Source organism: Orcinus orca, chromosome 16 (genome assembly GCF_937001465.1).
Source record: "Orcinus orca chromosome 16, mOrcOrc1.1, whole genome shotgun sequence".
NCBI lineage: Eukaryota > Metazoa > Chordata > Mammalia > Artiodactyla > Delphinidae > Orcinus > Orcinus orca.
Window position 1 is genome coordinate 34611714 of NC_064574.1, and position 288358 is coordinate 34900071.

A 288358-nucleotide genomic window follows, 5' to 3' on the forward strand; every position below is an offset into this window, starting at 1 on the left:
TAATATGTTTTCTTTGTATTTGATTTTTGACAGTTTGATTAATATGTGTCTTGGTGTGTTTCTCCTTGGATTTATCCTGTATGGGACTCTCTGTGCTTCCTGGACTTGATTAACTATTTCCTTTCCCATATTAGGGAAGTTTTCAACTATAATCTCTTCAAATATTTTCTCAGTTCCTTTCTTTTTCTCTTCTTTTTCTGGAAACCCTATAATTCGAATGTTGGTGTGCTTAATGTTGTCCCAGAGGTCTCTGAGACTGTTCTCAGTTCTTTTCATTCTCTTTTTCTTTATTCTGCTCTGCAGTAGTTATTTCCACTATTTTATCTTCCAGGTCACTTATCTGTTCTGCCTCAGTTATTCTGCTATTGATCCCTTCTACAGTATTTTTAATTTCATTTATTGTGTTTTTCATCATTGTTTGTTTCATCTTTAGTTCTTCTAGGTCCTTGTTAAATGTTTCTTGCATTTTCTGTATTCTATTTCTATGATTTTCGATCATCTTTACTCTCATTATTCTGAATTCTTTTTCAGGTAGACTGCCTATTTCGTCTTCATTTGTTAGGTCTGGTGGGTTATTATCTTGCTCCTTCATCTGCTTTGTGTTTTTCTGTCTTCTCATTTTGCTTATCTTACTGTGTTTGGGGTCTCCTTTTTGCAGGCTGCAGGTTCATAGTTCCCGTTGCTTTTGGTGTCTTTCCCCAGTGGCTAAAGCTGGTTCAGTGGGTTGTGTAGGCTTCCTGGTGGAGGGGACTAGTGCCTGTGTTCTGGTGGATGAGGCTGGATCTTGTCTTTCTGGTGGGCAGGTCCACGTTTGGTGGTGTGTTTTGGGGTATCTGTGGACTTATTATGATTTTAGGCAGCCTCTCTGCTAACGGGTGGGGTTGTGTTCCTGTCTTGCTAGTTGTTTGGCATAGGGTGTCCAGCACTGTAGCTTGCTGGTTGTTGAGTGAAGCTGTGTGTTGGTGTTGAGATGGAGATCTGTGGGAGATTTTCGCCATTTGATATTACATGGAGCTGGGAGGTCTCTTGTGAACGAGTGTCCTGAAGTTGGCTCTCCCACCTCACAGGCACAGCACTGACTGCTGGTTGCAGCACCAAGAGCCTTTCATCTGCGCAACTGAGAATAAAAGGGAAAAAAAAAAAAGTAGAAAGAAAGGAAGAAAGAGGATAAAAGAAAAGAAAAGAAAGTTTTTAAAATAAAAAAAATTATTAAGAAAATTTTTTTTTTTTTTTTTTTTTTTTTTTTTGCGGTATGTGGGCCTTTCACTGTTGTGGCCTCTCCCATTGCGGAGCAACAGGCTCCGGACGCGCAGGCTCAGTGGCCATGGCTCATCGGCACAGCCGTTCCACGGCATGTGGGATCTTCCCGGACCGGGGCACGAACCCGTGTCCCCTGCATCGGCAGGCGGACTCTCAACCACTGTGCCACCAGGGAAGCCCGAAAAAAAAATTTTTTAAAGTAAAAAAAAAAAAAAAGGACGGATAGAACCCTAGGACAAATGGTGAAAGCAAAACTATACAGACAAAATCTCACACAGAAGCATACGCATACACATTCTCAAAAAGAGGAAAAGGGAGAAAAAATAATAAATCTTGCTCTCAAAGTCCACCTCCTCAATTTGGAATGATTCGTTGTTTATTCAGGTATTCCATAGCTGCAGGGTACGTCAAGTTGATTGTGGAGATTTAATCTTTTGCTCCTGAGGCTGCTGTGAGAAATTTCCCTCTGTTCTTTGTTCGCACAGTTCCCGGTTTTCACCTTTGGATTGTGCCCCGCCTCTGCGTGTAGGTCGCCTGAGGGCGTCTGTTTTTACGCTCAGACAGGATGGGGTTAAAGGAGCCGCTGATTCGGGGGCTCCGGCTCACTCAGGCCGCGTGGAGGGAGGGGTACAGAGTGTGGGGCAAGCCTGCAGCAGTAGAGGCCAGCATGACGTTGCACCAGCCTGAGCTGTGACGTGCATTCTCCTGGGGAAGTTGTCCCTGGATCCCGGGACCCTGGCAGTGGTGGGCTGCACAGCCTCCCTGAAAGGGAGGTGTGGAGAATGACCTGTGCTCGCACACAGCCTTCTTGGTTGCGGCAGCAGCAGCCTTAGCGTTTCATGCCCGTCTCTGGGGTCCGAGCTGTTAGCCGCGGCTCGTGCACGTGTCTGGAGCTCCTTTAAGCAGTGCTCTTAAACCCCTCTCCTCACGCACCAGGAAACAAAGAGTGAAGAAAAAGTCTCTTGCCTCTTCGGCAGGTCCAGACATTTTCCCGGACTCCCTCCCAGCTAGCCGTGGTGCACTAACCCCTTCAGGCTGTATGCACACCGCCAGTCCTCTCCCTGTGCTCCAACTGAAGCCTCCACTCTTTTTTTAGATTCTTTTCCCATATAGGCCATTACAGAGTGCTGAGTAGAGTTCCCTGTGCTATACAGTAGGTCCTTATTAATTATCTATTTTATGTATAGTAGTATGTATGTGTCAATCCCAATCTTCCAATTTATCCCTCTCCCCCTACCCCCCAGTAACCATATATTTATTTTCTACATCTGCAACTCTATTTCCGTTTTGTAGATAAGTTCACTTGTAGCCTTTTTTTAGATTCAACATATAAGCAATATCATATGATATTTGTCGTCTCTGTCTGACTTACTTCACTCAGTATGACAATCTCTGTGTGCATACATGTTGCTGCAAATGGCATTATTTCATCCTTTTCTATGGCTGAGTAATATTCCATTGTATATATGTACCACATCTTCTTTATCCATTCCTATGTTGATGGACATTTAGGTTGCTTCCATGACTTGACTATTGGAAATAGTGCTGCAATGAACATTGGAGTGCATATATCTTTTAGAGTTATGGTTTTCTCCAGATATATGCCCAGGAGTGCGATTGCTGGATCATATGGTAGCTCTATTTTTAGTTTTTGAAGGAATCTCTGTATTGTTCTCCATAGTGGCTGTACCAGTTTACATTCCCACCACAGTGTAGGAAGGTTCCCTTTCCTCTACACCCTTTCCTCTATATCCTTTCCAGCATTTATTGTTTGTATTTTTAATCATGGCCATTCTGACTTGTGTGAGGTGATACCTCATTGTAGTTTTGATCTGCATTTCTTGGATACTTGCTTTTGAAGACCACATAAGAGCCCTGACTACCTCAAGACTGCCATGCTGGAGAGGCCACAGGTAGGAGGCACTCTGGTTAACAGCCCCAGCTGGATCTCAGACAACAGTTATAACCAACTGCAAGCCAAGAAAGACAGCCTTCTTGAATAGCTCACCCCGTTGGGCCTGCAGATAACTGCAGCCCCAGGTGACATCTACTACACTCTATATGAGCCCCTAAGCTAGAACTGCCTAGTAGACCCCTTCCCAAATACCTGACCACAAAATCTCGTGTGTGTTTTAAGTTGGAATTGTTTTGGAGTAGTTTGTTATTCAGCAATGGTAGCTGGAACAGTTCTCAACATTTCAAGGGACGATTTCTAATTAAAGCTTGCTGGAATGAAGCACACACAACTTGAGGAAGAAGATTGTACAGAGAAAGTTAAGTGTAATTGTATTTTATAGGAGAAAAATTTGGGGTCTTGTATACTTTTCTCCATGCATCTTCTTCATCAAAGATACATAGGCATGCCAGCTATATTTCCTGTGTTCAGTTCATCTCCCCTGTTCTGTCTGATCTTCTTATGAAATATTGAGTTTCCTAACCTACAGTACTCCTTATCCATTTTGATTAGTATATACTGACCTCCATTCAAAGCACCCTTCCTTCTATCTGAACTGGCATCATTGGTCTCCAGAAAACAAAAATAAGGGAAGGAAGAAGGTGAAAGTCCTAGAAAGGTAGTTGAAGGATTTGGATGATACTCAAGAATGTCTCAGTTTTCATTTTAAGGAACTATCAAAAAACCCTGTTGTTAGCCATTTCATATTATCTAGCACATTTTTATAACAAATATCTACATATAAATATTACTGTGGGTTTCCTAAATGTATAATTTATTTTTCTGTATGTATCATCTTTTTTTCTTTTGTAAATTACTTCATAGTTAATTTACAATGTTGTGTTAGTTTCAGGTTTACAGTAAAATGTTTCAGTTATACATATATATATATATATATTCTTTTTCAGATTCTTTCCCATTATAGGTTATTACAAGATACTGAATCTAATCCCCTGTGCTATATAGTAGGTCTTTGCTGTTTATCTATTTTATATATAGTAGTGTGTATATGTTAATCCCAAACTCCTAATTTATCTCCCCCCACACAATTAACTTTTTAAAATGTTTTATTTAGAATATTATTCATACATTAACCTAATCCCTATTTTCTTAGCAATAACTTTGAGTACCTTTACACAATTATTGAATGTGTAAGAATTTCTTTCTACAATTTTTTTTTAAGTTTTTAACTAATTGTCTTGGTATATGGTCTTGAGCTCAGGAAAATAATCGCATTAACCTTTGAGTCTCTTATTTTACTAGCTATAAGCTGTGAAGTAATCTGTGATTCAGCTTGCTTATACTGTTCTGCCCTTGTAGGGGGATGATCTAGCTGATGACAATCTGGCTGAGTTAGTCCCACCCTGTGTGGGTGTTAGCTTGAATGGCTCTCGTCCCCATGGGGCAAAGAGTTCCTGTCACCTCAGCAAGCAAGGAGGGCAAGTCAGAGCCAGCTAACATCTGTCAGGAACTCCACAGCCAAAGACATGATCTGGAGGGAATAAGAGTTCACTGTCAACTACACTAAACTAAAGGGGAAAAATAATGTAACTTAGGTCACCAACTTGGTCCCAATCATAAGGAGAAAACTGCTATCTGTAAAATAGCACTAGTGATTTATCTTTTAATTGTGAAGCCAATTTAACATATGTATGCTAACGTTAATTACTCTAGAAAGAGTGGTATGCATGTTGTTGTGATTTGGAACAATAGTGAAGTAAGATTTGCATTTATCTGTTGAATGCTTTAATGGAGTCTTCTAGGGGAAATAACTAGAGCCAGAGGTTCCAAATCTAACTCAGTCCCTCAATGATCTTTTACTCTCAATTTTTTTTAACTGTAAAATGAAGAACCTTTAAGGACATTTCTAGGTATAAGATTCTGAGTCCTGAAAATCATCTTCATTTATTTAGAATATTTTTTTTTTTTTTTTTTTTTTTTTTGCGGTACGCGGGCCTCTCACTGTTGTGGCCTCTCCCGTTGCAGAGCACAGGCTCTGGACGCACAGGCTCAGCGGCCATGGCTCATGGGCCCAGCCACTCTGCGGCATGTGGGATCTTCCCGGACCGGGGCACGAACCTGTGTCCCCTTGCATCGACAGGCGGACTCTCAACCACTGCGCCACCGGGGAAGCCCTAGAATATTTTTGAATTTATAAGGTATTAACTTTTAATTTAAATGGCTGCTTTTTAGATTGGAGTCTTAATTACCCTTAATGTAACAGATTTGTGGGAAGAAGGAAAATACTCTCTTATACAGCAAACATCTTTTGCAAAACAATGCTTCCATGAGTTCAGTGTAAGTGATTTGAAAGCATAAAGATTTAATTTCATGTAGGGGGCGGGGTCAATGTACAATTAAGCTTTTATCAAAACCCTTGAAATTGAAACAACAAAGTGGGTATATTTGAGAAGAGCAAAATTAATGTTGGAGTCCCCTGTTTTTAGGCAAATGTCCTTGTGATGCATGGTGTGAACACTGCAAAATGCTTGGTGTTTATTTTTATAGTTGGATTTGCCTTGCAATCAGAGTGGGTAACACTGTTTGATAAGGTATGGCTTAGAGCATAATAATGCTTAGGCTTAAGGCATCTTATAGACATTCTATAATGCTGCACTTTTAAATTTGGAAGAGTTAAAAGCAATTTATTTTAATAGTATCAACAACAGTGGATAGATAGATAGATACACAGATCTGTTTGAAGGACAAGAGGTCCTCAGTGTTAGCAAAGACCCAGTGAATGAGGTAAGGTTAGGAGGCCCTGCCCTGCAGGCGGGAGTATATTCACAAAGACTGGTCAGGTCTGAGTCACCATTTTTGGGTTGCTGGCAAGCAGATGAAGTCTGCCGAACTTTGTGTTCTCCTGACTAGAGCAGGATCTAGGTCAAATCCAGGCTCTGCCCACGTGGAGAGGAAAACAGGCATGGGCAGGCCAAGTAGTGAGCAGAGGTCTAATGTGAGCTCAAGTCCATGACTCTCCAGAAAAGAGTAAGGGCAATCTAGCTTAGAGTTGGAATGAAGAAAAGAAGCAATCAATTTCCTTGCCAGACTGTAAGCAAATCATTCCTGAAGCTTCCAGGAACTTGGGGACACATTTTGATTTGTGCAGCAACCTCTGGATTTGCTGGTTTGGGCTGAGGTAGTTGGAAGATTCTTGGAAACTTTGTGGTAGGATCATCTAGGCCAGTGCTTTTCAAATATCAATGTGCACATGAATACTCGAGGATTTTGTTAAAATAAAGTTTTTGATTCAGTAGATGTGGGGTGGGTCTCAAGTGTTTGCATTTCTAACAAACTCCTAGGTTGAAGCTGATGCTACATTTCTGGAGACCCCACTATGAGTAGCAAGGGGACCAGCAGTTCTGGCTGCGTATTGTAGTGTTACCATGTGTAGGACTATCAGATTTGGCATATACAAATATAGGATACCCAGTGAAATGTGAATTTCAGGTGAAAAACAAATAACTTTTTAGTATAATTATATTCCGTGAAATATTTAAAACATATTTATTATAAAAACATATTCCTTGTTTATCTGAAATTCACAATTACCTGAGCACACTCCACTTTATCTGACAATCCAACATGAAGAAAATTCTAAATGTCTATGCCAGAGTTCCTGCCCCAGCTATTCTGGTTGAATTGGTCCAGGGTGCAGCCTGGGCAAGTGGATGTCACAAAACAACTTATGTGATTTTAACACGCAGCCCCGGTAGAGAGTTACTTATAAAAAGTCACCCCCTTATTAATCAGGTGAGGACACTGAAACCTAGGGGATTGTATAATATGGCCAGTGGTAGAATGGGGATGACAATTTAAGTTTTAAGTACTCTTTGCCCTATATTCTCTCCATCTTGAGTTGAAAGCATGTTTCCTTCCTTGGGAGCTTAAATGGCACCCTCCATTGTGAACTTTATTGGTTCCTAGATCCCTGAGGTTGGGGGTCATCTCTCCTCATCTAAGTCACTCCTCTTGACCCCACAGACCTCATCCTAGTGAAGTATTCAGAGTGCATTTAGATATCTGCCTATTATGAATCTTAATTCATGGATGCTTTAAAATTCATTTATTCTCACCCTTAACCTCACATCTGGTTGCTTTAAAAAACAATGTGTCTGGGTGTCTGGGTGTCACCCCCAGAGGTTCTGATTTAATTGGTCTGGGGTGCAGCCAAGGCACTAGGAGTTTTGGAAAGCTCCCTGAGGATTCTAGTGTGCAGACGGAGATGAACAGGACTGGTCTATCAGACCCTTCAAATGCAGTGGACCAGGGGCCTGTGCTCTAAACTTGTCTGTAAATGGTGGGTCCAGCTGAGCCCATCACAGATGTGTATAAATCAGCAACTTCAAAGGCTGGAAACACTGAGCTTGACTGCAGGGTAAACCTGGAATGCCTCATATGTTATTATTTCAAGACTTGTCAAGGGCTTCCCTGGTGGCACAGTGGTTAAGAATCCGCCTGCCAATTCAGGGAACATGGGTTTGAGCCCTGGTCCGGGAAGATCCCACATGCCACGGAGCAACTAAGCCCATGAGCCACAACTACTGAGCCTGTGCTCTAGAGCCCATGAGCCACAACTACTGAGCCCGTGGGCCACAACTACTGATACTGAAGCCCGTGTGCCTAGAGTCCATGCTCCGCAACAAGAGAAGCCACTGCAATGAAAAGCCTGTGCACTGCAAAGAATAGTAGCCCCCACTCGCCGCAACTAGAGAAAAGCCTGCACGCAGAATGAAGACCGAACGCAGCCATAAATAAATTAATTAATTAAAAAAAAAAAGATTGCCAGTTTAAAGAAAAAAAAAAAGGCTTGTCAAAGCATCTGAATCTGTTCTAATTAAGAAACACATAGTTTCCTTAGATTCCATCCTCTTAAAATACATATATGAGCCTTGTATGTATTTCCACTAGTCCTAGAATATCACGTTTCTGAGATGACATGCAGAGTAGACAGTTATTTAAAATAATAATAAAGAAAGAGGTAGGAGGTGAGGAGTGGGAGAGAAAACCAGCATTTGGTTAATGTGAACTTTCTAACTAGCAGTTTCAAGGTGCTAGAAATACTTTCCTAGCCCCAGTCCTTCCCTGTGATCTTATACTTTTTCCACGCATCAGAAGAAAGTGGACCAGGTTCCTGCTTTAGAAACAGCTGCATATCAGGCCCTTTGTGAGGAAGGAAGAGTTCTTAAGCAAAGTATGTTGGCAGGAACTAGGACAATAAAGAGTAAGACTTTGTACTTTCTTCCCGCTTTCTTCTTCAAGAATTGAAATGCACTCAGAGCAAGCCAGGGATGGATTGCTACTATTCAAGACAGACAGATGAGGGTCCTCAGAAGTCTCAAAATTGCAGAGTATTATTTTCCACACTTGTGAAGGTTATTCATGGTTTTTCTACAGGGAAACCCAGTCTTTCCACCTGTCAAGGAGTGCTGAGTAATTAGAATAATAATTAGGCTTATTAATTAGCCTGATCCCATTGTATTAAACCCGATTACATCTCTAGAAGATTGACAAATTAGATTTAGATGACTAGATCATATGATTGGATGTTCACCAACTTATCCAAGCCAGACTTCCCAACTTCCATTTCAAAGGTTCTTCACAACTAAGAGCACCACCCATGATTTTGTTGTATGGTTCTTGTTTTATTCTTTAAATCAGATAGACTTTGATTCAACTCCTTCTAGGTTAATGGAGAGAAAACTAGGCTACACAGATGGAGAGATTTATTGACTCAGTACAAGGCAAGGCTAATCCCCCCATCAGTTTCAATGCACCTGAAAATCCTTAGAACTGTCCTGTAAAGCTGGGAAGTATCTGTAGTAGTGTATTCAAGACTGTTATAATTTTCACCAAATTATGATATGTGCTTTGTAAATCTAGCAAAAAAAGCAAAAAGGAAAGATGTATTAGGTGGGCCATCTCTTTTTAAATGACTACTTGTCAGAAATATCTTTATAGAGATATTAATTTGTATTATGATCCCTTTTATTTTTCCTTTCCTCTCTTCCAATTCTTAAACCTCCTTTGTCTCACAGGAAGTTTATATCAGATGGTTAGAAACAGAAGTTATCTTTAGACTACCTGGGTTCTAAGCTCACGTTTTACACAGACTTGAAGCCTCCCAGACAAGTGTCATGGATATGAGGTGACCAGTAAAGAAGCTAAAACCAAAGAATATTTTGCCCCGCGTTGTACCCAAGAGACTAGAACCCTAGCGTGGGCTGTGTCTCTCAGAATTTGCAAAACCTGAGTTTGGGCAAAACAACTTTCAGAGTTTGGAGTCAATGGTTATCAAAGGATTTGCAGGCTTGGACAAGAAGTAGGGTTGTAAGATTTAGCAAATAAAGATATAGGACATTCAATTAAATTTGCATTTCTGGTAAATGTTGAATTGCTTTTTAGTATAAGTATGGCCATGCAATATTTGTGACACATTTATGCTAAAAGTTATTCATTGTTTATCTGAAATTCAAAATTAGTTGGATGCCCTGCATTTTATCTGGCAAATCTAGCAAGGTGGATTTCATTATTGATTATGATGGATTGACAGATCCTGGCTTCCATTTTCCAGAGAGCAAGCAAGCCTCCTTGATTCTTGGGTGTTACTAGGTCAGAGGAAGGGCTCCCCTTTAATGGCTGAGATATATTTTCCATGAGTTGGACAAGATGAAATCTCAGAATAAGATGTAATTATTTTAAAAGGTATTTCTTGCACATCAAAGTCTTTGATTGCATATGCATACTCATTATAACCATAATCCCTGTCTATCACAGACATGTTTCCTAGGAGATCTGGACATTTGGTCACTTTCTTGTAGGAAGATGTAGAGGTGGAGGGAGAGAATCTTGAGGGTTTGTTCTTATTTTTTCTGAATGTGACAAGGGGTCATTTTTCATGCTCTAAAAAGAGATTAGAACACTTCTGGTGCCATGTTTCTAAAATAGAAAATATCTGATATCACCAGAATGTCATTGGTGTCAATGGAAAGTGGACTTTATAATACTTCTCTTCAAAGAAATAAACGTTGGGTTTTGTCCAGCAAAGTGTATCATGTCATGTAAGTATACCACAAATACATTAAAATCAGGAAGACCAGCTTTTCATGAAAAACCAAACACTATAAAGATTCTCAGGGAAATGGCTTACCCATTTGTCTACCCATATAGGGAAATGTCTACCCATATAGGGAAAAGAACTGTCTACCCATGTCTACCCACAAATGTCTACCCACAAATGTCTACCCATATAGGGAAAAGAACTGGACACAAGAGGTTCGTGAATATGGCCCACTAAACCAACCATGGCTCACATTGCCATTTGCAAGGCAGTGAGGGACCAATAATGGGTGAGTCTTTCATTTGTTTCTTGGATGGAGCATGGCTGCTGACTAATAGGTCGAGGATGAACCACAGCCTGGGACAGGAAGTGAAGAGGGATCCCTGTTCAGCTCAATCTAAAGGTGAAATCGAGGCAGGCAGATTATAAGGTTCCAAGAATCAGTTCAGGCCGGAAAAGAGGATTAACATCCCATCTCTCAATGACACTATGACAAAGTCTTTCTTGTTTAATTTTATTATTTTTTTAAAAATGAGCAACAGTCTTAAGATCCTGAGTTTAAAAGCCTGATCCTGGCCTGAGTCACTGACACCACTCCCTAACTGCTCTCCTCTGCAGGTGTGCTGTGGGGCTGCTTCCACTCACACCCAACCCTATCCCCTCCCCACACCCCCCAACTCCCTGGAACAATTGTAAAATTGAAGGAGATCTTCTCAGGGTGGTATAGCTTCAGGCATATGAATTCCTTCCAGGGCTCTCTGAGCTTGGAAGCAGTTTAAAGGTAAAAAGTTTGAAGAGTGAATGAGTTCCCAAGAATAAACAAGTTTCAAAGGAATCTGAATGAGGGATTTTGTTTTTGTGGGATATTTTTTTAAATGACATTTGCTTACTTAATGTAATAACTCCTTGAATATATTGCCTTGAATGATATAATTTATTTACATAATTCTGGATTGAAAAACCATGAGCAAATTCAAAGAAAACTTCTGGAAAGAAGAAAACTTGTTTTTGTGAGGATTTTAGAATGAAATATATGAGATATGTATATATGTATATACACTGATGGCAGTGTGTAAGGCCATATTTCTAGCATCCGACAGTATTTACAAACAAGTGATTGTTGAACTGGGAAGGGATGGCCTCCCTCCAGAGTGTTACTTTGGGTTCTTGAAATCTTACTTGAAGTGACCCTTAGGAGTGGAGTCTACTTATTATTTGAAAGAAAGCATGCTTCATTCCAAAGTGTTAATGTCGAACGTACTAATTTTAAGTAATTGATGGATGACCTTTCTTTAATAAATAAATTCCATTTTTCCAAAAAAAAAAACAACCCAAAATACATACACACACATATATTTCTTTCTAAAATCCTCACAAAAACAAGTTTTGTTTTTGTGTATGTTTATATTATATATATGCAAATACATACATATCTGTATATTATTCAGAAGTAGATATAGATTACATACATATATAGGTATAGAGAGATATAGATATATAGATATTTGGAAAAGAGGACAAAAATTAATTTAGATCATAAGCCAATTTCTAGCCTGTTTTAATTTATGCCAAATTATTTCTATGGGATTCAAAAGAAGATGGTGTTTTATAGTTATTCCAATCCAAGTTTCTGCTTTTTAAAGCATTTGCTACATTGACTGTTACAAAAGGAGGGAAGTCCTTTAAGTACTGAACATTCTAAACCTGAGTTAAGCTACACCTAGATTCCAGGATAACTGTTCAATCATTTGAGGGATTTGTCTATTTATTGGACATAGAAAAGAAGATTTGATGAGAAAACTAGAAATTATCTGCTCCAGATTGATGTCAGACAAGAATCATATAGTGATTTTGTTTTCTGTATGATTTTGAGGAGACAACATTAACAAACCACTCTAGAAGACTCCAGAGTCACTAAGGTTTATCTACTGGGAGTATCTGTCTAAGTGTAGATTCCATTGGTAGCCTCCTGCTTCAATAATTTCTTCCAAAGTTTCATTTCCCATGTCAGAATTCTTACCTGGCTTCTGTCTACAATAAAATATTAATAGTCGGTAACATTTCTGGTTCTGACACTGAAATAAGAATGGCAGAATAAAGTAATGAAAGCAGATTAATAACTGAAGCAGTTTTTAAAAGTATCCTTTCTTATGTGAACCCAACCTGCCTAGAAATTCAATAAGATGAGAGTTTTATTCATGAAAAATTATCTACTGGATGTCGTTTTGGGATTGGGAGAGTCAGAGAGAGTATAGAACTAGACTTTTCAAAAGACATCATAGATTTTCTTCTAAAGGCATCAAATAATAGATTCACATTACTGCTAAACGTCTGGCTTTCCTAGACTCATGTCCCAGCATGCGTAGCACACATGTCCCTGCTTAGCAAGAGCATCAAGGGGGAAATTCAAAGATAGAGTTGAGAAATGTGGAGGAAATGAAGCACTAGATTTCCTGAGAGATACATGAATTATAGAAAAAGATGAACTGGATTATTTTCAGGAGTGCTCTTATAGGTGGTAAACTGCAAATCTTTTGATAATTTTATTGGGAACAAGCACTTTGAAGTCACATTTGACTAGTATCTTGTGTTTTTACAAATGAGACCCTAAGGTGAGGCTGAGCCATTTGGCATACTCTGATTATTTTGGTCACATAGACATATTTTATAAGTCCACATGGAATATGAGTTTTGTAAAAATAAGAGTTATAAATTTCCTCTCTGATTCTTCATGTCTTGTTGGTTCATGCCCAATAAGTGAAGCTGGAATGATTTCTAAACTTGTTCAGATACAGGTCTACTACATAAATCCCTCAAAATATTAATAATAGTAACTTACATTGTGGAGTATTTTACAGCTTATAAAATGCTTTCTCAAATTATCATCTTTATAACACATCACTTTATTTCTGCCCTGCAATATCTGGAAGGCTGTGCAAATATCATCTTTAACCAGAAAGCATACAGTCTATTTGGTTAACATACACTCACACTAACTTTAAGTTGCTTTTGAGTCCAAATAGAACCATCCTTGAATGGGTAGTGGTCTTCCTTTCTCTTGCTTTTACAGCCATCTCTTCAATCTCTGGCTCCACCTGGTGGAATATTGTGAGGTCATAACTATGGGCATCATTGTTCCTGAATCTACCTTATGGGGCCAGTATTGTGATTTATGATCCTCCAAGGAAATAAAAGTATGTCTTTCAGAATCTGTAGATTGGATTACCTATTGTCCCCTCAAATTTTCTCTCGCTAATGTGACTGCCTCTTGGAGTGGAATATCTATTTTGCAAAAATACCCCTTTCCAGTAGGACTAAAAAAGAAATGACACACAAGTTAAAAGAGAACCCTATCCTGCCAACAATAGCTTACACTGTTCTTCTGTAATTCTCACTTCACTGAAACACATAAGAACATCTCCCATGAAGCAGGGTGGGCTAAGGGTGCTATCAAAGGAAAAACTGAGATTTATAGTATGAAAAACTGAAACTTCTGCTAACTGCATTTCCCCAAAACAAAACAAAAAAATTATGGAGGCAGAGACAATATCAAAAGGCAAGTGTTTTGATCCTCCGTGTAATGTTTATAACTTGTACATGACATTGCTTAAAATAAACAAGTTAGATCCTTCTTTTATTATGTTCCATAATATACATTTTACATATTTTTGAATATCTTAAATATTATGCAACAAAAAATGAAATGAAGAAAATCTCCTTCTCCAAAAAGATTAAAAAAGCAAAATCAAATGAAAGAATGGTATTAAAGTGAGTGTCACTTTATCCCTCCACAGCCACATCTTCTCTTCATGGTTGGAGGAGAAGCTTGTCTTGTTCTGTTTCTTAACCACTGTGGATCTTCCCACACTTAGGTTATGGGAAAGAGTTTCCCTCATGAGGGAGCAGTGAGAAAATCTGGGAGGTGGAGAGACAGTGGTGAGAAGATAACGTGACCCAGACTTCCCCATCTTTTAGACCCCCAGTAGGCTGCCTCCTCTAGGACTAGGAGTATTAATTACCATATATTTTTAATAGACTATTTTAGAGCAGTTTTTGTTTCACAGAAATATTGAGTGGAAGGTTCAGAGATCTCCCGTGGCACCCCCGGCTGCATATACCCACAGCTTCCCTCACTATCAGCATCCCCCAGCACAGTGGCACATTTGCTACAATGGATGAATCTACACTGACACATCATTATCACCCAAAGTTTAGAGTTTACCTTATGTTTTCTCTTGGTGTTGCACCTTCTTTTTGTTCTGACAAATGTATAGTAACATGTATCTACTATTATTGTATTATACAGAGTAGTTTCACTCCCCTAAAAATCCTCTGTGCTCTACCTATCCATCCCTCTCTACCCCCCAACCCCTGAAAACCATTAATATTTTTACTGTCTCCACAGCTTTGCCTTTTCCAGAATATCATATAGTTGGACTTGTACAGTATGTAGGCTTTTCAGATTGGCTTTTTTCACATAGTAATATACATTTTAAGTTTCCTCCATGTCTTTTTATGGCTTAATAATTCACTTCTTTTTAGTGCTAGATAATATTCCATGGTCTGTATGTACCCAAGTTTCTTTATACATTAAACTACTGAAGGACATCCTGGTTGCTTCCAAGTTTTGATAAATTATGAATAAAGCTGCTAAAAACATATGTGTGCAGATTTTTGTGTGAATATAAGTGTTCAACTAATTTGGGTATATACCAAGGGGCACAATTGCTAGATCTTATGTAAAAATGTGTTTAATTTTGTAAGAAACTACTAAACTTTTTTGCGAAGTGGCTGTACCATTTTACATTCTCACCAGCAGTGAATGGGAGTTCCTGTTTCTCTACATCCTTGCCAGCATTTGGCAGTGTTAGTGTTTTGAATGTTGGCCATTCTAATAGGTGTATAGTGGTAGCTCATGGTTGTTTTACCAAGTGATTTTAAAAACAAACCTGCAAGGTGGATGGCAGTCACATTTCAGGAGATACATGGCTTGTGTTGTGTTCTTTCCAAGTCTCCATGCTAAGTAGAGGGCTTTCCTTTCTCCCTTGCTACTAACTATAGCTTAAGGGCCAAATCACTGATATCTTTGGGTTTATCTTTTCTTTCCCAGATTAAGAAGGAATCGGGATAGCTTTCCAACCCTGACTGTGGAATAGAATCACCTGGGAAGCTTTTAAAAAGTGTTGTTCCCCAGGTACCACAACAGATTACTTAAATCAAAATCTCTGGGGGTGAGGCTTTGGCATGGTATTTTTTGTCTAAAAGCTTCCCATGAGATTCTAATATGCAGCTTTGATTGAGTCTTACTGGCTTGAGGACCTGTAAGATCTCTTTTCATCCTTAACCTCTGCACCATCCATTCCGCATTTAACAGTCTCCTCCACACTCCCCTTTCGTACATTATATAACAACCACTTGCTAACTGGATCTTCATTCTCAGATACCATAGTACAAGTATTCCAATTTCAATTTTTTATTTCTTTATGTGGCATCATGTTCTCTCCTGCCTTACAACTGAGGGAGTGGAGAGGAGATCTATAGATCCCTTAAGATCACCTAAATATACTATTTATATCAAGAGATAAACCGTCATTTACTTAGAAGAGTTGTAATTCTGTTTGATTAAAAAAAAGTCAGTGATATTAGTATTCCCTTACTTCTTATACAAACAAAATAGTGTTGGACCAGGGCAAATTAATTACCATAGCAAAAGTTACCTTGTTACCCTTTAATGCAGCTCTTTGGTACTGTTACAAATGTGTATGTGTCTGGCCAAGTTGAGTCCTCCACATTGCATGCCAATAATTTGTTTCTCCATGGACAACTTCCTTTCCCATGCCTTTGGAAATTATTTCAAAAAATTTACTTTTCTTCTCTTGACCCCTAAACATACCTTATACTGCATTCTAGGCACATAACCTTGAAGCTTTTTTTTTTTTAATAAGAAACTTGATTAAGTCTACCGTTAACTTCTGACCTTACTACCCACTCACTTATCTGTTTCTGCATGCGTTTGCTCTTTTTTGCTGTATCTGTGGAAGAAAAGTTACTTTCTGCTCTGCATTGCTTATTATTCCTGCTATTGTCTCAATCATATGCCCTCTTACCTTTTCAGAGCCTTTGATTTCTTTTACTCATTTGTATCCAAATGTGGCTCAGAATAAATCTATGTCTTGATCTCTTATTAACTACTTCCACTTGGTTGTTCCACTGGCACTTCAAAAAAGAGTGCAAAAATGCCACCCCATTTTGCTTCGATTGTGATCTCAACAGGAGTAGTCATAAGAAATAAAGGTTCTTCATCAAGCAATACTTCTTGGTCATTAACTACATAAACTGTATATGTAAAGATGCATATGGTACAGTGCTTACCCCCGGAGCAGCTCACAAAACTCTTTGTTAATTGGGCAAATATGATATACGATATATAGTTATCCTACATGCACCCCAGTACACAGTCATCAAAAGAGTAAACAAGCAATGCAGTGTAAAGCACCTAGCACATGGAAGTCATTCCATCCTGCTGCTTATGGAAGAACTGGACTTTGGGCTAAGCCTTAAATCGTTAAACAAATTCCAGGTACTTGTAGGGGTTGGCATTCCCAATAAGCAAACAGCAGTGAGTGAATATGGAACAGAGTTGTAGAAAGAAGTGTTTGAGGATAATGAGCAGGTGTCTATGTTGGTGGGGAGTTCTTCCAGGTCTTAAGAAAGACTCACTCATTTAATTTCCTATAAATTAATTTTCAATGAGGTGTCAATGGCTCAATGATACATGGCCTAGGACATGAAAGGATTTTTCTAGATTAATGCTTCCATTCAAAGGGCTACATCTCTAAAAGTAGTGTTTTCAAATCAGATGGTAGGATGATTTGGGAGTCGGAGAAACTTTTAGCATCATCACTCAAACCATACCACAAAAGATAATTTGGTCAAGTCCCACTGAAAGATGAGCTGATAAAATGTTGGTTTTGAAATTGCTTTTTTATTATTGTTATTATTATTTTTAGCTGTTTGGAAATTCTCTTCCTTCTATGGGGAGGTGAATGAATTTTAAAGTAATATGGTAATTGTATGTGAGTTTGTGTGCTTGTGTTTATGCCCTGGGGCGTCCTAGGTGAAGGGCTCCCTTGAAAAATTCGAAACAAATAAATGAAATGAGAGCTGACCTAAATTTTTGCCTCAAACTGGAACAGAGTTCAAACTTTTGAGGAGGATCAAAAGCTTGATTAACAGTTGTTTATTTGTTTTCAGAGGCTTTGCTTCCCTCCAACTCAAAAAAGTAAAAGTGATCAAACACTACACTCTGAGAGAGACTCTTGTCTCAATATTTCCAACCGGGTTGAAACCAGAAAGTACTTGTGAGGCAATTGGGAAACCCAAGTGACTTGCAGCCTAAGGTCCAAGATTCAAGGGGTTAGGAGGAGTTCAGCTGTGTTTCATGTTGGCATCCAAGGAAAACATAGCAGTAATGTTGTGTTCAGTGGAACTGAGATCCTACAAGGGGAGAAAACATCATTATGTCAAAGAGAAAAAGTACATGGCATTAGTGTTTCCCACCAATGTCTAGGGGAAAATACATTTATTGATTGGTTGAAAAGCAAAAAAAGACCCCTGGGATGTGTTGAGACCTGTGGGTTAACTTGAGGCAGCTGGCCTAAGGCATGAGCCATGAAGGAGAAGTCAGGGGACTTGGAAATGAGGCCCTCGTCTCACAGCTGTGTGACCTTGGGCATGCTGTGTAGCTCCTACAGAATTCGGTGTCTGAATCTGTAAAGTATTCACTTGTTCAGAAATACCAATGGCTTGTCCTTGTCTTGCAGGACACACTGAAATAGTACTTTCAATTTTTCTGAATTGGGTAAGAACCAATCATACCCTTGAGAACAGTAAAATTCAGGAGTGGGTCTTAAGACATACCAAAATCATTTTTAAAAAGAGATTAAGGGCTGTGAGAGTTTGGGGAAAGGAGGGGGTCATTTGGCTTAACTTCCATGCTTTGGAAGGCTTTATAAAAATAGAATTGAAAGTGGGTAGAGTTTTGGCATAGAGAAATTCATTGGGTGAAAGAAAGGCATTCCAAGCAGAGGTAACAACCATTAAAAAAAAAGTTACCATGACAAGAAAAAGTAAGACTTGACATGGCAAATAACAAGTAGGCAAAAATGGGTGCATAAACTGGAGAAGCGTTAGCAGATAACTTTGGAAACATCATTGAAGCCAAAGGATAGCTGCCAGTTTAGATTTTATTTTATATGGAACAGAAGGTGAGCCCATTCCATTAATTTAGGTGAGCAGTGGTACGGCCTCACCAGCACAATGGTTGTGCTTATATAGAAAGGAGATTGTGAGTCTCAGGGTTACGATGGAAGTAGGATCAAGAAGATCTGGCAACTGAATGTGGCCAACAGGTGGGCCAGAGGAGTCAGAGAGCTAAGTCTTCATACTTGAATGACTTGGGAGATGGTGCAGTTAACTTGCGGAAATTGGGATAGTAGCAGGCTTGAGAGAGAAAATGGTGAGTCTGATTAAGTTTGAGGTTAGAAAGACGTCTGGGTGAAGACGGGATTATGAAACATAAGATCAAGAGCTAATGATGGCTTGAGACAACGATGGAGTCATTTGCATTGACATCATTGAAATCATGAAATTACTGGATATTGATGGCCATTATTAAATATATTATCCTGAGTCTGATACCAGCTGTACAGATATTTTCCCTGGGCTTTGTTGATAAGTTTCCAGTGGAAGTGTGGCTCTTGACAACTGGACTTTGTCCCTGGAACTTAGACCTTTCTCTACTGAGCTGAATTTCAACACATACATGAGTTCTTCAAGTCTAATCCAGCTTTTGCCTTTCACTGCCTGTTTTGATCTCCCTGGTTTTCATCATGACTCCAATTCATTAAATCCTTGACCTATAGCTCCCATGTTGATAAGAGTTAGAAATGCCTATCAAAATATTTTCAAAAGAAATATCAAAAGAAAAATGGATGTGTCAGGCTTTTGTCTGCATCTTTAGATTTCTGATTTTAACTCTTCAAATAAAACCTGTGTCTTCAGGATCTGGATGTATCATTTTAATACTTTCCATAAACAATATGCATTTTAATAATGTTGCATTTCCAAAGGACATTCCAGGAAAATTTCAGTGCCAAGAAAACATAAGAAATCCCTTCCCTGTACATATCATATTTTTCCTTTTACATTCTTCTAGAAGGGCTCATATAGATCATATAGATATTTAATAGTCAGAGACATATAAAGAGATAAGATGATACAATTATATGAGGTAGATGACCTGCCTTGAGGCCAGGCTTTAAAACTTTGTAGTTCTGTGACTTTTGATAAATCATGTCAGATTTCAGAGTTGCACCTCAGTAGTGTGAGAATACAATGAGGTATAGCACCATTCTCTGAAAGCTATAAATAACTAAGAAACATAAAATATTGTAACATTTGATAAGGGCAGAATAAAGATAAATTATTCACCATAATCCAGAATATTAGAAGTAGCACTTACATAGTAATTTTACATTTATTTGTATTATTATCATTATTTGATTAATGCTTATAATCAGTATCAGATTTCTAGCTACATGATGAAGAGTCTAAGCCATCTTTTGCTCATCATCATAACCCCAATAGTTTGTATTGCAAGTGCCATATAGATAGATGTTAAGTAAAAACTTTTGAATGAATAATTGAATACGTTGTAACTTAAATTTAGTCATTTTAGTGTAATAAAATAAACAATTTAAATTATGAAAACCATTTCCCTTCTAAAATTCAATATAGAGGATTGTACAAATTGTTACAAGAGGAATTTGGATAAAATGTATGGATGAAAAATCTATGGCAGCAAAATGAAGAAGTTTTGAAATGAGAGATGACTGAAAAAACTTTGAGGCCTTAGCCCTGTTTTCCTCTGATTCTGTAGCTAGAATAAACCACCACTGAATTGATCTCTTACTAAATAGTCTTTCTTGTGTTATAATGTTATGTTCCCTTTGCTTTGTTTTTTGTGTGCTACTATGTAAAACATATGTTCTTCGAAGAGCAAATAACACTCACATTTCATCCTCTTTTCTGTTACTCCTTGAAGTTTTATCTTCATCTACATAATTTTATTGAATTTGCTCTCAAAGAGTTCCCTGACAGCTTTATAGAACATTTCCCTTGCCTGTGCTGATAACCTCTCCTTTCTTGAATCTCACTTCCTTTGGCTTCTACAATAAATATATTTTTAAAATTTTCCTCCCTTTTTAAACTTTCTTTGTCACCATGTTTTTTTTTGTTTGTTTCTTTTTTTGCAGTACGCAGGCCTCTCACTGTTGTGGCCTTTCCTGTTGTGGAGCACAGGCTCCGGACGTGCAGGCTCAGGCTGCCATGGCTCACGGGCCTATCTGCTCCACAGCATGTGAGATCTTCCCAGACCGGGGCACGAACCCGTGTCTCCTGCATCGGCAGGTGGACTCTCAACCACTGCGCCACCAGGGAAGCCCATCACCATGTTTTTTGACCTTATCCCCAACAACCTCAAATAGAGGGACTCCAAGAATGTCTTCAATCTCTTCTAGTTTTTCTACACAGTCTTCCTTCACCTGCATAGAGCAAGTTTCAGTAGCCACTTGGACATCTTGACATGGGTATATTCATAATATCCCAACTACCTTGGAATATTAATCACCATTCAGCACTCAAACGTGACTCTTTCTCTTCCCCTCTTTTTCCTTCTTCACCCCATATTCAATAAGAGTCCTGCAAGTCTTACTTCTCAGTACCCATTATGTGACTACCATTACTCTGCCCCAACTATCACAGCCCTTGTTCCATTGGGCTTTATTATAATAATAGTGTCTTATTACCTTACCTCTGTTTCATGAGATATACTTCTGCCAAAATGATCAATCTAATATTTAGATCTGCATATGCCTCTCCTCTCCCTACTAAGTCTCTAAAGTGAAAAGTTCTACCATATATGATTTTTAAAAATAAGCCTCCAAACTGTTTTTCAAATCTCCTTTATTTTTACTTTGTAAATTATATAATATGTAATTATTATTATAGCACATATACCATGCACTTCACCCATTCAGAGTGTACTATTCAATGTTTTTTAGTATGTTCACAGCATTGTAACATACACCACAATCAATTTTAGAACATGTTCATCACTTTCAAAAAGAAATGCCATATCCTTTAGCAGTCACCCTATCAATGTCCCCTATCCACCCCCAATCCATAGGGGGCCTATGTAACTATCTACTTCCTGTCTCCATAGATTTTCCTATTATGGAAAATATTTTCCTATTTCATAAAGATAAAATCATTTGTATGTGGTCTTCTTTCACTTAGCATGTTTTTAAGGTTCATCCATATTGTAGCATGTATAAGTATTTCATTCCTTTCTATTGTAAAACAATATTCCATTGTATGGATAGACCATTTTTATTTATCATCGGTTGCTAGCCTCCTTTTGCATTATTTTTTCTTCTTGTTATATACTGTACTCTTATCCTTACAATCTTAAATTCCCTTTTCTCAGATTCTTAGACTTGCATGTACCTGCTTCGTTTTAGAGTTAATTGTTTACATTTCTTTTTTTTTTTTTTTTTTTTTTTTGCGGTACGCAGGGCTCTCACTGTTGTGGTCTCTCCCGTTGCGGAGCACAGGCTCCAGATGCACAGGCTCAGCGGTCATGGCTCACGGGCCCAGCCACTCTGTGGCATGTGGGATCTTCCCAGACTGGGGCACAAACCCGTGTCCCCTGCATCGTCAGAGAGACTCCCAACCACTGCACCACCAGGGAAGCCCAAGAGCTAATTGTTTACATTTCTTAATTTCCAGTAGATTTTAAGACAATTCTTTACTCTTCCTTAGTTGTTATATTCCTAGAATTTTTTTTTTTTTCCCATGGATGCTCAATTCCATCCAATGGAACTGTATTAGGTCTACTGTTTTCAGTATTTTGAAACTTAGGAATGTTATAAATATAGTAAGTATATTATTATGTGTGTGTGTGGGGGATAGTAAGTATATTACTGTGTGTGTGTATAAAATATAACTGTAAACTATACTACATTGTATATATATTATACGATAGGTTAACTATATTGTATGGTAACTACATACTATAATATAGTGCAGTTTATGCAAAAATAAACACAATCTCTCTCTCTCTATATATATATATAATATACATATATTATATATGTGTGTGTGTGTGTGTGTGTGTATATATATATATATATATATATATATATATAGTATCCATGATGTCCAGATGTTTAAGACTACGATCAGGTACCATATGGTCATTATGCTTATATAATTGATTTGATGCCCTTTATATATGGAATCATATTATTCCTGGCATAAATAAATCCTTGATGATAGATTATCTGTATCAGTTATTTGGAATTCCTTTGCACAAAGGTTTGTCTGTTCTATTTATTTACTTAGATCAGTGTGCATGCATGGATACTCATATTTTGGATTATCACTCAATACTTTATTTATTTATTTATTTATTTAGCTCAAATTTTTCCAGTGTTGGCTGTCGAGGATTCTTTCAGAAATGCCTGTGCCCTTTTGGCATTTCCCATCTTTGTTTTTTGTTGTTTGATTGTTTGTTTTAGCACTTCCTTATTTTCTGGCACCACAAGATACTCCAGGCTCATTTTGTATATTCCTTGCCTATGTCATACAATCAGCCATTTCTCCAAGGAGACCTCGGTTCCTCTTGTTGGAGAACAGCATTGAAAACTAACATCTGGGTGCTAGATGTGCTTGTTGCTTCCGAGGTGTGACTGTTTCTAGGTTCTCTCAGTTGACAGTGCAAGAAAATATATGTTTATATATGAACCCATGTATATACACACACACACACATATATATATAAACATTTATATGCATAACCATTTGTATCTATATTAAGCTAAACATGAGTTCATACATGTCAAAAGAAATCAGCAGTGATAGATGAAGGGTTTGTACCAGGATCCTAGAATTTTCTAGAAATGAGCAGGTTACAAGTACTGCTCTAAATGTTAACACCTGTTGCATTTATATTATTTCCCTTTGCTATCATGTCAGTGAAACTTCAGAAGTACATTCTTTGCAACTTGTATAACATTTTCCATTTTTCAGGTTTTACTTATCAGGCTTGTGAGCCAATTCAAACAATGTTTGTCACCCCTATTACCATTTATTTTGCTTTTGGAGCAAACTGAATAAAACAACAAAATGAAAACTGACAGAAAAGAAGAAAAAAAAAGACAAAGATGTCTCCAACTTGAATTCAGTACCACATGGCTCATTCTACGCTCCCTTTTGCCTTGTATGTGTGTAACCTCCCACCGCAATGGTGACAAACCTGGTTCCCACCCACCATCTTCCATGAATTTACTAAATTGTTTGATTCCTGTATACCCATATAGGGGTTTCAAAAATTTTAACCCATACCCTCATGAGAAACAACTTTAGCAACTAGTGTTTGATATTCTCATATATCTCTGTTCCACTGATTGAGTTGGAACAGCAACCCAAAATAAAAGCTAGTCTTAGGCATTTTATAATCTAGAACAGCAGTCCCCAATCTTTTTGGCACCAGGGACCAGTTTTGTGGAAGACGATTTTTCCACAGACTGGCCCGGGTCGGGGATGGTTTCAGGATGATTCAAGCACATTACATTTATTGTGCACTTTATCTCTATTATTATTACATTGTAATATATAATGAAATAATTATACAACTCATCATAATGCAGAATCAGTGGGAGCCCTGAGCTTGTTTTCACCACCACTCACTGATAGGGTTTGGATATGAGCCTGCAAGCAATTGATTTATTATGGTCTCTGTGCAGTCAAACCTCTCTGCTTATGATAATCTGTATTTGCAACCACTCCCCAGTGCTAGCATCACTGCCTCAGTTCCACCTCAGATCATCAGGCATTAGATTCTCATAAGGAGCATGCAACATAGATTCCTCACATGCAGAGTTCACAGTAGGGTTCACGCTCCTATGAGAATCTAATGCCACCACTGATCTTACAGGAGGTGGAGCTCAGGTGGTAATGTGAGTGATGGGGAGCAGCTGCAAATACAGATGAAGCTTCGCTCACTTGCCTGCCACTCACCTCCTGCTTTGCAGCCTGGTTCTTAACAGGCCACGGACAAGTACCAGTCCGTGGCCCAGGGGTTGGGGACCCCTGATCTAGCAGAACAAGTCCTCCAAGAAAGTCTAAGCTGTAACATACACTGGCCTAGTTTTTTAAATGGGAAAAAATAAGATGCAATTCACCAAAGTATAAAGGATATAAAAAGCATCACAGGTAGGCAAGACCCTGGAAACAATGGAACATTTTCTAACTTAGAGCAGTGCCAGCAACTGACAGTAGATGTGCAAGACCCATTTTGTTAAGTCACTCATGGATTTAGAGTGTTCTCTCACTTTAAACTGAAGTTAATTAATTAGTGCTTCCTCCTAATCTGACAGAGGACCATGAAGTAGAATTCCAGGTCTTTACAAAACCAGAAGTGTTCAACAAGCTCAGGGGGTCCAAGCTTAGGTTCACTTCTTCTTTAAGAAAGTTTTACAGGTGTGACATTAGGTTAGGGGCTGGAGGGCCAGAGAGAATGAGGAAACTAGCCACAGCACTGAGAGGGGCTTACCTAAAATTCCTACAGTCCAGGAGTTATTTTTGATGGATCTTCCCAGGAAAGGAACCTGTTCAAAATAACTGGCTATTTTTTTTTTTTTTAGCAAATAGCATCCCATTCATAATTTCTTTTAAAAGTATATCACTTCTGCTAAGGAGGAAACGGAAACTGCCCATTTCAGGATACAACATTATTTTTCATTTCTCACAGTCCCCTTATTGTGTTTCTTCTTCATGTTCAAATACATCTGGCCTATAGCACAGTTTCTTGTTTATACTGTTGTTCACCTTTCTTTGCACAATTCATGCTAGGTCTCATTAGTAGGATGTTAATCATATAATAGGTGATCTACTAATATCCACTAATATTGAGTGGGAAGCACAATAATTTCATAAGAAAGAGTAATTCAACTTTATAGTTTTTACTCACAGATTTCTCTCATAAAAGGGAAAAATTTCCTTGAGTTTATTTAGATAAGTAGCTTTCTGTCATGAACATTCATAATCCTAAAAGCGAGTTTTTAAGAGTTAGTCCAAAGAATGATATTGTCCTTTGAGTCTCTGAAAGCTGAGTTTACTCATGTTTCCTGCAAGATTTTTTTTTTAATATCATAGGATTTTTCATCATATTTTGGAACTGGTTATATTGTTTAGAAGTCCTCATTGTAAAATAATGGCCCAGCTGCATCAGAATTTACTTGAGGAGATTAAAAAAAAAAAAAGAGGTTCCAGAGTCATACCTCCAGGGTTTTGGATGCAGCAGGTTTGAGGTAAGCCTTGGAAATCTGTCACTTTAAAAGAGTCTCCCAAGTGTTTCTGATGGGAAGTTGGATCACATCCTGCCTCTTATTCTGCAATAGGTGGTTAGAAACTCTCAAGGCTCTATCCTTCCATTAGCAAGAGGTGTTAGTCCTGAATCAAGTCGTTCTCCACATGTGAGTTACACCAGGAGACTGTTCATCTCAGACCTCCTCCAGAGATTGTGTTTGGTTTGCCTTTCTCACTGGTAGTAGCACCAGGCTGTAGGGATGAACTGGATGGCTAAAATGCAAAATTTATATTTGGAAACCATACAAGAGAAAGCCAGTTTCAACACAGATGAGTGATAAGCTTTCCATAGCATAGATTTATCAGGACTTCTCCATCCGTTAACAAAACTGCCTGGTAAATTCTTAATGGCAAATAACTCTAGGTTTTCCAGCATTTGGGGAAGGTGGTTTATAGCCTTTTACATTCTACCTGTGTGCCTTGTGAAGTACAATCCAGTGTTTACCACACACCTTGCTCTGACAAGCTCTGAGCCCCAGGGAACAGCGCCATCTGCTGATAACCTGGGACATAGCTTACATGAAAACAGGGTGAGTTGAGTATTTGGAAAAGAGGTACATGTTAATTATTTATTTCCTGGCTTTCTTACCACTGCTGCTATAACACCCTACTGCCAAGCGCCAGGCGCTCTTAAGGGTGAACACTTCTCTTTGAGTGCCTTGGCTTTCGCTAAGGTGTATTTTCACATATTTTTAAGCCTTAGACAGACAACTCTGCCTATAGGTGCTCATTCATGACCCAGGGAAGCTTAGCACTTGGAGTACCAAGAACCAGAGCCAATACAGAACCAAGGACAAGGCGTGGCCCTTTGGCCCATGGCGGCTTTGATGGTTTATGGAGAATGTCCTGGGAGTCTGACTACAAGAGGCTATGGGGAATTTCATTTCCTGAACAGTTTTTCTTTAGGGCCCAACAACAGCAATCCACAGTTTGAAGTTACCATATTTGCCATTTCCTGTCTGACAGGACAAAGTAGATCCCAGGGAAGCCCAATTTTGGTTAGGTTAAGTCCTTTAAGAAATGAGGTGCTACTTTGCCCCTTGGTAGTTTATTTATGTGTTTGTTTTAATGTTAGAGCCCATCCTTTATAATATCTTCCCCAGGACGAGGAAAGGGAAATGTTGAAAAGAAAAACTGTGCGTGTGTGTGTGTCTGTGTGTGTGTGTGTGTGTGTGTGTGTTCTAACAAGGCCTTTGAAAGATAAACATTTGATGTAGGGAGATGTTGAAAGTAAGAAAGTCATAAGCAGGTTTCATTCAATTTTTCTAAAAATATTTGGCTTTCAAAATTAAACCCACTTAAAGTTTTCCTCCTTGTATTTTCTTAGTCATTTTGACATATTGTAGGGGGTTTCACTGTGTGATAATAATGTTATTTTTATGTAGGTTTTAATAGTGAAAATGAAATCAGTAGACCTCACTGCCCTCCACACAGCTGAAAGTGCTTTTCTCTGCCCAATTCTTCCCACACTCATGAAAAAATACCAAATTTAAAAGTAAAGTTCAGCACTTAAGCTCTTGTGAGGTCCTGTAATATTTGATCACCATGAAAAAAATCTATAGCATATATTACAAATAAGAGTGGGAATAAGTGCAGATGGAACTAATTAGAGTTTTCCAGTTTGATTTCACCATTTGCAAAATAAAACTTTATTTTTGAACTGTGTTTATTTTTTCTGTATTCAAAAAGTATATAATCCAATTTTCACTGCGGCAAGGACAGAAGTGGCATAAACACACTCACATGAAAACTCTTTTTCTAAATTAGCACAATATGGGGCTACTTAATTCCAGGTGCTTTAACTTAAAACTTTGCTAGTTTAAGTAAATCAAATTCGATATTATTATAATAATGATTATTAATAATAGTGAAATGTATTGAGAATACTGTTAGGCTATGTTTCTGGGACTTTTTGTGCAATAATTCATTTAATCCTTACAACAACATTGTGAGTTAGATTCTATTACTCTTTCAATGAGGACATCGAGAGGTTAAGTACCTGGCCGAGGGGTGCATATGTCTAGTAAATGGTGGAGCTGATAGAGATAGAGATACAGATACAGGTATATAGAGTCAGGGCTGGGACTAGAGCCATATGTCCTGAGTATGCTTCCTTAAATTTTTTGCTCTGAGGTGCCTCACCCATATCATCCTAGTCCTGGTCTTGCGATATCTATCAATTTCTCTATCTATCGTCTATCTATAGATCCATACTGACAGGTATAGATAGATACATATATACGTGTGTGTGTTTAGAGATAGAGAAAATGAATGAATAGATATGGAGAGGGAGAATAAGGTGAAAAAATATTAATTTGCTGTTTTCTTTTGGCTTTCTGTATGTGACTTTCTCCTTGACCAGCCTTCCTGATTACTCAATTCCTGGGGGCTGGTGATCAGATCTGCCTTGCTCTCCAAGAACTTTTAGTTTCATAAGCTAAGTCATACACATGCGTGCACACATATACCAATGGTTTTAAAGTGCTCAGTGATAGAAAACGTTCCCTTTAGTAGTTGAGAATTGGAGCAAGTTCTTCCACACGAGGGTGTGGAAGAAAGAGGAAAGGCTCTGGTAGAAGAGATAGCATTGTGGACACTCAGGCAGATGGAAATGGGAGGAGAGCATTTCACCAAGGTGAGCTGTCAGTGTGGGGAGCAGGGGAGGGGCGTGTGAAATACTGGAACTCTTTTCAATGTTTTCTCCCTCTTCTCAGTTTTACCTACCTGTCTTTATGCAGTTGAGATAACTTACCTGTCATGGTTTCCTTGGACTGTTTCTCCCCTTTCCTTTGTTAATTTCATGTTAATTTCAGCATGCAGTAATAGAGCACAACACTGAAGTGTTTCAGCTCTGGAGAGACTGCTTCTTGCTGGAGGATTCGGACAGCCACTTTCCAGCTGCATTAATTCAAAAGAAGATGAGAAGGTGAGAAATGAGGCAGGAGCAGGTTTTTGCAGCAAACAAGAAAACAGGGAGAGAATTTCAAGAAAGAGATAGCAGGGAGGTGGAGGGCCACTGACAGACTCAAAGGCTACAGTGAGGACAAAATAGAAAACAGCTGAGAGAAGACCTTTTCCAATATGTGGGCCCCATGTGTGATTTTAAATTTCCCAGGAACCACATCAAACAAGAAGCAGGTAAATTTAAGCTTAAAAATGGGTTTTAATTAACCTAGTTATCATTTAACATATAATCAAGATAAAAATTTAAGTTTTATATTCTCGATTTTGTACTGTCTTTGAAATCTAGCACATATTCTACACCAACAGCACATCTCAGTTCAAAAGAACCACATGTCAAGTGCTCAGTTTCTCCCTTTGGTTCTCAGCAGCTGTATTGGATGACCCTGATTTAGACAACAGTGAGAAAGCATAGATGGAGAAGTGAGACTGGAGGTCAAATTCTGAAGACTTAGGAGAGACTGGATGGTAAGGATGTAGGAGCAGAGAATGTGAGCTTCTCTTTTCAGACACTTAAAGGGCAAAGAATTGAGACTACTTTTTATTTTTTTGTTTCTATTTTATTTTTTAATTGAAGTATAGTTAATTTAGTTTCAGTTGTACAGCAAAGTGATTCGTTATACATACACATATATATGTATTCTTTTTCAGATTATTTTCCATTATAGGCTATTAAAACATATTGAGTATAGTTCCCTGTGCTATATACTAGGTCCTTGTTGTTTATCTATTTTATATTTAATACTGGGTATACGTTAATCCCAAACTCCTAATTTATCTCCTCCACCCATTCTCTGTTTTTGGTAACCATAAGTTTGTTTCCTATGTCTGTGAGTCTATTTCTTTTTCTTTTTTTTTTAACGTCTTTATTGGAGTATAATTGCTTTACCATGGTGTGTTAGTTTCTGCTTTATAACAAAGTGAATCAGCTATACATATACATATATCCCTATATGTCCTCCTTCTTGCATCTCCCTCCCACCCTCCCTATCACACCCCTCTAGGTGGTCACAAAGCACCGAGCTGATCTCCCTGTGCTATGTGGCTGCTTCCCACTAGCTATCTATTTTACATTTCGTACTGTATATATATCCATGCCACTCTCTCACTTCGTCCCAGCTTACCCTTCCCCCCACTATGTCCTCAAGTCGATTCTCTACATCTGCGTCTTTACTCCTGTCCTGCCCCTAGGTTCTTCAGAACCATTTTGTTTAGATCCCATATATATGTGTTAGCATAAGGTACTTGTTTTTCTCTTTCTGACTTACTTCACTCTGTATGACAGTCTCTAGGTCCATCCATCTCAGTACAAATAACTCAATTTCGTTTCTTTTTATGGCTGAGTAATATTCCATTGTATATATGTGCCACATATTCTTTATCCATTCATCTGTCAATGGACACTTAGGTTGCTTCCATGTCCTGGCTATTGTCAATAGAGCTTCAATGAACATTGTGGTATATGACTCTTTGGAATTATGGTTTTCTCAGGGTATATGCCCAGTAGTGGGATTACTGGGTCATATGGTAGTTCTATTTTTAGTTTTTTAAGGAACCTCCATACTATTTTCCATAGTGGTTGTACCAATTTACATTCCCACCAACAGTGCAAGAGGGTTCCCTTTTCTCCACAACCTCTCCAGCATTTATTGTTTATGGATTTTTTGAGTATGGCCATTCTGACTGATGTGAGGTGATACCTCATTGTAGTTTTGATTTTACATTTCTTTAATGATTAGAGATGTTGAGCATCCTTTCATGTGTTTGTTGGCAATCTGTATATCGTCTTTGGAGAAATGTCTATTTAGGTCTTCTGCCCATTTTTGGATTGGGTTGTTTGTTTTTTTGATATTGAGCTGCATGAGCTGCTTGTAAATCTTGGAGATTAATCCTTTGTCAGTTGGTTCATTTGCAAATATTTTCTCCCATTCTGAGGGTTGTCTTTTCATCTTGTTTATGGTTTCCTTTGCTGTGCAGAAGCTTTTAAGATTCATTAGGTCCCATTTGTTTATTTTTGTTTTTATTTCCATTTCTTTAGGAGGTTGGTCGAAAGGATCTTGCTGTGATTTATGTCATAGAGTGTTCTGCCTATGTTTTCCTCTAAGAGTTTGATAGTTTCTGGCCTTACATTTAGGTCTTTAATCCATTTTGAGTTTATTTTTGTGTATGGTGTTAGGGAGTCTATTTCTGTTTTGTAAATAAGTTCATTTGTATCACTTTTTTAGATTCCACAAACAAGTGATATCATATGATATATCATAAACTAGTTTTTAAATACTTCTCTTAAGATAACCGAGGTGAGGTTCATGGAAAGGGTCAACACATGAAGAATGAAAACCTAAAGACATGAGGGAGAAGTTGTGAGGCAAGCATTCTCCACTGAGGGTGAGACCTAGAGTGTCCGGGACCACCAGCATGAGTGTTTTGGTTCTGCATTTTGCTCTTGTCTTCAACAGGCCTGCTTCCCTCACAAGTTAACTAAATGCCTTCCTGGAGGCATTAGGGTTTGCCCCTCTTAAGGGCCCAGGTGGCAAGTTTAACTTGACAATGAGAGATTCTTTTTTGTGAGAAGAGAAGATGATTTGTTGTGAGTATGTCGGTTTTATTCTGAAAACCCAGAGTTTGAGTAGGTTATCTCCTGTTTCCATTGTCTTAGATTCACCCATCATCCATTCATCTACTCATGCTTGAACAATATAAAATATTTTTTGAATTCTTACTAATTTTTTCCTCAAAAACTTCTAGTAAATGCAGTAATTCTTTCCTTCTTTCATTCATAACCTTAAATGAGCCCCCTCACTCACTTTCTTTTGTCTCTTTTTCCATCCATAGGACCAACTTAAGGCAAATTTTAAAAATGATGAATTTGATTTTTGGCATCTTTCCATCTTGTTTTATGCACCCTCTGTTTTCTAGTGTGAACTTATCCTTTTTGACCTTGCCCCAAGATCCATGTCATCTGAACACAGTGGTTCACCACCACTGTCAACACTGCCACCATCTTTCGTACCAACACCACCATCAACAACAACAATTAAACTTTTCTGGTTCTACTGGAAACTCCACTACTTATTAGGAGAAAAAACAGAGGAAGTAAATGTAAATCAATGATTTTGATGCCTTTAACTTTTCCAGAAGCACTGGTATTCTAAAAAGAGAATGGTCATTAACACACATGGATCTCTGTTTGTTGAACAACAAAGTGAATGACAATATCTTCTTCTCCAGCATTTATATATTTTCAGGTATGTACCAAGTTGAATGAATCTTAGAGTAAACACCTGTATACCTACCACCTAGATACTACCGGTATCATTTTGTTATATTGCTTTCTCGCATATCTGTGCATTTGTCTCTCTATTCTTCAATTAATCCATATTATTTGCCTGTGCATTTCAAAGTAAATTGCTTTATGCAGACATCAAGATACATTCCCCTAAACACTTTAGCAAGCATATCATTAACTAGATTTCAACATTTGTTTTGAGATAAAATTTACATGCAATGCAATGCAATGGAATCATAAATGTATTTTGTTACTTAACTTTGATAAATTCAAACAACCGTGTAGCTCAAGTCTCTGTCCAGATTGAGAACATTACCACCATCCTGGAAAGTTCTCTAAGAGCAGTAATTCTCCTGATTTTTTTTCCACCATAGATTTATTCTAGACTTTCATATAAATGAGGCTTCTTTCATTCAACATGTGATTTTTGAGATTCAGACAATATCATGTATTTTATTTTATTTATTTATTTATTTATTTATTTAACATCTTTGTTGGGGTACAATTGCTTTACAATGGTGTGTTAGTTTCTGCTTTATAACAAAGTGAATCAGTTATACATATACATATGTTCCCATATCTCTTCCCTCTTGCATCTCCCTCCCTTCCACCCTCCCTATCCCACCCCTCCAGGCAGTCACAAAGCACCGAGCCAATATCCCTGTGCCATGCGGCTGCTTCCCACTAGCTATCTACCTTACGTTTGTTAGTGTATATATGTCCATGCCTCTCTCTCGCCCTGTCACAGCTCACCCTTCCCCCTCCCCATATCCTCAAGTCCGTTCTCCAGTAGGTCTGTGTCTTTATTCCTGTCTTACCCCTAGGTTCTTCATGACATTTTTTTCCTTAAATTCCATATATATATATATCATGTATTTTAGACAGAGCGCTCCCATCCCTGCCCCTGCTCCTGCCCTCCTGGAGGAGCTCACACCTCCTCCTCTCACCTCTTCTTGCTCCTTACCCCACCTCCTGCTCAGTATCTGCTTTGGTTTTTACTAATAAATCAAGTTTGTTGTAAAGTTCTAACTGTTGCTGTTGCTCTTATTTTGAATTCCTACAGGACTTGCTTAACATCAGAATGCTTACATATCAGAACAATTTTTCATATTATATCATTTAAGTAGTATTATTAATTTTCTTTTTTGGATATCTCCATTTAGCATATATAAAGAAGACATGGAAAATGACTGGGAGAGAAAGGATCCATGTTATATACTGTGACCTGATGATGTGATCTCATTGAGGCTGGGAGCATTAGGGGTCTGATGATGGTCTGGTTTCCTCATGAGCAGAGCTGCAGCATGCACCCTGCCCCAAACTAGATAAGCTATCACTTGTCTCTGGCCAGAATTGGCCAAGATCTTGAGGAAGGTGACGGATGCTGCCAAGCTCCTATGCAGAGATATGAACTATGGCTAGGAACGACTCCTTCCTTGCTAAGAGATGGCATGTGTTAGGGATGGGCCAGGAGAGTGGATGACTGTCAACCCATAATTGTATAATTCAAGGGCTGCCCTCAACAGCAAGTGATTACTTCTGACATCATAGACCAACCAATGTCTTCGTGATGCTCTAACCCCCAATGCCTCCTGTTACATTGAGTCAGTCAAGAAGAGCAAGTCTCTCCAGATTGAACAGGGGAAATTTGGGATAAGCACCTACTGAGAAACTTAAGCTTTGATCTCAAGAAATGAAAATAAAAAGGATCAGCAAGAATATTTCAGGAGCCTTAAACATGATCTTTTCTTAAGCATCTTGCTTCCCATTTAATTTAATTATCATAGCTCCAAGATTATGTTTTGCAAAAGGATTTAGAGACATATTTTAAATGTTATATATATGTCTGTATATTTTCATTTTCTTCTTCTTGTAATTTGTTGGCATGAAATCAAAGATTATTATAAGAATGTCTTTCATTTAGGGTGAGAGCAGTTATCTTTGTTTCCTTTCTTGATCTCATCAGATCAGAGTGGGTTTTACTAGAGTGAAATCATAGCTTTATTAGTCATATCCTAATGCTAGGAATGACCATGCCCTTGTGAGTGACTACAATGAATGGAGATTAGGCTTAAAACGTAAATCTCAGACTTGTGGGTATTTTCTTCTCCATTTTTTTTTTTTTTTAATATATCAGAAAGGAAAGATTTAACTCACTGGAGTTATTTTAAGAAAATCAATTTCCATAAAAATTGCTCACTCATAAATTTATACTTCTCTTCCCCTCACTGCATAATTGGTTTCCAATGTTCAGCTTAGCTCTCTGCTCCATGGTTTCATAAAAGTTTTATTCCTGGTATTTTTCTGGTCAAGCCATTCTTCTGCTAAAAGACCTGGCAGCTCTTCATTGCCTGAAGGATAAATTCCAAAATTCTTAGTGTGGCATTCAAGGCTTTTCAGAAGCTGGCCCCAAACTATTTTTCTAACTTTACTTCTCCCTGGGCATTCTTGCCCAGTTTCCTCCCATTTCCTTCCCAGTTCCTATAATTCTTGCATTCTTTTGTCGCTTCCCTATGTGCAAAGGATTTTTTTGTGTGTGTGCAGTTTTCTACCACCACAGTTAGATGAGTATGTGTCTGTCCGCTTATGTTACTGGTGCCTCCTATGTCAGAAGATAATCTACAATCTACTCACTGTTTTATAGGATTTTTTAAAATTGTAATAAAATAAACATAACATAAAATTTACCATCTTAACCATTTTTAAGTGTACAGTTCAGTGCATTAAATGCATCCACATTGCATTAAATACATCCACATTGTTGCACAATCGTCATCACCATGCATCTCAAGAATTTTGCATCATCCTAAACTGGAACTCTGTACCCATTAAACAATAACTCTCCATTCCCCCCTCCCTCCAGCCCCTGGTAACTTCTATTGCACCTCCTGTCTCTATGAATTTGAATGCTTTATATACCTCATATAAAGGCAATCATACAATATTTTTGCCATTTGTGTCTGGCTTATTTCTCTTAGTATAATGCCTTCAAGGTTCATCCATACTGTATCAGAATTTCCTTCCCTTTTAAGGTTCAGTAATATTCCATTGTATGTACATTATAGCACATTTTGTCTATCCATTCATTCACTGATGGACATTAGGGTAGTTTCCACTTCGGGACTATAATGAATAATGCAGTGAATATTGGTGTACTGTTTGAGTCCCTGCTATCAATTCTTTTGTGTATATGTCCAGAAGTGGAATTGTGGATCAAAAGTGGATCAAATGGTAGTTTTATGTTTAATTTGTTGAAGAACTGCCATACTGTTTCTACAGTGGCTCTACGATTTTACATTCTCATCAACAGTGTACAAAGGTTCCAATATTTCCACATCCATGGCAAGCCTTGTTTTCTGGTTTTGTTTTTTACAATAGCCATCCTAATGGATATGAAATAGTATCTCATTATGGTTTTGACGTGCATTTCCCTAATAATTAGTGATGTTGAGCATCTTTTCATGTGCTTATTGGTCTTCTTTGGAGAAATGTCTATTCAAGTCCTCTGACCATTTTTTCAGTTGGATTGTTTGCTTTTTCGTTGTTGAGTTTTAAGAGTTTTCTATACCTTCTGGATATTAATCCCTCATGAGATATGTGATTTGCAAATATTTTCTCCCATTCTATGAGTTGCCTTTTTAATCTGTTGATAGTGTCCTTCAATGCAAAAAAGTTTTTAATTTTGACAAAGTCCTATCTATTTTTCTGTTGTTTTTGCCTGTGTTTTGGTGTCATATTCAAGAAATCATTGCCACATCCTTTGTCATGAAGATTTTCCTCTATGTTTTCTTCTAAAAGTTTTACAGTTTTAGACCTTACTTTTAGGTCTTTGATCCATTTCAAGTTAGTTTTTGTATATGGTATAAGGTAAGGGTCCCACTTCATTCTTTTGCATGTGGACATCCAGTTTTCCCAGCATCATTTGTTGAAAAGATGGTCCTTTCCCAATCAAATGGTCTGGGAACCCTTGTTGAAAATTATTTGATCATATATACAAGGGTTTATTTCTGTACTCTCAGTTCTATTCCATTGGTCTACATGTTTACCTTTACACAAGCATCATTGTTTTGATTACTGTAACTTTATAGCAAATTTCAAAATCAAGAAGTGTGAATCCTCCAACTTTGTTCTTTTATAAGATTGTTTTGGCTTTTGGGGGATCCTTTGAGATTCCATATGAATTTTAAGATGAATTTTTCTATTTTTGCAAAAAAACTGTTGGGCTTTTGATAGGGATTGGATTGAATCTGCAGATTGCTTTGTGTAGTATGACATCCTAATAATATTAATCTTCCAATCCATGAACAGCATGTCTTTCCATTTATTTATGTCTTTTTTAACTTTTCAGCAATGTTTTGTATTTTTTGTCTTTCACTTCCTTGGTAAAAAATTCCCAAGTATTTTATTCCTTTTGATACTACTGTAAATTAATTGTTTTATTAATTTCCTTTTCAGGTAGCTCATTATTAGTGTATAAAAATGCAATTGATTTTGTTTGCTGGTTTTGTATCCTGCTACCTTGTTTAATTTGCATATTAATTCTAATTTTTTTGGTGGAACCTTTAAGGTTTTCCACATATAAGATCATGTCATCTGAGAACATAAATAATTTTCCTTCTTCTTTTCCAATTTGGATGGCTTTTATTTCTTTTTCTTGTCTAAATTTTCTGGCTGGCACTTCTAGTACAGTGTTAAGTAGAAGTGGTAAAAGTGGGTTTTTTCTTTATGTTAGAGGAAAATCTTTCAGTCCTTCAACATCAAGTGTGATTTAGCTGTGAGTTTGCATATATGACCTTTATTATGTTGAGTTAGTTTCTATTTCTGGTTTGTTGATTTTTTTTTTTTTAACATGAAAGGGTATTGAATTTTGTCAATTGCTTTTTCTGTATATATTGAGATTATCTTATGGCTTTTTCCTTCATTCTATTAATGTGGTGCATTCCACTGATTTATTTGTATTTTGAATTACCTTACATTCTAGGAATAAATTCCACATGGTCATGGTGTATAATCATTTCTATATGCTGATGAATTCAGTGTTCTGGTATTTTGTTGAAGGTTTTTGCATCATTGTTTATAACATATTGTGTTTCTCTTCTTGTAATGTCTTTGTGTGGCTTTGGTATCAGGGTAATGCTGGCCTCATAGAATGAGTTAGGAAGTGTTCCCTCCTGTTAGACTTTTTAGAAGAGTTTAAGGAGGATTAGTGTTTGTCTTTACATAAATGTTTGGTAGCATTCACCAGTGAAGCAATCAGTTCCAGGGCTTTTCTTTGTTGAGAGGTTATTGATTACTGATTCAATTTCCTTACTAGTTATGGCTCTATTCAGATTTTCTATTTCTTTGTGATTCAGTCTTGGTATGTTTCTAGGACTTTGTGCATTTCATCTAGGTTACCCAAGTCATTGGCGTACAATTTTTCACAGTACTCTTTTATACTCCTTTTCATTTCTGTAGATTTGGTAGTACTCTACCACTTTCATTTCTGATTTTAGTAGTTTGAGAGAGAACATTATACTTTCTAAAAATATTTGGCAACATAGGATATTGAAAAGGATAAGAAAAAAAAAAAGGAGAATAAAAAACATTTGGCCCTGGGCTTTCCTGGTGGTGCAGTGGTTAAGAGTCCGCCTGCCGATGCAGGGGACGCGGGTTCATGCCCCAGTCCAGGAAGATCCCACATGCTGCAGAGCATCTGGGCCCGTGAGCCATGGCCACTGAGCCTGAGCATCCAGAGCCTGTACTCCACAACGGGAGAGGCCACAACAGTGAGAGGCCCGTGTACTGCAAAAACAAACAAACAAACAAACAAACAAAAACATTTGGCCCTGCAGGTTTGTCTGAGCTCAGACAAAAACTATCATGGGCATCCCAAAGTCTATATACAGGTACATGTAACCAAACAGGTACCTTTGAACCCAAAAAAGATGGATCAAAGGCCAGTGTTGTTCATGATCAGTGTGTCACTGTGGTCAGCTTTTGTCACTGAAATACTGTGACCTGAATTGATGACTTTTTCCATCTAGTACTATTTTCTTTAAGTATTTTGGAGCCAAAGAAAATGACTGAGACAATCCATGTGGAGCCCTGGCTAGCTTACTGGTTATTCCCAAAAGAGGGAAAAATGAAGGGGGCTTGAGGTTTTTTTCTTTTTTTAAAATTGTTCTTTCTCCATAAGATTCCCATTTCTGTCTCCTATTTGTACTTCACAGAGTACTTAGAAGGGACTGGTGAAACTCCCAATAAATAGCCAGTATTTTTCAAAATCAAAAGTTTTCACAACTCAACACTCCAGGAAGTCTGATTTTATTACTTGTTTATACTTTTTCCTCTTTGCCTGAAACAAGGCTGTCTTTTGCCAAATTTAAATGAAATTTGCCCCACATAGAATTTCAGTTTGATACTGAATTCAGAAGCCAGAAAGGATTGGAAGCATGCATTTTAAGTGCTACAGAATGTATCTATTTTTTTTAAATGTATGTTTCGTAGTATTCAAAGCCATGTATATAAAACAAATTGCAACACCTTTCCTCAAGTGACCACTTAGAAATCATACTAAGTGAACTTAATAATTATGTTTTACATTTTTTTTTCTTTTTTTTTTTTTTTTTTGTGGTATGTAGGCCTCTCACTGTTGTGGCCTCTCCCATTGCAGAGCACAGGCTCCGGATGCGCAGGCTCAGCGGCCATGGCTCACGGGCCCAGCTGTTCCGCAGCATGTGGGATCTTCCTGGACCAGGGCATGAACCCGCGTCCCCTGCATCAGCAGGCGGACTCTCAACCACTGTGCCACCAGGGAAGCCCTACATTTTTTTTTTAATGAGCAGTGAGAAATGTGCCTGAATAGTCCAATTTATTGGAAAGTTTTCCAAAAAAATTTCCTACCAGCTTCTCCCAACAGAGAACACTTTTTTTAAAAAAAAGCATCTAAGTTACTCCTTTCCATCTCTCTCTCTCTCTCTCTCTCTCTCTCTCTCTCTGTGTGTGTGTGTGTGTGTGTGTGTGTGTGTGTCTAGCTCTAGTGGTACACTGTCTGAGGAATCATTTGCACTAATTATTTTTAGTTCCTCTTCACATAACACCTGAAGAGGACATTCTATTTATGGGAACCAAATTACTTGGAAATATTTCCAAGCTCCTTAGCAGAGGTCAGTACACACATTAGCTGGGGGCAAAAAGAATATTCCAGCCCAGGCAACCTTTTGAATTCACAGCTGGGATTTATGCAACTATATGCTGTTGGTCTGGTCCCCTTAGTTACCCTTCACCTTGCTCATAATATCCAGACAGCATGTCAGGTCCCATCTCATCTCCACGTGTCAATAAATGTTTATGGAGGATCAGCTGTTCCCATGGTACCTGGGCTTGGGGATTTGTGTTGGAATGCATGGTGTTTCCCAGACCCTGGGTTCCCAGCAACTGCTCATATACAATCTTGATTCTCTGCACCTACTGAGTCTTTCTAGGATTTCATGGTGCTGCTCTGACATTTTCACGCTCTGGGTCCTAACTCCCTATTACAAGCTGCAGGGATTAAGGAATTCCTCCTCTGAGACCTGACTGCACTCTCCTTAATAGGCCATTTGTTCTCTACTCTTTCCTCTCTTTAGGGCAATTTTCAAAGAAGCACTAGTTATCACTTTTCCTCATTCTAAATCCTTGTGATAAAACTCTCAGAATTGGGGTACTGCCATTGGAGAAAAGGCAGAACTTTATCTTGGTGGAAAAGACACCCTTGCATGTTTTTCATTCTATTTCTTAGCTATGTGTTTAATATTAGGTAAAAAAACCCAAACTGGATGGTCATGGCTCTCATTTAACAGTAAACATAGTGTGGAAATTAAAAAAAAAAAAAAAAGATGGATACAACCTATGTAAGTTAATTGACACCTAAATAATAAGATATTTGAAACAGATATTTTATTAAAAACTGTAAAATGCCTTTCTTGAATCATGAATAAATAAGATAGTGTTACTCAAATAAGAAATAGTCAACTCCTCAACTTTGAAACATATGTACCTTATGTGATAGCTCTCTGGTTTAAATCTGAAATGGGGGTTTGAAAAAGAAGAATAAACAAAGGAGAAAACTTGGGGAAAATGTAAAGCCCAGTTTTAACAGAATTAGCTTGGAAACTACTAATAATGTATAATAGATTCTTTGTTGCTACTCTTGGTAGGATCCCCAGATTTACTTAAAATGAAAAAAGACAAAAAACAAAAACAAACAAAAAATCAGAGCTGAGATGCCAGTTAAATATGAATTTCAGATAAACAAATATTAATTTTTTTAGGGTAAGTATGTCCCAAATATGACATGGGGCATACTTGGACTACAAAGGTACTCACTGTTTATCTGAAATGCAAATTTAACTGGATGTCTTGTATATTATCCATCAGGCTAAACCATTAGAGCTTCCAAATCAGTCATGTGTGGATGGAGACCCAAGTGACTATAATTTTCATATTCTAATCTCTGCATGGAATTCTGATAAGTCAGGTTTAGAAACCACTGGATTATAATTTCAAAACAGAACCCACACAAACACACACACATACACATACACAGCTGTAACAGAGACATATTGGTGGTTCCTAATTCTGTGTTTCTAATAGATTTATATAACAAACGGAGAAAAAAAATACTATCTGAAGTAAACAAAGAAGTCAAAGGACACATAACCTTGCCATTGGGGATCCTGGCGCAGGTGAGAAAACACTCCAGCATTTTTCAAGTTACACTCTGAGCAATAATCGGATAGAATTATAATAATAATCATGATAATTATTGTTTTGACTGGCTGGATAGCTTGAATTTCTGTTATCAAATATAATTGGTTGTTACTGGATGTTACCTTTTACAGTTGATGGTGAAGTCCACGTTATATGTAAAACCCCAAATATATGTGATCTACTAGCTTTTAAGAAGAGAATTCAATAAAATACAGAAGAATAAATCTGAACTGAGTATAAATTAATTCATTCACTATACATATGTTAAGTGCCTGGTATGTGGCCTTGCTGATGGAAAAATGATAAAGAAGAAAGAGCCCCAGATCTCCAGGTCCTTAAATTAATGGTGGAGAATTCCAACAGTTTCCAGCAGGCCTTTCAGTTTATGATAAGCTGATTAATATAGAGCTTTATATACAAAATGCCAGAGTAATGGAATACCTTGTTTCAGAGTTTATGATATTAAAAAAAAACCCCTGCATTTTAAAATGTAGCAGCCTCAATATAAAGCTTCGTAGAGGAGAATTCCCTTTTATGCACTGTTGAGGCTTCATGGTTGTTGAGAAGATGCCATTAGAGCTTTTTGTACTCATTTGGGTTTATTTAATTAAGAACTGGTTATGGCATTTAGCACTACATGATACATTTCTATTGGTCATTGTCACACAAAATCTTTTCTGGATTCTTTTTTTTTTTTTTTCCTGTTAGATTGTCCATTGTAAACATCCTGGACATGAGAGGACTGTTATATTATGTGAAATTATGCCTATCATCTAGGGGAACCTCAGGCTCCTTGGTATAGAAAATCCAACTCAGTTCCCAACTATTTCATGAAATCTATTCTGACAACAGCCACCCACTTTGAGCTCTCCATTTCTGAATGACCATAGACCTCCCCACTGGACTATCTACTTTATTATTCCAAAAATCTCTTCATTATGTGTAAGTCTGGTAGTCCAGTAATATTTGGGGGAAGGGCATAGTCCAAGCACTATGTCATGGACTCATTTAGAATTTCCTTCAGTGCCTCCAGAAGTACCCCTAAGTATTCTATCACCTGGTTGTTTGACCTGGCAGTCACTTTGAAGTAAAACCTCAGTATGCCAAGATGAATGAGGATTTAGTGGTAATTATCCTTTCTGGTTGACTGGAAAATGTCTTTCTGAAAATTAAATCTATTACAATATGAAAGTTGTTGTACTTAGTATTCTGGTTTGTACGAAGAGGACTAACGCAGAGCACCTGCTCTCAAGGATCAGCAAATCCAGGTGGGGAGTTAAGGCAAATGTATTTAAAAATTTAATTAACAGTAGAGTTAGTTAGGCAGCAGGGGAAGGTTATTTCTTGTCCCCAAAGGAGATCTTTTAGAGGTTAACTCCTCATTTTCTAGACCAGCTTATTTTCCTGCCTTAGTAAATACAAGATGGTGCTTGGAATTGGGTCATTCTTTTGATATAGTTTTTTTTTGGTGGTGTATTAGGTAAATCATAGTAATAATAAGAATATGGTAGCAGCCACTTATGAAGTGCTTAATACTTTCCAGATCACTCTTATAAGGGCTTTTTGTAATTTAACAACTTAATCCTTCCAACAACCCTATGAGCTAAGAGCTATGACTCCCATCTTACACAAAAAGAGAGGTTAAGTAACTTGCCCAAGCTACACAGCCATTAGGTAACTGAGTCAGGCTGGCTCCAAAGCCCATGTGAACAATGATTCTATTCTGCCTTCTTTGCTCTTATTGTGCCTTCTAAAAACTTACATTCCAGAAAATGTTTCCTCTTCTTTATGTTACAGAACTGAAAGGAAAAACATCTGGTTAGTGGATGGTTTTTACAAGAGACACTGTGTTTACAGATAACTGAATTTTACATGGGTGAGGCGAGAGAGTACCTCGTCAAGGTCAGTTTGTAAGAGGTGGAAGTGAAAACAAAACATACATTAAGTTCCCCTGATAGTCCATGTTCAACAGAAGAGGTGGTCTGGACACCAGAACAAAGTTTAGTTCCGTGGAGAAATACTCTGTCTTACTAGGTAGGAAAGAGCTGTTTCTTTGTGAGAAATTGAGGTGATTTCTGTGGAGGAATTACTCAATTAACAACAAACAGAGGAAGCAGTGAGCTGTCTCAGGCTTGGTAATGTCTGTTATAACTGCACCTGCCTCAAAGATTTCCTGGTTCCTATTCCCCAGAGAAAGTCGGTCAGCAGGAAATGAGGCAAGTGTGTAATGACTTTATGGAAAAAGATGGTTTTTAACTTCTATTTGGTCTTAATGCCTGACAATATTACATATTCCCCTGTTGTTCATCATACATTACAAGGTAGAAGTTTGTGAAGTGGAAGACGGGAGAGAAGAAAGGATCCTGTGCTTAGAAAGTGTTTCTAGGCAACACGGGAATGCCTTAGGGCCACTGGTCAATTGGGTGACACCAGTGCATCTTGGCCAGTTAGTCCTCGCTCTGACTCAATGGGCCACATGTGGACACAAAGCTTATACCTACCCTCCAGAACAATACAAAGACTCACCACCTTGTGTCTCCTTTCTTTCCCTAATTCAGTGGTTCTCAAACTTAAGAGTGAATCAGGATCACCTGGAAGGCTTGTTAAAACACAGATTTCTGGACCTCATGCCCAGAGTTTCTGACTCAGTGTGTCTGGCATGGTGCTTGGGAATTTGCATTCCTGCAAGTTACCAGGTGATGGTGACGCTGCTGGTCTGGGACTGCATTTGAGAATAACTGCTCTAATTGATTTAAACTGACATCCTCCAGGCTTATGATTCTATTCTAGGGCCTCTCCCCGCTCAGGATCATCCAATGCCCATAGATTTTCATCTTTTCTTCCTATCAGTACCAGTGATCAGAACCTGCCTCTCACTTTCTTCTCCATCCTAGACCCACCCCAGACCCGGCCCTAGCTCCAGCCTCGGCCCTAGCATTCCTCTCCAACTTTAAAGAAAATTGATTGTTACAATCAAGTGGTCCCAGAAAGAAGTTGAGAGCCTGGAGCCTTCTCAAGCTAGAATGGAGTGGGCAATTCCTTAAATGTCTCACTGCACCGGAGATGATACTTTAAATCTCTTTTTCTGGAGCTAGAGTGCTTCAGATGAAATGCAAATAGCTTTGTCAGTTATTATTTATGAGACTTTGGGCAAGTACTTAACCTTTCTGTGTTTCCTGTGAGGAGTAATAGAACAGTGCTGGCTCATAGAAAGACACTGAATAAAAGCAGTTACTGCCCTCAGAAAGTTTCTGGGAGATAATATATGTAGCATCATTTAAAGAATTAAGAAAGAGTATAATCTGTCTATATAAAGTATTTTATTACTATATTATGATTACAGAGTTTGCTATGTTAATTGCTTTTATATTGATATCTACATTGTTTTTAAAAGTAAAAAGTAAAATAGTTAAAAGTAAAAAGGCAGATACAATATTTTAATTATTTAAATATTTTAAAAGGAATATGTTATATGTATTCTAATAATTAATAAAATAGGTATTGTACTAATATAATACATATATTACACACATAATATATTTACATATTATATCAATTCTCAGTTAATCATATTTGTTATAATATTATGTATATTATATAATACATAATTAAACATATAGAATAATATGTTAATTGTATTCATGTTGATTTATGCAAAGTCATTTCAAAAATACATATCTATGTGCAAGGTATACATAAAATATATTAAAATATTACATATACAATTATTATTCATATAGAAAAAATGTTGGAAAGGTAAAATATATGGAGTATATAATATGTAATATATATCATTAATATTGTTTATTATATGTAATATTATGTTATTTACTATTTTTAAACAGTCACTTGGTTCGTTATTCACATCTCAGTCTCTTCTGCCACGTTAGTATTAATAAAGTTGTCATCACCAATCTTATTGGAAAGACAGCCCAAATAAACAAATGTCATTGGATAATGGAAAGTTTCCTTCATTTCCTCAGTATGTTAAAAATGAAAAGTATAGTCTAGTCTTGGAGGTCTTGAGTACATATTCAGTGCTTTTCCTTAATGCATGTTTTAAACAAGGAGCAATAATTAACAATTCCTTTCACCTCTAAGGCAGTATATTAACAACAAAGGCCTTAAAAATTTGATAATATTTTCAAGGTTCTTGTTAAAGAAAACAGTGTCAACCTCATAGGTGTCATTCACAGGCTTCTAGAATGTCTGGTTGTTCTAACTATCTCCCTTATCTTCCCACCATGGTGCCTGGAATTCCACTATTCCAGCATTACTAATTTAATAAATTGTGATTATTCTCCTCCTAAGAAGAGTTATTTTCTGATGGCATGTGACGACTTTGGGCTATTTTGAGTTTAAAGGCACCAAAAATATAAGAATAAAAGACAGGGAAAAATTCTTCCTGCTTCAGGCTTCTACATGGCTCCCACAAAAAGAAAAAATCAACATTGAGGTCTTTATTGTCTGTCTTATTCTTCAATATTTTGTCAAACTAAAGGCTGATATTATCCTCAGTTATATGGCCCTAGTAAGACATGTGACTGACAGAAGTTAATCTAGAGGTATGTGCTAATGAATATTGAACCAAAGGTTAATGAACAAGCCCCATGGAAAAAGCAGTACACACAGAGAATTTAGTCCATTATGAATGGTGACTGGTTTAAAGTTGACTCTACTTAAATCTCTAAGTGTTTTAAGTGAGCAATCACTTAAAATCAAATATACCAATGATTATAATAATCCCTTCCATTTGTTCAAAGGATGACAGTATACAAAGGCTTTCCAGGGCATTTTCAGATCTTATCAAGGATGGTCTCTCATTTAAGACTTAGCCTAGACCAACCCTGTTTTGCAGCAGGTAATGAATAGCCTTATTTTCCCCAGGGAGAAGCCAAGGCTCAGCCTGAGAAGTTAATATAAGGTCACACAGGTAATAGTGGATCCAAGACCCCTTTGCAGCCCGTGCACTCTCCACCCCATTGTGCTCTTTTTGAAGATACTTAGGGGTGTGGGATAAATAATATGTGTTTCCTCAGAACTGCAGGGTCACCCTCTGAGTTCTAGTTGGGAGAAAACTAGGAACTGAGCAAGTGTAGCCAGATGTTCTTGCTACATAATTTTGATCCCCACTCTGCCTCTGTTAATGGGCTGAATTGTGTGCTCCCTATACTCATATGTTACAAACCCCATCCTCACCACCTCAGAATGTAACAGTATTTGGAGATAAGCTCTTTAAAGAGGTGATTAATTTAAAATGAGGCCTTTAGGGTGGGCCCTAATCCAATATGACTGGTGTTTTTATAAGAAGAAAAAGAAGCACCAGGGGTGGGCATGCACAGAGGGACAACCATGGTGAAGAGGCAGCAAGGGGGTGGCCATCTGCAAGCCAGGAGAGAAGCTTGGAACAAACCCTTCCCTTATGGCCCTCAGAGGCACCCAAATCTGCTGGCACCTTGATCTTGGAATTCTAGCCTATAGAACTGTGAGAAAATAAATTTCTGTTGTTTCAGCTACCCATTCTGTGGTACTTGTTTATAGCAGCCCTAGCAAACTAATACTAACACCAACACTATCTGTTTGAAGCCCCCAGGTGGAAAAAGTAATGAAGAGGAAGCTTTGGGAAACATCAATGCAGCAAAGCTATACATTAACATTTTAACTCCTAGAGAGCAGACATTCCAGCCCCCATGAATATATCTTACTGGTTATTTACAACAGGGATGGTTGTGGCAGCCTATTATGCCCAAGCTAAACCTTCTATTTAACCATTTGTGAGTGGCTTGTATGGAGCATTTTTATTCTTTATTATGTCCCAGCCACCTTCCTCTTCCCCTCCATCAGTCTTTCCTTTCTCCTCACTCTTTCTCTCTTCTTTTCTGGCTTCTCTCGTCTCCCTTCACTCCCTTCTACCCCATCCCCTCTCTCCTCTTTCTCTTGTCTCCCTTCTCTTTGATCTTTCCCATTCTCTCTCCCTTTTCCTGTGTTTTCTCCTCTCTCCCTCCCCTCACTCATATTTTCCCCTCTTCTGTCTCCCCTACTTATCCTCTTTCCTCTCAAAACAATTTCTTTAAAAAGGACAGATTTTCAATCGTCTTTACCATAGTGCAAGCATTCTTCAATATGAAATATGCTATAGGGTGTTTTCTCTGAATTCAACAGGCACTTTATTGACATAAATGGCTTGTACAACCCCTCCTGGAATGGCAGGCATCAGAGAAGAGATGCAGAGGAAATTCTGGGTGGGCACACAGCTTTCCGTGGTACCCAAAGTTATACTACCAGGCAGACATCAACACTAACTCTTCAAAAGTTCTCCTGCAGCCACTTTTGAGCTAAAATATCCTTGAGATTCCTAAACTCTTTCAGATATATTTAAAGTAGTCTGAGTCAGTGGGTGTGGGAAGGAGAAGGCTGCAAGCGCTGGCTGGCAGGAATGACTGAAATGAATAGCGATTCTTGAACTTATTGGTATAAGATCAAGTTGGGATTTGAAGGTTAGAGGACAGATTTTCAGCATCCATCATGTGTTAGGTATATGTTTGTCTTCTCCAAGACATTTCTTGCCATATTCACGTAAGCATTACAAAATGGAAATCTCTCAACATTGGAGATTTCCCCATTCTGTTTGACTCCTTCTTTGTAGGAAACAAATGGTGAAGAACTTCTCAGCTTGTCACAAAAGAGCATTCTCAACTCTCCACTGCAGCTTATTGGATTTCATCTTATATATAGTATAACATACTTATAACCCATAAAAAGAATTCTTAAATTACAGGAGAAATATGGCTTAACACTTCTCCTCTGGCCCAAAGAAAATAATGGTATCCCAATAAAGTCATTATTAAAAGTAATGGATGGGCAAAGCCTGGAAAAATCATTTTTGAAAATTTCCAAGCAGGACGAAACAGGAAAATGTCTGGGTTTCACAGTGTTATTTAACAAACACACACTGTCTGCTCAGGGGACCTGCATCTCCTCAGTCATGAATTAAACATCGTCTTGTGGTGCCCCTTCTTGTAATGATGGCAAAATCCGTGATTTCCAGGTGTGGTTTCAGGACAGAAATAAAAAAAGAAAACCAGTGAAAGTTTCTAGTTTTAGATGCTAGAAGTATTAATTACCAAGGTTTATCTGGAGTGACAAATGAATAAGACAAGACTAAATGAGATTTTCAAACCATTAGAAGGTACCATTGCTGAAAGGCAAACAATCAGAATACTGCTCTTTTGATGGATGTAGGCACTCTTTTTCGTATAAACTGTATAAAGCATCACGGCAGACCTAGGGTAAATTTTAAAGTCATGGATATGGACCACCATTTATTCTCTAGCTCGTCCTCTCTGTATAGTTTCTGCATATGTTTCCCCTTTAGAATTTCTTAATCCTTTTTTCTTCTTTCTTACCCTACTCTTCTTATGTAAATTTGTTCTCATGAGTATTAGCATCTCCCATCTAAAGAAGGAATTTCAGTTATCAGTCCCAGGCAGGATACATTTGATATCTTCACTGTCTAGCAAGTATGGAGGTTCTGTTTGTCAACCATCCCTGAAAAGAGATTCCATATAACTATCTATATCACTGCAATGCCTATACCTCCACTAGGATGTTTATGTGCACAGCTATTGCCATAGGTCTAGAGAAATTACTTCTTCCTGTAAAGGACCTGGAAGAAGTTTCATTATTTTTAGCTACAGCCAAAGTCCAACTGCTTGTTGATTAAAATAAGAAAGAGAAGAGGGAATGTACAAAACATAACTGTCTTTCCAGAGTGAATGAACAATCTCTTACACAGTAATTTAAAAGTTCAGGGGGCACCTTCAAGGTGGCGGAGGAGTAAGACGTGGAGATCACCTTTCTCCCCATAAATACATCAAAACTATATCTACATGTGGAACAACTGCTACAGAACACCTACTGAACGCTGGCAGAAGACCTCAGACTTCCCAAAAGGCATGAAACTCCCCACATACCTGGGTAGGCAAAAGAAAAAAGGAAAAACAGAGTCAAAAGAATAGGGATGGGACCTGCACCTCTGGGAGGGAGCTGTGAAGGAGGAAAGGTTTCCACACACTAGGAAGCCCCTTCACTGGTGGAGACAGGGAGTGGGCGGCAGGGGAACTTTTGGAGCCATGGAGGAGAGTGCAGAAACAGGGGTGCAGAGGGCAAAGCAAAGAGATTCCCGCACAGAGGATTGGTGCTGACCAGCACTCACCATCCCGAGAGGCTTGTCTGCTCACCCACAAGGGTGGGTGGGGGCTGGGAGCTGAGGCTCAGGCTTTGGAGTTCAGATCCCAGGGAGAGGACTGGGGTTGGCTGCGTGAACACACCCTGAAGGGGGATAGTGCACCACAGCTAGCTGGGAGGGAGGCTGGGAAAATGTCTGGAACTGCCTAAGAGACAAGAGACCATTGTTTTGGGGTGCGTGAGGAAAGGGGATCCAGAGCACCACTTAAACGAGCTCCAGAGATGGGCTCGAGCCATGGCTATCAGCGCAGACACCAGAGACAGGCATGACATGCTAAGGCTGCTGCTACAGCCATCAAGAAACCTGTGTGCAAGCACAGGTCACTATCCACACCTCCCCTCATGGGAGCCTGTGCAGCTGCCACTGTGATCCAGGAACAACTTCCCCAGGAGAAAACATGGCATGCCTCAGGCTGTTGTAACGTCACACTGGACTCTGCTGCTGCAGGCTGGCCCTGCATTCCGTAGCCCTCCCTTCCCCTGGCCTGAGTGAGCCAGAGCCCCCTAATCAGCTGCTCCCTTAATTCTGTCCTGTCTGGGTGGGGAACAAATGCCCTAAGGTGACCTACACACAGAGGTGGGGCCAAATCCAAAGCTGAACCCCAGGAGCTGTGCGAACAAAGAAGAGAAAGGGAAATCTCTCCCAGCAGCCTCAGGAGCAGTAGATTAAATCTCCTCAATCAACTTGATGTACCTGCATCTGTGGAATACCTGAATAGACAATGAATCAGCCCAAAATTGAGGTGGAGGACTTTGGGAGCAACTGTAGACCTGGGGTTTGCTTTCTGCATCTAATTTGTTCTGGTTTTATGTTTATCTTAGTTTAGTATTTAGAGCTTATTATAATTGGTAGATATGTTTACTGATTTTGTTGCTCTCTTCCTTTTTAAAATTTTTTATATATATGTATTTTCCTTTTTCTCTTTTTGTGAGTGTGTATGTGTATGCTTCTTTGTGTGATTTTTATCTGTATAGCTTTGCTTTTGCCATTTGGCATAGGGTTCTGACCTTTTTTTTATTATTATTATAGTTTCTAGTGCTTGCTATCATTGGTGGATTTGTTTTTTGCTTTGGTTGCTCTCTTCTTTCTCTCTCTCTTTTTTTATTTTTATATTTTTAATATAATTTTTCTATTTTAATTATTTTATTTTATTCTTTCTTTCTTTCTTTCTTTCTTTCTTTCTTTCTTCCTTCCTTCCTTCCTTCTTTCCTTCCTTCCTAACTTCCTTCCTTCCTTCCTTCCTTCCTTTCTTTCTTTCTTTTTCTTTCTTTCTTTCTTTCTTTCTTTCTTTCTTTCTTTCTTTCTTTCTTTCTTTCTTTCTTTCTTTCTTCCTTTCTTTCTTTCTCTCTCTCTCTCTTTTCTTCTGAGCTGTGTGGCTGACAGGATCTTGGAGCTCTGGCTGGGTGTTAGGCCTGAGTCTCTAAGGTGGGAGAGCTGAGTTCAGGACATTGGTCCACCAGAGACTTCCCAGCCCCACGTAATATCAAACAGCAAAAGCTCTCTCAGGGATCTCCATCTCAATGCTAAGACCCAGCTCCACTCAACGACCAGCAGCTAGAGTGCTGGACACCCTATGCCAAACAACTAGCAAGAAAAGAACACAACCCCACCCATTAGCAGAGAGGCTGCCTAAAATCATAATAAGTTCACAGACATCCCAAAATAAACCACCAGACATGGTACTGCCCACCAGAAAGAAAAGATCCAGCCTCATCCACCAGAATACAGGCACCAGTCCCTGTGTTCTGTGCCCCCTAGAAAACTACTAAAGCTAATCAATGAATTTGGTAAAATAGCAGGATACAAAATTAATGCACAGAAATCTCTGGCATTCCTATAGATTAATGATGAAAAATCTAAAAGAGAAATTAAGGAAACACTCCCATTTACCATTGCAACAAAAAGAATAAAATACCTAGGAATAAACTTACCTAAGGAGACAAAATACCTATATGTAGAAAACTATGAGACACTGATGAAAGAAATTAAAGATGATACCAACAGATGGAGAGATATACCATGTTCTTGGATTGGAAGAATCAATATTGTGAAAATGACTATACTACCCAAAGCAATCTACAGATTCAATGCAATCTCTATCAAGCTACCACTGGCATTTTTCACAGAACTAGAACAAAAATTTTTCACAATTTGTATGGAAACACAAAAGACCCTGAATAGCTGAAGCAATCTTGAGAATGAAAAATGGAGCTGGAGGAAACAGACTCTGTGACTTCAGACTATACTACAAAGTTACAGTAATCAAGACAGTATGGTACTGGCACAAAAACAGAAATATGGATCAATGGAACAGGATAGAAAGCCAGAGATAAACCTATGCAAATATGGTCACCTTATGTTTGATAAAGGAGGCAAGAATATATAATGGAGAAAAGACAGACTCTTCAATAAGTGGTGCTGGGAAAACTGGACAGCTACATGTAAAATAATGAAATTAGAACACTCCCTAACACCATACATAAAAATAAACTCAAATGGATTAAAGACCTAAATGTAAGGCCAGACACTATAAAACTCTTAGAGGAAATTATAGGCAAAACATTCTATGACATACATCACAGCAAGATCCTTTTTGACCCACCTCCTAGAGGAAATAAAAACAAAAATAAACAAATGGGAGATAATGAAACTTAAAAAGCTTTTGCACAGCAAAGGAAACAATAAACAAGACAAAAAGACAACACTCAGAATGGGAGAAAATATTTGCAAGTGAAGCAACTGACAAAGGATTAATCTCCAAAATTTACAAGCAGTACATGCAGCTCAATATCAAAAAAACAAACAACCCAATCCAAAACTGGGCAGAAAACCTAAATAGACATTTCTCCAAAGAAGACATACAGATTGCCAACAAACGCATGAAAGTATGCTCAGCATCACTAATCATTAGAGAAATGCACATCAAAACTACAATAAGGTATCACCTCATACCAGTCAGAATGGCCATCATCAAAAAATCCATAAACAATAAATGCTGGAGAGGTTGTGGAGAAAAGGGAACACTTTTGCTCTGTTGGTGGGAATGTAAATTGGTACAGCCACTATGGAGAACAGTATGGAGGTTCCTCAAAAAACTAAAAATAGAACTACCATATGACCCAGCAATCCCACTACTGGGTATATACCCTGAGAAAACCATAATTCCAAAAGAGTCATGTACCACAATGTACATTGCAGCTCTATTTACAATAGCCAGGACATGGAAGTAACCTAAGTTCCATTGGCAGATGAATGGATAAAGAAGATGTGGCACATATATACAATGGAATATTACTCAGCCATAAAAAGAAACAAAACTTAGTTATTTGTAATGAGGTAGATGGATGTAGAGACTGTCATACAGAGTGAAGTGAGTCAGGAAGAGAAAAACAAACACCCTTTGTTAACACATATATATGGAATCTAAAAAACAAAAAGGTTCTGAAGAACCTAGGGTCAGGACAGGAATAAAGATGGAGACATAGATAATGGACTTGAGGATATGGGGAGGGGGAAGTGTAAGCTGTGATGAAGTGAGAGAGTGGCATGTACATATGTACACTACCAAGTGTAAGATAGATAGCTAGTGGGATGCAGACACAGAGCACAGGGAGATCAGCTTGGTGCTTTGTGTCCACCTAGAGGGGTCGGATAGGGAGGGTGGGAAGGAGATGCAAGAGGGTGGAGATATGGGGATGTAAGTATATATATAGCTGATTCACTTTGTTGTAAAGCAGTAACTAACACACCATTGTAAAGCAATTGTACTCCAATAAAGATGTTAAAAAAAAGTTCAAATTTATATCTACCTCTTTATCTATATATCTGTGTTGAAGTGTATAAAATAGAAATTTCAGAAATGCGTGATTTGGAAATATAAATAAAGGACGTTTCGTGAGAGCTGTAAATACAGCAAAAATATGCACTGGATTTTCTTTCTTTTTTTTTAAAGGATAGTCATTGCAGTATTGTTTTTATTTATTTATTTATTTATTTATTTATGGCTGTATTGTGTCTTTGTTGCTGTGCGCGGGCTTTCTCTAGTTGCGGTGAGCAGGGGCTACTCTTTGTTGCGATGCGTGTGCTTCTATTGTCATGGCTTCTCTTGTTGCAGAGCATGTGCTCTAGGTGCGCAGGCTTCAGTAGTTGTGACACATGGGCTCAGTAGCTGTGGCTTGTGGGCTCTAGAGCTCAGGCTCAGTAATTGTGGTGCATGGGGTTAGTTGCTCCGCAGCATGTGGGATCTTCCTGGGCCAGGGCATAACCCATGTCCCTTGCATTGGCAGGCAGATTCTTAAACATTGTGCCACCAGGGAAGCCCTGCACTGGATTTTCTTGAGACTGCCTGATTCACACATCTCTCCATTACTGCTGTAAGGACACTTGCTATTTATCTTGCTTCAATTCTAAAGGTTGTGATGGAAAAGGATCATTGACTAATCTGGAGGGATGCAACTCTTGCAACTATTTTAGCCACACACATGTTTCTTTACTCACAATGTCATTGGACTTTCATTCTATAGTATCTATAGCACCAAATCACTTGGGGAAGATTGAATGGAAAATTCCTCTGTTTCAAAGATTTGCTTTCAATCCTGACTCCTTTAAAATGATCTAAACCTTCGTGTCTCAGTTTACTTTTCTGTCCAATGGTCGTATTAGGGTATGTGATATTTAACTTTCCTGATAATCATCTTGTGGAAGTGATCTGGATCAAACTTACTCTGCATTAGTCCTAGCATTAGGAAAAAAATCCACACAATATAGCAAAGAGAACAGAAACTTTACTGTATTTCCTTTCCTTGTTGCTCTGTCATAAGGATCTGAGTTTGCCTCTTCAGCACAAGTGACACAAGATAACAGGCAGAAATAAGTATGAGGCCATTTGGAGTTTACAAACCAGCAAGATACTTTTAACTTTTTCCAAGTGTTCACAAGGCTAATATAAGTAGAAGCTTTTGATGACAGTTGCACAGGAATCCATTTTCAGATTTTGTGTCTTCCAGGTAAACCCTGGCTAGGCCTTTGTTTATCAACCTTCTCCATCAATTTATGATTATTTAATCACTTGAAATAACATGATTCCTAATCCCCAGAGGCATAAAAGAGATGTGATAAGTACACTATATACATTATATCTATATCCTTATCTATTCTCTCTCTGTATAAATATGTTAGATAGATAAATGTAGACTGTATACACATGTTGGCAACTGTAACTCATGGATAGCAGCCCCTAAAACTATCAAAATAAAATGTTGAAGTATATTTTCACACAGATGGAGCTTTGAGGCTTATCTGATGATTTTCTGCCTCTATGTCTTCATTTCCCAACTTTCTTCTCACTCACTGTCTTTGGGCAGTTGTGGAGTCTGTGGAATGTCTGTTTTTGTCTGTGTGTAAGGTAAAGAGATTGTTTTCTTGGGAATAGCATAGGCTGGTTTTAAAATTATAGGCAACTTTTTTCACTTCATAGGAAATTTGTTTCATTAGGATTTTATATGGATTTTCTGAAACTACTTGCCTCCTCCGGCAGAATTTTTGTCATTATGAACACAGAAGATTCCTCCTGGATGGTCAATAAATAGGTGATCTTCTAAAACAAAGAATGCTAGAAAGTCCAGATTCAGGTTGTGGATTTGGCAACCAGAATAAGGTAAGCCAGGAGACAGGTTTAGTCTTGATACAGTAGAAATTAAACGAGGAGTTAAATAAGGTTTTAAAGAAGTGGAATAAGGGAAATCATGATCAGGGAACCCATGTTCCCTGGAGTAAGGAGATACTTACACCTGGTATTATAATATCCAGAAAGCTAGCATGGTAATACAAATAATTATTTGTGATTATTCACAATGTTGAAGAAAAATAGATCTGTAGTAGATTATTGATGAAATGTACAACAGAAATCAGCTGGCCCAGTGGTTTCCACAATCATCGGGACAGCTTTATTCATATGATGCACATCTGTGCCTTTCACTGAAAATTCTTGATCTAGGTCAATTGTTCATTTTATAGATAAAGAGACAGTGACTCAGAAAGGTTAAGTGACTGTGCAAATCAAAGTTATTGTTTATGAACATGTTGGGAGCAGCATAAATACTCGGTCACATCAGGATGCCTTTCTTTGTGATGAAGGAGGTGTTGTTTTACTTTTACAGTTATAGAATTGGGGAGCCATTTGATTCCTCTTGTATTATTCTTAAATCTCAGGAGTTCAGCACTACCATCTTCTTCCCTTTCAAAAGGTACCCACGTCCCACCCACATTTGCAGCTCCACATTACTCAAAAGCTAAAGGTTTTGAATTCTACTTAGTGAAACACAGTTCTTTCCAATAGCATCTTTTTAGCCATTGGAAAAGCTGATCATCTTTTTTTACAGAGCTGAATTGGTTGTTTTCTTCCCTCTAGCTCTGTGAAAGATGCATATTTGTTTTCATGTTTTCTGTTTTGGTCTTTTTACATTTTCATGAAAAATCCAGTTGATAATCCCTTATTACCTATATTTAGCAAACCTCAAAAGCTTCCTCCAAATACAGCCTGGTGGAGCTTTGGCCTCAGGCAAACTTCAGGTAGCTGTGGCCAAAACAGTAACTCTCATCTGAGTGAGTTACAAACTAAACAGGAGGTATTTGGAATCTTAAAACCGATATTAGAATATTGTCTGGGAATCCACCTTTGTTCTACTGAGCCTACAAAAGGCCTCACTTACTATTCCTCACGCATCCATCAAAATGAATTGTTATTCAGTGAGCAGAAGTGCAGGTGTTACATTGAGGAGTTGTACAGGGAGCCATTTTGCACTAACAATAGAGGTTTATTACACATACTTGTACTTTATAGTTCAAAACACAGAATTTGAGTTTCTAAACTCCTCCACTGTTTGGCTTCCTTTTTTATTTCTCATACACCCATGAAAACACCCTGCAACCAAGACAGTGGACTTACTCATCAACCCTGAAAATTTTCTCATGCCTCTTTGTAATTCCTCCCTTCTAGCTCTTCTCCCAAACCCCTTGCAAAACAATCACTGATCTGTTTTGTGTCTCTGAGCATTAGTTGGCATTTCCTAGAGTTTTATATAAATGGAATCACATGGTATGCATTCTTTTTTTTCAGTCTCCTTTGTTGCCTTTAACTCTTTGTTTTTATTTTATTTTAGTGATTAACTTTTTGTTTTTACTCTATTTTAGTGGTTGCTTTAGAGTTTATAGTAATACATATTTACCTTTAAATAATTTTATACTACTTTAGATATAGTATATGAATCTTATAATAGTTTATTTCTATTTCTCACCTCCCATGCTTTATGCTATTATCACATTATACCTATACATATGTTATAAACCTCACAATACATATTATTTTTGTTTAAACAGTCAATTTTTAAAACAGATTTCAATAATAATAAAATACATGTTTTCCTATGTAGTAACTATTTGTAGTGCTCTTCATTCCCTTGGGTAGATCCATCTTTCCATCTGGTCATCTTTTCTTTCTGCCTGAAGGACTTCCTTTAACATTTATTATAGTGCAGATCTGCTTTTAATTAATTGGTATTACTATCCCCCCCTTTCACCTTTTTTCTTTCTTTTTTTTTTTTTAGTTGCAATCCCCATTTGAACCCTCCTCTGGTGTACATTCCAGATCAATTGAGCTGGTCTTAGGTATTTAGTTTCCTATTTATATGTTAGCCTCTCTATTTCATCATCTTTTAGAGAATTCATTCTCAAAATTTCCTTTGAATTTTCCTATGAATTTTAAAGTCAGCTTATTGATATTTACAAATATATTTACTGGAATTTTGATTGGGATTGTACTGAATCTACAGATTAAACAGGGGTGAAACAACTCGATAATATTGAGCCTTCCAATCCATGACTGCTTATATAACTCTTCATTTATTTAGATTTTCTTTGATTTCTTTCATCAGTAGTTTTTGTATTTAGATCTTTACCTATTTAGATTTATACCTAAGTATTTCAGTTTTGGGTGCTATTGCAAATGGTATTGTTGTTATTGTTATTACTATGATTACATTTCAGGTTTCAATTTCTCATGTGATATATAGTAATGCAATTGACTTTTGCAAGTCAAATATGTATTCTGAGACTATGCAAAACTCATTTATTAGTTCAAGGAATATTTTGTGGATTTTTTGGAATTTTCTACATAGAAAATCATATTACCGCTAAGTAAAAATAGACATTTCTCCCTTTCCAATGTATGCTTTTTATTTCTTTTCTTGCCTTACTGCACCAACTAGAACTTCAATAACTAGAACTTACAGTATGATGTTGAATAGGAATAGCAAGAGAACATTCTTGCCTTGTTGTAGCGCTTAGGAGAAAAGCATTTCATTTTCACTAGTAAGTATCAAGGTAGCTGTTGGTTTTCGGTAAAGCCTTTATTAGGTTAAAGGAGTTTGCTTGCAAAGAGTTGTTATTGTTAATATATGAGAATGTATCATGAATGAATATATATTGCTTTTTGTTGAAAGCTTTATCTGCAAGTATTAATATGATCATGTTTTTGTTGTTGTTTAGTCAGTATGGTGAATTGCAATAATTGAATTTTGAATGTTGAAGCAGTCTTATATTCCTGGGATAAACTCCACTTGATTGTGACATATTGTGTTTTCTATAAATTGCTGGATTTGATTTGTTAATATTTGTTATAACTTTTTGTGTTTGTGTTCATAGGAGATGATGGTCTGTAGTGTTCTTTCCTTGTAATGCTCTGTCTGCTTTTGCTATTAGCCTAATGCTGACCTCATAGGATGATTTCAAAGTAGTCCCTCTTCTTCCATCTTCTGGAAATGAATATGTAGGTTGGTATTATTTCTTTCTAAAATGCTTGGTAGAATTCAGTAGTGAAACTATCTGTGTCTAGAGGGGTTTTTTTTAGTTTTGTCTTGGCAGATTTAAAACTATAAATTTAATCCATTTAATACATATATAGGGCTATTCAGTTATTTACTTCTTCAGTGGATTTTGGTGGTATGTATCTTTCAAGGAACTGGCCCAGTCCATCTAAGATTTTAAATTTATGGGCATAGAGTTGATCAAAATAATATTTTATTATCTTTTAATGTCTGTGGGATCAATAGTTATGTCTATTTTTTTTCTTGAATGATGTGGGTAATTTGTGACATTTCCTTTTTTTTCTTGATTAGCCTGACTAGAGATTTATCAATTTTATTGATCTCTTCAAATAATAGGCTTTTGGTTTCATTGGTTTTCTCTAATGATTTTCTGTTTTTCAATTTAATCATGCTATAATTTTTATTATTTATGTTGGAAATGTTTCTTCAGGTTTAATTTGTTCTTTCTTTAGTTTCTTGGGTAGAAATGTAGATTATTAATTTTAGAGATTTCTTCATTTCTAATATGTGCATTCAGTGATTCAAATTTCATTTTCTGCACTACTTTAGCTGCATCCCAAAAATTTTGATATGTTTCATTTTCAATTTTATTTAGTTCAAAATATTGTTTATTTTCCTTAAAATGTTCTCTTTGATCCATGCATTTTTTAGAAGTGTACTTTTTAACTTTCAAATATTTGGAATTTTATCAGATATCTTTCTGTTATTGAATTCTACTGTAATTCAGTTATGGTCCAAGAATGCACATTGTGTGCTTTATATTCTTTTAAATTTGTTAGATTTGTTTTATGGCCCAAAATATGGTTATCTTGGTGAATATTCCATGTACTTAAAATATGTGTATTCTGCTGTGTTGGATTAAATATTTCATGAATATCAAATAGCTTAAGTTATGAGATAATATTCAGATTGTTTATATGCTTGCTGACTTTTTCCCTAGTTGTTTAATCTACTGTTGTGAAAAGGTGTTGAAGTCTTCAACTATCATGGTAGATTTGTCTGTTTATTCTTTCAGATCCCTTAATTTTTGCCTCAAACTCTGTTGCTAGGTGTATGCATGTATAATATTTTTTACATATTCTTGGAGAATTGACCCCTCTATTATTATGTAATATCTCTCCTTATCCTTCATAATCCTCCTTGTTTTGAAGTCTGCCTTGTCTGGAATTAATATAGTGACTCCAACCTTCTGGTTAGTGTTTGCATGGTATATTTTCTCCACTCCTTAATTTTTAACACAGCTACATATAGATTAAAAAAAAAAAGGTGTGTTTTGATAGATAGCATATAGTTGAGGCTTGTTGGCTGCTCTTGTTTATTTTGTTTTCCTTTTAACCAATATCCCTGTTATTTAGCAGGGGTGTTTAAAACACATGTCTTTAAAATAATTATTAATATATTTGCATTTAAAATATATCATATTGCTACCTGTTATCTATTATTGTATTTATTATTTGTTTTTTGTTTTCTCTTATCCTTTCTGGTTTTAAAGTTCTTCCTTCAATTGTATCTGTTTTTATTCACTTATTCATATTAAAAAAAAATTTTAGTGGTGGTGCTAGAGTTTGAAATATGCTTTTAGAAATTACTTGTCTATTTGCAAATAGTATTATACAACTTTATATGTAGTAAAACTACCTTATTACAGTATATGCCCATCTCCCTCCCACCTCTATGTCAGTGTTGTCATATATTTCACTTTCAGATACACTATATATATAAACACCCAAACCATTTTTACAGTTACTGATTAAATAAATAACTATCTTTAAGGTGATTGAAAATAATAGAAACAAAGTTAGATTTTACCCTTATTTATTCTATTTCCAACACTCATTTATTTATGCAGATCTAAGTTTCTGACCTTAATAGTATTCCTTCTGCCTAAAGAGCTTCCTTTAAGTTCTTTTGTCATAGGGAACATCTACTAACAATTAATTCTCTCACTTTTTGTTTGCTTCTGAGAAACTCTTCATGGGTCACTTTTAAAGAATAGAAAATTCTGGGTTGAGAGGGCTCCTTTCTTCTCTTTCAACACTTTAAAGCCCTCTATTATTTTCTTTTTGCATAGTTCCTAATGAGAAATCTGCTTTAATTCTTATCCTTGTGCCTCTGTAGGTAAAGTTTTTTGTTTTTTTGTTCTTCTAACTGCCCTCAAGAATTTCTCTTTTTATTTGGTTTTCTGAAGTTTGAATATGATATCCCCATATTTGGTGTTTGGGGTATTTATTTTATTTGGATTTCTGGTTTGGTGTTTCAGAAATTTTGAACATTATTTCTTCAGGAATTTCATCTGTACTTCTAGCATTCCAATTATCCTTATGTTACACCATTTGATATTATTCCACAGGTCTTGGATGCTCTGTCTTTTTTTCCCTCCACATTTTACATTTTTGTGCTTCAGCTCATGTGGTTTTTGTTGCCTTTCCTTCAAATTAACTGATTCTTTCCTCAGCTCTGTAAAATATAGTAATGGATCCATTGAAAATCTTTTCTGTTACAACATCTTGTATTTCTAATATTTTCATTTGATTGTTTCTTATAGATCCCATATCTCTGCAGAAATTACCTATCTAATTTTGCATGTTTACTATCTTTTTATTTAGCTTTTAATATTTCTGAATCTGGTTCTGATGATGGCTTTGTTTCTTCAGCATACATTTATTGCATTGTGGCATATTTTATATATATGTATTTTTTATTGGAAGCTGGCTATATTGTATCGTGTTTGATATTCCTGACACAGACATCTTTGCCATAGACATCTTTTCCACAATTACTTTTGCCACAAACATCTTCATCATATAACTAGTTGTCTGTAAGGTGATTTTGCTCTAAAAGATAAAATAACAAAAAATAGAAGAGGGACATTAAAAGGACATGAGAAACATGAGAAATGAATAACAAAATTAAGAGGACTTTTTTGTGAAATACAAGATGAATACATTTAAAATGTGTGTAGATTCATGGCAATACTTTGCAAATATTTGATTTTATATTGTGGGTTGTGCCTAAGTATTTGTCTTCCAAGTTTTTTTCTTTATAGTATATTATACTTTGTGGTTGTTGTTGCTGATGGTTTATCTCCTCATTTAGCTTTGCACATTTTCTGTTTTGCTAATATTTCTTCCTTCATTAAGAGAGACATCAATTTCCAAACACTAGGATGCATATTTGTAACTGAGCTTTGCATTGTGTTGTGAAACCCTCTACAGTGTTTTTGTTCTTGGCATACTGTCACATGTTTGTTGATAGATATTCCAAAGTTCTTTGGGAAATGTGAGTTTAACGCTGCATCTTCAAAGTCCTCAGCCTCTTTCTCCTCCAAGGTAGTGTGTTTCAAAATAAGAAGTCAAGTCTTGAGGCAAATCATTGTCATCTGTCAGCTCAATAAAGCCATCAATAATGTTGCTAACTGGAAGAAATGCTAATGCATTTCAACCAGATGAAGTCAAATTATCAAACCAAAAGCTGGTTTGATACAACTAGTTATTTTATCTTTCGTGGAAGGCAAAATTGCCTTATGGCCAATTAGTTATACAGGGAAAATGTTTGCAGCAAAGATGTCTGTGGTAAAGATACTTACAGCAGAAGTACCTAGAACCATATTGTATAGAACCATATTTACCAAGATACTGAGATAAATCTATTTATGGTAACCTATCCAGTGCTGGGCAGTATGTGAGGTTTGCTATTCCTGTGGTTACCAGCGTTGAGAGCTGTTGTTTCTATGTATACCTGAGACTTCAAGTTCCTCTAGTTAACTTTTTTGTTTTCTATCTTGGAACTTTACTTTGGGTTCTTACTCTGAGAGTGTCTGACTTGTGCATCCCTCTGAGCTGAAATACATTGTTACTATTATCGCAGGTTTGTTAATCTGGGATGCAGTGAAGGAGACCAGTCTTAATGTCTGATTTAAATATCAATGTTTGTTGTCCACAGTGGGCCTGTTTCTAAGGGCTGGGGCCCGTTTCTAAGGAGTGTGACCCTTATAATTAATTCTGACCCTTATCCAGGGATGGAACTTTTTCTCCCTCCCCTATTTTCTTCTCTGGCTGAAATCGGTATCATCCTCCAATGTTCTCAGTCTACACACCAGATGCCCTCCACCCCTTTAGATAAAGTTTCGTGTTTTGTTTATTTTTTCTCTTTTGTTTTTTAGCTGAGAGGGGACAGTTTGTCAAGAAATAGTTTCCTTCTCTCAGTTGCAATGGTACAATCTGGAAATATGTACCTCCGAATATTAAATCTTTTGTTCCACAAGGGTTGTGGGTCTTCAGCAGTGGCTGCTGTTCCCTCCTCCAGAAAGCACCATGAGGAGAACTTTCTCCATATTTTCCCCTTTCTTTCCTGTGATTTCCTGGTGGGGTTCATTGAGGAAAAGCTTGCAATATTATGAAACCCTTCTATGAATTTGATTGCCTAGGGGCTCCACATTTTCACGCTAGAACACTCTTAGCCTCCAAAAATGTATTCATCAAAACCTCTAGTATAATGTTTTTAACAGCTTACCAATGGCTTCTACTCCAGGCAAGCAAATGTTTGGATACTGTGTCTCATGCAGGTGTTTGTTTCTCTCGGTCTCAGGATTGCTATCTATGACCTTGATTTCTGATGGATTCATGAAAAGTTATTGATCAGATATCTGTTCAGCTTTTCTTTCTTAAGGGTGGGAGGCTTTTTTCTTCACTCTTATCTAGGCTAAAACCAGATGTCCATCCACTTACATAATAACTGAGGTTTTAAAATATTCTCCATCTCCTAGTTATACAACTGTCCATTGGTTTTGTTTGTTCTCTTTGTTGTTCCGTATAATTTTTCAGGGCAAGGTATGTGGAGATATTCAAATTAAGAAGTCATCATCAACTCATGGACCAGTTGCCTTTATCCAGTCCTGGAACATCATTTCTCATTGATAGCATGCTTCTCTGTAGGCTTTGATTTACCAGAATTAAAATGATTATCTCTGGAATAGTAACTTTGATGATACAGTTTTTCTGTCTCATCTAGACTCATTCTAGTCTGACTTAAAGAGAGCTAGCTTTAATTGCATGGAATATTCTGAATAAGATCTAACTAAAGCAGAACCCTGTAAGACTGGCCCATCTTGGGGCACAAGCACCAAATTTCTGTGGTTAAAATTTAATTTAAGTTGGCATTAATAATTGTATTACTTCTGCCTTTTATAAGGCTTAGAGGTTACTAAAATTTCTAGATGATTGGCTCATAAACTAATGACATAGTAAAAATTCCATTATTTTTCATTTTCACAAATGACTTTTCCAACTAAATTTGCTATTTTGTACTTAATGTTCTTAAACATCTTATTGTTTTGGGTATTGCATTCCTGATTATCAAGATTACTTTAAATATATAATTTTAATTATACAAGGTATTAATTATCTTTTACAAATTTGCTAAATATTCTGTCATTTATCACAATGTTGAGAAAATTGTGTAGAGTGGGATCAAGACAGAACTAGAGAAATTTCCATCTAGGTTGGTACAGAGCTATTAATCAAGGTTCTGTGCATTAGTTATTAATCTGTCAATGGATCTATATAATTTATTTATTAATGAGCTGAATTTCAGCCTTATATCTACAATGTCTCAAGAAGGCTGCTGGATGCTTATTTGATATAATGAAAAAAAAATATCTTTATGCTTTCTTAACCCTACAATTTGTTCTTAACGAATTTATGATATTTTTAACAGATTATAGTACTCCTTTGAAATTTCTTATATTATATTTTCAATAAATATGGGAATTGAGCCAAATAGAATTTACTGGTCTCTAGAATCCACTGTTCCTTCCCTTTCTTTCTTCTTTCCTTCCTCTTTCTTTTAATTAAATATTTATCACACTCAGATCTATTTACAACTTTGCCATTACCCACTATTTCTGAGAAACTAGCAAGAAATAGTGAGATAACATGTTCAAAACCTGCTAGGATTCCAAGTAAAATTTACCTCTGCTTCTACAGCACTTAGATGAGTTATTGGTAATTAGAAATTTATTAGTATTTTTAACCTACCTTGAGTTATAGTTTTCTCTTCACATTATTTATTACATCATTTTAACTTGAAAATAAATTTATTTAATGAAGTTAAATTAAGTAAAGTTAAAGTAAGATTCTCTTATTTTCTCAGGATATTTTATGTTTTAAATAATGTACTCAGGATGTTTTAACTTCTGTTAAAAACAATAATTATTTTGAGAGGATTTATTTAAATTTCTAAGTATTCTTTATATTTGCAAATGCAATAAATGAAAGTTTCCCATTCCTCTAGCTTGGGATTTTTCTTTGTGTTAAAGGGTTACCATGATTAAGTGTATAAATGAAATATTATAGGGGATTTATCGCTGGTTGTACAAAATGAGTAATAACCAAAATTAATAGTCATTACATATATTCTCACAGCTCTGCTACTAAACTTAGTTGGTATAGTCCAATGACAGATTCACCCATGTCTTCTGTCCAAAACATAATTAAAAATTAAAATTATCATGTTTAAAATATCATCCTTAGTAGAAGATATCTAACCATAAACCAACAAAATGTGATTACGGCTCATACCTCCAGTTTGCTAATGGAAGTAGAAGTAATGTGATAATAAGTCCATGAGGGCTTCCCTGGTGGCGCAGTGGTTGAGAGTCCGCCTGCCTATGCAGGGGACACGGGTTCGTGCCCTGGTCTGGGAAGATCCCACATGCCGTGGAGCAGCTGGGCCCATGAGCCATGGCCACTGAGCCTGCGCGTCTGGAGCCTGTGCTCTGCAACAGGAGAGGCCACAACAGTGAGAGGCCCGCGTACTGCAAAAAAAAAAAAAAAGTCCATGAATATACAGCATATAGGAGATAGGACTATGTGATAAGTATACTCTTTCATTTACAAACGAACTTAAGCCTATAGATGGATAGATAGATAGATAGATAAAATGTCTAATGCAGTGTAACAAGTTCAATACACATTTATGACTGTTTAGAAATTTTAATTTTATGTTTTGATTATATCCATTTAAATTTTGAACTTGAAACATCATTGTAGTATAGATTTGTTCACTGAAATTATTAACATATGCTTAACTTTATGTATATATATATGCATATCTATATGCATATATATTCTTATGAATGTATTATTTGAAGAAAGGGAACAAAGCAAAGACTCTTTTTTAAAAAAGGATTTAATACGAACTCACTTAAGATGCCAAATTTAGACTCTATGTTTTCTTTCTTTATGTTCTTTCTTTTCCTTCCTTCTTTCCTTCCTTCCTTTTTCTTCCTTTCCTTCCTTCCTTTGTTTCCAAGTGATCATGTGTAAAAAATTCTGGCATTAAGCTCTAGCAGCCTGAATGTCTATGCCTGTATTAAGTGGAAGGTTTGCTCTGAGACCCACATCTCCAAGGTAACAGAAGTGCTCACTTTGATACATGTGAGACAGCTGAAATTCTTAGTTTCATATCTACCATACCATGTATCTCTCACTATTCCTTAGGCCCCTCTGTCTCATTTTTATTTCCATGCCTGATTCCTTTTCCTTTGTACAGTCTCAAATGTTGTGAATTTCAAAATTCTCTTCCTGGCCTACATCTTCGTTTCAATCTCCATTTCCCACTGGTGACCATCCATTCTCCTTGTCCCGGGATGATAGATGGATTCCTAAGTACAGATGGATTCCTAGTTTAGATCAGTATTCTGGTTCCAGACTCATATTTTCAAATGCCTTCTGAAAGTCCCAGCTATGTGCCTCCAACTCATACATTCCCTTATTCATTAATTTATAAAAGAGTTACTGAGTTGTACTCTGCTGGAATTAAGTGCTTGAGATCCTTCAGTTAACAAACAGACAATGATCTTTACCTTTGTGAAAGTTACATCATCATGAGTGTGTGTGTGTGTGTGTGTGTGTGTGTGTGTGTGTGTGAGAGAGAGAGAGAGAGAGAGAGAGAGAGAGAGGTAGATAATAAGTAATTCACAAACATTGTGTTATTTTATTTATTTATATTTGTAAATAAATTTATATTTATAAATAAATAAAATGTATATAATTTGTGCTATTTTATATATGAACAAGGTGGTAAGTGTTATGAAAAAAGTGTTCACCTTAGGGTAAGGTAACCAGGAGTGCCTGGGAATTGTGGTCCTTACAACTTTAAATAGAATTTTTAATGTAGGCTTTGTTTTGTAGGTTTATTTAAGCAAAGAGTTGAAGGAGATGTAGGAATAAGGCCTTGCATCTCTAAGGTGGAGCAATGAAGGCAGAGGGAATGCAATGCAAAGGTTGTACTGCAGGGATGAGCCTGGGTCTTCTGGGGCAGTCAGGAGACTGGTGTTTATCAGAGTGCAAACTAGGAGGTGAGCAGGAGAAGACATCAGGGAGGCAATGCAGACCAAGCCTGCAAGTCCACATGAGCTGCTATAGACTCATTTTTACTCAGAATCAGAGGGGAAATCACTGCAAGGTCCTAAGCAAAGGAATGACCACTCTGCCTGCTGGATCACTTTATCATCCAACTGTTCAAAACTCATACGAGTCGTTCCACTTACTTAATCCCCCAACCCAGCCCTCCTGCCCTACCTTAATTTCTTATGAAATTCACCCTGTCCCCCAAGCCAGAAATGAAATAGAAATTTATTTCTTGCTCATATAATAGTCCAATGCAGGTGTTTCTCATCAGCAGGTGACTCTCTCCCACTCAACAATTCAAAGACCAAGGTTTTTGCATCTTATGGTTCTTCTGTCCCTTAGGACCTCATTAGCAGACAGCCAGCAAAAGGAGAAAGAAGACCTGGAGGAGAATCCTCTCCTCCAGAGGTAGCTCACACCCCTTCCTCCCTGTTCTATTAATGAGAACTCAAATATATGGCTCGCTTCAGTGAGACAGAGGCTGGGAAACATAGTCTAGCTGGGTACCCAGAGATAAAAGACTTGGATAAACAGTTAAACATTCTTTTACTCATCAAATAATAGTTGAATTAATTGATTTGACAAACTAAAAACTTTTGTCAAAACTCTTCTGCTTCATTTGGGTCGTATCCTTGCTACCTGAATTTATGGAAAAATCTAACTCTTCTCTAAGATTTCAGTCTTTTCTATAAATGTCCTGTTTCTGACATGAAAATGTGGTCATTTTCACACATTTCCAGGAGCTCCGCACAACTTCTTACACTGATACTCGAGACCTTGCCTGATCAGATATAAAGAGTTGTCTGACCTCAGATTCCACTGACCCCTTTGAGACTGTTTCCATGGTGCCATGTTATCTGCTGTCCCAAAATCATCTGTGTCATGTCACAGGATCCAGGTGTCATATACACATGGTAAATGCCAGCTCTTCAAGCAGTAGATTTGTCTCCTGTAAGACCACCTCAAACCTCACCAGAAAATTCCAAGAAACGAATGCTTGGTGGGCTTGATGTCCCACACCTACTTAGTTGTGACCCGGGACACAGTGGCTCTGGACATGATAGGAAACAGATGCATTTTGTTTACTACAAAATTGATTCAACATGACAATGTCTCATTCTCTTTCTCTCTCTCTCTCTCCTTCCCCCCCTCACTTTTCACTTTTACTCTCTTTTCCTTTCCTTTCTTTCTCTTTTCTTTGTTTCTTTTCTCTTCCATCCTTTTTCTCTCTCCCTCTCTCTCCCACTCTTTCTCTTTCTTTCTTCTTCTCATTTTTCACCTAGGTAGGCTTTAGAGTGTTTGAGCTGGAGTACCTCATATTTTCAAAGTATGGGTTGAATAAAATAACACTGAAGATTTCATCTAGCACCAGAAATGATGGATTCTAAAGGTCATGAACATGAGGCCTCATCTTTTATAGCACCTGCATTGTGATGCCTGGATTGAGTTTGTGAGGCCAGTGTTTCCTACAGACCCCAGAATACTCTCCAGAAACCACTATCTACATACATCACATTTGTTGGACACAAACCATCTGATCAATATTAGATTTCTGTGGGGTAAAGAATTCAGATGCTATTTAATAGTAAGACCTTTCAAGGTCAAAGAAAGATGTCCATTCCTATCTCCTTCTCCAATCCATCTGAAAAATATTTGGAAATTAAGCAGGTGTGTAACATGTGAGTTTTCTTTAAGGTGGAATTGCCTACTCCTTTTGGTTCTGACAGCCAACGGCATTTTTACAATTAATTTAACATTAGATAGACATGAAGAAACATATTTCTCATCTTGGCAGGAGGCCGTACAAGGTAATTGGGGACAGATTACTCTTTTATTTCAAGTTAGTATTATTTTTCATGTCTTGCATCAATATTTTTCTTATACTGAAGGAAGGGCAGAACTGTGTGCACCTGCACCTTTGTTATCTACTATTAATGCTTCTCCACAAGTGGTTCAAAGTGTATTTATCAGTGTCTTGAACTTATTCATTCTTCATTGAAGTTACAGTTATTAAATTATCCTTAAAAAATCAATTGTCAAAAAAACCCCTCATTTTAGAAAGATTTGTGTGTGTGTTTGAGAGTAGAGAATTTTAACTATATAAAAATTACAATGACTAGCACATATTAGCCACCCAATAAGTATTTGTTAACTATGTTCTTCCCTTTTATTTTTTTATGTTGGATAAGATAAGGTAAAACCCACTAAAATAAGAACAAAACCAATAAAATAAGTGTTTACTAAAAACTCTCCAGAAAAAAAATTTGAACAATTTTTTTTTCATATTAGCTGTAATGAGAATTTTTGGAATTTTAATTCATATTTTCTCCTCCACCAAAGGGAGTCTCAAGAAAAAAAAAAAAAGCTTCATTATAAAATGACACCTGACATACAACGAATCAATTGACTTCACAAGCCCCGGGTAAACTTCCACAAATTCACAGTTTAGTTTCATTATGTTGATGCCATACAAACATACATTTATAAGACACATTATTTATACTCTTTCTACATTAATTCCTTCAAATTTACTTCTGGAAAAAAATTGTTTTTCTTCTTCATAAAGTTCTTTTGAAGTGATATGTATCATCAATATATTCATGGATCCATACTCATGTATCAAACTGTGTATTTATCATCTCTGCTTGAATGCTTTGCAGGTATATTAAAGATAAAGTTAGAATTTCATTTCTTAGGTTGTTTGCATATCTTGGCTTACGTGAATAATGCAAAGATAAACATGGGTGTACAAATATATCTTTGAGACCTTGATTTAAATTTTTTTGTTAAATACCCTGAAGTGGGATAGCTGGATATGATGACCCTATTTTTAATTTTTTTGAGAGATCTTAATTCTGTTTTCCATAGTGGCTGCACGATGATTTTACATTCTCATCAACAGTGTACAAGGGTTCCATTTTCTTCACATTCTCAGCCACACTTCTTCTTTTTACCCTGATAATTACCACCCAAATGGGTGTGAGGTGATATCTCCTTGTGGCTTTGATTTGCATCTCCCTGATGAATAGTGATGTTGAGCATGTTTCATGTACCTGTTGGTCATTTGTTTGTCTTCTTTGGAGAAATGTCTATTCAAAATGTGGTATATACGTACAATGAACATACAATGAATTCAGCCTTAAAGAAGAAGGAAATCCTGCCACATGCAACAACATATATGAACCTTGAGGACATTATGTTAAATGAAATAAAACAGTCACAGAGGATAATTACTGCATGATTCCACTTATATTAGATCTCTAAAAGAGTCAAACTCATAGAAGCAGAGAGTAAAATTATGATTGTCAGGGCAAAGGGGAGGGTGGGATGGGGAGTTGTTCAACAGGTATAAAGTTTAAGTTATGCAAGATGAATAAATTCTAGACATCTGTTGTACAACATTGTGCCCATAGTTAATAACACTCTATTGTACACTTACAAATTTGGCAAGTGGGTAGATCACTGTTAAGTGTTCTTAACACAGTAAAAAACTCGCTAAATGTCTTAGTTCTTTCTCTAGTCACTCGCCCCTGAGGAAATGGCTTTATCAGTTTAAGAGTTGCTAAAACAAAACAAAACAAAACAAAAGGAAGGAAAAACCAACACCGATTTTCAATTTCTTTGATCACCCTCTCTCACTCTCACATTCAGTCCATGTCCTATTCATTTCATCTCTAGATTTATCTTGGATGTGTCCACTGTTTTACATCACCACCTTTATGATCCAGGACCAAGCCACCATTTTCAATTTTGTAGATGCTGTGGAATCCTCTAACAAAATTTTCACTTCACTGCTGTCTTCTCCTATATATTCTTTAGAGAATACCCAAAGTGATCTTTTTAAAACTTGAAAATAGCATGCACTGTCCCATTGCTTGAAAGTCTACAATGGCCTCTAATTGCACTTAGAGTAAAAGCCAAATTCCCCACCACAGCAACTCCCTCCCTGCTCTGGCCTTTGCTTACTTCTCTCTAAAGTTAACTTGATCTAGTTTCCTGTCCTCAAAAAGGTGAATTCATTCCACTTAGTTGAGGCTGTTCTGTGTATCTGGGTCACCCTTCTACTGACGTTTGACAATGCTCTACCTTCCCAAATTCCAGTTCTCTGGTTTAATGCTATCTCTTTAGAAAGAGCATTTGTGATTAACCCAACAGTATTAAAGTTCATAACCCACTAGTCTTTTCCCCACCATTCTGCGTTTTATTTTAATACTACAGACTATTTTCCACATATTGTAACTTCAGTAGAAGCTTTATCATTTTGTATGATTGGAACCAGTAGTTGGTTGGATAACTGCAATCACAACAAAAAGACAGATAAAGACTAAAATTATTTATTTTAACTGTGTGTTAACATAGATATGTGCTTTCCTTTACTGATCTTTAAGTATGTTGTTGAATGACTGGAGGTTTTTCTAGATCTTTCTTTTAATAGCATAACCCATACTACTTTGATTATGATTTCTAGTTTCAATTGCTTAATTTAAATCAAATGAGAAACTAAAGACACCTGTGAAACAATCAGAATGTCAATCCTTCTAGATTTTGATACATTTTAAAAATTGTTTGTAGATGTATCTCTTGCTCTTAATTTGGCAGAGTTTCCTGTTGTTTATTTGTTTTTCTCGATTGTTTTGTTTTGTTCTTATTGCATTTCTCCAAAAATTGTGCTTATATTTTTTTCTCATAGTAATCACACAGAGACTAAAACTTTTTACATCCTGTCCTTGTGCTCCTCAAATGACATATCTGTATTGCCCAGACCTGGAAATGGCATACATATTACATTTACTCACATTCTATTGGCTAGTCCTCAGTCACATGATCACAGTTAACTGCTAAAGAGGCAGGGAGTGTAGTGTAAATGAGTGCTCAGGAAGAAGAGGAAATGGGCTTGGTTAGCACATAGCCAGACTTGGTAAAACTCTTTCTTAAGTCCACTTTAATATTGTGATACAAATTGGGCCCTATTTAATATGGTAAGTTCAAAAAAGAAGATGAACTAAGTTTTGTAAGTGTTGTTTGTTCTGGAATGTTCCATGTAACAGTCTGTTTATCTTTCTTATTCAAATCTCCGGGCAGGTATTGCCTCAAAAGACAAGTTAGTAGGAAGTATTTTATCCTATTAATGATATCCTCCTTTAGAAATTACTCAGCATATATACAGACAGGATCAGAAAGAGACCTCTTAAAAAAGAAATATATATATATATATATATATATATATATATATATATATATATATATATATAATCATGAAGATCATAATATAAGTTGGCATTATACATAGGATAATGTTATAGACATCTAACTATTAAAATAGTCTCTATTATTTCCTGGCCTACCAGTCAGTTCTGTTGGCTCTCACTTACCTACTAGGTATCAGTTAAACATTCTTGAGATTGAATAAAAAATTGACATTGGTGGCTGCATCAGGATTGTTTTGTTGGCCAGCAATAGCTTCCATACAGGTGGATTAATCCTGGGTAGAATTCCTTAGAAGTATTGAAAATACCACCTCACCAAATATATCCCATTATTCAGGAATAAACTGTGATTTATAAAATCCACTTTTAAAGAGACTTGGCTGAGTTAATTTTCACAGAAATCCCAACAAAATATTAATATCTTAACTGGAGAGAGTAATAAACTAACCTCATATTGCATTATTGTCTCATCATGAATTAATGTATTAAATTACCTAACTCTATGCAAATGGCTGAAGGTATGCAATGGAGGATAGGTGAAATTGTAATGGCAAAGTTTGGGGAGAATAGAAAACTGGATATAGATACTGAATTAAACACTTCTGGAAGGTAGGGGACATTAGGGGAGTAGAAAAGTAGCACTAACTTTAAAAATTTGTTTGTTCTGGACATGGACATGTACTTCTTGCTCAGGGGCTGCTTGTTGCAAGTGTTTACTATTTCTGCTCTAAAGAGCAGTTATAAAAGCCCTTATATTATGCAATAGCCACTTCCATACAATATAAAATGACATCATCTCCTGGTTGGAAAGCAACATCAAACATCAGAGCAATCATATGTCAGTGGGAACTCAAGATAGATTTTTTAGCAGCTTTATTGAGGTATGACTAATATTAAACTGCACATATTTAGCATATACAATTTCATGAGTTTGGACATATGCTTATGCTTGTGAAACCATCACCATAATCAAGGTAGTAGACACATACATCATCTTGAAAAGTTTCCTTGTGTCTCTTTGTTGTTGCTGTTGTTATTGTTTTTTTTGTTTGTTTGTTTGTTTTTGTTTTTTTCTGGATTTCATAAGAACCATTAATATGAGATCTACCTTCTTAACAAATTTTAAGTGCACAATACAGTATGGGTGCTATGCTATACAGCAGATCTGTAGAAATCATTAATCTCGCATAACTGAAGCTATATACCAATTAAACAACTCCTTGCTTCCCTCTCCTCTTGGCCCCTAAATCACCATTCTATTCTCTACTTCTATAAGTACCTCATGTAAGTGGAATCATGCAGTATTTGCCCTTCTGTGCTTGGCTTATTTCATATAGCATAATTGCTGTACAACAATAAAAGCAATTAACTCTATGTATACACAAACATGGCTAAACCTCAAAAAATTTTGTTGAGGAAAATAAGCCATACACAAAGGACTACATACTGTATGATCCATTTATACAAAATCCAAGAAAAAATTACCCTATGGTAATAGAAATCAGCATAGTGGTTTTCTTGGGTTTAGATGAATATTAATTACTAGAAAAGTGAACAAGAGAATGTTCTGGAGCAGTAATAATATTCTATATCTTTATCTGGAAGATGGTTACATGCTTGTGTGCATTTGTCAAAGATCATAGAACAGTGCACTTAAGATTTGAGCATTTTCATATACTTAAATCGTACTGAATACTGGTAGGCTAAAAAACTGTATTAACTTTGCACAAAGAGTGAAGATGCAAAAAAAAAGATCATTCAATGAGAAATATTGAATCTCAAATTTTATCTGAGTCACTCTCTATGTGGTACCTGTTTCTAATAGATCCTTGCAGCACAGAGAATGAAAGAAAACAGAGAGAGAGAATATTTTCATTTCCATTTTTTTAACACCTTTATTGGCGTAAAATTGCTTTAAAATGGTGTGTTAGTTTCTGCTTTATAACAAAGTGAATCAGTTATACATATACATATATCCCCATATCTCTTCCTCTGTGAATCTCCCTCCCTCTCACCCTCCCTATTCCACCCCTCTAGGTGGTCACAAAGCCCAGAGCTGATCTCCCTGTGCTACGCGGCTGCTTCCCACTAGCTATCTGTTTTACGTTTGGTAGTGTATATATGTCCATGCCACTCTCTCACTTTGTCCCAGCTTACCCTTCCCCCTCCCTATATACTCAAGTCCATTCTCTAGTAGGTCTATGTCTTTATTCCCTTCTTGCCCCTAGGTTCTCCATGACAATTTTTTTTTTTACATTCCATATATGTGTGTTAGCATATGGTATTTGTTTTTCTCTTTCTGACTTATTTTACTCTGTATGAGAGACTCTAGGTCCAAACACTTCACTACAAATGTCTCAATTTCTTTTCTTTTTATGACTAAGTAATATTCCATTGTATATATGTGCCACATCCACATGTTCTTTATCCATTCACCGGTTGATGGACACTTAGGTGGCTTCCATGTCCTGGCTATTGTAAATAGACATGCAATGAACATTGTAGTACATGACTCTTTTTGCATTCTGGTTTTCTCAGGGTATATGCCTAGTAGTGGGATTGCTGGGTTGTATGGTAGTTCTACTTTTAGTTTTTTAAGGAACCTTCATACTGTTCTCCATAGTGGCTGTATCAATTTACATTCCCACCAACAGTGCAAGAGGGTTCCCTTTTCTCCACACCCTCTCCAGCATTTATTGTTTGTAGATTTTTTGATGATGGCCATTCTGACCAGTGTGAGATGATATCTCATTGTAGTTTTGATTTGCATTTCTCTAATGATTAATGATGTTGAGCATTCTTTCATGTGTTTGTTGGCAAACTGTATATCTTCTTTGGAGAAATGTCTATTTAGGTCTTCTGCCCATTTTTGGATTGGGTTTTCTGTTTTGTTGACATGGAGCTGCCTGAGGTGCATGTAAATTTTGGAGATTAATCCTTTGTCAGTTGCTTCATTTGCAAATGTATTTTCCCATTCTGAGGGTTGTCTTTTTGTCTTGTTTATGGTTTCCTTTGCTGTGCAAAAGCGTTTAAGATTCATTAGGTCCCATTTGTTTACTTCTGCTTTTATTTCCATTTCTCTAGGAAGTAGGCCAAAAAGGATCTTGCTGTGTTTTGTGTCATAGAGTGTTTTGCCTATGTTTTCCTCTAAGAGTTTGATACTGTCTGGCATTACATTTAGGTCTTTAATCCATTTTGAGTTTATTTTTGTGTATGGTGTTAGGGAGTGTACTAATTTCATAATTCTATATGTACCTGTCCAGTTTTTCCAGCACCACTTCTTGAAGAGGCTGTCTTTTCTCCACTGTATACTCTTGCCTCCTTTATCAAAGATAAATTGACCATATGTGCGTGGATTTATCTCTGGGCTTTCTATCCTGTCCCATTGATCTATATTTCTGTTTTTGTGCCAGTACCACATTATCTTGATTACTGTAACTTTGTAGTATAGTCTGAAGTCAGGGAGTCTGATTCTTCCAGCTCCATTTTTCTTTCTCAAGATTGCTTTGGCTATTCGGGGTCTTTTGTGTTTCCATTCAGATTGTGAAATTTTTTGCTCTAGTTCTGTGAAAAATGACAGGGTTAGTTTGATAGGGATTGCATTGAATCTGTGATTGCTTTGGGTAGTATAGTCATTTTCACAGTATTGATTCTTCCAATCCAAGAACATGGTATATCTCTCCATCTATTTGTATCATCTTTAATTTCTTTCATCACTGTCTTATAATTTTCTGAATACAGGTCTTTTGTCTCCTTAGGTAGGTTTATTCCTAGATATTTTATTATTTTTGTTGCATTGGTAAATGGGAGTGTTTTCTTAATTTAACTTTCAGATTTTTCATCATTAGTGTATAGCGATGCAAGAGATTTCTGTGCATTGATTTTGTATCCTGATACTTTACCAATTTCATTGATTAGCTCTAGAAGATTTCTGGTAGCATCTTTAGGGTTCTCTGTGTATAGTATCATGTCATCTGCAAAGAGTGACAGCTTTACTTCTTTTCCCATTTGGATTCCTTTTATTTATTCTTCTTCTCTGATTGCTGTGGCTAAAACTTCCAAAACTATGCTGAATAATAGTGGTGAGAGTGGGAAACCTTGTCTTCTTCCTGATCTTAGTGAAAATGCTTTCAGTTTTTCATCATTGAGAAAGATGTTTGCTGTAGGTTTGTCATATATGGCCTTTATTATGTTGAGGAAAGTTCCCTCTATGCCAACTTTCTGGAGGGTTTTTATCATAAATTGGTGTTGAATTTTGTCAAAAGCTTTCTCTGCATCTGTTGAGATGATCATATGGTTTTCCGCCTTCAATTTGTTAATATGGTGTATCACATTGATTGATTTGCGTATACTGAAGAATCCTTGTGTTCCTGGGATAAACCCCACTTAAGCATGGTGTATGATCCTTTTAATGTGCTGTTGGATTCTGTTTGTTAGTATTTTGTTGAGGATTTTTGCATCTATGTTCATCAGTGATATTGGCCTTTGGTTTTCTTTCTTTGTGATATCTTTGTCTGGTTTTGGTATCAGGGTGATGGTGGCCTCGTAGAATGCGTTTGGGAGTGTTCCTCCCTCTGCTATATTTTGGAAGAGTTTGAGAAGGATAGGTGTTAGCTCTTCCCTAAATGTTGGATAGAATTCGCCTGTGAAGCTATCTGGTCCTGGGCTTTTGTTTGTTGGAAGATTTTAAATCACAGTTTTGATTTCAGTGCTTGTGACTGGTCTGTTCATGTTTTCTATTTCTTCCTGGTTCAGTCTCGGAAGGTTGTGCCTTTCTAAGAACTTGTCCATTTCTTCCAGGTTGCCCATTTTATTGGCATATAGTTGGTTGTAGTAATCTCTCCTGATCCTTGGTATTTTTGTATTGTCAGTTGTTACTTCTCCTTCTTCATTTCTAATTCTATTGATTTGAGTCTTCTCCCTTTTTTTCTTGATCAGTCTGGCTAATGGTTTATCAATTTTGTTTATCTTCTCAAAGAACCAGCTTTTAGTTTTATTGATCTTTGCTATCCTTTCCTTCATTTCTTTTACATTTATTTCAGATCTGGTTTTTATGATTTCTTTCGTTCTGCTAACTTTGGAGTTTTTTTGTTCTTCTTTCTGTAATTGCTTTAGGTGTAATGTTGGGTTGTTTATTTGAGATGTTTCTTGTTTCTTAAGGTAGGATTGTATTGCTATAAATTTCCCTCTTAGAACTGCTTTTGCTGCATCCCATAATTTTTTGGTTGTCGTGTTTTCATTGTCATTTGTTTCTAGGTGTTTTTTTGATTTCTTCTTTGATTTCTTCAGTGATCACTTCGTTATTAAGTAGTGTTTTGTTTAGCCTCCATGTGTCTGTATTTTTTACAGATCTTTTCCTGTAATTGATATCTTGTCTCATAGCATTGTGGTCGGAGGAGACAGCTGATATAATTTCAATTTTCTTTAATTTATCAAGGCTTGATTTGTGACCCAAGATATGATTTATCCTGGCACATGTTACATGAGCACTTGAGAAGAAAGTGTATTGTGTTGGTTTTGGATGGAATGTCCTATAAATATCAATGAAGTCCATCTTGTTTAATGTATCATTTAAAGCTTGTGTTCCCTTATTTATTTTCATTTTGGGTGATCTCTCCATTGGTGAAAGTGGAGTGTTAATGTCCCATGCTATGATTGTGTTACTGTCAATTTCCCCTTTTATGGCTGTTATTATTTGCCTTATGTATTGAGGTGCTCCTATGTTGGATACATAAATATTTACAATTGTTATATCTTCTTCTTGGATCAATCCTTTGATCATTATATAGTGTCCTTCTTTATCTCTTGTAATAGTCTTTATTTTAAAGTCTATTTTGTCTGATATGAGAACTGCTACTCCAGCTTTCTTTCGATTTCCATTTGCATGGAATATCTTTTTCCATCCCCTCACTTTCAGTCTGTATGCGCCCCTAGGTCTGAAGTGGGTCTCTTGTAGACAGCATATATATAGGTTTTGTTTTTGTATCCATTCAGCCAGTCTCTGTCTTTGGGTTGGAGCATTTAATCCATTCATGTTTAAGGTGATTATCAATATGTATTTTCCTATTCCAATTTTCTTAATTGTTTTGGGTTTGTTATTGTAGGTCTTTTCCTTCTCTTGTGTTACCTGCCTAGAGAAGTTCCTTTTTCAGTTTTTGTAAAGGTGGTTTGGTGGTGCTGAACTCTCTCAGCTTTTGCTTGTCTGTAAAGGTTTTAATTTCTCCGTCAAATCTGAATGAGATGTTTGCTGGGTAGAGTAATCTTGGTTGTAGGTTTTTCCCCTTCATCACTTTAAATATGTCCTGCCACTCCCTTCTGGCTTGCAGAGTTTCCTCTGAAAGATCAGCTGTTAACCTTATGGGGATTCTCTTGTATGTTATTTGTTGTTTTTCCCTTGCTGCTTTTAATATGCTTTCTTTGTATTTAATTTTTGATTTTTATTAATATGTGTCTTGGTGTCTTTCTCCTTGGATTTATCTTGTATGGGACTCTCTGTGCTTCCTGGAATTGACTAACTATTTCCTTTCCCATGTTAGGGAAGTTTTCAACTATAATCTCTTCAAATATTTTCTCAGTCCCTTTCTTGTTCTCTTCTTCTTCTGGTACTCCTACAATTCAATGTTGGTGCATTTAATGTTTTCTTAGAGGTGTCTGAGACTGTCTTCAATTCTTTCCCTTCTTTTTTCTTTATTCTGCTCTGCAGTAGTCATTTCCACTATTTTTTCTTCCAGGTCACTTATCCATTCTTCTGCCTCAGTTATTCTGCTCTTGATCCCTTCTAGAGAAATTTTTATTTCATTTATTGTGTTGTTCATCACTGTTTGTTTGCTCTTTAGTTCTTCTAGGTCCTTGTTAAATGCTTGTTGTATTTTCTCCATTCTATTTCCAAGATTTTGGATCATCTTTACTATCATTATTCTGAATTCTTTTTCAGGTAGACTGCCTATTTCCTCATTTGTTAGGAGTGGTGGGTTTTTGCCTTACTCCTTCGTCTGCTGTGTGTTTCTTTGTCTTCTCATTTTGCTCTACATACTGTGCTTGAGATCTCCTTTTTTCGGGTTGCAGGTTTGTAGTTCCCGTTGTTTTTGTTGTCTGTCCTCAGTGGCTCAGGTTGGTTCAGTGGGTTGTGTAGGCTTCCTGGTGGAGGGGACTAGTGCCTGTGTTCTGGTGGATGAGGCTGAATCTTGTCTTTCTGGTGGGCAGGTCCACGTCTGGTGGTGTGTTTTGGGGTGTCTGTGGCCTTATTATGATTTTAGGCAGCCTCTCTTCTAATGGGTGGGGTTGTGTCCCTGTCTTGCTAGTTGTTTGTCATAGGGTATCCAGCACGGTAGCTTGCTGGTCATTGAGTGGAGGTGGGTCTTGGCGTTGATATGGAGATCTCTGGGAGATTTCCACCATTTCTTATTACGTGGTGCTGGGAGGTCTCTTGTACCAGTTTCCTGAACTTGGCTCTCCTACCTCAGAGGCATGGCCCTGATGCCTGGCTGGAGCACCAAGAGCCTATCATCTGCACAGCTCAGAATAAAAGGGAGAAAATAAAGAAAAGAAAGAAAGAAAGAAAGAGAAAGAAAGAAAGAAAGAAAGAAAGAAAGAAAGAAAAAGAAAAAGAAAGGAGAAGATAAAATAAAATAAAATAAAATAAAGTTATTAAAATAAAAAATTATTGAAAAAAATTTAGAAAAAGTAATAAAAAAAGAAAGAAAGAAAGAAAGAAGAGCACAACCAAACCAAAAAAGAAATCCATCCATGATAACATGTGCTAAAAACTATACGAAAGAAAAGAAAAAGAAAACGGACAGACAGTACCCTAGGATAAATGGTAAAAGCAAAGCCATATAGACAAAATCACACACAGAAGCATACACATACCCACTCACAAAAAGAGAAGAAGGGAAAATATATATATATATATATATATATATATATATATATATATATATATATCGTCGCTCCCAAAATTCCCCTCCTCAATTTGGGACAATTCGTTGTCTATTCAGGTATTCCACAGATGCAGGGTACATCAAGTTGATTGTGGAGATTTAATCTGCTGCTCCTGAGGCTGCTGGGAGAGGTTTTTCCTTTCTCTTCTTTTTTCGTACACCTCCTTGTGTTCAGCTTTGTATATTAAGCTGCCTCTGCATGTAGGTCACCTGAGGGCGTCTGTTCTTTGTTCAGACAGGACAGAGTTAAAGGAGCAGCTCCTTCAGGGGCTCTGGCTCACTCAGGACGGGGGGAGGGAGGGGTACGGAATGCAGGGCGAGCCTGCGGCAGCAGAGACTGGCATTATGCTGCAGCAGCGTGAGGCACGCCATGTGTTCTCCCAGGGAAGTTGTCCCTGGATAATGTGACCCTGCTAGTGGTGGGCTGCACAGCCTCCCTGGACGGGAGGTGTGGATAGTGACCTGTGCTTGCACATAGGCTTGTTGGTGGCTGCAGCAGCAGCCCTAGCATCTCATGCCCATCTCTGGGGTCCATGCTGAAGCAGCGCTCACGCCTGTCTCTGGAGATCCTTTAAGCGGCGTTCTTAATCCCCTCTCCTTGCGCACCAGGAAACAAAGAGGCAAGAAAAAGTCTCTTGCCTCTTCGGCAGCTCCAGACCTTTTTCTGGACTCCCTCCCGGCTAGCTGTGGCACACTAGACCCCTTCGGGCTGTATTCACGCAGACAACCCCAGTCCTCTCCCTGGGATCTGACCTCCGAAGCCCGAGCCTCAGCTCCCAGCCCCCACTCGCCCCGGCGGGTGAGCAGACAAGCCTCTCGGGCTGGTGAGTGCTGGTCAGCAGTGATCCTCTGTGCAGGAATCTCTCCACTTTGCCCTCTGTACCCCTGTTGCTGTGCTCTCCCCCATGGTTCCGAAGCTTCCCCCCTCCGCCACCTGCAGTCTCTGCCCATAAAGGGGCTTCCTAGTGTGTAGAAACCTTTCCTCCTTCATAGCTCCCTCCCACTGGTGCAGGTCCTGTCCCTATTCTTTTGTCTCTGTTGTTTCTCTTTTTTTGCCCTACCCAGGTATGTGGGGAGTTTCTTGCCTTTTGGGAAGTCTGAGGTCTTCTGCCAGCATTCAGTAGGTATTCTGTAGGAGTTGTCCCATATGTAGATGTATTTCTGATGTACTTGTGGAGAGGAAGGTGATCTCCATGCCTTACTCTTCTGCCATCTTGAAGCTCCTCCCATTTCCTTTTAAGTCTATGGGGGCAATCGAAATCTAAATTGAAACATCAAAGGTATGAAAATAAAATTAATAACAGTAATGAATTCAGAAACACTGGTGAATTGAAAATAGGTGAGTCCATAAATAAACACCCATGGTAAATGTAAATTTAACACCCTGTATGTGATTCTGGAAAACATGTACACACCTGGCTTCGTGCTATTGGGCATGAGCTTAAAAAAATTTGGCCCAGATATATAAATCAATGTACTTAAACCCAAACAATTAATAGTAAAAACTCAGAGTTCACATTGGACCTTTGGCTCTCTCTTCAGATGAACTAAAGAGGAAGGTTTGACTTAGCTTTCACAGAACTTTAAAAGTCTTAGATGTAATGGACTTAAGTCTCTTAACATTACTTTGTCAAGTTGAGGAAAGTTGGCCAAGTTAAGCTCTGAGGTACGTCTGGGACTGATGTAGTTTTCCCTGAGATATTTGTAGGGGTTGTACATATAAATTAATGAATTAATCATGACAATGTTATAGCACAGAGTTCTAATAGCTCTCCAGTTGCATAGTTCCAAAGTTATTCATTTAAAGTTTTCAGAAACAAAAAGTGTGGCAAAACAAACTGTAAAAGCTTAATAAAATCCTGTTACATAGTCCTATTGAATAGTACTGACTAAATTTTAAAAAAAAAGAAAGAAAGAAAATAAACCAATATAAATACTCTAAATTAACAGTTACAGGAAAATATGTACCAAGGTGTAGACTACTTGATGGGTTAGAGAGAGATGAATGATCATATTTAAAATTTGCCTATTAATGAACAGATGTCAATCTGGAAAGAATTTCTCAAGATGATCTACAAGGATTAGACCTTGATCCTCTTCTATTGAACTATTAATACAATTTGGGCAGATGTTCTAGATATCAATATCTTCAAATGTGTGACTCAAGGCTGGGATTTAAATCACTTTCTGTCACAACAGGGCTACACAACAAACCACCCCTTTATTAGATATCTATTGATGCATAACAAATTATTTAAAATGTTGGTAGCTGAAAACCACAATAATTTTATTCACTTATGATACTCTTGGTCAGCAATTTGAGCTGGGCTCAGCTGGGTGATTTTCCTTCTGCCCCCTCCTAAAATCTTTCGTACAGCTCTGGTCAGCTTGAGGGTTGGCTGGAGGCTAGCTGGGATAAGGGGCCTCAGCATATCCTTGATCTGCATGGCCTTACCCTCCAGTTGGTTAGCCTAGGCTTGCTCACATGGCAACAGCATGACCAAAGAGGACAGAGGGATGTGGCAAGGCCTTTGGGGCCCATATTCAGAGTCACACAAAAGAAAGGTCTTCCACCTTATTTTGTTGCTCAAAAAAGTCAATAGGCCAGCCCAGATTCAAAGAGTAAGGAAATAGATTCTACCTTTCAAAGACAGGAACTACAAATAACGTGTGGCCATTTAAAATGTAGCACAGGGGCTTCCCTGGGGGCGCAGTGGTTGAGAGTCTGCCTGCCGATGCAGGGGACATGGGTTCGTGCTCTGGTCCGGGAGGATCCCACATGCCGTGAAGCAGCTAGGCCCATGAGCCATGGCCGCTGAGCCTGCACGTCCAGAGCCTGTGCTCCACAACGGGAGAGGTCACAACAGTGAGAGGCCCGTGTACCGCAATAAAATAAATAAATAAATAAATAAATAAATAAATAAATAAAATGTAGCACAGTCCTCTCCTTGGCACAATTATTTAGATTGCTTTTTATGAAAAATACACTTATCACCATGTAAGACCACCAAATGTTGTGATGTATGACAACCAACTCTCTAGGGGGAAAAGAGCCCTGATTTGTAGCATTTGCCCATTTCTGTGGTATGAATACTACCAGGATGCATAATTTCAAGCTACTGATAGGACGTCACGGATTGTAAGTTGGGAAAATATGCACACAATTGGCTTTCAAAAGCTCAGATGAGCTGGCCCCAGCACACCACTGCCTGAAATTCTCATCCAATTACACCATCAGATCTATGTTCGTTATATCAAAATATGCATCTAATCCAGATGTAGATGGGGCTTCTTTAGTGTGGCTTCTCTTGATATATAGGTCTATAAAATGATGCATTATCTGCTTTCCATACTCCCAATGCACAATTTTGAAACGGTGACGTGATAACTAGAGTAGTCAGTGTCATTCAAAAAGGAGAGGATAAAACATCACATAGCAGTTACTGGTGCACAGCAATTTATATATTATAGCAAAGAGTATAAGGTTTCCCTACCCCAGGAGATGGAAATAGTTCTTGATTAGGATCCTGATCTGCTCTGTGAAATTAACTCTCTAGTCTATTGCTGTCCTTAGGTCTTGACAGTACTCTTTGGGTATTTGGCCCTGCCCTTTAGGACTTTTGCTTTGCTTCTGAGATGTCTCTTTTCCATAACAAATACTGCATATTTCCAGCTGAGTAGCTTTCTCATCCTTTTTCTTTTTTTTTTTTTTTAGCGGTACGCGGGCCTCTCACTGTTGTGGTCTCTCCTGATGTGGAGCGCAGGCTCCGGACACGCAGGTTCAGTGGCCATGGCTCGCCGGCCCAGCCGCTCCGCGGCATGTGGGATCTTCCCAGACCGGGGCACGAACCCGTGTCCCCTGCATCGGCAGGCGGACTCTCAACCACTGCACCACCAGGGAAGCCCTCATCCTATTTCTTACTTAGGGGAAATTGAGGGTCCAGAGGTACGTTTTCATTTTGCACTGTCTATGCCACTTATAGATCATGGTGCTGTAAATTCCTAAAAATTATTTTGGTTTTCCTATGTATCAGATTACAGTCTACTTCATTCAACAAAAAAAACATACCCACAGGGCTTTCCTGATGGTGCAGTGGTTGAGAATCCACCTGCAAATGCAGGGGACATGGGTTCGAGCCCTGGTCTGGGAAGATCCCACATGCCATTGAGCAACTGGGCCCGTGAGCCACAACTACTGAGCCTGTGCGTCTGGAGCCTGTGCTCCGCAACAAGAGAGGCCACAGTAGTGAGAGGCCCGCGCACCGCTATGAAAAGTGGCCCCCACTCACCGCAACTAGAGAAAGCCCTCGCACAGAAACGAAGACCCAACACAGCCAAAAATAAATAAATAAATAAATAAAATTAAAACAAAAAACATACCCACAATTCTTTGTGACCTCTTTCTTAGACTTTTGCAGAGCCATTTTAGATTTAGGCTTCTTTGTGATCTTACTCTTAAATTCCTTAAAAGCCTTTTTGTCTAAATGAGAGGGTTTACTAGAAATCAACTTAAATTTTTCAGAGATCTTAACAAAGTGTATTACAGCTACACTATTGGTTTGATATTTGCTATAAGGTGTTTCTTAATTTGAGATTTTTTTTCTGCTGGAGAGACTAGAGATGAGATAGTTCTATTTTCCAACCTACCAAGTCCTGTATTTTCTCTAAATTCTGCTGGCAAATTGAATATCTCCTTCTTTAGTTCATTTCTCTCTTCTCATACATCATTAAATGTAATTTTAAAAGAAGTGTTTCTTAGCCATATCCACAAGTTCATTAGTATAGTGTGATAAGGACCAGATAGGAATAAGAGGATAGGTAGTAAAATTGGCTGTTATGGTAGCTGGTCAGGGCAGAAGAGACATCTACACTGTCTCTTAAAGGCCATTATGGTAGCTGGTCAGGGCAGAAGAGACATCTACACTGGCTCTTGAAGAAGGAGGCCATTATGGTAGCTGGTCAGAGCAGGAGACATCTACACTGGCTCTTAAAGGAGGCTCTTGTGCTCAAGATGAGCACAAAGAACACATGTTAATATCTTCATGTAGTTCAAAATAATTTCAGTATGGATTGCTAAAAGATACAGTCTAGTTGGGACTCCATCATTTTAGAATTTGTACTACATCCTGAAGGCCGAAGGGATGGAAAGGTTTTAGCAGGGGAAAGACATAATCAGACTCATAATTAGAAAGTTCACTGAGGCATCAGTGTGGAGAGTGAAACATTAAAGGAGGAGAGCCCAGTCAGGAGTCTATGCCAGCCACTCAGGCATGAAGGTATAGGGTAGCCTCAATGGGGGCAATGGCACTGGCACCACACCAGGACTGCAGAGTGCACGAGTGCCAAGATTTAGTGTTGACATGGAGGGCTTGAGGAAAATAGTGTTCAAGACTCTTAGGTTTCTGGCTTGGGCAACTGACAAGGAGGTGATGCATTTACCAAGAAGGGGCATCCGAGCAGTTTAGATGTGAAACAAAGGAACTTATAACACATCCAACTGGAAATGCCTGATAACAAGAAAATTATGATCTTTCTACTAAAGAATACCTTGAAATCTGAATATACTGAATATCCACAGAGCTGGTCTGGGCACAGTTCTGCCATCAGCCTTATTTGAGAGTCTGTAATATATTAGAGTCCCACAATATGACTATGGGATTGGGACTTCATAGCTCATAACAAAGCATATGTTATACATATAGTTAGCAACTGAAAACACACACACATACACTCACACATACATTCAAATGCCCTCTGTCCAGGTATTAAAAGGTACTAATTTAAAATGAAGACCAGGCACTTCAGTCAGATCACCTGGATTCTAATTTAATTTGGCACTTCCCACTAGTGATTTGGGGTTCCTTGTAATGATTCCCTTTTCTTTCTCAGTTTACAATTTAAATCCTTGGTTTTACAAATAGAGTACTGATATACATCCCACAGCTTGGATAGAAGCTGGCATCTGAAGTACACACATTTAAAGAATATATTTACTCCAAGCCACTAAAACTGTATTTGAAGAGAATATTTAGGGATTAGATGACTCATTAATCCTTGTTTAGATATAAGAAACAAGAAGGAGACCAGGAGATGGATAAACACACATTTTACACACAAACATACTCACATACTCCCCCGAGTGAGGAAAACAGAGACAAGCTCATAGTAAACCCATATGCACAACAAAGGGAAAGAAATGCCTTCCAAACCCAGCAAATGTTTTGCCAGTCTTCAGAAAGGCTAGTCTACCAAGGCCCTTGAGGATGAAAATGAGTGCTTCCCAGGCTCACTTTAGTGGATCAAGCAGTTGGCTGCTGAATTGAAAAAGGGAGGCAGGCAGCCATTGTCAAGGAGGGGAGAGTAAGTCTTTTTTTTCCATTGTCAACCCAGATGGACTCCCTTCCCCAGTCCTTTCTCCATTTGGTATCTTGGGTCACCAGCAATGGATTTAAGATTTCTACTCAAACTTGCTACTTGTATACAAACTCCTCTAGGTGCAGAAGTTCAAATTCAAAGGTCATTTCATCTGACCAAAGAATAACTAACTTCACTGGAAAAGTAAAAACTGGCAGCAGAGGCATGGAACCTCTGTCCTGCATCATAATCCACAGTATATTCAGGCTGCCTGTCCAAGTGTGCCTCCTATGAAGGGGTTCGACAGTGAGTTTGGTGATGTCCTACTGACTCTTGGCCTACACACTTTCCCCAGTAGATTTCTATAGGTGCCTCTAGTGTGTGACACTGGTGGTTTCTGTCCCTAATCCCCCCTCAGGCTTAACAGTCAGGGTCACATATCTCAAATTAACTTATGTAGTTTCCTCCCTGCTTCAAATACTCTTGCAGTTATGGTTCCTCCTATTTATTGCAAAGCATAAGAAACCCAGATAAACATTTGGGAGTACCAGTGATGAGCAGAAGCCAAGTAAATTTCTATTCACCTTCCATAAATATGTATATTTAGAATATTTTAAGTGTTAAGCTTTATACTGTGCACTCAGCCGTGGTTTTGAAATGGGGGTGATTTTGCCACCTGGGACATTTTGACAAGGACTTGAAGAATTTTTGGTCATCACAAAGGGTGAAGGAGGTGGGTACTATTAACATCCAGTGGCTAGAGGTCAAGGATGTTTGCTAAATATCCACAAAGTTCAGGCAGCCTCCTACAACAAATAATTATCCAGCCTAAAAGGTCAATAGCACTGAGGTTATGAAACCCTGCACTAGAGATAAAATGGTGATCCAACAGTGATGTCATCAATTTGTAAGCATGACAAATGCTCTTCAAATGCCTCAGCATACGTAAATTTGCACATCTGCAAAAGTCAGAAATCAGTGTTAAATTGAGATGATGAGTTTCTAATAGAGAAAAGTGACATGAGTCAGAGGATCATCTAGGAAGACGTGTCTGAGGAAGTCTTACTTGAAATGAAACCTGAAAGGTGAGTAGAAACCACCTATGTGCAAGAAGGAAGGAATAACATTCCACAGGAAAGGAAGATTGGGTGGGACGGCCCTGTGGCAGGAATAAAACAGACAGAATCTGAAGGACAGTGTTGATGGAGTGCAAAAGTGGGGGAGGAGCTTGGCATGAATCGAGTCTGGGAAGGGGAGGCAGCTAGAGCCTGTGGGGCCTCAGAGGTGATGTTAGGGACCTTTAACTCTATCCTAACAGCAATTGGAAATAATGACACTTTGAACTAAAGGGAGGCCGTAGTTATAGTGGATGATCATTCTATATCTACATAATAAGGGTTAAAATGGTCGATTTTATGTTCTGTATATTTTACCATAATAAGAAAAAAAGGTAGCAGTATGTCATTTACTATATGGTATGTAAATGTAAGAACTTAAATGGGTGATCAAATTCAGAAGTTCAAAATAGCCATAAATGTGGGTTTTGAGATAGTGCTGGACTGTAACTTGGTGTCAACAAAATCACTGCTTTGTGTGTGACCAGTTTCACTTCATTCTCAGTCAAGTGCTTCCTGATCCAATTTAGAGCCATGAAAACTTTTCCTTCTGAATGTCAAAGCAAGGGTTCACTTGAACCTTGTTAGAATTTCCAACTGACGGATTTCCTTTCCCAGATGGAAATTCTTCTAGCTCAAGTAATCTTTCAAGGAGAAAAATGTCTACTATGAAATTTCTTAGGGTTGGGTCCTTTTTTTCAGTATAAAAATATTTGTGTCTGAATCGAGGAGGCTGAACAGTGAACAGAGATAAGACTGCCACCACTTGGGTGTTAGTGACCTTGACAGTCTCATCTGGGGCCTGTTACTATATATTATGGTTGTTTTGCGTGATCGTTTGCATTCACTGGTGCTCAGCATTCCTGGACATCTGGCTTGTTCAAATGAAATACTAGAAGAAATATACATCTTTAATAAAAATCAATAATAGCATTGTTTTTCTTTCTTTTTTTAGCATAACAAACCTTGAAGTAGTTAATCAAAGAAAGAAACCTGAGGTTTCTTTATTCATGAATACATTTTCCGAATAGATATATTTTTAAAATATTTTAAATCTGTTTGATGCTGTTGTTTCCTTTTTTTGAAATAAAATATTTTCTTATTTGTAAGGAGAGTTGTGATGGGATTATAAAATTGATATATATATATATATTTTTTTTTTTTAGCTAATATAAGCCGAAACTTTGTAACAAACAGTAAGGGGTGTAAACGGAACCTGATCTTTGGAGGATAATTCTGTACTTTATAGCTTGGAAAGAGAAGAAAATGAGTACTGGTACTTTGCTCTATGTCTTACAGAAATGCTATCCAAGAAAACTTTCTATAATCATAGAAATACTATAAAATATCCTATAATATGTGCTGCCCAATATGGCAGCCAATAACCCCAATGTGGCTGCTGAGCCCTTGAAATGTGACTACTGTGACAAATTAATTGTAAAATTTTATTTCACTTTAATAAATATAAATAACTACATGTGGCTAAGAGCTACTGTATTGGACATTGCAGCTTAGAGTTTTAAAATGTAATTGGAGGGAGGCGGAGGGGAAGATGGCAGAAGAGTAAGACGCGGAGATCACCTTCCTCCCCACAGATACACCAAAAGTACATCTACACGTGGAGCAACTCCTACAGAACACCTACTGAAGGCTGGCAGAAGACCTCAGACCTCCCAAAAGGCAAGAAACTCCCCACGTACCTGGGTAGGGCAAAAGAAAAAAAGAAAAAACAGAGACAAAAAATAGGGACGGCACCTGCACCAGTGAGAGGGAGCTGTGAAGGACAAAGGGTTTCCACACACTAGGAAGCCCCTTCGCGGGCCGAGACTGCGGGAGGCGGAGCAGGGGAGCTTCGGAGCCGCGGAGGAGAGCACAGCAACAGGGGTGCGGAGGGCAAAGCGGGGAAATTCCCGCACAGAGGATTGGTGACGACTGGCACTCACCAGCCCGAGAGGCTTGTCTGCTCACCCGCCGGGGAGGGCGGGGCTGCGAGTTGAGGCTAGGGCTTTGGTCGGAGCGAAGGGAGAGGACTGGGGTTGGCTGCGTGAACACAGCCTGAAGGGGTTAGTGCACCACGGCTAGCCGGGAGGGAGTCCGGGAAAAGTCTGGAGCTGCCGAAGAGGCAAGAGACTTTTTCTTCCCTCTTTGTTTCCTGGTGCGCGAGGAGAGGGGTTTAAGAGCGCTGCTTAAAGGAGCTCCAGAGACGGGCACGAGCCGCGGCTAACAGCGCGGACCCCAGAGACGGGCGGGAGACGCTAAGGCTGCTGCTGCCGCCACCAAGGGGCCTGTGTGCGAGCACAGGTCACTATCCACACCCCTCTTCCGGGGAGCCTGTGCAGCCCGCCACTGCCACGTTCCCGGGATCCAGGGACAACTTACCTGGGAAAACGCACACCAGCCTCTGCCGCCGCAGGCCCGCCCTGCACGCCGTGCCCCTCCCTCCCCGCAGCCTGAGTGCGCCAGAGCCCCCAAATCAGCGGCTCCTTTAACCCTGTCCCGTCTGAGCAAAAAACAGACGCCTTCCAGCGACTACACGCAGAGGCGGGGCCAAATCCAAAGCTGAGACCCTGTGAGCTGTGAGAACAAAGAAGAAAAAGGGAAATCTCTCCCAGCAGCCCTCAGAAGCAGAGGATTAAAGCTCCACAATCAACTTGATGTACCCTGCATCTGTGGAATACATGAATAGACAACGAATCATCCCAAATTGAGGAGGTGGACTTGGAGAGCAAGATCTATGATTTTTTCCCCTTGTTCTCTTTTTGTGAGTGTGTATGTGTATGCTTCTGTGTGAGATTTTGTCTGTATAGCTTTGCTTCCACCATTTGTCCTAGCGTTCTATTTATTTTTTATTTTTTTCTTAATAACTAATTTTAATTTTAATAACTTTATTATACTTTACCTTCTTTCTTTCTTTCTTTCTTTCTTTCTTTCTTTCTTTCTTTCTTTCTTTCTTTCTTTCTTTCTTTCTTTCTTTTCTTTCTTTTCTTCCTTTCTTTCCTTCCCTCCTTTAGACAATGAATCATCCCAAATTGAGGAGGTGGACTTTGAGAGCAAGATTTATGATTTTTTCCCCTTTACCTCTTTTTGTGAGGGTGTATGTATATGCTTCTGTGTAAGATTTTGTCTGTATAGCTTTGCTTCCACCATTTGTCCTAAGGTTCTATCCACCCCTTTTTTTCCCCTAAATAATTATTTTTTAATTTAATTACTTTATTATACTTTATTTTACTGTATCTTCTTTCTTTCTTTCTTTTTTCCTTCCTTCCCTCCTTCCCTCCTTCCTTCCTCCCTCCCTCTCTCCCTCCCTTCTTTCTTTCCTTCTTTCTTTCTTTCTTTCTTTCTTCCTTCCTTCCTTCCCTCCTTTCTTTCTTTCTTTCTTTCTTTCTTTCTTTCTTTCTTTCTTTCTTTCTTTCTTTCTTTCTTTCTTTCTTTCTTTCTTCCTACTTCTACTAATTCTTTCTCTCTACTTTTCCTCCCTTTTATTCTGAGCCGTGTGGATGAAAGGCTCTTGGTGCTGCAGCTAGGAGTCAGTGCTGTGCCTCTGAGGTGGGGGAGTCAACTTCAGGACACTGGTAAACAAGAGACCTCCCAGCTCCACATAATATCAGACAGCGAAAATCTCCCAGAGATCTCCATCTCAACACCAGCACCCAGCTTCATTCAACGACCAGCAAGTTACAGTGCTGGACAACCTATGCCAAACAACTAGCAAAAGAGGGACACAAACCCACCCATTAGCAGAGAGACTGCCTAAAATCATAATAAGTCCACAGACACCCCAAAACACACCACCAGATGTGGACCTGCCCACTAGAGAGACAAGATCCAGCCTCATCCACCAGAACACAGTCACTAGTCCCCTCCACCGGGAAGCATACATAACCCACTGAACCAACCTTAGCCACTGGGGAAAGACATCAAAAACAACAGGAACTACGAACCTGCAGCCTGCGAAAAGGAGACCCCAAACACAGTAAGACAAGCAAAATGAGAAGACAGAAAAACACACAGCAGATGAAGGAGCAAGATAAAAATGCACCAGACATAACAAATGAAGAGGAAATAGGCAGTCTCCCCGAAAAAGAATTCAGAATAATGATAGTAAAGATGATCCAAAATCATAGAAATAGAATGGACAAAATGGAAGAAACATTTAACAAGGGCCTAGAAGAACTAAAGATGAAAGAAGCAATGATGAACAACACAATAAATGAAATGAAAAAAACTTTAGATGGGATCAATAGCAGAATAACTGAGGCAGAAGAACGGATAAGTGACCTGGAAGATAAAATAGTGGAAATAACTACTGCAGAGCAGAATAAAGAAAAAAGAATGAAAAGAACTGAGGACAGTCTCAGAGACCTCTGGGACAACATTAAACGCACCAACATTCGAATTATAGGGGTTCCAGAAGAAGAAGAGAAAAAGAAAGGGACTGAGAAAATATTTGAAGAGATTATAGTTGAAAACTTCCCTAATATGGGAAAGGAAATAGTTAATCAAGTCCAGGAAGCACAGAGAGTCCCATACATGATAAATCCAAGGAGAAATACACCAAGACACATGTTAATCAAACAGTCAAAAATTAAATACAAAGAAAGCATATTAAAAGCAGCAAGGGAAAAACAACAAATAACACACAAGAGAATCCCCATAATGTTAACAGCTGATCTCTCAGCAGAAACTCTGCAAGCCAGAAGGGAGTGGCAGGACATACTGAAAGTGATGAAGGAGAAAAACCTGCAACCAAGATTACTTTAACCAGCAAGGATCTCATTCAGATTTGATGGAGAAATTAAATCCTTTACAGACAAGCAAAAGCTGAGAGAGTTCAGCACCACCAAACCAGCTTTACAACAAATGCTAAAGGAACTTCTCTAGGCAGGAAAAACAAGAGAAGGAAAACACCTATAATAATGAACCCAAAACAATTAAGAAAATGGGAATAGGAACATACATATCAATAATTACCTTAAATGTAAATGGATTAAATGCTCCCACCAAAAGACACAGATTGGCTGAATGGATACAGAAACAAAACCCATATATATGCTGTCTACAAGAGACCCACTTCAGACCTAGAGACACATACAGACTGAAAGTGAGGGGATGGAAAAAGATATTTCATGCAAATGGAAACCAAAAGAAAGCTGGAGTAGCAATTCTCATATCAGACAAAATATACTTTAAAATAAAGACTATTAGAAGAGACAAAGAAGGACACTACATAATGATCAAGGGATCGATCCAAGGAGAAGATATAACAATTGTAAATATTTGTGCACCCAACATAGGAGCACCTCAATACATAAGGCAAATACTAACAGCCATAAAAGGGGAAATCGACAGTAACACATTCGTAGTAGGGGACTTTAACACCCCACTTTCACCAATGGACAGATCATCCAAAATGAAAATAAATAAGGAAACACAAGCTTTAAATGATACATTAAACAAGATGGACTTAATTGATATTTATAGGACACTCCATCCAAAAACAACAGAATACACATGTTTCTCAAGTGCTCATGGAACATTCTCCAGGATAGATCATATCTTGGGTCACAAATCAAGCCTTGGTAAATTTAAGAAAATTGAAGTTGTATCAAGTGTCCTTTCCGACCACAATGCCATGAGACTAGATATCAATTACAGGAAAAGATCTGTAAAAAATACAAACACATGGAGGCTAAACAATACACTACTTAATAATGAAGTGATCACTGAAGAAATCAAAGAGGAAATAAACAAATACCTAGAAACAAATGACAATGGAGACACAACGACCCAAAGCCTATGGGATGCAGCAAAAGCAGCTCTAAGAGGAAAGTTTATAGCAATACAAGCCCACCTTAAGAAGCAGGAAACATCTTCAATAAACAACCTAACCTTGCATCTAAAGCAATTAGAGAAAGAAGAAGAAAAAACCCCAAAGTTAGCAGAAGGAAAGAAATCATAAAAATCAGATCAGAAATAAATGAAAAAGAAATGAAGGAAACAATAACAAAGATCAATAAAACTAAAAGCTGGTTCTTTGAGAAGATAAACAAAATAGATAAACCATTAGCCAGACACATCAAGAAAAAAAGGGAGAAGACTCAATTCAATAGAATTAGAAATGAAGAAGGAGAAGTAACAAATGACACTGCAGAAATAAAAAAGATCATGAGAGATTACTACAAGCAACTCTGTGCCAATAAAATGGACAACCTGGAAGAAATGGATAAATTCTTAGAAATGCCCAACCTGCCAAAACTGAATCAGGAAGAAATAGAAAATATGAACAGACCAATCACAAGCACTGAAATTGAAACTGTGATTAAAAATCTTCCAAAAAACAAAAGCTCAGGACCAGTTGGTTTCACAGGCGAATTCTATCAAACATTTAGAGAAGAGCTAACACCTATCTTTCTCAAACTCTTCCAAAATATAGCAGAGGGAGGAACACTCCCAAATTCCTTCTATGAGGCCACCATCACCTAGATACCAAAACCAGACAAGGATGTCACAAAGAAAGAAAACTACAGGCCAATATCACTGATGAACAAAGATGCAAAAATCCTCAACAAAATAGTAGCAAACAGAATCCAACAGCACATTAAAAGGATCATACACCATGATCAAGTGGGGTTTATTCCAGGAATGCAAGGTTTCTTCAATATACGCAAATCTATCAATGTGATAAACCATATTAACAAATTGAAGGAGAAAAAACATATGATAATCTCAATAGATGCAAGGAAAGCTTTTGACAAAATTCAACACCCATTTATGATAAAAACCCTGCAGAAAGTAGGCATAGAAGGAAATTTCCTCAACAGAATAAAGGCCATATATGACAAGCCCACAGTCAACATCATCCTCAATGGTGAAAAACTGAAAGCACTTCCACTAAGATCAGGAACAAGACAAGGCTGCCCACTGTCACCACTATTATTCAACATAGTTTTGGAAGTTTTAGCCACAACCATCAGAGAAGAAAAGGAAATAAAAGGAATCCAAATCAGAAAAGAAGAAGTAAAGCTGTCACTGTTTGCAGATGATATGATACTATACATGGAGAATCATAAAGATGCTACCAGAAAACTACTAGAGCTCATCAATGAATTTGGTAAAGTAGCAGGATACAAAATTAATGCACAAAAATCTCTGGCATTTCTTCCTATACACTAATGATGAAAAATCTGAAAGTGAAATCAAGAAAACACTCCCATTTACCATTGCAACAAAAAGAGTAAAATATCTAGGAATAAACCTACCTAAGACCTCTATACAGAAAATTATAAGACACTGATGAAAGAAATTAAATATGATACAAATAGATGGAGAGATATACCATGTTCTTGGATTGGAAGAATCAACATTGTGAAAATGACTCTACTACCCAAAGCAATCTATAGATTCAATGCAATCCCTATCAAACTACCACTGACATTTTTCACAGAACTAGAGCAAAAATTTCACAATTTGTATGGAAACACAAAAGACCCCGAATAGCCAAAGCAATCTTGAGAACGAAAAATGGAGTTGGAGGAATCAGGCTCCCTGACTTCAGACTATACTACAAAGCTACAGTAATCAAGACAGTATGGTACTGGCACAAAAACAGAAAGATAGATCAATGGAACAGGATAGAAAGCCCATTGATAAACCCACGCACATATGGTCACCTTATCTTTGATAAAGGAGGCAGGAATGTACAGTGGAGAAAGGACAGCCTCTTCAATACGTGGTGCTGGGAAAACTGGACAGGTACATTTAAAAGTATGAGATTAGATCACTCCCTAACACCATACACAAAAATAAGCTCAAAATGGATTAAAGACCTAAATGTAAGGCCAGAAACTATCAAACTCTTAGAGGAAAACATAGGCAGAACACTCTGTGACGTAAATCACAGCAAGATCCTTTTTGACCCACCTCCTAGAGAAATGGAAATAAAAACAAAAATAAACAAATGGGACCTAATGAAACTTCAAAGCTTTTGCACAGCAAAGGAAACCATAAACAAGACCAAAAGACAACCCTCAGAATGGGAGAAAATATTTGCAAATGAAGCAACTGACAAAGGATTAATTTCCAAAATTTACAAGCAGCTCCTGCAGCTCAATAACAAGAAAAAAACAAACAACCCAATCCAAAAATGGGCAGAAGACCTAAATAGACATTTCTCCAAAGAAGATATACAGACTGCCAACAAACACATGAAAGAATGCTCAACATCATTAATCATTAGAGAAATGCAAATCAAAACTACAATGAGATATCATCTCACACCAGTCAGAATGGCCATCATCAAAAAATCTAGAAACAATAAATGCTGGAGAGGGTGTGGAGAAAAGGGAACACTCTTGCACTGCTGGTGGGAATGTGAATTGGTTCAGCCACTATGTAAAACAGTATGGAGGTTCCTTAAAAAACTGCAAATAGAACTACCATATGACCCAGCAATCCCACTACTGGGCATATACCCTGAGAAAACCAAAATTCAAAAAGAGTCATGTACCAAAATGTTCATTGCAGCTCTGTTTACAATAGCCTGGAGATGGAAACAACCTAAGTGTCCATCATTGGATGTATGGATAAAGAAGATGCGGCACATATATACAATGGCATATTACTCAGCCATAAAAAGAAACAAAATTGAGCTATTTGTAATGAGGTGGATAGACCTAGAGTTGTCATACAGAGTGAAGTAAGTCGGAAAGAGAAAGACAAATACCATATGCTAACACATATATATGGAATTTAAGAACAAAAAAAATGTCATGAAGAACCTAGGGGTAAGACAGGAATAAAGACACAGACCTACTGGAGAACGGACTTGAGGATATGGGGAGGGGGAAGGGTGAGCTGTGACAGGGCGAGAGAGAGGCGTGGACATATACACACTAACAAACGTAAGGTAGATAGTTATTGGGAAGCAGCCGCATGGCACAGGGATATCGGCTCGGTGCTTTGTGATTGCCTGGAGGAGTGGGATAGGGAGGGTGGGAGGGAAGGAGACGCAAGAGGGAAGAGATATGGGAACATATGTATATGTATAACTGATTCACTTTGTTATAAAGCAGAAACTAACACAGCATTGTAAAGCAATTATACCCCAATAAAGATGTTAAAAAAATGTAATTAGAGGAGAAATAAAGGCTGACAATCATTCTAGAAGAGAAAGCTCCTTTTGAACTTTTAAGGCTTGTAGCACATTCATTAGCCACATAACTGATGTCAGTGAGTATTTGCTTTTAAAAAAAGACTCTTTAGTTAGCTTTCAAATGTCAATTCATTTTAAAAAATGCAATAAAATCTGAATCTGTATTCACATTATAAAAGGAAAGAAAAAAGAACCTGGTCAAAAGAAATCTATAGGTGCTAATGTTCAAAATACACGCTCTCAGTCTATAAGTCATTATAATACAAATCGTAGATTTAATTCACCTGGGCTGAGCATACAACACTTCATGGAAATACATGCATAATCTCAATAAACGTTTACCCTGTAATAATGCAAGGCACAGAAGAGTAAGAGTCTAAGAGATTACTTTCTTATTCAAACTAAAGATCCTAAGAGCAGCCTGTAAGGATGACAAAAAATTGATTATCATAGGTCCTGATGTTGAAAACCACAGATTTAAACTAAATGATATGTTGGTTTTTCCTGTTGGAATGCTTTCTCTAAACACAGCGACAATATTTCTGTCCATCACATTTTCCCCCACCCAGAGATAAGGAACTCATATAATGCAGGCTTGACACCCTCGTAGAAAACAGGCATTTACCCTCAGAGGAGATGATTTTTTGCTTCTGACTTTGATACTTACACATGTGTAACTGTGTACTTCCTTTTTGCTTTGAACACAAAAGTTTGATAACTGGCTTTATGTATTTAGCCACTCTCCACTCTCCTCACGCGTTACAACATCCATGAGTGTGACTCTTCTCTTTCTTGTGATATTTAAGTCCCTAAACCTCATACACAAAACATTAAATGAATGCATTTTTGGTGTATGTATTAGCAAAAAAATCACACATTTTTGCACCAGGAAGTTCTGAATTGGAATTCTAACCCTCTTGTTTACCAACTGTGAAAATTACTTAATTTACTTAACTTCTCTGAAATTGGAAGTAGAATTGATCACATCTCTGTCACAGTTTTGTGAGTGTATCATCAGTACTAGCATTGGTGGCAATAATAATGGTAGATAACAAGTCTTCAGCAGCTCTATGGGGCAGATAGGTTTATTATCCTGTTTTTCAGATGAGGAAAGGAGCTTTAGTAACTAAATTGCTAAGCTTGATTCCAAGCACGTCTGTTGAACTCATAGCCGACGTGAAAAAGCTGGTACTGTGATCCACATCGTTGCTCCTCAAAACAGGGTAGCTCTTACAAAATTTAAAGTTTTCAAAACAAAAATATTTCTAATGAAACTGTACAGTGAGCAATGTAGCGATTGCTCATCTACTCAACATCAAGAACAGCCATACATTTGACATAGTTTCTCCAGATCATGTTCTCTTTGATTTTAAGAAAAATAAAGCAATTAGATATAGATGAAGTCTTCTTCTCAGCCCTCCCCAGCCCCACTGCCCATTTCCCAGAGGTGCTGCCCAAAAATGTCCAGCTGAGGAGGAGGTGGGTGAGTTGAATCCAGCCATATACGCTGCTGTGGGGTTGCATCTGTTTCAAGGTGTTGGTTCACATTTTAAAAATTTGTACAAATAGACCTCAAAAGCCCTGCCACTCCTTTTTCTCCTCCAGTGATTGCCCGAAGAAAACTACAATTGTTTATTCATATTTCCTTATTTTCACTATGTATGCATAATAAATACATTTTTGTTTTATACCTTTTAAATTTTCCATTAATAATACTATATTATGTGTATCATTTTCCAGTTTGCATTTTTTATTCAAAATTATGATTCCAAGATTTATTCATATTGATACATATGGATCAAATTCCATCATTTAAAACTGCTTACCATTTGGTTGGTTGTCCATTCCCTTATTGATAGTTATTTTGATTATTTGCAATTTTCAGTGTTACTGTGAATAATAAAGATAGGACAAAAATGTAGCAGTCCCCCTTGACTCCTCTGTACCTCAACTCTTCTCCTTCCTTCCCATCCATTATCATCCCATCAGCAAATTCTTTGGGCTCTGTCTTCAGAATGTATCCATGCTAACCAGTGCCATCATCATCTCTCTCACCTGTATTAATGAAAAGAGCCTCTGGTTAACTCACCTCCCTGCTTCTCCACCTTTCAAAATAACTACACACAGCAGTCAGAGTGACATACATGATAAAACATTTCACTTTTCTACTTAGTGTTTTTCTCTACTTTCCCATGCCACTGAGACTAAAACCCAAAGTCATTATCATGATTTACAAGCCTTTTCATCAACCATTTTAATCTTTTATCACATCTGGTAACCATTCTGCTCTAGCCTTACTGTCCTCCTGTCTGTTTCTAGAATGGCACATGACTCAGAGCCTTTGTTTCCTCCAAAATATCTGCCCTAAGTTGCTCATTCACTTTTTGGAGGTCTGTGCTGAAATGTCCCCACATCAAGTAGGCCTTTTCTTGCCATGTGTTCTGTAAATAGCACCTGCCCAATCTATATTTTCTTGCTATGTCTTCCCCCAAATATAAGTAAGTTACTGAAGAGGAGATATTTTGTCTGATATTGATAAATCCCCATGACCTAGAACAGTCTAGCTTATAATAGGTGATCAATCAGTACTTGTTAAATTAACTAATGGATCAATATTCTTGTACGTGCTTCCTTATGCACATGTTCAAGAGTTAAGTTTTATAGCCATGATATATACCTAAAATTGAGATTTTTTTTTACATTGTATGGTTTAATTCTGAACTTGTCTCTAAAATGGCATCAATTTAAACTTCAATCAGCATATCTTTGTCAGACTTTTTAAGCTTGGCCAATTTTACCAGTGGAAATAGTATCTCACTGTTGCTTTGTCTTTTCTCTGATTACTAGGGAGGTGCAGCATCTATTCATATTGGTCAACATGGTTTATTCAACCACTAATTACCTGTTCTAAACCTGTACCCATTTTTTTTCTTACTGGGTTTAAGTACTGTTTTGTATTTTAATTATCAATTAAAATTATTAACACACTCAGATCTTTTCCCAGTACATCACTTATCTTTTACATGTATTCATAATTTCTTCCATTGCATAAATTTTTAAGGCTATTTTCTCAAAGTTTCTGAGGGCTAGGAATCTTGGGGCAGCTTGTCTGTGTTGTTTGGGCTTAGGGGCTATCATGATGCCACAGTCAAACTGCTGACCAGAACTGCAGTCATCTGAGTTTAACTGAGGCTTCTGCACTCATGCACATGGCTACTGGAAAGTCTTAGTTCCTTTCTGGCTTTGGTTGGAGATCTAAGCTCCTTGCTACACCACTCTCTTCATTTGTTGCCTGAAAGTCCTCATGACACATCAGTTGGCTTCTCCCAAATCAAGAGATCCAGACAGACTGAGCCTAATATTGAGCTGAAATGTTTTATAATCTAATTTTAGAAGTGGCATAACATCACTTCGGCTATATTCTTTTTGTCACACAAGCCAGCCTTCATAGAATATGGCATGGAACTAACTACACAAGGATGTGAATACAAGGGGGCAAGAATCATTGGGGGCCATTGTGTAGGCTGTCTGCCACAGATGATAACTGATTAGTGTCAGAAGCACTCAGTGATTTAATAGTTCTCTTTTTTTCTAATGAACACAGAATCAATTGGAGTAGTGGTTCTCAACCAGCAGTGATTTTGGCCCTCGGGGGACATTTGGCAATATCTGGAGACACTTTTGATTGGCACAACTGTGGGGGAAGGGCACTATTGGCATCTAGTGGGTTGATGCCACATATGTTGTTAAATATACAGGATATCCCCTCACAATAAATAATTATCCAGCACAAAATATCAATAATTCTGATGTTGAGAAGACCTAAGTTAAAGAAAATATAAACAGTAGGTATCTTGGTTACTAAATAGATATTTCAGCTAATTTTATTCAAAAGATGATAAACATGCAAAGCAATTTACAATCACACACACACACACACACACACACACACACACACACACACACACACACACACTGAAGATCATTACATCAAACCAAAGAGTTATAACCCGTAGAATATACCATCTATTAAAATAAAATTTGGGAGCATCTCAGGATTCTAGCTAGCAATTATCTATTAATGTTAATTGGGCCACTTATTGAAAAGGTATAAACTTGAACAGAAAATGTGATATTATTTCTCTAATTTCTCCCATAGATGATTTTTTTTGTGTTTTTCTTCCCTGTTCTGTGTCATAATGTTATGGGGTCAATGACTACACCTCCCAGGCTCATCTAAGCATGTGAAGAACAGGTATGAGACTAGATGGCTGGAGAAGAGGTTGGACAATATTCTTTTCAATTCCCTCCCTTTTCTGGCACCTAGGGCCCTGCCAGGGTGGTGTCCCTTTAGGATTGCAACTCCAGTCTGGCAGCCCCTCTTCTACCACTCCAGTACTTACCAATTCTTAGTGACAGGATTTCCCATTTGGGTGCTCCACATCTTGAGGTAATGATGGATTTCTGCTGTTGTTAGTCACTGAGTGTCTCACATCTTTTGCTGGATCTCTAAATCCTGCTGTCTCTCTGTACATAAGCCCATAGTTAAATTTTTAGAATCCCATCTAGAGAAAACCATAATTCAAAAAGATACATGCACGCTGGGACTTACCTGGCATTCCAGTGGTTAAGACTCTGCTCTTCCAATTGAGGGTTCCATCCCTGGTCGGGAAACTAAGATCCCACATCACATCATGAGGCCAAAAGAAAAAAAAAAAAGATACATGCATCCCAATGTTCATTGCAGCACTATTTACAATAGCCAAGACATGGAAGCAACTTAAATGTCCATCAATCATGAATGGATAAAGAAGATGTGGTATGTATATACAATGGAACATTAGTTAGCTATAAAAAAGAATGAAATAATGCCATTTGCAACAACATGGATGGACCTAGAAATTATCATACTAAGTGAAGTAAGTCACACAGAGAAAGACAAATATCATATGATATTGCTTATATGTGGAATCTAAAAATATGATACAAAAGGACTTATTTACAAAACAGAAAGAGACTCACAGACATAGAAAACCAACTTAGGTAGACTGGAGACCCCACTTACAAATGGCATCTAAAGTGAGGACAGTTTTCTGAGCCTAAGCCCTCAACTTGTGGGGTCTGCATTAACTGTGGGTAGTGTCAGAACTGAACTGAACTGTTGGACATCCAGCTGGTATTGGAGAATTGGAAAATTGGTGGTTGTTTGGGAAATCAAACAATTCCTTAGAAGAGTAGAAGTTTTATGCTGGTCCATTCACCATTGAATACTTAGAACTAGATCAAGATATATACAATAAATAATTATTTTATAAACCATGGTGGTCCCAGGACAAGCTAGGGAAATAAGTTAGAATAATTCAGGGTTTACTTAGGGAAACATATAATCTAAAAGACTGTTATAGCCCATGAAGACTGCAACATCATTGGGAAGGAATTCTTTCTTAAATATTCTTCATACCCTAAAGATAAAGAAAAATAATCAGAAATAGAAAGTTACAAAGATATTTCCCGTTTATAAGAGAATAGAGTACAAGAATTATACCAAATTTGTATTTGTCCTCAATCCTAGATATTGACATGGGAATTATAACTGATGTTTTATTTAAACTTGTAAAAGAGGAAGTGGAGGAAGAGAAGCCCAAAGAAGAATGGAAGAAGATGACATTAAATTTTAGTCATCAGAAAATACAGCATGGTCCACTATGAATGCAACATAGCCATTTATCACTCACATTGACAGTAATGTTGGGTAGCAGAAGACAGAGAAACCCTAAATTAATATAAGAACAGTTGATTATTTAACACTATATGCTTCTATATATGGTGTGTAGGCTAGCCCTTCACTGGATGCTTCATTTAGCCCATCTGTAAAAAGGAAGTAATAATACCTATTTTTCTAGAAATATCTGTAAACCTAAATAAACCTATCCATAAATCTATTGTCAAAGTATTTTGAAAATCTAGACAAACATGGTTCTATGAACTTTTTAAATTGATAACTGTAAATTCCTGAGTGAAAAATAATTTAGAATTAGATATTAAATGATAAATATTAAAATTTTCCCTATGCAAAAAATTCTCTTAAACATGCTATGCACCTAAAACTACTGTCCTAATTTTTCTTCCCTTTTATTGTTAGTGTTTTTTTTTTTTTTTTTTGCAGTACGCGGGCCTCTCATTGTTGTGGCCTCTCCCGTTGCGGAACACAGGCTCTGGACGCGCAGGCCCAGCGGCCATGGCTCACGGGTCCAGCCGCTCTGCGGCACACGGGATCTTCCCGAACAGGGGCACGAACCCGCGTCCCCTGCATCGGCAGGCGGACTCCCAACCATTGCGCCACCAGGGAAGCCCTGTTAGTGTTTTAATAATCACAGAACCTATATCAGCTTTCACTATACTCTTTTGCTTCCCAGAAAACTTTGTAGATGTAAGTTGTAAGTTCCATTGCTTCCATGTCTCTAAATTTAGTGACCTCCTCCCTTCTCACTACTGGACACATCATTCAAGAACTCTTTTCCTAAAGACTAATGAAACATTTTCCTACCTTGTCATCAGTTTATTCTTGTTCCTAATAATTTTATGTTCTGCTGTGGGAATATACCCAAATATAGATGTACCTCTCAGAAAAAGTCACTCCCAATTTTCTATCAATTAATTAACTCATTATCAGTCAATTGAAAACGAAGTGCCAGACTTTCACTTGTCTGATTCCAGCCTACCTTTGAAAAGGTAGGACCATGCCAGGGCCCTACCTTCTTCCCTTTTACCTACAGTCTGGCCAAATAGGTCCATTTCTAGCTCTTGAATACTCCCCATGCGTGACTATCCCCGCATCTCTGTTTCTCCCATTCTTTCCACCTAGAAGACTTTTCTCCATCATGTTCAAAGCTGGTCTTGAAGGCTGACTCCTTCTTGAAGTCTTTTCTGACCCAATATAACGATCCCTGAACCTAATGAGAGGGCACCTCGTGCCTTACACTTGCTTAATGGGAATGTCATTCTCCTTTGAGAGACTGTTACCTGTGTTCTCAAAAGTCAGAATCATGTAGTGACTGAGCTTAGGCCTAGAGTCACTGTCTGGGTTGGGAATCTGGCCCAGGTATTTAATCCGTGACTGGGCAAGTTACTTAACCTCCCTCTACTTTAGTTTTCTTATTTGTAAATTAGGGATAATAAAAAAACTATCTTCATAAAGTTGCAGCAAGGGTTAATTGAGATAATATTTATATAGTTTTAAAATTTGCCTGGCAGATAGTAAATGTCAGCTGCTGCTGTTCGTTGTCTCTTCCTTGTATTCCTAAACCATCACCGTTTTGACTTTTCTTTCTCAGTCTGACCAACTCCTGAGTCCAAGTTAAAATCATCTCTCACCCATCACAATCACCTTCTCACTGGCATCCTTGTGGTCACTCTGGACCTCCTTCAATCTATTTTCCACAAAAGGCAGAGTGATGTCTTAAATGCAGAACCATTCATATCACCTCCTTCTGAGAATGTTTCAGTGGTTTTGCAATACATTTAGGATGGACTCCCAGGATCCAAAATCCCGTATAGTCTAGCGCACCACTGTCTAATAAAATTTTCTGTAAAGATTAAAATGTTCTATATGAGTGGTGTCCTATAAAGTAGGCAATAGTTGTGCAGCTGTTGAGCAGTTAAAATATGGTTAGTGTCACTGAAGAATGGAAGGCTTAATTTAATTTCATTTAATTTTAATGAAAGCAAATTTAAACCTAAATAGCTTCATGTGGCTAGTGACTATCTTATTGGACAGTGCAACTCCAGCCTCTGTCTCACTACCTTTCCAGCTTCATGCTCCTCTTCACTTCCTGATGTCCAGACATATTCTGTTCCTCCAATGTCCCAGCTTCCTATTGACTTTGTCTATATTGCATCATGTGATGGTTAATTTTATGTTTCAACCTGGCTAGGCTATGGTATCCAGTTATCTGGCCAAACCTAGTCTAGATGTTGTTGTGAAGATATTTTCAGATGTAATTAACATTAAATTAGTAGACTTTAAGGAAAGAAGATCATCTTCCATAACATGGGTGGACCTCATTTAATCAGTCAAAGACCTTAAGGGCAAAGACTGAGATTTCTCAAAGAAGTCATTCTGCCTCAAGTCCTTAACATAGAATACCTGCGTCAGTTTCCAGTCTATCAATTTCAGCCTGTAACAAAAACTCTCACCTGAATTGCCAGCTGACCTGCATGCCCTACATATTTCAGTCCTACCAGTGTCCACAATCACATGAACAAATTCCTTAAAATATCTCCTTCTCCTTCTCCCAATGTGTGTGTGTGTGTGTGTGTGTGTGTGTCCTGTTTCTCTGGAAAACCCTGACTAATATACTCCCTTTTTAGAACATCTATTTCCAGAAGCATTCTCTTGGTTATTTTCTAATCATCTTTCAGATCTCAGTATGAGATGAGTTCCTTTGCTCCATTTTCTAAATCAAGGTTCCTGTCTCTTTAAATACTTATTTCAACTGCCGTCAACCAACATTCATTCATTCAGCAAAAATTTATTGAATTCTTGCACTGTGCATGCTTCCAATGCTTCCAACCAGCAGTGGCATGGCTTCGTAATTATATATTTATTAGTGTAATTTCCTGATTAATATCTATCTGCTTTTTTAGATCATAAGTTCATGAAAGCAAGGATTTTATTGTGCTTTGGTCATCAGTGTATTACGGAATCCTAATTCAATGCTTCAAGCATGTAAGTATTAATGAATTAATAAAGATTCTTAAAGGTAAGAATTGTGTGTTGGGCTTCCCTGGTGGCACAGTGGTTAAGAATCCGCCTGCCAATGCAGGGCACATGGGTTGGAGCCCTGGTCCAGGAAGATCCCACATGCCACGGAGCAACTAAGCCCGTGCGCCACAACTACTGAGCCTTCCCTCTAGAGCCCGCGAGCCACAACTACGGAGCCCTCGAGTCACAACTACTGAAGCCCATGCGCCTAGAGTCCATGACCCGCAACAAGAGAAGCCACCGCAAAGAGAAGCCTGCACACCACAACAAAAAGTAGCCCCCGCTCACCGCAACTAGAGAAAGCCTGCGCGCAGCAACAAAGACCCAACACAGCCAAAGATAAATAAATAAAATAAATAAATTTATGAAAAAAAAAGAAAATCCCCTTGCCATTTCCTGTGTCCTGAATCTCTTCGGTTCTTCAGTTACTTCTTCTTCCTCTTGTCGCACTTCGTCCTTTATCTGGGTCTCCAATTCCATCAGGACTTCAACGCACATTTGCATCTTTGAAAGTTCGCAACTGTAAGGTTTGTATGTAGGGGACTTACTGTAACCCTTTTTGGGTCAGGATCATATAGATCCTCTAGAGAAAAAGTGGTATAAGAGAGATTTCACCAGATGGAGAAAGAATCAGATCCATTAAAAATGCATATATATATATATATATAAAAATTATATTTTCAGTATACATATGTATGCGTATATATATATATCCCCCAAATATATATTCATATTGTAAACGAGGGGATAAAATTGGGGAATGTGTAAAAATGGGCATGCTTTCTTTTTGGTTCATGAATCTGGTTGACCAACCCTGGGAGAGACTGTGTCTTATCTGGGGTAATGATACAAGCAATCCCCTCATCATTAACCATTCTTATTAACCCCCTCCTTTCTAGACCTTTCCTATAAGGGCTCTGCCTTAGCTTCTGATGTAGTAAACAAGATTCCTTCTGCCTCCTTCCCACCACAGTATATATGTGTTAAATTGTTGAATTGAATATGCAGGAAGCTTTAATTGGAAATCACCACTCTGTAGGGAACCAAAAAAAAATAAAATAAAATCTCACAACAAAAGAAAAGCAAAAGAAACTTGTCTGCATTTTCAGACCCCACCTCTCAGAATGTTAACAGTGAACTAAAACCAAAAACACAACCATGGCAACACCCTAGATACTTGTTGAATCAGGCCAAGAGACAAACATGTATGTATAATACATGTCAGAATGTAAAGGTGACATAAGCGATCTAAAGAGAGGGAAAGTGAGAGGTCAAAGGAGAATTTCTCAGCTTGTAGGCACTAAAATATCTCCATGAGAGCAACTACATTCCAAAGTGTTTGCAGGGCTGGATGGGGAACTTGTAGAGGCACGTTGTACAGCCCAGGAGAGAGTCTTTGAAGGTTGTACTCACATTCATTTCCTGGAGATTTATGAGACCATTTCAGACTCTGTCTTTACAGTGCTACATGAAAAACATACACCTATACTCTTCTTAAAAGAAAGAATAGACATCACAATATTAAGAGCTGTGTCCATGTTTGGCAAATTTCACTCTTTATGGAAAGACTGCTTTGATATTTGTAACATAAGGGGGCAGGATTAATTCCTGTTTATTGACAACTGAATTCAGGAGCCTGAAAACAACAATATCATATTTATTCCATGTGGCTTCCTCCCTTTTTTGCTTCCTTCCTTTTTTATCCTCCCTACCCCTTCCCTCCCACCTTTTTTCCCTTTCTTCCCTCCATCATTCAAAAAATGTTGATTGATGTTTATACTGCCAGGCACTGCCCTAGGAGCTAGGAATACATTTGTGAACAAAACAAATACAGTCCCTGATATTGTAGAACTTAACTAGAATGAAGGGAAAGATTGTGTGAAGGATTCTTTGAAACTCCTATATGCTTATTTGTGTAGGCCTCATCCAGGGGTTTATAGACAATAATACAGTGAAGTTAAGGTATTTCACAATTAAGAATCAGGGAACTTTTGGTGGCAAATTGAAAATGGCTAACTTGTAGAAACTAAGAAGACAAGACACTGTATAGCATATGATTGGAAGAATTTTTAGCAGCAGCTGGCATAGAAAAGTCCAGATAGATGGATCTTCATCTTCTGAAAGCTCCTATAGTGCATGAGAGGTGATGCTCCTGACCAAAGAAGTAGCAAGTGTCTGGGGAGCTGGTGCCTGCAACTTATCCGGAGGTGTGGCTTATGGTAGGAGGGTGCATGGAAGGTTCAAGAAACTGAAGAGAAAACATCAGAGGGGTAGAAGGCAGAAAGTAGGGGTACATGTGTGAAACAAGGCTGTAGAAATAAGTGGCAGTGGCAACCAGATCATACCTTTCAGTTCATCTTAAGAACTTTAATTTTTATTCCAAGTGAAATAAAAAAATTAGATGTGTTTTAAACATGATTGTATGTGTGAAAGAGAGAGAGGACAATTTTTATACATTCCAACTCGACTTTGGTGGCAATGAGGCTACTATGATGCAGTAATCTAGGCTAGAGAAGATAGTGGCTTGGAATAAGCTGATGGCCCTAGAGAGGTAGAGAATGGCCATCTTTGAATGATGTTAAAAAGTAAAATCCACAGGACTTGTAGTTGGCTGTATTTGATAGGTTGTAAAGGATGACTCTGATAGCCATTTGGATGATAGTTGTCATTCTCTGAGATAGTTAACATGGAAGGTAGGTAGAGTCAATTTGGGGAGAAGGGACAAAATGAACTTTATTTTGAAACTGCCAAACTTGAGGTGGGTTAGTGATATCCAAACAGAGATATCAAGGACACAGCTGGATAAATGTGTTTGGAGCTCAGAGGTGAGGTCTGTGATAGAGACACTTAATTTGTGAGTCCTCTGTAGTGAGGTGATGATTGAAGCCATTGGCCCAGATGGGTTCTCTTTGTTTTACTGTAGAATATAAGTGGGCCTAGGAACAAACCTTGAAAAATAATGTTTCTTGGCAGTATAAATGAGATTAAATCTGAAGTGAAGATTGTAAACAAATACGTAAGGGGGAATCCAAAACAGCCTGTGTCATAGAAATAAAGAGAAGACAATATTTTAAGAATCAAAGAATGGTCTATAGTAATGGGTGCTTCTGAGAGGGAAATTAAGCTGAAAATTGAAAAAAAAATTGATTTAGGGGGTCACTGATGACCAATGATAAAATTTTTACATGGAGAGAAGGGGTAAAGGCCAGAAAGAAATGAGTTGAATATATCATTTTGAACAGGAAAGGCTGAACACACATGAGATAGAAGAGATAAAAAATGAAGGGATTGTATCTAAAGTATCAGTTCTATGGGCAGCAAAATAGTCAGCTCTCTACAGAGGCTGGAGAAACACAAGATAGGATGATGTGGATACTGACAGTTTGTAAATTTCATGGAAGGAGGTTGAGGGAGTTAACATTAGATAGCCTCCGTTATATCTGTGAAGCATTTTTTGAGAATGAGGAGAAGTAACGAATTGCTTTGGGAATTAGAGCACAAGTAGATCAGAGAATTATAGCTAATAGTGTTAGTATCTACTGCTGCAGCAGTGCTATGTGACAAACCAACCCAAATGTGAGTGACTTGAAACAATAGGCTTCTATTTATTTTGTAAGTCTTGGATTAGCCTGCTAGTTCTTCTGGAGTTGTTTGAGCTTCCTCACATATTTTGAGACTGGCTGACTGTCACTGATCTAGGCTGGCTTCAGCTGGGTCACTGGAATGAATGACTTCTCTCTATGTATCTCTCATCTCCAGCAGGCCAGCCAAGGCATGTACTTAAGGCCAAGGCAGGACTTGAAATGTGCAAGAATGTTTTCAAGCCTCTGCATGCATCATATCTGCTAATATCCCATTGGCAAAACCCAAACATATGCCCAAATTTAGGATAAACAGTGGGGAAATAGAATCTTCCTCTTTAGTGGGAGACACTCTAAAGCCCATGGCAAGGGGGTGTGGACACAGTGAAGGGCAAAGAATTGGAACCCTTAATACATTCAGTCTACAACTCCCCATAGTGTTGAGAGCCCATTCATAATGATTATCATCATTCAATAGTACAATCCAATATCTCTACTGTGTGAATTTCTCCAGCAATGTTTGAATGCTTGAGTGGAGCACCAAAAAAATATGCTAAACTATGTGTGGGAACTGCCAGAAAATGCAAAGAAAATACAGAAAGACAGAAACAAGGCCATTTATGATATAAATAAGGCAGTTAGTGATGTAAAGCATCTTTAAATATAAGCTGGCTAATGAGGTATGTGAAGGTGTGGGAGGATGGAAAGTGAGGGTATCATGAAACCAAAAGAGAACTGTAATGAAATAGTTAAAACATGATACCAACAAGGAGAGGTTGAAATCAGAAAGAGGATGCTTAAATCTTTGAAGTAGTGCAGTTATGTGAGATAACAAAGTCCAACAAGGTCGATTGATGATCTCAAAGCCCTTGAGGGAAAATAATTAAACATTGTGGAGCGGATGGGAGGTAACACACAGTGGTTATAGTATTGTTATTTCATTTCTTCTCCATATGACAAAGAAAAGAAGAAATTCATAATAAACACATATGTAAGTAAGTACATTTACTTATGTATGTGTTTATTATGATATATATTATGTTTATTATGTGTGTGTGTGTATATATATATATGTATATATATATATATACACACATACATATATGTCCTTTTAAAGATACAGTAAGGATTATATATAAAGATCAGGGATTATAACCTGATATATTAGTGTGTCTAAGATCATTAAGTGAACTGACAGTTATAAGGATTAAATAATATATAACCTTGCACATTACCTGAGTTCAGTTCCCTGCCCTGTCTTGCTCATAATTGTGTCTCTATTCTAATAGGGGCATAGATTCTCATACACATTATGTGTTCAATTAATATATTTTAAAAAGTGAATAAATAGCTGGTCTCTTGGGAAAGTATGCTTAACCTTTTGTGAACTTCAATTTTCCCATTTCTGTTTTCCTAATCAACAGTTTCTATCTGAGCTGTTATCAGTATTAAATGAGATAGTAGATATGGACTTGGTATACAGTAGATATTAGCAAATGTACTTTGGAATCTAAATTTGTGCATGTGAAGAGAATTTTTTCCTTAGCCTGTTTACTCATTATTCAAAGGTCTCTTGCTATCTTCCAGCCACACCTGCATTCTAACCCAAGCTTTGCATATTTATACCAATGATTTTTCTTATAGGGCTGGCCTATCGTATTTATACACACATGTACTCTTTGAGGTAATCTTGAGCCAGGCTCTGGCTGATTCCATTTCATCTTTTCATGCTGTTGTCCCAGAAGATGTTGACGTCATCTGGAGACACAGTAGCGCCACCAGTCTTCAGAGGTTCAATTCATTCTGCCATCCGGAAACTCTGTCGACAAGGCGGCCAGTGTTAGGAATTAAGGTTGTGACAAGCAGGACATGGTGGAGTGCAAACATTGGTCAGTGCTTCCTCTCCCAGCCACAGAGGAAAGCCACACTGATTGGTATTCAGGAAAGGGACCTCCTGTTTCGAAGGATTCCTTCATGCTGTTCAGCAATGCTGTTTAGGGTGGATTTTCCCATTTAGACTGCAAAGCTTAAACACAAATATTAACTACCTGAAACTGCAAATAGCAGCATAGTACATTAAAAAAAAATAATGAATATTTTAACCAGGCTTTGCCCAACCAAGAAAAATATTATGCAGAAACAAGGCTGATTTTAGAAAAATGCCCAAGGAAACATTAAAAAAAAGTTGAGTTTCCTTTCAAAGTTTGTTTTTGCTAAACATTCATAGTTTTGCTTTTTCCAATCCAATTTTATTTTAAGAAAGGTCTCCCACATGTGTACCTGGCATTCCTTTCAAAATAATCTGTAATATGCAAAACCTTTGGAAATGGGTGAATTTTTAAATGTGACAGAATGAAAGGGCAAAACTTATGATAAAGAAAGGAGGGCACTTCTTGGTGTATGTTTGTAGCCCCTTTAGTTATGGGCAGTTTTCATGTCCCAATCATTTTGACTATTTATATTTTAATTTCACTCATTTGGAAAATCCAAATTTAACTAATTCTTCACTGCAAATCTTCCACCCATGAAATCACTGAAGGTGCCCCATCGCTCATGGTCAATGGAAGATTTTGGCATTTTGGAGCTGTAATTCTGGGTAAAGGCAATGGATAAACATTCTGCTACCTGCTGGATAGTTTCCTTAGCGTTCATGTCTGTTCTTGGTGAAGATCAAAATTAAATTATAAAAATGTGCTCTTCAAGAATTCTCATTCTCAATCAGTAAAATTGGAATTTTTGACAGAACTTAATGAATAACAAAAGGATTTTAGAGCAGTTTCTTTTTTTCAAGCGCTTTTTCTCAACACCTTACATTATCTCATCAATCCCTTATAACAACCCTATGAGATTGGTATTATTATTAACCCATTTTCCAGGTGAGGAAACTGAGGCACACAGAGAATAAAAACTGCCAGGTGGTTGAACTAGGATTCAATGTCCGCTGTCCTAGTCTGGAGTCTATATTTTTATCTCCCTAATTTTCTATAAGTTAAATTTAGTTTAAAATTGACTAAAATAGCTTTTCCTGGCTTGCTATTAATCCACTCTCACTCTCATTTTTTTTTTCTTGTTGTTTGTTTGTCTTGGTCTAATTTGTGGATTATACATCCTATTGTTTTAATGATAATAAAACACAGGTCAAGGTACCTGGATTCTAGTCACAGCTTAGCTAAATGACTTTGGATATTGCATGAATTCAGTTTCCCTCCTGGAAGGCAGACATGATGATAGATAGCATCCCTATTTGACTCAGAGTTCTGTCCTCCAAATCCATTGTGGAAATTGATTTAAATGCTATTACTGATGCTTCTTTCCCTAAGCAAGAAAAATGCACTGAGCTAAAGTTCATATCACTCGATTTTAACAATTGAAAATAAACTTCCAATTTTTTTTTTCCCATAGAGGATGTTGAACCCACTGGAGAAAGGGAAGTTTAAACGTATTGATGAATCCACCAAACTTTTTGCTCCACATCAAGAATTACTGTCAGGAATAAGTTGTGACATGTATTTGGAACAATTAAAAATGATAACTGGCCATCTAGGTTTCTGTAATATCAGACATGTGCAAACATCCACACTGATGTTCCAGTGGTGAAATTAATTTTGACTGCCAACCAATTCTTCATGCCACTCTTTAGAGATTGCTGAATCTATTTTAGGGAACCACACTCGGGCAAATGCCACATTTGCAAGAGTCATCACAATATTTGTGAACCCTTGGAATAAATTAATTTTGCAGACTATTTTAAGGAAATTTTTATTCCCAAGCTTTTATTTGGAAATCTATTTCTTCTCACCCACATGGGAATATTTATCTATATTCCTAAATTCTTATTTTAGTTATTTCCTTGTATAGCTTTCTTCCCACCTCAAACTTGGAATCAAATTCCTCAATTTTTACATTGTTTGAAATAAGTTCTCTTCCCATATTTCTCTTCCTAGGCTAATGTTTTCCCATAAAAGGTGAAAACGCACTGTAAAAGAAGGAAAATCCCAACTTAAATAGCTTACCTTATTATCTAAAAGTGATAATTCCTCCCTTTTTTCCTTTAGCACAAGCATTGGAAAGGGTGTGGGCTTCATGGTTGGAAAACCAGGATGGTTTTATTTGAGAAATTGTTGCCGCATGAGCTTGTGCCACTAGACAGTATGCTTGTGGTCTTTGTAGTTCCTTCCCCCTGGGACATCCTGCCTCCTTCCCATACTTAATAATTTCTCTGTAATGTCCCCTATTTTGATGCTTAATGGAGATGATGGAGCAGCAGGAACCACCATAGTGTATTCAAAGATTTGTTTATTAAATTATTCTATAAATAGTTGGTGGGTACCTTCTTTATGCCAGGAACTGTCTTATTTACTAGGGATATTGCAGTCAAAAGCCAAATATTACTCCTACCCACACAGCACTTACATTCTAGGGCTACTGAACAGAGAAACAGAAAACAAACCATCTATCTTAATATTTGTCTAAGTGAATATGTAAATCAATGAATAATAGGTTAATTTTAAATTATTATATAAAAATAGAGGAAATAAAATGTGATCAAAGAGTTTGGGTTGAGAGGGAAATAACTTACTCTGGTCAGGATTCTGAGAGATGGCTTTTGAAGGGCTACTGGAATCATGAGAACAACTAGCCACTTGAGGACCATTCTAGGCAGAAGGAATATCACAGACAATGCCATTAGATGACAATTACTTGGAATGTTAATAAACAGAAAGAAGATGAAGTAAGAAGGTGTAGATGGCACAGATGAGGTGTAAGAGATAGAAGGTGCTATATATGCCTTCGTAGATTTTGGGAAGGGGGGAGTAGATTTTGTTCTAAGCACTATGGTGTAAGGCAGTGATTCTCTACCTTATGTGCGCATCAGAATCACCTAGATGACTTCCTAAAGCATATATTACTGGATCCACCCTCAGAATTTCTGATTCAGTACCTCTAGGGTAAAGCCTAGGAATTTGCATTTCCAACAGGTGGTGCTGACACTGCTGTTGTGGGGACAGCACTGAGAACCATTGTTATCATCGATATCTATTATTTGTGCCTGCCCAGAAAAGATTTCACCACAATTTTGTAACTGTATTTGATTTTTTATTGAAGTATAGTTGATTTATAATATTATATTAGTTTCAGGTATGCAACATAGTGATTCAGTAATTTTTACAGATTATACTCCATTAGAAATTATTACAAGACAATGGCTATAATTCCCTGTGCTATACAATATATCCTTGCTGCTTATCTATTTTATACATAGTAGTATATATCTCTTAATCCCATACCCCTAACTTGCCCCTCCTCCATTCCCTCTCCCCTCTGGAAAACACTAGCTTGTGTTCCATATCTGTGAGTCTGTTTCTGTTTTGCTATATACATTAGTTTGTATTACTTTTTTAGATTCTACATGTAAGTGATATCATATAGTATTTATCTTTCTTGTCTTATTTCACCAAGCATAATATTCTCTAGGTCCATTCACATTGCTGCCAGAATTTCATTCTTTTTTATGGATTAGTAATATTTCATTTTATATATATATATATATATATATATATATATATGCATGCATACACACACAACGCATCTTCTTTATTCATTCATATGTTCATGGATACTTGAGTTGCTTCCATACATTGACTATTGTAAATAGTGCTGCTATGAACATTGGGGTGCATGTATCTTTTCAAATTAATTAATGTTCCTGCTTTTTCCAGATATATACCCAGGAGTGGAATTGCTGGATCATATGGTAGTTCTATTTTAGTTTTTTGAGGAAACTGCATACTGTTTTCCACAGTGGCTGCACCAATTTATATTCCCACCAAAAGTGTACCAGTACCAGGGTTCCCTTTTCTCCACTTCCTCTCCAACACTTGTTATTTGTAGACATTTTGATGATAGCCATTCTGACAGGTGTGAGGTGATATCTCATTTTGATTTATATTTCTCTAATAATTAGCGACATTGAGCACCATTTCATGTGCCTTTTAGCCATCCTTATGTCTTCTTTGGACAGATGTCAATTCATGTCTTCTGCCTGTTTTTTTCATTGGGTTGTTTTTTTTGATATTGCGTTGTATGAGCTGTTTGTATGTTTTGGATGTTAACCCCTTGTCAGTCATATCATTGGCAAATATTTTCCCCCATTCTGTAGGTTGTCTTTTGTTTTTGTTGATGGTTTCCTTTGCTGTGCAAAAGCTTTTAAGATTAATTAGGTCCCATTTGTTGCTTTTATTTTTTGTCCTTAGGGGACAGATCCAAAAAAATCGATATGTTTTATGTCAAAGAGTGCTTTTCCTTTGTACTCTTCTAGGAGTTTTGTGGTTTTAAGTCCTACATTTAGGTCTTTAATATATTTTGAGTTCATTTTTGTATATGGTGTGAGGAAATGTTCTAATCTCATTGTTTTTCCTGTAGCTGTCCTGTATTTGATTTTCTTTTGGGAAAAGACCCTTCTGTACTCTTAGTCAAATGAACATATTCCAGTACCTTGGTGATAGAGCCATTCAAAGCTGGACATATGACCCTAGTCAATTGAAACCCTCCAGAGACACATGCTTGAAACTATTGGTAAGTGAAAGTTCTCAAACAACTGGATGAGAAGCTGGGAGATAATATGTAGGGAAAATCTCCCGAAGAGTTAAGTCAATGCAGAAGAACACTGAGCTAAAGGATGACAAGACACAGAGAGCTGAAGCCCTTTGTTGAGCCCCTGGATCCAGGCATACCTAAACCACCTCTCCTCCCAAGTTTTTCAGCTATATGACTCATTTTCCATTTTGTGCTTTTGGAAATTTCTCTTTGGTTTCTGAGGCTTACAAACCAAAAGTTAGATATAAATAAAAAGTTATTGTAGATACACCCGTTTTAAAATTTAGATGTACCTTGGTTCATCTCAGAGAACCAAATAAGAGAGTTAGATGGTTCAAGTACTACCCTGCACATTTATGAACTAATAACTTTTTATATGCCAAATTTGAGATATTTTTAAATAGAAAATCCCAAGTAAATAGGAGGACAAAGTAGTTAGTAAAACAAACAAAAGGAATAGAAAAGTGTGCTGAACAGGACTTGGGGCACCACACTCCTGCCAGGAGCACTGTCACCCCCATATTATCCATAATGTGACCCTAAATAAAATTTATAATTGGATTTCCTTCTCTTCTGTATGGAAACCTCATATTCTTCACAAGTTAGTGCATATTTTTCTTTACAGTTATACATAGCAACTTCTCATCATTTAGTTTTGGTCTAGATGTGATCTCTTCAAATAGCCTTCCTTGACTGTTCTATTTCAAGTAGCATCTCCCTGTTCAAATCCAACTCTATCAAATCATTCTATTTTATTACTTTCTCAGAATGTAAAATTTTCTCAGGCTATCTTGTTTATTTGCTCATTAGCTATCACTTAGAGTAGAATATAAACTACATGAAAGCAGCGGTGTCTCCAGTCTTATTTAACAGTAAGTCTCTGTCACACCATAGATTTTTTCTAGAATGGAAAAATGAATGAATTAGTTGCATATTTTTGCCTTTCCTTAAATAGCCTTTTTTTAAAAGACTTTATTTTTTAAGAGAAGTTTTAGGTTCGCAGCAAAATTGAGAGGAAAATACAGAGATTTCCCATATATTCCCTGCCCCCACACATGCATAACCCCATTGTCAACATCCTGCCCAGAGTGGTACATTTGTTGCAACTGACAAACCTACATTGATGCATTATTACCACCCAAAGTCCAAAGTTGACATTAAGGTTCACTCATATGCTATAAATTCTATGCATTTGGACAAATGTATTATAGTATCATACAGAATATTTTCACTGACCTAAAAATCATCTGTGCTTCTCCTATTCACCCTGCCCCCCCCCCACCCTGGTAATCACTGATCTTTTTACTGTTTCCATAGTTTTGCCTTTTCCAGAGTGTCATAGAGTTGGAACCATACAGTATCTGGCCTTTTCACATTGGCTTCTTTCACATAGTAATATGCATTTACGTTTCCTTCACGTCTTTTCACAGTTTGATAGCTCATTTCTTTTTAGTGCTTAATAATATTCCATTGTCTGGATGTAGCACAATTTACTTATCCATGAACCTACTGCAGGACATCTTGATTGCTTCCAAGTTTTTATTCAGTCGAGTCAGTGGAAAAATATGGGGACTGCCTGTAATTTTGTAATTACATGTAACCTTTATGATTCCAAGATGCTGCTAGTGACCCATTGACCATATGTGGATCAAAGTGTTTTTCTGCAGTGGAAAAGGACTTGTGCCAACCTATTTATGCTTTATCCCTTGTTGAACCTCATGACCACTTGGCTTGGGCTTGTGGGACAGGGTATGGACATTGGCAGACCTCAAATATTTTGGAAAGGAAGCTGGTTTGGGGGTCAGTGGTAAGTCTGTTTTTAGACATATTATTTCTGAGGTGACAGCAGGCTACTGAGCATGAAGTGTACATATATGGAGTGATATGTATTTGGAAATATGACCTTGCAGACAGGAGAGTTCATAGTTGGTCCTAAATATTTGAGAGTCATAAGGCTAAAATTCTTAAAGAAAAAGTATGGATGAACACAAAATACAGATTGGTGGTTATTTCTGGGGAGAGGCAAAGGCAGATGGGGTTATGTGTGGAGAGGATCTTTGAGGGGTGATCTTAAAAGTTATTGGCAATCTTTTCTTCCATAATCTGGGTAGTAAGCCTTTTTTATTATTTTCAAAAATCATCTTATGTTGTATATGAATGATATATATTTCATAATTAAAAAGTTTTTAAAAAGAATAAATATTGATTGCCTTTCAAAACAAAAATATACAGTACAAAAAAGTGAATTGTTAATATTTCAAATGTCTTTTTTAATTTCATGAAATGTGGTTACTTGAGGCACCTAACTGAGAGAATTCAATTGAGTGAAACATTTTTCCTTAGTTTCTAGCTATTTCAGAAACACTATTGTAGTTGTGAATAAAATGACGATGATTACTTTTCTCAATTCTATGACTCTTGTGTAAACAAACATGACTCTTTGAGCTTCCTTCCTCTCCACACTAATACCTACTCCTCTACAAAATATGATTTCCAAACACCTATAGCATAAAGAATGGAAGAATCTGTCTCCAAATTGGAGCCTATATTATTAAATGCAAAATTTAAAGCATGGCATGTGTATCAGTTACTTATTGACATAATAATGTTACATAACAAATCACCTCAAAATGCATTGGCTCAAAATATAAGCATATTTATATCATGAGTTTATAAGTTGGCTGGGAGGTTCCTATTGTCTTGAATTGGTCCACTCCTGTGCCTGCAATCTGCTGTGGTTGAACTAGGGGGCTCTGCTGATCTTAGCTAGGCTCTCTCCTATGTTTGGGATACATTGATTGTCAACTTGTCAAAGAGGAACTCCACTGGGAAAACTAGGACATTTAGTTAGATTTCTGACTCACTCTGCATAACCATTATTTCTTCAGGCACATATCCCCACAAAACAGGCGTCAAAACACATTAAAAGCACAACTTCTTAAAATATCAAAGACTGTGTTCTTTATTTTTTGAGTGTCTCCACAAGGCTACAAACCTGTCTAGATTAGTTGTGTGACCTGTATTGCTGTCAAGATATGGTTAATTCAGGTGTTGCACTCAGTGTCGATTTCATCTCATTTATACATATGTGTAAAATTCTGCTTTAATCCAAATCCCACCATCTAAATAATTTTTACAGAGGCTAAAGATATGTCAGGCTAGCAAACAGTTTCATGACCTTCATAGAAACGCCCAGGGTCTAGATTTTCCACCATAGAGATACCCTTAGCCTAAGCCACCAGCAACAGAGATTTGAAGAAGACTAAAATCAAAATCCACATTAGATTTATCACAATTAAGCTGTGTGTTGAATGGGAGGGGTAACCCCAAAACACACTATTTGAATCTGAGATCAGTTTGGTAAGAAATACAATACAACATTATTATCCTCATTATACTGTTGAAGAAACTCAACTGTATAGTAAACAAAAAAGTTGAATGTCTTGTCCAAGTTCATACAACTAGCAGGTACAAGAGAACCTACACTGGCTTTAGAATCACTTTCCTTTGCTTCTTGGACAGATGGGTAAAAGCATAACCTCATCATATATGCAGAATTTTCACAGATTAGCTGAAAAAGGACTTTCTTACAACCAAAGTGAGTCCACTGGAGAGTAAGTACAGAGCACTTTCCTTGGTTTCTAAAGATTTTGTGATCCAGATTAATTAAGTATCTCACTATGATCTGTTACTATTTCTTGAGACAGGTAAGGAAAACAAAAAGAGAATGATGAACATGGGGGAAAATGTAGTTTATTTTAAGCAAAAGTGTTTTTGAGGATCTTCTCATTCTTCACCCTTAATTTTTCCACTTAGACCTAATGTGACAGTTTACTCAGTGACTCATGACAGTATCTTTTTTCTTTTCTCCCTCTCTCTTTCCCTCTCTCTCTTTTTTCTCTTTCTTTCTTTCTTTCTTTCTTTCTTTCTTTCTTTCTTTCCTTCCTTCCTTCCTTCCTTCCTTCCTTCTTTCTTTCTTTCTTTCTTTCTTTCTTTCTTTCTTTCTTTCTTTCTCTCTTTCTCTCTTTCTTTCTCTCTTTCTTTCTCTCTTTCTCTCTTTCTTCCTTTCTTTCATTCTTCCTTTCTTTCTTGTCTTCTTTATATTGAATAAACTACTTCACGGGCTTTTTTTCCCTCACCCTCTATGTCTTAAGACACCCAGGGCATTTTCTCACATAGGATCAGCCAGGTTGGTCTGTGTGCTCATGCCCTGATGGTTCTCATAAGAAAAGAGGGGATGGAAGCTCAATGCCTGCAGTGTGTGAAAATGGGAGTAAGGTGAGGGCAGAGTGTGGCAGGTATTGTCCTCGGGGCATAAATGGATAATCACTCTTGTCACAGCAAATAGACTCTGTCACAAGGAATTCTGTGGTTTTCCAGAGGAAATGAGCTTTCCCTGCAGGCTGCCAAGCCCAAATGAGCTCCTTACAGCACCTGCAGATCTGAGCATCAAGCAATTATTCCACTATCTTGCCTAAAAACAAAGACTGGGCTACCCTTTCACAACCTCTGACTTTATCCAGCTAACATAAACTAATTATATTTGCAGCAGGAGGGGAGGAAGGCTTTCATAGTCCTCTGTGGGAGTTGTCCTTTGTGCTTTGTGCCATGTTGTCAGTTATGGCAATCCAAAAAATCACTACCCTTCAATCAAAGGAGTTGCTGGATGAAGCGCTTAAAGAGATACAGTGAGGCCCTTAGCACTAATAAATCTCACCGCCCAGGAGTTAGCCATGCACCTGAGTGGCCCACACTGCCCATTTAGCAGTGGTATAAGGAACCATTGTTAAGTGTCACTTAGTAGCAATTACAGCCTGGTCAAAACAGTTTTTTTGTTTGTTTGTTTTGTTTTGTTTTGTTTTTGGACAACCTGTTAATGCGCCCACGATTAGGTGTAAGGAATAACCCAAGCCATGGGTACTGAAACAAGGTTAGAGGTTAATTGAGACTTTCTATCCCAACAGCCTGAGATTTTGCAACCTTTTTCTGAGAGGACAGTGCTGAACAAAAAAGAGATAATGTGATAAAATTAGTTGGAAAGCAGGAGGGTCAAAATTCCCAGATAAGGAAGGGAAACCGGCCAAGGAAATCAGGCCAGAGGGACTACCTGGGCCACTTGAGATGCCAGTAATATCTGTGACTATTCATCTAGTGGATGAGGCAGAAAGTGGTGGGCCTACCATTCATCATATCCTCCTCCCTACCAGAGAAAATAGAAGGTCAATGCTATAAACAGTAGGCACCCCAGAATAATTGAAATTCCAGAGGCTGTCTCACTAGAACAGCTCACAGGCAATCAGGTTTTTCTTTTCCTAGTGAAGGTATATTCAAGTCTTGAAATTGTGTGGCTGGCCTTCTTCATGGTGTCTGGGGGGCGGGGATTCTTCTGAGAGTTTGTGAGGCATTATGTCTAAACAAACGAGTTGAGAGGCAGTGGCTCAACAGGACTTCATGGGCAAGCTTGCTCTGGCATGGTGCACCCAAGGTCCACACCTGCTCACACTCTGTTCACTCTATCAGAAAGGCCCCTCTTTCTCCATCCCTTCTAGGTCATAATCATCATACTTTCCCTTAAGTTCAAAAGCAGCTGCTCTTTATCTAGAAACCTAGGACCCTGAAACTATTGGAGGTTTCTGGCACTTGATATTTCTCAGAGGTTTTTTTTAAACCCTCCTCCTTTGCCCCCACCCCCATCATAAACTTTGACATGTCTAGCTGGCAGATCCCTTTGACTGGAAATTGACTAAAAATTGCCAACTCATTTTCTTTCTTTCTTTTTTTTTCCTTTCCAGTGCAGCTGGCGCCAAAATGCAATGATTTGTTTTGCTCCAGTCACTGAAGTTTTTGTTTTCTTTTATTTCAACCCCCTGCTGTCTTCCCAACTTGGTGCTGAGTCATATGGTGCAGGTGTTCTAAGCGGCTGGTATTTATGTCACTTGCAGATGGTCTGGGTAAATTACACGATGTTTCTGCAGCCCCGACGAGGCTCTCTCCACTCTCTTTGATCCAGGGGCTTCCTGTGGCTCCTGCACATGTGCAGAACTTCAGGACAATGGGTGAACTCTTGGCTGGATTCTATCCAAAGATGGTTAGGTTGCTTTGGGTCCCACAGTCTGATGGGATCCAACTCAAGCTAACAAGAATAGAGATCCCTGAAATCACAAGTCTTAACCTACATTAATTTACACAGGGAATCACATCCCCAATGTACCATAGAGCACACGTAAGCTAATACCATAGCTGCCTAAGGAAATTGGGATAAAGGGGTCCCGTTCTGTCTCTGAAGAAGGGGAAAGTCATGTTGGAGAAGGAAGACCTGTTACAGGAAACTATTAAGTCTTAGAACTACACATTTAGTGTTTCCTCTTTCCTTGCCCTCTTGTCTAACCCCACAGTGTCTCCAAGCCTCTATTCTAATGCTCACTGCAAAGACTGGCTCACAGGTAAGGACCTGAAAAATATTTATTTATACTTTAGACACAGAGAATAGATGAGGAACTTGGGAATCCTTGCTCTCTTCCATCTGAGAAGGCTGTCCTTTATCATGAGAAAATACACTCCACTTGGAAAGGCTCAACAAATTAACTTCCTGTGGAGATTTGTGACTTAGCAAGGGAAATCTCTGTTTGGCCATCACCAAAGACATGAATTATTTTCAGAAAAAGGATTTTAGGAGAACTATGCCTTCCCAGTACTGTAGAAATCTACATTGAAAATGTAGATTTCAATGTGACCAACCTTCTGGGGGGTTTCCCAGGAAGAGTGATTTTCAGTGCTGAAATGGAAGCAGTCCTGGGCAAACAGTGGCTACCTTAATGTGTGTAGAGAATAACCCAAAGAACCATTAAAATGGGGATTTCTGGTTCCCCATCCCCCGAGATGATTCAGTTGGTCTGGGGTGGGACCCAAGGATTTGCATTTCTGAGAAGCTCCAAGGTGATGGTAAAACAGCCAGGCTGTACTTTGAGTTACAAGCAGCTAGAACATCATTTGCTAGTCTCTAGAGGCTTCAGAAGAGGAGATGAAAAGTGTGAGAAGATAAAAGTGAAGAAAGAGTACAGATGCTGGGGCAGTGCCTAGACGGTTGAAACTTGAACAACATGGGTTTTAACTGTGCTGGTCCATTTGTTTATGGATTTTTTTCAACAAATGCCACAGTATTACATAATCCCTGGTTGGTGAATCCCCTATGCAGAACCACTAATAAGGAGGACCAACTATAAGTTAAAGGTGGATTTTCCACTGCACAGAGGGTTGGTGCCCCTAACCCCTGTGTAGTTCAAGGGTCAACTGTACTAGAAAAAGGTATTATTTTTTAAAATGAGACTCATCCTGAATGTATCAGGCAGTTATAGCCATAAGAACAACAACCAAAAAATCCCAGTGTCATACAGCAATAAACATATTTTCCCACTCACAGAATGGCAGGTCCAGTGTGGTTCAGCAGATCTGGGCTCAGCTAGGAAGATGGGTTTCAGTCAGCAGGTCTCTTCCACATACCTCATTCTGGCAAGTTGACACATGCTTTTCTCCGGGGGAATCAGAAATGGAAACATGATGTTTCTGAACATATACACATAGGTTCAGATGTGGCACAATGTCACTTGCACTCACATTCCATTGGTTAGAGCCAGTCAAGCCCAAAATCAGTGGAGTGGGGCAGTACATTCTTCCACTGAACGTGGGTGAGGTGGGACTGAATACTTGTTGAATAATAATCTAATCTACTACAGGGATCTCAGAGTTTGAGAATATCCAGTGTGGTGACTGAAATATAATTGTTACATGTCTCATAACCTACAACAAATTTTCAGTTTCTCTTAGCAGTTAGGGATAGTTACCACATAGCTGAAATATTTACTAAATGCTGTAATACAGATTCCAGTTACTCATTTTTTAAAAAAAAATCTACTTGATATTTCAATTTATTTGATTGTTTTGTAGGAAACTAAAAAGAATATAGAATATACAATGTTAACCCATGTTACAAGTGTGTGTTTAGAAATAAGGGTACTATGATTTATGTTATTTTATTTTATCTGAAATACTCTATTTCTCATCTTGATTATTCTTTCCTCTGAAGTAGTCAACCATTTTCCATTCAATTAAGTAAACCTATAGATTCAGTGGGTTTTCCTACCTAAACACTACAAATATTTCAAGTTACAATAAAGTATCATGTAGGGATGTAGAGAGAAGGCATAAATAACTATCAAAATAAGTATATAAATTAAATAATTTTGACGACAATAGAATCATCGTGTTTTTCAAACAGGTAAGCTGTGCTTGATTTTTGGCAAAGGGCTTTAAAATGGGTTTTACGAGTATGCTGAGAATAAGAGGTATTGTTATCATTGACAGGGCCTGCTAGAGGGTCAATATTTCCAGAACGTTTGTATTACCGTCCACTGCTTATTAACTAGACCTCTTCCAACAGAACATGAGAGTTTAATTGGTTTAGCAAAGGAAGTTCTTTATCAAAATTAAGGAAGTCATTTGCTGTTTATATGGTCCAAGAAACATAAACTTTGTCACTGAGCCCTAGAAGAATTCTCTATTAACAGACGACTGACCATTTTGTAAACTATATCTTCAATCAGGATTCAGGTTATGTACTATGGTATCTAGTGATTTCTGGCTGGGTTACAGTGACCTGCAGGTAACCCTGGCAGGAAGCCCCTGGACACAGTGTTTCCATCCCTTTTGTGTGCCAATATAAGAGAATCAACAGTTCTCATTTAAATCACTAACAGAAGACTAGTACAAATAGGTCATCAGTTGGGTTTGTTGTCCAAAGGGGACTAATCTTGCAATGGCTATGAGAATCAAGGTAAGTTCCATTTTGTGCTGCTAATCACTCCAATGAATTTCATGCAGGAGAAACCTGATTAAAACGAATGAGTGTAGCAGCTTTGAATGCAAAAATCAAAGAGAGGCTTACAATAAAAGTGCAATATACGACCTAATGATTATGCAGGAAGGAGGCGATGGATGTTGTTAGCAAGTATCTGCTGCTCCATCACTCTAGAGTTGGGCTAGTCAATATCCTAGTCGTTAGCTATCTGTGACTATTTAAATTTGAGCTAATTAAAATTAAAAATTCGAGTCCTCATCTACATTAGCCACAATTCAAATGGTCAATAGCCACATGTGGCTAGTGACTACCATATAGGAGAGCACAGATATGGAACATTTTCATCATAGTGGAAATTTCTATTGGATAGCAATCACCTGAAGTATTTTTTTACTGGAAAGATGTTGGAATTAGTGCTTGTATAATGAAAACCTGATTTTTCTTTTCAGTAATGCTGTGAAACTCTTTTCTCAGCTCCAGCTCTGTAGTAAGGATTGCCCTAAAATTTGAACCTAGAGGATTCACCTATCTTTAATGAATAAACTGTTAGTACTGATATTAATATTTCTGCTCCTAATGAATGTTTGTTATGTGTCCTGCATATGGAGCATTAACTATGTCCCAAGGAGGCAGTGGGAACAGGCTACTATCTGGAAAAAAAAAATGACTTTGTGCTATGCTTGCCATGATTGCTTGGTCACCCAGGGTTTCTTTCCCTCCTCTTTGGGAGATATGAGCTTTAATGGAATGTAGGATGTGGTGATCTGAGATCACCAACTAGTTTTTGTTCTTTTTTTTCTGTATCTACTCTTATGGTCCTTCTTGGATATACTGGATTAGAGTGTCCTTATACTCTTCCAGTTCTTCTCCAAGAATTGTAAATGTTTATTGGACTCCTCCATCTTGATGATATATGAACATTGGAAGCAAAACAAATTCTTAAATGTCACATTAACTCCAGGATCCAAAGGTTCAAGTTCTGACTATAACCTTTGAAGTGTATAGAACAGCATGTAAATTCAGTCTTTACCTCTGTCAGAGGGGATATGGTTCCTGTTACTCTTATATACAGCTTGTGTTCCAGGATCTGCCCCTTTGAACACCAGTGAGTTCTAGGCATTTTACAAATTTGTGTCATTTGATTCTTATCTCAGAGAGTAATAACTATCTATAGGTTACTTTGAGAAAAATGAAAGAAAGTAAGAGCTGACCCAAGATCACAATTAAGTAAACTATTTGAACCTATGGCAATTGCTTCTCTTTGTCTTTTTTTTTTTTTTTTTTTTTCTGACAGCTACTGTTATTGGGATAGCTACATAGAATTAAGCCATGGACTCTGCTAGAGTCTGGAGGTGGTGTATGGGGACAAGAATAAGGACCATGTTCAAGAGGAAAGGAGAAGAGATAGTGCAGTGTATTTGAGCTCTCACCAAGGAGACTGAGATTCAGTAGGAATAGTTGGAGCAGACTCAGGAAACCAAGGCAGAAATTCAATTATGAATCTAGGCAATCAGAGAAAGGTTGCACTTAGGAGATTTGTGGGTTCCCAGGCTTACCCCAGAAACAAGTCTTAGGGCCACAAGACTGATGTTGAAACCGCTAGATTAGGATCCTAGTTTCCTTGCGAGATCAGGTTGAATCCTTTAGTTGGATATGAACTGCCATTCTTAAAGCTTTGGAATAAAGAAAATCCATAATATTTTTGCTTCTCTTAGTAAATCTCAGCTTAGCCATGAAATTTCAGAGGAAGAAAATGGCATGCATTCAATGTTCTGATAGAGATACTACTATATACAGTAATAATAATAATAACGTCATGGAAATACAGAAACAACACAAGAAATTGTTGAGTGTTGTGCTTCAAATACAACAAAACACCCTAAGCTACTCAGTGAATAGTAAATGACTATTATATACAACATAGGACCAAAATCTCAGAACATCAATGATTGTCCAGCCTTGTTTTATTGCAGAAAAATTTGCTATGGTGTTTGCATTTGGAAACTTTTTCTTACATAACACAGGAAAAAAAAGACAAGCTTTTCAGCATCTGGAATTGTTAGAGAGGTATAACTATGGTGACAATATAGTTTATCATCTAAATAGAGACACTTCTTTGAATGAATATAATTATTTGTAGTTACACCAGAACCACAGGTATAAGCCACAACTGTCAGAGACAGAACAGGGCACACTGTCACCCTAGGTATGGAACACAACTGCATGCAACTGGAGTCATGACATTTCCCCATCTCAGTTGCCAAATATGACCAAAAGCCTGCTCGTTTGTGTCAGCTGATGATGTAAATGTACAGTGATGAAGATGTCCAATAACCTGTTTTTAAAATATAGCTAGAGTAAAGAAAAATGTGATTGATCATTATTGTTGGGTTTTTACCTTAAAAAAACAAACAAACAAAAAAAACAGTCACTTGACACAGTACATTCAAGAAAAAAGTGTTCAGTTACCAATCTCCACTTGGCATGGGAGAGTATTTCTCTTCAATTTAAATAAATAATCAATTACCTACTATCATCAAGACATTTTGTATGATATTCTATTTCAATGTGTCTGGTTTAGCCATTAGGGAAATTTGGAGGGCATTTGAGTTGTCACAATGCTTGGGTTGCACCACTGGTGTTTAGTGGTGGGGGGGAACCTGGAGCTGCAGAAGTCCTGCAATGTGCTGTATAGTCTCACACAAAGAAGTGATATCTCGGGTCTCTCCTGATGGTTGTGTGGAGAAAAATGTGCTTAGAAAAACCTAAGCCTAAAACTTAACTCCATTTTATATATAAATGCAAAGTATATTTTTTACACTGTTTTAATAGCAACTACCATACATACTGAGGGAATATGTCCTTTGTTTTATTTGGTACTCTACCAAGAATCATAATTTCAGAAAATCACATCACAGAAGGCATCATAGCTGGGTGGTAACACAACACATTCGAATCTGTGACTGACATTCAATGTGACCTAAGCATTTATATGTCAACATGCTTATTATATCATAAAGGATTTTCTTCTTAATTTCCTTTACAATTTATTTTTACATTATAATTAGAACATTATATTGACTTAAAAGTAAGTGTGTGAGATGTTTATATTAGCTATGAATTTAATTTCAGTATAGTAAATACACTATAGTTATAACATATCTGATTTAAATAGGGGTCTTTGAGTTGGATAGGGCTGTGGCCAAGACTCCAGGGCAGTGCTACCCATAGTGTAGTCCCAGAATTGGCAGCAAGGTGGTCATTAGAGATGCAGATTCTTGGGCTTCACTCCAGATCAACAGAATTACAATCTATTAGGAGTGGCATTCAACTGATCTGTGATTTAACAAACATTTCAGGTGATTCTTGTACATGCTTTAATGCATGCAACTATTTGAGGATTATCGCTCCAGGTAAGGCAAAGATGAGTAATAAATTGTCTTCAAAGAAAATATAGTTTAACAGGAGAAATAAAGATATCTTCCTACTTGAGTTACATGAGTCAGAAAATCATAAGGATCACAATGACCAAAAACATAATAGAAGTTTGGCAATAACCTAATTCCAGAGAGTGATATACCAAACATGATGTATCAACAGCAAAAAGCTGGGTTCTGAGACAAGTTTAAACTATGCAACCCCAATTAAAATGAACAGGACTTATGTTGTTAAGACTCGATACAGTCCTAAAAACATACTCAGCAGAGTACTTAATCTGTTCCAAAACACGTCATTCTCTACTTTTTAACAGGGAGTGAACAGCTGGGATGTGTTATTAGTAAGCCATGTTTTCATAGGCTTTCTGGTTTGCTTTAGCCAAAGTCTTACAACAGTCTTTGGACAAATTAGTGCCTGAAGCCATAGGAAGTCTTTAGTCATTTTGGAGAACTGCTGAGTAAGTCAGGTCTCAAAGACAACATGCCCATATGGACTTGCTTTGCCACCTTTGGCCTTTCCACCTTGGAAATGCCTTCACAACCAATTACACTATCCTCAAATGTCTATTTACTTTTAATGACTCTAGTTAAATGTTAAGAGATATTCCGATGACCCAGTTCAAGACTAGCAAGAAAAGCTTAAACAAATCAATAGATTAAACTGGGAAGCTCTTAAATAAATGAGTAAGAATCAAATCGACATCTTAATAAATGAGTGACAAATTGTTGAGTGGCCTGTATGCCTTGGTGGTACTGAAACTGACCTCACCTTTTAAAAGTCATTAAGGAGATCAACATGGAAGCAATGTTGGAACATGAAACATGGAAGCATTCTGTTTCTAGATATTCTCACATGCACTTTTACTTCAGGGCATTGTGTGGTTTTTGTTCCAAATTGTCAGCACAGTGATCTAGTTTTTAAAAGTTCACAAAAAATCTCCCAGGGATATCCTTCCTGTATTTTGTTGTTAGGAAAAATCCTGAAACATTACCTCCTCCTGCCACACACAAGAAAGCAGCCTCTCTAAGATTCCTCCTGGGGTTGCCTCTTGTTGTTGGCACTTGCAAGGTTGTTTGTTTCTAAATTTGTCTTATTTTCAGTGTTGCTCCCCAAACACTACTGAATCTCAGCAAGTCCATTTATGTCAGGTTCTACACCTAAAGGTGTTTTCAAAATATTGTCACATACCAATCATCCATAAGCTGATGGGACACAATGTCTAGTGTCCATTTTTTATGGCACACAGGCTGTTGTAACTCCCACTGGGAAGGAGAGAGAGAGAATGGCTTCAGTTCTTTTGATGATGGCAAAAAATCTATGTGCTAAAGTCATCTGGATAAAAGTATAAACTCCCCACCTTCTTTTGCCTGAAGACAACTTCACATTAACATTTCCATCCCCTTTGGTATTGAGAGCTGCTTAAGGAAGCATTTAGAGCAGGTGGTCCTGGTTGTACTGAAGCAATTCCCCTAGGGAAAAGAACATGCTTACATTGTAGATGTTTCCCAGGCCAGTAAACCCAAGACAAAATTACAACTCCCAGTGGTCAACTCATTTAGTTTTACACAGTGAAGTCTATCTTTTTTGTTGGGAATGGAAAATGTATTCCTTTTAGAAAAAAAAAGTATAGTGTAATAGAGGAGGGGGAAAAAAGTCATTGAATGTTAACAGACTCAGGAGATAATAAAAGTTCTGCCAATGATCAGCCCTGTGATTTTGGTCAAGAATTTAAGAGTTCTGTTCATTAACAGTGTCAGTGTGTATAAAAATTAAGAGGTTTAAAAATCCTAGATGGCTTGTGAAAGGACTTTAAGAGGTGCACATAGGCATTCATTTGGATAAAAATTTGGTGCTTAACAGCACATGATTTATACAGATTTTTACAAGGTAGATATGACCCCCAGAATTAAGAATCATGGGATTAAATTTCTGCAAGGAAACTTTACTACCTTAATGTTCTATTTAGTTCATTTCAACAAAAATTTATTGAAAACTTTCTATAAGCCAGCACACTGTGTCAGGCTCTTGAAATATATGGATAGACAGTACATAGGCCTCACCTGTTTACAGTTCATTGCTCCATGGCTTTACAACCCCCAGCTATAAAGAGATCAATAGCATTAGATTTAATGTCTTTATAATCTGGATCCCATCCTTATTTTTTACTAAAATTTTATACAGAGTCCACAGGTGACTCTTATTCACAAAATCAAATATATTACCTAGAAGTATTTGCACGCTCTGCGAGTTTATTACAAATGCAGCATGTCTGACCTCACCCTAGACCTCTTAAACCAGAATTTGCATTTTACAAAAAAAAAAATAAAATGATTCATGTATGTTACAGTTTGAGAAGCTTTGCTCTATGACGTTCAATAGTTCCACTTCACCGTTCTAAACTAAAGAAATAAATGACATGATCTTTGTTCTAGAGCAGCCTTAACTTTAATGTCATCATTACTTTTGTCTAACATAAAATATTCAGATTTCTTATAATCATTTAGAATACTCAAAAAAAAAAAAGAGAACTGAACTGTAGGAAAGAAAATATACCTCCTTACCTCTGTGTCTAAACATTTCTGGGCTTAATTTGTTTAGTTAGAAAATCAAATTGATATTCTTAGCATTATTGTGGTTCATTGCAATTGTTCCATACATTTTGAATGAATGAACATCAAGAACAATACAACAAAAGAAGTTATCAGGAATCTTTGGTTTAAAAGAAAGGAAGTGACTTCCACTTCTGGCCAAGATGAAATAACAGGGAAAATATGATGTTTACCCCCCCATCTGGAACATGAGAAAAACAGAAAAAATATAGGAAAAAACAGTTTGCCAAACCCTGGACATGAGGCAACGAAGGACAATGATGCCTGAGAGATGAGCCTTTCCATTACCCCAGATGACTGCCTTGGGATGGTTTCCAGACCACAGCACAGGAGGGGTGCTCAGGAAGATCCCAGCAGACTCTTTACTGTGAGAAGACAGAGCTGAGAGTCTACAGAGAACAATATATCTAAGGTTGACAGAACAGAGTATCAGAGACAAGAGAGCTGCACCGAGGGATAACTGTGGAGATCTGTGGAAGTTTCTCTGGAAGTCCCCTGGATCATTCCATGTGTGTGAGAAAACTACTTGAGGCTGAGGACAGAATCACCTGAAAGGATTAGACATTGGTCTGTATAACTGGACTCTCAATGGATTATAAATAATGCCTGCTCCCGTCAGCCAGACTAGAAAACCTCAAGATTCATGGGCATCATGTAGAGTACACAGAAGGAACTCGCCTCAGTCATGGGGAATAATTAGCTCTAGACTGAACACTGTTCCAGTCCCCCCTAACAAATCTTAAAAACAAGGCATAGAAGAATTAAACTGTTTTCAAGTAATTTAACTGTATCCTTAAACAAAACTCTAGAGTATTTAGAGAAATATAAAATTATTTAGCACTCAAGAAGGTAAAATTCACAGTGTCTGTTATCCTATCAACTACTACCAGGCAAGCAAAGAACAAGGAAGATACAACACATTATGAGGAAATCAACCAACCAACCCTGAACTGATTCGGATATTAGAATTAGCAGACAAGGGCACCATTAAATTTTGAAAGAATCAATTAATATCATTTTTAAAAAACGGAAAAGGTCTTACTTTTAGGAGAAACATCACCCTCTGGTAGTATTTCCAGGTATTGCCAGTAAAGATATTTAAAAGCATGTTTTCTCTTGGAATTTATAATACTTACAGAAATAATTACAACTACTTATGTAGTAACAACTACTTATGTAGTTGTAATTATAACAACAATTTGTAAAAATAAACAGTTGAACAATTCTATAGACTATTTATATAAGTAATATTCAACTTGTGCAAATTTATATGCATGTATGTATGTATGTGTGTACATGTACTATTATATGTATATATAGATACATATATATGTTTATACATGAGAATTCATAAATATGTAAATTGAAGATGCAACTAATAAATAGGCTTCCTGAAACAGCTGTTGTCCTGAAAATTAAATGTCATTAATTGTCTAGTGAGAAAGGCACTGTCTTTCTTATAATAATAATAGTATTCTTAAATGTTATTTAAATGTTGTATTATAGCCACTCTCTGACCTATAATCTAACCTGTCTTCTTCATATAAATGACTTACATCTGGTTTTCTCATATATTCATTTGTGTGACTATTGTGTGTCTTTTGCTGTTAAAAAGTATGTTCTTTGTGACTATTGTATGTCTTTTGCTATTAAAAAGTATGTTCTTTGAAGTTTTCTTTCTCCACTGCATTCCAAATACCTAGAATAATCTCTGGCATGTTAATAAACATTGTTAAAAAATATTATCACATTGAAAGAATGTGATGAGTTTACCAAGTCCTGAAGTTTCAACAATCAGATAAAGCTGGGGTATATGTAAAACAAATTCAAGTATTTGTTGTACAGCTATGTGTATACATTGTAATCCCAAACCCATTTATAGAAGTTTTACATGATTAGAGATTGACTTTGTTGGCCAACTTTAGTTTCTAGCCAGGCAATTATATATTTGGCAACTAGATATTTGATGGTATAAGATAATAGCTAAAAGCACAGTGTGTGGAGCCAGCCTGGGATCAAACCCTGACTCTACCCTTTACTTGCTGTGTCTATCAGGCAACAGAAAATACTCTAGGTATTTTTAACAGAGATATTTTAATACCGGCATTTGATTACCCTGGGGGTAGAAGGTTTAAGAAGCCAAAAAGGGAACTGAGTTCTCCAGAAGATTAGCAAAAGCAAGAAGAAGTGGCCACACTTAAGGCTATCATTCCACATAGAGACTATGTTGCAGGAACCTGGGAGTCAGGGCCACCTGGTGGAAGACAAGACCATCCTACCTTTTGGGACCATGGGCTGAGGGGCTGTCAGGTGAGAGCTGGAGCCATACAGGGTACACAGCTACTGACAGAGATGCAATCAAGTAGATAGAGGAAATGGTAGAAATACACTGGTTTCCTCTTTTCTCCTGCCCTCTGATCACCTGCTCTTGTATCAAATAGGATATAATAGCCAAAAGCCATTTGGCAAGGAAATCTGAAACATTTATTTTGCAGGAGTCATTCTGTAGGCTCCAGTTATCCATCCTTAAGTTGGCTAAATGACAATTTTGTCCTCTAGCTTTGCCTCAGGGTTTTTCCACAAACTTTCTCTTGCTCTGGAATAATCTTTTTTCACCTCTTCATTTGGATATCTCTTCCTCATCATGCAGATTTTACTTTATGTGTCAATTCCTCAAGAAACTTCCTCTGAGCCTTTAGAAGAGGTTAAGCTTTTCTATTATACATATTCTTGGAGAATTTACTACATCCCTTAAAATAGCATCAGAATTTGTGATTAGGAATTAAATTGTTCACTTATGTCTAGAATGTCTTTCTTTCTTACTAGGTGGTATGCCCCATGAAGTGAGTTTTCCTCTCTGTAGACTCTTCAGAAACGAATGCATATTTGGCACTCATCTATTTGTTGGATGATGTTTCTCAACCCATATTCTCATCTCTGTTCTTGAAACATGATTAGTACCCAGGCTTCCCAGACAAACCAAGTGCAGCCTTGAAATCTTATCAAACTCCTATATATGTGGGGGTACCAAATTACCACTCAAATCAGCTTATTTAAAATTCCAGAAGAAAAAGTCTCAAATACTCTTTAACACTGTAGTCTCTTCTACAAAAGCTGCTACTAAAATACTTACTCCATCTAATTCAATTTCAGAGCTAATTAGTCTGTTTTAGTCAGTGTTCTCCAGAGAGACAGAACCAATAGGATTTCATATATGTATAATTTATATGTATTAAATAAGAAGGATTTATTATAAGATACTAGTGCACATAATTATGGAATCTGATAAGTCCCAAGGTCTGCAGTCAGCAAACTGGAGACCTAAGGGAGCTGATGGTATAGTTCTAGACAAAGTCTGAAAGGCTGAAAACCAGGGAAGCTGACAGTATAGTTCCAGTCCAAATTCCAGCAAACTTGAGGCCCAGAAAGAGCCAAGGTTTCAGTTCAAGTCTGATGGCAGAGAAAAAACAAAACAAAACAAATTGAAAATAATGACTCAGCTTGAAGGCAGTCAGGCAGGAGGAGTTCCCTCTTACTCAAGGGAGGGTCAGCATTTTTATTCTTTTCAGACCTTCAACTGATTAAAAGAGGCCCATCCACATTAGGGAGGGTAATCTGATTTACTAAATTGACTGATTCAAATGTTATCTCATCCAGAAACACCCTCACAGATACACCAGAATGGTGTTTGACCAAATGTCTCGGCATCCCGTGGCTCAGTCAAGCTTACACATAAAATTAATCATTACAATTCTACCCCTTGTCAATTTGGCACCCCTACACATCTCTTTAAACCATCTGTAACCTCCAAATGAAGATAACAAAAAGGTCCTAATTTCACCTAACCTGATTGAACTATTCTACATACAACCATAAAAGCGCTAACCCCTTCCCCAGTAGAACAGGTAAAGTCTTTGAGTAATGCTTACTCTTCTCCTTGATATCCTGTTAACTTAAATATTATGATGTAAAATTGACAATACTTAAATACTATGATATTAAGTCAATACATCTTATGATACATGATAAGGGAATAATAGAGGGAAGAAAACAAAGATGTTGTTTTCTTATATTCACACACGCAAACATATTTAAAACAAACAAAAAAAATGATAATTATAGTTTTCATTTCTATAATTGATCATGAGATTGTAGCTATTATTTATAACTAACTTCTTCTACTGCCAGTTCTGTATTTCCTTTGCCTTCAGCAAGCACCTCAGCAGGTCGTGATCCTTTACCTGGTGGGATGACAAAAAGAGTCTATTTGGCCCATTCCTGAAGGGTCTGGGTCAATAGTACTCCTACCTAGTTTGGGATTTTGTACGTCTCCATGGTAGTACTAATAGTCATGCTTAAGGATCTCTTGTACATACTGTTCCTTACCTCCATTGTAGAGTGGTAGTCCAATATTCCATTGTCATCTGGATCAATCACCACAACACAGGAACTCCATTTTTTACCTGTTGATTCAGAGGCATGAGAAGCCCAATGTGGATGATGGCAATGATTTAGGGGAATAATTGTGTCTCCTAGTGGAAGAATTTCTCCCTTTGAAATTAAGACCTCTAGGCCAGGAGAGCATAAAGTAATGGGAATAGACAGCAAATATTTTTGCTAGTGGGCCACTAGGAGTAACAGTGAGTGATGCCACTCCTATTTCCACCCATTAATTCATGGACACATGAATAATGACTATTGGAGAAATAGTACCATATATTCATATATTGAACAATGATTTGATTCAGGGCATATGTAGCCTTCTAGAGAAGCTTGCCCCAGTCCTGCAAGGTACTGCCACCAAGCTGCACTGTAAATGAGTCCTCAAGAGGCAATTACACTGATCTATCTAGCTAGTTGCTTCAGGATGGTGGGAAATGAGGTAAGATCAGTAAATTCCATGAACATGGGCCCATGTCTGTACTTCATTTGCTATTCAATGAGTTTCTTGATCAGCAGCCATGTTGTGTGGCATACCAGAACTATAGATAAGGCAGTCTGTAAGTCCATGAATTGCAAAACCATTGCATGCAGTGAAAGCATGGATACCCATGTATCCAGTGTGTCTAGTGCAATAAGGACAAAATGCTGGCCCTTCCATAATGGAAGTAGTCCAGTGTAATCAACCTGCCACTAACTAACTGACTAATCAACCCAGGGAATGGTGCCATATCAGGGAATTAGTATTGGTCTCTGCTGCTGGCAGATTGGGCCCTCAGGAGTGGCCATAACCAGGTCAGCTTTGGTGAGAGGAAGTCCTCATTACTGAGCTCACACATGATCTCCTTCCTGTCACCATGGCCACTTTTTTCATGAATCCACTGGGCGACGAAAAATGTGGCTGAGGAAAGAGGCTGACTGATAGCCACAAAATGGGTCATCTTATCTACTTGATTATTAAAATCCTACTCTGTTGAGGTCACCACTTGGTAAACATTCATATGGAATACAAAGATCCTCATGCTTTTTGCCATTCAGAAAGGTCGATCCACATACCTCTTCCCCAAATTACATTGTCACCAATTTTCCAATTATGTTATTTCCAAGTCCCTGACCATACAGCCAAACCACTGGCCATAGACCACGAATCAATATACAGTCTCAATCTGACCATTTATCCTTCCAAGCAAAGTGAACAAACAGGTGCACTGCTCAAATTTCTGCCACTAGGCATTGTGTCTCTTTCCTGGTTGGAGGAGAGGCTGGATGCAACAACATGTGCTTCATCTTAGGAGGAAAGTCTTGACATGCCCCATACTTCTGGACACCTAGAAAATAAGGCTGAGGTAGAAGCACCTTGAATTTTAGTCAGATTTATTTTGTATCATCTGACACAAATATCTTACCAATAAGTTTAGAGTAGATGCTACTTCTTGATCACTAGGTCCAATCCTCATAGTGTCAATAATGTAATGGGTCAGTGTGATATCTTGTACAAGAAAAAGGCAATCAAGATCCCTATGAACTAAATAGGCCTGGAGAGTTGATACACTGCTGAGGTAAGACAGTGAAGGTGTATTCTGGCCTTGTCAGAAAACTGCTTCTAATTATTCTTATTGACAGGGATGGAGAAGAAAACATTTACCAGATCAATAAGTGCGTACCAGATGTCAGTGGATGTGTTAATTTGCTCAAACAATGAAATCACACCTAGTGCAATTGGAGTCACTAAACAGTTAATCTCAAAATAACCCACTGTCATTATCAATGGTCCATCTGTCTTCACAAACCAAATAGGTTGAATGAGGATCTGATGGGAATCACCACACCTTCATCTTTCATGTCCTTCATGGCGGCACTAATCTCTGTGATCCCTCCAGGAATGCAGTATTACATTTGATATACTATTTTCCTAGGTAGAGACAGTTCTAGTGACTTCCACTTGCCCTTTCTTCTCACAACAGCCCTCACTCTACATGTCAGGGAACCAATATCAGGATTCAGCTAACAGCTGTACATGTCTTTCCCAATTATGCATTCTGGAGCTAGTAAAATAACTTCAGGATGCATTCAGGAACCCACTGGGTCTACTGTGAGATAAACCTGACCTAAAATTCCATGGATTACCTGACCTCTATAAGCCCCTACTCTGACCAGAGGGATGTCTTGGGACTCCTGGAACTAGTGTCAGTTCAGAACCAGTGTCCAATAGTCCTTGATATGTCTGATATTTCTTTTTCCTCAATTCCTTTTATTCAAGGGTCTGTAAATTGGCTCAAGTCTGGGAATTGATTGAGGGTCTGTGTTAATATCATTGAGGTAGATTTCTGTTCACTTGACCTATAAATTTTCTGCTTAGGTAGACAAGTAAGAATTTATTAGGCTTCTTATGTCTTTCACTTTCAAGGAACACTATGATCAACTCGACAATGCCACACATCTTCATGAATCAGACTATTTTGATTGGTACTTTGACTCCTATCTCCCTTACAGTAACCATGCCCACCTTTCCATTGGTGATCCAGTGCTGTCACATGGCCCCTACTACTCTTAGATCCAATTACTCTTGTTATATTTACATTTCCCAAATGAGTCACCACAGTTCCCACTGTAAATTCTTGGCTACAGAGAGTGATGACAGAGCTCTTCAAGAATATCAGGGCTCCCTTCACAAATTTATTTCTCACAGTCTCAAAAGGTACGTCTCTGGACACTCTCAAGGGGGATGAGTATGTTTTAAATGACAAATCCACTATAATATTCCAATCTCTGTAGTCTTTGAATCCCTTCTTCTATATTAAACCAAGTTTAGTCTGGCATTTCTAACTCACTTACTATGGGCCACCTTCTGGTTCATGCTTCAACCAACCAAAGAAGTAAACTGTTGAAGCCCTTAGTAGCTCACCAAACTGCAACATTAAATGCAGACTCTCTGCGTAGTGAGTCTAAATCAATAAATTTAGCTTGATCCGACATTCTGCTCCTTCCACCATTATCCCACTCCCTTAATATCCATTCCCACATATGTTCCCTGGATTTCTGTCTGTATAATTTGAAAAACTCAAGTAGTTCTTTTGAATTATAGGTCACCTCCTCATGAGTCACGCTTTGTACGCCACCTTTAGGGGTTTGATGTCATTTGAGTCTAGTTATATGTCTGGAAGCAAAGAGGGGTGCTGGGGTTGGCTACTGAGGAGAATCCACATTGTTTAACTCACATTGTAATTTAGCCAGTCACAGGCTGAAATCAGAAATTTCATCCCTGAGGTTATGGGAGATAAGGGTCTCTTTCAGGGCAGACATAGTAGCCATTAATGTATGTAGCCATAAATGTATGTGGTGCTTGAGCTGGGAATTCAAATCCCTGAGCTCATCATTTTCTTTCCCAGTCTTGTCCAGAGACTTAGTTAGACTAAGTTAGACTGAGTTAGACTGGGAAGAAGAGGAAGCCACTCTAGGGTGAATTTCCAAATTACTCTGGGCAACTAGAGCTCAGTCTCACTGGGGAACTCAGAAACAGCGCTGAACACATTCCTCAGGTACTTTGCTCCTGAAGGGTGAAGGGACTGGAGTGTATTATAAAATACCATCCCTCAGTAATTCCTTGAGTGTTGCTTCCATAAGAAGTAATTCCTCAGCATTTCTGCCTTCCCATGTGCACTAGCAAATACAGCTCTTGTGTCCAGAAATAAACTTTCAGGAAAAGAGATGCAGGGACTAGTACTTGTTACTCAGGTTTGCGTGCTCTAAAGGAGCAGAGTCTGGGGGCCTGGGAAGAGCACTGTAGGAAGAGCATTTCCTCCAACAAATCAGGAAATTTGAACTTTATTCAGGAGACATTGGGGTGTCACCAATGGAATGTGTAATGTAGAATAGAGAGGAAGTAAAAGATGACCTTGAATCTCATGGGTGTTGAAGAAGAGATTGGCACTAGTAACTCAGAGTCAACTTGATACCCTCTTTCTCTTACCCTTCACATATGTCCATTAGGTTTCAAAGTTCAGAGAAGAGACAGGGAGGAAATCTGCTAACTAGGGTCAAGGGACTAAGGATGCATTCATAGTATCAGAAGTAAATGTTGGAGGCTGCTTTATGCCATCACATAAAGATCATGAAAGTATTAAGGATATGCCTGTTTGAATGCATTTCTATCTCTTAACAAAAGCATTTCCACATGGCATCAGTTGGTCTATGAATTCCAACAGTTTTCCATCAAAGACAACATTGCCCTCCATTTTATTATAAGTGAAATACTTTTTTTAATATGCATTTCTTTGCATATTTTGTCTCTAGAGAGCTCTTTTAGAGATTTCTGTTTAGGACTGTGATATTGATAACTGAGCAACTAAGGTGTTCAAAGAACAGAGTTTTCATACCTTCCCTCATGAAAAAAAATTAATGAACATTCATAGGACTGTTAGCTATTTTATCTATAGAAGCAGTTATTTTGTTTGCTTGTAATTTGAAGTTTTCCACCCATCAGCACCACAAGGTGTATAGTTGATCAAAAATATAGTGAAAAACTAGTTGCCTAATACTCTACTTTCACTACTTTTCGGTACCTAGTACAGTCAATCTTTTGAGATTTCCAGTCTCAAAAGAGACACACAAAACCAGCTTAGTGATCAGTGACCAAGTCTGAGCTGACCAGCTAATGCAATAAACCAGTTGCCTGAGTCGACCACCAGTTATTTGTCTGAGATTGCTGAAAACAGGTAGAAGTTGAAAGACTGTGCATATAAATACAAATTATGAGTTTGCAGTGGCAACTCATACACAACTCTCCCCTGCCATGTGGCATCTTTATTGTCTCTCTCTGTACCATTTCAACTTCAGGTCTGCTTTAGGTCAAGGGGCTGTGTTGACACATAAGCCCACATTCAATATATCTTACATTTCCTGAGCGCCTATCATGTCCCAGACATTTTGCTGCGTCCATTAAGGTACAGTGGTGAGCCAAAAGAGACACACAGGCCACACACCCATTCCTAAGTCATTTTCTCTCTTGCTTATTCCCATCTTTTTGTAATTCTTTGTTTCCTGACAGAAGAACCAACCTTCTCATTGAAGCCTACAACTTCTTCAGTCAGGCTGTTCCACTACAGAATCAGCCCCCACTGAAGTGATATGATTTCCAACACAATAAAGTCCTGTGTCACTCTCTCCTTTGCTGCATGCCATGCCCTGGAGCCTGGAGATGGGGAGCCACAAGAATACAATTCTAAAGAAGAGCTGCTTCACTGGCAGGCATTAGAAAGAAGGGGAGATTTGTGATTAGTTTAGTGAATTTGATCTTTTCACATTGATAATTTAATTGTTATCTTTGTGACTATTACAGAAGTTATGGCGTCTTTGAAGTCAGGGCAGGAAGGGTTCCTGTGAATCAATTCCTTCTACTCCCTTACTTTTTCACACAAAGAAATCTGATAAAAGTGGTTAAGTGTTTGTCTTCACACAGTCTGCTTGCTTGGGAATCCAAAAATTCAGTGAAAAAACTAGAGATAAAATCTAAGCCTAACTCATATCGTTTAATTCATTATTATGAAAATGCAAGTTTAATTATAGTGATAAATTATTATTATTCTAAAGGGTCAAGACGCATTAGATTCCTCCAATTACTTCACTTAGGTTAATAACTATAATTTCTTCTTTAAAATACCAAAATTAACAAACATGCTACTAATTCTCTGGGAACCAGGGGGAAAGGAGTTTAAAGCACAATCACACGTAAGCTTGTATAGTTAATATATTTTTAGCATCTATAAAAAAGTGAGCTTTATTTCTTGGGCAAAGGAGTTTGTATGACATAATCTGTTTCCACTTTTTGAATAAAAATATGTTGTTTTAAACACTTTTACCTTCTCTCTATTTCTAAAATTGTCTAAAGGCAATGTGATTTTTGTAAAATGTCTGAAAGTTTCAAAATCATTTGACTGCCAATATCTCTAATTCTAAACCTGATGTTCTGGAGAAATGTGTGGCCTAAACCATGCCAGAATGTCTCATTTTATATTTAAATGGTCATAGATTTAATAATGGGCTGCAAAAAGGCTTGCATTTAACTACATCCTTTACTGTTCATGCACTCATCCAAGCACACGCAAACACAAGGGAATGCCATGCCCTTTAAATCCATGAGCATCATGGAAAAGACCCACTCTGGGCTCTGGACACATTAACAAATTACATCCCATTAGGTCAATGCAGAAATTAATTGTGGGATTCTTTTCAAATCCACATTGTTTCCTGGCTCTGTTGCAGGCCACTCAATTAGACACCTCTCAAGTCCTTTATGTTGGACTAAACGTAGCTAATTGTTCCATTTCTGCATGGAGTGATTCATCTCCCAGATGTCCCAGACCTTTCACCAGCTCTGCTCCACTAATATCTTGACATAGGAAAATAGAATCATTTGGGACCCAGGCAGAGGGGAGAGATTGGAAGCAAATAGAGCAAGGTATTCTTTACCCCTGCCCTTTGGTATGATTAATCTTCAGTGAGAAAAGACTCCTGAATCATTCTCTTGACAGGATAGCCCCCTTGCCCTATCTGGCTTCCCACGTGAGGAGAGATGGATGAATGCTTCCTTTTTTCTCTTCCTCCAGGTGCAGCCCTATTCACACTCAAGCCTGACTGCACAAAATAGAACAGTTTCTACTTACCCATTGCCTCAGCTCTGTATTTTGTCCTCCACTGTTTCTCAGTTGTTCATATCCCAGTGACAGAGCCAGACAAATTGAAAATGCATGAAGGCCCGAAGATAGTCACTTATTTCCTTGGAGCACTGGAGTAAAATTGTGTGTGTGTGTGTGTTTATATGTATTTTATTACAGGAAACATAGCTTCAGAGTAAATCTATGGAGCAAGGTTTTTACACCTTTAAGCTATTGCGTTAACTTGATTTTTTTTTTTTACTTTGAATTTTTGCTTTGTGCACTGTTTTCTTCAACTCTTTCCTTTACTCATAGCAAATGGTGTTATTCATCCATTGTAATAGTTGGATATATAATAATGCATGTTCTGGAATAGAAAGAAGGTCCAATCCTGCTATCTGTGTGGTTTCAGCCATATTTAAAACAGCTAATAAAGTATCATCATCAAATTTATTTTTTAGATTTAACATGGATTGGAAAAACCTTCTGATTTAAAGTGAGATGAGAAATTGGTAAAACAATGTTTTAACTTCATACGGATCCATATCCTAGAGTTAGGCTGGGCCCTACTAAAAATAATTAAGCTAAACATAGGCTTTAGTTTGAGTTCTCTGAAAAAAGACATTGAGACTAGGATGTAAGGCATGTAGTTTATTTGGGAGGTGATTGCAGGAAGTGAATTTAGAATGATTTATGGAAAAGAAAGCCACCTATAAAGGGTGTATTATCAAGCAAGCTACCACTGTGGGCAGCTTGAGCTCAGTCCCAATAGGGAGCTCTGGGAGCCGCTATGGAACATGCAAATCAAGAGTTCTCCCACCTATGGAGCAATGGAGCTGGAGTATTAATAGACTAAATCCATTAGTCAGTGGCTGTAGGCTGCTCCTGAGAGACTTAATTAAACCTGTGTAGCCAGGCAGAGTAGATTTGATCACCAAATAATATTCAGGAAATAGATGGAAATGTGTTTATTGAAGGGCTGCTGGAGACCATGAGAATGGTAGGGCCCAGAGTGTCTGCTTCATCATCACACTTTTGGAAACTTTGGCAGGAATGATCACTTACTTTAAGCTAATTATTGAAACCTTGCATTGCTTTAGCATCTATGGAAACTCCTGACTTTGAAATGTAAGGTGTCCCTTGACTCTTCATTTTGTTTCATCAATATTTCTGACTGAGTTTCTCTGCCCTCTACTTAACTAGACAAACCACATGGTCTGAGACCACAACTCTAGGAGAACCCATTTATTTGTTTATTTTTCCATGTACAGTACAAAATTTTTTCCTCTGAGCCATTTGAGAATAAGGTACTAGCCCGCTGCTCCAATACCCCTGAATATTTTAGAGTATTTATATGAACAAGCACATTCTCTTACATAATAACAATATGCCTAACAAAATCCCATCCAAGTTTCACCAACTGCGTCAGTAATGACCTTTATAGTAAAACGACTTATTTAGGAATTATATGATTTCACAATGTACATGTATATCAAATCATTATATTATACAGTTTATAAACAATTTTATTTGTCACTTATTCCTCAATAAGCTGGAAAAAATAGGACACTCTAGCAGATGAATTAAAGAAAAATAAGAATCATGCTGCACTGCAGTTGTCATGTCCCTTCAGTCTTTTTCAATCTGTGCACACTCCAAGAAATGTTCTTGACTTTTTTACCCTTGGAAATTCTGAAGATAACAGGTCATTTATTTTGTAGAATGCTCCTCAATTTGAGTTTGGGCTCATTATTTTTCTTCTATGATTAAAGTTAAGTCATAGTTCACTGGCAGAAAAAACAATCACAAAACTAATGCTGTGTTCATCTCATTGTTTCACACATATGACTCATGCATTTGATGTGTCCATTTACTGGTGATCATTTGGTTAAAGTGGTGTCTCCAGCATCCTCCACTGTAACTTTCACATTTTTAAATTAAGAAATATTTTGAGAAGAGGTATTTTGAACTCATAAGTATACCACTAGCTATCAAACTTTCAATTATTTACTGATTTATTTATTTATAAATATAAGAATATTCTCCTGGATTCTTGTTTTATATGTTGGCTCATAATCTTTACTATCCTACATGTTTCAATGTTAAAATTATCCCAGATTTGGCCAGTAGGAGCCCCTTCCAGCTGGCTTGTCTGTCTTTTCAGCATGATCCCATCAGTCTTTGAGCACTTCCTAGGAAGACTTTTAAAGTTGAGCAGCCCAATCAATTGTGAAGTTATTGATGAGACCCAACAAATCATATTCCACTAAGGAAAAGCAGAAGAAGAAATCAGACTATCTTCATTACCACAAAGGAGAGACCAATGAAGAGAAGAAAACCCAGATCGATGGCATAAGAGTTTCGACTGATACATGAGGTAGCTTCTGTGAGAAGTAGTAAATATATCGGCATGGAAATCTCCCACATGAAATGTCTTGACTGAATTGATTCTAACCTTGCTGGAAATACACATGATGTAGAATTTGCTTTGACTATTTTGAATCAAGAATCACAAAAGATTATAGTTATAGCTAGTAAATTATGCTTTGGGTTGCAAGAGAATAGTTTTTAATACAAACAAATAATTTTGGAAGAATAAAAAATATTTCATCAGTAAGTTAATTACATCAACAGCTAATTTTGTTTCAAAACATTCTGCTAAGAAAAGGTATCTGATTGTATTTTCACTAGCAGTACCAGAGATGTCCCATCTCTGCCAATCATCTCTTTTCCTTTTGATCTGGAGGTCACCAAGACAAGTACACACATTGGTCAATAGCCAATGGAAAATAAGAATGTATTTAATCAGCAAAGGGGTCTGAGAAAACTGAGTCTACTGCCTCCCACCTCTCATCCCAATGCATAAGAAGTACTAGCTATTCACAATGGTGTTAAGCTATATAAAGCAATGGCCAGCATATTGTGAAGAGTGCAAGTGAAGAAAGCAAGATTCCTGAGCTTCAAGAGCTATTGGTTCTCTGCATGTAGTGAATGAAGGGAGAAACAGAGGTCTGATTTAACCCACAGTCACACTGCCACTCATAAATGTGGTCCAGTAAACGTCCTGAACTTAGCTTCATGATTAACAAATTTTCCATTAGGACGAGGTGGCAGGTAGTGCTGAACTGAGAGGTGGACAGAAGTGTTTCCTTTTCTACATATTCATTGTGATGTGGTTTAAGGAGGTTGTCAGCATGGTTCATTCAAAGATCCTGCCTTAAATGGGGCAAATAATGAGCTCAACAATTAAGACACAAGGTAAAAAGTATGAAATTCAATGTAAAAGGTACAGAAAAATGGGCAAATGATAATGTTTAAATAGGTTTCCTTGAAAAATTATTTAAATTTAACAGCTTTAAAATGTGATTTTCTTTTTGTTGACCTACCCTACAAGTGGAGGAGGTGGTGCTCTCCCAGGTCATTACACAACGGCCAATTCTAACCAGGTGCTTAGGGTCATAGGTTCAGTTCACTCACTGGATATACTTCCTTTAGGCTCAGTCAACTAAATCCACTGCAGAAGAGAACTTAATAAAGGAAAGGAAATCCTACCAGGAGCTGCTCCAAGGCATCTTAGGGTTTTAAACCTAATGCTTGGCCTCTTTATGCCTTCGGGTGAACCATACGTAAACAGTTGCTACTTTTCACACCAGAAGCAGGTTACTTTTCAGAGGTGGACTGATTCCTTGGCCATAAAGTTTATAAGTCCACTGGCTAAGTTTATGAAGTGCTCAGGCATCCTTTGGAAATGAAAGGTGCTGTGTAGTGGCAAGAACTCTAGGGTGGGGAGGATAGGAAACACTGTCAAGGGGCCTAAGTCTCATTAGCCCAATATATTGCTTTTGCAATGAAGTTAGACATATTCTAAGAGAATTAAGACTAATCCATAGTACTGAAATGCCCTTGAGCTGGTAAAGCATAGAGTCATTATATGCTCTGCTTCCAAGGCCCATTAAGCATAGGAAAGCCTAAAGAAAGGTTGGATGGAGAAAAAATAAAATACATTTGGCTACAATGGGTCTTGTCCCTGCTGTAAACTTCAAGCAACCCTTCACTGGATTGTTCTTCCCCTGAGTTTAGTGAGCATATTATGGAGACTTGGAGAAGGATTTGAATCAAATTTCCTCAATTTTCAGCATTTTTGTCAGAACTCTGACTTTCTCCCAGAGCCACTAATAATACATCTGCTCCAGAAGTAGATGAGACTTCTCTTCCTTAGTCATATATAGTACCTAAAGCTTCTGTTCTCTGTAAAGGTGAATCGAATACGCTTCCCTTTAAAAGAAGAATAGTTTTGCTGTGTAATAAGTGATCCCATAAGTAGTGGCTCATACTAACAATCTCTTCTTTTATCATGATAATGTAAGTTGGCACTTTGGGCTAGGCTTAACCAGGACTGCTTATCTCTGCTCTCATCAGCGGATGGCCTCATTCACATGCCTGATGGTGATTCCTGGCTTCAGGGTCAATGGAAGTAACTGGACCATGTGCCATTCACCCTCCAACAGGCTAGCTGAGGTTCATTACAGGGTGGCTGTCATAATTTCTAAGAATAGCAAGAGAGGAAAAGCCCCAGTGCTCAAGCACTTGTCAAGGCTCTTAGGTTTCCTGATGTCCCACTGGCCAAAGTCTGTCACATGCCTAAATCCAGATTCAAAAAATAGAGAAATAAACTCTCCACTTTTTGATGGGAGAGGCTGCAAAGTCTCACTGCAAAAGTTCTGGAAATAGGAAGAGAAAGAATTTGTGGTCAGTTTTGCAATTGACCATATAAGGCAAAAAATGTAAAGAAAGCTGAATATGTCCCACCATAAATGTGTACAGATCCAAAGGAAGTTCTGGAAGATAACACCAGTTGGAGACATGGCTTCCATGTCTATTTTTGGTATATAATTGTCATCATTTGAATCATTCAGTTAATACTTGGAGAGATTTTTGAGCTTTTCACCGTATGATTTTTCTCTGTAAAATTTCCCTCTCACAGTACATACAGGTTGATGAAGCATGGTTATTTTCAGACAAAGAGGCTCATTATCCTCCCCCATTTCCCACCACTACCACACACATGAAGAAAAATAAAGAAAAGAAAAGAAGATAAAAGAATGGAAAAGAAAGTCCTAACTAGATTTTTTTCTTCTTTCATTTTCTTCCTTTCCTTATTTTTTAAACTTGCCCATAAAGCAAAATGAAGCATGTGGTGAAACTGTTCACACTTTCTCACTTTTAGCGAATGACTTCATACATTTATGTCTATATGTTGATGGAGTTAGGACACACTACCCACAAAATATTACACCTTGGCACATTGAATATTTTAAGCTGAAAGAGTTTGAGAAAACAGAAGACACAGGAACGTAGGTCCCTCTGACCTCCTCTCTGCCCTTCTTCCCTGAAACAGGTCATAAAACCCTCAAGTAGGAGGTTCCCTCCCCATACCTGGAGGCAAAGAGCATCCTTATCTGCAAAGACAAAGGGACACCAAGAAGAATCCTAACAAACAGGACTTGCTATGTCTCCCCCAGGTTATTACACTTACCTCATATTCCTTGACTATCCTATTTCTACACAACTTCCCCTGTCCATCAAATCTAGCATTAAAATACAACGGCCTGTTTCTTCAGGTCTTCATTTCCTCACAAAAGAGCCCATGCCATTTAAAACTTGTACTAAATATGTTTGTATGCTTTTTTCCTATTAATCTGTCTTTGTCAGTTTAAATTTCAAACCCAGCCAGGAACTCTAAGAGGCTTGAAGAATTTTTTTCCTTCCCTACAATGTCAAGTAAAATGATTCTTATTCCAATTCTGCCACTTACCAGCTGTGTGGCTTTGGCAAGTTACTTAAACAATCAACATCTCGTATCTCAGTTTCCTCACGAGCAAAATGAGAGTAATGAAAGTATCTCTCTCAGAAGTTGTAATAAGAACTAAAAGAGTTGTTATACAGTTGACCCTTGAACAATACAGGAGTTAGGGGCACCAACCCACCCACATAGTCGAAAATACTAATACTGCTATCTTTGCCTCAAAAACAAAGGAATTGATCAATGAATCTCCAAAGAGCAGGAAGCTGTGACAGTCTGGATAGAATCAGGACTCAAACCCCACTTCTTTTAATGCCACATATTGTGATCTCTAATAGAACACAAACTCTTCCCCATATTTAGTTAAAGATCTTTAAAGTGAAAAATACATGTACTATACTTATTGAAAAACAATCTGAGTATAAGTGGTCCTATGCAGTTCAAACCCGTGCTATTCAAGGGTCAGCTTATGTTGATCAGTGATTGGAATACAACTAAGATTAAACCACTGTTACAGGAATGTTTATTAAATAAAAACAATAAAAAGTTTCTGTTTATCATGACCATGTCAGCCAAAGCTGATGAGGTGTCAGAGACATTATCCCAATTTTAGAGCAAATCTAGTTTTAAAAATAATTTGGACAGACCCTACTATCACTTGCCTATTCTTACTTTGCTGTTGTTAATATGGGGCAATGTTGTTAAGATGTAACAAATAATGTCAGCCCCACAGCCTTGCAGAATGTCCTTCTGCCTCTAAAGCACTTTCCACATATTTTATTTGATCCTTGCAGTAGAGTATGCAGAGATTTACATCATTGGTATTTGAGGGCTATTTCAAAATATTAGCCCTAGAATAGAAAGGACAGAAGGGAAAGCCAAGGGAAAGGAAAGGAAAGAATTCATTCTTCATCTTCTGGGGACCTAATAGCCATGCTCCATGAAAAACTGCCAGCATTTTTTCTAGCAATTTGAAGTCGGCAACTTCACTTATGAAAATCAGGAGGAAGCCACAATAATCGGAAACAATCACTTCAGATAAACTTCATGGATTATGATATAACCACTGTAAAAAGAAGGAAATTACCAGAAATTCTTCATAATCAAAAAAGCCCACATTGGAAGGAACTCCATTTGATTTATATTAACAAAAAAAAGACGACACCCTTAATAATGTAGAATTGTACGTTCTAGTTGGGAACTTTGGGTGTCTGATAGATTTCTGCAGTTTATATCAGGATATTTTCTGCTACACATAACAGAACATCCAAACACAAAGGAGCTTAAACAGTAGAAGGTCCTTTTTACCACAGATCAAAATCTATGTGGGAAGGAATCTGTCAGCTTTCCTGGAACTTTCGGCTCTTTTCTTGATTTGCAAGATGGCTGTAGTAATGTTAAGCCTCACATCCTTACAGGATAATGTCACAGGCAGGAAGGGAAATAGACCTACTCTTCACACATCTCAGAAAAAGCAATCTTTCCCTGAGTCACTAGATTTCCCTCTGATATGTTGTGGACAAAGAGTGGTCCACATGTTCATGCTATAGCTTCATAGTAGGCTGGTAAAGCAAATTTCAGGTATCTTCAGCTTTTACTGGTACAGAATTGGGAGAGATAGATGATGGTCTCGAGTTTCCTAAGTGGCAAGAAGGAAGGAGATAACTCACACTGTCTGTCCCAAACAGTTTGGTGGGAAATATATTTTGATCTTAAACATGTACATATGAGTTTTCTCATTCCTCTCCCATCCCCAATTATATCCACATTCACAAATAATGCATACTCTTTATAATATTTTATGAATGATTATGTCTGAATGGGCACAAAGATCTATCCAGGTTTAATAAAGCTCTGAGGACCACCTCGAAAGCAGTGGAAAAAACAACGCAAAGATGTCCTCCCAGGGCCCATTGCTGAGCTGTATATGCTGTCACCTGAAAGAAATAGCAGCAGGTCTGGTCTTTGCACAGGAATGTTTTCATCCATGTTTCTATGTATCCTTCTACTCAACTGAGAGTTGTGAATGGCAATATTTTATATTACTATCTTTTAAAACATAACATTAAGTCAAACCATTTTTACACTTTCCAGATGAAATTTGGTGTAGTGGAGTGATTTTTAAAAGAGTATTTGTGGCTCTCTAGGATTTGGTTAAAGCCAAATGGGTGGGGTGAGGCTGACTGGAGCCCACACTCCAGCACATCCATCTAAATAAGCTCAGCCTTTGTTATCTCTTTGATTCAGAGCTAAAAGAGTTCTGCTTACACATTTACTTATAAAATGTATTTTACAGTTAAGAAAAATTTTTCAGTGGAAAGAGCTTAGGATTTGGAGTTAGAACTTGGAGGTAATCTTAATACTCCTGCCAATTATTAGCATGCCATGTGACTATGAGCAAAAGGTTCCTTCCTCTTGTAAGGGTATTTTAATGACAGCAAACCCATGAATTTTGAGAGAGAAGATAGTTCACAAAATCACCTGAGCTCCCTAATTAGATGCCCAGGAACTATCAACATATTTTCTTATTCACATTTTCATGCTATAATTGTTACCAAGTCCAAGCTCGCTCTGCTCACTGCACGAGAGGCCAGTGAATTGGGAGACGAGGTGCTGAGGCAAGGAATGCTTTATTTGGAAAGAAGGCAGACTGAGAAGATGGCAGACTACTGTCTCCAAAAAACTATCTTATCGGGGTTTGAATGCCAGTTTCTTTTATAGCACAGAGACGGGGAGGAGATGAGAAAGTAGAGTAAAAAGGCCATAAGATTTGCAAATATCCCCTGGAATGGCCAGCCTCAGGGAGGGGATGTGTTGCTTTCTTCTTTCTTGTAGCCATCCACAGGTGGACAGCATCCGGATGTTTCCCTGAAGAAAGGCACTTTGATTTAACATTCAGGCAGAGGGGCAGTGTTCCCCAAGGCAGGCCATTATGTATAGACAGTATCCTTTTAGTGAACAAAAACAATGGGAAGCAAAGGTTAAAGTAAAAGAAACAGATCCAACATGCAGTCGGATTTGGCTCTTCCCTGTTACATAATCACAGCATAAAACCCCATTAAGTTAGCATGCCATGATTTTCTTAGCTAAGGTAGATTGTTTCAAATTCTTTGTTGAAATAGCCATCATTCATGCAGAAGATATTTCCTTATTGTAATGTTCCCATGGAATAAATTCTAAGAAATGAGTTTATGGATACAAGGATATAAACATCTGTTTGCTACTTAAGAAATTTTGCCAGATTCTATTTTTTCTAAATAGAATTATAATGGTTTATACTGCCATTAGCAATATATCATTGTACCAAGTTTAAAAAAATGCTGCCGATTTTGGATATTTCTTTTATTTTAATTTTGGCAAATATATCAGGTGTAAAATAACATCAAGGAGTTGTTGACTTTGTAATGCTCTTATTACTAAGGAAGATACATATTTTTCTTTATTTTTAAGAGTGACTTTGTTGTTTCTGTAAAAATGAGGCAATGGCTATTATAAAAATGAAAGCAATTAATAAACTTATAAAGAAGAAGTTAATAAACTATTCCAAATCCCACAATCCAGATATATTACATTTCAAAATTTGGTAAGTATTATCCCAGAAATTATAACGTTTTCTCTCTCATATCTTCACATAAAATGTCAGATTAAAACATAAAGAGAGATACTATATGAACTAAATAAACTTATAAATACCTTTTACAATTAAAAGTATGATTTTTTGATGAATGAAATTGACAGGATAAAAATTACACAAACTGAGTAATTTCTAGTTTTACCTATAATTTAGAAAAGATATATTTTTTACCATTGGTATAAATTAAATCAAAATATTACAAGAACCACTATTATTATTTTTAAATCTACATATTTTACTACTAATTTTTGGCTGTATATATTATTTTAAGTTTTAAAGTTTGCAGATAGCCATGTACTTACACTGAGATTTAAATGTTAACGATTTTATTACTTCAGGCTATTTTTTATAAAGAAGTAAAATAATGCAAACATAGCATAAGGCCAGCATTTGAGTCATTTTCCTTTCCTTCTTCCCTCCCTTATTAGAGGAAATTGCTATTTTGAAATGAGTGTTGTTTTTTATTTCTATGCAAATGTTTGTAATTATACTACCCAGTAAGGCCATAAACCATACACCATTGTTTCATGTGTACAGTGGACACTGTCATACCCCTGCCAGACCCCTTTCACGCTGGTGCCCTCATACTCCAGCTGCAGTGAGGTTGGGCTACTAATGGCTCTCAGCTGTCTTGTTCTCTGAAGGATTGTCCTGGGCTACATGGAAGATGTTCCATTGGGAGAATGTCTCCGACAGGTCAGCCCATGGCCAGTGATTGACTGGTAAGTGTATGTGTCCAGAGTAGGGAGTTGAGGAAGAGAAGCAATCACCCTGTTGCCTTAAGATGAGACCAGTGCTGTGGTTCAATTTATTTTCCAGAGCTCCTCTTGGGATCAGGCTGAGATGAGATTCCAGCCAAGCCCAAAACCTTGCTTTACTCTCTCCTCTGTTCTGCCCTGCTTTCCTCCCTGCCCTTCTGTGAGCCATCCTGCAGTAGGTCACATATACCACAATCCTTGTCTCAGGCTCTACTTTTAAAGAGTCCCTCCCAAGAAGGTGTGCTATCTAAATTTATATATATTGTATACATTTTATCTTACTTATTGCTAGTTACTTGTTATTTGGCACCTTGCTTTCTTTACATAACATGATGTTTTTGAAAGATTTATCATTACTGATATTTGAGACTTTAGTCTATATCTTTTAAATGTTATTGATTATTTTATTTTAAATGAGTTTATTCCTCTAATCCCCTTCTAAGGGACTGTTAAATGTGAGTGTTTTTTATTTTTGTTTGTTTTGGTATTGCAAACATTGAACAATCCTATATATGCTCCTCTGCACATGTGTTAACATCTCTCCATGGCTGATGCCCAATAATAGAATTGCTGGACCATAGGGTGGGTGGACCATCAACTTAGATATTGCTGATTTACCTTATAAAGTGGGGATAGCAAATAGCATTCCAGCCAGCTATTAACATGCATTACTGTTTTACAGCATCTTTGCTGATGCTTGAGATTCTTAAATGTATTACTACTATTTTTTAAGGTTATGAATTGGTAGATTATTGCTTTAATCTGTATTTCTCCAATTACCAGTAAGACTGTGTTTCTTTTCATGCATGAATTAACGATTTAGGTTGATAACTGTGCAAGATGGCTTCTATTTCCCTTCTGGGTCTATTCTCCATCTTTTTCTACCCTCTTTATTGAGGCTGATTTGATGGGCATATTTTCCTGTTTAGTTTAGCCAATGGGAGCAGTATCAAGAGATAAAGAGAGAGAGAAGGAGGGGTATCTATTTTGGTTTCTTCTGTGAAGTTTCCATCATTGGGCTGCATCTCTTTAAAGATGAGCCATTTCTCCTGTCAGACACTCTTCACAAACTAACACCCCACCTTTTTCACTCACTTGACAAATAGAATGTGGCAAAAAATGATGGTGTGCAAGTTCTAAGCCCAAATATCAAGAGATTTACATATACATAGGATGGTATAGAGAAATGAAGTTTGAGAAGCAGCAGGAATTTTGGAGAAAAGAAATCCCTGAGGACCTTAACTAAAGCACCAAAGTAGGCAGTCCCCAAAAGTTCACCGGGAAAGACTATGACTGTTGAGAGTCTCTGGCAGAGCCACTACCTACTCTCTAGGCCTGTTCCTGAGAAGGCTGAAGCTGAAGAAGATATTGACCTTCCTTCTGCCTTCCAAATGTCAAGCCAGTGCCACTTGTGGCAATCTTTAATCTGGAAACAGACAGGGAATAACACATTGAGATAGACAGTTCCCAGCAGCTCTTCTGAAATTGGCAGGTGATATTTGAAAAGGGTAATTTTGGTTTTATACTTTTATTAGATTTTGTGTTTAACTTTAAAATGTCATCTTTGAAAGTTTAGGTTATCAACTAAACTTTTTCTGTAGTGGGCCTCTCAATGAATATTTTAGGCTTTGAGGACCATGGTTTCAGCGGCTGCTGCTCCCCCACCTCTTTCATCATTCTTTTTGGTAACTCTAAAAATGCAAAGTCCATTCTTCCTTCTTAGTTTGTACAAAATCAGGCTGCAAGGCTCTGACCTAGGACACAATTTTCCAATATCTATACCTGATATCATTGTTGATACATTTAGATGAGTTCTGTGTGTTTTTTGTTGTTCTTTCTTCTTAGAAATTTTCTTTTTTCTTTCTTTTTCATCTTTACTGATTTCAAGTGGATCATATTATATTCTACCTTCAATTGGTTTGAAAGTTATACATTCTATTTCTATTATCTTAGTTATGGCCTTATTTTTTTTAATTGAGATATAATTCACATATAAAATTCACTATTTTAAAATGTTCAATTCAGTGGCTTTTAGTACAACCGCAAGGCTGTAAAATCATTGCAACTACCTAATCCAAAACATTTTCATCATCTTTAAAGAAGCCTTGCATCTGTCACATTTGCTCCCCAGCTCTCCATTCCTCTCCCTGGAGCTCCTGGCAGCCACTAATCTATTATCTGTCTCTATGGATTTGCCAGTTCTGAACACTTTATATAAGTGGAGTTATACAATTGATAGTTTTTTCGGATCTAGCTTACTCGAATGTTTTCAAGCTTCATCAATGATGTAGCTTGCAACAGTGCTCTAGTCCTCTTTTTGTCTGAAAGATATTCCATTGTATGAGTATATTATATTACCCATTCATCAGCTGATGGGCTTTTGGGCTGTTTCCATCTTTTGCTATTGTGAATGATGCTGTTGTAAAGATTGGTTATAGGTTTTTATGTGACATATGTTTTCAGTTCCCTTAGTATACACCTAGGAGTGAAATTGCCTGGCTGCATGGTTTAACTTGTTGAGGGACTGCCAAATTATTTTCTACAGCCACACCATGTGACATTCCCATCAGTAATGTATGAGGATCCAATTTCTCCACATCTTCATTAACACTTTTTATTATCTGTGTTTTTTATTGTAGTCATCCTACAGTTTGTGAAGTGGTATTTCATTGTTGTTTTGATTTGCATTTACCTGATGACTAATGATGTTGATTATCTTTTTATGTACTTATTGGCCATTTGTATATCTTCTTTGGAGAAATGTCTATTCAAGTCCTTTGCTCACTTTTTAATTGGGTAATTTGCATTTTTATTGTTGAGTTGTACATCTTCATTATATATTCTGGATTTTAGAAACTTATCAGACATATGATTTGCAAATATTTTCTCTCATTCTGTGGATTATTTCACTTTCTTGATAGTGTTTTTTGATACTCAAAAGTTTTTAAAATGATAAAGTCCAATTTATCTCCTTTTTTTGGTTGTGTTGTACTCCGAATGTGTGTATCTCCTCCCCCTGCCATATTAATCTGTTGAAATACTAACCCCCAAAAGATGATGGTTTTAGGAGGTGGGGCCTTTGTAAAGTACTTAAGTCATGAGGGTGGAGCTCTCATGAATGGAACCTGTGTCTTAGAAAAGAGACCCACAGAGATCTCTAGCCATTTTCATCATGTGAGTACATAGCAAGAAGACACCACATACGAACCAGGAAGTGAACTTTCACCAGCCACCACACTGAATCTGCCAGAGCCATGATCTTAGACTTATCAGCATCCAGAACTGTGAGAAATAATTTCTGTTGTTTATAAGCTACACAGTTTGTGGCATTTTGTTACAGCAGCCTGAACAGACTAAGGCAGGTTGCTTGTGCTTTCAGGGTCATATAAGAAAGCTTTGCCTCATCTAAAGTCATGAATATATACACCTATATTTTCTTCTAGGAGTCTTATGGTATCAGCTCTTACATTTAAGTCTTTGATCCATTCTGAGTTAATTTTTGTATATGGTGTGAGTTAGGGCCCCAAATTCATTTTTTCATGTGGATAAACAGATGTCTCAGCACTATTTGTTGAAAAGACTATTATTTCCCCATTGTATACTCTTGGCACTATTGTCAAAAATCAATTGACAGTAGATGTATAGGTTTATTTCTGTATTCTCAATTCTGTTCCATTAGTTTATATGTCTGTTCTAATACCACACACACTTGATTACTGTAGCTTTGTAGTAAGTTTTGAAATCAAAAAAAGGTTGAGTCCCCCAACTTTGTTCTTTTTCAAGATACTATTCTGTGTCCCTTGTATTTCCATATTTTTTTAAGTATCAGCAGTCCATTTCTGCAAAAAAGGCAATGGATATTTCTTTAATTTCTTTCCTGAGCAGGCACACAGCCTTACATGTGTGCATAGGCTTCTAGATTTCCAGGCATATGTCAAAGCATTTCAAAGCCCCTATGGACATGTCATTCCTCAGCTTTTCCTTTTAAGCTTTTTCATTAGTCTCTGTTTTACCCCAAATGTTATCCATTGCCTCAGGCAGCCATGACATTAAAATATTTGCCTGTAAATGTTTTTGATAAATGTCCCCCAAAGAGGGGCTTTTAGCATGAGGTGAGTACTTAATCAGGTTAGATAAAGATGCTCTTTTCAAGTGAGGTCTTTCAGGGAACCATTAGACAGGTTAAATAATGATAATTCTTTGGGAATGAGAATTTGAAAGAGCTGCAGCTCTGTTCTGCCCCCATCAGTATTGGGAATGTGAACTTGTTTTTTCAAGCTACTATAAGTTGGAGTGTGAGAAATGGGACTAGGGTAAGTTAAAAGACCACAAAACTCTCTCTTCTTACATGGATTCAGCTGTTTTTCTTTAAAACTCTCTGGATTGCTGCAGTCCTTTGGTTAATTTCCAGAGTTCTGAAAAAATAAGATCCTGACAACTTTGCCAGTTTATCATTGATTCTATGAAGGGTGGAATTTTTGGAGGTCCTTAGTTTGCCATTTTCACTGACATCTTTCACCCTTAACTCACCTTAATTCTTAACATGAATTTTTTCTAAACAAAATTTCAAAATAATAAAAATTTTTGTCTTCTCAGTATTATAGGAATTTTATAATTCTTTAACTCCTATCACCCTTGTGTTTTACATGGTATTGTGAACATGTTGTACATATATAAAGCTGTCATTCTAATATCTCTTCTTACTAGCAAAACAAAAATTTCTTTCAGCTATTGTGGTTGCATCTCAGCTCTCCTGGATATCATATATTTCTTGTACAAAAATTAATGCCCTTTTATGTTGGGGCACATTTTGTAGAATTTTCTTAAGCATTTTTTAAGGAAATTTTTTGAGAACTTGTACCTCTAGAATTTTAGCTCCACCTTGTTTTAATAATCATCAAATCTGTCATTACTTTAAACTGTTTTCCAATAGTCAATTTTTTAATTAATTTAACAAATGTCTTTGACAACCATTCTTTCTTCTACCCTCCTTTTTCCTTCCATTTTCAGTTCCTTCTTTCCTGAGTGTATCCTTTATTCATTTCTTTATTGAAAGTGTACGAATAGTAAACTCAAAGTTTTTGCTGCCAGAAAATTCTTAAGTTTGCCCTCATAGTTTGGTGTCCTCTCATTTCCTTTGTCTATGTGATGGTATTCTAATAATGCCATTGCTCATTTTAAGTGTTTAGACATATTTAATTTTAATAGAAGTTGCTAGATTGCTGATCCAAAAACCTATAAAAATTTCATTTCCACCTAGCTTGTTGGAGGGGGAAGGGTGATATGGGGCAGTGAGAAGCCATCTTAGCTGAGGACAGCCTAGACCAACCAACACTGCAGCCATCCTCAGTCCCATCTCAGCCTAGACCAGAAGCAATTAGCTGATACACACACTCTTGAACCAACAAAATGCTTAATGCTTAAGCCACTGTTAAAAATAAGACAGCAGCCCTAAAATGGAGTCACTTACTCTAAGCTCCACATCACCAAACCAAGACTTGATTACAGTTAAAGCTCTTCCAAAAATGGAATCTTAAACCAGTCAATCAAGAATTGCCTAATCAGCACTAGTTATGTAGTCTGCCTGCTAGACTCTGACCATTCTCTAAAGGAAAGTGACCTTGCCATAACCAATTTGCTTTTTCATCTAGTATAACTTCCTTATCCCTACTCCCTTCTACCTCTAAAAGTCTTTCATTTTGTACAGCTCCTCAGGGGTGCTTTCTGATTCATGAATCATTGAATAAAGCCAATGAAATCTTTAAAATTTATGTCATTAAATTTTGTTTTTAACACCAGTAAGTTCTGAAGTTATTTAACTATGCAATGTCAAAATGATACATGTGGACTGTAGTGAAAAGCATCTCAAAAATGAGATTGTAACCTAATAATTCAAATTGGAGAATGAGGCTATAGTTTGACCATAAGCATGACTATCCGTCTGGTTACTAGTGTTGGACTAGAGATTTTATAGTCCCATTTGCCCCTGAAGCTGAGGCAGCAAGCTATGGAATAGAGAGATGGACATTTAAGGAACAGGATATGAGAGATTCCTCCAACTATACATCTCTTTGAAGCTTTAATGGATCCCTCCTCTTGTCAAATGTAATGCTAGAGTGTACTAAACAAGGAGAGGAGAACAGATCTTCAAAACTGGGATCAAAACAAGCATTTGGTGCATATAACTACAGGAAGTCAAAAGTAAATCAAATGAGTTTACAATAAATATAGGCATAGGCTTACTTAATAGTTTCCAGTGATAGCTCCACCTCAAAGATAGATATTCTACCCTTCACCCAAGGGTGAAGGGTAGAATATCTATCTACCCTTAAACTCTGCTTAAACTGCTTATCTACCTTTAAACTCTGCTCCTTACGCATACTGAACTCTTTTTTTAAAAAACATCTTTATTGGAGTATAATTGCTTTACAATGTTGTGTTAGTTTCTGCTGTGTAACAAAGTGAATCAGCTATACATATACCTATATACACATATCCCCTCCCTCTTGTATCTCCCTCCCACCCTCCCTATCCAACCTCTCTAGGTGTCACACAGCACGGAACTGATCTCCCTGTGCTATGCAGCTGCTTCCCACTAGCTATTTATTTTACATTTGGTAGTGTATATATGTCCATGCCACTCTCTCACTTCGTCCCAACTTACCCTTCCCCATCTCTATGTCTCAAGTCCATTCTCTACATCTGCATCTTTATTCCTGTCCTGCCCCTAGGTACTTCAGAACCTTTTTTTTTTTTTTTTTTTTTTTTAGATTCCATATATATGTGTTAGCATATGGTATTTGTTTTTCTCTTTCTAACTTACTTCACTCTGTATGAACTGCATTCTTGATTTTAAGGTATGTGCAATCTTCTCCTTCCCTGGATCCATGGAAGTTGCTGTAGACTGATGAAGGTTTCTCCATTTGGATTTCCATCTTCTTAGACTGGAGTTAGGCTTGAGTTGGGAGTAGCAGAAGGTGTTTTGTTCCATCTGCACCATTTTGAACAAGTTACCAAATCCACCTGGGATTCTAGAAGACAACTATGATAAGTAGCTGTGAGAGATGGATAAGTGAGTCTCAATGGCATAGTGCCTAACTTAGTGTTGGGTTATCAGATATTATGGATAATATGTAAATATAGGTCAGTTTTTGTCAGCTAATTTTAAAAATTATGTTTACAGTAATGTTCATAGTCACAGGATAAATAATATATTCAGTTTTATGTTCAAAAAATGCTTCTCACTTTGCCCATGCTAGTAAAGAAAATATGCCATCAATAATAATAAATTGCAAAGCTCAAGATGCTCACATTGGATAGCTGCCCTACATTAGATGCTTTCACTTTTTTAAGAGGCTTTTTTCCCCTTTCCTGCCAACTGTACTATTATGAAGTATATTTTACGCACTTAATTACATTTCCACAAACGTCATGTCTAGTGTTTAAGCATGCCAAAAATCTATGAGAATATTCCCTCTCTTGTTGTCATGCCAAGTTCAGTATAAATTAATTTTCTGAAGATCTTGCAAATGTCTCATTTAATATGCTTTCAGCCTAAACCTGCCTAATATAAATGTACACAAGTGTTAATTCTCTGCTGGGAGTTTGGTTGAACAAGGATGTCATTTTAGAAGGAACTGTTAGCTTTAAGTGATTCCTTTTAAAAGTATGCTACATGGTACCTGCTCTCGTTAGCTCTCAAAAAAATAGCCAGCAATTTCAAATGACTACTTTCGAAAGCAAATTACTCAGACCTTCCTACTCATCAGAAAGTCTCAGCTGAACTAACATTTTAAAAGACTGTTCCCAATTCACAATTCTTATGGAACAAAATTGGATTTTTTTCTCCACCCCCTCATTTCTGGTCTAACACTTTGGCTACCTTTACCACATGTCACTGTAAAATGCTACCAAAAATAAAGTCTTAAGTTGGTGACATGAGATTAATTCTGGTATTCATCACTGTTATTCTCTAATACTCCATCCATTACAAATCATGGAATGTTAAATAATCAAACTTTTTTTTCTTTTTTGCCTATCTTATTTTGGCAAGATGTTTTAGTCTTTCAAGAAAAAAAATGAAAGACATGTGTTTTAAAGGGGTTCTACTGCAGCATGATTCCTGCAATAAAGACATTTTATTGTGTTAATTTTCATTAAATAAAACTCTGTTGAAAGCCAGTAGTTTTCCAAAACCCATATGATTTATGACATGCTAATATTTGTAGGAATACACTCTGTTTCAATTATATGGAGTAAGTGATGCCTTTCAGAACAACTCAGTAATAATATCACCTACCACAACTTTAATTTTAGACCTACAACACAGGTGCGAGACCTGGGAACCTATTGACAAAGTCATCAGCTTCTGCACAAATTTAATCTTCATCACCTCTATGCTATGTTTAACATCAGAATATTGTGCTTGCCAGGGACTTCAATAATATGCTTCCAGAACACAGGTCCTTCATAAACATTAAAAACTGGGTTTTCTATAACTCAAATCTATTTTTTTTGAACAGCCAGCAAGAATAAGAGGTACTGAGGCCCTAAGGAAAATAGGGTACACCTATAGGAAATGGGTTGGTATTTCAGATACTTTTTTCCTACCTTCTCTCTCTTTCTGCTTGGTTTACCTATCTTCCTCTCACCGACTTTTATCTCTTCCTGAAGACCCTGATTTTAAGTGCAAATACATGGAATGGAAACAATATATTTTTTCATTGATTTTATAGGAAAACTGATATGTTCTATTCCAAGACATAAATATGCATAAATATATCACAGATAAAAATATGTCAAATGACCAATGAAAACAAGTTGACATAAGTCATAAACAGCAATTTTAAAATACACAAATAGTATATACATAAAATTTAATGAAATAAAGATTTATTGTACTTATCAAAATATGAAATGAAGACTTGAGAGTGGATGGCAGTAGTTGAAAGGGAGTTCCAGGGAGTCATTGTTTGGAAGGCCCATTCTTTCTGTACCATTATTTTCACTAATATTTGAACCTTTCTAAAGCTGATTATCTTCTCACATTCAAACTGAAACTTAAAATTAAGACACAGAAGAAGATGTTTAGTTTAGTTTAACTTGATTTAATCAAGTGCTAAACCTTTTCGCAAAGGGCTCAAAACACATGGAAATAGGACACACACACAACAGCCTGAAGAGTTGTGGAGGATGATTCCTCTTCATTGTTTCCTCTTAATGTGTATATGCAAAGCACCACTCTTGGTGTTGATCTAAACACAGCACGCTTACCTAATTTATTCCATGTGATGTCCTCTGTCTATTGTGTCAAATGAATGAGTGTAATTTTGCCTGAAACTGTAGCATCAAAATACCATTTTTAAAGAGCAATTATGGTGAAAAGTCATTACCTGAACAATCATTATTGAGGTGAGTCTGTATTTAAAGAGAATGTGATGTCCTTGACTCTTGCAGTTATGCAGTAAAAATGTTTCCTCTGCTTCTCTTGTCTTCTGATTGATATTGTGCCCAGAAGATGGATGCTTCGGGAAAACTGATGAAGTGAACAACCTTCTCTATCTTGGTGGAGAAACTGGAAATTCTGTTAAATAAATTCAGTATCCAGTAAGATTGTTTTGGTCCTAAAATATGGCCATCACCATGAAAGGGCTATTAACTAAAACAAATTTGCTGCTAAACATGAATGACAATTGTTGTTGTCATATGTGAAAGATGAAAAAAATGAAGTCCAAAAATTGCTTCTTTGTAGTGACCCAAGGGCTGTAAACAAGCAAACCCAGGAAATGGTGAATTAATAACATGCTAACAAAATGATTAAAAAATGATTCATTTTAAAATTTGAAATTGAAGTAAATTTCATTAAAATTAAAACACCAGAATTTTAGTTAATATTATTATTATTTTTCAGTGATGTCTGTTGAGAAGAACATGAAACTGACACCTGAAATTATAGCTGTATATATCTGGAACCTTGCCTTTTAAGGAGGTAAAATTTCAACGAGAGGAAAACAGATAACTCATAGCCCACATTCAATATTTTAATACCCAAATAAAATAGGCAAGTCCAATATATTTCAAAAAGAAAATAAAACCTAGTTTTAAAATGAGCCAAAGACATAAACAGATATCTTAATAGACCCCTCACCAAAGAAAATATGCAGATGGAAAATAAGCATATGAAAAGATGATTCACATCATATGTCACCAGGGAAAACACAAATTAAAGCAATGAGATACAACTACACACCTATTGCTATGGCTAAAATCCAGAATACCAACATCAAATGTTGGCTAAGATGTGGACAGGAACATTCATTCATTGCTGATGTGAAATCAAAATGGTGCAGCCAATTTGGAAGACAATTTAGCAGTTTCATACAAAACTAAGCATACTCTTTCCATGTGATCCAGCAGTTGTTCTTCTTGGTATTTACCTAAAGGAGTTGAAAACTTAGATTCACACAAAAACCCACACACACGTTTATCACAACTTTATTCATAATCGCCAAAATTTGAAACCAAACAAGATGTCCTTCAGTAAGTGAATGGATAAATAAACTGTGGCACAGCCAGACAGAGAAATATTAATTCAGCTCTAAAAAGAAGGAACGAACCAACTCTGAAACAGTAGACACTGAGATGATTGTTCAGAGAAGATCATTGAGTGAGAAATAATACCTAAAATAAATGTTGTATATGAGAAGAGGAGGACTGAATCCAAATAATCCTGATTGAGCCTCTGGAATTAGAGGATAAAATGTCTCAATATTTCACTACAGTCTGCTTATTTAGCTATAGACTTAAGCCAGTGGGAATCATTAATAGCTTTCAGCACTGAATATGAAACAAAGTAAAACCTGTATCTCATTTCTCCAAAGTAGACATACAGATGACCAATAGGCACGTGAAAAGAAGCCTAACATTGTTAACTATCAGAGAAATGCAAATCAAAACTACAGTGAGATATCACCTCACACTGGTCAGAATGGTCATCTTTAAAAAGTCAACAAATAACAAATGCTGGAGAGGGTGTGGGGAAAAGGGAACCCTCCTACACTGTTGGTGGGAATGTATATTAGTGCAGCCACTATGGAAAGCAGTATGGAGGTCCCTCAAACAATTAAAAATAGAGTTGCCACATGATCCTGCAATCCCACTCTTGGACAAATATCTGAACAAAACTATAATTCAAAAAGATACATGCACCACAGTGTTCATAGCAGCACTATTTACATAGTCAAGACATGGAAACAACCTAAATATCCATTGATAGAAGAATAAATAAAGAAGATGTGGTACATGTATACAATGGAATACTACTCATCCATTAAATAGAATGAAATAATGCCATTTGCAGCTACATGGTTGGGCATAGATATTATCATACTAAGCGAAGTAAGTTAGAAAGAGAAAGACAAATACCATATGATATCACTTATATGTGAAATTTAAAATATGACACAAATGAACTTATCTATGAAACACATAAAGAACAGACCTGTAGTTGCCAAGGCAGGTAGGAGGGTAGGGGGATGGTTGGATTGGGAGTTTGGGACTAGCCGATGCAAACAATCATACATAGAATGAATAAACAACATTCTTATTGTTTACCACAGAGAACTATATTCAGTACGCTGAAATAATCCATAATGTAAAAAAATCTTATCTACTTAAAATTAACTTCTCCAAAAGAAAAAAAAATCAACAATTTAGAAACATCACATTTATACATTCAAGCAATAAATAGAAAAGGACATCAAGATAGTCCTAATTATTAAGTACTGAATCCCACCCACTGCATTATTCTGACTTCATAATTAAAAGGATGTGTTTCAGCCTGCTTAATGGGAATCCTTGCTCTTTTAGCCCCTGCATGCACTAATGGTTATCTAATGGATGGCTGTTTATTTTGTGAGGGAAGGCCAAACCTGCAGACTGGGTTGTTTAAGTATTTTAAATAAACATTCTCTGTAAACTCTAAAATGGTGCATTTACCATGACTTCTATAAAGGGCTCATTTACATTTATATGGAAAAAATAATAGAACAAAGTTCATTTACTGAAACCTGGTTTTTACTCAAATTCAATCTTCAGGTTCAAGCCCCAGATACTCTCTTTCTGATCAGGTACTTTGTGGTTAGAATAAAAATTGTGGTGAGCCTGATAAACCTGCAGTCAGATTACTGGGATTTCCAGAATGGTCTGGGAATCCCTTTGGATGTTAAGCACCCCCAAGGTGGGGTTCATTTATATTTCCCATTGCTCACACCACATAGCCTACTGAAAACATTCCTGGTGCCACAGAAAGATAATCATTTGTAGAACCAAGCAGCATAATTTCATCCTAAAAAACCCCCTTTTAAAAAAAAAATTATTGAAGTATAGTTGATTTACAATGTTCTGTTAATTTCTGCTGTACAACAAAGTGATTCAGTTATACATATACATACATTCTTATTTTTTTATATTCTTTTCCATTACGGTTTATTATAGGATATTGAACATAGTTCTCTGTGCTATACAGTAGGACCTTGTTGTGTATCCATTCTATATATAAAAGCTTACATCTGCTAATCCCAACCTCCCACTCCATTCCTCCCTCAACCTTCTCCCCTTTGGCAACCACAGTCTGTTCTCTATGTCTGTGAGTCTGTTTCTGTTTCATAGATAAGTTCATTTGACTCATATTTTAGATTCCACATATAAGTGATATATAAGTGATATGGTATTTGTCTTTATCTTTCTGACTTACTTCATTTAGTATGATAATCTCTAGGTCCATTCATGTAGTTGCAAATGGCATTATTTCATTCTATTTTATGGCTGAGTATTCCATTGTATATATGTATCATATCTTCTTTATTTATTCTTCTATTGATGGACATTTAGGTTGTTTCCATGTCTTTCCTATTGTAAATAGTGCTGCTATGAACATAGGGGTGTATGTATCTTTTTGAAATTATAGTTTTGTCTGGATATATGCCCAGGAGTGGGATTGTTGGATCATATGGCAACTCTATTTTTAGTTTTCAGAGGAACCTCCATACTGCTTTCCATAGTGGCTGCTCTAATACACATCCCCACACCCTCTCCAGCATTTGTTATTTGTAGACTTTCTAAATATGGCTATTCTGACGGGTTTGAGGTGATACCTCACTGTAGTTTTGAATTGCATTTCTCTAATAATTAGTGAAGTTGAGCCTATTTCCAAGTGCCTATTGTCCATCTGTATTTCTTCTTTGGAGAAATGTCTATTTAGGTCTTCTGCCCATTCTGAAAAGCCCTTTTGAGAGAAAAGCCAGGTTGCCCCTACTCCTTTGAGTGGGCTTCTGTGCTTCACACCCATTTGTCAGTGAGCAACATTGATGTTGTTAATAAGTCCCTGAAATCTGCCTTTTCTTGGGCACTGAAATGCTCCAGGAGACAGAAATTCCATTGTGTGAAAACGTCATTCTTTCTTTTAAATTGGAGAATCTTTTGCCTAGTATACAAAGTAAGAAGGAAGCATGAGATTTTTTTTTTCCTAAATCCTACCTATATTGAACAGCATTCAAGCTTTTTCTAATACATTGTAGGAATTACTCTTTACTTTGAGTGTATGTTTTATGACCTACTTAAAGAAGTCTTTCTACTATGGGAAGCTCAAGAAAATGTAATAAATATCATGATGATATATTGTAACGCTCCTTATATCATCATAATGTATGATGTATGGCATAACAAAGAGAATTTAGTTGATAAGAGTTGTATGAGTTTGCAAATATTTGAAAACAGAAAAAAATTATCATCGACCTCCTAAGAGCACCCTCTTGGATTGAGGTTAAACAGCTGTAAATAACTAGTTGAAAAGTGAAAAATTAGGTTAATGGATTAGTTTGCATACACAGTATGACATAATTAGTTATGCTTTTAAAACTCAGCTGAATAATTTTTTCCAGTGATGGGTAAGCATTGACAAAGAGTAGAACAACTGTATGAAAAGAGCACCAAGCAATGAGTTGTGCAAATCTTTCCCTTAATTTTTTTTAAATTTTGATGTTGTTTTATATTTACAGAAAAGTTACAAAAATAATATAGAGTTTACATATTCTCTTGGTCATCCAGCTTTTTCTAATTTAGCATCTTGCATTATCCATAATACAATAAAGAAATTAATTAAAAATAACATTGGTTTACCAATAATAAATAAATATCAGACTTTATTAGAATTTCACTAGTTTTCCCACTAATGTGCTTTCCCTGGTCTAGGATCCCGCACTGCATTTGGTTTTCATGTCTCTTTAGTCTCTACAATTTGCAGCAATTCCTTAGTTTTTCCTTTGCTATCATGACCTTGAGACTTTTGAAGAGCACTTATCAGGTATTTGGTAGTATGACTCTCGAATTTTTGTCTGCTGGTGTTTTCCTTATTAGGTTGAACTCATACATGAAGTTGAGATGTCTCATTACTAATGATAGTGGCCTTGATTACTTGATCATTTATCTGTACAGTTACTATTTTTCATTTGTAATGGGTAAATTTCTTGAGGAGATACTTTGAGAGTATGCCAATATCCTGTTCCTCAAACTTTTGTTCACTAATTTTAATAGTCTGTGGTGGATTTTGCCTGCAAAAGTTATCATCGTGGTATCCTCCTTTTCTTTTCCTAGTTGGGTTACATTAGCTGATTACCTTTCATACCTTAATCTGAGTACTGAAGCACAAGTTTTCTACTGTCAGATCATGACAGGTAAGGGGGAATATTAGAAATGCTTGCTCAAAACTGTTGAATAATGTATCGCTCTCTTGGGCACAACAGGAGTAAAAATGCTGTCATATAACATAATCACTTGCTACACAGACAGTTGATCAAAAAACTGATGAGTATCTTTACAAATTAGGGCACGCCCCGCTAATCCCTGCTCTAGAAATCAGGAGAGCCAGAGTTTTCAATGTAGTTGAATGTGAACTTTTTTTTTTTTTGCTTGAGTACTTCTTTTATTTCTTTTTAATTGAAGTATGGTTGATGTACAATAATATTATATGTTAACAGGTGTACAATATAGTGATTCACAATTTTAAGTGTTATACTCCACGTATAATTATTATAAAATATTGGTTATCTCCCCCATGTTGTACAATATATCTTGCAGCTTATTTTATACCTAATAGTTTTTTAAATTAATTTTTATTGGAGTATAATTGCTTTACAATGTTGTGTTAGTTTCTGCAGAGCAGCAAAGTAAATCAGTTATATGTACACATATATCCACTCTTTTTTAGATTTCCTTCCCATTTAGGTCACCACAGAGCATTGAGTAGAGTTTCCTGTGCTATACAGTAGGTTTTCATTAGTTATAGAATGTGAAATTTTGATTTTCCTTTTTAGTTCATATTGTATCAGGTGATGCTTAGATTTTAACAATAAGCATTTTAAAAGCAGACCTATTCAAGGCACTGTAGGTATAGAAAAATAAAGACATTAAATATATACTTTATTGAATTAAATAGAGAGCTCTGCATTGCCCAGTATGGTAGCTACATGCAACTTGCAGCTTTTGGAATGTAGCTGCTCAAATTGAGATATGCTATACATATAAAATACAAACCAGCTTTCAAAAACTTAGTATAAAGAAGTGAAAAACATTCAAATAATAATTTTGATAACTATTACTTACTGAAATAATATATTTTATATACTGGGTTAAATGAAATACATTATTAAAATTATTTTTCTTACTTTTTAATATGTCTACATGAAAATTAAAAATTATACATATAACTCACATTATATTTCTATTAGACAGTGCTTAATTTGAACTTTACATGGCATTTTTTTTTCTCTTTGAAACGATGGGATACAGAGTTCAAATGACATGGGCACTATAGCTTGGAGATCTGAGTTCAAAACCAGGCTTTCTTACCCAGTGAGAGTGGAACTTGCAATGTTATTTAATCTCTTTAAGGTTTCCATTCCTTATCAACAAGAGGGAAACAGAAATATATACGTCATATGAGAATTTGTGAGAATTAAAGAAAGACAATTTATGTATATATTGCAGAAGAACATCTGACACACAGCACATATTCAATAAATGGCAGCTAGAATTACGGTTACATACTAATTGAAAAGAATTTCAGAAGTTTGAACTGATGACCAAGGCACATATAATGAATCATTTTTGTTTCTTTGTTGTTTGTTATTTATTCCCTAGGAAAATTACTAAAATGTCTAATCTAATTTTCTAATTTTAATTATCCTTATCATCACCTTCTATACCACAATCAGCTTGTTTGACAAGTATTTTCTTGAATAATTACTAAGTGTCAAGTAAGGTGTATTCTGGGGATATAGAACTTAAAAGAAAAATTCCCTGTTTTACACTTTAGTTGGGGAACATGGATAGTGAATAAATTAATAAATGTCAGGTAATGGTATGTGTGAGAAATGACAATCTATCTATAGATATAGAAGACTATATCTATCTATCTATCTATCTATCTATCCTCTATTTATCCACTGAAAGACTGAGTAAGCAACCCAATAAAAATGTTTGTCTATAGGATCAGGGATCTAGCAGTGTCCCTATAACCACAGAGGAAATAACAAAGATTATGCTGTGAGCAGGAAGAAGTTTTCTTTGAAGGAGAAACAACAGAAAGGTCAATGTTCCTGGAGCAGAATGGACAGAGGCAGCAACCAATACACGAGGCTGAAAGACAATCACAGACCAGATATGAGGGTATGTGTGACATGATAAGGGCTTTTTTATCCTTGCATATTAATAATGTACTTGACTACTCATCCAGCAATTAATAATAGAATTCAGAGGATTTTAGTTCCATGATTCTAATCCATCTAGACATGATCTGGTTTACGTACTTAAAAGATTTCTCTGAGTGCTTTGTGGAGAATAGTCAGAAGCTGGTTAGGAATAGAACTGTGGGAATTAAATAGGAGGCTCCAGTCATTAGTATACGAGGAGGAAGAGAGAAGTGGTGGGATTGGAGATTTTTTCTAAAGATAGAGCAGGCAGGACTCACTTTCCAATTTTACATGGATTGTAAAGAAAGTGAGGAATCAAGCCTATTTCATTTTGACCTAGGAAACTGGAAGAATAGTCTGCTTTGGGGAATGTGGAGAAATTAGGGAGAAACGTGTTGGGTGGGTGGCTGAACAAGATTTCTATTTGGATATATTATGTTTAAGATGCTCATTAGACATCCAGGTAAAGATGATAGAAAGTATCTAGATTGGAGATATAAGTCTGAGCATCCTAAATATCTATATGGAACTGATAGCCATATGACATAGAGTAATAACATGGGATTGCCATGAAGAGTGAACCTGGGAGAACTTCAACTTTTTTTTTTTTTTGGCTGCACCATGTGGCATGTGGAATCTTAGTTCCCTGACCAGGGAACCTGAGCCCCCTGTAGTGGAAGCATGGAGTCCTAACCACTGGACTGCTAGGGAATCCCCGAACTTCGACATTTAGAGATCTGAAGAAGGGGACAATTCAGCACTAGAAAATGAGAATGAGTGGGCATTGATGTAAGAAAAGCAAGAGAATGTGGTGTTCTGTTGATGTTTAAAGAAGGATGGAGTGAACAACTGGGGTAATCTCTACTGAGAGTTCAAGTACATTTAGACTGAAATTGATCATTGAATTTGGCAACATCTATCTAGCTTATTAGGTGACTGACAAAATTTTAGAGTGAGGAAAACCTGTGGTGTTCCTGACACTGCGTTAAATTTGTGACAAGTGTCCTCAAGGCAATTACAGTCTCTTGAGAAAGATTGAGTCTGGCATAATGAAGAATGTATAGCATCATGCAAAGCCACAAATAATAAGCAGTGAAGTGGTCTGGTATATGTCAACAATTTGGGATTAAAGTCTCTGAAGGGGATTTTGATAGTAGAAAATACAGTTACTGTGTTCTAAATTATATTATATTTGCTTGGGTATATATAAGCCTCCAATTTGCAAATATAATTTTTGTTCATATGAAAACAATTGCTTTCACTATTTCAATGAATTAATAAAATTATTCTATTAAATATTATGTGAATACTTAATAATATCTACCTAATAGTATTTTCCCAAGCAATTCAAACTATAATTACAAACACAATACACATGATTTTCTCAAATACTAAAAATATCCAGTGGGTCAACCTTACAATCAGAGAGGGAAAACTTTCCAAACACTTAAGCAAGACCTGTATGTGTAATAAATCCAATTTAGAAATGTCACTGATAAGCTCTTCACTGCTCTTTAAACATGTTAAAACAACATGAAACATACAGAAAGTGGCAAAATGGTTACAAATTTTACTAAATTTGTATAAAAACACAGTTTACACAAAAGCATATGTACTACATATGTGATACAAATACTAGGCCACATAGAGCTAGAATGTATCAATATGGACATTTTTTGTTAATGTCATTTGAAAGTTTTATACCATTTTTTCTAACAAACCTCATTTTATTTGTCCTTTTCCAGTATCATTATGGTCTTGTAACTTTTCACAAAATTTGTTTTTCTTTAGAAATCTGACACCTTCATGACTTGGCCAAGGAGAACCTCTTTTGGGCTAGCTCTTTGGTTCTTTCAGATATTGGTGACAATACTTTTGCTCTCTGGCATCAAGTTTTTCTTGCTTATCTTGGTCTTTCCTCTTCACTGCATTCAGGCAACTGTTCTCCTCTTTACATTTGGTGATTAATTGAATTAGAAACCAAAATATAGGTGGAAAGAATTCTTGTCACATTGTTTTATATGAGCATTGATTGTGGGTGACAATGACAAGACTTATAGGTTACTTTAATAAAGTTACTAGTCTCCAATGTTCATTGTAGCATTATTTACAATAGCCAAGATATGGAAGCAACCTAAATGTCCACTGACAGATGAATGGATAAAGAAGCTGTGGTACATATATACAATGGAATACTACTCAGTCATAAAAAAATAACGAAATAATGCAATTTGCAGCAACATGGATGGACCTAGAGATTATCATACTAAGTGAAGTAAGTCAGACAAGGATAAATATCATATGGTATCAATTATATGTGGAATCTAAAACAAAAAAATGATGCAAATGAACTTATTTCCAAAACAGAAACAGACTCACAGACATAAAACTCAAACTTATGATTACCAAAGGGGAAATGTTGGGGGGAGGGATAAACTAGGAATTTGGGAGTAAAATATGCACACTACATATAAAATGGATAAACAACAAGGACCTACTGTATAGCACAGGGAACTATACTCAATATTTTGTAATAACCTACATAGGAAAAGAATCTGAAATATATATATATATACATATATAAAACTGAATCACTTTGTTGTACACCTGCAACTAACACTACATTGTAAATCAATTATACTTCAATAAAAAATTTAAAAATTAAAAAATAAAGGTGCTAGAAAAATATATTTTAAAAGTCATGTATTTGCTTTGATTTATGTGCTCATCTAATATTGATATAAAATGTTTTAAATCTATTTTCTCTTATTCGATTCCTCTTCTCTCTGTTATATATATCTTTTATACAGTTTAAATAGGCTACATTATATAAGATCAAACCAAATTATGCACATAAATGATAAGACTGCGTAACCCCTATGTAACTTAAATAAACCCCACAACTAGCCTTTACTTCTATTTCCTTTCTTTTGTTATCAATTATTTTCATCAAATATCTTAGTGGACATCTTTCTCTAACCAGTAACTGACATCAGTGAAAAGAATTAGAACTGCTTATCTCTAAAAAGCTTTAAGCTCTTGTTCTAGAAACAATAACATCATGAAAACATCTATGTTTTAGATTCAAATAGGAAAACTGCCTTCCATTCTTCTGACTGAATTGACTTCCACCCATTAGGACAGCAAAGAATTTGTGCATAAAATAACATTAAAATAATAAAAATAGCAAGAAATTTCTTTGAGATAGTTTTTTATTTTAAATAATGTTTTCAATTACCAAAAAGAAAAACCCTATACATGGGTGAAGATGGTTCAGCGGCTTACATCAAATCATAAATGAGCTAAATGGAAAAGAAAATTAACTTTGTACTGACATAAGACTACAGGAAAAGAAATTCAGTGTTTGTGAAATGCCTGTCATTTTTGGACCCTTTATAACTTACACTTCACTGTACTCAAGACATGTGAACACTGATCCAGCTTTGTGGCTTCCCAGTGATCTTGCCTCAGTGAGTGCAGCTATGTCATCAGCCTATACAGCTTGGGGAAAAGGCAGGGCAAAATAAGGCTTAGGAAGTAGCATCTTTGTAAAATATCAAGGAAAATCACTCACAATTGTTACAATTGAGAACTGCAAAGTTTCAGTAATATAATGGAAACCCAAATCATACTTTAAAAATATTTGCAGACATCTAAATTAAACTGATGAACTTTCTATCTGGATTCTTTTTAATTTGCTGGAAATTAATTTTATGGAAAGTGTAGAAAAGAATCTGTCTTCATTTTTGACATCTGACTGGTAACAAATTTTAAGGCTTACCGCTCTCTCTTCCCCTTCTGTCCCATATGTGGACAAGCTAACCTCTTCTTGTGCCAGTGGGCGATTCAAGCCACCTAAGCCCCTGCCTGCACATTGGAAACCTCCCCTCAGCTCCACAAACTAAGCACCATAAAACTACACACCAGTCTTCTTTCCTTGCTTTCTCAAGCCATGTTTGCACCTGCTTGGGAGGCCCACCATGCTTCCTCCAGAAATACTCATTATGTGAGCAACAAACATCTTCATAACCTCTTGCTAGATGTGATGTCATTAGTCTCAGTATCTGAACCAACTTTTAGGTGGAGGTACATTCTGTCTGTGATGACCATAGAATTTGGGCTGTAATAAAAGAAAACCATTGTACACTACCCAATGAAATTGCTTAATGGAAACCATAACACATATTGGGAATCTGCATTGAGAGACATTCTGTTATTACTATCCTTTTTATTAAGAATAGATTAATAAGATCACAATAAGAAATCAGAAATCCAAAACCTGGAAGAGAGGCCTCACCAGAACTTGACCATGATGGCACACTGATTTTAGACTTCCAGCCTAGAGAAATATTGGTTCAAGCTGATGGAGTAGAAGGACGTGCTCTCGCTCCCTCTTGTGAGAACACCAGAATCACAACTAACTGCTGAATAATCGCTGACAAGAAGATGCTGGAACTCACCAAAAAAGATACCCCACATCCAAAGACAAAGAAGAAGCCACAATGAGACGGTAGAAGGGGTGCAATCATAATAAAATCAAATCCCATAACTGCTGGGTGGCTGACTCACAAACTGGAGAACACTTATACCACAGAAGTCCACACACTGGAGTGAACTCTGAGCCCCACATCAGGCTTCCCAACCTGAGGGTTTGGCAATGGGAGGAGGAATTCCTCGAGAATCAGATGTTCAAGGCTAGCGGGATTTGATTGCAGGACATCAACAGGACTGGGGGAAACAGAGACTCCACTCTAGGAGGACACACACAAAGTTGTGGAACAGAATAAAGAGAAAAGAATGAAAAGAAATGAAGGTAGCCTAAGAGACCTCTGGGACAACATTAAATGCAACAACATCTGCATTATGGGGGTCCCAGAGGAGAAGAGAGAGTGAAAGGACCTGAGAAAATATTTGAAGAGATTAGAGCCAAAAAATTCCCTAACATGGGAAAGGAAATAGCCACCTAAGTCCAGGAAGCACAGAGAGTCCCAGGCAGGATAAATTCAAGGAGAAACATGCAGAGACACATAGTAATCAAATTGGCAAAAATTAAAGACAAAGAAAAATTATTGAAAGCAGCAAGGGAAAAATGACAAATAACATACAAGTAAACTCCCATAAGGTTAACAGCTGATTTCTCAGCAGAAACTCTACAAGCCAGAAGGGAGTGGCATGATATACTTAAAGTGATGAAAGGGAAAAACCTACAACCAAGATTACTCTATCCAGCAAGGATCTCATTCAGATCCAATGGAGAAATCAAAAGCTTTACAGACAAGCAAAAGCTAAGAGAATTCAGCACCACCAAACCAGCTCTACAACAAATGCTAAAGGAACTTCTCTAAGTGGGAAACACAAGAGAAGGAAAGAACCTACAAAAACAAACCTTCATGGAGGGTGAAATGATAGTGGTTACAGGGGAGGAGGACCAGGAGTGGTGGATCAGGCACATTGAAGGGCAGCCCGAGAAGAAGGGTGTCTTTCCAGTGTCCTTTGTCCACATCCTGTCTGACTAGCAAAAAGCAGAACCTTCAGACTGTCTGCACCTGTCATGCAGGACTACTGCGTCCACATGGCCCTGTGCTCACCATGTATATAGCTGCTGTCACTGAGCTGGAGGCTCCCGGAGGGGCCACCACGGGAGAGGAACATAGCATGTGCTTTAAATACCCTGTGGTCTCTGCCTTCGACAGTATTAGGGTAGCCTTGGGACCCAGTGTGCCTTACTGGTTTGCCAAAGCTGTGCTTGACACCTAATACTTACATCTCTCTCTATGTTGTTTTCCAAACCAACAAACAAAAACAGGAATATAGGAACTACTGGTTTTCCAAATAGAAGTGATCACCAGCAACCATTGAAGGGCATACAGTTGCCTCTCTGTTCCTAACAATACAGTATTCTCCATTTTGTTACTGAAAATGCACCATTAACAAAGAGGTGGTTTCTGTTTTCCAGGTGAAACTTTTGGCTCCATGACAGACCAGCCTGTAGTTATCTGTGTACACAGTTTACAGCTACAAAAACCGACCTTGTTTTTTTTGTTTTGTTTTGTTTTTTGGTGTACACGGGCCTCTTACTGTTGTGGCCTCTCCCGTTGTGGAGTACAGGTTCCAGATGCGCAGGCTCAGCAGCCATGGCTCACGGGCACAGCCGCTACACGGCATGTGGGATCTTCTCGGACCATGGCATGAACCTGTGTCCCCTGCATTGGCAGGCGGACTCTCAACTACTGTGTCACCAGGGAAGCCCTGACCTTGGTATTTATTACAGGAAAGTGCTCAGTTAAATGTAAGTGTTATTCCTTCAGCAAAATATTTACTGACCCAAAACCTTCGGTGGCATTTTGCAGTGCCCACAGCCTCATGCAAGTTTAGACAAGTGGCTTTATACTGTCTTAAGGGGATGACTACCCACCCCTGAGATATTATCTCATTATGCGAAAATAACATATCCTTCATGACTATTTTCACAGAAGTTTAAGACATCTAATGAAGTTCAACCTTCAGGAACCAAGGACTGCCAGAAAATATTAGTCTCTACATTATGCATGCATTTAGAAGCTTACCTGAAATCTGCCTTTTATAAAGGAATAGTATGGATAAGTTGAACTGTACATTTTTAAACTTGATTACCATTAAATGAGAAATTATAATGTTGCAACAAAAAACAAAACAAAACAAGCCCAAAACAATTAAGAAAATGGTAATAGGGACACACATATTGATAATTACCTTAAACATGAATGGATTAAATGTGCCAACCAAAGACACAGACTTGTTGAATAGATACAAATACAAAACACATATATATGCTGTCTACAAGAGACTGCTTCAGACCTAGGGACACATAAAGACTGAAAGTGAGGGGATGGAAAAAGATATGCCATGCAAATGGAAATCAAAAGAAAGCTGGAGTAGCAATATTCATATCAGATAAAAGAAACTTTAAAATAAAGAATGCTACAAGAGACAAAGAAGGACACTACATAATGATCAAGGGATCAATCCAAGAGGAAGATATAACAATTATAAATATATATGCACCCAACATAGGAGCACTGCAATAGTAAGGCAACTGCTAACAGCTATAAATGAGGAAATCGACAGTAACACAATAATAGTGGGGGAATTTAACAACTCATTTATAAAAATGGACAAATCATCCCAAAAGAAAATTAATAAGGAAACACAAGCTTTAAATGACACAATAGACCAGATAGATTTAATTGATATTTATAGGACATTCCATCCAAAAAGAGCAGATTACATTTTCTTCTCAAGTGTGCATGGAACATTCTCCAGGATAGATCACATCTTGGGTCAGGAATAAGGCTTCAGTAAATTTAAGAAAATTAAAATCATATCAAGCATCTTTTCTGACCACAATGCTATGAGATTAGAAATCAATTACAGGGAAAAAAAAACGGAAAAAACAGAAACACATGGAGGCTAAATAATACATTACTAAATAACCAAGAGATCATTGAAGACATCAAAGAGGAAATCAAATAATACCTAGAGACAAATGACAATGAAAACACGACAATCCAAAACCTTTGGGATGCAGCAAAAGCAGTTCTAAGAGGGAAGTTTTTTAGCTATACAAGCCTATCTCAAGAAACAAGAAAAATCTCAAATAAGCAATCTAACATTACACCTAAAGGAACTAGAGAAAGAAGAACAAACAAAACCCAAAGTTAGCAGAAGGAAAGAAATCATAAAGATCAGAGCAGAAATAAATGAAATAGAAACAAAGAAAAGAATATCAAAGATCAATAAAACTAAAAGCTGGTTCTTTGAGAAGATAAACAAAAGTGATAAACCATTCACCAGACTCATCAAGAAAAAGAGGGAGATGACTCAAATCAATAAAATTAGAAATGAAAAAGGAGAAATTACAACAGACACTGCAGAAACACAAAGAATACAAAGCATCTTAAGAGACTACTACAAGCAACTCTATGCCAATAACTTGGACAACCTGGAAGAAATGGATAAATTCTTAGAAAGGTGTAACCTTCCAAGACTGAACCAGGAAGAAATAGAAAATATGAACAGACCAATCACAAGTAATGAAATTGAAACTGTAATTAAAACTCTTCCAACAAACAAAAGTCCAGGACCAGATGGCTTCATATGTGAATTCTATCAAACATTTAGAGAAGAGCTAACACCCATCCTTCTCAAACTCTTCCAAAAAACTGCAGAAGAAGGAACACTCCCAAACTCATTCTATGAGCCCACCATCACCCTGATACCAAAACCAGAAAAATATACTACAAAAAAAGAAAATTACAGACCAATGTCACTGATGACTATAGATGCAAAAATCCTCAACAAAATACTAGAATAGAATCCAACAACATATTAAAAGGATCATGCACCATGATCAAGTGGGATTTATCCCAGGGATGCAAGGATACTTTAATATATGCAAATCAATCAATGTGATACACCATATTAAAAAATTGAAGAAGAAAAACCATATGATCATCTCAATAGATGCAGAAAAAGCTTTTGACAAAATTCAACACCAATTTATGATAAAAACTGTCCAGAAAGTGGGCATAGAGGGAACCTACTTCAACATGATAAAGGCCATATATGAAAAACCCACAGCAAGCATCATTCTCAATGGTGAAAAACTGAAAACATTTCCTCTAAGGTCAGGAACAAGACAAGGATGTCCACTCCCACCACTTTAATTCAACATAGTTTTGGAAGTTCTAGAAATGGCAATCAGAGAAGAAAAAGAAATAAAATGAATGCAAATTTGAAAAGAAGAAGTAAAACTGTTTGCAGATGACATGATACTATACATAGAGAATCCTAAAGATGGTACCCAAAAACTACTAGAGCTACTCAATGAATTTGGTAAAGTTGCAGGATAAAAAATTAATGCACAGAAATCTCTTGCATTCCTATACACTAATGATGAAAAATGTGAAAGAGAAATTAAGGAAACACTCCCATTTACCATTGCAACAAAAGACCTGTATGCAGAAAACTATAAGACACTTTGAAAGAAATTAAAGATGATACCAACAGCTGGAGAGATATACCATGTTCTTGGATTGGAAGAATCAATACTGTGAAAATGACTGTACTACCCAAAGCAATCTACAGTTTCAGTGCAATCCCTATCAAACTACCAATGGCAGTTTTTACAGAACTAGAACAAAAAATCTTAAAATTTGTATGGAGATACAAAAGACCCCGAGTAGCCAAAGCAGTCTTGAGGGGAAAAAACGGAGTTGGAGGAATCAGACTCCCTGACTTCAGGCTATAATACAAAGCTACAGTAATCAAGACAATATGGTACTGGCACAAAAACAGAAATATAGATCAACTGAACAGGATAGAAAGCCCAGAGATAAATCTACATGCCTACGGTCAACTAATCTATGACAAAGGAGGCAAGGATATATAATGGAGAAAAGACAGTCTCTTCAATAAATGGTGCTGTGAAAACTGGACAGCTACATGTAAAAGAATGAAATTAGAACACTCCCTAAAACCATACACAAAAATAAACTCAAAATGGATTAGAGACATAAATGTAAGACTGGACACTATAAAACTCTTAGAGGAAAACATAGGAAGAACACTCTTTGACATAAATCACAGCAAGATCCTTTTTGATCCACTTCCTAGAGTATGGAAATAAAAATAAACAAATGGGACCTAATGAAACTTAAAAGCTTTTGCAAAGCAAAGGAAACTACAAACAAGACAAAAAGACAACCCTTAGAATGGGAGAAAATATTTGCAAATGAATCAATGGACAAAGGATTAATCTCTAAAATATATAAACAGCTCATGCAGCTCAATATTAAAAGAACAAACAACCCAATCCAAAAATGGGCAGACCTAAATAGACTTTTCTCCAAAGAAGACATACAGATGGCCAAGAAGCACATGAAAAGCTGCTCAACATCACTAATTATTAGAGATATGCAAATCAAAACTACAATGAGGTATCACCTCACATCAGTTAGAATGACCATCATCAGAAAATCTACAAACAACAAATGTTGGAGAGGGTGTGGAGAAAAGGGAACCTTCTTGCACTGTTGGTGGGAATGTAAATTGATACAGCCACTATGGAGAACAGTATGGAGGTTCCTTAAAAAACTAAAAATAGATTACCATATGACCCAGCAATGCCACTACTGGGCACATACCCAGAGAAAACCATAATTCAAAAAGACACAAGCATCCCAATGTTCATTGCAGCACTATTTACAATAGCCAGGTCATGGAAGCAATGTAAATGCCCATTGACAGACGAATGGATAAAGAAGAAGTGGTACATATATACAATGGAATATTACTCAGCCAGAAAAAGGAATGAAATTGGGTCATTTGTAGAGACGTGGATGAATCTAGAGACTGTCATACAGAGTTAAGTAAGTCAGAAAGAGAAAAACAAATATCGTATACTAACGCATATACATGGAACCTAGAAAAATAGTACAGATGAATTGGTTTGCAGGGCAGAAATTGAGACACAGATGTAGAGAACAAATGTATGGACACCAAGAGGGGAAAGCGGCGGCAGGTGTGGGTGGTGGTGTGATGAATTGGGAGATTGGGATTGACATGTATACACTGATGTGTATAAAATGGATGACTAATAAGGACCTGCTGTATAAAAAAATAAATAAAATAAAATTCAAAAAATAAAAGAAGTTTTAAAATAAAATAAGCTACAAAGATATATTATACAACACAAGGAATATAGCCAACATTTTATAATAACTATAAATGGAGTTTAATCAAAAAATTGTGATTTACTATATTGTATACCTGTAACTTACATCATATTGTATATCAAGTATACATCAATAAAAAATAAATAAAAATTAAAAAGAATAAAATAAAATACAAGAATGGATTAATAATCATGCAGAGATAACAAGGATCTTTGGCCAACTTAAAGCTAATCATCTATTTCAAAACTTCTTATAAATAATGAACATTTTATATTTGCTTACAGCTCTAATTGTTCTGTTGGTATGACAAAATGTATCACAGTATATATTTTATGTTTATGAAATCCTTGCTCCTGTCTTGGTCTTTCCTAAAACACCCCTTACTGAGAAATATTGTTTGACGATGCTTGGAAGACTTGCATCTCCTGCAATATACTAACACATTAATCCTGTTTAGGTCTTGTTTTCACATATGGAATACAATTCTCTCCTTAGTTAAACTACTATCTAGTGTTCCACAAATTATATTCAAATTCCAAATCTAAATGAAACACAAACTATGAGTATGGAAATACAATCTCTTCTTTTGATAGATGAAGAGAGTGAAGCCAAATACACTAAGTTACCTGGCTGTCGCACACAGCAATTAGCGGCAGAGCTCAGGTTGGCATCCAGGGTTCTCCAGGGCTATTTGTCTTCTGACTGACCCTTCCTCTGCTTCATCCCCCAGTATGTTCCACCCTCAGCCTCCATGCCACTCAGGGAAGAGAAGGGAAGAGAAGACAGCAGGTAAACTATCTCATGCTGTTCTTACACATCTCAATACGGACACAGACACTGAAATCCCACGCAGTACATCTTTGAGGACAGATTGCATCTACTTTCTTTGACCGAAAATGTTAAGTAGCTGGGTATCACTGCCTCATGCATCACTGGGTTTGTGAAAGCTGATTGTGACCATAAAATAGAGCAAAGGCTACAAAAGTACTACCCCTTCTAGAAGTAAGCCAAGTCCAGTTCAACCTTAAGTTTGAGCTATAACTTAATCTGAGCCATTTAACAAATGGCCACTTGTGTGTAATACCAAATACAAAAATCTCCAAGTCTTATAAATACTAATTTTTAATATGCCATGTTCATTTTGATGGAAGCATGGTACACTATAAGAAGCCTCTTTTTTCCTTAAAAAAAAAACACAACTTCAATGAAAAATCAAAACAGTTTTGACTAACTACCAACAACATTAATATTTGTTAACAGCTAATCTTATTTATTTAGGCCATAATAAAAAGAGACAATAAAAGCAATAATAGAAAAGATAACATAATGTACCAAGTGTGGTGCTAAACATTTCAAATCTATAATTCCATTTATTCTCCCTAATAAATGTACTCTCTATATGAAGAAACCATTATTCTCCCAATTTATAATGCAATAACTGAGTCCCAGAAAAATTACACACAGTTTGTGGTAGAACTTGGCTGTGGCATTAGGGAGGCTGGCTTTCAATCCCAGGCTCTACTATCCATGGATTCTCTCTCCCTTACATTAATATACTGGCAGTTGCATTTACCATTTTTACTCCAGGATCTTGCATTGTACTCAGCATGTAATAGACGTTCAGTGAATATTTGTTACAGGAAAGGATGAATGGACAGCCATGGTTGGTTTTCCACCTGAACTAAACGAACATTAACAAAAGAAACCTCATGTTACAGACAGATATACCTCAGAGGAATGCACAACTCTGGTGATAATTGTGTCCCTGAGAAAGACAATACAAGTATCTTGGATGCTGGAGTTCTTTGCAGCTCTGTAATATAATGTAATTCACCCTGAAACCAGTGGGAACTGAGCAACAAACCAGCACAGCTTGGCTGTAGAGGAGTTCATGTAGTTCCGAGACACTGCATTAAAAACACCTTCCATTTGATTGTTTTAGTAATAATTCTATCAGTTCAACCACCTCCTGTCACATCCACACCAGAGGATAATAAAAAGGCATTCTCCTTGGTCATGCCCCACTATTGAAGCTGTTTTAACATGAGAATGCAATTAACTTATTCTGCTCCTGTGAAGAGATCAGACTCCTGGGAGTTTAAACAAATTAATATATTTGTTAATTAGGAAAGAGAATTCACCAGCTTCCTTTGTATATTTTTATTCAACATAACACACGCCTAGAACTGTCTTGTTATTTTTGTCAACTGGCTGATGGGAAAGGGAAGGATGGTCACCAGCTGTTATCCATTGCCAGTGGGGATGAGAGGCAACAGTCTTTAGCATGAGATTTTTAGGTTCCTCACAGGGAAACTTAGCTTTTCCATGGGGCAGTTTTGGAAGCTCTGGCTAGGGAGGGAAAATGCCTTTTTTTTTCCCAGAGGTATCACATGAGAAGTATTTCATTACAACTAGTTTCTGTTTTTTTCATCCTCTTTACACATCAGTCATTTTCAATGATGCACAGAGATGAAATGGAATCCTGCAGGGAGCTTTAAAAAATCCCAAGGTCTAGTCCATACCCCAGACCAATTAAATCAGAAGCTCTAGGAGTGGAACCCAGTCATCAGTATTTTTTAAATATCCCCTGGTGATTCAAAACTAAACTGTAAACTAAGGGAAGCTGCTAAAGGGGAAGTTGCCCCAAACCAACTTTGGTGACTGAAGATTGTGATAAAGAAAATTTCCAGAGTCTTGTGCTGGAGTGAAGGGACTTGCCCACAGCCTGACACTAAGCCTTGGGGCCGTGAGAGCTTGCCAGTTTGCAGAAGAAATAACAAGAGCAATCATGTCTTTAAAAAGAGCTGATCAAAAAATCTAAAAAAAAAGAGAGTGGATATATGTATACTTATAACTGATTCACTTTGCTGTACACCTGAAACTAACACAACATTGTTAACCAACTATACTCCAATAAAAAATAAAATAAAATAAAATAAAATAAAAAGAGCTGATCATGATAAGCACAAAAGCATACTGGGGGCAAACAGTTTGAGGTCCCTATTAACAATCTGGGCTTATACTGATGGATTTGTTGAGTCAACGCTGCTTTTAAAACACAATGGAGGGACTTTCCTGGCCGTCCAGTGGTTAAGACCCAATACTCCCAATGCAGGGGGCATGAGTTTAATGCTTCATCAGGGAATTAAGATCCTGCATGCCACATGACACAGTCACACACACACACACACACACACACACACACACACACACACACACAATGGATATATATATACATTCTTTTCAATATTCTTTTACATTATGGTTATCATAGGATATTAAATATAGTTCCCTGTGCTATACAGTAGGACCTTGCTGTTTATCCATTCTATATACAAGAGTTTGCATCTGCTGAGCCCAAACTCCCACTCCTAACCATAAAGGAAAAGAATATGAAAAATAATGTATATATATGTACAACTGAGTCACTTTGCTGTGCAGCAGTGGTTATACAACATTGTAATTTAACTATACTTCAATAATTTTTTTTTAAAACACACAATAGATAATCTCTAGGTCCATCCACATTGCTGCAAATGGCATTATTTCATTCTTTTTATGGCTGAGTAGTATTCCATTGTATATGTGTACCATATCTTTATTTATTGTTCTGTTGATGGATTAGGTTGTTTCTGTGTCCTGGCTATTGTAAATAGTGCTGCTGTGAACATTGGGGTGCATGTATCTTTTCAAATTAGAGTTTCCTCTGGATATATACCCAGGAGTGGGATTGCTGAATCATATAGTAATTCTTTTCTTAGTTTTTTCAGGAAACTCCATACTGTTTTCCACAGTGGATACACCAATTTACATTCTCAACATTTTAGGAGGGTTTGCTTTTCTCCACACCCCCTCTACCATTTGTTATTTGTAGACTTTTTAATGATGGCCATTCTGACTGGTGTGAGGTGGTACCTTATTGTAGATTTGATTTGCATTTCTCTAATAATTAGCACATCTTTTCATGTGCCTGTTGGCCATCTGTATGTCTTCTTTGGAGAAATGTCTAGTTTGGACCTGGAGATTACCTTATCTTACTTTCTGAAGTAAGTCAGAAAGAGAAAGACATATACCATATGATATCACTTATATGTATGCAGATCTAAAATGTTATACAAATGAAATTATGTACAGAAACAGACACACAGATATAGAGAACAGACTTGTGGTTAACAAGGGGGAGGGGAATGATAGATTGAGAGTTTGGGACTAGCGGATGCAAACAATCATACATAGAATGGATAAACTACAAGGTCCTACTGTATAGCACAGGGAACTACATTCAATATCCTGTGATAAAACATAATGGAAAAGAATAGGAAAAGAAATATATATATATATATATTCAGTTATATATATAACTGAATCACTTTGCTGAACAGCAGAAATTAATACAACATTGTAAATCAACTATACTTCAATAAAATAAATTTTAAAAAATCACACTGGACTTGGGTTTTAGCAATCATCTAGTACCAAGCTCCACTGCAACCAACCAATCTTGAGCTCACAGAGTAATTACAAACTAATTACCCATCTTTTCCTGTGAAATTCTGTGGCTTTTTGCCTTTGTCAACCCCAAACTTGAAGGTTGTGAAGGGTCTAGGAAACAGCCTTCACAGATGCAATTCTTCTTCTTATAAAACTATATATGAGTAAAATTTCAATGTTTTAATTGTCTCTGTTTCTTTTTAAGGCCCTCCCCTTATCCCACCTTTTTACAATTTTTATTTTGAGATTTTAGCTTTTTATTGTGACAGAATATACAAAACAGAAATATTGCCATTTTAACCATTTTTTAAGTTAACAATTTAGTGGTATTAAGTACAGTCACATAGTTGTACAACCATCACTGCGCTCCATCTCCAGAACTTTTCACCATCCCAAACTAAAACTCTATTCTTGTTAAATAATAACTCCTCATTACCTCCTCTTCCCAGCCCCTGTTTCTATTTTCTATTTCTATTAATTTCACTATTCTAGGTACCTCATATAAGTGGAACCATATAATATCTGTACTACAGGGATCCTGTAAACCTTCACTCAATTTCCACCAAAGGTAACATTTTTCATTATTTTAGTATAATATCACAACCAGGAAATTAATATTAATACAAACCATTGACTTTATTCCTATTTTACCATCTTACTTGCACCATTCTGTGTGTGTGTGTATGTGAGCATATATATATTTAGGTCCTAAAGACATTTTTCTAAAAGTTTCATAATTTTACAAGTTAAAATTAAGTCTATGGTCCATTTTTAGTTAATATTTATAGAATTTAATAGATTTAACTTGAGGTCCACTTTGTTTACCTGTGGATATCCAACTCCTCCGGACCACTTGTTGAAAAGGTATCCTTGGGACGTTTGGTTTCCATACTAACATTTAAAAGACTTGGAAGTTGTCCCTCCCATGCTTACAACAAGAAAAAACCTGAATAAACTGAAAAACAAAAACTTTTAACATTCTTCAGAGAATTGAGATCATAGGTCAATCAGCTACTGCAAAAATTGGATAGGGAGACAGCTACAGAGAACCACAATTTACCAGGACCAGAAGCCCAGGAGCAGAAACTCACTGCTGGAGCCAGTATCCATAGAAACAATTAAACTGCAATTGATGGATCGCTAGAGGTTTAGTGTGGACTAGGTTCAGAGTTAAAAACTCCCTGTGGGGGCTCAATCTTAGGAAAGCTCTCCACACTTTCATGAGTTTTACCTCCAGGAACCCCAGCAAGTTCTCACTGTAAAGATATGAGAAAAATCTCCTACTTCCAACAGAGGAAGGGAACAAAAAACAGAAAGCTAAGAAACTCTGCTGAAAGTCACAGTTCAGGGACTCTGGCCCAGTTAAAAAAAAAAAAAAAGTGAGAGTTAATAATAAAATTATAGAATGCTTCCCCTCTCAACATCTTACTAGAATATCCACAGGGCTCCAGAATATGTGACACAAGCATTGATAGAATTGCAAGGAGATATAGGCAAATCCACTGTGACAGCTAGAGACTTCAACACATCTGTATCTGTATTTGGCTGATCATACAGGCACAGTTTCAGTAAGGATATAGTTGAAATTAAGAGCAACATCAATCAACTCAATCTAATTGGCATCTATAGAATACTTTATCCAACAAGGCAGAATACATATTCTTCTTAAGCTCACATGGAACATTCACCAAGCTAGAGCACATTCTGGATCATAAAACACATTTTAACAAATTTAAAATAATGAAAATCATACAAAATAAGCTCTCAGTCTACATTGAAATTAAACTAAAAATTAATAATAGAAAGATAGCCAAAAAATCATAAAGCATTGGGAGACTAAACACACACTTCTAAATAACATATAGGTCTAAGAAGAAATATCAAGAGAAATATTTTAATAGTTTTAAGTAATTTAAAATAAAAATACAACATGGGCCAGCAAGTTATCATGCAACCTGAACTGCCCATCATGTACCTGGCATTATCTGACAACAGAGCCATAAGTTGTGCATTCACAGCAGCACTCCATCATCAAATGGAAGTGGTGTATAAAAGATCAGCTCCAGCATACCCTGAAGACACAAACAAGATACATAAAGAAATGCCTAACTGCCCATGGTTTCCCACTTTTTTTACACTACCTTCTCTCTCCCAGTTTGCACCTATGACCAGCTGACAGAAGAAAATAAAATTCTGGGCTGGTTTAAAGGTGATTCTGCATAATATGCAGGTACCACTGGAAAGTGGACAGCTGCAGCACTACAGCCCCTTTTTGAGACATCCCTGAAGGACAATTGTAAAGGGAAATCCTGCAAGTAGGCAGAACTTCAAGCACTGCACATAGCTTTTTATTTTGCTTGGGCATAGAAATGGAGCTGTGCAGTTATCTATTGATTCATGGATTGTGAACAATGGTTTGGTTGGATGGTTAAGGACCTGTAATAAAAATGATTAGAAATTGATGACAAGAGAGTCTGAGGAACAGGCACGTAGATAGAACTCTCTAATTGAGCAAAACATGTGAAGATCTTTGTGTCCCATGTCAATGTCCACTAAAAGGAGACCTCAACAGAGGAGTATTTTAATAATCAAGTGGATAGAATGACCCATTCTGTGGATATCAGTCAACCTCTTTCCTCAGCCATTCTTGCCATTACTCATGAGAAATGTATCCACAGTGACAGGGATGGAGGTTGTACATGGTCTCAGGAACATGGATTTCCACTCATCAAGGCCACCTTGGCTATAGCCTCTGCTGAGTGTCCAATCTGCCAATAGCAAAAAACAATACTGAGTCCCTGATATACCACCATCATCTTTGGTTGATCAACCAGCTACCTGGGTGGCATGGAAGGGGAAGTGTTTTGTTCTTAGTGGAATAGACACTTATTCTATATATATAATAATATAGAATAACCTTCCCTGCATACAGTGCTTCTGCAGTGCTTCTGCCAAACCTACCATCTGTGGACTTACAGAATGCTTTATCCACCATCATGGTACCATCATGGTATTACATACAACATTGTTTCTGATAAAGGAACTCACTTCACTGAAAAAGAAGCATGACAATGGATTCATGCAGTTGGAATTCACTGGTCTTACCATGTTCTCCATCATCATGAAGCAGCTGGCTTGATAGAATGCTGAAATGGCCTTTTGAAAACTGTTACAGCACCAGCTATGTGGCAATAGTTTGCATGGATGTGGCAAGTTTCTCTAGGAGGCTGTGTATGCTCTGAATTAGGATCCAATATATGGTGCTCTTTCTCTAATAGCAAGAATTTATGGGTCCAGGAATAAAGAGGTAGAAATGGGATTGGCACCACTCACTATTATACCTAGTGACCCACTACCAAAATTTTGCTTCCTGTTTCTTCACCCCTGTGTTCTAGTGGCCTAGAGATCATAGTTCCAAGAGGTATAATGCTTCTACCAAGAAATGCAATAATGATCCCTATGAACTTAAGACTGCTGTTCATCCACTTTGGGCTCCACTTGCCTTTGAATCAATAGGGAAAGAAGGGAATTCTCTGTTGACTGGGGTGATTAATCTTGAGTAACAAGTGGACATTGGACTAATGCTCCACGATGGAGGTAAGGAAGAGTATGTCTGGAATATAGGACTTTAAGGTGCCTCTTATATTACCATGCCCTGTGATTAAGGCTAACCCTAATCCTAATCAACAACACCTTAATCCAGGCAGAACTACTAATGGCTCAGACCCTTCAGGAATGAAGGTTTTGATCCCCCACCAGCTAAAGAACCAGGGGCAGCTGAAGTGCCTCCTGAGGGCAAAGAGAATATAAAATGAGTAGTAGAATGTAGTTATAAATATAGCTACAACCACATGACCAGCTACAGAAATGTGAATTGTCATGGATTTTCATTTTCATGACTCTTTCCTCTTATTTCTTATGAATGTGTGTGTGGAAATATATATATATGGATAAATTTCACATTTATTCTCTAAGCTTGTGGAAAAGAAACCCTCATTGTATTCTACATCCATAGAATAAAATAGGCACTCATCTACCAAATACTTGTTGAATAAATGAGTATATTTCTGTATGTATAAAAGACTGCACTAAATAATATCTTCTAAGACCATTAACTTTATGGTTCTTATTTGAAGAATTAAGTAGATCATACTTGATAGTCTCTTTTTTAATAAGAATAACTCAGAGTTATTCTTCTGAAAGTTTATATTTGACATCCGAAGTAGACAACTTCTGCCCAAGTAAATCTCTGGCCTTTCCTCCCCTTTTCAAATGAGTATATCATTTTTTCCCATTCATTATGGAAAAATAATTTATTTAGTTAAATAAGCTCTGGGTAAACTATTCCACAATTCAGACTACTTAGGAATTTAAATCTTTTCTTTTTATATGTCCTAGAATTGAGATTTGCTTTGTCTACCAGCAACTTATATGTAATGATGATAATTTTGCTTCTAAGTCCAGATTAAGTGTTCTCCTAGGAGACAAAAGCTTGCTTCTTAGCCTCAGGTAATCCTCAGCACACACTAAAGAGTACAGGAGTAAAGAGGATGACATCCAAGAAAAATAAGAAACTGGCCCCCTCTGTGGAATCAAATTTGAATCTGGAACATCGTCAATACTGTTCTCACAGTGAGCCACATATACATATATGAAAACCAAATTGTTATACTCACACTAATTACACTCTTCTCAAGAATCCAAACTGTGTTTATTTAGTATACCCTTTAGAAATTTCTAATAATATGCCAATCATTTTGCCTCTTATCTTCACCTTTGAGGCATTTTAAAGGAGTTCATCTCTTGTGAAACATGCTGGTGTTCATGCATGAAAATATTTTGTATAAATACATGGCTAGAGTTCATTCAAATGAGAGATGAAAAAAACCATTTGCATGCAATTCTGAACACTGGGAGCAAAATGTCCCTTGGTTTTCAAGACCCAAAGGGATAATTCTCTTCCTTGTTCTTCACCTTTTGGATATGGAACCCATGAAAGAACATGACATGTCTTCATTTTCAAATGAGCATATCACCATATTCTTGTCAATATTTTTTAACAGGCATTATGAGAACAGTCAAAATTAACCCAGCTGCAGGTATGCATAGATATCCTTTCTCAACTTTCTTTCAAGATGAAGGAAAATGTGGTCTTTTTCACTCAGTTAGTGACCAAACACTGCTTTATCTCTACTTGAAGAATTTTGGAAGAGAGTGGCTTCCATGGAGGAAATGTTGGTTTTGTGGCTGGGCAGCTTATATGATGGCTGATTGGAAAATCTGTTTTTTCTTTTTCCTTGCATGTATCTCTGCATCAAGAGCAATATGCAACTAATAAAGTAAATAGAACAGGGTGGAATGAAGATTAGGACAAGCCCCAAACCAGCTCTACAAATAATTCATCCTAATTAAAGTTTGGTCTCATTTCTACCACATGTGAAAATGCTGACAACAAAAACAAATACATATGCTATTTAGATACTGAGTTATTGTTTTACTTTAGTTTTCTTTGACCTATGAATCCATAGTTTTTTGGGTTTTTCATTTTTAATTTAATTTTGCTTATTATTTTTCTTTTGGGTTATCTATAGCATAAATTTGATTTGTCAACCTACAATTGTGTGAGAGCTGAAGCTCTCAACATGTTTTAAACTTTTTTCTCTTCTGTAGTTTCTTAGTTGTTGTCAACCCCTTTGTAGAAAACAAAAAACAGAGCGTCTCAAATGAGTCCCTGGGATGGTCCGCCAAGTGAGGGACCTTGGCTTCATGCAGGAATTAATTCAAGAATGAGCCATAGTAAAGTGAAAGCAGGTTTATTTAGAGAGATACACACTCCATAGCCAGAGTGTGAGTTGTCTCAGAAGGCGAGAGCAACAGCCCCAGGGCATGGGGTCCAGTCTCAGATGGTGAGAGCAGTGCTGGGAGAAACACATTCCATAGACAGAATGTGGACCGTCTCAAAAGGCAAAAGAGGCCCTGAGGTGTGGGATGATTAGTTTTTATGGGCTGGGTAATTTCATAGGATAACAAGTGGAAGAAATATTCTATCTTGCAGAAGGGGCGGGAAGTTCCATGAATTGGGGAACCATCCAATTTTTCGCCTTTTATAGCCGGCCTTGGAACTGTCATGGCACCTGTTGGTGTGTCATTTAGAAGCTAATGCATTACAATGAGTGTATAATGAGATGAAGGTCTACTGGAAGTCAAATCTTTGTCTATCTTGGGCCTGGTAGGTTCTAACTGGTTTTTGTGGTATCCTGTTCTTAATGGTTGTGTCTTTCTTTTAATGGTTGTGCCCTCCTTGCTGTCTCAAAATTAGTAGTAAATAAGAAAGGAAAGAAAAAATAAGAATAGTGAATTGAACTAGGATGTGGAAATGAAGCATAAATTTTAAAGTGGTACTAATATAGCCTTTATAATTAATAAGAAGAGACCACAAGTTTATATTTAAGGCCTTTTTAGCACCCAGTTGAAACAGACAAACCTTAACCAGTTATACAATTCACCACAACCATAGCTTAGCAGATGTAAAATTATTCCTCTATAAGACAGACTATTTGAATCCAAAAGCAAACAAACAACCAAAAACTGGCATATGCAAGATGTTTGATGACAATTTTAAAAGAAAACAAAATGTAATATATGGCTGCCTGAGAAAGATAATTTTTTTCACTTAAAAAAAAGGTAAAAGCACATGATATGTTACCGGAAGGGGGACCACTTCCAAGGCCCGAGATTGGGCTTTTGTCTAACTCTCAGAAATTAATTGTCAGAGGAGATATTTGTGCTGACAAAGAAAAAGACTTTATTGGGAAGGGGTGCCTGGGCAGAGAGCATTAGGGTAAGGGAACACAGGAAGACTGCTCTGCTGCATGGCTCACAGTCTCCAGTTTTATGGTGATGGGATTAACTTTCAGGGTTGTCTCTGGCCAATCATCTTGCTTGTGCCCATATTTGGTCTAACTCAGGATCCTTACTGCGGCTCTCATATCACTCAGCCAAGTTGGATTCTAGTGTGAGGGTTTCTGGGAGGTTGGCTGGACATATTATGGGCTGGTCTCTCCTCCCTCCTTTTGCCCTCCACCCCAAATTCTCCTGGTTAGTTTTTAGCAGTACCTCCTGTCATGAGACAACTCATGCAAGGAATTACTATTGTGCCTGGACAAGGCAGGCAGTTTTCACCAATGGTTCTCTAACAATGTGAGCAAAGAACATCCAGAGAACAAGAAACTGATCTTAGAAATTTAAAATGTGACTCTTCAAAGGAAAAGAAGAAGTAATTCCACAGAATTGAAAAATAAATTTGAGCAAGTGTGCCTGTGTGTGTGTGTGTGTGTGTTTGTGTGTATGTGTGTGAGAGAGAGAGAAAGAGGAAAGAAAATGACCAAAAAGACACAAAATATTATATATCTAGGCATTCCAACATGTGATAAAAAAGGAATCTCTGATAAAGAAAATAGAACAAAACATGGAGATAAAACAATAATTATCAAGGTAATTATCTTTAAAAACTAATTTGTCTAGATCTGAATACTGAATGGCACAAGTCTTAGGATTTAAGGTGGCCATAAACAAAATATACATATTTTAAAATACCTTATGTAATTCATGAATTTTCAGAATACCAAGGATATGCAGAAAGCATTAAAATTTCCAGAAAGAAAGTACCAACCTCTTATAAATAAACAAGAATCAGACTGAACTCATACTTAACTAACAATGCTGGATCTCAGAAAGAAATGTTTCAGTAATATTTCCAGTGGTCTTAGAAAAAAAGAAAATATTTTTTATCTAAATTCTAAAACCAGCCTAAGTGTCAATCAGGGCTAAATTAAAGAGATGTTTAGATATTCTAGGACTCAGAAAGTGTTACCTCCCATGCACTCTGTTACATTGTGCATGTGTTTAACAGTAATAAAAGATGAAGAAAAAAATCTTCCTTAAAATGGGTTAGTTTTTCCTGGTTTCTGTGTTTGACCTAATCTGATGCTTTTAGATTTACAGAAAAATACCTCAAACCTTCCATGTGGACTCTTGAACATGGGTGATTTTATACATATGACAAAATACTTCAGAATTTATAACATCTGGAGGAGAAATGTACTTTTTATAGGAACTCTTGGTTTAAATCAGATTAGGGGGGCAGAAAAGGAGTGTTTAACTTGCTTAATAAACCCTCTTCTTACATACTTTAAAAATCACCTCAGCTGTACCATCAATAATTAATAGAGTTCTATGAAAGCATTTTCTGTTCATTCTAATGGGCTCAGCAGGACCCCTGTTAGGTACATTTTTGTAAGTGGGCTCCCATTACTGCCCCCAGTTGAAAGTAAGCATACGGTGTCTCTTTTAATATTTGCTTTGTTTCCAGATTCACGCCTATTCTCCTTGTAATTATTTTGAACTGGTGGAATTGTAGTCCATTTGCTTCTTGAGCATTTTATTAATTTTTTTCATTATGAAAAGGAATGTGACAGCACATATCCTGGGTGTTAAAATTCAGGGAAATAATCCATCTAAGTTATTTCTGATGTCAAATCACACAATCCAGAAGTCAAGCTATAGTATAATATAAAAAGAATAAGCTTTATTAAAAGCGACTCTAAGTTACAGGAAATCGAAGTTAGGGGGGTGTATTACTATACATTTCATAAGACATTTCCATGAGATGTAAAGGCAGATTTCCAGCCTTTTTATGGCCTGAGTACACCCTGAATACACTATGTCTTGGTTAACAGATTTAAAGTTAAAATATGTTAATAGCAAATGTTATTAAAGTGTGTCCAGCCTATTTTCACAGAAAATGATGAAGCAAAGCAGGTTAGAACAAAATCATAGACCTGCATTGGCCAGTGGCTGGAGAAAACAGTGTAGTGCTATGTAACAAAAGTCATGGCAAGAATCTGTCAATAAAATCTGTTAAAAGAATTAAGTGGCTTTGCAATGCCAAGGGTAAGACAAAAAATTTATCTAAATTAATGCATTGTCTTTTGTAAAAATTCAAAGTAATTTGCAGTTAGAATGAAGAGCAAGGCACAATTCATTGTACCTATGGTATGAATAATATAGGAAGGATGTGCTATATATTTTTCATATACATATATATATATATGGCATATGTATGCCTACCCATGTGTGCATATGCATATCACATCCTTTCTACAATCATACTGCATGTGTAGTAAATGCAAACATATGCTCCCCCCATCCACAAACCCATTGTCCAGAAAGAACTTAAGGCAACTAGAGGTTTTTCATAGCTTTTTAAAAAATAGTTTATTTGTATGTTTTTATGATTGTGCCATTAAACAGGTGAATGCAGAGACCAATATTGTCAACACCATATACCTACCACCCAGATTTAACTAATGATGTCGATATTTGGACATATTTGCTTTCATATCATCTTCTCTTCTCTTAAATAAATACAATGTGACAGATAAAGTTGATGCCACCCTTTCTCTCCATTTCTTTCCAGACTTCACTTCTACACTGAAACTGGTGAATATCAATCCCATTTAGGCTTTTATACTTTACAATCTATGTGTGGTCTGTAAACAGTGGTATTTTCCATGAACTTTTAAAATTTATACATATGTTAGCATCCTTATGAATTCTTGTGCAACTCATTTTATTTACTCAATGTTCAACCTTTTAAATAATGATATAATGAATACATTTAAACAGGCCTTCTTGGACACACGTTTAAGAGTTTCTTTTGACAACACATAACTCAAAGTGAAATTGCTGTATGATAGGCTACAAGCATCTTTGTATTTTTTTTTTTAGAAATTGCCATACTGCTTCCCAAATACTTATACTATTTACATTCCCACTAGAAGAAAATATGGAAGATACCATTTCTCCACATCTTCTCCAATACCTGCTATTGGTGTTTCCAGTATATATAGCAATATGGGAAAAATGTTATTTCTCTCTCTCTCTCTCTGTGATTGTATGTGTGTGTGTAAATACATATACATACAACTATATGTTTTTAACTTTTGGATAGTTGTATAGGTATAACACAAAAAGTTTTAATAAGAGAAAGCTACATGATTTAACAAGTATGAAATATGAGTCAACATTTGCACACTCTATCAAATTTTACTCTCCATGTAGATTTTGAAATGGATTTATTACAACAATTTATCAGTAAATAAATAAAATTTTAAGAAAAACAAGAGATTATCCAGGCTACACTGCTTTTATGAATATATTTGGGTCAGAATCTGTTTGTTCTCAGAGTTCATTGGTTTTCCACTATCTTAGTATGTGTTTGTCACACCTTAGTTTATGAAACACTTTTAAGTCCCATATTGCTTTGCAGGGAAGACACTCTATTTAGATTTAAGCCATGTTTCTTATAAGGTTTACATGGGTTAACATTTAGTCTAATTTTTTAGAATCTTAAGTATATTAACTCTCATTTTTTAAAATTAGGAAAACAAAAAGGGATATGAAGTCACTGAGAAACATAATCAGAGGCACATAGGTGATGATACAGGACTTGAACACAGTTGTGCTTCCAAGTCTTTTGCTCTGGGCTTTTAGTTCATTTTTTGGTTTTTATTTTATTTTGACTGAGAAAACTAAGATAGAAATCTGCAGGGACTTTGTTTCATCAGAGGAACGAACATTAGTTAAAGAAAATTGGTTTAGGCTAACTTTAGAGAGGGAAGAGGACAGGAAATCATTGACTTTTTAAGTCAGTGGCCTAGAAAAGTTGGGTAAGAGCTTCCAACTGGCCAAAGAACTGTAAGAGGTCCTATGGGACTGGAGAGTATGAGAAGGGTAATATAGCTTGAAGCATATTTCTAAAGTTAAAAGAGAAAGGACATTTGCTTATCTGGACATGATATCAGGAATTGACACAGATGAACCAAAGAAAAATAATGCCACTGTTTTGTCCTCATGAAAATCATTAGAAAAATCATCCCAGTTATCAGATATTATGATACATTTCCATGTGGCAGTTTGCAATTTATTCTTCACTCTGAGTTACTGGAATTTTTCCCACATACAGTTTGCTTTATCACTTAATGTTTGGCTATTCAGTGCAGAAGTCTCCAAGAGTCTTTGTGTTTCTGTTCATTTTTTGATACTTGAGAGAATACGAGGTCTGAACTACAGCCTGGGTAAATAATTGTAAGTGCACATGAGCAGCAATATAACAGAGTTTTTACTAGTGCTGGTTCTGGAATCCTAGGTGCAATCCTGGCTCCAATACTCACAAGCCTAGAGACCCTGAGCTCTCAGTTTTGGTTTTATCATTTGTTAAATGAAGAATTGGGGTGGTTCATATTTCACGAAGATTAAAGAAAATTAAGCAAATAAAACAATTAGCAAAATGCCTGGCATCTAATAAGCATCGATGCATATTAACCATTATTATTATCATTTAGCACTACATTAATATATTGTAGAGCTTTAAGGAACACTCTAATAGACACACAGATACAAATAACCAGTAGAGCAAAATCACTAAAAAGGGTTGAGTATGTAGGACAATGAACTGCATCTTGGCCAAACCCAGGTAGCAGTTACCTGGACAAAGAGGATTGGAGAATATGTCAGAAGTTTCTGATGTCAATGGAATTCAAGAAGAAAGAGTTTCTAATAATGAAATGTGCCTGGAACAAGATGATAAATTGTGTCTCCTTTCTCTCCATAATATTGAAATGACAGAAATAAAGATGTAAAAGGGGGAAAAAAATGAACCATAGGCATGGAAAAGAAAAATGATATCTTCATTAGACGAGTAATTTTTTTTTGAAATGTCTAGTAGATGCAGGATGTCTTGAGAATGGACGGAAACAACCAAACAGGTAAAACATAACGCAAACTATAGGGAGCAAAATGTCATTGAGGCATTGAGAAGAGTTCTTTCTAACAAAGCCTTAGAGGAACACCCAAAATTCAACAGGAATGAGAAGGGCCCAGGGATAGTCATCTAGAGAGTTAATTAAAAGTTAACTTTGGGGTTTCCCTGGTGGTGCAGTGGTTGGGGGGTCCGCCTGCCGATGCAGGGGACGCGTGTTCGTGCCCCGGTCCGGGAAGATCCCACATGCCGTGGAGCGGCTAGGCCCGTGAGCCATGGCCGCTGAGCCTGTGTGTCCGGAGCCTGTGCTCTACAACGGGAGAGGCCACAACAGTGAGAGCCCTGCGTACCGCAAAAAAAAAAAAAAAAAAGTTAACTTTGAAAGAGATGTCCCTTTTCTGCTTAGACCCAGGGAGTGTTTAGAAGCAGCACTATCCTCCCCACACCGCTGTCCCCCTCCCGCCCCACCCCCGTTGCAATACAAAGTTCCTTCTAAACAAGGATAAGAATATAAGAATGAATGAATCAACTTAAGGCAGACCTTTGCCATGAGTGTGGGGGCTGAAATGCTGAGCAGAGTGTGAATCAGACTGCTTTCTTCCTTCAGGATAAAGCTCTTTCTATCACTCTCAGTTTGAAGGATCTGGCAGAGAAGACTTAGAGTGGATATTGGGCTAGAGCACAGCTAATGTATGGCCAGGCCACGGGGAAGGGTCAAGAGTGCTCACCTCTAGAAACCAAAGCTTCCTGCACTTAGTGTTCTGCAGTAGGTCCTGCCTGTCCCCAGTGAGTCCACTAAAATGAGAACCTTAATCCACCAATACACAAATAAGGGTACTCTTTGGGTTGAGAAAGAACAACCCTGCTAAAAATTTCATTTTAATTCTCAAACAGATATTTGATTAGATATCTAAGAATCAATAAACATTAGAATAAAACAAAGATACCATAAAAGAAATGTGTCGACTTCCAATAAGTCTCTACAAATTCATCTTCTGTGTTATTTAAAAGACTATTGCATCCATTAAGAACAGATACATGATGACAAAGAAACAAGCCATCAGCCTTCTTAGAAGTTGTATATATCATTACAGGATAATATATGTACTGAGTTGCAGAAATGACACTAGGGTAGGCCATGAGGGTTATTCTTAAGGAGTAAAGCATGACATTTATAAAAATGGAATTTATGAGAGTTAATAGACACAAAGAATAACATATTGCAACATCTAAAGGACAGTGAAAATATTACTTTTAATAGTAAACAATTGCTGAAAGCTAAAGAAACATATCTCCGGATTAAACCTATAGAATATAAGGGTCTGTCAAAACCAAAACAGAATAAATAGAGGAAGAAGTGAGACTCTCACCTGAAATGATGCTACTTCAATAATTCTTGTTACATGAGAAAAATAAAAACCTGATTTGTTTGAGCCAATTGTTTGACATTTGTTCCTAGCGCCTCATGTAATTTCTAATGAGTACAAAGTCCAAGATACGTCAGTAATGACAAAAAATTTATGGGTTTTACCTAGCAAAGATAGAACTTTGACATATGTACACATGAACAAGCAAGTAAATGAACTAAATGTATCTATGTATGCTGTTTACAAGAGGTATATCTCAAAAATGAACTTCTGAACAAAGATATGCAAGTTAAAGGCTTTAAAAAAAGGTAACAGTGATGATAGTAAGATAATTCAAAGTGAAAGTTATTAAATAGGTTAAAATGATACAATATCAGATACAAATAAAATTAACATTTTTAAAACAGAATGGTATATACAATTCCAAGTTAAATTTTGAAAATCTGGATATTGGTTTTTATGAAAGATATTACCCAAATACATTCAAGAAGGAATAGAAGATACATAAGGAGATGTAAACATTGCCAGAGAGATATAAGAAGAGTAGCACAATGATGTCTATTACTGCTCTATATGTAGTACTAAAATATTGGTCCCTCAAGAGGAGATTATACACATTGATACATTTAAGGAACAACAGTACGAAAACACAATAGATAAATGTATCATGTGGATATGTGTCCTAAAATCTATTTCAGTAAAAATAGCATAATATACATAAAATGACATCATTTATATAAAATGTCATAATATATAAACAATTATACACATGTATCTATACATTTTTGTAATAGTATAAAAATGAATAAAAACTATAAATCAGTTTCTTGACAGTGGATACTACTGCCAGACTCATGGAATTTAATTTTGATATTCATGAAGCTTCAACAATATTTTCTTTAAAAAACTCTAAAGAAAAAGGATACAACATTAAGATTTTAAGAAGTGGATTAATAGACATTTTTATTATGTTGCTTTACATTAATTTTTGTGTGTTTAAAATATTACAAAATAAATAATATCTATTCAAAAGGAACTGACTATAAATTATTAGAAGCAATAAGTAATTCTGTAAAGTGAGCAGACATAAGCACAAAATAGACATGAAATTAATGCCTTTCCTAGTAAGCAGAAATGATTACAAAATGTAATGAAAAACTCAACTTGCAATAAAAATAAAACATTGAATTACTTGTAATTACTCAAACCAAACTTTATAACTAATAGGAAAAAATTATACACAGTTTTATGAAAAAAACTTTTATTTTAAGACCTATCTTAAAATAAAAATAAAAAAAATTTTATTGTAAAATTTTCATCCAAATAAATCTTTGAAAACAAAGCAACTCTAAAAGTTTTTGCCAGTTTTTGTGAAATTCAATATATTTGTCTAAAATAAATAAGGAAAAGCAATGTGCAAGAATAAAAGTTATTTTTTCAAAAGGATTACATATCCTTTCAGTATAATTGATAATCTCATTCTAAATTTAATCAGTAGGAAAAATATGCAACAAAGACTTTTTTTTTCAACATCTTTATTGGAGTATAATTGCTTTACAATGGTGTGTTAGTTTCTGCTTTATAACAAAATGAATCAGTTATACATAACACATGTTCCCATATCTCTCCCTTCTTGCATCTCCCTCCCTCCCACCCTCCCTATCCCACCCCTCTAGGTGGTCACAAACCACCGAGCTAATCTCCCTGTGCTATGCAGCTGCTTCCCACTAGCTAGTTATTTTACTTTTGGAACTGTATATATGTTCATGACACTCTCTCACTTTAACACAGCTTACCCTTCCCCCTCCCCATATCCTCAAGTCCATTCTCTAGTAGGTCTGTGTCTTTATTCCTGTCTTACCCCTAGGTTTTTCATGACCTTTTTTTTTTTTTTCTTTTTCTTAGATTCCATATATATGTATTAGCATACAGTATTTGTTTTTCTCTTTCTGACTTACTTCACTCAGTATGAAAGACTCTAGGTCCATCCACCTCACTACAACTATCTCAATTTTGATGACATTTGATGAGTTGGGCTAATGGTTTATCAATTTTGTTTATCTTCTCAAAGGAAAAGCTTTTGTTTTATTGATCTTTGCTATCATTTCTCTCATTTCTTTTTCATTTATTTCTGATCTGGTCTTTATGATTTATTTCCTTCTGCTAACTTTTGTGTTTTTATTGTTCTTCTTTCTCTAATTGCTTTACGTGCCATGTTAGGTTGTTTATTAGAGATGTTTCCTGTTTCTTAAGGTAGGATTGTATTTCTATAAACTTCCCTCTTAGAACTTCTTTTGCTGCATCCCATAGGTTTTGGGTCATCGTGTCTCCATTGTCATTTGTTACTAGGTATTTTTTGATTTATTCTTTGATTTCTTCAGTCATCACTTCGTTATTAAGTAGTGCATTGTTTAGCCTCCATGTATTTGTATATTTTACACATCTTTTCCTATAATTCATATTTAGTCTCATAGCGTTGTGGTCGAAAAACATACTTTATACAATTTCAATTTTCTTAAATTTACCAAGCTTGATTTGTGACCCAAGATATGATCTATCCTGGAGAATGTTCCATGAGCACTTGAGAAAAATGTGTATTCTGTTGTTTTTGGATGGAATGTCCTATAAATATCAATTAAGTCCATCTTGTTTAATGTATCATTTAAAGCTTATGTTTCCTTATTTATTTTCATTTTGGATGATCTGGCCATTGGTGAAAGTGGGATGTTAAAGTCCTTTACTATGAATGTGTTACTGTCGATTTCCCCTTTTATGGCTGTTAGTATTTGCCTTATGTATTGAGGTGCTCCTATGTTGGATTCATAAATATTTACAATTGTTATATCTTCTCCTTGGATCGATCCCTTGATCATTATGTAGTGTCCTTCTTTGTCTCTTTTAATAGTCCTTATTTTAAAGTCTATTTTGTCTGATATGAGAATTGCTACTCCAGCTTTCTTTTGGTTTCCATTTGCATGGAATATCTTTTTCCATCCCCTTACTTTCAGTCTGTATGTGTCTCTAGGTCTGAAGTGGGTCTCTTGTAGACAGCATATATATGGGTCTTGTTTTTGTATCCATTCAGCCAGTCTGTGTCTTTTGGTGGGAGCATTTTGTCCATTTACATTTAAGGTAATTATCGATATGTATGTTCCTATTCCCATTTTCTTAATTGTTTTGGGTTCGTTATTGTAGGTCTTTTCCTTCTCTTGTGTTTCTTGCCTAGAGAATTCCTTTAGCATTTCTTGTAAAGCTGGTTTGGTGCTGCTGAACTCTCTCAGCTTTTGCTTGTCTGTAAAGGTTTTAACTTCTCCATCAAATCTGAATGAGATTCTTGCTGTGTACAGTAATCTTGGTTGTAGGTTTTTCTCCTTCATCACTTTAAATATGTTTTGCCAGTCCCTTCTGGCTTGCAGAGTTTCTGCTGAAAGATCAGCTGTTAACCTTATGTGGATTCCCTTGTGTGTTATTTGTTGTTTTTCCCTTGTGCTTTTAATATGATTTCTTTGTATTTAATTTTTAATAGTTTAATTAATATGTGTCTTGGCATGTTTCTCCTTGGATTTAACCTGTGTGGGACTCTCCGTGCTTCCTGGAGTTGATTAACTATTTCTTTTCCCATATTAGGGAAATTTTCAACTATAATCCTTCAAATATTTTCTCAGTCCCTTTCTTTTTCTCTTCTTCTTCTGGGACCCCTATAATTCGAATGTTTGTATGTGTAATGTTGTCCCTGAGGTCTCTGAGACTGTCCTCAGTTCTTTTCCTTCTTTTTTCTTTGTTCTGCAGTGTAATAGTTATTTCCACTATTTTGTCTTCCAGGTCACTTATCCGTTCTTCTGCCACAGTTGTTCTGCTATGTATCACATCTAGAGTATTTTTCATTTCATTTATTGTGTTGTTCATCATTGCTTGTTTCCTCTCTAGTTCTTCTAGGCCCTTGTTCAATGTTTCTTGCATTTTCTCTATTCTATTTCCAAGATTTTGGATCATCTTTACTATCATTATTCTGAATTCTTTTTCAGGTACACTGCCTCTTTCCTCTTCATTTGTTACCTCTGGTGGGTTTTTACCTTGTTCCTTCATCTGCTGTGTGTTTTTCTGTCTTCTCATTTTGCTTATCTTACTGTGTTTGGGGTCTCCTTTTTGCAGGCTGCAGGTTTGAGGTTCCTGTTGTTTTTGGTGTCTGTGTCCAGTGTCTAACGTTGGTTCAGTGCATTGTGTAGGCTTCCTGGTGGAAGGGACTAGTGCCTCTGTTCTGGTGGATGAGGCTGGATCTTGTCTTTGTGGTGGGCATGTGCACGTCTGGTGGTGTGTTTTGGGATGTCTGTGGCCTTATGATTTTAGGCTGCCTCTCTGCTAACGGGTGGAGTTGTGTTCTTTTCTTGTTAGTTCTTTGGCATAGAGTGTCCACCACGGTTGCTTGCTAGTCGTTGAGTGAAGCTGGGTCTTGGTGTCGTGATTCAGATCTCTGGGAGATTTTTGCCATTTGATATTACATGAAGCTGGGAGGTCTCTTGTGGACCAGTGTCCTGAAGTTGGCTCTCCCACCTCAGAGGCACAGCACTGACTCCTGGCTGGAGCACCAAGAGTCTTTCATCCACTCAGCTCAGAATAAAAGGGAGAAAAAGTAGAAAGAAAGAAAGAAACAAAGAAAGAGGATAAAATAAAGTAAGATAAAATAAAATAAAGTTATTGAAATAAAAAATAATTATTAAGAAAAAAAAATTTTTTTTTAATTAACAAACAAACAAAAAAAAATGGACGGACAGAACCCTAGGACAAATGGTGAAAGCAAAGCTATACAGACAAAATCTCACACAGAAGCATACACACACACACTCAGAAAAAGAGGAAAAGGAGAAAAAATAATATATCTTGCTCTCAAAGTCCACCTCCTCAATTTGGGATGATTCATTGTCTATTCAGGTATTCCACAGATGCAGGGTACATCAAGTTGATTGTGGAGATTTAATCCGCTGCTCCAGAAGCTGCTGGGAGAAATTTCCCTTTCACTTCTTTGTTCGCACAGTTCCTGTGATTCAGCTTTAGATCTGGACCCGCCCCTGCGTGTAGGTCGCCTGAGGGCGTCTGTTCTTTGCTCAGACAGGATGGGGTTAAAGGAGCAGCTGATTAGGGGGCTGTGGCTCACTCAGGCCGTGGGGAGGGAGGGATACGGATGCGGGGCGAGCCTGCGGCAGCTGAGTCCAGCCTGACGTTGCACCAGCCTGAGGCGTGCCATTCATTCTCCCGGGGAAGTTGTCCCTGGATCACGGGACCCTGGAAGTGGCGGGCTGCACAGGCTCCCGGGATGGGAGGTGTGGATAGTGACGTTTGCTTGCACACAGGCTTCTTGGTGGCGGCAGCAGCAGCCTTAGTGTCTCATGACTGTCTCTGGGGTCTGCGCTGAGAGCCGTGGCTCACACCCATCTCTGGATTTCCTTTAAGCAGTGCTCTTAATCCCCTCTCCTTGCGCACCAGGAAACAAAGAGGGAAGAAAAGGTCTCTTGCCTCTTTGTCAGCTCCAGACTTTTTCCCAGATTCCCTCCCAGCTAGCTGTGGTGCACTAACACCTTCAGGCTGTGTTCACGCAGCCAACTCCAGTCCTCTCCCTGGGATCCGACCTCCGAAGCTCAAGCCTCAGCTCTCATTCCCGCCTGTCCCGGCGGGTGAGCAGACCAGCCTCTCGGGCTGGTGAGTGCTGTTCGGTACCGATCCTAAAGATATTTTTGATACACATACGCAATATAAGACCTGACTTATAAGTGTGAATTTTATTTATTTATTTATTTATTTATTTATTCATTTATTTTTAAGGTTTTTTTTTGATGTGGACCATTTTTAAAGTCTTTATTGAGTTTGTTACAATATTGCTTCGGTTTTATGCTTTGGTTTTTTGGCCAAGAGGCATGTGGGATCTTAGCTCCCTGACCAGAGATTGAACCCACACCCCCTGCATTGGAAGGCAAAGTGTTAACCACTGGACCACCAGGGAAGTTCATGCATTTTAAAAAAGAAAAATAATTGAAAGAATGTTTACCAAAATGTATATATATATATAATGCGGAAAAAAAGAAAAACAGCATCTGAAAAAGACTTATGTACTTATTGGAAAATTGCCTTCACCATGGGGAAAATAAATATCTCTTCTTAACTCTTACTTAAAAATAAATTCCTTAGAGAATAAATTTAGGAGCAAAATCTTTTGAGTAAGTGAAGGAGGCTATATGACATAATGAAATATACAAGAATTCATCTTTGAGCTTACAAGATACTTTCCCATTGTAATGACAAAAGAATAAGATGCAAGAAGAATTTTAGATGCAGTGGTGAAAAATGAGGAATCAAGTGGGCCCTTTTTAACCACAAATGACCTCCTTTGCCTAATTGCATATTGTGTCCAGCTTCAAAGTTAGGAAACACAGTTAAGATTCACAACTTTTCTATTTAGTCATGTGCAGATTATGGAAGTCTCCATTGCCATGGACCAAAAGTTAAAAGCCAAAGGTACTGTTGATTCACATATTTGTTTGTAAGCTCTAGAAGAACTAATAATTGACTGTGTATGAGTCACAAGGCAATACCTGAATTGTGGTACCTTTCATCCTCCTTTTAGCCAAGTTTTCTTTTGTTCTCTCTCTCTTTCTCTCCCTCTCTCTCAATTTTTTCTCAAGAATAAAGTTTTTAGTTTACAGATTTTGGTCTTGTAAACCTGATTAAAATTATAACTGACCTGAAAATTACTTCAAATCTAAATCTAATTTTTTTAAGTTTCAAATAAGTTCAGATTTGCTTTTTTGTTTAATTGTATGCCTTGGTGTGTGATGGTTTCAGCCTGGGACAGAGGCAGGGCTATCCAAATATATGAAGACAGCCTGTACCCTTGTTGTTTATGGCTGATGATAATTGGAAAGGATGAGAAGCCTTGCAGGAGAGTGGGATCATATGTGACTTCCAGACCAGAGAGGTTTGGCTACTATTCAGAAAAGTACTCAAACCTTGTGATGTTTATCTTCATGGGTTAACCTTCATAGATCCATTCATCTCCAATGATTGCGTTCATCCTACCCAATTTCTTTATGGGATTTCTACTGAATAAGCTGTTCTTGGTAGCATTTCTGAAATAGATACTCTCCTTGGGAATAAATATTTAAACAAAATCAAGGATGAGGTTTCCATCAAAGGGTTTTAAGGGAAGTTAGAAATATTTGAGAAAGAGACCATCATCTTTTGAAACTGGTATCAGGTTGATTTACTAACATTTTTATATCAGTACCACTGATAGATATTTGCAGGCCCAGTTACTGGATAGTAGATGGTTTAATCCAGTGGTTACTATATCTCTTTCCACTTTGTGGAGTTTGTCTTAAAATAGTTTAGGCATATACTAAATTATTAAACTGTACAGCTAACCCAGTGACTGGGTTTTGATTTAGTTTTTTGGTTACTTTTCACTTTGTGTTCTATACTTTTCAAAGAACCAAGATAACAAGGCAAGTAATAACATCCATGATCAAAAACAGAAAGTTAAAAGAAACATCACTGGTTGAGACATTTTGAGGACAAAATTCTAGAGATTCCAATCGAGGGAGTCATATGACAAACTATTCAAGTAGTATGTGATTTGAAATCTTCTACTCTTCAATCATCAACAAAATAATGCAGCCTGAAATTATGTGTAGTAAATTAATATTTCTTTTTGATCAATTCATTTCTGATATGTAGGCAAAATAATACAGAACTATCATATCATCAACACTCATTATAAAGTTTGAAATCATTGCTTAAAAAATTCTTATTATTACTAGACACATTTAGTTCTCAAGCTAGTTCCTTGAAAATCATTTAATTTAAACTTCAGGTTAATATTTTTCTTCTTTGTTTTATAAAATCCTACCTACTTTTAAAGGTAGGAACTGTCTTTTCCATTGAATCCTCTAACTTCTCAAACCTATATTAATTTCTCTCTTTTTCAAACTCTTATAATGCTGCATATTCCACACTGTGAAGAATGTATTCAAGCATAGTCTTCCTCATTATTTTTAAATAAACACCTCTCCAGAGAAGTACTTCAGGAATAATTCTCCTTTTTCACCTAAGAAACATCCTGGACAAAACCTGTGAAAAACATACATTTCTTCATCAGTTTCTGGCTGACTCTTCAGAATGTGACTTTAGAATTAGAATTCAAAACAGAAAATACTCCTTTGCTTTAGCAAATAGGTATCAAATGATGGCAAAGACATCTCAGTAATACTATGCCAGTCCCTATATTAAAAAAAAAAAGATAAATTTCACATCTTGCCCTGTGATCAAGTTATTATTTGGCTTCTAGTAATGAGTCTCCAACTAAAAGCAACCTCTATTCTAAATGTCCACATACATATTTATTGTTTGATAATAACCCTTACTTTTTTTTCTTTCTCTTCTGAAGAAAAATGGAAAATGCAGTTAGGTTTTCTGAGCAGACTTTAAAACTCTTCATTAGACCCTTGTGTGTGTTGCATTTCCTTGCTCAGTGTCCACCTCTCATTTGTGAGAACAATGATATCTTATGGGAAACAACACCTCTCCCACCCTGATACCACTTCCAGAAGTGAGAATTATTTTTGATCCCCCTGGCCACAGTGATTTATTTCTAAATTGACACATGATTCATTTTGAATAATTAGAGAAAATACCAGGACTTTTTTTGGTAATATCAGGAAGGAGGCACTCTCTTTTCTCTGAGGTTACCAAATGTACAAGATACAAGCTCATCATAATCTTGCCAAAACATTAGAAGTAACTGCATGGAAATGAAGTCAACATGGAAGAAAGAAAACTGAGACACCAAGATGGAGAGACACTGTGTCCTACAAATACATAATCCCCTGGATCTAGCTGTGCCTGAAAACCATCTAAAGGTTTTGCCATTATGTGAGCTAATATTGAGCCTTTTCTCCTTTAAGATGTGTTGGATTTGGTTTCTAACACTTGAAACTAAAATTGTCCTGAATCGTGGAGATTATAGAGATATGAAGTACTGAAATATTTTATTTAAAAGAGTTCACCATGGTATTGTTGCAGTTAAATATAACTAAAATTAAAATGAACATCAACCCTCAAGCTCTGGGTTGAAATACAGAAAAATGGATATTTAGGCTGTACCTCTTCTCCAAACAAAGGGTGACATTGGAAGAATAATTTGAATTATATTAAGAAAAACATGTCATTTAAAAAGTCCTGCCTGTGCTTTGTGAGGCTCAGAGGCAAAGAACATGATTAGACAGTCTTTTGTTTGGGAAAATACTTTAAGGAGTTGGTGCTATACAAGGGTAACAGAAGACTTAAATTAGGGGCAGAGCTAAACTTCTAATCAAAGTAAATAGCAGGACTTTGGTTTAGGAATCAAGCAAATAGGAAGCAGGGGGAAAGGGTCTGGAGTGAGGACTTAGAAGATTAAGACAAATGTAACCTACAGGATGTTTCCTATGACTGGAAAGAATTAATGGATTTTTAGGACAGGAAGATCCAATGTTCAATTTTAAGGAATTTCTTGTTCTTTTATATAATCCACTGCATTAATCTGAAATTGCTGTAAAAGGTTATTAAGTGTAAGAAGATTGTGTGACAAGTTCTTTGGGAGAGATGAACTGTTGGGGTGTTGACCATAGTGGGCAGAGCCAGCTGGTAAAAAGAGAGAGATAGCAGCCAGAGGACTTAAAACCTTGTACTGAGCCAGTGACATGGAAGCAGGCTATAGGGCACACTGACTCACAAGGCTGAAAGCTTCCTGCTCCTTCAGAAATCCTCAGAGGCATTTTCCAGAATAATTCTGAAAAGCTGGAGGACTTGGTGGGGATTGGGGGAGAGGCATCAGTTTCACTAAGACTTAAATTTCTCTGCTTTCTTAATCAAGGTAATCCCTGAAAGGTGGCAGGATACGCCATCCCAAAATACGCTTACATATTGATTACAGGCGTACCTCAGAGATACTGCAGGTTCAGTTGCTGACCACAGCAATAGAGAAAATATCACAATAAAACAAGTCACACAATTTTTTTTGGTTTCCCAGTGCATATAAAAGTTTTGTTTACACTATACTGTAGTCTATTAAGTTGAAATAGTATTATGTCTAAAATAACAATGTACATACCTTAATTAAAAAATAATTCTCTCGGGAAAATGGGGCTGATAGGCTTCTACATGTGCAATAAAGAAAGCACAATGCAATGAGGAACACTTATATTTGGAGCTGAAGACATTTGAGAAGAAGCAGGTATAATAAAAGCTCTCTGCCCTTCCCCTATTTACCTAAAAACAGGACATAAATTTGTAAAGATGTCCTCTCTTCCCTATAAGGAAGGACAAAGTTAGTTACTGGACAGCTGTGAACTCTAAGCCCAGAGATGGCACTAGTGGAATCTACATAACAAACTTTATTAAAATAACTTCTTCCATTAGTTTCCTCATATATTTGAGATAGGAAGGAAGTGAGCCAGGCACAACTGTTAAACGAATGTGGAGGGGGGCACAGCAGTTGAGAAAAACAGGATACAACAAAAGCTGGCTGGAACCAGCTAAAACCAAGTTGGCATCGAGCATGGTCCGAGCATGGTATGGTCATTGACATTTAACCCATTATATCTTCATTAGAATACTAAAAAAACACTCCCCCTCGCACCATGACAGTTCCACAGCTGACCATAAAAGGCCAAAAGTGTGCAGTGGCCCAACTCCTAGAAATTCCTACCCCTCAACAAGAATATTCCTCCCACTCTTTAGCATATGAAATTACCCAGCCCATAAACATTAACAACCCCTCACTCCAGGGCCGCTCTTGCCTCCTGAGATGTACCACATTCTGTCTATGGGGTGTGTATCTCCCTGAGTAAACCTGCTTTCACTCTACTTCAGCTCGTTCTTGAATTCTTTCCTGCATGAAGCCAAGGACCCTCAATTTGCAGCCTGTCCCAGGGACTTGGGCATGTCCCAGGGGTGATGTTTCCTTCTCTTGCATCATCTTTACCTTCCTGCAGTTTTCCACAACTAAAATCTCAAAGTCCTTTTCCATTGTCTTATCAGTTCTCCACATATTTATTGTTCTTTGCTAAGATGACATATAAGCTCAAGTTCTAACCACTCCTTTGAGTTCCACACCACTGAATTCTCCCATGTGTATGTGCCATGCATGTGTTAATAAACTTCTCTTTATTTTTCTCTTGCTAATCTATCTTTTGTTCATCCAATTTATGTCACAAATCATATAAAAAGAATTTTTCCTCCCAAACACCCCCAAAGCGGGACTGAGACAAGCATTCATAGACAAGTGGTTTATTTGAGAGTGATCTGTGGAAACCATGGCAAGGTGAGGGGAAGAGTGAGGCAGGAAGAGAGGGAGACCAATAAAGGGTGTGTTCATGGGCAGGTTACCATGGGGACAACTGGGGCTTAGTCCCCCTGAGGGTCCTCCAAGAGACACTCAGGAGAACTCAGTCCTTGCAAAGTTCAGGGAATCTCACCCCTTGTTAGTTGAGGGGTGGCTCTCGGGGACTTTAGCATCCTGGCACTTCCTGTTTCCACTTGTGAGTCAGGCGTCCTTCTAGAACCAGAGGCAGAATTCAGGTAGACAAAGATGCAAGTATTTAAAGGAAAACAAAAGCACTGGCACATGTGGGAATTGTTTACGATCTCAAGGAGCTCCACAGGGCAAGGAACATGGGGTATAAGGCAATTAACAATATCTTTTCTATCCAGTAGTATTTGAAAGTCAGCAGAGAAAATTATTTTCATCATATATTTGTACTTGTAGAAATACTTAGTGGTTAGAAGAGGAAATAATCAAAGGCTATGTGTAAAAATTCAGAAGAAAACTTCTATGTCACTCTCTATATAAATTCTATATCTATACTCTTTTAGAAGGTAATGACAATAGACTTGGGGATTCTTCACAACAGTCTGCTTCTATAGACCTCTTCATTTTCCTTTCATTTAAAAAATGTCATGAAATATTAATTTAATTAACTAAGAATTAAAAAATGTTTTAATTATACAGAAAATACAAAAACAAGTATAATGAATATCCATTTTACTGTCACTCAGATTTACCATTCTGTCATGTCTGCAAAGACACCTGATCATGACCTGTGGAGTGTTACATTACTGTGTAGAGTAACAGTATGCAGAGAATCTGAAACTCCTGTGTGTTGCTGGTAAGAGAGTAAATTTGTACTTTTCAGAGAAAACTTTGGCAAAAGATCTAGTGAAGTGGAAGATGCCTATGAAACTACTACCCAGAAAATTCTTTTCCAGGTGTCTATCTTAGAGAAACTCTTGCAAATGGCTTTAAGGAAACATTTGTAAGCACTGTTTGTAACAACAATAAAGTACAAAATAATACAGTTGTCTCTTCATTGGTTAATAGATAATAAATTTTTTTATTTATATAGAGGAATTTAAATAGCACTTAAAATGCTTGCTGTAGCCTGTGGTGTTGTTCTCAAATGCTGTCCTTCCCTGTAACAGGATTTTACTCCCTTATCTGGCAGCAGATGCTAATATCTGCTTTAGGCCTATTATTTTGAGGTGCCCTTTCCTATGGGGAGATTAAAACTCCCATCCCACCAAGGTCAGGTGAGGCAATATGACTTGCTGAGAACAATGAAATGTAGGCAGGAATGATGACGCCACTTCGAAGCAGGGGTGAAGAGCCATTGTGTGTCTGTTACCTGTTCCCTGGGCCATGAGCACAACAATGCCCCAGATAGAAGCAGATCATTCTATCTAGGTCCAAAATAATGAGAGATGAAAGACCCAGAGCTCATATGGCCTGTGAGTGAGACTTAAACTTGTTAATTTGGGAGCACTGAGATCCTCAGGTTGTTTGTAGCATAATCCCAGAAATTTTGGTTTCCCACCTAGATGGCTGGATACTTGGGGTTCTATGCAGATAGTAATAAGGAGGAAAAGGATGTGCTGTAAATTTTATCAGAGGTAAATTGGAGATATCAATTTATATAGTAATATTGGTCATCTCCAGGTGTTGCAAAATTAAATATTCTTGATTAATAAACATGGGGAAATAGTTCCTTCTAGTCAATAAATGTAGGTGATCTGTAGAAGGTGTTTTATATGGTATGGCCTTTGGAATCAGATCTGGGTGTGGATACTGGGACTGCCATTCAAGGCTCTGCATCCTTTGGTTTAAACTTACTGACCCTGAAGTGGCCCTTACATAGAGGAAGCTCTTAGTGTTTTGTAGCTATTATTAAATAAAAGATTTCAAACTATCAAGTCCTTGGTGTGGGTGCTAAATTATTGAGCTTTAAAAAATAAAAATAAGATGTATAGCTGATTCACTTTCTTATACAGCAGGAACTAACCATTATAAGCAATTATACTCCAATAAAGATGTCAAAAAAAAAGAAAAAAAGAAAATGGACTTTGAAAAAAGAAAAAAAAAGTATGTTGTTCAATTTGTATAATACTAAGAACTACAGATATATATGATGTTAAACCAGGCTCTGGACCTATGAGTGTATATCACTCCATAGGTACACTTTTCATTTTTAATTGTACATACAGTAAAGGATATAGTTGAGTTTGATGATTTCTTTTTTTTAACAAACAGAACCAGCATCTGCAGCATAAAACAAAACATTACCAGCCCCTAGAATTCCTCTTTGTGCCTCCATCTGACACTATGCTTGACCGAAGTTCAATCATTATCCTGACTCTTAGCAGCTTAAATGAGTTCTGTCAGTTTTCGTACTTTATATGATTGGAAAAATACAACACACACTCTTTCAGACAATGTCATGTTTGTGAGATTCAGTCATATTGCTGTGCATAGTAGTAGATCATTTATTCTCAATGTAGTGCAATATTTCATTGCTTGAATGCTCACAATTTAGTTATCCATTCCATTGTTGTTGAATTTGGGTATTGTTCAGGTTTGGGCTATTATGAAGAGCAGTTATTCTCATACATGTCTTTTACTAAGCACGTTTACATGTTTCTGTGGTGTGTACTCTTAGGAGTACTATTGCTACTTCCACCATTGGGCATGTAGATGTTCAGTATTAGTAACAGCCAGACAGTTTTCAAATGTAACTGTGCCAAATTGTACTTCTAGCAGCTGTATATGAAAGTTCTGATTCCTCTACATTCTAGCCAAAACTTGGAGTATTTTATTTTCTATTTTTATTTTAGCTATTGTGGTGGATTTGTAGTGGCATCTCATTGTGTTTTTAATTTTATTTTCTGATGACTAATGAAGTTTAAGTATTTAGTTTTTCTCAATTGGGATGTATTTTAGATTCATCAGGTACTTCTGAGCAATAAAAAGTTAGCAAATATGGAAAACTATCAAAAAAATAAACTCTTGAGACTATTATACATTTTTGCCAGGTGAAATGCAAGGATTAAAGACAATTTGAAATGTTTGACATGGTCACATAATCTTGGTATTGTTTTCCAAAGACAATCAAACATAAAAACAACCACAGCAGAACTGTTAAATACCAGGCACTACTTGGGGAGTTACAGGTAAAATAATTGAGTAAGACATAACTTTTGGCATCTGGCAACTCAGAGTATAGTTGAGAGGTAATCAAGTGTTGAAAAACAAAGTTCAACAGGGTAAATTTTAAAGATCTCATTGGCTTTATTCAGTGATTCATGAATCAGTTCTCATCCAACCTAGCAGAAACAAAGGAGTTCCAGGAGCTGTAGAAAATGAAAGACGTTATAGGCAGAAAGGAGTGGGAACAAGGAAGTATTAAAATAGTGGATCCAAATAGTGGATTGGTCCTGGCAAGGTCAATTTCCTTTAGGGGATGGCAGGGGTCTATCAGGCAGACCACCTCACTAGTGCTGATCAGATGATTCCTGATTGACTGGTTTAAGACTGTATTTCTGGGAGAATGGAAACAAATTAAATCTTGGTTTAGTGACATGGGGCTTAGCATAAGTGACTCCATTTTGAGCCTGTTGTCTTGGTTTTTAACACAAGTAAAATTCAGTTACCAAGTGTCTTAGTCAGTTGGGGCTGCTATAACAAATTAAAATAGAATGGGTGGTTAAAAAACAAACATTTATTTCCTATAGTTCTGGAGGCTGGGAAGTTCAAGATCAAGGTGTTGGCAAATCCAGTCTGGTGAGAGCCCCCTTCTGAGTTTGCAGATGGCTGTCTTCTCTTTGTACCGTTTCACAGCAGAGAATGGAGAGAGAGGAAGCACAACCTCTGATGTCTCTTCTTATAAGGGCACAAATCCCATCGTGAAGGCTTCATGCTCATGACATAATTACCTCCCAGAGACCCCATCTCCAAATATCATCATATTAGAGATTAGATTTCAGCCTATGAATTTGGAAGGGGGCACAAATATTCAGTCCATAACACCAAGCAAGGTAAATGCTAAAATAGAAGTATTTACAGAATTCTCTAAGAGCACACAGAAGGAAGCCTTTAATTCTACGTGACACAAATATAGAGTATGCATGTGCGTGGGTAGAGGAGCTGGAATGGCACCAAAGAAGTGATAAAAAGTCATGCTGAAACTGAAACAAGAGTAAAATTTACTAGGCAGAAAGTTGGAGAGAAACTTTTTTCAAGAAGACCAAACAGCACATACAACAAGGGCAGGTAAGGAAACAGAAATTTCTCCTGGGAAGGAGTAATCAGTTTGACTTCATAGGGTGTCTATGTGGGAATGGTGGGAAATGAAGCTATGGAAATAGGCAGCGTCAAACACATGAAAACCCACCATGCCTGTCAGGAGGATTTTGAAGTTCTATAGTAGATACACAGGACCACACAGGAAGTTTATACAGCGGCCTTTGCAATAAGAAAATCTATTATTCAAAGCCCACAGCTGTATTATAAGGCTGTTATTTACATCACAAAAAAGAAAACATTCCTTTTAAAATAGATCTGTCACAGGTTCCATTAAAAAGTAAACCTCTTAATGCCCTTAAGGTGAGAATTTTTCATGTAAGTTATCAGGATGATATCATTGCTTTTGGAATATGTGTCCACAGTTGGAATTCTGTTTTACTTTTCCTTCATAAATCATACCAGAATGCAATTTCTATAACATCCAGATTTGTTTTCTGAAAAGTGGATTAAGAATTTAGATACCTGCAAACTGATGGAAGTACTGAATCCTTCTACACCTAAACAATTTCCCCAGTTTTTGCATAGTTGTTTTACCTATCCTCACTTCATTAATATCATTTTAACAATCTTATATTCATGGAATTTTCCCAAAGTATCTAAATTAATTCTACAAAGGAGCAGCATCTCTCCATTTATTTCTCAGATTAGGTAATATTTAATTCAATCACAGCATTGCAGTAACAAGTGCAACTTGTATTAATTGGGTTTGGGAACAAAACTTACAGGCTTTTTGTAAGACAGAGTCCAACTGGTGGGACCCAGTTAATAGTGGGAAATGATAAAACATTTATCCAGCAAGTTGATGAGTCAACCCAACAAGAAACTCACTTAAGAAAACTTTAACTATGCTACCTTTTCTTGGTTTATCTACTATACGCTTTAGCTGTAGTCTCTCCCCAATAAAGGATCATGGTCTCATTTACACTGTAAGCATAGCCTCTCTCTTCCAACTTTTGATACTTATTTTTGCTTGCTCTTTTAAAATTGTTGGTTGGTTATCCTGGAACCTCTATCTAGGCATTACTGTACCTGAATAAAAAACAGATGAGAAGTTTTACCTTTACGGCCAATTAATATTTCCATGTCTTAATGTAATTTCAATCTGTTGACAATATTCCTTTCCATAATTGATATATTTGAAGTAAATATTTTCCATTATGTAAAAAGTGATCTGAATTGCTTTAATTTTCATTTTCTACTTTTCTTCTCAAAGTGCTTCTCATCTACTATTTGTGAAAGGCAAACTACATTTCTTCTTAAAGTTATTCATCATGTATCACAGAATAATTAAAACTAGTATACTTTTCTTTTTCACTCAACTAATATTTATTAACACTTACAGTGGAATATGCAGAAATTATTAAGATAAAGTGAGCCTTTTAAAATTAAAGTCAGAGCCAATTTGGATACAATGCAGCAATGCCATAAGTACAAAGAAAAATTCAAGTTGTATAGAGTCAGAAGAGAATGCAATGAATTTTTTTTCTGAGCAATGAAGTTAAGAAAGCGAGACTTCACGGAAGAATTGATTATTATATCATTTGCCAAATGAGCTAAGGAAAATGGAGGTAGTTTCTCCAAGGCAGGAAAAGCAGCAAGACTAATGTCAAGTTAACACGTGATTACATGGCAATTGTATTGAGCCCAGCGTGGGGTGTTCTTAGACAGCTAGAAAACTCTAGCGGAATGTTGGAGAATGTGGTTATAAAAAGGCATTATTTGCACCTCTAAGAAATTAATGCTTTCTTTTGTAGGCAGAGAAATTCTTAAAGATTTTAAACAAGTGAATCGCATAGTAAAAAAAATGACAAAGGAATTACATCAAGGTCCAGAAAAGCGAGACGTAAGGCCGAATCAAATTAGGCAATGAAGAGAGCAGTTGTAAATGTAATTAACAGCAATCTGGGCAATAAAAAAATTGAATAAATTGAATAAGATGCCCAAGTCATGAGAGAGGCAACTACAATTCCAGAAGAAGCACATTGAACTTGGGACCATGTTCCTTTTAGCAAAAGGAAATTAACCAGAAGAAAGGGAACAGTGTGCTTAACTGTGGCTCCCACTGATTCATCTTGAAAGTTGTGTAATTCCTGGGTCCTGTTTCCTTATCAATTAGCCATTGTCTCATCATCCCAATATTTTACTCAGCCAACTCAGAGATGGTAAAATTATGCCCCTTAATTATTTGAGTAAATCACTTTACAATCACCTGGATTGTTTAAAATTAAATAATGAGATGATGAAATTAATCAGATCCTTATATTAAAATTTTTCTTGGTACATTTAGGGGTGATCTAGGTGTTTGTCATAAGGGGTTTGCAATTTTAAGATAATCCAGCATATTAGAGCACCTGGCAGATTAAATTTATGATTTCAACTTGAAATGAATAATTGCTGCTAGGATTATGATTTTCATTTAAAGATGTAATACAATGTAATTGTTTATAAACAATAATAGAATGCTCAAAAGAGATTAATTTACCGAGTGAGCGCATAGATTTCAAAGAGCTGCTTCAGAACTTAGAGGGATTTTGCTTTAAGTAGGCAAGTTTGTCCTGACATGCATTAAGAAGTACTTAATTAAATTAAATACATTTAATTGAGGACTGATTGTAGTTTAAAATGTTTAAGGGTATTTAATTAAATGAGGCTAATAATTATGAATATTTACTAAGATAAACTTCAGTGAATTGAATATTTGTAAATTAACAAGTGCAGGGATTGAATTTTTCACACAAAAAAGCTTTATTGAATTAAAAAATAAGCTTTCTAAGTTGAACTTGACATTTTAAAAATAATGTGGCTTTTAAATCTGCAATGTTAATTAATGGAATATTATTTAGAACCAAAATAATTATAAGACACTATTTCTACATAATAGGCTTCCCTCAAACTTAAAATAACTCACATTATCATTTTTCAATGAAGATTCAGAGAGAGTAGAAGTCTCAGAACAGGGTTCAGGAGAGAAATATTTTACGTCATTCAATTTAATTTAAAAGAGTGGAGGCAACATAAACATGTTTGAAGGAAAAGGGAAAGACAAAGATGACTGAGAAAAGGATATTGAACACACACACAGCATGGAGATTGTTGTTTTTTTTTTTCCTGTATGATAAAAATATAAAATAAAAATTTTGAACCAAAAGTCATTGTGCCAACTTTTGAGGAAGCATTGGCCTATCTCTAAAAGGAGGTGGCAACTTAAACTACAAGTGCAAATTCTGATTATTGTACTTTTAACAGCTATTGCTTGCTATTTGGATGCTGAAATAGTTGTGATGCTCTGAGATGTTGAAGTACCACAGGTTGATCATTCTTAGAGTCACTTCTTATATATTCTAGATGTATAGAAGCACTCAGACAAGTGAGTTAACATTTCTAGACCAAGAATATAACTTCTAATAAAAATAAAAGGGAATCTCTAATATCATCTTAATTGTTAATATCTCTTATACAGACTAAGCACAAGCCATAGCAAAATTTACTTTATTGATTTTTAGCTATAAAAGGTATATTTTCCCCCTACATGATATAGCTGCTAAAAATAAAAATGTTAAATTATGATGGACTACATAATCTAGTATCATCTCATCACATGGTGAGGTCATATCTAAAAGTATTTTTTTTTAAATTTTGTACACTCCCTCTTTATTGACCCTCTCCCATCCTTAGTCAGATGAAACCACACTGTCTCAAAGGAAATTAGGATTACTAAAAAATAGAACAAAGAGAAAGACTCAATTGTTTTTGATGTCCAATCTGGGCTCCTAAGCTTCCAAATAGGCCCTGGCAGGACTGAGTATGAAAGATACAGAGAAGGAGAAGCTGATGAACCTGCTCTTATCCTTTCCCCCAAACCCAGTCAATGAGTTACCTGTGCTGGTGAAAGGTCATGCATGATACTGGTACTTTAGCATGAGCTAGAATTGCTTGGACGACTTGCTAAAACATAAGTAGCTTGGGTCCTATCCCTAGGGTTTCTGAGGTAAATCTCAGGTAAGGCTCAAGAATTTGCATGTCTATGCAAATCAAAACTACAGTGAGGTAACATCTCACACCAGTCAGAATAACCATCATTTAAAAGTCTACAAATAACAAGTGCTGGAGAAGGTGTGGAGAAAAGGGAATGCTCCTACAGTGTTGGTGGGAATGTAAATTGGTGCAGCCATTGTGGAAAGCAGTATGGAGGTTCCTCAAAAAACTAAAAATGGAACTAACATATGATCCAGCAATTCCACTCCTAAGAATATATCAGGACAAAACTATAATTTAAAAAGATGCATGCACCCCTATATTCATAGCAGCACTATTCACAATAGCCAAGTCATGGAAACAGCCTAAATGTTCATAGGCAGATGAATGGATAAAGAAGATGGGGTACATATATACAAAGGAATACTACTCAGCCATAAAAAGAACAAAATAATGCCATTTGCAGCAACAAGCATGCAACTAGAGATTATCATACTAAGTGAAGTAAGTCAGAGACAGACAAATACCATATGATATTGCTTATATGTGGAATCTAAAATATGACACAAATGAAAATTTCTATGAAACCAGAAACAGAATCACAGACATAGAGAACAGACTGGTGGATGCTGAGGGGAAGGGAGTTGGGGGACTGATGGAGTGGGAGGTTTGGGTTAGCAGATGTAACGTTTTATATATAGAATGGATAAACAACAAGGTCCTACCATATAAAATAAAAGGTCCTACCATATAAAATAAAAACCTACCAAAAAAAACATATAAAAGGATATATTCAATATCCTATGATAAACCATAATGGAAAAGAACATTAAAAAATATACATATATATTTAACTGAATCACTTTTCTGTACAGTAGTAATTAACATAGCATTGTAAATCAACGGTACTTCAATTAAAAAAAAAGAATTTGCATTTCTAATTCCCAGCCAGAAGATAGTGCTGCTGATCTGTGGAACCAGCGACCAAGGAGATGGGGGAATGACCCAAAGACAACAAGAGGGTTTGGTAAATCAACTTCTAGATGAAGTCTTTCTTCTGGCTAGCTCTGGAAAGCCAGAAATGCAGCCAACGCTTACAGATAATCCCACAGCCAATCAAATGAGAATTGAATTCAGCCAGCCAGTGAAGACAGGTCCCTGGGGTTAGGGTCAATCAAGAGTTGCCAGTTGCTACCCTATGATTCTTTTATCAAAAGTACTTCACCCTATTCTGAAATTTTGCTGAATCACATGCAAACAGCCTCCTGAAGCCCACTGTTTTTAAGAACCCAGGTATTTGTAAGTACCTGAAAGCAGAGGGACTCTTAGTGAAAAGAAGAACTGAATCTGTACTTATGTGGAAAAGAAAGTTTTAGCACCACCCTTGGATAGGTCCAGATGTGGCAAATCCTCTCCCATTATACTCCCAGATTCCTTCAATGCGTTAGTTACTATGACTCTATGTCTTACTTATAAATTCTCCGATTTCCCTCTTTTCCTTATACATGTTCTTCCTTACAATTTCTCCTGGTGCTTTTATGAGAACCACTCCCCTCTAACATTAGCCAGAACCACCCAAATGTCCTGTGAGTAAAGGGTATTTAGCAGTGATTACTTCTAAAAACCATTACCATTGTTTCCCACAAACACATTTCTAAATTTCTCTGTATCCTACTGCATCTTCTCCTTCGATGATTGTGTTAGCACAGAGAGGATACCCCTATACATTATTCAAGTCTAAGGTATCCAAAATAGTCTTTTGATTTTTATCCAAATATCTTCACCAGTCTCAATCTCCAGGGAAGAGACAATCAGCGCACTGCTGCTCCACAGATGTGAAAGAACAAGTCGTGCCAGGGAAATCTCCATGCTGGTCCATCTGGAGCTAAATGTAAACACAAAAACTATGTTTTATAACATCGCCTTCCAATCACATGACAACTTAGGTCTGACTATAACATGTGGACATAAGGCATTGAACAAATCCTGATGGCCTATTTGGCAGTCGTCATCCTGGATAAAGACTGGGAGGGAAAACAGGCCATGAAGGCACTGTATTCTATAAGAGCTAAGCCTACCCCTTAACCAAGGCCCATGCCTTGCCATGCAACCTGCATTCAGAGACAGAACCTGGTCCTGCAGGGAATCTGGAATATCTTGATTTGTAAATGCATTCACACCTCTGCACTGGGTAGGTTATCATCAGTATGACTGAGGGTTAAACCATGTTGGAGATGAGATAAATCCTTAGATTTATGGTCCTCAAACAGCCTTTTGGGGCCACTGACTGACTGCTATCACTGTATTATCTGATCAGACCATACAACTAACAATGAGTCAAATAAATTAGGCAACATATAATTTTTGAAGTAGATTTCTTTTATGAAAGTGTAAGAAATGTTGTGAGCAAAAAGAAAACTTTCTACATGGTAAAGGTCAACGATCTCCCTGTAAATACTTTTTGTCTGTATAGGGGTGTGTTTTATAGAAAAGGACTCTTCCAGCTAGTATTGCCACATAACAGACCACTCAGTATAAAACAATAACCATATCATTATGCCCATGGATTCTGTGAGTCAGGAATTTGCACTGTGGTATTATGTTTCTACTCTGTGATGTCTGGGACCTCAACCGGGAATCTTCAAATGCTGGGAGTGACTTGCTGGCTGGAGGCTTAATAATCAGAAGGCTTACTTATTCTCTTGTTTGGTGGCTGAAAACTGTGGTGAGCTCTCAGCTGGGGTTATCAGCCTGTGCACTTACACTCTTCATGTGGCTGCTTGGGCTTTCTCAGAGCATGGTGGTTGTGTTCCAAGAACATTTGTCCAAAAAGCACCAGGCAGAAGTCATGTTGCTCCTCATGAACTAGCATTGGAAGTCATGTGGCTTCCCTTTGGCCTGTGTCACAAGCCACTCACATTCAAGGAGAGAGAACACAGAATCCCACCTCTCAGTGGGAGGAGTGTCAAAGCCACACTGTAAGAGTGTGTGAAATGGAAACGTTTTTGTTTTTTTCTGATCTTTGGAAAATATAATCTATTATGAGTCATTTCACTTCTTTGAATCAGAATTTTTGCCATTTGTTTGATTTACTTCTCTTGTCTTTGAAGATTGGGACTTATGTCTTATTGTAGCAGGCCACCTTCCACTCTGTAGATAGGACCCTGACTTCTTAAGGTTAAATTGCTTTGAAGGACGCATTTAAGATTCCACGAAATACACATTGTTTGTTGGAGGATGGATCTTAATAGAGGAAGAGAAAAGCCTATTTTGAGTAGAAGCAAGGGATAAGTTAACTCACTTTTATGGCTCAAAAATGGAAAACCTCCAGGGTTTTTCTGGACCTGTGACCCATCCACTTTATATTAGGCTAACTGGAAAAGCATAGTTAAGATGAAGAGGTCATGTTGGAAACCGCTTTGACTGACTGCAGCTAATGGTTGAGGGAAGAATATTTTATGATCAAACAAGCTACAAAACTAGAAATGGGTCTACTCGTGTCCAAGTCATTATCTGGTACATCTGTATTTCTCATAGAAACTGGACAAATTGTCCATAAGAGGTTGCCTACTGCCTCTGGGTGAATCCACAGCTTTTCCCTGTTTGAAAAGCAGTCCTCAAAACTCCAAAGTTCTAAAGACTTTGAACCTGGGGTTCCTGGTTACAAGCTTTAGACTCATTTGCATCTGTTTGTCTCTCCCCCAACTCTACTGATGATTCTAAGGCTCCTCACCTTTCTGTGAACTTTATTAAAATGAAAGTGCAGGAGTGAGCTGGGCCCCTTTCCTGAGTAGCCCTCTCCTCTTTCAGCAGCCTTGGAGATGAGACAATGGGTTAATTGAGGTAGTTACCTGCATTTGAGCCTTGCTCAAACCTATCTCTCTGTTGTTTTTGGACTGTAGTCTAAGTAAACTGCCTCCAAATATTTTTTCAGAAAATTTTGCCAATATTGCAATTTTCCACCAAGGCTTTTGAGGAAAAAGAAACCCTCAGCGGATTGCTCATAAAAAAGCAAAACTAATGCACCAGACCTTTTATATATTATATTTTACGATATATTTATAACATGTTATATATAAATATATGGTATTTATAAATATATATATCATATTAATAAATTTACTTTTTATTTTCTTCCATTGAGATACACCCTCTAACATCAAATGTGTATCTTGTGGAATCTTAATTTTGTGCTCCAAAGCAGTTTAACCTTAAGAAGTAAGGGTACTATCTTCACAGTGGGAAATACCATGCTACCATAAGGCAGTCCCAATTTTTATATGTCTATATATCTATACCTATATGCCATGAGGTGAGGTGAATAATACCCTGCTCTGTGATGGGATTAAAGTCATTTCAAGAAGAGGCTCTTCAATGAGGAAAACCAACTTCTTCCTTGCCCTGCAAAACAACTATTTCAGGTGAATATTGACATTAGACCTAATGTCTTTGTTGTTTTTGTTTTTTTCACCTTTAATGAACTGTGAACATTTGGATTGGGGTACTGAGGACATAAAGGCTTCTACTGTCTAGAGCAGAGGCCATCAAACTTAGTTGCATCAGAATCACTCCAGAGCTAAATAAAGCACATATTTTTTTCTGGTGACCCCACTTTGAGAACTACTACTCTTTAGCTTTCCTACTCAAAGTGTGGTCTGTGTTCCAGCTGTACTGGTAATCACCTGGGAATTTTTTGAAAGACAAAATCTCAGGCTGCAACTTAGAAATAGAGAATAAGGATCTGCACTTTAACAAGATCCCTAGGTGATCGGTATGCACATTTAAGATTGAGAAGCAGAACTTTTCTAGAATAGCTTGTAGCCATTTCCTGAGGTTGCTATTTACAAGTATAAGACATGCCTTTCATCATACTTAATGTTACAAGTAATTTCCAGGCAATTTCAAACTGCACCCCTCTTAAAAAGGCAAATAAAGTATATCCCACAGCTAGGGATTTGGTAACTTTATTAGAAAGATAACTATTCTAATTTATAAAATTAATTGTTTTAATATTATAACAAATAACACAATATGGCCAACAAATCATTTCCAATACCATGATCAAAACCTATAAGAGGTAGCACTGATTCATAAATTTTACTCAGAATAAGAATTTACAAACAATAAGTGATCAATAAGTAAACCCCAGGAATGTCTGGACAAAAGAGTATGAATTATAGCTAGACCATATCATTCAAATCATATAGAAAATTAGCATCATTATCACCACTATGCTATTAGATGAAATGTCCAACAGAGTCTCATGGCTAACTTAGCTGGGTCTGCCAGAAACAAAATCAAGATTTAATTTACTGACATAATTTGGAATCTACAGTTAAAATCTAAGAATCTTTTAATTCAAAACTTCTTTGCCTAAATATGTTGCTATTTTCTAAAGAGAACTTCAGTGTAAATTCAATGTAGCTGACACTTTGACCAATTTATGTATTTATATGTGAGTTGACAGGGTAAAATGTATAATTATAAAATTTTTACTTTAGGAGTTAAAAGGGAGGATTATTCCCTTGCATTGTTTACCGTATTAAAAAAAATTATTTAGACGTCTTCTGATCCCATATGACTTCTGAGCCCTCCTGTATAATATTCCTTCTTTCCCAAATGCCACAATATTATAGGAAAAAAGCATAAATTAAAGGCCTGAGAAATAGAGACCCTGAAATATTTAAGATGTTGAAAATAATTGTAATATATAATGCAGTTAAAACTAGATTAAAAGCAAGATCTCATAGGACTAAAAAAATCTACAATTCAATAATTTAAAAATTGAGTTTCCCAGAAAAGGGTTATAAAGGGGGTTCAAGAATAGATCTAAGATACCAGGGACTAGGAGCAGAAGAGAAAGTGCTATGGGACAATTGGTCCACTGTCCCCATTTTGCCACTGAAGGTGTTTTTCTCTAAGAGAATAAAGATAATGTGTCCTCTAACTCAACTTTCACTGTACTAAGGTTTCTCAACTTTTATGTCCGTGTGACTCATCTGAGAATCTTGTTGAAAGACAAATTCTGATTGACTAAGTATGGAATGATGCCAGAGATGCAGAATTTCTAACAATCTCCTAGGTAATGTCAATGTTTCTGGGCCCTGGACTGCTCTTTGAGTACAAAGGTCTATATCAGCAGTAACAAGCTGGAAAATTTAATGGAAAAAAATCCGATTCACAACAACAAAATCCCAGGGTATCTAGAATAAGCCTAAGAAAGATTTTATAAAATCAAAATAAATAAACATTTAAAACTCTTATTTAAACATTATAAAAGAAAATTTGAATAAATGGAGAGCAAAACTACACTGATGCATGGGACAAGGAAAAATGTTACTTTTGTTGTTAAGGCCTTTTATACCTCACACTCAATGGCTTAAATTACTTATTTGGGTTGAAAAATGTTCTAACTTAATATACACTATTAAAGCAAAACAAAGAAATAGAAAATCCTTGGGTGAAATTGCCATCAAGGAATATATAAGTAATAATTTATACCACATTTTTAAATTAGAATATAATGATTATTTGACAGAATTGTGTCCTGCAAAATTCAACAATATTTACCAAAGATGTAGCTTTCTTGCTTTCTGTTTTATTGAGATATAACTGACATACCACCTTATATTAAGATTTAGCTTCCTTGATGCTAATTATTCTCAATCAATGGATATTTCAAGAACACAGACCTAGAGCTCAGTAGTATGGAGAAACATGTCAACTGTGGTTCTAAATATACATATTTGTGAAAGGGTTCTCATTCCTCTACTTAGAAACCTGTCCACATATTGCATCTACAAGTCCAAAAAGCAGAACAGTTTTTAAACCTTTCAAACACTAATGCAGAGTCCATGACTTATTAAGTTTATTCATGACTAAAGGCTTTCCACTGACAATCATTTTTGTTTCCATAGAAATGCCAGGAATATATCTTTCAAAGCAGATTACCAGCTTCTGCTAATTATTTTATGGCATCTGGATGATAAAATAAAAATAAAGCACCTTGGGTTTAATGTCAACTGTCACACAACTGTTCTCTTCATGTTCCAATGACAATGACAGGCACATTTTGTGCCATCAGATAATACACAACTCTTGTCACAAAAGATGTATGAATTCCTAATGGGAACCTGAGAACAAAGACATGAGGTATTGTGTAATAATAATATGTGGATGAGACACCTTAAGGACAAATCATTGAGCAAAATTATTTTTAGGATATCTAGAGTTAGGTTATATTTTACATACCATCCATATGTATTGTACCTTTCACTAAAACTTCTTATGATAGTGGTGCTAAGCACAAAGATATATGAACACTTTTCTCCAATATTTGCATCATAATATATCCAAAGTAGCAGATCATCCATGTGGGGAAGTAGGTACAACAGGAAAATTATTTTCTCTTTGGTTTGATGACCACATAACAAAATGCTAAAATGACTTTTTCATTTGTGGGTAATTAAGAAAAAGTTTATAGGACAGCTGGTCTAAGTTGGAAAGTCACAAAATTAATGAGTATATTTGTAAAATGTGCACTTTGGGACAACATTTTGTGGTAATGAAGACTGGCCAAAATGTGGTCCCATGCAAACCTAAGAAACAATGGAGTTTAGAAATCTGCTCCCATAACTGTTCAGGACAAGGGATTGGAAAGAACAAAACCAAGGCCAGAGAAAAACTTTTATTTTTCTAGGACTCCACAAGTAGCCTTCGTTTCATGTAAGTGAGCTATCTAAGAGCTAACATACATTTGCTTTTTCATTTACCTTTTACTTTCAAATTAGTTGACTATCAGCTTTCCCCTTATTTTATCTCATTGTTATTAATCTGACTTGTAGGGGAAAAAAAAGATCTTTCAAAATATCATCTGCTAAGTGCTCACACTTACTGATTTCCAAACTTACTAAAAGCTACAGTAATGAAAATTGTGTGGTAGTGGCATGAAGATAGATATACAGATCAACGGAATAGAATTGAAAGCTCAGAAATAAGCCCTAATATTTATGGTCAACTGATTTTTGACAAGGATGTCAAAACAAATCAGAAAGCATAGTTTTTTCAACAGTGATTTGCCTGAATAACTCTATATACTGAAAACCATTGAATTGTACTCGAAGTAGGTGAATTTTATATGTAATCATATGTCAATAGAGCTGTTTAATTTTTTTTTAATCCATCTGCTACACACCCATTTTACCAAGAGAATGCTATATTTGGGGTCAGGTATCTTATATAAATTGTCAATTAATTTGGAAATAACATGTCAGAACTAGTTAGGGAACAATATAAAGGGAACTGAATAACAGATTTGAGTTGTGTATTTGACAAAACAGGCACACAACACACACCTTCATAGATGAAGCTTTGCTCATTTATCACCTAAAAGGCTCACCAATACCAGCTAGAAATCAGGCTAGAGAATGCAGTTACAAGAAAAATAGACAAGAAAACGTCAGTGGATTTGTAGCATGATGCTTCTTACCTAAGGGAGAAAAAAATCAAAATAAAACCTTGAAATTGCATGTTATGCTGTTGTTGTGTCAGTGGTAATGTTTATAGATGATCAACAGCCATAGGCAAACTACAGCAGTAATAGTGAAAACTAATGGGTCTCCAAATTAAAAAATCAATTATCTCTAATGGATACTGGTATTTCTGAACAGAAATAATGCTTAGACTATGAGATTTCACCACTTGAGTTATAGATAATTTCCTTAGATTTCTGTTTGATACTTTCTGAAGAACTAACTCAGAGAAAATAATTCTATCAACACTACTAACATTTACACCAGTTTTAATCCATATTCATGTTTTAGTTATTCCCATGGGGAGGGGTATTAGGAGAGGAAGTCATGGGTAGCTACAGAACCAGCCAATTCCTCAAAGGGCATTTCCAATGTAACTTGCTCCCTATGCACTTGAAATGAATTTTGGGGAAAATGAACAGTGAACAACAAGTTAGTCCATTGGAACATTATTAAGATTTACCTCCTTCTATAAGTCAGATGCTCTAGGGAGCCACCACCACTTTCTTCTTCACTTCATCAAACTATATAAAGGAAAACACAAGAGAGTTCTCTCAGAGACCGTAGGGTTAAAGCCCACTGGTTTCACCATGAATATGATTGCTGTAAACCTGAGACATTGTCAGTCTTTAAGGAACATACTTAATTTCTTCTGGAGATTTTGCCCAACTTTATTATTCTAGGTTATTTACTAGAAATACTCTGGTTTTGTTCTTTGAACAAGTTGGTAAATCTCAGAAAACATCATGGAACTCAGGTTCACAAATTTGCTTAACACTTTGGTTACACAACTCTATGTCAAAGAGACATTGCTTCATTTTTGGGATTGTTCTTCTCTCTGTTGCCTCAGGGATTTAATCTGCTTGTAACACCCATCAAAGAACTTCAGTGCTCTAAAATTGTTGGGGACAAAGGAACTTAGATTTGGAAAGAACAATTCACTTAGATTCAATTTAATTAAATAAATATTATTTTATACTCCCTGTATGCCAGAAAAATCACCTAGATTCTTGGGATCTACAAGTGATCAATTAGACATGTCCTTCATGAATTTTAAAATGCACATCAACTTAAATATTATCTTTTTCAAGATTTTCATTATTTAGACAGAAAATTGGAATTCAGAGAGATTAATGACTATCTTTTAAAATATTCTCTATCATCAAGTGCTTCTATTAGGTATCATTAGAAAATAATTGTCCCAAGTAGGAAAGCATAGCAGAAATCAAAACCAGCCAGTTAGAGATCAGATATTTTGCGTGGTAAAACATGAAACCAGAATCTATTCCCAGCCCTACTACTAGCCATTTTGCTTAGCTATTATAGCTTCACTTTCTCTTCTAGAAAACTGGTATAATAAAGCTTGATCTCTCTATATTCTTTACAATATCCTTGAAGGATAGTTATCATGACCTATGCTTTAGCAAAGTTTTTGACTTCTTGGATCAAAGTTGACTTGTATTTTAAAGAAGAAATATTAACTGTTATTTCACCATGTTTAGTGAGCGCAGGATTGCATTATTTTCAATCTAAAATGATTTAGCATATAGGATATAGTTTACAATGTCCCTTTCTCTCCAAAGAGTAAAGAAGTGATTATTTGAATGTTATTGAAAGATTTTTCTGGAAGATAAAATTTAAAAATGTGTGCAAATGTTCAGTATTTTTACACTTAATAATGACATATTATAATTAATTCTTGCAGTGTACTTTCTAAAAATATAAAGATTTGGGATTTTTGTTTAAATAAACAAAAGAAAATATGGTAGGGGAAAGAGGAAAAAGGCAGTACAAACTACTTGTGTGGACAATCATAAACATTTAGATGTGACTTGACTGTACTAATGTCTGTTAATAAAATTCTCTAGCCTCCATATACAGATGAAGGTATCTTTGTTGCCCTGACATACAGTCCATGTGGTTCTAGACCTAAGGTAACTAGGAAAGGCCTAATGATGTCTGGTTCCTCGACCAAGTGTTTCTGATTAAAGTGTCCTTAGATCCAGAAGGAAGACAGCCATGCACAATATTTTGGAAAATTATTGTTCTGTCAGTGGTTGATTTTTACTATGCCTGAGGTCATCAGTTAGGCTGTGGGCCTTGAGTGTGTCCTCTATTCTTCACTCATACTTGGTGATAACAGAAGAGGAAGCAAGTGTCTGCCTTTCATTCTGGGCTAGATCAATTCTGTCCTCTGCCAAATGTCTCCATCATCCTCCAAGGAGTGTGAAGAGCTATTCTTCCTTATTATTAGTAGTAATACTTTTCTGCTTTTGGGTGGCATAGTAAACATCCTTTAAATTTTACTGCAAACCAGTGAGGCAGTTAAGACAATTAACTGACCCCACTCTTTATGGATGTGGAAATAAAATTCAGAGAGATTACTTGACAATTTTGAGGTCACTCCATCAGTTAGCAGTGATAAAACACACAACTCTCTGCACCTATTGTAATATTAGCTCCTCTCAACCAGTAGTTCTCAGTGTGTGGTTCCCAGACCAGCATCACATGGGAGCTTGCTAGATTTCCCCCATAGATGCCTACATCCTAGTTCCATGAACCCGTGGATGTTACCACACATGGCCAAAGGGATTTTGCAGATGGGATTAAGTTAAGGTTCTTGAGCTGGGAATATATCCTGGTATATCTGGGTTGTCCTGATAAAATCACAGGGGTCCAAACAAGAGGGAGGCAGAAAGGTCAAGTTCAAGGAAATATGACAAGAGCAGCAAAGGTCAGAATGCCCTCTAGAAGGTGGAAAAAGCAAGGAAATAGATTCTTCCCAGGAGCCAGGGAGAAACAATATAGCCCTGTTGACCTATTTTGGACTTCTCACCTCCATAATGATAAGATAATGCATTTATGTTGCTGTAAGCCACTAAATTTGTGGTAATTTCTTATAGCAGCAGTAAGAAATTAATACATGTAAGGGTAGGACTCAGTATCCTATGCTTTAAAAAGCCTTAGAGGTAATTCTGATGTATGGTAAAGTCTGAGAACCACTGTTTACACCATTTGGTAAAAATTTTAATATGCCAATAAGGTTCATAATCCATTAGGAAGAATTTATCAATGGAATTAATACATAGAAAAAAATGTAAAGAGAATTCTACAGGGGCCCAAGGCCAGTGAGGAGAAACCGAGAGCCCATTTAGCAAACAGAGAAAATAGACACCAAACAGAGGAAGAATCCCTGTATATGTGGAGGCAAAAAATTTATCCATGTCAATGCAATGGTGAGAGGCTTGAGAAGGGACTGAGGGAGGGCGACTGTGTACTTAGTTGTGTGACCCTGCAGACTTACTCTGGGTCTTTGTTTCATCATTTGGAAAGCAAAAGAAACCAAACTCATGGCCTCTAAGGTGTCCATCAGTCAAATCACTACTCTTTCTTAACTTGGAGCCCATGAAAAGAGGTCTGGAGACATAGGTGAAAAAAAACTTTATTTTTACTAAATTCTAATTGAAGTATAACATTTCCTTCAATTATGAGTGTAAGTAATAAACCATAGTAGTAATGGCAGAAACTGTTGCTTAGTCATCAATAGAAACCACAGGTGTTTTTCTATTGCATTACAGTTGTTGCAGATGTCTGTTAATATCGTTTATATTCATCACTACTTTAAAGTTATAATAATGATGAGATGCACTACTGAATCCTTATTGTACAAAGTGGTGATACAGAAACATGTATTATTTTATCACAAATTTGTCTTTTTATATTTACATAACTGCCTTTCAAAAACTTGTTTTTTTAAAATTATATATGTATATATACTATATATATATATATATATATATATATATATATATATAACATTTAAAATCCTATTCTGAGAAATATTTCATAGGCTCCTTCATACTGTCCAATGGATTAATTGCAGTAATTAGTTAATTAATTTCAAGAAAACTGATGACAAAGCCTTGATATCCTGTGTGACTCAATGTGATGTGATACAAATGACAGTATCCTTGGAGCACATTTATAAATAATGAAACAGAAAAAGAAACTAAAGTCTTGTTTAATGTCACATAAATCAGACTAGATATATAAGCCCAGGGCCTTGGGTCATTTTTCTGTTTTCTCAGACATCCATCTGAGCATCTCTGATACTTTTAGTTGCCAAATGGGTCTGATTTCTGCCTAATCACAGAGCTTTAAAGTCCCACCTTGCTTTTGAATTATACTGATCAATGCATCTCAAAAACTTGAGGAAGACACTTTAAGTGCCTTGAGAACCATGCTATGCCAACTTTCTATTCTCCCTCGGTTGCACTGGCTTCCAAGTCAATTAATGGTTTACATAGCTCCCACAGAGTGACCTCAACTCTCTGCTAAGGACCAAGGAAAAAGAGAAATAGCAAATTCTGACACAGACAATACAACAGTTGAAAAGATGGCTTTGAAATAAGATACAGTCCACTAAACAGCTTCCCAGAGTGTATTTTATTCTTACCCTACTATATGGCTTGAAAGGACTTTGAAGTACACATTCAAAACTGCAACTGAATGTGGTGCAACAAGATATTCTATGAAATTAGGATAGATGGATGACTTAGCCTCATGGATACCCAATGATAGATGAACCATGCATGCTTGGGAGTTCAGGGTTAGTTCAAATGTTCCTCCAACACATTATCTGTTCATCCAGAGCTTATCCAAATGATCTGAATTGCTTCAACATCCAAAATCCAGCTGACACTCATGTGAGGATTTATTTTCCCATGAGATTTCTCTTTCTACTTTCTGCCAGAAATACTCCACACACTTTCTCAAGGTTATGCAGCTGCCACGTCCCAAATGGCCTAAAAAGTAAAAACAAACAAAAAAGTAAACAACAATTAATTCAGTGTGAAAGCTAGGTATGGAGAATTAACTTCCTAAGTGAATAATGCAGATTTTTACACACTGCACTCTGTTAGCATCTGAAAAGGATGCAATAGATGTGGTTACTTTGATGTACTAGTACAGAGAAATATTAAGGCCTTACTCATGCTTGCTGCATTGCCCCAAATCTAGGTTCTACCATGAAATAGCAAACTGGGAGAGTTGGAATGTTAGAACAAAGAGCTACAGAGATGATTAAGGCTGAGATTTAAATCTAGAAGGAAAGACTCTAAGAACAAGGACTATTTATCATGGAAGAAAAAGCTGAGAGCAGCAGAGTAACATGATATATAAGAAATAAATGCAATAAAACAAAGATGAAAAAATATCCTAGATAAGGATACAGATCAACTGTGGTTCATTTACTCTGAGATCAAATCCAAAGGAAAATATCATAAGCTGCTCTGAGAAATAGGCTGATCTTCAACTTGTTCAATTTCAAGGTGAATTACTATGGGAAAGTGTGTAATCACCACTCTGAAAAATCTTGATTGGAATATTTTCTACCTAAGATCATTTAATTGTGCTCTATCTTGAATTAAGAGAACAGACAAGAAGATTTTTCAAGGACGATTTCAGTTAATGGATCCCAATATTCTGTGCATTGTCCTGTTATAAGAACAAATGCAATCACCAAGAAGGTTTACTTATAGAAACTGCCATGTTCAAAGAGGTACTATACAGAGAAATCAAGACATTTAACAGTATCCCTTTAGTAATGGCTGGAGAAAATTCTACACCAAAACAGTGGTGTAATGGCCCCCAAATCATTCCTCAGTCCCACCTTCCAACTCCCTGAAATTTTGCACAACTTTTGGTTTTAATATAAAATATGAGTGATATACCCTCCTTTATGATGTTTAATATAATTTATTGAGAAAATTTAAAGTTAAATACAGCAGAGATATTTAATGTTGAATCACTCCCCAGACATCCAAGAGCTTTCTCATACTTTGTAGTCCACTTATTTTTCCATGGGACCATGTGGCTGATTCTGGCTAATAGACTATAAGAGAAAGAAACATGTCTCAGTATCAGATCAAAATATAGAAGATGAGGAGTAATTTCTTCATGTGTCTCTTCCACTGGGCTGTGCTTCACAAAGGGTGCATGTGCTGAGAAGACAGCACTGTGAGAGGGATTGCCAATTGTGTCTTGACTAATAGTTATGGTAATTCTTGAGACGCTAGTTGAGGTGAAAACATTTCCACTGTGCTCTCAGTACTACAATACAATACTGTACTCTCAATTTCTACTGTATTCTCACAATAGCCACCTTGAGAAGTAACAACATCACTGTGTTTTGGCTCAGGGCAAGGAGCTACTTGCCGTTTTATCTATTGATTCATAGCAATTTGAAATCATCTGTCATTCACAGTCCTACATACTGATTACACTTTCCACAGAGATATTTTTAAATTATGAACATCATATAATCTACTTAAACATTATAAAAAGGGGGTCCATATGAAAACATACACACACACAAGTATATTCCTAAACTTACACAGTATTAAGGAAATGGTGATGCTATTTGTACATTTCCAGCCTTTTTTCTATGTACATGTTGTACAAACCCATTTAGGCACAGAATCAGTGTGTCTGTGTGCACCAACAGACATTAGTTCAGGATTTCATTATTATAACAAACATTTGTACAGAGTTTACTATGGAATTAAAGAAATGGATTTTTTTTTGGTAGCAATAATGGAAAAATTATTTAAAGTCTTTGAGTCTCACTTTTCTGGAATAAATAATAGGCAATTGTGAAACACTAAGATTTTGGTTGAATAAAATCAACATACATAGAGTTTCATAGAATAAACAAAGTACTCCTCACTACCATCATTTTATCTCTTTAACTCATAATTCCTTGAGGTGGGAATCTTTATCCTCACTTTATAACAGATAAAATAACACTTGCACAGCAAGAAAAAGATGAAATTAGAACTCAAACCTAGATCGAAATTCTTTTTTTATACTATACTATCATGCACTAAAGTGTTTCCCTACTGTGTCACAGGGTCCTGACAGAAAGCCATGGTGCTTTGTGACCACCTAGAGGGGTGGGATAGGGAGAGTGGGAGGGAGATGCAAGAGGGAGGAGATAGGGTGATATATGTATATATATAGCTGATTCACTCTGATATAAAGCAGAAACTAACACACCATTATAAAGCAATTATACTCCAATAAAGATGTTAAAAAAAAAAAGAAAGAAAGAAAGCTATGGCATTCTCAAATAGAGGTAAGTGAATGAAGCTTAATAAGTTAACTATTTGAAGATACATAAATGTGATTAAGGGAAACTACAGAGATGAGGAAGTATCCAGGAGCTTGAAATAGAAGAGCAATCCTGAGAACCATGAGACCTGAATGGACTGAGAAAAAAGCAGTCATAGAGACCCAGCAAAAGCCTGTAGCTATAAAGAGGACCATCGTACATCACTTGAGGCCCTTGATAAGGGAATGACCACCACCAACCTGTGTTCTCTCCTCCCTCTTGAGGATTTCTTTCTTGGGTCTTCCATTGACCAAACCCAACTGATGTCAAAGGGAAAAGGAGCCTGGTTTAAGCTGTCCATTCAAATCAGCCTCTTGGGGTACAAAGTAGGGTGGAGAAGGGGAGGGTCAGTAGATATGGAAAGACAAAAAGAGATTACCCAGCTCATGTGCCATTATTTTCATAGACAGAGAAGCCACTTGGGTAGAAATTTATCATATTGAAAGGCAGCATTGAAGTGTAATTAAAAATGAAATTGAGGGCTTCCCTGGTGGCACAGTGGTTGAGAGTCCGCCTGCTGATGCAGGGGACACAAGTTCATGCCCCGGTCTGGGAAGATCCCACATGCCGCAGAGCGGCTGAGCCCGTGAGCCATGGCTGCTGAGCCTGTGCTTCCAGAGCCTGCACTCCGCAACGAGAGAGGCCACAACAGTGAAAGGCCCACGTACCGCAAAAAAAAAAAAAAAAAAAAGAAGAAGAAAAAAAAATGAAATTGAGTCAGGGATAAACAATTTCCTAGGCAAGGAAGGGGTTTTCATGTATTAGTCAGAGACATAGCTGGGTGTGAAAGAGAATGCTTTTAAATACGAGCAGGAATATGATTCTGGTGAGATTAGGGCTACAACTCAAGAAAACCATCTGAAAGAAAGAAAAATGCAGAAGTGGGGAGAGGTAAGAGTTTGGTTGCATGACTTTGAAAAGACAGACAGATAGTTGCCATGAGCATGATAGAATGACAGCCAGAGATAAGACCTAGTCAATAGGAAATGCACGTACAAGTTTTTCTTCAAGTCTGTATCTATTAACCATAGTGGGGCATGCTGGATTTTAAATAATAATGAATTCTGAGCAAAAGAACTGAACAAAGTTAAGATGAAGGTGAGCAAAAATTCTATAATATGTGCATTCTCTCTTTTCTCTATCAATGTTTAATACAGCCCATTGCAATTCCATGAGGATACAATGAGATCAAGAGACCTTGTTAAAAAAGAGAGGGAGAGACAGACAGACAGACAGACAGAGATAGAAACAGAGACAGAGGGAGATCTGTTGGCAAAAACCTGGGATTATGAAGATGAATTCAAGCTCTGATTCAGTTGCATGAAACCAAACTACAAGCTAAAAAGTTGACCACAACTACTTGATCAAGCACTTTCAGAACAGAATCAATTGGAGCTAAACCAATATTTTAATCAGATTAGGCCTATTTCAGTGGCTAGGCCTTTGCCTTCTTACTTCCTTCTTACATGCAAAAAAAAATTCTCACCCTACATATTTCCAACTTTTGGGTTAGTACAAATGATCCTCCAAAATTTTACTTGCTTATCCAATCATATTCCAATGATCTGAATTTCATCAGCTATCCAAAATCCCCCAAATTAACTAATACTTCATACCCTCTCAGGAACACTGCTAGGTATTCTCCCAGTAAATGATCCTGGTGGCCTTACTTGTTCTCCTCCTCCTCTTCTACTCCTCCTTCTTACTCTCCTCCTCCTCCCTCTTTTGTTTTTAAGTAAAATTCTGAGCAGGTTCAACTTTTAAGAATTTAGTTTAACCAAATAGTTTTCCTTCTAGTAGCAATGTCTTTAGCCACTCCAAAGGAGGAAAGTATCATTTTGAATCATGTTGTACTCAGCGGAACCATGGGTAAAGAGTTGGGGAAGAAATGCTGGAAACAAATCCTACTACCCAAATTGGTTAACAGTGTGTTGTATGATTTAGAAGCCTCTGCAAGGCAGAGTTATGACCCAGGAGTAAGGGTCAAATTTTAGATATAGTTGCTTAATTCAGAGAGTGTTTTAAGAGAACTGCAACTTAGACAGTTACCCCTAACACTGGGCAGCTTCATACTAAAACCTCATTTCCAGCTTTTCTTGATAGGTTGGTTGATTTGGCTGCAGTAGACCAGCATTCCTGATAATGAAACCCTGGGAAGGATTTGGATAATTCTGTGCTTTTTAGATGAGGCTCATGTTCTCTCCTTTACTGTAGTCCCAACCCTTCCGTAGTAATAGTCTTACTCAACTGGATTCAGTTCTATTTCCTGCTTGATGCCATTGGCATTTGATTTTGTTGACAATGATTCAGTCCATTATGATTGTAACCAAGCAGGACCCTATGGAGCCCTCCTAGGACAGACTTCTACCCCTTATCCTCTGTTTTAGCTTCTCTCTGAAGTACCTAGAAAATAGTATCTGATGCACATTTCCTGAGTTGTTTTACAGATGCCAAAACCCCCACCAAATGGAAGAAATTAACTACTTGACGACCATGAGCATATAGCCCCCAGCCCTACTGGCACCTAAGAATTGATAATGTTAACCCTTGTGATACTGCTCTGTTACCTCATCATCAACCAATAGGAGAATTTTGCACGAACTGATCACATACCCTAGGACTCCCCTCTCTCACCTGGCCTTTAAAAATGTTTTCCTGAAACCCACTGGAGTTCGAATGTTTTGAGACTAGTTGCCCTGGACTCTTGCCTAGCACCCTGAAATAAAGGCTACACTTTCCTTTACCACAACCTGATGTCAGTAGACTGGCTTAACTGTGCACTGAAGTTTGGTTCAGTAATGTGATGTGTGATGTATCTTACTGACAAATTTACAATATGGGCACACTTATACTTCTAGAGAATCCACAAAGGATTCTGCACAGAGAATCTACATGAGAGTTCTTTAAGGTTTCATTAAGACCAAAGTAAACAAGTTGCAATGTTACCTAACAATCTAAATGGTCTACTTAGGAAAAGGCAGGCACAGTGGCTTAAATTATTGTTGTTGTTTTTCATTTTTATTTTTTGCCAACACTTGAGTTTGGATCAATATATTACTGAAGTCATCTGAGCATGGAGTTCCCTTTGAAATCAATAGATGATCCAAAGACACATGAATTTATGTGAGATGTGGGCCAGTTTTTCCTATGTAAGCAATATTTCCAAATGTTATTTTCTGTTCCTGAGTAATTGCTACCCAATTAAGCATCAAACTGACAATAACCATTTGGCTGCCATTTGTTTTCCAGCATCATCTGAGTCTGAGTTTGTTCATTGTGTCTGGGTGTTCCTGTCTCCCTGACATCCAGCTGAACCCTGAAGTTGCATAATGAAAGTTGAAGAAGCAAAAGAACCACTACTTAAATTGTTCCTTTCAGATTTCTCTTGACTCATTTTGGTGATTTGTTAGGATTTTCCACAGCCTAGGATTTTCTCGCTTTGACTTTACCACAGGCCAGGAGGTTTGGGCAACCTGTGAAATAAACTTAAGTTTCTCTATTAGGAGCCATTTATAGACTACCAAGAGTTCGGAACCTTTTTTGGTGCCATAGACCCATGGAACCATGCCATCCAGTAAAGCCTATGAAACTAACTCAGAATAATATTTTTAAATGCACAAAATAAAGTTGATAGAATGACAAAGGAAGAGATTATAGTGAAAAGTATTCATCAAGATACTAAAATGTGATATATATGCTTATTTATTAATACTTTGAATAGAAACATAAACATTTTTAATATACATTATGATTATTATAATTTCAAAGTCTGGATGTGTTGCAGGAAAGGGGACCCCTTTAAGAGCCCAAGAGTGGGTTCTTGTCTAACACCCGGAAATGAATTGTCTGAGGAGACACATGTGCTGACAAAGCAAGAGACTTTATTAAGAAGAGGCACCCGGTTGAAGAGCAGCAGGGGAAGGGAACCCAGGAGAATTGCTCTGCCATGTGGTTTGCAGTCTCTGGTTTTATGGTGATGAAGTTAGTCTCCAGGTTGTCTCTGGTCAATCACTCTGACTCAGGGTCCTTCCTGGTTGGCACACACATCACTCAGCCAAGATGGATTCCAGCAAGGAGGATTCTGGGAGGTTGGTAGGACATATGGACTAGTATCTCCTCCCTCCTTTTGACCTTTCCCGAATTCTTCCAGTTGTTGGTAGCTTGTTAGTTCTGAATTCCTTACCATGACCACTTGTTGTAAGGTAACTCATGCAAGAGATTACTGTCTTGTCTAGCCAGGGCGGGTGGTTTCAGTCAGTGGTTCCCCTAACAGATATGCTTAAATTATATTTTGGGATATTTGCTACAATCTTCCTATGGTGTGACAAAAGCAGAGGTCCTCTTGATATGTGGTTTGCTGCCTATGTTAATAACTGAAGGAAATGCTAAATTTCAGTTAGAGTCTGGTAAAAATAAAGATGTAATTTTTTCTGCTGTTTGGGTTCCTAGAACCCTTGAATTCCTTTTACAGCTCTTTTGGAGGTCCATGAACCGCATGTTCAGAATATTTCAGTCTAGATTAAAGTTGTACAAAGTAAACACCTCTGCTGTACCACTTCAGTTTGGTGATAAGTGGGGTAATTTTGGAAAACAGTTCAATCCACTGAGCCATCTAGGGGATTTTGAAACCTGTATTAATAGAGTTTTTAAACTATAATATCGAGCATCCTCTTATTTATATTAAGGTGAGGATAAGAACTACTTGAACTTACTATTTCCCAATAACTTTTTTACTGAACCAAACTTGGGTCCTTTCTCTCACACCCAGTTAAGCCAAACTATTGACACCGTGTTGTGGTGAAGGAAAGTGCAGCCTTTATTGCAGGGCACCAAGCAAGGAGTCCAGCTAGTGCTCAAAACACCCAAACTCTGATAGGTTTCAGGAAAGCATTTTTAAAGACCTGGTGAGGGAGGGAAGTCACAGGATATGTGATCAGCTCGTGCAAAATTCTCTGATTCATTGATGGTGAGGTAACAGGGTGGTATCACAGGGGTTAACATTATCAATCCTCAGACTTCAGTAGGTCTGGGGGCTCTGCGCTCCTGGTTATCAGGTAGTTAATTTTTTCCATTTGATGGTGGTTTTAGCATCTGCAAAATAACTCAGGAAATGTGCATCAGATACTATTATCTAAGTACTTCAGAGTGTAGCTGTAGCAGAAGATATGGGGGATGGGTTTGTCCCAAGAAGACCCCATAGGGTCCTGCTTCGTTACAACTTGATTGATCTTCCTCGCACTGAAATGGCTAGTGTCTTGGTCTCAGGGAAATAGCAAGAAGCCAGCCTTTCTTAATAGGACTCACTGATTGCCTTAAGACATAAGTGTAGACCTAGCAACAGGTAGAAAAAAGCTCCATCTCTCTAGCAAGCAGGCTTCATGTGTTCAAGAATGGATGACATTCAGACAGCTTTTCTCTCCGTAGAGATACCCACACTATAGTGATCTTGATGTGTATTAGTGCTCTTTGCCTGATTGGGGAAGTAAGCAACTCCAAATAGGACTAGCCCTTATTCCCTCCAGACTTGCTTCACCTCCACAAAGCAGCATGTGTTAGCCTTTTCATTTCTGAGCTACTGCCTGGCTCTAATCATGACACACTGAGGGTAAGGAGAAGAGGCAGGGAGAACCCTGGTAGGTGAGCAGTACTTTACATTTTCTCGATGCTCCATATAAATATATTATACACTATTTAAGACCCCATGAAAGAGAAACACCACTATGGAAAAGAAAGAAACCTAAATAGATGCTTATGAATAAGATCCTCTCAGACAAAACATTTTTAGAACAGTTACTCATGATATCAGGACATTTAATACATGTTTATTATTTTTTTCTCAATAATAAAATGCTGTCCATCCAATATGCAAGCTAAGCCGAGGAGGAAGGGGATGCTTGTCATTGCCTCCTCTCCTTTCAAGCTACCACAAATATTATGCTCTTGTTGTTTTGTTTAACTTGGGCCAAATTCACTTCACAGAGTAACAGGGATGGATAGTTGGGTCCATTAAGAATCAACTTCAAAAACCCTCCAGCTTTGGGGTTTTCTTGTGTTATTCCACCTCAAACCCAGAGGATATGAAAAATGGGGAGATTAGTGAGGGTTTTGTCCTGGCTGTTCTTTGACTGAATGGTTTCATAAATGCCAATTGAAATAATTATCAAGCCATTATGATGATTTGCATTAAAAATGGTAACTTAAGCAAGCAGTCTCTGTGCTTGGAGGAGGGCAGTTGGGGGTAGCATTTAACATTATAAAAGGCCCTTTGAAGCCATACTAACTTTCTGGCTTTCCGAAGATTACCGCATGGTAGGTCACAAAAATGTTATTCTTCCAACTCTTACAGCAGTACTTACAGTGCAAGCTCCCAGCGCACCATTCCTGGTATTGATTTGTGACTGTGTCCAAATCATCATCTGGCACAGACAGGGCAGCAGCTCCTGAAGATGGTGATGCAATGCTTGGAACTCAGAAGAACAAAGAAAGAGTCTCTTCTTATCAACACTTTCCTTTGCTGATTAAGTGAAAATACCAGAGGCCCTGGGTACCATTTCCTACTCCCCTACCTCCTCTTCTCTCAAAAAATCATGGCGTTAAATGGCTGACATGGATCCCCTTTGAGAGTCTACTTGAAAGAACAAGGCAGGATATTATGGGGATCAAATTCTCCTTTAACTCACCACTATTGTCAGTGAGGCAGGCAGTTACCCTATAAAAGTTAGCCTCTTTGTTTTGTAAGCATCACAGACTCTAAAGTGTAGAGGAGGGGAGAGTGTAGTGTCTGACAACTGCCAACACTATAGGTGGCAGTTCTGAAAGTTATAGGGGAGGGACACAGCCCAGATTCAGGACCAAGTGGCCCTGGAAGTTATCTCACAGGTGACACCAAATTATCTGCTGCATGATTTAATCATGGTTATTATTTCAGTAGTAACAACAAAACGATGATATTTCTATAATTTCACCAGGATACCAGAGAGCATAAATCCACTTTAGAGTCAACATAATATATGAATGGGTCAGTCATGATGACATCAAACAGTCCAGAAGCTAAACTGATGTTATAGGGAATCTGTAATGTACTACAGAATGGCATGCCACAGTGTTTCTTGAAATCAAATTTCAATCAAATGATCTGAACACCAGGAAAAGAACAAATCTCTCAGAAAGAAGAAGAAAGAAAGACTTTGGTTGAGGGGGTGATCAGAACTTTAGTGATGATATTTCCTACTCCAGTCCTTCAGTTTGATCTTCAATTATTTGAAGATTTAAACTAACATACCATTGTAAAGCAATTATACTCCAATAAAGATGTTAAAAAAAAAAAAAAAAGAATCCGTAGAATTGTCAATAGACTAGACACAGTTCCTACTCTCCTTTGTCAGTAAAAAAAAAAAAAAAAAAAAAAAGGTATTTGAAGTTTATAGGACTGAATGCACTCTGATGTAATTCCTCTATCTACACCCCAGTTCCTTTTTAGAATATGTCAGTTGGTGTCACCTTGAGATACACCGTTTAAGTTTCAAATAGGAATAACGGACAAGCTATTTGACTTCTCTAAACCTTAATGTCTTCTTCATTAGAAAGGAGATAATGGGACTTAATTCTCAGGAATTGTGTTATAATTAGATGAGTAAGTGAAATACATAGAATTGTATTTGGCCTATCTCAGTAATCAATAAAATATTGATTACTAATATTAGTAAAAGTAAAGTGTCAAAAACCTATATTTACATGGCCACTCTTCTAGTTACCATTGTAGATAATAAAGCACAATGACACTTAGTGGTATAAAATAATCATTTTTTATGCTCATGGATTCGGTGGGTCAAGAATCAGATAGCACAGTGAAGATGGCTTCTCTCTGCTCCATCATATCAGAGACTTCAGCTAGTAACATAAGACTGCTTGGGATGACTCAAGAGTTGTGGCTGGGATCTTCTGGAGGCAACTTCACTCACATATCTGGAAGGAAATGCTGCCTGTCCTCTGGGATGTGACTTGGGTCTGTCAGCAGGAACGACTCACATAACGTCTCCATGTGGTCTTGTAAGCATCTCTTTTGCCCTTTTCCCATTTGTCTATTTCTGTTCCCCTTAAACCTTAATTATAAAAATGAGATCACTAGGTAACATTTAACCTAATTCCTGACTTCTTCTCTACTGAATGCACACAATGCCTTGCCTAATGCTGATTCCTTTCCTGGATTAAAAGGACTAAGAATGAATAATTAAGTAGTTAAAGAATGACTGACTCTCTACCCTCAGCTCCCCTGTTTGCAAATTTGCAGGCAGACCCTGAAAGCACAGTGAAACACAGGGCAAGAGAGCATCCAATTGCAGGCAAAACACACAAGCAAGACAGTGTCCGAAGGAAGGTCAGGAGAAGTCGGAAGGTCTGCATGCAATGGAAAGATGACGAAGAATCTGACCTCATACCTTAATGATTAACTGAGATTGTTTCCCCTTTAAAAAATTGTCATGACTGAGCAGAATCTTGGGAGTTGGTCTCTGGACACAAGTCCATCTTCTCCCCAGACTGCCAGCTTTTCTGAAAAAAACAACTTTCCTTTTTCACTGACACTTTCCCCTCGATTATTGGCTTTTGAGCAGTGAGCAGACCAATTTGAGTTCAGTAACAGTCTGAGCTTCTTCAGAGTCTGGTGAGTTCCAGAAAGTCAGACTTCCTACTTAACAGCTCAGGGTTCAAAAGGAGAGTTTCTAAGCTAAGAAGACTTGAGGCATATCACCTATGTGACCACATCTAACAATTCAGAGTCTCAGCTCACTCTGTTACTAGAGAGTCACAAGCTCATCCAGATTAAATAGAAGGAGACATAAACTCCACCTCTCAAAAGAAGACATGACAAATTACGTGAAGCCATTATTTTTTAACCACGGGAGCCATAACAAACTAAACAATTTTCATAATTCTCTATAGTTGTGCATATATGATGAATGCTTACTGTATAATTTTAGGCTGTACCTAAACATTTTCCAACAAGACAATCAAGGGAATTCAGTGGCATCAGTATCCTGGCAGGCAACTCTGCTTACTTAATTCTCTGGGATCAGATATAAATTTGGCCCAAGGGCATTTTTTTTTCCACTGATACAATCTTGCCTAACATGTAGAATTTTTGCTTGTCCCACTAATTTCCAGCAGGAAAAGGTCGATACACAGAAGTTCTAAGTGAAAGATGTGCGCTAATAATTCTGTTTCACTGAACATTTTTGTGAAAATGAATAAAAACTTACATTTTTAAAAGACAGCATTTTCCACACTGTATTCCATGGAAAAAACATTTTCTAATGACATGGTAATAATTGCTTTCTGAAAAACATATGCATATCAAACAGATTTTCAAAATTTTAAGCTAAATTAAAGCTAAATTGGATTATTTCTTGCAGGACTTCTCAGAATTTTTATTTTGGTAATGGGCACTGTGAAATTCCAGGTGGTAAGTATAGTTTGCACCTTATTCCAAATTTATTTAACAATAGACAGTTATTGTTGAATAGAATAGGCTTCATAAAATGCCAGGTGAGACAACTGATGTGGAACATAATGGAGTTAACTAAACAGAGAAAGAGGAAAGGTTTTTCAAGTAGAGAAATGGTATCATTAACCTCACAGATCTAATGAGATTGAGGCCACTAATCATTCAGCAGTTACCTGGTCAGTGAGGCTGACACAGTGGGAAGCTTGCTGTGGTAATTTTCAACTGCATTTTTGGGTGTGTTCATGTATATGCCTCAGTAGTCAAAATCTGTAGGATTTATAAAACAAGGAGATAAAAGTCCATTTTACATCATCCCATTCTTCACTGATTTTTATCCCATGTTAGGTCCATTTGTATGTTTCATGAACCTCATTCCCCTTTCATTTCTTCTCTTTCCAGTGTATTAATAAGAATGAGCAATGAGGTAATTAAGATAGTACAACATTTAGAAACAGTTGGATATCCAGCTACAAAATGATACAAGTCATTATATATAAATCATTGAACAACAACAACAATCAAAAAAAACCAAAACAAAACAAAACAATGGACATCCTGGGGGGTGGAAAAACAGATTTATGCTCATAATTTGATAAGAATGTTTCTCAAGTAAACTACAAAAGCACAACATTTGAGAATAGTGCTGGGGAAAAAAATGGAGAGCCGTTTTATTTTTGTTTTTGTTTTTTCCATTTTACACAACTATGTCTTTGCCCAACCTCTTGTGAGATGTGTGCATATCTCACAGTGCAAATTAAAAGTATAAACAAAATTATTCAATTAAATATTAGTCCAATCATAATATCTCAATACTTGAAGGGATTGGTGATGAATTCCAAAAATAGCCAAGTCTTCAACCCTCCCTCTAATCATACTTTTATCATGTAACTCTGACCCGAAATATGGTGACAGCCAGGTGACTTGATTTGACCAATGAGATGTTAAACAGCATGACACAAACAGAGTCTGGAAAAGCACTTGTAAAACTGTGATGGTTCTTTCTTTCTCTCTTTTGCTTCTATCATTACCCTGAGAACATGCTCAGGCTGGTTTGCTCAAGGATGAGGCACATGAGGGGCAGAGTTGTGTCATCACCCTCCCCTCAGCCAAAATCAGCCTAGACATTTGTGAACCCAGCCAAGATGAGTGGAACTGCTTACCAGAACGACCTACCTTTCTTTATACTGTGAACAAGACATGCCTCTGAGGTTTTGTGTTGTCAGTCATCCATCACTACTGAGGTAATAGATAACTGATACAGTATATTTAGAATAACTTTGACCAGTCCCATTATTTTACACAGACTTAGTCACTTAAGCACATTCTCCTTAGGAAAGCTGAAGTCATGTTCCAGCTCTTGTCTAAATAGCTGTGCAGCTGCTGACAAGTCACATCCTCTTTGTGTTTTTTGGTCATCTTCTGCAAAACTGGGGTACCTTCCTCATTTAACTATGATTAACATTTAAAAGCATCATCTAAAATATTTATTACTATGGTAAATATTTACCAGCTAGAAAACTTGGGTAAAAAGTCAGTTGGGAAAACTTTAGACTGGGAATTTTTGAGGGCAAGAAATGTATTGCTTGGTACAGAGCATGTGCTCAGCAATGAATAAATAAATGAACAACTACTAGTCAACTTTTCAATTGCACTAAGTGTTAAACCTCTAGGTTTAAGAGAGGTCGTTGTTAGCATTGAAATAGCTAGAGTTTTATCATATAAAAATAGAAGTAGAAAATAGATTACTGGTAATAAATTACCCAGTAATCTATTATTGTAATTTATTATTACTGGTAATAAATTACCCAGATTACAGGTCACCTGGGAGATCATTTTGTTGTAGAGAAATGTGGAAGAATGTGGAAGGAACAGCACACAGTGAATATAGCCTTCTTGAGAGACTTAATATTGACGGAAACACCTACAAAAGTAAGAGTTGGATGGAATGCAATTTACAATAACTGAACATTGATGTAATTTAAACAACAGATTTAAATAAAATAAGCCTTTTATAAAATCAAATAGTTACAGTTTTAGCAGTACTGTTAAGGTCACTGGTCTACACACTAAATTGTATTTTTCCCCTGGTATTTTTTACCCAGGGATACCAACCACACTGGTACAATCTTAATATTTGAGATATATATTTTTAATATATATACTCTTATGAAACTTGCTCCTTTATATGTAAAATATGGGTTGGAGACATTTTTATATCAGAACATATAAATCTCTTCATTCCTTTTAACTACTGGCCAGTGACAGTGTTTTTTAATAAGAATATACCATTCTTTTCACTTGTTTGTTCATTGATTAAGGGACAATTTATTAAATGTCTACTGGTGCCAGGCACGGTTCTAGCTGATGAGAATACAAAACAAATGATCCATCTTCAAGAGCTTATTGGGAGAGAAGTTGGAGACAGATAATAAATAAACACTCCATATAATTTCTGATAATGATAATTGTCATGAAGCTATAAAAGGTAGGCCAGGAACTAGGGATTTGTGAGGTTATTTGGGAAAGGGGATTAGGGTAACTCTGTAAGGAAGACATTTGAGCAGGACATGAATGATGTAATAGAGAGTGAGTTACAGCAATCTGGAGGCAAATCATCCATGATAGTGGGAACAGACCTTTTGAGCTTCCCACTATGTACCAGCTCTGTTTAGTGCCGTGAATTTACTCCTGTGATTCTCACCATGGCTCTGTGAGGGAGTTACTGCAATAACGTCAGCATCATTCACTCTGTTACAGATGAGGGAAACAGAAGCTTAGCCAGGAAACTTGTCCAGCACAGCATGTGAGTGGCGGAGTTGATATTGAAACCCCAGCAGCCTGGTTTCAGCCTTGAAGCTTTTAATCACTACTCTATACCACCCTCCAGCTCTAAGTTCTAGATCATGGTCCTCATGGACCTCAGGTAAGTGTGGTCCAGCCTGGCTTGGTCAAGGCCTATGTGGATGGACCACAATTAGCAACAGGGACCCCTCTAAGAAGCAAAATTATTTTAATGTATAAAATTCTCCCGAAACACTTATCTCTACTCTCTATTTCACTTCTCTGCTATAGACTTGTAATGATTCCATGCTGACAGACTGGCAGCTCTCTTTGACAGAAATCAAAAGACTGATTGTATTTTAAAGAAACTGACCTTTCTTCAGCATCCCCAGGATGGCTGCCAATTTATCAAATACAATGGGTGAGGTTTAAAGCAGCAGGTGGTATATTGGATGGTAAGATGCTTATTCTTTTTTTTATTTTTTTAAATTTATTTTATTTATTTATTTATTTTTTAACATCTGTATTGGAGTATAATTGCTTTAAAATGGTGTGTTAGTTTCTGCTGTATAAAAGTGAATCAACTATACATATACATATATCCCCATACCTCCTCCCTCTTGTGTCTCCCTCCCACCCTCCCTAACCCACCCCTCTAGGTGGACACAAAGTACTGAGATGATCTACCTGTGCTATGTGGCTGCTTCCCACTAGTGATCTATTTTACATTTGGTAGTGTATATATGTCCATGCCACTCTCTCACTTCGTCCCAGCTTACCCATCCCCCTCCCTGTGTTCTCAAGTCCATTCTCTACGTCTGTGTCTTTATTCCTGCCCTGCCCCTGGTTCTTGAGAACCATTTTTTTTAGCTTCTATATATATGTGTTAACGTACAGTATTTGTTTATCTCTTTGTGACTTACTTCACTTTGTATAACAGTCTCTAGGTCCATCCAACCCACTACAAATAACTCAATCTCGTATCTTTTTATGGCTGAGTAATATTCCATTGTATATATGTGCCAAAACTTCTTTACCCATTCATTTGTGGATGGACACTTAGGTTGCTTCCATTTCCTGGCTACTGAAAATAGAGCTGCAATGCACATTGTGGTACATGATACTTTTTGAATTATGGTTTTCTCAGGGTATATACCCAGTAGTGGGATTCTTGCTCGTATGGTAGTTCTATTTTTCATTTTTTAAGGAACCTCCATACTGTTCTCCATAGTGGCTGTATCAATTTACATTCCAACTAACAGTGCAAGAGGATTCCCTTTTCTCCACACCCTCTCCAGCAGTTATTGCTTGTAGATTTTTTGATGATGGCCATTCTGACTGGTGTGAGGTGACACCTCATTGTAGTTTTGATTTGCATTTCTCAATGATTAGTGATGTTGAGTATCCTTTCATGTGTTTGTTGGCAATCTGTATATCTTCTTTGGAGAAATGTCTATTTAGGTCTTCTGCCCATTTTTGGACTGGGTTGTTTGTTTTGTGATACTGAGCTGCATGAGTTGCCTGTATATTTTGGAGATTAATGCTTTGTCAGTTGCTTCATTTGCTAATATTTTCTCCCACTGTAAGAGTTGTCTTTTCTTCTTGTTTATGGTTTCCTTTACCATGCAAAAGCTTTTAAGTTTCATTAGGTCCCATTTGTTTATGTTTGGTTTTATTTCCATTCTCTAGGAGGTGGGTCAAAAAGGATCTTGCTGTGATGTATGTCATAGAGTGCTCTGCCTATGTTTTCCTCTAAGAGTTTTATAGTGTCTGGCCTTACATTTACATCTTTAATCCATTTTGAGTTTATTTTTGTGTATGGTGTTAGGCGTCTTCTAATTTCATTCTTTTTCATGTAGCTGTCCAGTTTCCCCAGCACAACTTATTTGAAGAGGCTGTCTTTTCTCCATTGTATATTCTTGCCTCCTTTATCAAAGATAAGGTGACCCTATGTTTGTGGGTTTATCTCCTGTTCCATTGATCTATATTTTGTTTTTGTGCCAGTACAATACTGTCTTGATTACTGTCGCTTTGTAGTGTAGTCTGAAGTCAGGGAGCATGCTTCCTCCAGCTCCGTTTTTCTTTCTCAGGACTGCTTTGGCTATTCAGGGTCTTTTGTGTTTCCATACAAATTGTGATTTTTTTTTTTGTTCTAGTTCTGTGAAAAATGCCATTGGTATTTTGATAGGGATTGCATTGAATCTGTAGATTGCTTTGGATAGTATAGTCATTTTCACAATGTTGATTCTTCTAATCCAAGAACATGGTATATCTCTCCATCTCTTTGTTTCATCTTTAATGCTTTCCTCAGTGTCTTATAGATTTCTGTATACAGGTCTTTTTTCTCCTTAGTTAGGTTTATTCCTAGGTATTTTATTCTTCTTGTTGCAATAGTAAATGGGAGTGTTTCCTTAAATTCTCTTTCAGATTTTTCATCATTAGTGCATAGGAATGCAAGAGATTTCTGTGCATTAAATTTTTATCCAGCTACTTTACCAAATTCATTGATTAGCTCTAGTAGTTTTCTGGTAGCATCTTTGGGATTCTCTGTATATAGTACCATGTCATCTGCAAACAGCGACAGTTTTACTTCTTGTTTTACTATTTGGCTTCTTTTTATTTCTTTTTCTTCTCTGATTGCTGTGGCTAAAATTTCCAAAGCTATGTTGAATATTAGTGGTGAGAGTGGGCAACCTTTTCTTGTTCTTGATCTTAGTGGAAATGCTTTCAGTTTTTCACCATTGAGAACAATGTTGGCTGTTGGTTTGCCATATATGGCCTTTATTATGTTGAGGTAAGTTCCTCTATGCCTACTTTCTGGAGGGTTTTTATCATAAATGGGTGTTGAGTTTTGTCAAAAGCTTTTTCTGCATCTATTGAGGTGATCATATGGTTTTTCTTCTTCAATTTGTTAACTTGGTGTATCACATTGATTGATTTGCATATATTGAAGAATCCTTGCATTCCTGAGATAAACCTCACTTGATCATGGTGTATGATCCTTTTAATGTGCTGTTGGATTCTGTTTGCTAGTATTTTGTTGAGCATTTTTGCATCTATGTTCATCAGTGATATTGGCCTATAGTTTTCTTGCTTTGTGACATCTTTGTCTGGTTTTGGTATCAGGGTTTTGGTGACCTAGTAGAATGAGTTTGGGAGTGTTTCTCCTTCTGCTACATTTTGGAAGAGTTTGAGAAGGATAGGTGTTAGCTCTTCTCTATATGTTTGATAGAATTTGCCTGTGAAACCATCTGATCCTGGGCTTTTTTTTTGTTGGAAAATTTTTAATCACAGTTTCAATTTCAGTGCTTGTGTTTCGTCTGTTTTATTTTCTGTTTCTTCCTAGTTCAGTCTCATGAGGCTGTGCTTGTCTAAGAATTTGTCCATTTCTTCCAGGTTGTCCATTTTATTTGCATAGAGTTGCTTGTAGTAATCTCTCAGGATCTTTTGTATTCCTGCTGTGTCAGATGTTACTTCTCCTTTTTCATTTCTAATTCTATTGATCTGAGTCTTCTCCCTTTTTTTCTTGATGAGTCCAGCTAGTGGTTTATCAATATTGTTTATCTTCTCAAAGAACCAGCTTTTAGCTTTATCGATCTTAGCTACTGTTTCCTTCATTTCTTTTTCATTTATTTCTGATCTGATATTTATGATTTCTGTCCTTCTCCTAACTTTGGGTTTTTTTTTTGTTCTTCTTTCTCTAATTGCTTTAGGTGTAAAATTAGGTTGTTTATTTGAGATGTTTCTCTTTTCTTGAGGTAGGATTGTATTGCTATAAACTTTCCTCTTAGAACTGGTTTTGTTGCATCCCCTAGGTTTTGGGTTGTCTTTTTTTTTTTTTTTTGCGGTACACGGGCCTCTCACTGTTGTGGCCTCTCCTGTTGCGGAGCACAGGCTCCGGACGCACAGGCTCAGCGGCCATGGCTCACGGGCCCAGCCGCTCCATGGCATGTGGGATCTTCCCAGACCGGGGCATGAACCCATGTCCCCTGCATCGGAAGGCGGACTCTCAACCACTGCGCCACCAGGGAAGCCCGGTTGTCATGTTTTAATTGTCATTTGTTTCTAGGTATTTTTTGATTTCCTCTTTGATTTCTTCAGTGATCTCTTGGTTATTTAGTAGTGTATTGTTTAGCCTCCATGTGTTTGTATTTTTTACAGATTTTTTTTTCCTGTAATTTATATTTAGTCTCATAGCATTGTGGTCGAAAAGATACTTAATGTGATTTCAATTTTCTTAAATTTATTAAGGCTTGATTTGTGACCCAAGATATGATCTATCCTGGAGAATGTTCCATGAGCACTTGAAAAAAAAGTGTATTCTGTTGTTTTTGGATGGAATGTTCTGTAAATATCAATTAAGTTCATCTTGTTTAATGTATTATTTAAAGCTTGTGTTTATTTATTTATTTTCATTTTGGATGATCTGTCCATGGGTGAAAGTGGGGTGTTAAAATCCCGTACAATGATTGTGTTGCTCTCGATTTCCCCTTTTATGGCTGTTAGTATTCGCCTTATATATTGAGGTGCTTCTATGTTTGGTGCATAAATATTTACAATTGTTATATCTTCTTCTTGGATCGATCCCTTGATCATTATGTAGTGTCCTTCTTTGTCTCTTCTGATAGTCTTTATTTTAAAGTCTATTTTGTCTGATATGAGAATTGCTACTCCAGCTTTTTTTTGGTTTCCATTTGCATGGAATATCTTTTTCCATCCTCTCACATTCAGTTTGTATGTGTCCCTAGGTCTGAAGTGGGTCTCTTTTAGACAGCATATATATGGGTCTTGTTTTCTTATCCATTCAGCCAGTCTATGTCTTTTGGTTGGAGCATTTAATCCATTTACATTTAAGGTAGTTATCAATATCTGTGTTCCTATTACCATTTTCTTAATTGTTTTGGGTTTGTTATTGTAGATCTTTTCCTTCTTTTGTGTTTACTGCCTAGAGAAGTTCCTTTAGCATTTGTTGTAAAGCTGCTTTGGTGGTGCTGAACACTCTCAGCTTTTGCTTATCTATAATTATTTTAATTTCTCCGGCGAATCTGAATTAGATCCTTCCTGGGTATAGTAATCATGGTTGTAGGTTCCTCTCTTCCATCACTTTAAATATGTCCTGCCACAACCTTCTGGCTTACAGAGTTTCTGCTGAAAGGTCAGCTGTTAAGCTTATGGGGTTTCCCTTGTATGTTATTTGTTGCTTTTCCTTTGTTCCTTTTAGTATTTTTTCTTTATATTTAATTTTTGATAGTTTGATTAATATGTGTCTTGGTGTGTTTCTCCTTGGAAATCTCCTGTATGGGAGACTCTGCATTTCCTGGAATTTATTGACTATTTCTTTTCCCATATTAAGGAAATTTTCAACTATAATCTCTTCAAATATTTTCTCAGTGCCTTTCTTTTTCTCTTCTTCTTCTGGAACCCTTATATTTCAAATGTTGGGCAAGTTATTTTGTCCCAGAGGTCTCTGAGACTGTCTTCAATTCTTTTCATTCTTTTTTCTTTAATCTGCTCTGCAGTAGTTATTTCTACTATTTTATCTTCCACGTTACTTATCTGTTCTTCTGCCTCAGCTTTTCTGCTATTGATTCCTTCCAGAGCATATTCAGTTTCATTTATTGTGTTGTTCATCATTGTTTTTCTGCTCTTTAGTTCTTCTAGGTCCTTGTTAAACGTTTCTTGTATTTTCTCCATTCTATAACCAAGATATTGGATATCCTTACTATCAGTACTCTGAATTCTTTTTCAGGTAGATGGCTTTTTCCTCTTCATTTGTTTGTTCTCATGGGTTTTTACCTTGCTTGCTCTTTCATCTGCTGTGTATTTCTCTGTCTTCTCATTTTGCTTAACTTACTGTGTTTGGGGTCTCCTTTCTGCAGGCTGCAGGTTCATACTTCCCATTTTTTTGGCGTCTGCCCCCAGTGGGTTTTGTAGGCTTCCTGGTGGAGAGGACTGGTGCTTGTGTTCTGGTGGATGAGGCTGGATCTTCTCTGTCTGGTGGGCAGGACCACATCCTGTGGTGTGTTTTTGGGTGTCTGTGACCATATTATGATTTTAGGCAGCCTCTCTGCCAATGTGTGGGTTTGTGTTTCTGTCTTGCTAGTTGTTTGGCATAGGGTCTAGCTTGCTGGTCTTTGAGTGGAGCTGTGTGTTGTTGTTGAGATGGAGATCTCTGAGAGAGCTTTCACCGTTTGATATTACATGGGGCCAGGAGGTCTTTGATGTACCAATGTCCTGAACTCGGCTGTCCCACCTCAGAGACTCAGGCCTAATATCCAGCTGGAGCACCAAGACTGTCAGCCACCCAGCTTTTATAAAGTCTATGGTCTTCTGCCAGCATTCAGTAGGTGTTCTGTAGGAGCTGTTCCACATGTAGATGTACTTTTGCAGAGGAAGTTGATCTCTATGTCTTACTCTTCCACTGTCTTGAAGCTATATAATCAGATGCTTATTCTTAGTCATCAACCAGGTTTCTGTTCCCAGGAAAAGATCTATAAATGGTTGATTCTTGACCATATTTTAAATCTTGATGGTAGAAAGAGGTAAGTGAAAGCTTCAGTGGCCATTAATCCAAAGCATTGCCAGTACATTTGCAGGTGGCTGATGCTCAAAGTACAAGGTTTCAAATCCAGGGAATGTTAAGAAGTGGTGCCTTTCCTAGAGATTATGACTTCTGTTATTCATTTGTCTGAGAGGAATCTGCCTGAGCTTCAGGGGAGAGTAAAACACCTTTTTCTAATGAGTAAGCCACTATCTAAGAGACAAGAAGCACCCCAACACCTGCATGGAATCACAGGACCCCTGCTTGTGATCACAGTGTGCCAAATGACCCTAACAGAACCTCTGAAGGGGGCAGAATTTTTTCTGATGTTCGCAACTTAGTGCAATCTCAAACTTTTACATGGAAAGTATTGTCCCTAAAAACACAAGAAAAAAAAAAAAAACTCTGCTGATATTCAGCATTTCCATGACAAATTCCTTCCAGAATTCCCTGCTGTCCTCATTTTTTAGACCCCTACTGGTTTGATCTCTTAAATAATTTTTCTTCTACTGTCTTTATGACAAGTATATTACAAAGATACATCATTTCACTGTGTTAAACAATGTTGTAATGTATATTTTTGGGAATGCATTTTTGAACTTGTAGAAATTTTACTCTTGTTTGGGCAGCCAGGGGTGAAATCAATGGATCACAGAGCTTGCACATTGCTTTTCTTAATTTAATAATGCTCCATATAGGATAAATCTAAGGAGAAATATGCCAAGACACATATTAATCAAACTGTCAAAAATTAAATACAAAGAAAACATATTAAAAGCAGCAAGGGAAAAACAACAAATAACACACAAGGGAATCTCCATAGTGTTAACAGCTGATCTTTCAGCAGAAACTCTGCAAGCCAGAAGAGACTGGCAGGACATATTTAAAGTGATGTAGGAGAAAAACCTGCAACCAAGATTACTCTACCCAGCAAGGATCTCATTCAGATTTGATGGAGAAATTAAAACCTTTACAGACAAGCAAAAGCTGAGAGAGTTCAGCACCAACAAACCAGCTCTACAACTGATAAAGGAACTTCTCTAGGCATGAAACACAAGAGAAGGAAAAGACCTACAATAACGAACCCAATACAATTAGAAAATGAGAATAGGACATACATATCAATAATTACCGTAAATGTAAATAGACTAAATGCTCCCACCAAAAGACACAGATTGGCTGAATGGATACAAAAACAAGACCCATATAGTTGCTGTCTACAAGACACCCACTTCAAACCTAGAGACACATACAGACTGAAAGTAAGCGGATGGAAAAAGATATTTCATGCAAATGGAAACCAAAAGAAAACTGGAGTAGCAATTCTCATATCAGAAAAAATAGACTTGAAAATAAAGACTATTAGAAGAGACAAAGAAGGACACTACATAATCATCAAGGGATTGATCCAAGAAGAAGATATAACAATTGTAAATATTTATGCACCCAACATAGGAGCACCTCAATATATAAGGCAAATACTAACAGCCATAAAAGAGGAAATAGATAGTAACACATTCATGGTAGGGGACTTTAACACCCCACTTTCACCAATGGACAGATCATCCAAAATGAAAATAAATAAGGACACATAAGCTTTAAATGATACATTAAACAAGATGGACTTAAATGATACTTATAGGACATTCCATCCAAAACCAACAGAATACACATTTTTCTCTAGTGCTCATGGAACATTCTCCAGGATAGATCATATCTTGGGTCACAAATCAAGCCTTGGTAAATTTAAGAAAATCGAAGTTGTATCAAGTATCTTTTCCGACCACAACACTATGAGACTAGATACCAATTACAGGAAAAGATCTGTAAAAAATACATACACATGGAGGCTAAACAATACACTACTTAATAAGGAAATGATTACTGAAGAAATCAAAGAGGTAATTAAAATATACCTAGAAACAAATGACAATGGAGGCACGATGACCCAAAACCTATGGGATGCAGCAAAAGCAGTTCTAAGAGGGAAGTTTATAGCAATACAAGCCTACCTTAAGAAACAGGAAACATCTTGAATAAATAGCCTAACCTTGCACCTAAAGCAATTAGAGGAAGAAGGACAAAAAAAACCCCAAAGTTAGCAGAAGGAAAGAAATCATAAAAATCAGATCAGAAATAAATGAAAAAGAAATGAAGGAAATGATAGCAAAGATCAATAAAACTAAAAGCTGGTTCTTTGAGAAGATAAACAAAATTGATAAACCATTAGCCAGACTCATCAAGAAAAAAAGGGAGAAGACTCAAATCAATAGAATTAGAAATGAAAAACGAGAAGTAACAACTGACACTGCAGAAATACAAAAGATCCTGAGAGATTACTACAAGCAACTCTATGCCAATAAAATGGACAACCTGGAAGAAATGGACAAATTCTTAGAAATGCACAACCTAGCAAGACTGATTCAGGAAGAAATAGAAAATATGAACAGACCAATCACAAGCACTGAAATTGAAACTGTGATTAAAACTCTTCCAACAAACAAAAGCCCAGGACCAGGTGGCTTCACAGGTGAATTCTATCAAACATTTAGAGAAGAGCTAGCACCTTTCCTTCTCAAACTCTTCCAAAATATAGCAGAGGGATAAATACTCCCAAACTCATTCTACTAGGTCACCATCACCCTGATACCAAAACCAGACAAAGATGTCACAAAGCAAGAAAACTATAGGCCAATATCACTGATGAACATAGATGCAAAAATGCTCAACAAAATACAAGCAAACAGAACCCAACAGCATATTAAATGGATCATACACCATGATCAAGTGGTACTTATTCCAGGAATGCAAGGATTCTTCAATATACACAAATCAATCAACGTGATACACCATATTAACAAACTGATGGAGAAAAACCATATGATCACCTCAATAGATGCAGAGAAAACTTTTGACAAAATTCAACACCCATTTATGATAAAAACCCTGCAGAAAGTAGACATAGAGGTAACTTTCCTCAACATAATAAAGGCCATATATGACAAATCCACAGACAACATCGTCCTCAATGGTGAAAAACTGAAAGCATTTCCACTAAGATCAGGAACAAGACAAGGTTGCCCACTCTCACCACTCTTATTCTACATAGTTTTGGAAGTTTCAGCCACAGCAATCAGAGAAGAAAATGAAATAAAAGGAATCCAAATCGGAAAAGAAGAAGTAAAGCTGTCACTGTTTGCAGATGACATGATACTATACATAGAGAATCCTAAAGATGCTACCAGAAAACTGTTAGAGCTAATCAATGAATTTGGTAAAGTAGCAGGATACAAAATTAATACACAGGAATCTCTGGCATTCCTATACACTAATGATGAAAAATCTGAAAGTGAAATCAAGAAAACACTCCCATTTACCACTGCAACAAAAAGAATAACATATCTAGGAATAAACCTACCTAAGGAGACAAAAGACCTGCATGCAGAAAATTATAAGACACTTATGAAAGAAATTAAAGATGATATGAATCAATGGAGAGATATACCATGTTCTTGGATTGGAAGAATCAACATTGTGAAAATGATTTTACTACCCAAAGCAATCTATAGATTCAATGCAATCACTATCAAACTACCACTGGATTTTTCACAGAACTAGAACAAACAATTTCACAATTTGTATGGAAACACAAAAGACCCCGAATAGCCAAAGCAATCTTGAGAATGAAAAACAGAGCTGGAGGAATCAGGCTCCCTGACTTCAGACTATACTACAAAGCTACAGTAATCAAGACAGTATGGTACTGGCACAAAACAGAAAGATAGATCAATGGAACAGGATAGAAAAGCCAGAGATAAACCCACGCACGTATGGTCACCTTATCTTTGATAAAGGAGGCAGGAATATACAGTGGAGAAAGGACAGCCTCTTCAATAAGTGGTGCGGGAAAACCAGACAGGTACATGTAAAAGAATGAAATTAGATCACTCCCTAACACCATACACAAAAATAAGCTCAAAATGGATTAAAGACCTAAATGTAAGGCCAGAAACTATCAAACTCTTAGAGGAAAACATAGGCAGAACACTCTATGACATAAATCACAGCAAGATCCTTTTTGACCCACCTCCTAGATAAATGGAAATAAAAAGAAAAATAAACAAATGGGACCTAATGAAACTTCAAAGCTTTTGCACAGCAAAGGAAACCATAAACAAGACCAAAAGACAACCCTCAGAATGGGAGAAAATATTTGCAAATGAAGCAACTGACAAAGGATTAATCTCCAAAATTTATAAGCAGCTCATGCAGCTTAACAACAAAATAACAAACAACCCAGTCCAAAAATGGGCAGAAGACCTAAATAGACATTTCTCCAAAGAAGATATATGGACTGCCAACAAACACATGAAAGAATGCTCAACATCACTAATCATTAGAGAAATGCAAATCAAAACTACCATGAGATATCATCTCACACCAGTCAGAATGGCTATCATCAAAATCTAGAAACAATAAATGCTGGAGAGGGTGTGGAGAAAAGGGAACACTCTTGCACTGTTGGTGGGAATGTAAATTGATACAGCCACTGTGGAGAACTGTATGGAGGTTCCTTAAAAAAACTACAAATAGAACTACCATATGACCCAGTAATCCCACTACTGGGCATATACCCTGAGAAAACCATAATTCTAAAAGAGTCATGTACCAAAATGTTCATTGCAGCTCTATTTACAATAGCCAGGACATGGAAGCAACCTAAGTTGTCCATTGACAGATGAATGGATAAAGTATATATGGCACATATATACAATGGAATATTACTCAGCCATAAAAAGAAATTGAACTATTTATAATGAGGTGGATAGACCTAAAGTCTATCATACAGAGTGAAGTAATTCAGAAAGAGAGAGACAAATACTGTATGCTAATACATATATATGGAATTTAAGTAAAAAAAATGTCATGAAGTGCCTAGGGGTAAGACAGGAATAAAGACACAGACCTACTAGAGAATGGACTTGAGGATATGGGGAGGGGGAAGGGTAAGCTGTGACAAAGTGAGAGAGAGGCATGGACATATATACAGTACCAAATGTAAGGTAGATAGCTAGTGGGAAGCAGCCACATAGCACAGGGAGATCATCTTGGTGCTTTGTGATCGCCTGGAGAGGTGGGATAGGGAGGGTGGGAGGGAGGGAGACGCAAGAGGGAAGAGATATGGGAACATATGTATATATATAACTGATTCATTTTGTTTTAAAGCAGAAACTAACACAGCATTGTAAAGTAATTATACTCCAATAAAGATGTTAAAAAATATATTTAAAGTAGAAGTAATATTTGGTACAAAGAAACATAGGAATAAAAAAAATAATAATAATGCTGAAGATTTCATCAACTTATAGTCACACCACCATTGTATAATGCTTTCAATTTCCCCAGGCAATTGTCAAAAATATGCAAAAAAATTATTAGTACAGTTGAACAATTTTTCATATGCATACTAGCCATTTATAATGCTTCTGTAAATTGCTTGAAGTCTAGGCCATTGGAGAATAAGAGTGTTATTACCAGAATTGGAGAGTAAACATGAGCATGAGAGTGACATTTGTGTTTCACTTTATATGCTGTAGTTATTGCTTCTGTATTTTATTTTTCAGAAGTGGAAAATGCGAATCAGAGAAGTCGTCCCTTGCCCGAGGGTGCCCAGTAAAAATGGTCAGTCAGGACACAAGCCCATTGCTCTGACCCCATATTCTATGTCCTTTCCACTGCCCCATGTACCTTGGAAGAGGAAAAAAGTGGTACTGATTTGGAGGCAAATCTAAGGATTTCATTTTAGAAATGATGAGTTTGAAGTGAGGAAACAATGCACATAAAAGCCACTAACATTTTCTTTAAAATACTTAAGGAATGTATCATTTATAAAATAAATTTGGAGGAAACTCACATAGGTTGATCAAATTACTAAAGAAAAACTATTTTAATACAAATAATCATCCTCCAATTTATCTGCTTGGGGATGATCATAGACTAGTCCTGAGGACATCTGCATTTTATTATGTTACAGTCCCACCCTTATACCTCTTAAAATAAAAACTAATTAATATAATGCTATCTTAACTCATAGAGTCCCACCTCTTACACTGCCTTACTTTCCAAAAATATCCTGAAAATATTGTCATGTATATATTTTATGTCTTGAGTTCCACCAATAATATCTCAGTCTGGAAAAGTCTGGGCAGATGGAAGAGACTTCATTTACTCTCTGGGAGGAGATCAAGTTTATCTTACTTAAGTATAATGAAAAGTATCCAAATGAGTGACTCAGGTTTGAAGCTGGAGAGATGCTCAGGTCAATGGAATATAGATCTAAGTGGCAAAAAAAAAAAAAAAAAAAGACTTTTCCATCAACTTTAGAACTGTCCCAAGAGATTGAGTGGTATGCAGTGCATCTCACTGAAATTGGTGAAAGTTCAGACAGGAACATTTAATTATACTCAAGAAATATGGTGGTAGAACTCTTGGTTAGAGAAGGTGACTCTCAACACTGTTCTATAAAAATTAATAAGAATTATTTGTATAAATTATATTTAGTTAATCTTTATTGTCATTAACAATATATTTCAGAGCCAGATAATTCTATCAAAAACATGCAGAAGTTAGAGAAGTTTGGGATGCTTGTGTATATTACAATAGGAGACAAGGCAGAGTGAAACTTGTAAAGGGGGTCACACATATCCTTTTATTAAGGGAGGGCAAGTTTGACCATAATTGGGATTTGTCATTTGTCTTGAACTATTTATCAACTGCCTTCGAGTTGGCAAACCCAAAACCTAGTTTTGTTGAGTGTTTTTCCCTCAATTTTTAAACTTAAGTGATTTCTAGGGAAATTTAATCCATATGCTTTAGAATCGTTTACACTTAACTCATCAAAATGTTTGGTAAGGGCTATTTGATATGCAAGATGTCTTTTAAAGCCATTTTTCTTAGAAATAGGAAATTGTTCTTTGTTTTATTTTATTTCTTTTCTAAGAGTATACAATCTAGGAACACAGAAAGTTGGTTTTGAGACTGACTTCAAAATTTTTAACAATTGGAATTAAGAAGATCCTATACATACAGAATAGCACATTCTTAAAAATATAGTTTTAACATCGCCTACTGATTTAGGGTGCTGGTACACAGGATTCCTATTAGCTGATTAACACCAAATAAGTGCTCAATGATTTTTTTCTGGGAAAATATAAAAGGCAAAGCTGTCTTTAGGAGATATAGAAAGTATTGATACATTAATAACCATATGAAGAATTAAAATATAATCAATTATTATTTACTAATAAAGGCATCATGCCTTATTGGTTTTATAGAAGAGTTCTAGTAAACTCTAAATAATAAATGAGCAAAATACAGAAGGTGCAGAACAAATGAACAAATACATATGTCCTCAGGGCTAGTCTATGGTCATTCTCAAGCAGATAAATTGGAGGGTGATTATTTGTACTGAAATAGTTTTGCTTTAGTAATTGAATCAACCTACATGAGTTTACTCCAAATTTATTTTATAAATGATACATTTCTTAAGTATTTTAGAGAAAATGCTGATGGCTTTTATGTTCATTGTTGTCTCACTTCAAACTCATCATTTCTAAAATGAAATCCCTATATTTGCCTTCACATCAGTACTACTTCTTTCCTTCCAAATCATTCTCTTCTTCTAAGGTGCATGGGGTAGTGGAAAAGACATAGAATTTGGGGTCAGAGCAATGGGCTTTTGTCCTGACTGATCATTTTTACTGGGCACCCTTGGGCAAGGTATGACTTCTCTGACTCTCATTTCCCACTTCTGAAAAATAAAATACAGAAGCAATAACTACAGCCTAAAAAGTGAAACACAAATGTCATCCTCCTGCTGATTGATGTTTATTCTCCAATATTTCTATTGGCCAATGACCTAGACTTCAATCATTAACTTCTTTTTTGAATTTACATCCTCCCCTTCCTTCAGGCTATAGTGGGTTACCATGGCTACTTCTTCTTTATTCATCCTGCATTTATTCATCCTGCATACCACATCAAGGTATATCTTTCTGAAGCAGAGGCTTGGAGAAGGAAGATATCTACTATAAAGCTTTCTTTCTTGACTCCCTGTGATTTCAAATTTTATAGCCTGATAATATTAACCAGAGATGGGATGAAAGATGTGAATTTCTGGGGTACAGAAAAATACTAAAGCTTCTAAACTGCTAAAAATTGAACAACAGATTTACTAAGTTCATATACATATACATACATATATGTGAATGTGTGTGTATGTATATATATACACACGCATTCACATACAAGTGTATATATATATATGTATGTATACATGTATATATATGTATACACCCACACACGCATATATATACTTATTCATAAAATAAGAATATGGGTTTCTTAAATGTTCTCCAAAGAATAAAGTAATGGCAAGTTAGAGTTATGGCAATTGCTTGAACTGCTTAGACATCTTTACCAATCATCAAAACAACCAATACTTATGAAGCAACTATATGTGCCAAGTATTATTTTAAATTCTGGGGATAAATTAGTAAGCATTGCTTCCATAGAGCTGACAGTGTAGAAGACTGAAAAACATTAATCCCACAACCACACATTAATGTAAATTACAATTGGGATAAGTAACATCAGTATATGACAGACATTCATAGGGAAATTTGTTGTAGTCAGGGAGACCAGATAAATCTCAGAACAAGTAATAACTGGGGTGAGTTATATAACAATAGCAAACTTAAACAATACCTTGGGTTTGGAATGGGAGGTGAGAATAAAGAAAAGTATTACAGACAGAGGGAAGAGCAAGCACAAAGGCCCTGTTGTAGTCAAAATGAGGAGTTTGAGGAACTGTAAGAAGTTAAATACAGTTGGAACACAGAGAGTGAGGTAGACTGTGACATTAAAAAGCTAGAGAAGAAATTAGGGGCTTATATCAATGAAGATGCAGTTACTGGTAATAGAAACCACTCTAGCTAGTTTAAAGAAAAGGCACTTATTAGTTGCCAGAATTTCCAGAAGTCAGGGAGCTGAGCTTGAATTCCCCACAGTTAAGAGAAATCCAGACAGGGGAAATTTCAGGAAAAAAATCTCTTGGTTTCCATCACCAATTGCTTAACATTCACTCAGCCAGAGGCTGAATATCAGGATCTCCATTATAGCTGGTCCATCACCTTGTTTAACAAAAGAACTGTACAACCTTGCTCTATTCCCACACACCTCCCAATACCAGGAGAGAGGATCTGCTTGGAGGGAGCCAACCACACATCTATATAAACTAGCAGCATGGACATATGGGAAATTTTGGTTTGGAATTCTACCTCAGGAAGGCAGGATTGACAAAAGGAAGAATAATCATAACAGAAAGGGGAAGAGGTGTCCACAGGTTTAGGACATTAAAAAATGACAGATGCCATAGAGAGATAAAGTCTAACTGGAGATACCTATTTGTGAATTGTTGAAGTTGTTACTGTAATTGAAGCTGAGGACCTGGATGAGGATATATGGCGAGACTGTAAGTGTGAGATGGTAGAATATTCTCTCTATATTCATTTGACAAGCACTGTGTTAGCACTATGAGTTGATAATCAAGTTGGAAAAATAGCTTCCAAACAGGTAATTATGACAAAATACAACAAAGCTACAGTAATATTGTAGAAGAATAGAGAGCATTGCTCAGGCAGAGAGCATTCACATAACAAAGAAACTCAAGAAAATCTATCTCCGTATCCTTCTTATTCATTCTTCCAATTGTCAACTAGAGAGCAACACTTGGGTATTTCATCCACACTTCACTCTCAACATTTCCAAAATTATACTTACTATTTTTCTCCCTCCATTGCACCTATTTGTTCCTTTTTATGCATTTACAATCACAACCAACTCCCAAGTCATTGTGCAAGTTGAAATCTGGAAATCACACTTAGCCTCCTTTCCTCACTCCCCACATTCAACAAATCAACAGGGATTTTATTCCATTACACAACTACCTCCCAAATCTGGCACCTCCCCTCAATCCTTACACTAGAGCCTCATGTCAACAGCTATTGCAGAAGCTGAGATTTGGTATCTCCACAACAAAATCACTCTAGTGCAGGAGTCAACAAACTTTTCTCTTTAAAGGGCCAAATAGTAAATATTTTTGCCTTTGTGAGCCAGAAGATCTGTGTCATAAGAACTCAGCTCTGCTGCATATTGAGAGAGAGGAACAAAGCCTTAAATCATAGAAAGAAATCTGGAGTGTTGCAAATTCTAACACAGCAGACAAGATAACTTTGCAGAGAGAGGTCCATCTCACACTTTCCTTGAAATCATGTTAAGCAGATAATTCTGAGTGAGCTATACTTGGTAATGTCTTTGTGAAGAATTATGTGAGGCATCATTTTATGCCCACCTTCTCCAGTATACCACAAACCCTAGCCTGGTTTTATATGAAGAAGCATTGATAATTTAAGAGAACACATGCTATAAGCCAGAACAATTTAATGTTCTGTAGCAGTAAGTACATTTATTTGTAATGTGGGTTATCTTCTTAAGTCTTGGGACAACTCCTTCTATGTGTCCTGGGTCTGACATCATGTTAGGTCATTTCACAGTTGTTAGTGCTGGGGAAATACTCAGAAAGAAGACAGACTAGGAGAAACAGAATTTAACACTTACTATATGATCAAATGGTAACATCTGTACTATTCTAATCAAATGCCTCTGGGCTTGGGCAATGAGGGCAAAGTTTCTCTCAATGGATTTGTTTTTGGACTGCCATTTCTCTCCTTTGAAATACAGTGAGTCATTGAAGTCGGTGTGATTGGTGTCCTGCCCTGGTATGCCACCCAGATACTCTTCTTTTTTTTTTTTTAATTTTATTGGAGTATAGTTGATTTTCAATGTTATGTTAGTTTCAGGTGTACAACATAGTGATTCAGTTATACATGTACATATATTCATTCTTTTTCAGATTCTTTTTCCATATAAGTTATTACAGAATATTGAGTAGAGTTCCCAGTGTTATACAGTATGTCCTTGTTCGTTATCTATTTTATATATAGTAGTGTGTGCATGTTAATCCCAAGCTACTAACTTATCCCTCTTCCCCACATTTCCCCTTTGGTAACAGAAAGTTTGTTTTCAAAATCTGTGAGTCTGTTTCTCTTCTGTAAATAAGTTCATTTATATATATGTATATTTTAAATTACTCTCCACATACGAGTGATATCATGTGATGTTTTTCTCTGTCTGACCACCCAGATACTCTTTAGATGTCCTCCTGCACCCTTCCTCCAGAGGCTGTCTAATCAGCTGCTAAAGGCTCATAGCTCCCCTGTTCTCAGGAGAAGCACCCTCACCTGAGCAGGACCCACTTTGCTGGGGATATTTTATCATGCCTGTTCCACTCCCTTGTCTCACGGTGGGACCAATGCAGTGGTACAGTTGACACAGAAGGGTTCCCTGTGGTACTGGGCTGAGGCTAGACTGCACATTAGACCTACTTTTGCTCAGCTCCCTTTCCTGACCCATCCTGCTTCCCTCCTTCCCTTTCATCTGAGGACATCTTTTAATAAATCACAGGAATCTTAGTCTCAATCTCAGATTCCTCCACTTCTAAAACTCAGACTTAGGACAGTTGTGGACAAAGTGAAGAATCCTAGGAGAGAAGCTGGAAGAGCAGGAACCATAAGAAGAACTTAGTCAACTGTAAATTCATGAGAAAATAGGGGTATCATGGTAAGAAATGAAATCATTTATGTTTATAAACTCATTCATCAATATTAAATGCTATTCAATGCTCATTAATCTTTGGACTTAAAACTAAATATTGTGTTTCTAAAATTAAATTCAGATAATTATATAAAGATATACCACCTATGCATAATAAAGAAATCATGAGGATTTAGAATATTTTGGAACTCTTTCTCCTTTTCTTTTTTTCTCTTTTATTTTAAAAACTGTTAATAGCTAGAACACTGGTTATGCCTGTAAGGCTAAGCCTGGTGTTAGCAGATGAAGCAGAATGTCCTCAACACAATTTTTCCTTCTAAGAATTTTAAAACAGCCAATTACCTGGTTTCTTGTTTCTTCTAAAATCTTGTAGTTATGAAATAATTTTCAAAGAATTTGGTTTATCTCTTTGCATTGAAAGAATCCCTGTAAGTAAAGAAAGGAAACATTCCTGTCAAAACTCTGGGTCCACTCAGGACTAATGGAGTTGCTTTGTTTCTCGGCAAAACCTTTCACTCTCAAACCAGCTGCTAAAGTTGAATACCATGGATGATTCTTTCAAAGTGATTCTGAAAAGCGATTTTGATTCCATATGCTGGAATCCAAATTTCTTCAACTTTACACACAAGATCAGAACTCCACTTCTTAATAGCCATATAACTCTATAAAGAATTACCCTTGATTTCTCTGATAGATCATCACTGCAGAAGGAACTAAAAAAGGTTTCATGAAAGCATTCCACCTGTATTGCTGGCAGATGACTTATAAATGTCGCACAGACACAGGCCTACTACTGGCTCACAGAAGAAGTTAAATAAATGGCTGAACATCTGCTGGTAAATACACAGCAAACAAAAAATGCAATCCAGTGCCAAACATGTGCATGGGGTGGGCCTCATCTCTTCTCATAAACCAAGCAATGTGCTCTGCTAATCGTTAGCGAAGTTATTGATTTTAGATGTGTATCACACAGCTATAATTTTGTCAGAGAGTAGACCACATAAGTTGTTCTTTTTCTGGTTGTTTCATTTTGTCTTCTTCCAAAAGTCTGTAAATTGACGACCAGGACAAAAATTATAATTGACATCGTCTGTGGGAAATATTTCATAAAACAACAGCCCCAGATGTAGGATTAAAGCCATGTGGTAGTAAAATACCCCACTGAAAAAGGGCCAGGTTCCATGATTTCTTACAAAAACAGATGTGCTCTCACTCCCCTCTCCTTGTTTTTCAATGCGTTTTTTTTTTCTTTTTTTACTCCAAATAATTCCTCCCCACAACTTTTTTTTCTCTCTCTCTTCACAATTGCACTAGAGCGAGTTCATAAATGGATTACAGATGCAGGCTTGTACTTCAAAATCCTAACTGTCACAGTCTCTGAAATAAAATAAGTGAAACATTTGGGGAAATTACATTGAACTACGGTAAACGTAATGAGAATTATGCAAACATATCTGCTTGTCATTTGTCTAGCATCTTGGGGCATGAACCGATGATCTCCCGGACAAGGCAAACTGTAGACCAGAGAGTAGGAAGTCTGTCCAAGGTGCAGCAAGAGGGCTGACTCCTTCTGAAAGCCTCTTGTTCTATCAGGAAAGTTTTTACCTTTGGGGTTTAGATGAGTTTGTGCAAGGCCTCACATGTACTGTCTTACTTGAGGTGAGATTTTTGGATAGAGACAGGGTGCAGAAAAATAATAACCCTTTGTATCTCAGCCTCTATTAGTTCAAGTTCCTTTTAGGTGCATTATTGCTCTAAAATTCCCCTTTTGGAAATGTTGGGAACCACAAGAGTGGGATTCTAGGGCACAGCACAAATAAGCTATGTTGTTTGATAATTAATCTAAAAGGGCTGTGAAAACCTTGCACACAAACAAGATTCTGCCAGTGATCTCGGTATCATATGGAATCCATTGCAATATCGCTGATTATAATTAATTAATTCAGCATTTATACTGCATCTCAGCCTCAACCTCCACTAATGTGCCAAGATGGCACAGTATTAGAAGGCTGTAGTACAGTGTAAAAAGTCTAAGTTCCCATCATGTGATCACTGCTAAGATTTCAACAGAATATCTACACTCTCCAACCATCCCCTTTCAGCCCCTCATATACTAAAGCAAACAGTACTTAATTTTGTTTAAATACAAGAGGGACCTAACTCCAGTTTCCTTGCATTATTTTTTAAAAATCTCTCTTCTTAGGGTTGAGTGAAGACTAGAACTCAGGTACCAGCTGAACTCCAGGAGACTGGAGCTGAGTAATAACTCAAGAAGATCATTTTGACTCTCCCGCTTTAACATCCTCCCTTCTGCCAGTTCCTCAGATGCCCAGCTCAGGGCCAAACATCTTTGTTTGTGTTCTGTGGGAATCCATTAAAGGAGAAATGAAAAGGGCTAGGGGTACAGCATGAGGCAAGAGTGAGGAAAAAGGGGAAAGGCAGGTCTATGATTCCTCCCCAGGCACCAAAGACAAGTCAGACATTTTTCTCTGAATCTTTATGATTTTTTTCTTTTATTACTACAGAGATGAAATGAGAAGTAAGAACACTGTCGGAAAACTGCAAAAATAAATGATTGATCCGTCCCAAAGAAAGTTTAGTGTATTGCCTAAGGGGTGGTGAGTGGAGAGAAAATAAACGGAGAAGCCAAATCTAGTGCGTTATAAATGCAATTCATTGGCCACTTATCACATAATTGACACCAGGGTTAATGGATTTACATTTCTAGCATACTGTCTTCTCAAAGCCCCATGGAGGAGATATTATTATGGACTTTACAAATGATGAAACTGAAGCTTAACTTCACTTAAGCTTCTTGTCCAAAATCATGCAGCAAATAGATAAAAGAGTCAGTTCCATGGAAGTTCCAACACTATCCTGATCTCTTTGACTCCACATCCACATTCTTACTATTCTGACTTTCTACACTACACTGCTTCTCAGTTTTGGCTTCAGATATTTCTATTAGTGCAGTTTATCATGACTCTAAATTATCTAGAAACTTCAACCTTGCTCTCTCTATATAGTATATTTGTATATCATAGTGCTTGGGTTCTAACTTTTCTGGGTGAAATGCTGCAGGACACATCTAAGTTTGTGCCAAGAATGCATTTTCTAAATTTTTTTTTATTGTAATAAAATACGTGTAACATAAAAGCCAGTTTTATGCCATTTTAACTATTTTAAGTATGCAATTCAACGGCATTAATTACATTCACAATGTTATACAACTATCACTACTCTTTCTAAAACTTTTCCACCATCCCAAACAGAAACTCTGTACCCATTAAACAATAACTCCCCATTTCCCCCTCCTTCCAACACTTAGTAACCTCTAAACTACTTTCTGTCTCTGTGAATTTGGCTATTCTATATATTTCATATCAATGAAATGATTTTTTTTGGTCTTGTTTATTTCACTTAGCTTAGTTCACCCAAGTTGTACCATGGATCAGAATTTCATTCCTTCTTATGTCTGAATAATATTCCATTGTATGGATATACCACATTTTGCTTATCCATTCATCTACTGATGGACAATTAGGCGTTTCACTTTTTGTCTACTGTGAATAATGCTGTAGTGAAAATTGGCCTAGGTATTTCTTTCAGTCTCTGTTTTCAATTCTCGTGGATATATACCTAGGAGTAGAATTGCTGGGGTTTATGGCAATTCTATATTTAACTTTTTGAGAAACTGCCAAACTGTTTTCCACTGCAGCTGTACCATTTTACCTTCCCACCATCAATGTACAATGTATTTCCGTTTTAAAAAATTATCATAGGCTTCCTAGTAGGTGGAAGTGTTATCTCACTGAGGTTTTTTGTTTTTTGGTTTTTGTTTTGTTTTAAATTTATTTATCTTTGGCTGCATTATCTTCGTTGCTGTGCGCAGGCTTTTCTCTAGTTGCAGCGAGCGGGGCTACTCTACGCTGCGGTGCTTGGGCTTCTCATTGCGGTGGCTTCTCTTGTTGCATAGCACAGGTTCTAGGCACACGGGCTTCAGTAGTTGTGGCTCACAGGCTCAGTAGTTGTGGCTCACGGGCTCTAGAGCGCAGGCTCAGTAGTTGTGGCGCACGGGCTTAGCTGCTCCACGGCATGTGGGATCTTCCTGGACCAGGGCTCGAACCCATGTCCCCTGCATTGGCAGGCAGACTCTCAGCCACTGCTCCACCAGGGAAGCCCCTCACTGAGGTTTTGACTTGCATTTCTCTGATAACTAATGATGTTGAGTATCTTCTCATATGCTTGCTGGGAATTTGTTTACCTTCTTGGAGAAACGTCTATTCAAAGCCCTTTCTCCATTTAAAAAAATTGATTTGCTTGTCTTTTGGTTGAGTTGTAGGGTATATATATATATATATATATATATATATATATATATATATATATATATATATTCTGGGTATTAAACCTTTCTCAAATATATGATTTGCAAATATTTTCTCCTTTTATTTATATACTCTTTTTTCTTGATAATATCTTTTAATGCACAGTTCTTTAAAATTTTGATGAAGTCCAATCTATCTATTTTTCTTTTTTGTGCTTTTAGGATCATATGTAAGAATCCATTGTCAAATTAAAGGTCATGAAGACTTATGCCTATGTTTTCTTCTAATAGTTTTATGATTTGGGCTCATATAGATAGTTGCTGATCCACTTTGAATTAATCTTTGTATATGACATGAGGTAAGAGTCCAATGTCATTATTTGCAAGTGGATATCCAGTTGTCCCAGCACTATTTGTTGATGAGAGTGCATTTTGATTCAGATATCAAATCAGGGTCTGAGGATTGAAATTAGGGGATCAAGAATTAAAGCTGTTATGTCTCTAAGGAGTACTTTATTCACCAAGGGGGTCATATTGACAGACATTTAATACAATAACTATATAATTCAATAACCATTCTAGTCAAACACTCAATTCTTTTCTGATTTTCCCCAGAAAGATCATGGAAAGTTTTGAAATTATAAACCACAACCACAAAGTGTTTTTGTGGTCACAAATGCTTGATTAGGGTGTTAAAAAATGAGAAAAAAAAATCTACAAGGAAGAGAGAAAATGACCTCAGCAGCAGAACAGGAGATATGAAAAAGAAGTTCTAATGGGGACTTTTGGAAGGGGAAGCCCTCCCTGTTGTCAATGGGCTCTAATTCTTATTTTACAAGAAGAGCATATAAAATTGGTCTTGACTTGGACTGGTGAAAATTTGACCTGGTTAGTAGGGCAGGTTTTCTGAAGTGAGCAGATATCTGAACAGATAAGCCACTGAATTCCTAATAATCAATCAACTTAGTAAGAAAAGTACAGCCCTGAGTGGAACAATGAAGAAAGGACTCTCACCCTACTCAAGAAGGAGATGAAGAGTAAGGATACATATCAGTGAATTTGCTCACACCATTTCTGTATTTCTAGTGTAGCATGGAAGCATCAAATTGAGAAATTGTGGCAAGAACCAACACACGGGTTGGAAAAATGGTATCCTGGGATCATTTCACACTGCAAGCTATCAGATCTTGAACAGCAAGACTCACCTAGACCATGTCTGGTGATGGGGGCTGTGTCTTCCCTGCAATTGGCTCAGAGTCAGGAGTCTTGAGTCTGAACACAAAGGGAAATAAATCAGCCAGCCATGCTGGGCTGACATAGCAGAAGCAAACAGAAGAGGGTACAGCCCTGTTGGAAAGAAGGCCAGAAACACCTTGCTCCCTGCAGCCATGGCAACTGCTTATCCTATCTCTCTGTGAAAATGGATATCAGGTAAAACCTTTTATTTTTGAAGTCAGTCCTACATTACATTTCTAACTTCTGTTTTCCCAGAGCTAAGGATTTCAAAATCACATACCAGGAGTGTAAAAACAGGACTAAGAGTTGAATTACCACAAAATTTGGTGACAATTTATTTCAAGAAATGGTGGCAATAGAAAGGACAATTTCAAATTCTGTCAGTGGTTCATGGTCATCACACATGGTCATCTATTTATGTCACTTATAGCAAAAAAGAAAACAGTATGAAGGAACAGAGAATCAAGAAATATCACGTTGTGACTCTCTTAGATATAGTAGATGAGTCTGAGGCCCTGGGTTTACATTCTTCCAATCCACTCGGTGTCTGAATCAAGGCAGCAGCTGTTCTGGGGGAAAAAAAAAGTGTTAGAAATACAAAGAGTTGGTAGAGTTGTCAGAAAGAGAAAGACTTTCAGGACACGAAGTGACGAGACTAAAAAGTTTGCATCATACCTTAATGTTCCATTGCTTGATATTTATATATCTATATTGCTGATTAGAGTTTCCTAGTCAGCTTCAGATTTTCACCAGGTCCTTGCAACACTTGGGGAGCTACACTTAGTGAGACAATATGTTGAAATATATTGATGTTTCATTGAACATCCACAGAAACAAATTTTCTTAAATGTCAATACTTTTTTGTGTGTTAGTAGGGCTTCATCTCTCATTTAAAACAAAATGGCCCTCATTTGAAAACCAAATATCAAGGAAAAATAAACTCATGAAAGAGGCAGGAATACTTTGGTATTGACTATTTCAAAACGTGATGAGAAGTGACCTGAGAGGAAATATTTTTATTTTCTCTTCACCAATAGTTAAAACAGTAAGTAAGGCTGGAAGAATTGTTGAGCCCTGAGTCTTAGCTCCTTTGCACCAGGGTTTCCTTGTTCACACCCAGCCAAGTAAAACAAGATTAACTTTCTTGAAACGCTGTTTTCATCTCATTACTTCCCGATTCAAAACTCTTAATTTCTTCTCTATTGGTCATTAGAGAATGTCATTAATAATACATTTTTAGTACTAAAAGAGATCTAAATATATATTTAATCCAACCATCTGTCCCTTTGACAAAAAGGAGAAACAAATTCCCAGAGAAACTAAGTGAATCATTCAGGTCACACAGTTAGTTATTGAGGGATCCAGGCCTAGAACTGGTTCTGACTTCCATTCATGGACTTTTTTTTGGAATTTCATCACCTCAGGGTATGCAGAACCCCACAGCAAGACTCAGTGTTCCCTTTCAGCTTTATAGTCAGTGCTTATCTCCTCTAAATTGCCCTCCTTACAGTTCTTCAAATAGCCCCAGGCCTGAAATATCTTCCCTTATTTTTTTTCTCTATTCAAATGTCTTCCCATGTTAAAATAAGGCTGTAGCCTTATTTCCTAGGAATTCTTCTGAGCAACTCCAGTCTCAGGAACAATTAATATTAGTTACACTCATTTGCCATGTTTCCCACTTACTTTTATATATATATAAAAGCTTATGACAAACATAAGGCTGTAAACTTTCAGAAATAACTTTTTTCTTATATATCTCTATATCCATAATCACTCTATCACATTATTTAAATATTTAGAATACATTTATATTTGCCAAATGACACAAATGAATGGATAATATTGTGGATTTCTTCTGTTGTATGTATATAAGAAGTCTCAAAATTCCATAAAATGCAAAGTTGTAATATAAACAACATCACTCTATCTTTTGGGCTAAAATTAGGATGATTATACATTTGCTGTTGGAATTTTTCTTTATAGAAAGTTGAGATGGGTATAAGTAAGGAGTGCTTTTAAGAGAAAGGATCTAAGATTAAAAGGTTAAGAGACTTAACCAAAATCAAGTTTGTTTCTAACTAAAGTAAAAATCCAAGGCTTTTAGGGCTTTCTGTCTATTCTCCCCAACCTTTCAAACTTACTTTCATAAATTCTTCTTTTACAGAATTAGACTCACAGTATCCTTTTGAAACCCAGTGGTTATGTGGCAACCAGATCATTCTCACTATGTGTCAGTTGGTACCTCACCAATGTCCTCTATTTAAAATGAGGTTATGCACACAGACAGATTTCAAATGAATGGAGATATCACTAGTTTTGCTGTTTTGGCCAAAGTTCTTAGCACCAGTCTTGTACTTTAATCTGCCACTACGGTTTAGTTCCCATAGTTACCAAAGATGAAAATCCCATTGTTACTTAAGATGAAAATCAGCTGGACACATAGTGCATATTTTCAGCAGACCATTTATATGAACAAATGCCAAAAATCTGCTAAAAAACAAAATTCAACTGGGTAAAGTTAAAGACCTAATTGGCTTTATTCAGTGATTCATAAATTGGGCAGCATCCCATCTAGCAAATAGAAAGGCACTTGGAGGAGCTGTACAAAATGGAATACTTTTATAGGCAGAAATAGGAGAGGTATAAGGAAAGCGCAGATTGTTTCAGGCAAGGTCATCTTCTTTTAGGGGACAAAAGGGGTCTATCAGGTAGATTACCTCACTAGGGCTGACCAGAAAGTGCCAAACTGACCAATTAAGATTACATTCCTGGAGGAGGTTGAAACTGCAGTTAAGTTAGGTATTGTCTCCATTTCATGATGTGGACTTAGCACAAGTGACTCTGTTTTGGGCCTGTTGTCTCCTTTTTAACAGTATAGGTTAAAATCTCCTTACAAGTTGCCCATCACCTTATTCAGCAAAGCAGCTTCATTTCTGGGAATAAAAGGGAAGAGACTTGACAGAAGAATCGGAAATGTTGATGATCAAATGAATTCTACAGAAGAGAGAACTAGGAAAGTGACAAATCTATAAATGGTTTTGAAAATGAATCTTATCAAGGGAAGGACCAATTCTCTTCATCAGGAAAATGGAAGAATGGATAGAGAAATTTTTTGAAATATGTGGAGAGTTTAGACAAAAGCAAAAATTCAGCTTTTTAATAGATAATAAATATATTTATTTATATATATCTACATCATTCTGTACTGGTAACTCTATATTTGTCTTTCTACTTATCAAAACTAAGGCAGTTTCAACAAGGTTAATTTAAATAAGTCTTCCCCAAGGTTTAACTGGGAATGGTTTAGTAATATTTCTCCCATGATCCATGTGATCTTCACATGATTGAGTCAGTTAATGATCACATGAGAACCAGCTGAACCTCAAAAAAGAGGCTGATACTTGTTATATAGTGACAGATTATTAGGAGATATTAAATAATATGTTTTTCCTCACTTCCTATTTGCATGTAATCAACACCAACTTAAGCTGTGGGACATTACGTCCAATTACCCGAAAGAGAGGCAGAGTTAAAAAATAATAATAATAATTTCTATCAGATTCCCAGCAGGAAACAAATATTTGAAGAGAGTTTTATGAAGGAAGTACAGATGACCCTTGAACAACACTGGTTTGAACTGTGTGGTTTCACTTATCATGAATTTTTTCAGTAAATACATACTACTGTATGTATTTATACTGTATTTTATATATATATATATATATATATATATATATATATATATATATATATATATATACTGTATTACACAGTCTGTACTTAGTTGAATCTTTGAATGTGGTTACCACTCTATGGAGGGTCGACAGGAAAGTTATACACAGATTTTCAACTGCAGGGCTGGGGTGGTGGTGTTGTTGGGTGTCAGTGCTCCTAACCCCCACATTTTTTTAAAGGTCAATTGTGAGTACACAGGTCAGTATTGGGTTGAGGAAACCAACAAAAGATGTGAAAGCACCAGGAACAACACTGAGGAGATCTTGTGAGCCGTAGGCTTGTTACTCCCCCAGCAAGAGCAGTGCAAGGCATTACTATGACCATGCCTAGAGGAATGGAGTCACTGCTAGGACTATGGCCTGGCAGGGAGTGAGGAAAGAAAATAATTACCCTAACATCTTTCTCCTGGTTCTTTCTAAAGAACTTCCAGTCTTTTGTAAATGTATTCCATGCCTAAACCCAGTAGGAAGCCAGAGGGCATGAAAACACAAATGTTGCAATTTGTAGAAGATAGTTTTCTGGGGTAAAGATTAGTACAGAAAAAAAATTTAAGAGGGGCAAAAAGAGAATAAACAGCACACCTGGATTTTAAGTCCTACAACTTTTTCCTAAAAATCTAATTTGGACTGCAGTTTCTGGGAAAATAGAGTAGACATACTCTTCCCCATTCCCCCCACTAAGTATAATTTTAAAGTCTGGACACATTACTTTCTCTCTCTCTCTTTCTCTGTCTGTCTCTCTCTCTTTCAGACACACACACACAGCACACACACACACACACACACATCTGAAAACTGTAGAAAATAGGGAACTCAGGACACAAGAAGCTACATGATGATGAGTTCCCTGTTTTCTTTTTACTTCATATATCCCAAATTTGGAGCTGATGAATCTGTCCAGAAAGGTCAATCATTGCAGAAAAAAGAGCCACAATGAAACTCTTCTCTTTCTAGCCAAAGAAAGGGGCAACCTAGCAAGACCAAAAAAAAAAAAAACAAAAAAAAAAACAAAAAAAAAACTCTAAGTTAATGACAGGTCTACTCTACCATATTAAAAAACAAAACAAAACAAAACCTGTTATCCCACTCCAACCCATACTGGCAAAGACTGAGTGGTGAGCTGAGATATCCAACCTCACTGGCTGTAACAAGGCATCTCAAAACTTTTCTTGGGTTTTAGTCAGAGAAGACTAAGTAGTAGGCAAAATATTCATCCTTCACAATGATAACAAGCTTCCTCTTCCCCCAAAATGGCTGTGATGGACAATTGGAGAGCCAGGACTTCCATCCCCACCAGCACTAACTAAGTGCCTCAACTGTCCCTGCTGGGGTGATGTGAGAAGGAGACCCAGTATAGAGTCAGGACTTTCACTGCCATCAAAAATATACCTATCCCTCCACTATGGTGTCTGTGAGGCCACATGGAGAGCAGTACTGATGTATTCACTACTCCCTCCAACCAGGGACATATCAGTAGAGGCCAAAGAGGAAGCCAAAATTCCTACCCCACCAAGAAACAATGAGGGGTGGAGTTATCAGTGGAGACCCAGACTTCATTACTTCCACCTGGCTGTAATGAAGTGGTGCCTCTTCTTCCCATATCAAAGTTGTATCAGAACAAGCCAACTAAAATTAAAAGTTTAAATAATATCCAGAGTCTCATAACATAAAGTCAAGATTTCAGTTGAAAATTATTCATCACACCAAGAACAAAGAAGATCTTCAAACTGGATGGAAAGACAATTAACACAAGATGACAGAGATATTATAATTATCTGACATAGATTTTAAAGTAGCCATGATAAAAAAAAATGCTTCAAGGAGCAATTATAAGCCACTTGAAACAAATAAAAAAAATTAAAAGTCTCAGAGATGAAATAGAAGCATAAAGAAGAACCAAATGGAAACTGAACAAAATAAAAAACAAAGAAAAGAAGCTCTGTGAGTAAGCTCAACAGTAAAATGGAGGGAACATTAAAACTAAAAGGCAGGCTGTCAGAATGGGTTAAAAAACATGACCTAGTTATATGCTGTGTAAAAGAAACTCACTTTGCATATAACATTATATAGGGATTGAAAGTAAAAGGATGGAAACAGGTATGTCAAGAAAGCACCAATTAAAAGAAAGCATGAGAGATTATATTAATATTGGTTAAATTAGACTTTAGAGTAGAGAAAATTATCAGAGGTAAAGAGGGTTTATATAATAATACAAAGGCCAATCTTCCAAGAAAACTTATCAATCCTAAATACATATGCACCAACAACATAACATAATTGTAAAATAGGTGAAGCAAAAGCCAATAGAACTGAAAATATAAGTAGACAAATCCATATTTAGAGTTGGAATGTTCAATACCCCTTTCTTAAAAATTAATTTAAAAAACTACACAGGAAATCAGAAAGGATATAGAAAAACTCAACAACATCATCAATCAACAGTGTCTAATAGATATTATATTTATAGAACACCCCACTCAACAACAGTAGAATACACTTTCTTGTCAAGTGCTCACAGACATATACCTAGATAAACCATTTCTTTGATCAAAAAACAAACTTCAAAATTTTAATAAATCTGAAATAATATAGTGTTCTCTAACCACAGTGGAACCAAATTAGAAGTGGATATCAAAAAGATAACACAAAAAATTACAAACACTTGGAAACTAAATCAAAACTACAAATTATACCATTAGTCAAATAGGACGTCTCAGGAGAATTTTTAAAAATACATAAAACTAAATGAAAATCAAAACACAACATGTCAAAACATAGAATATCAAATCAAAAAGCTAAAGCAGTACTGAGAGCGAAATTTGTTGCACCAAATTCATGCATTAGAAAAGAGAAAAAGACTCAAAACAGTCATTTAAGCTCCCATCTCAAGGAACAAAAAGGAACAAACTAAATCCAAAACATCAAGAAGAAAAGAAATAAGAAAATCAAATTGAAAACAGAAAAACAATATAGAAAAATCAATGAAGCAAAGTTCTTTTCTTTGGAAAATTTGATGAAATTGACAAAAAATATAGCAAGAATAACAGAGGAAAAGAGAGAAGACACAAATACCAATATCAGGAATGAAGCAGGAGATAGCACTACAGATCCTGTAGACATTAAAGGGATAATAATATAATACTAGGAATATCTATACACAAATAAATTTGACAATTTAGACAAGGTAGACTAATTCCTTGAAAACCAAAACCCACCCAATATGAAATAGATACCTTGAATTCCCTATAGCTATTAAGAAAATTGAATTTGTAATTTAAACTCTCAAAAAAAGAAATCTCTAGGCCCATATGATCTCTTTGGATAAATCTACCAAGCATTTCAAGAAGAACTAACACAGATTTTACACAATCTCTTCTGGAATATAGAAGAGGAGAAAACACTTTTAACTCATTTTGTGATGTTAGTATTATCCTGATATCAAAACCAGACAAAGACAGTACAAAATAAAAAATAAACAAATAAAAATATAGACCAATATCCTCCATGAATATAGATGGATATATATTCATTTGTCCTTAACAAAAAGAAGTCAAAAGAACTAAGTGATATATGAAAAGAATTATACACCATGACAAAATTAAGTTCACTCCAGGGCTGAAAGGCTGGCTCAGTATTCAAAAATCAATCAGTGTAATCCATCATATTAATGAACTAATAAAGAAGAATCATATGATTATATCAATTGCTAAGTAAAAATAATTTGAAAAAATTCAACAACCATTCATGATAAAAATTATCAGAAAATATAACAATAGAGGGGAATCCTCTATTTGGGAAAAAGTCAAGGGTATCTGCTTTCATGACTCTTATTCAACATAGTGCTGGAGGTCTTAGCCAGTGAAATAGAACAGAATCCATCAATATATTGGGTTCACTGTTAGTCTTTACTCCTGATTAGTTTTTCAATTCTATGGATTTGTTCCATTTTGAATATTTCTAATCTGTAATTTCAATGGGATTTGGAGATATTAACAAGCACTCTGAACTATCTTGAACCATCCTAATGCTTTCAGATTTCATGACAAATAATTTATAAATTGTGCCCCAATGTCTTTATTCTGAACAACTCTAACCTCTGGACACTAAATCCAAAAACTTTTTAGTTACAGAAAAAATATGCAAAATTCAATACTCAAATTCCTGTTAGGTGTGGGAAGATTAACTTCTAAAAATCGTACCTAACTACAGCTAGTTATTTTCTTATGATTTCTGTTTTCCAGCTCATTTTAGATTGGTGCTCATCATCCTTTCCCCATTGCTCATTACCACTTGGCACCACTGAAAAATGAGAAAAAAAAATACGTTGTCATCAATATGGCATATTCCTCATAATAGAGTAAATATTCATATAATGTCACAAAATTTCAATTTCATATAATATCTGAAGATCATATTCCTATGTTAATTTTAATGCTTTTTCCGTGAAGTAGTAATTTGGAATTTGTCAAAGTCCTCATTTTGATGAAGGAAGAGACATAATATATTCATACAAACAAGAGACCAAAACAAAGGTTTCATCTAGCAGAGAGAGTTGAAGTGGAATCCAGAGGGTCATGAGTTTCCAATGGTATTGTGTTTTCAGTTCATGATTTAGATGTGAATCTCCTGGACTAGCCTAGGAGGGAAAACTTGATCAAGGGCTTCACAATTTGTTGCTGAATTAATTTGGTCTTACAAAGGATAAGACCTTCAAACAAATATTTGAGTACAAATCAATTAATTCTGAGGCGCAGTGACACATGGTTAGGAAAGTAGGGAAGTGATACAAGAAGACAGTTAGTAAAAGATGTATTATTAAGTCACCCATTAGAGTGGTGACTCAAGATTAAATCACAAGGAAACTGTCTCTCTTTTCACTAAGAAGTGAGGGAAATGGGGTGTTTATATATCAACTTTTAGTCATTGATTCTTTACTCACATGGATGTTAATTTTTTTGGCACTTTTATTCTGCCACTCACACAAGTGAAACAACATTTACAGTTCCTGAAGAGGAAAACAATTACAAAGAGATGCAGATGCTGGCAGCTGGAAACCAGTGGAAGCTCACTGAAAGATCTAAGGGACACCAGCTGGTCACTGACAACGATGAAAATGTCTCTAGAGTTACCAAGTTTTATTATAAGGTTAAACCCTGTTTGAAAAATCAAAGACATACCCCAAATCCTGAACCCTAAGTACTGTTATAAATTATTTGACCTATTCCCAAACTCGTATGGACTCCTAGAATTAAAATTCTTGCTTAGGCCCTACCCTGCAAAAGCAATTACACTTTGAAAAATATTCTAAAATTCTCATTGAAGATACATGGGGCCTAAAGACTGTTTGAGAGCTGTCTACACTCACAAAACATAGACTTGAAATATACTGTGGGTTGACTTGATCTGCTCTTTTAACAAATCAACTAAGTGCCTGTTAAATGTCAGACACTGGAGAATGCTGGGGTACAACAATTAATAAGACAAATTGACAGACACAAGTATGAACACATTATGAAGGGAAAATTTGAGGAATCGTGGAAGAAGAGTCCACTTTAGTCATATTTGCATGTAACTTTAATAAAAATATACAGGTTGAGTAAAGGAAGGACTCATTTTCATCATGCCAAAATTCTACTAATTCAAGAATTTCTTCTAAATTCAGACAGTTTTTATAGACTTCAGAAGCCCAAACTTCTGATTCTGACTCCCAAAATCTTTGGCAATATAACCTCAGTTGACTTTTATGATGCATTTCTTGCCATTTCCTAAATTAACCATTTGTTTTTATCATGCTAGTGCACCATGGCTACCAAGCACCCATTTTACATCTGTCTCTAGAATATGCCTCCCATATTCTTTAAGTCCAATGATTCTCTTCAATTTTCAGTGTTCACCTGTGACCTCTTTCAAGCAGGACTGTCTCTCTCTCCTTCAAATGTTTCTAAAAGCATATTGTACCCCTCACGTGGTATAGTATTTTGTGTGTACATGTATTATGCATGCATTTTTATACATGGCATGTATTCTTACCAAACACATGAATATACACCTACTTGGCAGAAATTAAATCCTACATTTCTTAAGAAACCTATTGTTCTTGTTACCAAATATGTGATAGACACTAAAAATTAATTATTGTTATTATTTTTATTATTTGCTAATTGACTGAAATAAAAAGAACCACTGAATAACAATCTAGAGTAGATGTCAAGGCTAGATACCTTGTGGATGTGGATAACTCTTAAGCAGCTATTAGACCACACATCTTTTCAAGTGAGTCATTTGGAATATTTTTCAAAACATGCTCTTTGTTACAAACTATCTTGACAAAATTCCATTAAAATTGATTCAGGTTATTGACAGAAGGAGAGTTCTTTTAAATTCTGTTTGTAGCTTAAGAAATAAGAATATTTTGCTACCTGAAGACACAAGGTTTTGCTCATCCCATTACCTAACTTTAAATATTCTGTTGAGATGCTGCCCCAAAGTAAGACCTCTTTTTATTTGCTGCAATGTTCACTCTGGCTCCAGATCCCTCAGAAAGCCAAAACCTATGAAATTATCCACAATTTTTTCTTCCCCTAGGGGAAAAATAGTCCCTCATTTTACATGGAATAATAAGTTGTCTTCATTTGCAATGAACCTTTGATTGGCATCTCTGGACCACGTTGAGATCTCTGAGGCAATTTCTTCAAAAGCAGCAGCTGCTTCAAGATTTCTCAGGGATTTCTGTTCCCCTCAGATTTGCTGCATAATGGCTGCTTTTTTTGGATTAGATCCCAGAGGCACTGTTTCAGTTATCAAAAGATGTGCCTCCATTAGGGAAAAAGAAATGCTCTAATTTAACTATGTATCTTCCATTGACAGTAGCTGAAGCAGAGCTCCTTTCTGCATTCAAAATGAAGTCCTCTAGTTACTCATTTCAACTTGACTTGAGGCTTTTCAAATATGTATTTTAATTTGAAACACATTTCTGAATGTTACTGGTATCTCGTTCATGTTCTGAATTCTATGAGAGGTTTTGAAACCTTAAAATTGTTGTGAAGAATTACTTCTTTGGAGGTACATATCTGAAATGCTGGCGGGGGTAAGAGGAATAGATTTTGTGGGTTCTCATCTTCAGGATTTCAAGGGAGATCCCTCTCTCAAATATCTGAAAAGTTAGAGGGTCTTTTAGCCAGAATGAAATCAACACACATGACATAAAATGGTAGTCAAAGTTTCTATAATATCCTGGTGGGCAAAATATGACATAGTTTTATTTTTTAATTCTTTATAGATATCACATTACAGAAAGGTTTTGTTATATGTCTTATGTTATGCATAATAATGGAATTTTAAATAGAATTCTTAAAGTCCTGGGCAATAGTTCTCCTGAATATGCCACCAACTTTGCAAACTCAAGTTTGAAACAGAATTAAAAATCCCCACCTCTACTCAATATTCTGTAATGATCTATACAGGAAAATAATCTAAAAAAGAGTAGTTATATGTATATGTATAACTGATTAGCTTTGCTGCATAGCAGAAACTAAAACAACATTGTAAATGAACTATACTCCAATAAATGTTTTTTAAAAATCCTTACCGCAAACACATTATTCATTACTTCTAAAAATAAAATAACATGTGTGTGTCTATATGTGTATTTAAGATGTCAACAACTTTCAATTACTCAGGCTAAGAATGTTAAAGTTATTTTTACTTCTTTATTTTCTTGGTCCTCAGTCCAATCTTGGGACCTCATAATCCCAAAATTCTAGTCTGTATTAACATGCACAAAATTTTTCTCTATTTTGTTTTCTCTGCCACTGCTATAATTTGGGCATTTGTTACCTCCTAAAAATTAATATAATAATAATATTGATTATTGTAATCAGATTGGGAAAATAATGCATATGCTTTGCATACGCTTTCTAGAACATATGGAAAACACAGAAATGAGGCCATATATATATATATATATATATATATATATATATATATATATATCCTATTCATTCTCCAGAATCAAGAAACAAAACACAGACTATATTATATTTTCTTTAACTCTTATGTATGTGTATTCATATTTTTAATGACTTCACAGCAGTACATACTAAAGGTGTGTCAAAATTTATTTAATCATTCTCTTATTGCAAGAATTAGGCTGTTTTCAATTATTCCCAATTGCCTATGTTGCCCATAGACAATATTATACATAAAAATTTTTCCATATCCCTGTTTATGTCTTGTATCTAGATTCCTTGAAGTGGAATGATTTGGTAAGAGTACAAACTATTTTACTTTATTCTATTTTTATATTCTTCTCCTTTGTTTTTTTCAAAGAAAATATTCAGACATTTAGAATTTATTATGGTTTATATTTTGAGGGCTTTTTATTTTTTTTAACATCTTTACTGGAATATAATTGCTTTACAATGGTATGTTAGTTTCTGCTTTATAACAAAGTGAATCAGCTATACATACATATACATATACATATACATATATCTCCACATATCTTACCTCTTGCATCTCCCTCCCATCCTCTCTATCCCACCCCTCTAGGTGGTCACAAATCACCAAACTGATCTCCCTGTGTTATGCGGCTGCTTCCCACTAGCTATCTATTTTACATTTGGTAGTATATATAAGTCCATGTCACTCTCTCACTTTGTCCCAGCTTTCCCTTTCCCATCCCTGTGTCCTCAAGTCCATTCTCTACATCTGCCTTTTTATTCCTGTCCTGCCCCTAGGTTCTTCAGAACCTTTTTTTTTTAGATTCCATATATATGTGTTAGCATAAGGTATTTGTTTTTCTCTTTCTGACTTACTTCACCCTATATGACAGACTCTATGTCCATCCACCTCACTACAAATAACTCAATTTCATTTCTTTTTATGGCTGAGTAATATTCCATTGTATATATGTACCACATCTTCCTTATCCATTCATCTGTCGATGGACACTTAGGTTGCTTCCATGCCCTGGCTATTGTAAATAGAGCTGCAATGAACATTTTGGTACATGACTCTTTTTGAATTATGGTTTTCTCAGGGTATATGTCCAGTAGTGAGATTGCTGGGTCACATGGTAGTTCTATTTGTAGTTTTTTAAAGAACCTCCATACTGTTCTCCAAAGGAGGCAAGAATATACAATGGAGAAAAGACAGCCTCTTCAATAAGTGGTGCTGAGGAAACTGGACAGCTCCATGTAAAAGAAGGAAATTAGAACACTCCCTAACACCATACACAAAAATAAACTCAAAATGGATTAAAGACCTAAATGTAAGGCCAGACACTATCAAACTCTTAGAGGAAAACATAGGCAGAACACTCTATGACATACATCACAGCAGGATCCTTTTGACCTACCTCCTAGAGAAATGGAAATAAAAACAAAAATAAACAAATGGGACCTAATGAAACTTCAAAGCTTTTGCACAGCAAAGGAAAACATAAACGAGGTGAAAAGACAACCCTCAGAATGGAAGAAAATATTTGCAAATGAAGCAAGTGACAAAGGATTAATCTCCAAAATTTACAAGCACCTCATGCAGCTCAATATCAAAAAAAAAAAAAAAAACCCAATCCAAAAATGGGAAAAAGACCTGAATAGACATTTCTCCAAGGAAGAAATACAAATTTTCAACAAACATATGAAAGGATGCTCATCATCACTAATCATTAGAGAAATGCAAAGTAAAACTACAATGAAGTATCACCTCACACCAGTCAGAATGACCATCATCAAAAAATCTACAAAGAATAAATGCTGGAGAGGGTGTGGAGAAAAGGGAACCCTCTTGTACTGTTGGTGGGAATGTAAATTGAGGGTGTTTTAAAAGAGCAAAGTTTTTCTTTCATTATTCATTGATTAATATATTAATTTGTGACTTGTCCTTGGTGACATTTTATGTGCTATGCATGTGTGTATTACAGGTCTTTTTTTATGAGTGTGCATTTGACTTTGTTGATCTGACTTTCCATTATTACACAAGTACATCATCATTTTGTTAGCATTTACTAAAAGAAGTTTTAGTATTTGGTAGGGAAAGGTTTTTTAAAAAATGAATATTTGTTATTTTTTTTTCTTATATTCTCACTTTTTTGCTCTTCCAGATTATTTTGGAATCATTACATCAAGTTTCTATATGTTAGGAACTGATTTTTTTTTTTTAATAGACAAAAAAAAAAGAGCAGTTTGAGAGAGCAGTTTTAGGTTCACATCAAAACTGAGCAGAAAGTATAGAGAGTTTCCATATACTTTCTGGTGACCTCATATATGCATAATCTCCCCCATTATCAGTACTCCCTGCAAGAGTTGTATATTTGTTATAATTGATAAACCTACATTGATACATTGTTATTGCCCATATTCCATAGTTTACATTACTCTTCACTCTTGGTGTTGAATACTCTATGGTTTTTGAAAAATATGTAATGATGTCAATCCACCATTATATTTTCATACAGATTATTTTTACTGCCATAAAAACTTCGTACTCTGCCTATTCATCTCTCCCTTCCCTCAATCCCTGGCAACGATTGATCTTTTTACTGTCTGTAGTTTTGCCAGTTTCAGAATGTCATACTGGAATCAATTGGAATCAATTGTCTTTTTTCAGTTAGTAATATGCATTTAAGTTTCCTTCATGTCTTTTCATGGCTTGATAGCTCATTTCTTTTTAGTGCTAAATAATATTCCATTGTACGGATGTAGTAGAGTTTACTTATCTATTCACCTACTGAAGGACATGGTTGCTTCCAATTTTTGGAGGCTTTATAAGTGAAGCTGCTATAAATTTCCATGTGCAAGTTTTATGGAGGTAAATTTACAACTCACTTGAATAAATAACAAGGAGCACAATTGCTAGATGCTATGGTAAGACTTCCTAAAAACTTGTCAAATTGTCTCTCAAAGTGGCTGTAGCATTTTGCATTCTCACTAGAAATGAATGAGAGCTCTTGTCACCCACATCCTTGCTGGCATTTTGTGTTATTAGTTTTTTTGGTTTTTAGGTGTACAGTAATATCTTATTGTTTTTTTAATTTGCAATGCTCTAATGACATATGATGTTGATCATGTTTTCATATGTTATTTGCCATCTGTATATATTCTTTGGTGAGTTTTTCATTCATATCTTTTGTACTTTTTAAAACTTGGGTTGTTTATTTTCTTAGAGTTGAGTTTTAAAAGTTCTTTGTATATTTTGGATACAAGTCCTTTATCAGGTATATGTTTCACAAACATTGCCTACCAGTCTGTGGCATGTCTTTTCATTCTCACAATGGTATATTTTACAGAGCAAAAGGATCTTGTTGGCTTTTTTTTTTTAACTTTTATGATGTCCAACTTATCAATTTTTTCTTTCATGGATCATGCTATTGGTGTTGTATCTAAAACACAACATCAAACCCAAGGTCACACAAATTTTATCCTATGCTATCTTTCAGAGGTTTTACAGTTAAGCATTTTACACTTAGGTCTAGGATCCACTTTCAGTTAATGTAAAGGTGTAAAGCCTATGTCTAGTTTATTTTTTTTCCAAGTGTGGATGTTCAGTTATTCCAGTACATTTTTTAAATAGACTATTCTTTCTCCATTGAATCACCTTTTGTCAAACGTCAAATGTTAATTGACTGTATTAGTGGAGTCTATTTCTGTAGTCTGTATTCTGTTCCATTTATCTTCTTGTGTCTTCTTTGACCAACACCACTGTTATTATTATATCTTTATAGTACGTCTTTTTTTTTTTTTTTTTTTTTTTTTTTTGCGGTACATGGGCCTCTCAATGTTGTGGCCTCTCCCGTTGCGGAGCTCAGGCTCTGGATGCGCAGGCTCAGCAGCCATGACTCACGGACACAGCCACTCTGCAGCATGTGGGATCTTCCCGGACCGGGGCACGAACCCATGTCCCCTGCAACGGCAGGTGACTCTCAACCACTGCACCACCAGGGAAGCCCTATAGTAAGTCTTTAAGCTGGGTACTGACAGTCCTCTGACTTTGATCTTTGTCATTATTTTGTTTGCTATTCTAGGCCTTTTACCTTCCAGTAAACCTTAGAATAAGTCTGTCATCTGAAATAGAATATATATATATATAACTGAATCACTTCACTGTACACCTGAAATAAACACAACATTGTAAATCAACTATACTTCAATTTAAAAAACACAAACAAACAAAAAAGTACACACAGTGGACTGGGGGGAAAAAAGAATAAGTTTGTCAATATTCACAAAGTAATTTCTGAGATTTTGATTGAGATTATATTAAATCCTTAGATCAAGTTGGGAAGAACTGACATGTTAGATAGATAGAGAGACAAATACTTTCCTAATCTACTTTAATAAGTTAAACAGTTAGTATGCTAATCTCATCCAGAACACCTTCAGAAATAATTTTTAATCTGGGCTCCCCAAGTCCAGTCCAGTTGACACATGAAATTAATCATCATAGATATAAAGGTACCAGTTTCTCCTCAGTAAGTATTATGTTAGTGGTAGGCTTTTTATCAAGGTGCAGGGGTTCCTTCCTATTCCTGGTTTGTTAAGAGCTTTATTATGAATATGTGTTGGATTTTGTCAAATGCTTTTTATATATCTATTGATATGATTATAGATTGTCCTTCTTTACCTTGCAGATGCAGTGGATTATATTAATCTTCTAATGTTGAACCAGTCTTGCATAACTGAGATAAATCTCACTTGGTTATGGCATATAATTATTTTTTATCCATTGTTGGATTCAATTTGCCAATATTTGTTGATAATTTTTATGTCTATGTTCATGATAGATATTAGTATATTTTTCTTTGCTTATAATGTCTTTATCTGGTATTAGGTCAATGCTGGCCTCATAGTATGAGTTAGGAAGTATTCATTCTTTTATTTTCTGGAAGAGACTGTAGAACATTGGTATAATTTCTTACTTGAATGTCTGGTAGAATTCACCAGTGAGCTCATCTGGGCCTGGTGCTTTCTGTTTTGGAAGGTTATTAATTATTGATTGAAATTTTAAAATAGAACTAGATCTATTCAGATTATCATTTTGTGTGAGTTTTGGCAGATTGTGTTTTTCAAAGAATTGGTGCATTTTGTCTAGGTTATCGAATTTGTGAGCATAAGGGTGTTCATAGTATTTCTTTATTATTCTTTTTATATCTGTGGGATCAGTAGTGATGGCCCCTCTTTCATTTCAGATATTAGAAAATTTTGTCTTTTCTATTTTTTTCTTGGTTAGCCTGGCTAACAGTTTTTTACTTTTATTTATCTTTTCAAATAATAAGTCTTTGATTTTGTTAATTTTCTTATTTTCAATTTAATTTACAATTTTTTTTGTTTTCTTCTTGCTTTATATTGCTTTTCTTTCTTTCTTTCTTTCTTTTAGTTTCTTAAACTGGAAACTTAGATTATTGATTTCAGATCTTTCTTTTCTAATAAATTTACTCAATATTATAAAATTTCCTCTTAGCAATGCTTTCACTGTATTCCCAAATTTGATCTGTTGCATTTTCATTTTTACTTAGTTAAAAACATTTTTTGGTTTTCCTGAGACTTTTTCTTTCACCTATGTATTATTTGGAAGTGTGTTATGTAATCTCTAGGTACCGTAGGATTTTCTAGCTATCTTTCTCTCATCGACTTCTAGTTTATTTCCGCTGTGGTCTGAAAGTATACTTTATTTGATATCTATTCTTTTAAATTTCTTGAGGTGTGTCTTATGGCCCAGAATGTGGTCTACCTTAGAGAATGTTCTATGTGAGCTTGAGAAGAATCTGATGTATATCATGCTGTTGGCACATGAAATATTCTATAAATGCCTATTAGATATACACACAGACATATGTAGTAGAAGACAATAGAAGATATAATATGCCAATAAATAGTAGTTTATAATCTGTTACAATATATAGAAGCTGATAATGAAGACTATAATATACCATTAAAAGTAATTTAGGGCAAGAAGGAAGATTTATGGATCTCATCATCTATTTGAGGACAGTACTAAGAAATAAGGCAATTATATTTCAGTGTGAAAAATATTTTGATAGATGTATTATGAAAACACAAAGAATATAAACTTTATAGACCTAATGACAATCAAAATAAGACTTAAAATATAAATAGTCAATAGCCAAGAAAGGAGGTTCCGAAGAGTGTTTCAGTCTAAGAAAAGAGAATCTGGGAAGGGTCTAAAGCAATAACAAACATCATAAATTTAAGAAGTTGAAAGGAGATCCCTGATGTGTTAATGGATAGAGACAAACCTGGAGAAAAGATCTGCAACTGAGTTATTCTAGGTGTAATGAGAAGATATTTATGGGCTTTAAGTGTGAGAGTGACATGTTCAGTGTTTAAAGTCAACAGGATTCTGGCTATTGATGAAAAAGTGGATTAAAGGTGAGGATAGACTGAAGTCAAACAAACTAAACAATTGCTTCAATAGTTCAAGTAAAATATGGTGGAAATCTGGACAAGAATAATGGCAGCAGTGAAACTAGACCTCTTAGTTGAGATTCTATTGTTTTGAAACATTTCTTTACGTCCTTTGTGGCAGTTTATATTTTCCACAGATGGCTGCGGCCATATGTCCCATGCTTCATGTTCTTCCACAATGGAGTCTTCTTCCCTCATCAAGAGGCAAAGTCTCTTTTCCCTCCAGCTGACTCAGTGATGGATTTACTGATTTACTTGATCAACAGAGTATGACAGAACTGGCTTCATGGTCTTCAAGATTAGGTCATAAGAATGTTTGTGGCTTCTGCCTGAGTCTTTTGGAATGCTTGTCCTTAACACATTCCCTCTCAGAGCCCACACCTTACTGTCAGAATCCAAATCCCCATGGACATGTCTCATTGGCACCCTCCGTGAGAGTCTCAGCTGAAATCCTGAGTGACAGTTGGCAACAACTGCCAGCCATCCTAACTGCTTTGTCCAGTTGAGCCTTCAGATGAATGCAGTCCCTGCTGACACCTAATTAGACTACATGAGAGACCCTGTGATAGAACTGCCCAGGTGAACTCAGGTAACCACAGAAATTTAAAAGATAAAAATCAATTATTATTTTGTCACCAAGACCTGAGATGTTGTATTTCACAGCAACAAAAAGTGCCTTCAACACTTGCCATAAGCAGGTCCTACCCTTCCTATCCAAATGTATTTCCCACACCTCCTTGCCCTACCTCCTTAATCTGTTGCTGATCAACTAAAGTTGACTTCATTTGGTCAAATGATTCTTCTCCTTGAAGTTTCAATAGCAAAACACCAAAGTCTGTGGATCTTCCAAGGAAATATTTTTTTCTGCCCACTAGAGAGTAGAAAAAGAAATTACTTCTGAGAAAACAATATTAAAAGGAGTGAATTTACTAATTATGTGTTCCTGTTGTACATCTTTTATTCTCAGAGTGAGGTATTTGATTATTTTATCTTGAATTTCTTGCTCATTTTCAGGCAAGAGTCAGCTAAATTAGAGACACAAAGATAAGTAAAGACACTCTCACCAGGGATAAACCAAATTAAAATAAAAACAATATCTTTGAAGCTTAATATTCTACACGTGTAGGTCAGTATCTTTATTTACTTAATTTTCCATTTAATATTCCAATTTGAGAGAAATGCTGAACTGTGTCCAATATGTATTACATATTCTTCATCTAATTATAATTTGGTATCTAACATTATTGTTGAAATTCAATGCTACGGGATTTTTTTTTTTTTTGGTTAAATTAAAAACACAGAAACTGATGTTCTGAAGATGAGAGTATGTTACAAAATGAAAGCCAAACTTGCAAAATTAATTGTGTTCATGCACACAGTAATTATCCCACACTGTTTATTCTCATGCATTCTTACTGTCTAGTCAGAGCTTAAAACTTTCTTGTCTTCTAAAAAATTGGAATTAGATGAGAATAGAAGATTAAAATACAGGCATACCTGGCTTTATTGTGCTTTGCCTTATTGCACTTCACAAACAAACATGTTTTGTTTCTTACAAACTGAAGTTTTGTGGCTACTCTGCATGAAGCAAGTCGATCAGCATCACTTTTCCAATAGCATTTGCTCACTTCTGTCCTCTGTGTTACATTTTGGTAATTCTCACAATATTTCAAACTTTTTCATTATTATTATATTCGTTATGATGATCTGTGATCAGTGATCTTTGATGTTACTATTGTAATGGTTTGGGGGAACCACAAACTGTGACCATATAAGATGGAGAACATAATCAATAAATGTGTATGTTCTGACTGTTCCACTAACCTTTCTGCTGTCTCTCTCCCTCTCCTCAGGCATCCTTATTTGCTGAGATAAAACAATATTGAAATTAAGCCAATTAATAACCCTACAATGGCCTCTAAGTATTCAAGTGAAAGGAAGATTTTCACATCTTTCACTTAAAATCATAAATCAGATGGAGTATAACAAATGTTGTATGATTTTACTCCTGTGAAGTATCAAAAACAAGCAAACAAACAAAAATAAAATAAATGAACAAACTAAACAAAAGCAAATATAAGTCCAGAGAACAGAGTGGTGGTTACCATAGGGGAAGGGGCAGGGGGGAGGGCAAAATGGGCAAAGGAGATCAACTATATTTTGCCAGATGGAAATTTTTGGTGTGAACATTCTGTACTGTATACAGAAGTAGAAATATAATGGTGTACATATTAAACATATAATGTCATAAACCAATGTTATCTCAATAAAAAAATAAATCTAAAATTTTTAAAATGCATTTGAAAAAAGCTAGAAATGATTAACCTGTGAGGAAGGCATGTTGAAAGCTGAGACATGCCAAAAATTAGACCTCTTGTGCCAAACAGTTAGCCAACTTGTGAATGCAAAGGAA